The sequence below is a fragment of the Pristiophorus japonicus genome, chromosome 12, assembly GCF_044704955.1.
Source record: "Pristiophorus japonicus isolate sPriJap1 chromosome 12, sPriJap1.hap1, whole genome shotgun sequence".
Classification (NCBI taxonomy): Eukaryota; Metazoa; Chordata; class Chondrichthyes; family Pristiophoridae; genus Pristiophorus; species Pristiophorus japonicus.
In genome coordinates this window covers 174616866-174905223 of record NC_091988.1, presented here as the reverse complement: position 1 = coordinate 174905223, position 288358 = coordinate 174616866, and the positions used below count along the sequence as shown (strand labels likewise).

The following is a 288358-nucleotide window of genomic DNA, read 5'->3' as shown; positions in this document are numbered from 1 at the left end:
CAGGAATTTGAATCCCTCCCTTTTGCACCATTCCTCAAACCATGTATTCATCTGAACTATCCTGCTACTCCTACTCTGACTAGCATGTGGCACTGGTAGCAATCCTGAGATTACTACCTTTGCGGTCTTACTTTTTAATTTAACTCCTAGCTCGTTAAATTCAGCTTGTAGGACCTCATCCCATTTTTTTTACCTATATCGTTGGTACCTATATGCACCACAACAGCTGGCTGTTCACCCTGCCCCTCCAGAATGCCCTGCAGCCACTCCGAGACATCCTTGACCCTTGTACCAGGGAGGCAACATACCATCCTTGAGTCTTCTTTATGGCCACAGAAATGCCTATCTATTCCCCTTAAAATAGAATCCCCTATCACTATAGCTCTCCCACTTTTTTTCTGCCCTCCTGTGCAGCAGAGTCACCCCTAGAGCCATGAACTTGGCTGCTGCTGCCTTCCCCTGATTAGCCACCTCCCTCAACAGTATCCAAAACGTTATATTTGTTTTGGAGGGAGGTGACCGCAGAGGACCCCTGCACTACCTTCCTTCTCCTGTTCTTCCTGATGGTCACCTATTCCCTATCTGCCTGTGTAACCTTTACCTGTGGTGTGACCAGCTCACTAAACATGCTATCCACGATGTCCTCAGCATTGCGGATGCTCCAAAGTGAATCTATGTACAGCTCCAGTGCCGCAATGCGGTCTGACAAGAGCTGCAGATGGACACACTTCCCGCACACATAGTAGCAATGATATGGTATTGGCAAGTTTTTAGGCAAACTTCTATAGGTCAAAAGGTCTTGTCAATATTCCAGTTCAAGCCCACCCCTAAAAGTAGGATAAAAATGACTTCCCAAAGCTTGTACTCACAGACGGCAGAGAGAGGAGCTCACAGACACAAGAGAAAGAGAGATAGAGAGAGAAAAAGAGCTTACAGATGGAAGAGAGAGAGAAAGTAGGAAGCTCACAGATGGAAGAGGGGAAGGAGAGAAAGGAGAAGTTCTAGACGAAAGGAAGAGAATTGCTCACGTGTGTCAACAGTCTGTCTGATCAGGATCAGAGTCAACTACTTGTCATTGTCGTATGTTTTGCTGTATAACTAATTAAACACAATATACCCAACCATATTGGTTTGCACTCGAACCTGAGTATTTAAATTGATCAGAGATAGCCGGAAAGAGGTTATTTCTAACAGCTGGCGAGCCAGGTATGAGTGCAAAATGTTTATTGTGGTCAAAAAGAGTTGAGGACGGTTTTGGTTCATAAAGATACTAGGCATTGTTATTGGGATGGTAGCTACGTCTTTTAGAGACAAAGTTGCGAACAATCTCTCGGTTAAGTTAGGGGCCGCAGGAGCCCAAATGGTAATCGAGATTTGAGGCGAGATAGCATCCCAGGTAGATGCAAATAAATGTAAAGTTAAGGAAGCCAGAAATAGGCTGGCTTACTCAGCCCACTTATGTGCCATTCGCTTAGGAGGCAAATTTGTACTCCTGAAAGAGAGCAATGCACAACTTGAAAGCTAGTTACAGAACTGGCAGCACAGGCACTTCACAACCTGTGCCCTTCTGTCAAGAGCAAGCCTTGGCAGATGAAGCATGACTTGCTTCAAGATGCCACCATCAGGTCTCTGAGGATAACAAAACTTTAGAGATTAAAATTGAATCTCTGATCTCCCAACTTGAGGACACCAGGGAGGCCGTAAGATAATTACTCGAGAAACCCCCTCTGGCGAGCGCCGACCATATTTAATGTGAATTATAAATCATGGAATTGAAGGGAAACCTGGGAGACAAACGACGGCTCTTGCAGCCGTCAGTCGCCTTAAACCTGGGAATCCCATTATTAATTTGGATGGTGCAATAGGAAAAGCCCAGTGCAACAATAATCCTATCTGCCAAAATGGTCCCTCACTCTCTGTGCATCCCCCTCTCTATCCAGGACAAACTGCCCCGGCAGAAACCAAGTAGGATGTAGTCACTACACCCACTGCCCCGGTAGAAACAAAGCAGGTTAATATAGTCACTACTACCATTCAATTTGGTGACCCTACACCCTCGGACGATGTATTCGATAATGATACCTCCTCTGTAGCCTGCAACCTACCTCCAAATAAGGAAATATCTACTACCATTAGAAGCCCCAAGGCCTTTGCAAATCGACTGTATGATTTGTACGACCAGTCCCAAGAAATCCGTGACGGTCAAGGGTTTTTGGGAAACTGAGGGATTTAAACTGACATTCATCAATGCTCTCTTACCCCCTCCTCCCCCCTTCAGGGACATTCTTGGTATTACCGTCCATCAGGGAACCCCTTGGGCTGACTGTTGACTGTTGCACTTGACCTTGGGACTGAGTCCAAAGTTTTAGCGGTGGAGGGTCCTCTGAAGCCACAGACCCCTCCCCAGCTGGGAGACAGACGCAACTTAATTTGTTATAACTGTTATAAACCTGGACATTATGCTCGCGAATGCTGCTATAGTCATGTCCGAATAATGGCCCACGTTACCAAGCCCCAATCTGTGAAGGTAACGGGCCTCATTTGAACTCTGTGCAGCAGCAGCTAGAAAGCCTTTTGGTAGCAGTTGTGACCATGAAATGCAATCAGACAAGGGGGAAAAACGTTTCGTCTGTTACTCATAGCGGAGATGCGCTCCCAGACTCACAGCCCCAATAACGGTCACAGGCCTCCGCGATGACCAAGTCTTCTCCTGTCTGGTATGTGGAGGACAGGCGGCCCTTTGCCTGGGCCACTGATCATGGACGCCGCCGCTACCATGTTTTGCTTGTGGAATCCGGTTCCACCGTGGCTATTTTTCAAGACCCCAATCCCTTTTCCCGTTCTGGCATCGCCCTATACCTTTCCAGCTTTATTGCTTCTATTCAGTTAGCTATTCAGGGATTGAGCTCCATAGTCTTGTCTGTCGATGGGGGTTCCATTGAATTCCTCAGAAGTGACACACTGTATAAACACTGTGCTGTCCTTGACTGCGATAATAATTCTTTCTTGGCACTTTTATGAGGGACCACGTATTTCGGATGCCCATTCGGTATACGTGATTAGAAAACACGAGGGCTTCGCCCTTCCCGGGATTGAAAATCCCGTGGTCAATAAACAAATTCATAAATTTTCAGAAGTTTTTGCTAAGTCCACACATGATTGTGATAGAATGTCAGCATTAATGGACTCTCCTGCTCTCCTGTTAAGTAGTATTCCATTCCGGCTGAGAGTAAACCTTTTGTTCTGTTTACTATTGATTCGTTGTTAAAGCAGGGTGTTATCCGCACTGACACTTTTACCACAAATTTTCCAACCTGGCCAGTTAAGAACCAGACGATAGTTTGTGTCTAACAATTGATTATCGCAAGCTTAATTCGGTAAGCGCAGTTTGCGCCCTGTTGTTGGGAGCCGCCCACTCTCCTGTCTCAGATTGCACCATGTAGCTGCTATACTTTTCCACCGTTGACATTTCAAATGGATTCTGGAGTATTCCTGTTTGGGCAGAGGATCAGTATAAGTTTGCCTTCACCTTTGAAGATCAAAGTTATACATGGACATGTTTACCTCAAGGTTTTCACAACGCCCCAACTATATTCCACAAACGGATGGCTCAAGCACTTAAACCTTTCTCAAGATCTGATTGTCTGCTGCAGTATGCCGACAACCTTTTGCTTGCAACACCTGAGAAACAAACTCGTATTGTCATGTATTCAACTATCATTGTAACCCACGTATAAACTGACCTAAGTTGTACACCTGAGAACATTGACCACTAGTGGTGAACTTGTGGGAGACACTCCTAACCTGGACTTTCAGGTATAAAAGGGGAAGCTCCACCCACCTTCATCACTTGAGTGCTGGCTAATAAAGGTTACTGGTCACAGAGTGACCTTCTCTCTAGTATGGGCCTCATGTGCATTTATACGGTATAGTAAGGATATATCATTGGCGACGAGAAACTGGGATTTAAACCACGCGAGCATGGCCACTAGCAGCACAGACAAGAGATACTGTGTTGGTGATGATTGGGACGATTTTATTGAGAGACTACAGCAAAGTTTTGTCACCAAGGAATGGCTGGGACAGGATTCGGCTGACAAACGCAGGGCTCAGCTCCTGACGGTTTGTGGATCCTGGACGTACTCCCTGATGAAGGACCTTCTAGCGCCAGAGAAGCCGGCGGCAAGACTTTTGAAGAGGTCAGTAAGTTGATCGGGGAACACTTTAAACCAGCAAGCAGCATGCACATGGCGAGACACCGGTTTTACACGCACCGGCGGCGAGAAGGGCAAAGCGTTCCAGACTTCGTGGCAGACCTCCGGCGACTACCGAGCCCATGTAAATTCCCAGATGCATGCAGAACAGAGGTGCTGTGAGACTTTTTTATTGAGGGCATCGGGCACGCTGGGGTTTTCAGGAAACTGATTGAGACCAAAGACATGACCCTGGAAAAGGCGGCTTTGATGGCCCAGATGTTTATCTCAGGAGAGGAAGAGACCAGAATGATGCTTGACAAAAGTCTTGGCTTAAGTGCAGCAAATGGACAGGGAGTCAACATCGTTAACGTGGCACACAGTTCTCCAGGCAGACAGGGGCAATCGGACATGCCCAAGCATATAGTCGAACCCAAAAGGGGAATTCAACAGAGACAATGGCTAGCTGAACGGCGATTCATGCCATCGCAAGGAACAATGCGGCCAGTAATGGGGCCATCAACACCTGTCAATGGTGTGCTTAAGAGCAGTTACAGAGACAGTCAGACACGATCGACTGGTAATGGACCTTTTGTTTCCAACAACGGCTCATGTTGGAGATGTGGAGGCAAACACCCAGCCAGAGCTTGCAGGTATCAGCAATATACCTGCAGAAATTGTAACGTCAGTGGTCACTTGGCGCGTATGTGCAGGAGGCCTGCAGCCAGGTTGATGTACGAGGAGGACGGGCCCGATGTAAGCCCTACGAGGCCAAATGAACACTGGGGAAAATCGCTGGAAGCTGAAGTTCAGCGAGTTCATGTGGAGCAAATATACAGTTCATACACCAGGACGCCACCGATAATGATGAAAGTGCTCCTCAATGGCATCCCAGTATCAATGGAGCTAGGCACGGGGGCCAGCCAGTCCCTGATGAGTAGCAAACAGTTCGACAAGTTGTGGGTGTCCAAGACCAGGAGGTCAAAATTATTACCGATTGACGCACAGCTATGAACATATACAAAGGAGATTATTCCGGTGCTAGGCAGCGCCATGGTAGTCGTGACCCACAAAGATTTGGAGAACAGATTGCCACTCTGGATTGTCCCGGGGGACGGTCCCACACTACTGGGGAGGAGTTGGCTTGCTGTCATGAACTGGAAATGGGGCGATGTCAATGCAATCTCTTCTGTGGAGCGAGTATCATGCTCACAGGTCCTGGACAAATTTGACTCATTATTTCAACCCGGCATTGGCACTTTCATGGGGGCCAAGGTAGTGTTCAGGCCAGTACACCACAAGGCCAGAGCGGTGCCGTACGTGATGCGGGAAAAGATAGAAGGCGAATTGGACCGCCTGCTGAGGGAAGACATCATCTCGCCAGTCGAATTCAGTGACCGGCCGAGCCCGATTGTGCCGGTGCTCAAGGCGGATGGGTCGGTCAGGATATGTGGTGATTACAAGGCCACCATTAATTGGGTGTCACTCCAAGACCAGTACCCGCTACCGAGAGCAGAGGATTTCTTTGCCATGTTATCAGGTGGCAAACCTTTTTCAAAATTGGACCTGACCTCAGCTTACATGACCCAGGAGCTGGCGAGTGAGTCGAAAAAGCTGACCACCATCACGACACACAAGGGATTGTCTGAGTACAACAGATGTCCGTTCAGGATTCACTCGGCCGCCGCAATCTTTCAACGAAATATGGAAAGCCTCCTCAAGTCGATTCCAAGGACGGTGGTTTTTCAAGACGACATCCTCATCACGGGTTGCGATACTGAAGAACACCTCCACAACCTGGAGGAGGTGCTACGCAGACTGGACCGGTTAGGGCTGTAACTGAAAAAGGCGAAGTGCATCTTCCTAGCTCCAGAGGTAGAATTCCTGGGGATGAGGGTAGCAGCAGACAGGATCAGACCTACTGCGTCCAAAACGGAAGCGATCTAGAGAGCACCCAGACCCCGCAACACGACGGAGCTGCGTTCGTTCCTGGAGCTCCTGAACTATTTTGGTAACTTCCTTCCCAAATTGAGCACGCTGTTAGAGCCGCTACACATGCTCCTATGCAAAGGTCGTGAATGGGTCTGGAGGGACAGCCAGGAAAGGGCTTTTGATAGAGCACGAAATGTGTTATGCTCCAACAAACTGTTAACGCTATATGACCCATGTAAGAAACTTGTTTTAACGTGAAATGCGTCATCCTATGGGGTTGGGTGTGTGTTGCAACATGTTAATGCCAAGGGTCAGTTATAGCCGGTAGCTTATGCCTCTAGAAGTCTGTCCCAGGCAGAACGGGGCTAAAGGATGGTAGAAAAGGAAGTGATTGCATGTGTATATGTAGTAAAAAAAAATGCCTACCAGTACCTGTTTGGCAGGAAATTTGAGCTGGAGACAGATCACAAACCCCCAACGTCCCTTTTGGCCGACAACAAGGCCATAAATGCAAATGCATCGGCCCTCATACAGAGGCGGGCACTCACGTTAGCCGCCTATGACTATACAATTCGGCACAGACCGGGCACCGAAAACTGCGCCGATGCACTCAGCAGGCTCCCACTAGCCACCACCGAGGGGGCAACTGAGCATGCTGCTGAGATGGTCATGGTTGTTGAAGCTTTCGAAAGTGAAGGCTCGCCCTTCAGATCAAAGTCTGGACAAATAGAGACCCGCTACTGTCTTTAGTCAAGAAATGTGTCCTGAATGGGGACTGGGCAGCCATGTACGGGGCATGCCCTGAGGAATTCAAACCATTTCACAGGCGCAAGGATGAACTGTCGATTCAGGCCGATTGCCTACTATGGGGAAACCGAGTAGTCATGCCCCAGATAGGCAGAGAGATGTTCATCAGAGAATTTCACAATGAGCACCCGGGCATTGTCATGATGAAGGCAATTGCCAGGTCACATGCCAGGGATAGATACAAACCTGGAATTTTGTGTTCGCAGGTGCAACATGTGTGCCCAGCTGGGCAATGCATCCAGGGAAGCCCCCCTTAGCCCCTGGTCCTAGCCCGCCAAGCCATGGTCACGCATCCATGTGGACTACACAGGTCCTTTCATGGGAAAAATGTTTTTGGTTGTAGTAGACGCCTACTCCAAATGGATCGAGTGTGACATTCTCAATTCAAGCACATCCTCTGCCACGGTAGAAAGTCTACGGGCAATGTTCACCGCCCATGGACAACCGGATGTCTTGGTCAGCGACAATGGCCCGTGCTTCACAAGCACTGAATTCCAGGACTTCATGGCAGGCAATGGAATCAACCATGTCAGAACGGCACCGTTTAAGCTGGCTTCAAACGGCCAGGTGGAACGAGCAGTGCAGATAATCAAACAGGGGATGCTCAGAATCCAAGGGGGTTCACTACAAAGCCGCTTATCACGCCTCCTGTTGGCCAATAGATCCCGACCACACTCGCTCACAGGGGTCCCACCCGCAGAGCTACTAATGAAAAGGACGCACAAAACCAGGATATCCCTTATACGCCCCACCATGAAAGAAATTGTCGAGAGCAGGCGCCAGTCACAATGTGATACCATGACGGGAATGCGAGGGCGTCATTGTCATTGTAACCCATGTGTAAACTGACCTAAGTTGTACACCGTGAGAACACTGACCACAGGGGACGAACTTGTGGGAGACACTCCTAACCTGGACTTTCAGGTATAAAAGGGGAAGCTCCACCCACATTCATCACTTGAATTATTGGTCACAGAGTGACCTTCTCTCAAGTATGGGCCTTGTGTGCATTTATACGGTATAGTAAGGATATATCACATATTGAACGAATGGAAGAGTTATTGGACCTTCTTCTAAAGGCTGGACTAATAATTAATCCAAAGAAGGCACAACTGACAACCAGAAGTGATATTTTTAGGGGTTACTGTGGGACCGAAGGGGCTTAGTCCAGACCAGCATAAGATTGATGTGATTCAGCATTTACCATTGCCTGAATCCAAAACTGCACTTTGTTCCTTCTCGGGCCTGGTGGTATACCAGTACTCATTTATTCACAGGTTTGCAGAGCTGGCCAAACCCCTATCTGAACTATCAAAGGGCAAAGAGGATTATGTGGCGTGTGATTGGACAGCCGAACATACCATGGCTGTATCCCTCCTTAAAACTGCTGTTATGCAAGCCACATGCCTGACAAGTCCTGACCGAGACAAGCCTTTCCACCTGGAGGTGAGATCCACAGATCAGTGTCTTGCTACCATTCTGTGCCAAGAGGTACAAGATAAATTTATGCCAGTTGTGTATGCCTCTCGCATTTTGACTGGGGTGGAGATGAATTACAGTGTGTGTGAGCGACATCTGCTGGCCACTTTTTGGGTGGTTAAACATTTCATTCATTACCGAATTGAACAAAATAATTATTTACAGCCCCTACACTCCTCTGAATCTTCTACTTAAACCAGGGGGACACATCATTGAACTCTTCTGTTAACTCAGAGGGATTTGGAAATAACGCCAAAGCAGACAACTCTACTACCTCAGCTCCTACTGTACGGGGGGGGGGGGGGCGGGGTAAGAGTCATGAATGCCCACTTCCATCACTGAATTTCGACCATCACCCCGTCTCTCCTGCTCTATTAAACGACACCCAGGACGTTTACGTTGATGGTTCATCCTATCACAGGGATGAAAAGTCCCTTACTGGATTTGCAATATATGCCTGACTGAGAATTTAACTATAAATGCATTCATCACTCCGCTCAATATGATGAAGTTGCAGCCCTGGTGACAGTGATCCAAATTACCCACAACATGCCTGTTAATGTTTGGTCAGATAATGCCGATGCAAGTAACAGTCTGTTATCTTTACCGCTGTATGCTCGGAATAATTTTTGTACTGTTGATGGTAAGACCCTGCTCCATGCAGACCTCTTTGCTTCCCTTTGGGAGTTTTTTAATTCACATTAAGCGCCTGTTTATGTTGTTAAGGTGAAGTCCCACTCACATTCTTCTAACGTATACACCCAGAGTAACTCACATGCAGATCGTGCTGCTAAGGAGGTCGCTGTTAATGGAGACCTCTGACAAGTTCCTACCCCTTCCTTAAGGTCAGTCTCGAGTATCCCAGGTGGGGTCATCGACCTCCTTTTTGGGGAGCAGGCTGGGAAGTGGAGCTGAGTACATGATCAGATCAGCCACAAACTTATTAAATGGCGGAGCAGGCTCGAGGGGTCAAATGGCCTATTCCTGCTCCTATTTCTTATGTTCTTATGTTTTCCCTTCCGTCTAGTTATTCCCCCTATGCAGTTGTTATTGCATGGCATAAAAATGGACGTCAGTTACCTCAGCCCACTCCATGGGCTGCAGACACACAATTGGCTCCGGATCAGTCTGGGAAAGCTGCTCCCTGTTAATGTACAACCCCTGCTTACTGTGGCTATTGTCCGATCTCCCAATTGTCTGTGTTCCCCCATCCATGGCACCCAAAATTTTGGATCTCCTTCACTCACACCCAGTAGGAGGACACTATTCAGCTGATGTAACCGTTCAGAAGCTATGGAAATTAGCATGGTATCCCGATTGTGTGACGGATGTTACTCGTAGGGTGAATTGTTGCCTGCCCTGTTTGCAGCACAATCCAAATGCCCACACTAATTGGGCACTGTTGCGTAGTTCCCCTTCTCCCGAAGGGCCATGGACTCACCTTCAAATTGATTTTATAGGGCCCTTGCCTACAGGACCTCTGGTTGGCGGTATTACAGTTGATAAATTTACTAAATGGATGGAAGCTTTTCAATGTAAAACAAACACCGTATTGAAAGCGGCTCGACTTTTATTAGGTGAGGTGATCTGCAGGTGGGGAGTGCCAATCCAAGTTGATGATGATCAATGATCACACTTTACCGGCCAAGTTATTACTGAACTACAACGGATAATGGGTCTCTCGCATAAACATAGCATCTCCCATCACCCACAATCATCTGGAGTGGTGGAAAGAGGAAATCAAACTCTGAAAACTATGTTAAACAAATTTTCTGCAGATCACCTCACCAAATGGTCCAGTATGTTGCCAATGTGTCTAATGGCTATTAGATCCACCCTGCATAACACAACGGGTATCTCGCCCTACCAGGCTATGATTGGGCAATTAATGCGAATGCCAGCCCATGTTAATCCCTTCAGCCACACCCATAGTACAGGGAATTGCCAACCAAAAATGGCTTGAAACGGTGGTAGAGAACATAGAACAAACAGGCAAATCAAATAGCAAGGCAAAGAAATACTTCGACAAGAAAGTTTGACCATTTGAGTATCCAAGTGGGAGATGTTGTAATGGTACTAAACTGGGAAAAGGCAACATTGCTTTGAACCAAAGTGGAATGGTCCCATTCCGATTATTGACAGGTTTATCTGGTGTAAATCCCTGGTAAAAAGGGGAGGACCAAGGTGGCTAAATGGTACCATATCAATCAGTTGAAAGCTGTGAAAGAATAAATATTGCCATATTTTACCTTACAGAACCAGTTAGGAATAATAATAAAACATGTAACACGCTGTATCAGTTATCGAACCCTCCTACATAAAACACTTGAACGCCTCGCCAATCTCTACAATTGAATTGGGTGGAATACTACGATCAAACCAGCGGCGAGGGTATATCATTATATCATGTTGAGTTTTGAAGGAAATATGCAAAGTAAAATTTATGTGTGGTACGTCCACCAATTGTTACTACTTGGAAGCATCACCTTTTGGTTCCTGAAGGAAATGGAGTTCGGGTACAACTACACGACAGCACAGAGGGATAAAACCCAGAGGCCCCAGAAGGTAAAGCCCCTGGGTGGTACCGGAAGGTATCCACAGCATTGGTTAAAACCTTTGGAAGTAAAAAGCGAAAAATTTGACATTAAGACATATCATTTGAATTGGCTGTCTTTTTGGCTGAGACATGAGGGTGAATACTGGTGGAAAGCCAAGTGGCAAGAAAATAATACGAGAAATAACACACAATGCTGTGCGGGATGGTGTGTTAGTACTGGAGGTATAGTTCTAATAACACAAAAAATAGAGATCATGGTAAATAAAAGGTTCCGATAATGGTTTAGTAGTAACTCACACTGAGAGCCTGTATAATGATGTTAGATATGAGATTGTCCCAGTGATATTTAATCTTTCAACAGTCCAAATGCCAAAGAGCCTGTGCAACCACACATATAAGCTATATTACAGTTATCTGGTGAGGCAAATAGTTAAGGATTTTGTTGAAAGGAATGCAGGAAAAGACAGTGACAAACCTTGGCCCCTGATTGATGGACAATGGTACGAACCAGTGGTAGGGGGAGGAAATGGTATGAGTAAGTTGAGAAATAGGCGAGGTTAGGAGAATGAATAGGAATAGGAGCCATAGCAGAAATTGCAGCATGGAATAGGATAGACATAGAATCTAAGTGGGAACATGATGAGGCTATGAGGGGACAATTGAAGGGAATTTTACAAGTAAATATTACTATGGAGCTAGAGGCAGTAAAATTCGGACATCCGATTCCATCACCATCTCTCAGTTTAAAGTCTATTAATGAAAGAAGGTAGTACCTCCCAGAAACACTTGGTTAAAATGCAGCAAGATAATACACAAATTGAGAAAGCAATGAGCAAGTTAGGGGACCACAAGTGGTGGGAAGTAGCTAGTCAGCATCCTTGGGCACGAATGATATCAGCAGCTCTAGTAACTGCTTAATGCTTGGTCTTAAAAGTTCTAATTATGTCATGTTATTTGAGATGCTTGACACGCCAATTAAACCGTTGAACCAATAATCTAGAGTTGGCATGGTTGGTCGAGATTCATAAATGAGAGGTCGAAATAGAGTTTTCTCCCTGTCAAGGTGGGGACAGTTAGAAACTAAAGATGCCTAAAAATGTATATGGTTATGCAATTAAAACTGTGACGCGATGAATGCTGTGTTTAAATTGTTGTTTGAACTGGAGACAAAATATCTCCTCAGATTGGTATTAGATGCTTAGAAATGCTAATAGCTTGGTTTCCTGTGGATATTATGGCTTCTTTGTACTATATATAATCTCCCTGTTGCTAAGCGATTATGTTATTTTTAAGTTAAGACTTGAACCTTGTTTATGTATTTTATATATAATGCTAAGGTTGGATTTGATGTTAGCTTAACAGAACTGCTTGCGAAGATGATGGAAGGATGTTGGTAGGATTTAACGTAAACACACGGCAGTTTGCTACGTTGTAAAGAAGTTAACGACTGGTTAGAGTGAGAAAGCGCTGCTTTGGGCCTCATAGTTCAAAGGGTAGAGGACTAGGCATTGTATTGATTGTACCCAAGAGAATAGGGACAGAGAGAGAGGAAAGGAATTCCACAGGAAAGCATCTTCGGGAAAGTATAAACAAAAAGATATGTGGCCAAAAGCATAAGACAGCTTCAGGGCGGGTCCTTGATGCAGAATCGAAACAAAGAACTTGATATAGTATTGGATGGCAAGTTTTTAGAGAAACCTCAATAGGTCAAAAGGTTTTGTCAATAACCTGGTCCAGGCCCACCTCTAAAAGTAGGATAAAAGTGACCTCCCGAAAGCTTGTACCCAGCCAGGAGAGAGGAGTTCACAGATGGGAGAGAGAGAAAAAAGAAACTTATAGACGGAAGAGAGAGAAGGAAGCTCACAGATCGAAGACAGAAAGAGAGAGAGAGAAGTTCTAGACGAAAGGAAGAGAATTGCTCACTTGTGTCAACCGTCTGTCCAATCGGGATCGGTATCAACTACTTGTCACGGTCAAATGTTTTGCTGTATAATTAATGTGTTATATTTTGTCTTAAACTCTGATTGATCACAATATACCCACCATATTGGTTTGCACTCGAACCTGATTATTTAAAGTGACCCGAGATCGCAGTAAAGAGGTTATTTCTAACAACCACCCATTTCGCCAGTGCCCTCGTCAGTGCCACACAGTCAGCTGGGGCAGGTTGCTCCAGCCCATGGCGAGATGTTGTAGTCTGATCTGGTCCCCCCAAGGTCCAGAGCTTCAAATCGAATAACTAGGGTAGTAGATAGGGCTGTAAACTAATGAAGGAGGGGGATGGTGGGAGGATTCAGGAAAGGGTCAATTCAAAAGCAGTAAGAGAAATGTCAAGGCTGTAGAACGGAGTAGCGATTTGGATTAAAAACAAGCAGAGTGGGTCAGGAAGGGACAGAGAGCTTAACAAAGGTAATAGGGCATCAGTGACAAAGGTGATATCAGAGAAAAATAGAAAAAAAGTTAAAGCTAAAGCCACTATATCTGAATCCGTGAAGCATTCATCACAAAATAGATGAATTAATAGCAGTTAGAAATTCCAGAGGTGAGGTTACAGTGACTGCCCTTGACATTAAGGCAGCATTTCACCAAGTGTGGCATCAAGAAGCCCTAGTAAAACTGAAGTCAATGGGAATAACGGGGGAAAGCTCACCAGTGGCTGGAGTCATAACTAGCACAAAGGAAGATGGTTTTGATTATTGGAGGTCAATCATCTCAGCCCCTGGATATCACTGCAGGGATTCCTCAGGGCAGTGTTCTAGGCTCAACCATATTCGGCTGCTTCATCAATGTCTTTCCCTTCATCATATGGTTAGACGTGGGGAGGTTCTCTGCTGACTGCACAATGTTCAGTTCCATTCAGATAATGAAGCGGTCCACGCCAGCATGCAACAAGACCTGGACGACATTCAGGCTTGGGCTCATAGGTGGCATGTAACATTCGTGCCATTTAAGTGCCAGGCATTGACTATCTCCAACAAGCAAGAGTCTAACCAATGCCCTTTAACATTCAACGGCACTACCATCACTGAACTCCCACCATCAACATCCTGGTGGTCAACATTGACCATAAACTTAACTGGACCAGCCACGTAAATACTGTGGCAATAACAGTGGGTCAGAGGCTGGGTCTGCTGCGGCAAGTGTCTCACTTCCTGACTCCTCAAAGCCTTTCAACAAGGCACGAATCAGGAGTGTGATTGAATACTCTCCACTTGCCTGGATGAGCGCAGCTCCAACAATGCTGAAAAAGCTCAACACCATCCAGGACAAAGCAGCTCGCTTGATTAGCTCCCCATCCACCATCTTCAACATGCACTCCTTCCACCACCGGCACACCGTGGCTGCAGTGTGTACCATCTACAAGATGCACTGCAGCAACTGGCCAAGGCTTCTTCGGCAGCACCCCCCAAACCCATCACCTCTACCACCTAGAAGGACAAGGGCAGCAGGTGCATGGGAACACCATCACCTCCAAGTTCCGCTCCAGGTTCCTGACTTGGAAATATTCGCCGTTCCTTCATCATCACTGAGTAAAATTTCTGGAACTCCCTCCCTAACAGCACTGTGGGAGTACCTTCACAACCAGGACTGCAGCAGTTCAAGAAGGTGGCTCACCATCACCTTCTCAAGAGCAATTAGGGATTGACAATAAATGCTGGCCTGACTAGCAATTCCCACAGCCCAAGAACGACTAACAAAAACATTGGTTTGATCCAATAGCATTACGGAGCCGAGGTTACAGAGTGACCAAGGGTTGGGAACTAAATACTCCAGGATACTTGACTTGTAGAAGTGATAGGCAAAATGGAAAAGACTGGGGGGGGGGGGGGAGAGCGTAGCTAGCCCTGATAAAGAATGGGATAAAGACAGCAGAGAGAAAGGGTCTGAGTTTGGAAAATCAATGTAGAATCAGTTTGGGTAGAGCTAAGAAACAAGGGGCGGAAAACACTAGTGGGAGTAGTTTATAGGCCCCTAACCTTAGTTGTATTGTTGGGCATAGTATTAATCAGGAAACTGAGGTGCATGTTACAGGGGTAATACAGTAATCATGGGGGACCTTAATCTTCATGTAGACTGGGAAAAACAAATTTGCAGTAATAGTGTGGAGGATGAGTTCATGGGGAATGCATTCAAGATAGTTTTCTGGATCAGTATGTTGAGGAACCAATTAGGAGACAGGATTAGTTAGATTATAGTATTGTGCAATGAGAAAAGGTGAATTAATAACAAGTTGGCTAAGGTAGATTGGAAAACTAGATTAAAAGATATGACCGTAGATAAGCAATCGCAAACATTCAAAGAATTAATTCATAATTTGCAACGGATATGTATTTCCTTAAGGAATAAAAACCCCATCTGAAAAATGGTCCAACTGAAGTTAAAGATAGTATTGGATTGAAGGAAGAGGCTTATATTACCAAAAACAGTAGTAAGCCTGAGGACTGGGGAGGATTTTAGAATTCAGCAAAGAATGACGAAGAAATTGATTAAAAAAGAGAGTAAACTAGCAAATACTTTGTATCTGACTTCACAGAAGACACAAAAACATTCTGGAAATTAGTAGAGAACCAACAACTTGTATTTATATAGCACCTTTAACATAGTGACATGTCCCAAGGTGCTTCACAGGAGTATTATGAGATAAAAAATTTGACACCGAGCCGCATAAGTAGAAATTAGCACAGGTGACCAAAAGCTTGGTTAAAGAGGTATGTTTTAAGCAACGTCTTGAATGAGGAAAGAGAGGTAGAGGCGGAGAGGATTAGGCAGCGAGTTCCAGAGCTTGGAGCCTAGGCAACAGAAGGCACAGCCACCAATGGTTGAGCGATTATAATCAGGGATGCTCAAGAGGGCAGAATTAGAGGAGCACAGACATCTCGGGGGTTGTGAGGCTGGAGGACGTTAAATATAGGGAGGGGCAAGGCCATGGAGGGATTTTAAAATAAGGATGAGAATTTTTTTAAATCGAAGGTCTTGTGAGAATGAGGATCTTAAAGAAATTATTAGTAAAGAAATAGTACTGGGGAAATTGACAGAACTAAAAGTCAACAAATCTCCTGGACCTGATGACTTCATCCTGGGGTTTTAAAAGAGGGGGCTTCAGAAATAGTTGATGCATTGGTTTTGATCTTCCAGAATTCCCTAGATTTTAAAATGGTCCCTGTGGATTGGAAGGTAGCAAACATTAGGTTACTTAGGAAATCGTTATGTGATTATGCAGAGTCAACACAGATTTATGTTTAAATTGTGTTTGACAAATCTAAGAGTTTTTTGAGGTTGTAACTAACAGGGTAGATAAGGGGGAACCAGTGAATGTAGTGTATTTGGATCTTCAGAAAGCATTCAATAAGGTACTACTCGAGAGGTAATTACACAATGTTAAGACTCGTGGGATTGGGGGTAATATATTAGCATGGATTGAGGTTTGGATAACGAACAGTAAACAGAGAATAGGAATAAATGGATCATATTTAGGCTGGCAGGTTGTAACTAGTGGGGTACCGCAAGGATCAGTGCTTGCACCTCAGTTATTTATATTCTATATCAATGACTTAGATGAGACCGGGTGTAATGTATCCAAGTTTGCTGACAATACAAAGTTAGGTGTTAAAATAAGCTGTGAGGAGGATGCAAAGGGATATAGACAGGTTAAGTGAATATGCAAGGTGGCAGGGAATATAATGTGGAGAAGTATGAAGTTATCTTCTTTGTTAGGAAAAATAGAAAAGCAGACTATTTTTTTTTAAATGATGAGAAATTGGAAAATGTTGGTGTTCAGCGGGACCTGGGTGTCCTTGTGCATGAATCACTGAAAGTTAACATGTAGGTACAGCAAGTAATTAAGAACACAAATGGTATGTTCGCCTTTATTACAAAGGGATTGGAGTGTAAGAGTAAAGAAGTCTTACTAAAATTATGTAGGACCTTGATGAGACCACACCTGGAGTATTGTGTAGTTTTGGTCTCCTTACCTAAGGAAGGATATACTTGATTTAGCGGGAGTGCACCAAATGTTCACTAGACTGAATCCTGGGATGAGGGGATTGTCCTATGATGAGAGATTGAGTAGATGAGGCCTGTATTCCCTAGAGTTTAGAAGAATGAGAGGTGGTCTCATTGAAACATATAAAATTATTCAGGGACTTGACAGGGTAGATGCTGTGAGGATTAGTCCCCGAGCTGGGAAGTCTAAAATTATTGATCAGTCTCAGAATAAGGGGTCAATCGTTTAGGACTGAAATGAGGAGAAATTTCTCCAGTCAAAGGGTTGAAAATCTTTGGAATTCTCTACCTTAGAGAGCGGTGGATGCTCAGTCGTTTGAGTATATTCAAGACAGAGATTGATAGATTTTTGGATACTAAGGGAATCAAGGGATATGGGGATAGTGCGGGAAGGTGGAGTTGAGGTAGAAGATCAGCCATGATCTTATAGAATGGTGAAGCAGGCTTGAGGGGCGAAATGGCCTACTCCTGCTGCTATTTCTTATGTCCTTGAGGTCACCCACCACAGCCATCTGAGGTGTCCTCAAAAAGTCAGCAGTAAACACTGTGTATTCACTTCGTAGGGGCACTATGATAAATAAACAAGCACACAAGGCAAGCACTAAGGGTTTGCACAAAAGTGATTCTTAACTCAGTAAGTTTACTGTTATTTAAATATGAATTGAGTTGTAATAGTAAATATTTTTATCTAGCTATGGTAATATTTGCAGACAAGAGCAAGACCCACAAGGCTGGACTGCAGGAAGGCAGTAAGATTGTGGATGCGCGGATGGTGGGACAGTTGGCGTATTGGGGATGGGAGGGATGGAACAGGTGAAGCATTCATATTAGCTGTTCTCCAAGAGCTCTGGCAGCAGGGGGACTGGTGGTCGATGTTGCTTCTGCTCTTCTTATTGCTTCCCCTCCTCCTCCAGCATGAAAGATAGACCTGCCTGACCATCCATGAGCAGAATAAAATATTTCCAAGGCAGACAAGCAGTCCAACACCAGTACAAAATTTGTCACAGAACTCTAAAAGTCAGTATGAAATGGTGAAAATAGCCAAAAAAGAAACCAGACATTGACTAGCAGCCTAAAATAATAAATCAGCATCTTATCTGTAAAGAGATCAGTCTGGGATAGTAGACCCTTGGGTGCCTGTTTCCCTCCTCAAAAATGGGCACAGTACAATCCAATTTATACGCCATGGTCACTTGAAGTGTGGCACTTATTTAATGCCTTTGCAAGGCATAGCAGAACAGATGCATATTAGATGCAAGATTTTAAGATCTCCCATAGCAGTGCTAGGGACAAAAAAACCCTCACTCTCTCTGCCTTGAGCAGCTGCAGACAAAGATAGAGGGGTGCGAAATCGAGAGGTGACATCACAGCCAAGCTGGTAAGTAGTTGGCTGTTCGACTGGTAAGTATAACTCTCTTTTAGACTGACTTTTAGATTGGTTTAATTAGCAGCGAACTACTAAGTAGCTGTTTGGTATTTAAGTAAATTTTAGTAAGTAAATTAATTTAAGGGTTAAGTCATGGCAGGAGAGCTCGGACCCGTGTCATGCTCCTCCTGTGTTATGTGGGAAGTCAGGGACATCCAGTGTCCCTGACTACTATGTGTGCGGGAAGTGTGTCCAGCTGCAGCTCCTGACAGATCGCATGACGGCACTGGAGCTGCGGATAGACTCACTCCGGAGCATGCGCGATGCTGAGAATGTTGTGGATAGCACATTTAGTGAGTTGGTCACACCGCAGGTAAGGGTTAGGACAGATAGTGAATGGGTGACCAAGAGACAAGGCAAGAGCAGGAAGGTAGTGCAGGAGTCCCCTGCGGTCATCTCCCTCCAAAACAGATATACCGTTTTGGATACTGTTGGGGGAGATGACTTACCAGTGGAAGGCACCAGCAGCCAGGTTCATGGCACCATGGGTGGCTCTGCTGCACAAAAGGGCGGGAAAAAGAGTGGGAGAGCTATAGTGATAGGGGACTCTATTGTAAGGGGAGTAGACAGGAGTTTCTGCGGCTGCAACCGAGACTCCAGGATGGTATGTTGCCTCCCTGGTGCAATAGTCAAGGATGTCTCGGAGCGGCTGCAGAGCATTCTGGAGGAGGGTGAACAGCCAGTTGTCGTGGTATATGTAGGTACCAACGATATAAGTAAGAAGCAGGAAGAGGTCCTACAAGCTGAATTTAGGGAGCTAGGAGTTAAATTAAAAAGTAGGACCTCAAAGATAGTAATCTCTGGATTGCTACCAGTTCCACGTGCTAATCAGAATAGAGGGAGCAGGATAGTTAGAATAAATACGTGGCTTGAGCAGTGGTGCAAGAGGGAGGGATTCAAATTCCTGGGACATTGGAACCAGTTCTGGGGGAAATGGGACCTGTACAAAAGGGACGGTCTGCACTTGGGCAGGACTGGAACTGATGTCCTGGGGGTAACATTTGCTAATGCAGTTCGGGAGTGTTTAAACTAATATGGCAGGGGGATGGGAACCTATGCAGAGAGACAGGGCGAAGTAATATGGAGTCAGAAAAAGATGGTAGAAAGGGAAAAAGCAATAGTGGAAGGCCGAGTAAACAAAGGCAAGAAACAAAAAGAGCCACACTACATCATAATTCTAAGAGGACAAAAGGTGTTAAAAAAACAAGCCTGAAGGCTTTGTGTCTGAATGCAAGGAGTATCCGTAATAAAGTGGATGAATTAACTGTGCAAATAGACGTTAACAGATAAGATATGATTGGGATTACAGAGACGTGGCTCCAGGATGGTCAGGGCTGGGAACTCAACATCCAAGGGTATTCAACATTCAGGAAGGATAAAATAAAAGGAAAAGGAGGTGGGGTAGCATTGCTGGTTAAAGAGGAGATTAATGCAATAGTTAGGAAGGACATTAGCTTGGACGATGTGGAATCTATATGGGTAGAGCTGCAGAACACCAAAGGGCAAAAAACGTTAGTGGGAGTTGTGTACAGTCCTCCAAACAGTAGTGGTGATGTTGGGGGGGGGGGGGGGGATCAAACAGGAAGTTAGGGGTGCATGCAATAAAGGTGCAGCAGTTATCATGGGTGACTTTAATATGCATATAGATTGGGCTAACCAAACTGGAAGCAATACAGTGGAGGATTTCTTGGAGTGCATAAGGGATGGTTTTCTAGACCAATATGTTGAGGAATCAATTAGGGGGGAGGCCATCTTAGACTGGGTGTTATGTAATGAGAGAGGATTAATTAGCAATCTCGTTGTGCGAGGCTCCTTGGGGAAGAGTGACCATAATATGGTGGAATTCTACATTTAGGATGGAGAATGAAACAGTTAATTCAGAGACCATGGTCCAGAACTTAAAGAAGGGTAACTTTGAAGGTATGAGGCGTGAACTGGCTAGTATAGATTGGCGAATGATACTTAAGGGGTTGACAGTGGATGGGCAATGGCAGACATTTAGAAACCGCATGGATGAACTACAACAATTGTACATCCCTGTCTGGCGTAAAAATAAAAAAGGGAAGGTGGCTCAACCGTGGCTATCAAGGGAAATCAGGGATAGTATTAAAGCCAAGGAAGTGGCATACAAATTGGCCAGAAATAGCAGCGAACCCGGGGACTGGGAGAAATTTAGAACTCAGCAGAGGAGGACAAAGTGTTTGATTAGGGCTGGAAAGTAGAGTACGAGAGGAAGCTTGCAGGGAACATTAAGGATATGTAAAGAGAAAAAGGTTGGTAAAGACAAACGTAGGTCCCCTGCAGTCAGAATCAGCAAAAGTCATAACGGGGAACAAAGAAATAGCAGACCAATTGAACAAGTACTTGGTTCGGTATTCACTAAGGAGGACACAAACAACCTTCCGGATATAAAAGGGATCAGAGGGTCTAGTAAGGAGGAGGAACTGAGGGAAATCCTTATTAGTCAGGAAATTGTGTTGGGGAAATTGATGGGATTGAAGGCCGATAAATCCCCAGGGCCTGATGGTCTGCATCCCAGAGTACTTAAGGTGGCGGCCTTGGAAATAGCGGATGCATTGACAGTCATTTTCCAACATTCCATAGACTCTGGATCAGTTCCTATGGAGTGGAGGGTAGCCAATGTAACCCCACTTTTTAAAAAAAGGAGGGAGAGAAAACAGGGAATTATAGACCGGTCAGTCTGACATCGGTAATGGGTAAAATGATGGAATCAATTATTAAGGATGTCATAGCAGCGCATTTAGAAAGAGGTGACATGATAGGTCCAAGTCAGCATGGATTTGTGAAAGGGAAATCATGCTTGACAAATCTTATGGAATTTTTTGAGGATGTTTCCAGTAGAGTGGACAAGGGGGAACCAGTTGATGTGGTGTATTTGGACTTTCAGAAGGCTTTCGACAAGGTCCCACACAAGAGATTAATGTATAAAGTTAAAACACATGGGATTGGGGGTAGTGTGCTGACGTGGATTGAAAACTGGTTGGCAGACAGGAAGCAAAGAATAGGAGTAAATGGGTACTTTTCAGAATGGCAGGCAGTGACTAGTGGGGTACCGCAAGGTTCTGTGCTGGGGCCCCAGTTGTTTACATTGTACATTAATGATTTAGACGAGGGGATTAATTGTAGTATCTCCAAATTTGCAGATGACACTAAGTTGGGTGGCAGTGTGAGCTGCGAGGAGGATGCTATGAGGCTGCAGAGTGACTTGGATAGGTTAGGTGAGTGGGCAAATGCATGGCAGATGAAGTATAATGTGGATAAATGTGAGGTTATCCACTTTGGTGGTAAAAACAGAGAGACAGACTATTATCTGAATGGTGACAGATTAGGAAAAGGGGAGGGGCAATGAGACCTGGGTGTCATGGTACATCAGTCATTGAAGGTTGGCATGCAGGTACAGCAGGCTGTTAAGAAAGCAAATGGCATGTTGGCCTTCATAGCGAGGGGATTTGAGTACAGGGGCAGGGAGGTGTTACTACAGTTGTACAGGGCTTTGGTGAGGCCACACCTGGAATATTGTGTACAGTTTTAGTCTCCTAACATGAGGAAGGACTTTCTTGCTATTGAGGGAGTGCAGCGAAGGTTCAACTGACTGATTCCCGGGATGGCGGGACTGACCTATCAAGAAAGACTGGATCAACTGGGCTTGTATTCACTGGAGTTCAGAAGAATGAGAGGGGATCTCATAGAAACGTTTAAAATTCTGACGGGTTTAGACAGGTTAGATACAGGAAGAATGTTCCCAATGTTGGGGAAGTCCAGAACCAGGGGTCACAGTCTAAGGATAAGGGGTAAGCCATTTAGGATCGAGATGAGGAGAAACTTCTTCACCCAGAGAGTGGTTAACCTGTGGAATTCTCTACTACAGAAAGTTGTTGAGGCCAATTTACTCAATATATTCAAAAAGGATTTAGATATAGTCCTTACTACTAGGGGGATCAAGGGGTATGGCGAGAAAGCAGGAATGGGGTACTGAAGTTTCATGTTCAGCCATGAACTCATTGAATGGCGGTGCAGGCTCGAAGGGCCAAATGGCCTACTCCTGCACCTATTTTCTATGTCTCTATAATCTGGGCTAATGCACCAGTACTGTTGGGAGGTGTTTTGTGTAGATGGTATGTTGAATTAAGGTCTTTTCTGCCAGAAGCATATTAAAGATCCCATTGCATCACTGGAAGTATCCTTATCAACATTGCTGTCTTAGCCAACACCACCAAAACCAGATGAATTGATCACTGCTGCTGGATGTTGCTGGTGGAACATGGCAGTCATGTTTGCTCATCTAACAAAAGTTACTATTGTGTCAGCTGTGGTTCAGTCAGAAGGCTGTGGGTTTAGGTGACGCTCCAGAGACTTGAGCACATAAATCTAGGCTGACACTCCAGTGCAGTGCTGAAGGAGTGCCACACTGTCGGAGGTGCCGTCTTTCGGATGAGACGTTAAACCGAGGCCCCATCTGCTCTCTCAGGTGGATGTAAAAGATCCCACGGCACTATTTCGAAGGAGAGTTATTGCCGGTGTCCTGGCCAATATTTATCCCTCAATCAACATCACTAAAACGGATTATCTAGCCATTATCACATTGCTGATTGTGAGAGCTTGCTGTGCGCAAATTGGCTGCCGCGTTTCCCACATTACAACAGTGACTACACTCCAAAAGTATTTAATTGGCTGTGAAGTGCATTGAGACATCCGGTGGTCATGAAAAGCACTGTATAAATGCGAAGCTTCTTTACAATGTTTAGTCAGAAAATTTAATTATTTCACCAGTTTGCTGTACAATGTTCTTTCTACGACTGCATCCATCATAGAACAATGTAAAAGTAATCATATAATACATCTGTTTGGCAATCCCAAGGTTTCCCATGTGCGATTCAACTAACATTGGGGCATAATTTTCTATAGCAGGGCATCTAACAATGTGTGCCATTAGTTAAACTTGCATTTGCATGTTTAGGCTTGTAAATGTTTTGCATGGCAAGTTGCTGGAAGTGCGAGCTGATAATGTCGCAGAGAGAAAAACTGGGCATCTGAGACCCGAGTGAACCGGTCAAGCCACTGTGTATCTCCTTTACCAATCAGATTGAAGGATTGTGAAATTAACAGCACAAGGACTGAGAAGGAAGTGTAAAGTGGGTGAATTCAATGTCAAATTAGGTACAGAAAGATTGGATTGAGGGGGGAGGGGAAAGACAAAGGAATAGTACAAAACATTTTAATTTTACTTTTTAAAAATCCCAAACAATTAAAACCTGAAGCAATGCATCTCCACACTTGTCATCATTCATTTTCAGTGCCAAATAGGTTGATTGGCAGTAATTAACACTTATCGTAAAGGGTACTTGGAATTGAAATTACTTGACTTTTTGGGGCGATGGGGAGTTTAGTTCATCTGTTGGGGGCAGCAAGATTGTTCCTGAATTAAACCTATTGTACTGACCCCATAGGTTTCTTTTTTCTTATCCCTTCCAACTTAAAAATTGTTTTTTTTTCCAAAAAAACTTTCCTTTTATTTTAGTATCGGATTCAGTTTTATCTTTAACATGAACGGGTACATTTTTAGAAAAGCAGAGGCCAATTAATGCAAATCTTAACTATCTAAATTAAAATGGACAGGCGTAGCCGTAAAGATAGATTTCAATCACCTTCATCGCCAAGTAGCCATTTATCTCTCAATCTGTTTTTCTTTGAGTGGACTGTTTCAGATAAATCAAAAAAGTGTAAACCAGTCACAAAACGTTATTCAAAACTGAAGTCAATCATTCCTATTTCTGTTAAAGTTTTAAGATTTTCAATGAAACTTACATCAGCAAAGAAAACCTAAAAACTCAAGTTATGATCAAACTCTTCCACACCCACTCTCCACTTGGCAAATAACGCTAGTAGTCCTTTGTGACACAGCAGCTTGGCCCTATCCCACCAGCGAGAAGAAGCCCGCCCGGTTGCATGTTTCCAGCCCCAAACCTCAAAGCACTGAAGACATTTCAGGTCTGCCTTCGGCAGGAACCATCACAAAATCTTTCAAGCCACTGATGGAATACAACCTAAGCTCTCTTTCTTTCCATTAACACACCCCCAAAAAAAAATCAGTTTCCGGGAGAGGAATGGAAGACAGACCGAATAAAATGATTCTGAGGCTGGGCGCCACGAAAACGCGCTCGGATAAAACACCGACAACCTTCTCGCCCAGAACCTTCTTCAGGGAGCCGAGGTGTGGCGCTGCATGCCGGGAGTTGTAGTTGGCGGGTGACGGGCGTGGCGGTGGGAACCGGCATCCGGCTGGGCGCCGGACTCCAAGTCCCAGCACCGCCTGCGGCGGGGTACCGCGGTCTGTGAATGGCCGGTCTGAGCGCCATATACAAGAGGCGAAGCTGAGCAAAGGGGGCGGGCGGGAGCTTGGCTCCTCGGTACTGATGATAGCGGCCATTGTTTCTATTCCCTTTTAACTTCGCAAGGCACGAAAAAAAAACAAAATAATGGGAAAGTTGGAGGAAATCGTGCGAATCGCGAAGAAGATGGATAAGATGGTGTCGAAGAAAAACACGGTGGGTGAGGCTGGGCCGACGATGGAGGTGCTGCTTGCCCACCCGGGCTTGTTGTGGTTGCTGATGGTTCCTCGCCGCTTGGTTGCGGGGTTACTGGCTCAGGAGCCGCGGGGACGCAGCAAGCCCAGAGCAGGGAATGATCAGGCTGCTCAAAAGCGGGAAGGAGCCGTAGGTTACTTGCGAGGCACTAACGTTAACTCTATGAGGGGGGAGAATGGTGAGGTTTCTGGCGCCATACTCGCGGTGTTTATAATGTAAATAAACGCTGAACCCGAGTGCTTCCTTACGACCAAGCATCTGCGTTAAGTTTGTTATTGTTCAAAGTGCTTAAAGCTGTTGAAAACAAATCTTTCGCTTTATTACCCGCCCCCGCCCCCCCCCAATTCTTCAATGCCATTGGGGTCAGACTTGTTCAGTGGAACTCCATTCTGAAGGCGAAGACTGCATGGAAAATGCTGCACACAATTCCTACCTCGCAGGGCATGTTTATCGAGGAAAAGCCCCAGGGCGATTTATCTTGGTTTTCATTTTAACCCCCAAAATGTATTTGGTTGATACCTGGCTAATTAAGTTTTTTCTTGGAGAGAATCAGGTTATTTTAAGGAGCTACATATTTTGCTAGTGAGGGATAAATGGTCCCAGTAATTTACATGAATATTAGTTTATTGAAAGTTTGTTCCCCCTTTATGGATGCTGATTGATCTGCTGTGTATTTCCATGCGTTTTGTTTTTTTAGTTCAGATTTCCAGTATTTGTAACGCTTTTAATTTAAAAGGTTTACTATAGTTGATAAAGGGGGTGCAGTCATTGGGATTACATTTTGTTTCAATTTTAGTTCCTTTTTTTTAAAAAAAAGCAGCTTTCTAATTGGAAGAACAATAAACTGTTAGTGTACTCTGAATTAAAAGAGAACGAGTAAAATGTTTCTGTAAAGTGTCCATAGGAGATGAGGGTCACCGGCCTTTCACTGAAACAATGTTGGCTTTATACTACATCCTTGGCTCAAGAGTTAATGCTGTGGACCGGTAATAATACAAAGAAGATCACCTAGAGCGGGTGGGTGAGAGACACCTGCAGTAAGTAATGTGTGCACTGCAACTTGGGTAATTTACTTTTTTCACACGTATCTTTTAAGTGGTCATTACTAGTCACAGTGTTGTGATTTTTAATTTCCTTCAGATCTGTTCCTTATCGCTTGGCTGCTTGGTACTGGCTCAGGGGGTCATTATTTTGAGTTTCCATTATTATATGACCTTTGTGTCATTCAATTTTGAAATAAACAGGGTATAATATATTTCCCAATATCCTTCTGAGAATCCTTCGACAACTTTACTGTATTACCTGCAAATGGCAGCTGTTGCTGGTTAAATTAGAACAGATGCTGCCAAGGAGATGTTGGAAACAGTATGGAAGTGTAGTTGCAGCGGAACCCGCACTGAACTGGGTATGAATACAACTCATCAGTCCCTTAAAGGACTTGCCTTTCCCACAAGTAAACACTGCAAAGTCCCCCCATTCTTTCATTAATGATTTGGTTTTGAAACCCACTGCAAGATTCACCTTTCCATTATCGGCATCACCGAGCCCAGGTCAGCCGCATCCCTGGGATGCAGGCAGCCAGGTGCAGGGAATGATCAGGCTGCTCAAAAGTGGGGAGGACCTGTAGGTTCTCTCCCTACAGGTGCAGACTGACTGTCATGTATTTTCAGCATTTTTACTTGCCAGTATTTTTACTATTTCTTTTTTCTTATGATGTTTCTGGTACCTGTCTGATTATAACAAATCAGTCTTTAAGGTACAGTTGATGGAAATGGTGATGTAAATTCCCAAAGAGAGTGTGGCTCCTCAAAACCTTCTGGCTTATACCGCGATAACTTATTGCTCTGCTTTTCTGTTAAATCTGCAGAATGGTGCTATTGATTTATTGAAGGAACTTAAAAGCATACCCATGACGTTGGATCTGTTGCAGGTAAATCGAGATTATACCAGCATAATCTGGAATACTTTTATCTCTTTGCCCTCATTTTCTAGATTTACCTTGCTGGATATGATTCCATGACTGGCTGCTCTCTAGTATCTTGTCCAGGTAGCCTTTTGAGTGCAGGTAGTGAGTGTTAGCTGTAACAGGAATCACAGCCAAGCTCAATCTTTGCCTCCTTGCACCCTTTCAAATAGGTGTCACTTGAATAGCAATAATTAACTACGGACTAGATATCGATCCTGAGACTTTTTGGTCTCTGGCTTAATGCTTTCCACACAGGGCTATTGGATGAACTAGTAAGTTTAAACAAAATTTAGATTTACCACATCGTTAAAACATCTCAAAATACTCCACTCTGTGAATACATTTGCATTAAGACTAAATCAGAAATTCTTCTAAAAAGATAGGTAATTAAACTTGTATTCTACCGGAAGAAATTAATTTACAGTTCTATTGTTTTCAAAATGTAAATACAGTATTAAAGTTTCATGTATTTGCCAGAAATTAATAGAACCAATTTTCCTGGAGCCCATGGAAATAAGTATAATCAGTAGGGAATACATTGTGCATTTGCTGCATTCTGATGTCTTCCTGGGCTAATTTGAATGTGGTTGGTATTAAGGCCACTTATTGGACACAGTCATTGGGGCCTCTGGTTACTTAAAGGGGCTGAAGCATCTTTTGGCCCTGGGAGAGCATGTGGAGAGAACAATGACACCTAAGTCTGGAGGAGGTGATATATATGCCAGTAAAGAAGATTTGGTCACATACGAGCATCCTGTTTTATGACTAGGTCATTGAATAGCTGTTGCAAGAAATAGAGCAGAGGAGGATACCTGATTTATCTGCCATGGAACGAAAGTTGTGAAGGCAGGTTTATCTCTGCATTAATTGAGTAGTACATCCTATGATTCATGGAAGGGGGAATTATATCTGTTGGATATTGCAAACTCGCATGGTTACAGTCAAATGCACCCTACGTACCAGGCAAATCTGAGATGGAAAAACCAGGGGCATGGACTTGTTGGTGCACAGCATCCATTGAAAAACAATGTAATTGTTCCTGGCAAACAGGGCATCATTAACCTGGTGGATGCACTTGTGTACTGCCAACAGGTTGATGCAGGCAATGTCACCTGTGGCCTTCTAAAACCTTTCAGTGCCAAAATAATCTTTTTCCTGGCATTTAAAGAGCTGTGGAGGCCTGTGAGCATGGCTACATACTCTCTTTCAGGAGGTACTAATTTCCTACTAAATTGGAGGCTCCACAAACCTTACTTCTCCTGAGGTGTCCAAGAATGCCTAATTTGGTGTCTCTATTCACTCAACTGGGTACTTCTGGATCAGCACCTTCCTCCATTGGTGTGGTCTCACCAGCTCCACACATTCAGCTGTGCTTCCTGCCCTTCCTCCTCTTCCATATAACACATGTAAAGATGGATTGCAAAGGAGAACCCCATCCTGAACCTTGTCCCCCTTAAAGGCCGGAAAGCAGAGAAAATAATCAAAACAAAATGTCCTTTTTAACAACAAGCAAAGCTCCTTAATCAGGCAAGTTACTGCACCTTATTCAATCTGTGGACATGAGCCTCACCACACCCTAACAACACTTTTTAAAGTTTTGTTCATGACTGTTGACATGTGTTGGATCTGGAAATCTGTTCGCAGTTCTTCATGAAGTCATACATGTGAAAAAATAAGAAATTTACATGGGAACACTTTCCTGAGGTGCAGTATTAAGGGGGCCTTCACGTTTCATGTTAGGAAGTTTGTGGGCAATTCACTGCAGGTGCTCCTTGGGTGCCAGGACCAGGATCATTTGCCCTTGTACATCTTAATTAACTATGTAAGAATACGGATATTTTGGTATTATATACAGATATTATGTGTTGGGAAATGTTTAATTCAAATTATTGATACAATAGATAAATAATAGAGCATGATAAATCAAACATTTTTAACTGTTATGGCTTTTTTTGCAGACCAGATTAATTTTCTTATTAATTAAATATATAGGCCTGGATTTTGCAGTAGTAATGATGGTGAACTGTTAGCATTCACTATCATTACCACTCTGAAACTGACCATAACTTCGGGATTTAGCGCATACATAGATAAACGTGGAAATCCTGAAGTTGTGATCGATCATTCTTTGCTCCACCACAGGCTGCACTGTGGAACTCCCCATAGTCTTCAGTCAGTGAAAAACTTAAGCTTTTCCAATCTAATTATGCTGTTAAACACCCTATTAAAAGCTAAGCCTTGTTGAAACAGATGTAACTGGGGTTTAAATGGCATACTGAAAGCTGTATAGCCATTCTGGCCCCGAAAAACAAATGTTATATTTTGACACTGTCAAATTTCTCTATTGTGATAGAAAATTACTCGATATTTATAATAAAAAATATATTTTTTAAAGTTTTTGATTTTCATCTTCCACCTTAACTCCATGTTTATGTCCCAATCTTTATTACGCGTTCTGTAAATTTCTTTAAAAACAATTGAATCAGGGCTTTTTATTTCCTGGTTTGCTTTCTGAGAACTCTTCAATGTGATTGGCTGCTTAGACAGCTTAATGATATCACTGCTCTGCGCTGGGGATAACCTATTGACAACGCTACAATTAATTTAACGTTGCGAAACCTAAAGTTTTCAAAAGCCACAGGGATTGCTTCGCCACTGATCGCAAATTCCAGGCCATAGTGTTTAAATTACCATGTAATTTGTATTCATGAAGAATGGAGCTTTTCCTAATATCAAGTAGCTTCAAGATTGTTGACCTATCTGACTAAAAGGGGAGTTTACTGCTAATGTGGTTTGAAAAATGCTAGTTTAAATAATCAAGTTGTTTCTGTAATTTGAAGGATTGCTATTGATTGATATCTGCTCATTATTGTAGTCCACACGGGTTGGGATGTCTGTGAACGCTGTTAGAAAACAAAGCACAGATGAAGAAGTCACAACACTTGCCAAGTCACTCATCAAATCATGGAAAAAACTGCTAGGTAAAGTTGAGTTAAATTTTCTAGAAAATTGAGAACCATTTTTTCCGTGTGCTTTAATCATTGTAGGGTAGATTGACACAAGCAGAATCCAGTTTACTTGTAGCCTGTAATAGCTAAACACTGAGATGACTGCTTAATTATCTTTGATGATTTGAGTGCAGATTGTAAAAGATAGTATATTTTAGCCAGTTAGAAAATATAATCCTGATAATGCAAATTTAGGTAAATTTCTATCTAAGTTGGTACCTTCATCAGTGAATGACAGTGGAGGTCAGAGCAATTTCAGATCATTGCAAAATCAGCATTATGGCAAAATGGAATCGAAAGTAGGATTGAACAAAAAAATCCCAAAATAATAGTTTATTAAAAAACATAAAATTTCTAGTGTGGTAACCTTCATAAATAAATAACAATTGGGTAAAAACTAACTTCTTTTAAAGCTTATTTTGGCACTTCCATCTGTGGTCTGTTCCAGTTAAGACTGTTGTCTTTTTGTCCTGTCCTAGCAGCAGTGTGTACATTTGCACTGTCGTCTTAATCTGGAACTTGTCTATTTTATAGTTTTAAAATATAGACTCTACATTCATTGTATTTGATGTTAATTCTGTATGTTTATAAACTGGTGAGACGCTTAAAATAGTAACCAGCTCATGATTTCCGAAGATAGTATTCCAGAACTACAAAAGGAGCCCCACATCTTTCATGTCATCAATTCCTTTCAAAATTTGAATCATATCTCACCATTTTTTTCTAACTTGGGCAGATAGTTCTCTGAGCTTGTTGTCTGAGCCCAATAATCTAAGTCCAAGAGCCATCCATTGTACCTCTTTCAGTGTTCTTGTGTCCTTGATGAGCACAACTTGTTCCATTACTCCAAATGTCAGATTACATATGTTGCGTATCTTATGATGCATCCTAATATTTGGTCCTGCAATATAAAGATGTTTTCAATAGTTGTTCATCTATTGTACCCAAATCTTTTTGCAGCATCTCCATTGTACCTTTTTAAGCATGGGTACATTTATTAACCATTGCATTTCAATGAGTTCTTGGCTGTACTTCCTGGTAGATTGCATATTTTATCTATGATACTTTGGTAAGAGAGTTTATTAACTGAACATTGAACTAAGGGCTGCAATATCTCTGAAATTAGTTATTTAGGATATGTAGCTTTAAAAAATAAACTGTAACATGCACTGCATATTGTGCTACTGATCTAATTTCAATCTCTGGTTTCTGAGTTTGCTGATTTCAGTGGGGGTGTACAATTAATCTCAGTATTTCCAGGTTAAGGAGGCCAAAATTCACCCAGGGTTCCCTCTCCTGATTGCTAACTGTTAACTTCCTTCTGGAAAAATGTGGATGTCTGGCATGGACAGGATCAGTGTGGCTGTGATGATCTCTATGGGTTAACAGCCTTCAGAACCTGCCTAGTGCATTCATCTGACATGAAGAATAACCACATGGGTGAAGGATTGGAAAACTGCTGCTGCTTGTACCTCAGCCTTCAGGAGAGGATGAGTGATGGGAGAAAATCAGAAGGGGATGAGAAGAAAAGATTGTTAGAGATTGCACTGCATGCTGCTTAAAAGTTGGATCCATTTTTTTTGTTTTTTGTTTTCATTTTGTGGGAAGGCATGGAATTTCCTTGGGCTGATTTCTGACATTGTCGAACTACAGCAGCTGTGTGGTGCTTGTCATGGATAGAGAGCGGGTGAAGCAAACCTTGCTTCCAAAAATGGCGTCTTGAAAATCTCCAGACCATTCCCAGTGGCAATCATCAGCAAACTCAGGTGAAAAGCTAAAATATAGTGCTCGCATCATTTATAACTACCACTGAATTGGTAGGTCCACAAGAGGTGGTCAAATCTGCTAGAAAATATGGAGCTGAAAATAAGTTTTATGTAAATATAATTTAAGGTTTTGTAACGTGCAGTTGATTTTAAAATTTACAGTTAGGGAGGAATTTTAACCTTTTTTTAAAAAAAGGGTGGGTTGTTGGCATGGGAATAGTTAAAGTGTTAAAAATCGGAACCCGACCTGAACCCGGCACCAACCTGCCCACATCCTCTTTTAATGATGGTGGGGTGGAACGGGGTGGGCAGCCAACCTGCTGCCAGGCAGTGAGCTGTCTATTTAAATATTATAATGAGGCTGGAGGTCTCTCCTTTCACCTTAATTTGGTGTTTAAATGTAGCTAGTCAAGTTTTGCACACCTCTTAAAACTCACCAGCTGCAGCAAGGCGAGGACTGCTACATCCAGGAGGTAAGTGCCATTACACCTACCTCCTGGATCCAGCGCCTCAATCTGGCTGTCTGCGGGTGGAAAACAGGTTTCATTCAGATCAGGCCTAGCCGTCAAAGTGTGTTTTTTTTTTTGGTTGTTCGCTTCGTGACTCAGGCTCTGGGAAGAAATGCCAGGAAGAGAGTGGGCTCCTTGAAAAAATGCCAGGGCGGGAGCGGCCTCTTTGGACAAAGTTCCGGGGAGGGAGTGGGTTTTTTGGAAGAAATGCTGGGGAGGGTGCGAGCTCGTGTTTATAAAAAAAAAACATTATGCTTCCGGTTGCAGATTAATGCGCAGTACATTTCTGCGCAACTTCTGGTTGCTGTCAGCAGTCACTCCCATTTAAAATCCTTTAACTATAGCATTTAAATTTAAAGTCTGATCATTCCTGTTTCCTCAACATGGAGGGTTGAAATTCACCTCTGCCAGAAACAGGTTGCATCTACCGTTTTTCTTGTGTTTTCACTGCTGCAGTGGATGAGGTAGCGCGAAATTCAGCTCATTGGGCCCAAGTTTCCGCAGGATAAAAAACGGGCGCCCCTCCGAGCTGGGCGCCCGTTTTTCGCGCCTAAAACGGCGCCAGAAAAAAAACGCGCTATTCTCGAGCGCTTTGCAGCTCCTTGTCTGTTTGGCGCGGCGCCCAGGGGGGCGGAGCCTACACTCACGCCGACTTTGTAAGTGGGAGGGGGCGGCTACTATTTAAATTAGTTTTTTTCCTGCCGGCAACGCTGCGTGTTGGAGCGTTCGCGCATGCTCAGTGTGAAAAAAAACATTGGAACTCGGCCATTTTTGTAGTTCTTTGTAGCTGTTTAATTTTTGAACATTTTTTAATAAAATCACATTGCCATCAGCACATCAGCACTGAGGCTACCCTTCTCACTGTCTCCTTCCCCTCCCTCCCCTCCGCGGCAACAAACGGCTCTCTCCTTCCCTCCCTCTCCTCCCCTGCGCGGCAACAAGCCGCTGTCTCCTTCCCCTCCCCTCCACGGCAACAAGCCGCTGTCTCCTTCCCCTCCCTCCCCTCTCTCCACGGCAACAAGCCGCTGTCTCCTTCCCCTCCCTCCCCTCTCTCCACGGCAACAAGGCGCTGTCTCCTTCCCCTCCCTCCCCTCTCTCCACGGCAACAAGTTGCTGTCTCCTTCCCCTCCCTCCCCTCTCTCCACGGCAACAAGCCGCTGTCTCCTTCTCCTCCCTCACCTCCACAACAACAAACCGCTTTCTCCTCCCCCTCCCGCTCAGCGGCACGAACGGCTTTCTCCCCCCCCCCCCCCCCCTCCCGCTCAGCGGCACGAACGGCTGCAGAATTCTCCCTGGCTGAAGCACTTTCACACAGGTAGGAAGATGGTTTATTTAATCTTTTCTTTGCTTATAAATGTTTATTCAGGTTGGATTTATTTGTATAATATTTGTATAAGTATAAATAAGGATTTATTATAGAATTTAATGACTTCCCTTCCCCCCCACCTCATTCTGGACACCTAATTTGTAACCTGTGCCTGATTTTTTAATGTGTAGAACAGGTTTTTTCAGTTCTACAAAAATCTTCACTTGCTCCATTCTACTTTAGTTTGGAGTACGTTTTCACTGTGGAAACTTTCAAATCAGGCTTCAGTGGCCGGACACGCCCCCTTTTGAAGAAAAAATTCTGTTCCAAAGTAGAACTGTTCTACCTGACTAGAACTGCAGAAAAGAAAATGTGGAGAATTGCGATTTCTAAGATAGTCCGTTCTCCACCAGTTGCTCCTAAAAATCAGGCGCAAATCATGTGGAAACTTGGGCCCTTTGTCTTTTTTTTTTCGAACGGAGCGGAAGTCTGTCATAATGGAGGTGGAAATGGGGCGGCGAGCAGATCGGTCATAAAAGTGGCTGAGGTGGAGTCTGGACGGAGTCTCCGCCGCTGTCAGTCATCAGCGTAGTGCTGATGATCATCATGCTGGCACGTCACCACGTCTCTCCTTCACTTAAAAGGGAGAGCCGCTGCGAGCTCTGCGATTATTTTAGTTAGATACACTGGGCCACCAGGGAGGGCTGAACCTAGGGGCATAATTGTTGGGCCGACCTGGCAGTCGGCCGGCAAAAAAAAAATACCAGCCACGACGGTGCGCCCTCCCCTTTAATGATGGACGCATCGCCATTTTGCACACACTGCAAACACAGTGCACCAACAGAAAAATCTGGCGGCCGCAAGATTTTATTACGTGAATTTTGCTTGCGGGCGGGGCATCAGTGCACTTAAGAGGGTTCGGCAGCAGTGGGACGGAAGTGGGGACCGCCAGAAAAACCACCGAGGACAATTTCGCGAGCGGCGACCATTCAACAGAAAATCAATGACCATTCAACACTGCCGCATGGCTGCCGCTTTGCGGCGGTAACAGGCCTCTTGGACTTGCAAGCTTTTCATCTAAATCCCCCCCCCCGCCCCCCCCCCCCCCCCCCCCCAAAAGCTGCAACACGTCTGGTGATGGGTGCTTTTGGGACAGTGATGAGTATTTTTCCTGTGTCAGTTGTCTCAGGAAGCCACTGTAGTCAAAGGGTGGCTTCAGCACCTAACAGGAACATAGCATGCATTTAAGGTCCAATCAGCTGCAAAATGGAATGTCGGTCTCAAGTCGTTATCCGTTAACCTCCTTTAGAATCAATAACTTACTAATTTCCTTCAAAAGGTTTATGGATTTACTGGACTTGATGGGATCAACATTAATTCTGTTAATTTCTAAATCAATTTGATTTGAGTGGAGACTAATATGATCTGCTAAATAATAACAGATTTATGGTTATTTGGAGAGATAACTTAGCAAAATCTGGCCCAATTTTAAAAAATCTAAATAATGATGAGTTTAATGGCATTGCCGTTATTTATGTGTAAATGGTAGAGCAATTTCAGGCAAGGAGCTGATGCACGGTTAAATGTTAATATCTGCTCAATTCTGCCATTAGCTTTGCAAAAACACCATCACGACACGTCAAATGGTGTTAAGTATGTGCACAATATATACAAACTAAACCTGCCACAGAAGGTTAAGTCTTGTCATTTAAAGCATAAATACCCTTTTAATGGCGTGATAATTGTTAATTGCTACCACTCAACCTCTAGCACTAAAAATTAATTATTACAAGTGTAGAGTCTCATTCCTTCAGGTATTGTTGGAGATTAAAAACGTTTTTTAATTTTTAATTTTGTTCACTTTTCTTTTCTGTCTTTTTCTCTCAATCCAATCTATTTAAACAAATTACCAAGTTAACTTTGAAAGTAACTAATTTGGATACTTTCAGTTTATAGAAAAAATGTAAATAGACAATAGTTTTAGCTTTACAGTAGATTTTAATGTATCTTAATGAATTCAGTAGCATTCCAGGACTGCACCTTATGATTTCTATTTCTGAAAAGTATTTCGGACAGAAAGGAAGAAACGGTTACTAACACAAAAAAAAATCCTAATCTCATGCCCCTTTTATATTACAGAACTACCAAGTAGAAGCCGTCTGTACCCAGGGTTTGCAGTGTTGTGGAATTTGCCCTATTTATATTGATTGGTAAATAGATTCCACAGCATTAATGGTAGCAGACCATTCCAGTGTACAACTTTCATTTCTGGCAGCCATATTGTCCCACTGGGGAAGATCTGTGGTTGGCAATACCAATTGCAGTATTTATATTTACTAACCATGTCAATGGCGTTCTTGGAGAATAGCATCTTTCAGTAGTTCTTGGCAACTTTGGAGGCAGTATGGCAAACTTCATCAGAAATCTTGTGCCTCTTTTTACTTTCTTTAACTATAATCACTTTTGTCGAGCTCCCTGGTGGCACACTGTATGCACCCATTTTGATGGACTGGATGTGTTGGACTGGAAAGTGGCAAGATGATCCTTTGTAGCATCTCCACTCTATGGGCTCAAGTTTCGGACCCCCGCTAGAACGGCGCACATCAGAGAGGCCCGCCTAATTTGTAGAATTGAAAAAGCACCAAATACTTACCTCGCGATTCTCCGATATCTGTAGGGCCGTTTCCAGCTTGGCGTGGCGCTGCTGGGGGTGGAGCTATATAGCCCTGCGCCAAAAACAGTGTCGGCAGCTGCGCGCATGCGCAGTGGCTCCTGGCCCTCCCAGCGCGTCGTATCTCCGGGCGACGACCTATCCCTGGCCGAAAGGACGTCGCCCCTATCCCGGGCCGAGTGGCCTGACGGTACTTGCCTCTTACGCGGCGGCCCGCCCAGCATCTCCTGGGGGCAGACCCCGCCTGAACTCTGCGGCGGGACCTGCCCGAAGTCCTGGGTGGTGGTCCGTCGTCTGCTGGGGGCGGGCCCCGCCCGAAATGCTTGGCATGGGCGGAGGGGCCCACCCGAAGTGCTGGTCGGCGGCGGGGCCCGCCCGACCGGCATCTCCTGGGGGGCCCCGTCCCAGCACGCTGTTGGAGGGCTCCCGGTGCTACAGTAGATGAGTAGAAATGTAATTTTTTATTTATTGATTGATTTAAAAAAAAATTTTTGTATTTTTTTTTTGGTTGATTTATTGAGTGATTTATCATTTTATAATTGATGATGGCTCTTTATTTGTAAAAGTCAAGTGTTTAATGCTTGTAAACTTCCCTCCCCCCCACCCCCCCCCCCCATCTCTCGTTTCCCACGCCTAATTTATAAAGTGTAGGCAAGGTTTTTCTGAGCGTACAAAAATCTACACTTACTCCATTCTAAGTTAGTTTGGAGTAAGTTTTCGCTACCTAAACTTGCAAAACAGGTGTAAGTGGCTGGACACGCCCCCTTTTGGAAAAAAACTCTTAGAAACAGAATACTGGTAACACTCAGCAGGACAGTCAGAATCTGTGGCGTGAACAGAAAAAGTGTGGACCCTTCATCAGGACAAGAAGAAATTACAGATGAACAACATTTAATTAAAACGGCAGAAGAGGAAGGGGGAGGAAAAACATGCACAAGAGAGTGCATTTCCTATTCTTTTGTTCTATTCCTTTTCAATGTTCATTTGTAATTTATTCCCATTCTGAAGAAGAGTACACCTGCTCACTGCACTGATGCTGACCAACCTGACTGTTTCCAGCCTTTTGTGTTTTTGTTCCAGATTTACAGCATCTGCAGTTTTTTTGCTCTCTGTTTGAGAATAAAGGGATTGTTTTGCTGACTGACTGTTTATATACTGAAGTTATTCTTTTTTTTAATCCTCTGTAATTGCCGAATTAATGGGCACTGAAGTAATGTTCACTATTGCCTGCTTTGGGATTACTAAAATTGAGCCAGCAGATGAGACAAAAGTCCTTCACACATTTGAGCTGGAATGAAGACTAGGTCCTTGTGCTAAAGAATAATATATTAACCTAGTTTTGTTCTCTTCTACCTGATGTGTATTACCATTATCACCATGTTTTCAACCATCCCTAGGACCAAGCTTGTATCATTCCACCCTCTCGTGGATATTGCTGAATTGAAACAGAAAATGCTGGAAATACACGGCAGGTCAGACAGCATCAGGGCCTTTTGGCAGAACCGTCATCGACCTGAAACGTTAACTCTGTTTCTCGCTCCACAGATGCTGCCTAACCTGCTGAGTATCTCCAGCATTTTCTGTTTTTATTTCAGATCTCCAGCATCTGCAGTATTTTGCTTTCGTATCTCTGAATTGAACTTAGTTTATGTGCAGGGACGACTATTCTCTCTCTAGAGATTACGAACCGATCACATTTAACTGTAAATGTAAATTAAGCCATAAAAGCAACATTTTTGTGAACTTAGTGGTCTAAATTTTCCTGCAATAGCAAGATGGGCAACGTGGATCATAAATTTCCTCATCTAGTGTGCCAATCTCAATGTTGATAACCGTACTCCATATTTTCCTGCCTTTCTCATTGGAATACTCTGCCATTGTACTTTGTCACACCATAAATGAATTATATTTTTGAATTTCGATCGACCAACTGAAACATTTTGAGAATAATTGTATCGGAGCTATTTTTAGTTTTTTTAGCACTAAAACGTCAAAAGAAACATGGATTAGATAACCATGGCTATGAGTAAATGTTTGCTTTTTCTGCTGACTTTGTATAGTAGTAAGGAGACGTTGATAGTACAGCACTACAGAACACTTAAATAATAACTTTGATTTTCGTTAAATATTTCGGGCTTTCCACAAGTGTGTTTTTGAACCTTTGCAGGAACGATTGGGCGAGAATCAAGAGTTAAGGGAGTCGAGGGTTATGGGGAGCGGGCAGGGAAGTGGAGTTGAGGCCAAGATCAGATCAGCCATGGTCTTATTGAATGGCGGGGCAGGCTCGAGGGACAAATTGGCTTACTCCTGCTCCTATTTCTTATGTTCTTATGAATACTTGGCCCTTTCCAGTTGTGGAAGGCTCTTGTGGACTAATCAGTTAATTTTATTTATTCAGTTTCTGTGACGCACAACTCTGATGCATTAATGCACGTGGCTATTTTGTAAAAATTAATCTCATTAGTTGCTGAATATTGTTGCTAACAGAAATAGTGATTTAGAGATGCTTTTAGACTGGTCCCCTGGTGTCTTTCCATGCTCTCATTGCTTCCCCAGGGCTGCTTACACAGTCAGAGCTTTAAGTTCCCTACACTTTGTTTTTCTTGGGTTGCACACAGTTCAAGTTGGTCAAATCTTGCTCATTTTTTTAGAAAAAACAGATGGCAATAGATTTAATATAACATTTTCTTTTACTTTATACATTTCAGTATTCATTATCTGCATCAGTATCTCTGAGCAGAATCTTTATTTTGGAATTTGTCAATTGGAAATGTTTTCAATTGCTTTATTGTGTTGTTTGAATGTTGAAATGTTACACGTATCTTAATAAGTAAGTTTCCATCATATTGCCTCTCCTTCCTGGCTTCTTGACCTTCGCATTCAATTTAAGGTCTGTTTATAAATGCAGTTGACGGCAGTGAAAATCAAACTGCAGTTTAATCTTAAAATTAAATGATAATTGAATGCATTCGGATTTAATCAAACACTCATCAATTTGAATAAACCCATCCAAAGACATATAGTGTTGATGAAATAATTACAGGAGTTTAAACAAATGACTGATTAGTGACATATTTACAGTGCCACCTACAAGAATCCCAGGAATGAGATCAATTGCTTTCAAAAAATGAAATAAGGTTAGGTTTCTCTTGTTAGATTTCCCCAAACATATTGCCCCAATCAATATCCCGATCAGCAAAAACATTTCAGCACATCATTTAAACGCAATCCGAAAATCCACCCTTTAATCATGCCGCTGTCAAGCCATTTAAAGCATTATTTTTCAGTTTAAATGACAGCAACGTGAAAACAGGTTAAAATGCAGGAAAATGGCGATCACCATTGATTTTAACAGGGGTGAGGTGGAATGGGACGATTGTGAAATTCTCACTGTTTCAGTGAGCGTAATAGTGGAATGGCATAGATGGTCCCAGGAAATGTTGACGTGGTGAAGATCTGGCATGTCATGTAGACCATAATTTCCTGGAAAATCTGTGCCATAGTAATGACGTATACCGTAGATGCGTGACTACTACAGCGCAAGTTACCAAGAAATTGTGGGCTGATCTGTTCAAACAGTGTATAATTATGCTACTATTGTAGAGTGTAATACAAGAGCATTCATTAACAAAGTTTCTCCTGGCATATGGACAGTTTCAGTATAATTTAGGTATCCATTTTCAATGGGATTAAATAAAAGAGCAATTATTTTTAATATTTTATACTGATCGCTGCAAGGGTTATAATTTTAATTGTAAATGCTTAACATCAGGTTATTTTCACATTTTGATATTTGATCATCCTAGGGAGGTCTAAAATAAAATGATATGAATTATTGTGTCCGTGTCATCATAAGGTCATGTTGAATGGGAAAAGTAAAGGAAAACATTGTATTAAACAACTACAAATAAAAAAAAAGCAAGTATGAGACAACTGGTCAAAAGTGAAAATGAATGAGACACACTGGTGAAAGCTAATTAAGAAAAATAACACAAATTATGTTTATTGCAAGTTGAAGAGTACGAAAGATGTGCAAGAAAAGCTTTCCATACATGGGAACAGCATTCAGGTCTTAGATGGACTTGAGCTTTATGGAGTCAGGGTCAATGGGCTCAAATTTGGCCCACCCCTTTTTTCGGCGCACTTACTGGAGATGCGTCGAAAAAATCGCTTCCCACTTTGGCCGCTGTCCGGTCTCTCCTCGGTCTTCGCGTAGCGTGGCCAGTCGGGTCGGGGGAGGAGCCAGCGCCCTGCGCTGAAAACAGTGCTGGGACGTCTGCACATGCGCAGTGGAGTGTCCGCGCATGCGTAGTAGCTCCTTGCCCCCAACTTCTGTGTGCGTGCAGCAGCCGCTGTGTGTGTGGAACCCGATGCCTGTCCCTGGCCAAGTGGCCTCCCGGTGCGATCGACCTCAGGTTTGAAATTTTAAGTACTGTAGCTATTTTTGAACTTTCTTAATGGCTTGTCATTTTCCTGGACTTGTGGATACTTGGAAAACATTTTGTAAATAGGTTTTGTCTCTTGTGAATAGTGGTGACCATTTATTAAGCCTATTCACCTGGTGCTATTGTGAAAGAAGAACATAAGTGACAGAGGAACACTGAGAGAATATCTTATTTATTGAAGTAGACTTTATTTAGATAATATGGGCACAATTTTGGCCCAGTATAATCATTGCAAACAAATAGTTTTTAAATTAGTTGTGAGATTAGGCAATTTAATTCAACTATCTTTTCCTTTTTATTTTTGTAGTTTAAGCTTCCATGAATACTTCTGTTGTATAGTAAATTAACTTTGCGATGTTTGTCATATGATGTTCTGTATAGCTGTTTGATCCTATTCACATTCTTTAATCAAGTCATTAAGTTCTGCTGGCTTCCGATGTACCTACCTGCGCTGATTTCTTAACTCTCTGCAAAGGTTTTCTGAAGTGGCCACATATGCTGGCTGGCCTAAGTAGAGCTGGCCAAAGTGGCCTAAATGGCCAAAACTGGCGTAGGTGGCTGGTAACGCCCCTTTTTGAGAAAAAAAACACTAAACTAAAAAAATGCTAACAAACTCACTTACACTGACGCAAATTGAATGTGCAAAATGGGGATTTTTAAGATACTCCAGAAAAATCAAGTTGCTCCGTAAACAGGTTTGGGGAAGGTGACTTGGAGGGCCCAACAGAATACTTGCATAAATACTTGGGTTTTATTATAGCTAAAATGATTATAAAAATAAGTTCTAACTGGATGCTCAAAATGTAAGCATAAGACTTTTAGATGAACTCCTCTGACTATATTTAAGTGGCTGATTTCCAGCAGCTAAAATGGTTACTGCTGTGAAGTGAATAATTTGATTCACTTGCAATCTATCAATTAAGAATTCTCAGTTGGATAGTGTATTACATATTACATTTTGCAAATTGTGAACTGTTTCACAGTTACTGTACTTTTAGCATGCTGTGTGTTAGTTAATAGTTGAAATATTCTGTAGCAGGTTATAAGGTGAGTAATTTGTGCTATAAATTACTTGATTTAAAGGGTGCATTGTAGTAAAGTATGTATTTGGAAGATAAAGAAAAGCCTAGATGAAGTGCTTCCAGTATTAAATATTCCTTTTATTTTTAAAAACAATTTTGATAATAGCTTCAATTTAATCAGTCATTTTTGCTCTCAAAGGCCTGTCATTTTGCATGCTCTTACACTCAAACCTGTTTGTTTTTACAAAGATTATGGGTCTAGTTTGAGTGCAGTTTCATTGATTTTGGAAATCAATACTTTGTATTGGCCTGTTTGCTGATCTGAAGATACTTGAGATAGGAATAATTATATATTTGGCTGGTGATATGTCTGAGTTTTTAATTACACATGGGGGAATTGCTGCATGTTTGAAATTTACAACTAAAATTATTTCCAGATATTAATAGGTAGCAAATGTCTTTGAATTTTTGGTTTAATAGTCTGCTTTGTTGATTTACATATGATCAGGGCACATGTAGTGGAAGAAGCATTTAACCTTTTGACGCTTTGACTATATGGTTGTGATCATTTCAAGCTCCGTGATTGTAGGTATATTAAATGGATGGTTTGGTAATTTCAAAGTACTGTAGTTAATGTTTGTCTAAATTAATGCTTTGCAGATGGCCCGGCAGGAGACAAAGATGCTGAAGACAAGAAAAAGGACTGTTCAACTTCCTCAAACAGTTCAGACTCAACAGAGCAAAGGTCATTTTGGAGCATTTTTTAACATTCAGTTAAATACCCATAATATATACATTTCATTAAACTGAACAGTTCCTTGTGTATATCCCTTCAGACACGCTCCAGGTAATTTCTCTGACTTAGAGCATGACCAAGTGACCAGGTCCCTGCCAATGTTGCACCATACTCGACTATTAGAGGTTCAAGGGCAATGATTCACATTATTAAAGCAGAATTGACACAATCTTTTCCTGTATGTTGTCAGTTTGTTTCCTTGGAGTGATCTCCAAGAATCCGGTGTCCCAACAATTCACAGAAGTAAATGTGGTATTAACTCAATTGTATTAATAAGAACATAATAGCAGCAATAAGCCATACGGCTCCTCGAACCTGCACCGTCATTTAGTAAGATCATGGCTGATCTTCGACCGCAACCCCATTTTCCCACCCGATCCCCCATATCCCTTGATTTCTCTAAATTCCAAAAATCTATCTATTTCAGCCTTGAATATAATCAACGACTGAGCATCCACAGCTCTTTTGGACAATAGCATGCAGGTACAGCAGGTGGTGAAGAAGGCAAATGGCATGTTGGCCTTCATAGCTAGGGGATTTGAGTATAAGAGCAGATGGTCTTACTGCAGTTGTACAGGGCCTTGGTGAGGCCTCACCTGGAATATTGTGTTCCGTTTTGGTCTCCTAATCTGAGTAAGGACGTTCTTGCTATTGAGGGAGTGCAGCGAAGGTTCACCAGACTGATTCCCGGGATGGCAGGACTGACATATGAGGAGACTAGATCGACTGGGCCTGTATTCACTGGAGTTTAGAAGAATAGAGGGGGATCTCATAGAAACATATAAAATACTGATGGGATTGGACAGGTTAGATGCAGGAAGGATGTTCCCAATGTTGGGGAAGTCCAGAACCAGGGGACACAGTCTAAGGATAAGAGGGTAAGCCATTTAGGACAGAGATGAGGAGAAACTTCTTCTTCACTCAGAGTTGTTAACCTGTGGAATTCTCTGCCGCAGAGAGTTGTTGATGGCAGTTCGTTGGATATATTCAAGAGGGAGTTAGATATGGCCCTTACGGCTAAAGGGATCAAGGGGTATGGAGAGAAAGCAGGGAAGGGGTACTGAGGTGATGATCAGCCATGATCTTATTGAATGGTGGTGCAGGCTCGAATGGCCTACTCCTGCATCCATTTTCTATGTTTCTATGATTCACAACCCTCTGAAGATATTTCTTCTCATCTCAGTCTTAAAGGTTGACCCCTTACCCTGAGACTATGGCCTCGAGTTCTAGACTCTCCAGCCAGGGGAAACAACCTCTCGGCATCTATCCTCTCAATCCCCCTCAGAATCGTGTATGTTTAAAATGAGATCACCTCTCATTCTTCTAAACTCCAGAGAGCATAGGTCCAATCTGCTCAATTTCTCCTCATAGGACAACCCTCTCATCCCAGGAATCAATCTAGTGAACCTTTGTTGCACCGTCTCTAAGGCAAGTATATCCTTCCTTCGATAAGGGTACTAGAACTGTGGACAGTAGTCCAGGTGTGATCTCTCCAAATCCCTGTACAATTGTAACAAGATTACTGTGCTTTTTTACTCCAACCCCCTTGCATTGCTCTGGACAGCCTTCATTTGACTGACAAAGAAGTGGTCAGGTGTCTGGTTGAGTGCCTTCAACTCTGAACAAAGAAAATATTGATTCTAGGGTTGATGGATCTACTATTGATGAAGCCAAATTGGCTATTTTCTCTTTGTTCCTCAGCACACTAAAAGTTTCATTTAGGGACTATACCTCTTATTTGCACATTGGGTCCACATATTCAAATACTAAATTTTCTTCTTTTAAGCCAATTAATTGTCGAGCATGTTGCGTTTGAAAGATGCAAAGAACGTTCAAACATAACGACTTTATTACGTTGAGGAATGGGACTAATTACAAATTTGATGTGTAACTACTAACTAGTATGAAAAAGAAGCAGATAATTGAAATTTTAAATTACCTTGAGCTGAAATCATGGTTAATAAGCAGATCTAAATGCTTCTCTGTTACTACAGTTGATCTTGTATATTTGGTATAACATGCCGGAATGAAATTATTTTCTACATGGAAGTTGACAAATCAGCAAATCTTTTCTAGGTTAGAACAACAACAAAAAAATGGTAATTACTGGAAACTAATCGTGCCTACACCACTTAATTTCCTGTGTATCCCAGTTTCACAAAGACTAATGGAAGAGGTTAATGAAATTTGTACCTGCAATAATATGAATAAATGCTTATGTAACTAAATGTGAAATTTAATATTTTTGATGTTTTAGATATTTGCTGATTAGCACAGAAAGAGGATGGTATCCTATAAATCAGATTATTATTGGCTGCACATCCTTTGAAGATGGATGTTTTTAACTGAATAAACAACCCAATTAACAAAACCTCCATCTCTTATAGCTCCAGTAAGAGACAAGAACCAAGGACACCCACTACTCCAAAGGTTACCACATTCCCACCAATTCCTATTACAAGTGATACTGTCCGCAACAAGTGTAGAGAATTGATGTCGGCTGCTCTCCAAACAGACAGTGAGTATAATATACAGTAAACTCCTCTTCTGTGACATCAAGTGAAGCTGCCAAATCTCCTTCATTGCTAAAGCTGCCTCTAAGAAGTCTTCTTTTTTGTTCCAACAATTCATTTGCCCTTAAATGCGCCTGTATCTGAGGAGACTTTTCAAGATCCCGGAAAAAAATTATCATAAAAACGACAATCCCTCCCAACTCCAGCTTCCAATCTCTCTTTTCTATCAAGCTTTTCTTGCCTTTCTCTATTATCAGTATTACTAAGAGCAATCCTCCTTTGAACTTTACTGTCTCAACTCTGAATGTAGCTTCTATGTTTCTCAGGTGTGTTGAAATTGAGACTTACTACACAGTCTTCTAATCTAACACGCATTCCCTGAACATCAAAACCGTAAAACCCTTTCTACAGTCTTCAGGCTAAATGTCAGTTTGGCTTGGTAGTAGCACCCTCTCTGAGTAAGAAGTCCCACTCCAGAGATTTGAGCACATAATCAATGCAGGAGGGAGTGCTGCACTGTCGGAGGTGCCGTCTTTGAACGAGACTTTAAACCAAGGACCCTCTGCTCCCTCTGGTGGATATAAAAGATCCCATGTCACCATTCAAAGAAGAGCAGGGGAATTCTGTATCCTGACTAACCCTCAACCAACTCCATTAAAATAAAAACAGATTATCTGGTCATTTAACTCTGCTGTTTGTGAGACCTTGTGTGCAAATTGGCTGCTGTGTTTCCTTGCATTACAACAATGTTTGCATTTCAAAGGTACTTCATTTGCTGTGAAGCTCTTTGGGACATCCTGAGGATACGGAAGGTGCTATCTAAATGCAGGTTCTTTCTAAAAAGTGATACTCTTTGGTGTCCTGTCCAACATTCCTTCCTGAACAAACTACCCAAAACACAAGAACTGGGCATTCAACTCATTCCCTGGGGGGTGGCGGAGAGAGCGGATTGAAGCCATGGCAGAGCGCTCATTGTATATGGAACAGAGGATGAGTGGTGGGCTCACTGGCAGTCCCTACTCGGGTGAAATAGCAAGAAGGAGGCGAAAAATGCACACAATGTATATGTTTAAATATATGCTCAATAAATGAGTATTAAAAAAATAAGTTTAAAAAGCACTTGAGGGGACAATTCATGTTTTTGACAATAGATATTGGCAGAACTCTGAGCATGCAATCAAAGTGACCAATTTACACAGGTGTAGAAATTAAGGACCCAAGTTTCCACACGATAAAAAACGGGCGCCCCTCTGAGCTGGGCGCCCGTTTTTCGCGCCTAAAACGGCGCCCGAAAAAAAATTCGCAATTCTGGAGCGTTCTGCAGCTCCTTGTCTGCCTGGCGTGGTGCCCAGGGGGGCGGAGCCTACACTTGCGCCGATTTTGTGAGTGAGAGGGGGCGGGTACTATTTAAATTAGTTTTTTTCCTGCTGGCAATGCTGCGCGTGCACGTTGGAGCGTTCGCGCACGCGCAGTGTGAAGGAAACATTGGCACTCGGCCGTTTTTGTAGTTCTTTGCAGCTGTTTAATTTTTGAACATTTTTTAAAAATAAAAGCACATTTCCATCAGCACTTGCAGCCTTCTCACTGTCTCCTTCCCCCCTCCCCTGCGGGAAGAACGGGCGCCTCCCCCCCCCCCCCCCCCGCGGGAAAGAACGGGCACCTCCCCCTCCCCCCCCCCCCCCCCCGCGCAGGAAGAACGGGTGCCTCCTCTCTTTCCCCCCCCCACCCAGGCGGGAAGAACGGGCGCCTCAGGCTGACTGCAGCATTCTCCGTGCCTGAAGCACTTTCACACAGATAGGAAGGTGGTTTATTTAATCTTTTCTTTGCTTATAAATGTTTATTCAGGTTGGATTTATTTGTAGAAGTATAAATAATGATTTATTGTAGAATTTAATGACTTCCCTTCCCCCCACCTCGTTCTGGACGCCTAATTTGTAACCTGCGCCTGATTTTTTAATGTGTAGAACAGGTTTTTTCAGTTCTACAAAAATCTTCACTCGCTCCATTCTAAGTTAGTTTGGAGTACGTTTGCACTGTGGAAACTTTCAAATCAGGTGTCGGTGGCCGGACACGCCCCCTTTTGAAGAAAGCATTCTGTTCCAAAGTAGAACTGTTCTACCTGACTAGAACTGCAGAAAAATAAATGTGGAGAATTGCGATTTCTAAGATAGTCCGTTCTCCACCAGTTGCTCCTAAAAAATCAGGCGCAAATCATGTGGAAACTTGGACCCTAAATGTGGGCATAGGAAAGTATAATGGGAGAAAGGTAACAAAAAACATATTCAAGTGGTGCAGACAGGAAGTGTATGCAGACGTAAATTTAAAAAAAATATATATGTATCTAAAGATTGTCTAATACAAGCTGAATAAAATAACCCTTCTGAAGCGGGTGTCACACATTCAGTGCTTTCTTGTAAGTTGTAAGACTTTTAAAGTAATAAGCCAAGTATATCACAAACTTCCACCTCCCCCGTAGTGGTCTCCTCTCCAAATATTAAATCCTAATCAAAAGCCATCAATTTGCTCTGGTCCTACAGGTACTTTGCTTCTCTTATTTTCTGGGCTCTTACCCTTAAACCTTGTGGATTATGATAACAATTAGGCTACAAGGATTAGTAGCCTGGACTGTATTAGATGCTGTACTACCTCATAATGTATATAGAAAATTATAGATCCTTGAAGTGCTGCAGTGTGTACAATGCTTGGTTTCTCCACAGGATGGTGCTGTTTTCTCTAAAATATTACAAATTTCTGTTCTTAAAAACAAACACTCAGCAGATCAGTCGGGCAGCATTTGGGGAGAGAACAGGCTAGTTAATGTTTCAGGTATGTTCTCTCCACAGATGCTGCCTGAACAGCTGAGTGTTTCCACCATTTCCTGTTTTTATTTGAGATTTCCAGCATTTAAAGTTTCTTGCTTTTTGTTAATTTCTCTTCTTCCTTGTGCCAGAGAGGGCACTGTAATACATCTCAGCCAGTACAAAAACACAACTAAAAGACACACAATTTCCTGCAAACAACTGTGAGCAATAGTGATAGGAGCCTTTGACACGGTTGACCACAACAATCCTCCTCCAACGCCTCTCCCAGCTTGTCCAGCTGAACGGAACTGCCCTTACTTGATTCCAGTCTTACCTATCCAGTTGTAGCAGAGAATCCCCTGCAATTACTTCTCTCTCCGCCCCTGCACCATGTCTCTGAAGTCCCCCAAGGTTCTATTCTTGGCTTCCTCCTATTTCTCATCTACATGCTGCTCCTTGGAGACTACATCCGCAGATATGACATCAGGTTCCACATGTATGGTGATGACAGCCAACTCTACCTTGCCACACCTCCCCTGGACCCCTCTACTGCCTCTGTTGTCAGACTGCTTGACCGGTATCCAGTCTTGGATGAGTCACAATTTTCTCCAGTTAAGCATTGGGAAGATTAAAGCTCCAGCCCTAGCCACCGATTGCCATCCAATCTACCTGGTCACAGTCTCAGGCTGGACCTGACTGTTCACCACCTCGGCATCCTATTTGATCCTGAGCTGAGCTTCCAACCATATATCCTCTCCATCACAAAGACCGCCAACTTCCACCACCACAATATCGTCTGCCTCCGCCCTGCCTCCACTTATCTGTTGTTGAAACCCTCATCCATGCTCTAGACTTGACCACTCCAATACTTTCCTAGCTGGCCTCCTATTTTCCACCCTGCATAAACTTGAGCTCATCCAAAACTCTGCTTCCCATATTCCGATCCACACCAGGCTCACTGACCTACATTGGCTCCCAGCACCAATGCCTCAATTATAAAATTCTCATCCTTGTGTTCAAATCCCTCCATCGCCTTGCCTCTCCCTCCTCCAGTCCTACAACCCTCCAAAACCGTTTCTCCAACACCACTCTTGTGCATCCCCCACTCCCACTCCCTTTGCCCCACGATTGGTGGCCGTACCTTCACTCACCTAAGCCCTAAGCTCTGGAATTTTCTCCCTAAACCTCTCCGTCTCCCCAATCTCTCTCCTCCTTTAAAACTCACCTTAAAAACTAACCTATTTGTTCTAGCATTTAGGCACTTGCCCAAGTATGTCCTTCCTTGGCTTCGAGCTGACTTTTGTCTTATTACGCTCCTGTGAAGCGCCTTGGGTCTTTTCCCAATGTTAAAGACGCTATATAAATGCAAGTCGTTTATAACATTCCTTTATCTTTCGAAGCATGTACTAGAGGCTAAGTTTTCCCATCTTTTCTTAATTATGGAGAAAATGTAAAACAAGTGACAAAAATGATTAGCATATGGATCCATTTTACTTACTAAATAACCAACTGATCATTCTAATATTTTTGACTGCTGAAAATTACTGTTGCCAAAGTGTACAATTATTTATATAGACTGCTAAGAAGTTCTTTAGAAATCCAGACAGTGGCATTACTGAATGAATCTAGGTACAATATATGTTTTGAGTTGTGAGGATACCTTTTTGTATTCGAGGAATGTGAAGACGCTCTTGCGCTTTATTTTAGTAACAATTAGCTGAAAGCAGTTTTGTTTTTTCCACGTTCCCAATATTGTTGCTAAATCCTGTAATCTAACATTTTGAATGTTGTCCTTAATTTGAAAGTTTTGCATAATGTAGAGGAAAAGATTCTGGTTCTGAACAAAACATTATAATTGTTTTACTTTGGTACAAAAGTCCCATTAACAGATTAGAACCACAAAGTAGCAATTATATAATTTGAATTTGGAAAAGAACAAAATGTATTGTCCTTAGTAATTCAGTAATCTACTAGCAAATTGATTTGCCTACAAAAATCCAGAAAGTTAACAGCATTTCAGATGGAAACCAGTGTTACAATATTTATTTTGGAGTTATTTTTTTGGACTGAAAATGTGATTGAATGTTAAAATGTTCCACTAATCAACTTCCTTGCGAAGCAAAATACTTTGGATGTTGGAAATCTGAAATAATGGGATTTATATAATAATTTATATAATGTGTTAATGGGACTTTGAGAAGCATATTTGCAAGTTGTTGTTGTGTTGGCTGTTGAAATTTTTGACTAGTTCCCACTGCTTCCTTGTCTATTTGGCTACACAGCGGCTGGAATCTGGATTGATGTGCGAACAGGTATTCTAAATGAATCTTCCTAATAGCCAACACAATTTGCAATAACAATACAAATAGCTATAATTCAGAGACACAAGTAATCTTAGTGAAGTATTCAAGTATTAAGAAGCAGTAATTAATATATCATCATATTTAAATTAAAGGTTGACTGGATTGCTAAGTGTGAAGCAAGACATCTTTTCTCAATATCTCAGCACTTAAAAATTGTATCAATGACCTAGATGCAAGATCATTTGGCACTTACCAACTTCTTTTGCTTTTGTTGTTTGATTCTATGTACTTAATGCTGAATTGGATAGGTTCAGAACATCCCGCTTCTGACATTAATTGTATCTTGATTGCAGATGATTATGTTGCAATAGGGACTGACTGTGACCATATGGCAGCACAAATTGAAGAAAATATCCTTTTTTAAATGAATATCTTTTGTACAGATGATGTCTAAGCTGCCCTCTAGAAACCACATCTATTTGCTAGGTGTTCAAGTGGCATATTGCAACATTCTGTCCTTTCATTTCTGTAGTGGCCGTGGAGCCACAGTTCAGAACAGTCCATAATTCACAAACTAGATTGGCAATCTCGCTTAACAAGGCAGTAAGGTTATTTGGTGCAGGAGGTGGATAGATGAAGTGAATTTGCCTTTTTGAAATGAAGATTAAGGCACATTGTTGAAGTACAGCAGCGAGGGCTTTGCTATGTATTGTCATTCTGTACGTAACCTGGGAATGCTGGATGCTAACATTGGGTGTTCAAAGTGGAATATTTCTCCATTCCCCAGTACAAACATTGCTCACCTTTTATGAGCATAACAATCTAACATTTAAATACTTAACAGAAGTGTGCATAGAAATTAATAATGAGAAGTTTTGGTTTCTTTTGCAGCAACAAATTTATAATGGATGTGTTCATCCAATAAAGATGCAGGCTCTTTGGAGTCCCTGTAGTATATGTTGATTGCAGTCTCTCTACATGTTAGCATTAAAGATCAGATCCTTTATGTTGATTGCTATGCAAAGTGAAAGAACAATAATATCCAATTACTGGTTTACGTAAAACTAGCTTTTTATGTCGGCCACTGCAAAGTTGGGGGGTGGGGGGACGGAATGGGGTGGAGGTAGTGATATAATACTCGAGGGATTTAATTTTGAGAAAAGCTGTTGGATGCAGAGCTACAGCCAACATACATTGTAAAGCTTTTTTTGTGGGTGTAATGATTTCCAGCTTTTACTCCACTCCTCTGGAGACATTTATTGGCTTTAGCTGCAAGAGTCAGAGCAGAAAGGATAGTTATAGATGCTTTATCTTCTAAGCCAAAAAATTAGAATAAACTGAGATTTAATGGTTTCTGTGACTGATTCTCGGATAGGCCAATATTCTTTGAAATTTGCCACCATTGCAGTATAGTCAAAATAAAATGAAAGTTCCGGTTCACTGATTAATTGTTATATCTGGACTTTGGCTATGGCTCCTTAATTGAATTGATACTTGTATTCCAAGATATGGGCAATACAGATATGAAATACAAAAACCGAGTGCGAAGCAGGATAGCTAACTTAAAAGACACAAAGAACCCCAACTTAAGGAAGAATGTTCTCTGTGGAAATATTACAGCAGAACAGATTGCAAGAATGACTGCTGAGGTAAGGCTATATTATTACTATGATTGTTCAGCATTATGTTTTATTTCCCAAGTAGACAAAATCAAGGTCCATCTTCTAATGATGCAAAGTTGTCTATCAAAGTCAAAGTACCAAACATAAGCTTTGCTGAAAGTACTCAACACAGTTTTTCTTACCACAGAGGATGCGAAAATTGTAGAAAGTGTCTAATGCACCAGCTTTAACTTCATGAGCTGTAGTATAATCAACAAAACAACAACTTGTATTTATATAGTGCCTTTAACGTAGTAAACGTGCCAAGGCACATCACAGAAATGTTATAAAGCAAGATTTGACACTGAGCCACATAAGGAGAAATTAGAGCAGACAAAGAGGTAGGTTTTAAGGAGCTTCTTAAAGGAGGAAAGAGAGGTAGGGACGCGGAGAGGTTTCGGGAGGAAATTCCAGAGCTTGGGGCCTAGGCAGCTGAAGGCATGGCCACCAATGGTTATAGGGCTGGAGGAGATTACAGAGGTATGGAGGGATTTAAAAACGAGGATGAGAATTTTAAAATTCTCCGGGAGCCATTGTAGATCAGTGAGCCCAGGGGTGATGGGTAAACTGGGCTTGGTTTGAGTTAGGACACGGGCTGCAGAGTTTTTGATGACCTCAAGTTTACATATTGTAGAATATGGGGGGTCAGCCAGGAGTGTGTTGGACTAGTCAAGTCTAGAGGTAACAAACGTATGGACACAGGTGTCAGCAGCAGATGAACTAAGGCAGGGGTGAAGTCGGGCGATGCTACAAAGGTGGCAATCGGCAATCTTTTTGTTTTGATGTGGGTATGTGGTCAGTTCATTTCAGGGTCAACTATGACACCAGAAATCAAGAATATTTTTCAGTGGATTTTGCTTGCCTTTCTAATCTAATATCACAAAGATAATTACAGACAAGCGATGCCATTCTATTAATCTAGCTCATCTTTCTATAGAAACAAGATGCATTATGATTAAATATTGTATTAATTATCTGCTACTAGATGTTGCTGTCACACTATAAATAGTATGTTAAAAGTAGTTTCCTAATGGTTACATGGCCCGGAATTTGAGATATCCTGATGTGAAAGACAGTTTATAAATGCAAGTCATTTCCTTATACTTTACAGATTTATTTGAAAATTATACAGTAATGGTCTCAGCTTGCAAAAAAAGGAAAAATTAATACACTCTTGAAGGCAGTTTTTTCTCGTCCATTCATACTTCATGCTCTCATTCTGAATATCTCCCATGTCTTGCAGTCCACTCTACTTTGTAATGTATATCTTTAGTTCCTACTAATCACAGTTTCCCTACTGGTTGCCCTTTTGTGCTATTTCTTCACTTTTATCCTATACCTTTGTTCCTGGTACACCATGCTGTTTGATTGCCCTCTAGATAGGATTTGATGTGTTGAATATGCCCGTACTCAGGCTATGAAGGCTGTTCACTCTATACAATTGCAGATTAATCCATTGCCGGATACTTGAATAAAACTTGCTTTTTCATTGTTTTAATATTTGGGGCAAAATTTGACCCTGTTGCACCCATTTTTCAGGTGCTGGATGGAGGTTCTGCACCCGAACGACGTCAGATGTATGTCTGATGCCATCTTAAATTAGGCAATATATGGGAATAGGCCATTTAACCCCTCGAGCCTGTTCTGCCATTTAATGAGATCATGGTTGATCTGTGACTTAACTCCATATACCCGCTTTTGCCCTATATCTCTTAATACCTTTGGTTAACAAAAATCTATCGATCTCAGATTTAAAATTAACAATTGACCTAGCATCGATTGCTGTTTGCAGAAGAGCTTCTACCACTTTTTACATGCAGAAGTATTTCTTAACTTCACTCCTGAAGGATCTTCCTCTAACTTTTAGAATATTCCCTCTAGTCCTAGACTCCCCAACCAGTAGAAATAGTTTCTCCCCCATCTATCCTATTGGTTCCCCTTAAGATCTTGAAAACTTCAATTAAATTACTCCTTAACCGTCTAAATTCCAGGGAATACAAACCCTAGTTTGTGTAATCTCTCTTTGTAATTTAACTCTTGGGAGTCCAGCTTTTAATTCAGGTAAATCTAGCTGCACTCTCTCAAAGGCCAATAAATCTTTCTGAAGGTGTGGTGTCCAGAACTGCTTGAGGTATTCCAGATGTGATCTAACCAAGGCTTTGTATAGCTATAGCATAACTTCTACCCCCTTGTATTCTAGTCCTCTAGGTATAGGGGCCAGCATTCCATTAGCCTTTTGATTATTTTCTGTACCTGTCCGTGACATTTTAACCATCTATGTACATGGATCCCCAAGTCTCTTGGACCTCCACTGTTTCTAGCTTTTCACCATTTAGAAAGTACTCTGTTCTATCCTTTTTAAGTCCAAAGTGGATGACCTCACATTTGCTTGCATTGAAATCCATTTGCGACAGTTTTGCCCATTTGCTTAATCTATTAATATCTGTGTTTTTATGCTTCCATCTACACTGCTTACAATGCCGCCTATCTTTGTGTCATCGGCAAACTTCGATATGTGGCTTTCTATTCTATTCTATTCTATCATCGAAGTCATTAATAAATACGGTGAATAGCTGAGGCCACAACACAGATCCTTACGGGGCACCATTAGTCATATTCTGCCAATTAGAGTACCTGTCCATTATCCTTACTCTCTGTTTCCTGTTGATCGGTCAACAATTTGCCTTTTAATTTCATGAGCTTCAACTTTAACTAACAGTCTCTTAGGAGGAACTTTATCAAATGCCTTCTGGAAGTCCATGTAAATAACATTCATAGACATTCCCCTGCTGCTACTTTAGTCACCTCTTCAAAAAAATCAATTGAGTTCGTCAGGCATGACCTACCCTTTATAAATCCCTGTTGGCGCTCTCTGATCAGCTGAAAATTTTCAAAGTGTTTAGTCACTCTATTGCTAATTATAGACTCCAGTAATTCTGACAATAGATGTTAGGCTAACTGGTCTATAATTCCCTTGATTCCCCCTCTCGCCTTTCTTAAATAGCAGAGTGACATGTGCAATTTTCCAATCTAAAGGAACCTTTCCCAAATTAAAAGGAGTTTGGAAGATTCTAGTTAGGGCATCTGCAATGTTCTCACCTACTTTTTAAACCCTGGGATGGAAACCATGTAGTTCTGGGGATTGTTCACTCTTTAGTGCTATTAATTTCTGAATTGGGAATTAGGCCCTTTATTAGCCTATACAAACGGCTCTAACACCTGTTTCATGACCTTGATGCACCATTTCTCTCTCCCTCAAAACTGGTGAACTGCATCGGAACGACTGATTGGTGTCAGCAGCTCGCCAGAATTATTTGATAAAGCCCGAGGCCCAATTTCAGATGGGCCTTCAGCTTCTGGTGCACGCTCAGAGCGTGGCAACCATTCGTGCGAAAACGATACGAAAGCAATTTATCCCTCATTGTATTTTATTTCTTTATAAGCAGCAAAGCGAACAGACAGATACTTTGGAATTGCCAACTAGGGTGATTTTTTTTTTTTTTAGTGCCCTAACCATTATGCTTTAAATTATGGGGCTAGATTACTACTACATCTAAACCAGAAATGAAATACATAAAGGGTGACTTACTGCAAGGAAATTGCAAATACACTAAATACTTATCAATATCTCAATTCTTCTGTGTGTTTTTCCTTTGAAAATCGTCTGTGACAATCAAAAGATGTAGTGATCCCACTACGCATGTTGGAGGTGACACCATTTTGAATTTTGCAACCCTGACCTCATTGATTTAAAAGGTGGCTGCCGTGTGATTTAAGGTGAAGTAGAATCATAATTAAAATTTAATTTATTTTGAATAGGTATAGAAAGGTTAAATTATACCCCTGCTATTCCCAAGCAATGGAGTTCTTTACAGGAATTTGCTTTCACTTTGGTGGTTAATTTCATGTGGAAACTGGAATAGAATGGGGGAATAATGGTTTGAAAAACAGGGTTCTCATTCTGGATTGAGATATGTTGTTTAATTACAATGGAGGTCACATATTGAAAGAAAGTATTGAAACCTATAAGCAGTTTGGATCCTGCTGGTGTCTGATGATGCCACCACATTTGTATACTGATGTTCACATTACCTGTCTATACTTATGTGGACGTCTGACCAGAAACATTGATTTTCTTCCCCCTCTTCCAAACCTCAAAAATTCTCCAAGCTGAATCTTCTGCATCTATTCAGCCAGTTGTACTTGCAGCATATCTCATACCTCAGAATCTGTTGCCTCTGATCATCACTCTGGCCTTTACACTCTTATCAAAATGGATAAATTGCACTAGTCATCTTGCATCTGAAATACAATGGGCCTGAAAACCTGCTATTTTGGAATTGTGTAACTTCGCAGCCATTTTAAAGTGGCCAGTGGACAGAGTCTCGTATTAAAGTCCAGTTATCAAGCAGTAGTGAAGGGAGAGCATTTCTTGGGCAGTAGCAGGAAACAGACTACTGTTACAATTCCTGGGTCGGCTGGATGCTCAACCACATGGAATTGCTCCTTGATGTGCTTTTAACTGATAGCAGCTGAGTGGCTTCTTGGTATGAGGAGAGACCTGAATTGATAGGTCTCGACAGGGCTCAGAATCGACAGTGAAATTAGACACGTTTTCTACCAGGTAGGGATTTTTAGAAAAGCACATTTGGTAACCTGTAGTTTGGAGGGATAAAAATATTTCATAGAGATATTTGAAATCCATGTAACCTGGGCTCAAATTTTTATGTAACATATAACCTTATGACATTTTTTCAACAAAAATAAAGGAAATGGCAAGTGACGAACTGAGAGAGATTCGGAAGGCCTTAACAAATGAAGCTATCAGAGAACACCAGATGGCCAAGACTAGTGGTACCGAAACTGATCTGTTCACTTGTGGAAAGTGCAAGAAGAACAACTGTACTTATACACAGGTAAGAAGAGTTTTGTCGACATATGAGAGCCGATTAAACGGTCTTGTGCATTGGTGCGCAAGTTGCGCAGAGGAACTATTAAATTGGGAGAACCGGTATGGAATCAATTTCTTTCAGACTACAACTCAGTGCCCTTCTGTTTTTAGTAAGCTGAAATATTTGCACCCATTTTGTGCACTAGCCTAATTCAGGCCTTTGATTAGGTGATTTATATGAATACAAAGGCCAATTTTTATGGTATTTTTGCCAAATTTGCTTTTTTTTTCCCTTTCGATGCCCATTTAGATTGAAAGTAAAGAAAACCCCATGGATGAAGAGGCTCTTAAATTGCCGTTGTAGATTTTTACATTTACTGTTTTATAAAGTAAATATTTTAAACAATTTCTCCATATTTGTTACATTTTTATTATTCCTCCCTTCTCCAATAATTTGGGGACCTTTTTTTTTTCTCGAGCTTGTTTTTTTTCTCGAGCTTGTTTTTAAGACTTCTCCAATGCAGTATTTCACATGTGAGGTAGTGCAAGATGAAAGAAGGCAAACCAGGACGATAAGCAGCTTCCAGACCTTGGCACACCTACTGACTAATTACCATGGACAACTGCCTCCGGGCAGAGTTTACCATCTGCTTCAAGAACATCTTCAGTCAACTTGCAGCATCAGAATAACACTATTAAAGGTCAGCAAGGACCTCAACTGTCACTCCCGGTTAGCACTGCAATATTAGATAATGTGCTGCCCACAAAAGGATCGGATAGATGACAGATGTGTTACTCATCTTAGCCAACACTTTCATCTCCTTTCCCTGATTAGCAGTACACAACTACCCAATGATACTGCACTGGTGCATTTTCTAAGTACAATGGGTTATTTAAATCGGTCATATGCCCAATTTGAGTGCCAGAAATGACCATGTTTGTATTATAATCCATGAAGCAGTTGGATGATTTGAATGTGACGAGGCTATCAATTGTATGTTTCCTCTTGTGCTCTGCTGAGGTACTGGAAGAACTGTAGGGCTCTGCAAAGACTTTGCATGGATGAACTACAAACTGAAAAGGCTGACCCTTTGTGGCATGAAAGCTCGGACCATTTGCTTGTTATACAGTAGTGTTGGTTAGTCCTACTTTGCCAAGTTTCTTAGAGTGCCCTCTTCTCCTGCATCTGTTCCCAGGTATTGTAGCCAGCATTAAGCTGGGATGCGGCCTCCTACCAGGCATGATGCTCTGGTGTCCTGGGGTGTACCAAACAAGCCAGACTTTCTCGCAGCCACCTCATGTCATAGCACGTTCATTTTGCCTGTCATTAAATGGATTCATGGACACGCTGTGCTCTGACATCTGTGCTTTCATGTTGACCATTCTTTTGGCCTCCCCCATCATTTCTTGCACCTTGCATACAGCCTTTGCAAAGGCTGGACATTTCTGTAACCCCGTCAACTTTTTAATCCCCAAGTATGTAGTTATATGTTTTAAGTAACTGCTTGCTTTTAATTTTGAGCAGCAATGCTTCCAACATTCTTTGCGGCCACCTTCATTCCATTTCCTGTCCAGGAAGTATGATCAAATGAGATTCTCGAGCTGGCTTCATATCATCACTGTCCATGTGGGATTTACACCATTGTAGTGGTTCCATTGATTTTTAACTGAGATTTGATTTAGCCAAGGTTAAGCTGAGATGTGATTCAGCCAAAGTGGACTGGAAAAAGCTACTTGAAGGTAGTGTACCAGAGCAGTGGAAGGCATTCAAGGAGGAGATAGTGAGGGTTCAGAGCAAGTATGTTCCCTTTTTAAAAAAAAAAAGGGGTGGGACTAACAAATCTAGAGCCCCCTGGATGTCTTGGGACATACAGGGTAGATAAAGAAAAGAGGGAAGCTTATGACCGATACCAAGGGCTCAATACTGCAGAAACCCTAGAGGAGTATCAAAAGTGCAGGGGTGAAATTAGGAAAGCAAAGAGAGGGCATGAAAAAATATTGGCAAGTAAAATCAAGGCAAGCCCAAAGATGTTTTATAAATACATTAAGAGCAGGAGGATCACGAAAGAAAGAGAAGGGCCTGCTAGAGACCATAACGGTAACCTGTGTGTGGAGGTGGAAGATGTGGGTATAGTATGTGTCTGTGTTCACAATAGAAAGGTACAATGGAATCAGGGAGGAGGAGTGTGAAATATTAGATGAAATAAACATAGTGAGAGAGGAAGTATTAAGGGGTTTAGCATCTTTGAAAGTGGATAAATTCCTAGGCCCGGATGAAATGTATCCCAGGCTGTTCAGAGAAGCAAGAGAGGAAATAGCAGAGGCTCTGACCGTAATTTTCCAATCCTCTCTGGCTACAGGTGTGGTGCCGTAGAACTTGAGGACTGCTATCGTTGGACTGTTGTTTAAAAAAGGAGAAAGGGATAGACCGAGTAATTATAGGCCAGTCAGCCTAACATCGGCAGTGGGAAAATTATTGGAAAAAATTCTGAGACAGGATAAATCATCATTTAGAAAGACACTGATTAATCCAGGACAGTAAGCATGGATTTATAATGAGAACTTGATTGAATTTTTTGAGGAGGTAACAAGGAGGGTCGATGAGGGTAGTGCATTTGATGTTGTCTATATGGATTTTAGCAAGGCTTTTGATAAGGTCCCACATGACAGACTGGTCACGAAGGTAAAAGCCCATGGGATCCATGGCAAAAAGCAAGAAATCTAGTACTGAGCCCTGCGGAACCCCGCTGGAAACAGCAAGTTGGATCCAAAACTGGCTCAGAGGCAGAAAGCAAAGGGTGTTTTTGTGACTGGAAGGTTGTTTCCAGTGGGGTTCCGCAGGGCTCAGTACTAGATTTCTTGCTTTTTGAAGTGTATATCAATGATTTGGACTTGAATGTAGAGGGTACGATTAAGAAATTTGCAGATGATACAAAAATTGGTCATGTTGATAATGAAGAAGAAAGCTGTAGACTGCAGGAAGATATCATTAGACTGGTCAGGTGGGCAGAACAGTGGCAAATGGAATTCAATCCAGAGAAGTGTGAGGTAATGCATTTGGGGACGTCTAACAAGTCAAAGGAATACATAATAAATGGTAGGACACTGAGAAGTGTAGCGGAACAGAGGTACCTTGGAGTGCATGTCCAAGATCCCTGAAGGTAGCAGGACAGGTAGATAAGGTCGTTAAGAAGGCATACGGGATAGTTGCCTTTATTAGCTAAGGCATAGAATACAAGAGCAGGGAGGTTATGCTCGATTCTGAGAAACTGCCTTTGATGATATGCTGATGATAAAACACTAGTTAGGTCTCGGCTAGAGTACTGCGTGCAGTTGTGGTCACCACATTCCAGGAAAGATGTGATTGCACTAGAGAAGGGTACAGAGGAGATTTATGAGGATGTTGCCCGGACTGAAGAATTTTATCTATGAGGGAAGATTGGATAGGCTAGGGTTTTCTTTGGAACACAGGAAGCTGAGGGGAGACCTAATTGAGGTGTATAAAATTATGAGGGGCCTAGATAGAGTGGATTGGAAGGACCTATTTCCCTTCGCAGAGGGGTCAATAACCAGGGTGCATAGATTTAAAGTAATTGTTAGGAGGTTTAGAGGGGATTTGAGGAGAATTTCTTTCACCCAGAGGGTGGTGGGGGTCTGGAACTCGCTGCCTAAAAGGGTGGTAGAGGCAGAAACCTTCATAGCATTTTAAAAGTACTTGGATGTACACTTGAATTGCCGTAACCTACAAGGCTACAGACCAAGAGCTCGAAACTAGGATTAGGCTGGATAGCTCTTTGCATGCCGGCATGGACACACTGGGCCGAAAAAGCCTCCTTCTGTGCTGTAAATATCTATGATTGATTAACTGGGATCACTGAGTTGATCCTTTAAAGACTTCCAGTAAAAAGTAAATCAAGAAAGCACATAACTAATCACAAGTGGTAGTATTGATGCCCAATTTTTAGAACAATATATTTTTAAAGTTTTGCTATAAAAAATAAAATGCTATACAAGTAAAACTTATTGATCCAATACTGTAGATATCAAAGATAATTGCAGTGTAATATTGTTTGGTTATTAACCAGAATTTCAGTTTGTTACTCAAACATGAAAGAAAGGGAGTTGAAAACAGTGTGGGTAAATGTGGTTAGGACTATTTGCTCATGTGGAGAGTAAACTCGTTGGGCCTGTTTCTGTGTTGTAATTTCTGTGCAAATCTTTGACTAAACACATGAGCCATGTCCTATTTTTAGTTTGTAATTTATTTACAGGTCTGCTTTCAAACTGTTTTAATTTTCATTTTTTTTAAAAACAAGATCAGCATTAGACTATTACTAAAATATTTAAAGAAAAATATTTGAATTGAACTGCACACTTTTTCTGGAGAAGCAGTGGTAGATTTGCTAAAACAAGAGAACGTTTAACCACCACCCCATGACATTCAACGGCATTGCCATCGCCACATCCCCCAACATCATCATTCTGGTGGGTCATCATTGACCAGAAACTTAAGTGGACCGGCCATATAAATACTGTGGCTACAAGAACAGGTCAGAGGCTGGGTATTCTGCGGGGAGTGACTCACCACCTGACTCCCCAAAGCATTTCCACCATTTACAAGGCACAAGTCAGGAGTGTGATGGAATTCTCTCCATTTGCCTGGATGAATGGAGCTCCAACAACACTTAAGAAGCTCGACATTATCCAGGACAAAGCTTGATTGGCACCCTATCCACCACCTTAAACGTTCACTCCCTCCATCACCGGCACATCGTGGCAGCAGTATGTATCATCTATAAGATGCACTGCAGCAACTTGCCACGGCTTCTTTGACATCATCTCCCAAACCCACGACCTCTACCACCTAGAAGGACAAGGGCAGAAGGTGCAAGTGCTGGATGCAAGTTCCCCTCCAAGTCACATACCACCCTGACTTGGAAATATATCGCTGTTCCTTCATAGTCACTGGACCAAAATCCTGGAAGTCCTCAACAGCACTTTGGAGTACCTTCACCACACGGACTGCAGCGGTTCAAGAAGACGGCTCACCGACATCTTCTCGAGGGCAATTAGTGATGGGCAATAAATGCTGGCCTTGCCACCGATGCCACCCTTGCACATCCCAGGAACGAATTAAAAAAAAATATTCTGTTAGTATTTGTAAATAAAAGTCCACTTAAAGTTGAATAAAATTCTGGTACATATTTTGCAAATGTAAATATTTTTTCTTTCAATTCATTCTTGTCTATGTAGGCCTTAGAGTAATCCATTTGCTGTTAAGGCGGCAAGATCCCCGCAGAGCAGTGTGATTTCTGTTTTTGATAAGTTCTGCTTCCAGTGACCCAGGATTAAAATGGAATCCTTCAAAATGAGTTAATAAAGTAGACTTGCTGTGGGGATTGCAATTCACATCTTTGACAAGTAGAAACTGATTTGATCTCATCAATTTTACCACTTGTATTGCCCTTTTATGAAAAAGGCCATTTTTGATGTATCTTTTCTCATCTTTCTCCAGGTTCAAACACGGAGTGCTGATGAACCCATGACTACATTTGTTTTTTGCAATGAATGTGGCAACAGATGGAAGGTACATTTTCATATTGTCGTTAAGTAATTTTGTGAAATGCATGGAACGGCACTTATAATGTTTCATTAGAGCTCTCCCAGTGGGTCACTCGCTGCCATAGTATTGTGCTATACTAGAAGGGAGCCAGGTACCATCTGTACTGAGGTAGCTGATCTCAGCTGGGTGGGCACTAAAATCGACCTTGGAACCCTGCTTAAAATGTCAGTCAAGGTTCCTGCTATCCAAGAACCCCTAGTAGAAAGTGCATACCTATTGTGATGTCTCATGGTGGAGTGGCCTGCTGGCATTCTATCTAATCTGAAACATGAAGAATAACCACAGGTGGGTAATAGAGGGCTGCTGGTGCCCATGGTTCAGTACCTTAAACTAATGTTGCCGCTGTCAAGAGGGGCAGGGGGGGGGGGAAGAGGAGGAGAAACCAATGTTTTTTTAAATTGGAGAATAAGGTTTGACAGGTTTTACAAATTTAAAGCTATTTATGCTACTCGACAGCCTTCGGTTTAGGTCAAGGGTCTTGTGACCCTTGTTAAAGAGAAATACTCTTAGTATTTAGAAAATATTTCAGATATGAAAAGTTTAAAACATTATGAAAATCAAATCTCCCATGGTGTTGCACACGTAGTGTGGAATGTAGCAGTTAAAGTGGATGACCTGGTCTGTCCCTTTAAGGCTACTGCTTGAGTACTTCCTGTGGAGAAATGGTCAAAATGGGCATCCAGGTAATTGTAGCAGCATATAAACTCCTGAAGCCAATTAGAGGGCAATTCTAGCTCCTTCCAAATTTCTGGCACCCACTCTGCAGAATCCAGATTCTTTGTTTTTTTTTAAAAGTGTACCGGATACATGCTACACCAAGACAGTTTTATTAGAAACTAGCGAATCTCCCAAAACGCTTTGTACGATAAACTGGAGGATTGTAGATTATACCATGTCGCCTGCTAAAGAGTCCGTGTTTGTCCCTTTCAAGGTTACAAAGTTCGGTTGATAAGTTAACATTGGGAGGCTTCATACAAGGGTCAGTTAAGATGCTGCTGAAATTCTGGCTCCACTACTTTGTGTTCCTGGAGAATTTCTGGGGGACGCTTTAGGGTTGTGTGTGATATCAGCTCAGTGCTGCAGTCGTGAGACCTGAACCACTTTCTAGTTCAGACTTGTAATATTTGGTCATCGAGCTGTTGGCACAAAGCAGGTATCCATCTGCAGCTCGTGCTGCTTTGGAAAATCAGCCAGTCAGCCGACTGGTAAGGCCTGATGGTGGGAAAGTGAATAGGTCAAAATAATTTTGTAGGGCCCAGAGGAGCACTCATGCACTTCATAGCCCCACCCCAAAATAGTATCTTTTGGGAGCGAACTCACAACCGCCCTTTTAAGGTTCACCAGTTAGGCCTTGAAGAATGTGGAACTGGCATGTACCACTTCTCATTGAAAGAATCCCTTGCCCATTTCTCATTGAAAGTTGCGATTGGGCTCTGACAGCAGGTGTAGAACCCCGATTTACAAATCTATTTGGACGGGAGTGCAAGGCGCCCATTTAAAGACCTGCCTGAAAGTTGATTCAAGTGGGTAAATCGGTGCACAAGGTCCCCAGCATACTGTTAACTGCTGCTCACCCGCTTTGCAGGCAAGGAACGGGTGGCCAGCAGTTGAGAAGTCTTACCCCTCTGTTTCTTTATACTTTAACCTGTGGCACAGTGTTTGAATGTAGCACTTGTAGTGCACTAGGCATATCGTTTTTATAATACTACTTGACATCCTGTTGAGTTGCTTTGGAAAAAAAGTGAGCGATTTGATTGTAATTAGCCAGGAAGTTAATTGATTTGATTTATATAGTACATTGATGCATGAATTTTTTAAAGTTGTAAATATATGGATTGAGAAGCAACTTAATTATAAATGTAGGTAGTGAATGAATTATGTGAGTTTATGCAGCCTGTCATGTGGTGGTGGTGGTGGGGGGGAGGAGAGATGTTTGACAGTTAGAAATTGGATGGCGCTGCACAAGCTTATTACAAGCCAGAAGTGTGCTGCTCGCCATATTGGTATGGGCAAATAATAGGCATCTCGGCCCCACGCCTCTCCGCTCCCCAATCACTGTCAAGCACTACCCACCCTTCCCGTTCACTGTTATCCACCCTTCCTGGTCGCCCCTCTTCCCAGTCTCCTTTAAGGACTGCCCTGAGGGCTGCTGCTGGCGGCCCGATCTTCTTCACTGGCTCAATGATGATGAGACCCGAGACTCAATAGTACACATCCTGGGCCTATCCAGAGGCAAGGATTGATTCCTGTGTCCCATGCGTGCCCGTTTTTGAACGGCTCGGATTCTTGGCCGTGATATCTTATAAGCAGGATGAATGATGAGAGTACATTCTTGGGAGGATTCAGATTGGGTTATACCATTCTTACACATACAAGCCTCGATATTAATACCCCCATGATGGTCGGGAGAGTGTCAGGGGTTGCGGGAGATGTGAAAAATGTATCCCCAATCCACTGCATAGCACCCATAGATGTTTTTAGGGAGGCAGGTTTTGTGTTGTACAAGTGTCCCACTCTCAAGAAGCGGGACACTTCATTAACGTATTTAAATCCGGCTCCCACAGTGCAATTAGGAGCCTAATTTAACCAGTTGCTGCACGGGTTTCCCAGGGTTTGGGAAACCTGGTAGTGAAAGGGAGGCAGGGACTTCTGGCTCAAGAAGGTAAGTGCCTTTTACAGCACTCCTTGTGGACCAAGAGGAGCAGGAGTACTCCCCCTGGGTCCTCGAGGAATCCTCCGCCCTCTCCTCTGCCTATTGCGACCTCCCCGTCCCTAAAGCCCAGATTTCTAATTCCTTCGCCATCTCTCATTCCCTCCCCCTCCTATCCCCAAGGATCCTCAGCTGCGACCACCTGCCGCTGGTTTTGCCATTTGGCCAGCCTGTCAATTTGGCCGGCTGCCAGACGGGAAACAGAAGAAAAAATTATAATGCTCCTCCCATTAAATATGGCAGGGCCTCTGCATTCTCAGCCTTGCCAGGTTTTCTCCGCACACTCCACGCTTCGCCATAAATATCGGGGCCATGGAGTTTGTTAAATGTGGGTTTGGCGGAGAAAAGCTGTGATTTGAAACCTTGTTTTAAATTAAAAGAAAATTATTTAGAATTTCTTTACAAAAATGATAGATTTAGTTAAGGACGGAAATGATTTCGGGGTGGGGTAAGCAGGTGAATTTGTGGTCCAGTAGTGTGGGTAGAGTGCAAGATGAGCAGCTGTTGGGGTGTGTTGGAATTGAATGTTTTTGTGTGTAGCTGTGGGTTGGTGATGGCGGATGCAGTGGCTCCATGGTGCAGGACGTCTTTCCCTTCTCGGCTGGATTTATTTTTAATTGTAAGGTTAGCTTCAGTTTCATGTGTGGTTATGATTCTTGGGAAAGCTGTTGATCATCAGACTACGAGAGGAAAAGGTTGTAAGGCGTAGTGGGAGAGAAAGGCATTAGGATGTGGGTGAGCTAGAGGTTGGGAAAGGTGCAAGAGGCCAGAACTGGTAGAAGAGGAGCAGAGAAAACGTGAATGTGGTGAGAACTGGCTTTAAGTTCTTTTAAAATGCTCAGTGCTCTCAATGTCAGGAATGATTGTAAAAAGCATTTGAGAGAACTTTTAAGATGGTTGTCGGGTCATAGATGGGTGCTTGACATCTGTGCTATTTCTCATGCTGTGCTTGAGTCAGATAATTTCTCTGCTCATTTTCCATCTGAACCAGAGCTGCTCTCTGATGTCCTGCACCACCTCACCAACTCTGACTTTGCTACACCAGGATACCTGCTCCTCTGGTGCTAGCTGGATTTGATTCAACAAATAAAGTAAAGTTGAAGTAAGCATATAAAGAACTTGAAGCTCGTTTGCTGCATAAGGCTTGTTTAAATAAGCAGGCAAATACCAGGAATAGAGATGTGAGCAATTGGTGTTCAAGCCCTGTAGCAGATTGCGAGCTGGAAATTTACTCATTTATTTAAGTACTATATTTCATTATTCTGGGCTAAGCCCATGAAAGTGATAAGAACAGCAAAGGAGGTGGTATTTATTGATCAAAACATGAGATTGCTTCCTTCTGATGGGATGAGTTGGGGCTAGAGGTTTGATTGGTCGATCTTAACAATCAGGGAAACAAAACAAAAATTATATATTGGAATAAATTTAAGTGCAATGAAGCATGATGGTGAAGAGTTAAACAGACGTCTTGCAGGAGGTCTGCACTGTACACTAGACTTTTACTAAGATACATATTTTACTTTTTTAATGATGCTATCTTAATCTGGTATTGTATATAATGAGTTTATTAATGACCTTACAGCAAAGCAGTATCTAACAATGATCTTTTTTTTCCAGTTCTGTTAATAAATATTCAGAAGACCACTGTTGGAGACCCACTTGGACCAGTAAATGAAATTTCTAAATTATAAAGGATCATCATGTATATTAAATCTCACATTTTGTTACATATATTGTTGTAAAGTAAATAATCTTTGATGCAAGTATACTCCTTTGAAACTAAGTATTCTAAAATTATACAGGTACTCTAATTAAGAGTCTTTGTTAATTAATGCATTGTATGGTACGGCAAGTTACATTTCACTTCAATGTGTTTTAAGACTTCTTTATATAATTTAGGTTTCGATAATAAAATGCCATTACTAGTATGAGATGGATCTGTCAAGAGATCATTTTTTAATTAAAATGTGATTGTTCACAGCAACCTGTTGGTTCCATATTTGTAAATTTTTCTATTTCTTTTTACATTTTCTCATTTTTGTACTGAAGTTGTAAAAACTTCTCAATAGAAAATGATTTAGTTACATAAATAGTTGCCACAATTTCCACAACTGTGTTTAGTGTAGTTGATGTTACCAGTAAGAAACTTTATATCAATTGTGAAATGTACTTTAGAAATATTCACTAAATATTTTTGGGGATGCTGGATGTAATTGTTACTTATTGTAAAAGAAAATGCCATAACTCATGTTGAAGCAGATTAACTTTCTTCAGTAGTTCTCCTCACACCCTAACTATTAAAACTAGCCTACAACAAGAACATTTGATGTATGATGGGATGATTCACTGTATCCCAATGACTCCTATGACTCCTCTGACTTCAAGTACTATTCCTTCAAGCTCTGTTCTATTCATTTTAGCAACTGATTCTTATTCAAGAGCAGTTGCTTTCAGAATTGTACTTTCGGCTTTAGGTTTTGAGTTCACATGTCCAATTCTCTTGAAGTTCTTTTTTATTAAGACTTTTCCTTTGGTGATTGCAATTTTTTTTCATTCACGGGATATGGGCGTCGCTGGGAAAGCCAGCTTTTATTGCCCATCCCTAATTGCCCTTGAGAAGGTGGTGGTTATCTGCCTTCAGTGGCTTGCTAGGCCTATTCAGAGGGCGGTTAAGAATCAACAACATTAATGTGGGTCTGTAGTTGCATGTAGGCTAGACTGGGGAAGGATGGCAGATTTCCTTCCCTAAAGGACATTAGTAAACCAGATGGACAATCCGGTAGTTGCATGATCCCCATTAATGATGCGAGTTTTTATATTCTGTTTTTATTTTAAAATTGATTTTAAATTACCCAATTGCTGTGGTGGGATTTGAACTCGTGTCCCTGGATCGTGTCCATGTCCAGGCCTCTGGATTACTAGTCCAGTAACATAACCACTATGCTACAGTTCCCTAAATTGTTGCTTCTAGAACCTTTGCCTAGATTATTTTGTTGCAGTTTATACAGTTTGGAAAGATCGAATGGAAGGGTAAACAAAGTGCAATGAAGTTATAGAAATTAGCAGTTTATACCAGAAATTCAGGTCAGCAGATGCACTGGGATTTTTTTATATATCTGAACAACCTAAGTTCTCTCATTCCTGAGTACCAACATTCTCTAAGAAACATAGAAAATAGGTGCAGGAGTAGGCCATTCGGCCCTTCGAGCCTGCACCACCATTCAATATGATCATGGCTGATCATGCATCTTCAGTACCCCATTCCTGCTTTCTCTCCATATCCTTTGCTGTAAGGGCCACATCTAACTTCCTTTTGAATATATCTAACAAACTGGCCTCAACAACTCTCTTCGGTAGGGAATTCCACAGGTTAACAACTCTGAGTGAAGAAGTTTCTCCTCATCTTGGTCCTAAATGGCTTCCCCCTTATCGTTAGACTGTGACCCCTGGTTCTGGATTTCCCCAACACCGGGAACATTCTTCCTGTATCTAACCAGTCCAATCCTGTCAGAATTTTATGTTTCTATGAGATCCCCTCTCATTCTTCTAAATTCCAGTGAATATAAGTCTAGTCGATCCAGTCTTCATATCAGTCCTGCCATCCCGGGAATCAGTCTGGTGAACCTTTGCTGCACTGCCTCAATAGCAAGAATGTCCTCTCTCCGATTAGGAGACCAAAACTGTACACAATATTTAAGGTGTGGCCTCACCAAGGCCTTGTACAACTGCAGTAAGACCTCCCTGTTCCTATACTCAAATCCTCTCGCTATGAAGGCCAACAATGCCATTTGCCTTCGTCACCGCCTGCTGTACTGGCATGCCAACTTTCAATGACTGATGTACCATGACACCCAGGTCTCTTTGCACCTCCCCTTTTCCTAATCTGTCACCATTCAGATAATCTGCCTTCCTGTTTTGCCACCAGAGTGGATAACCTCACGATTATCTACATTATACTGCATCTGCCATGTATTTGCCAACTCACCTAATCTGTCCAAGTCACCCTGCAGCCTCTTAGCATCCTCCACACAGCTCTCACTGCCACCCAGCTTAGTGTCATCTGCAAAGTTGGAGATACTGCATTCAATTCCTTTGTCTAAATCATTAATGTATATTGTAAATAGCTGGGGTCCCAGCACTGAACCTTGTGGTACCCCACTAGTCACTGCCTGCCATTCTGAAAAGGACCCGTTTATTCCTACTCTTGGCTTCCTGTCTGCCAACCAGTTCTCTATCCCCATCAATACATTACCCCCAATACCATGTGCTTCAATTTTGCACCCTAATCTCTTGGTGGGACCTTGTCAAAGACCTTTTGGAAGTCCAAATACACCACATCCACTGGTTTTCCCCTGTCCACTCTACTAGTTACATCCTCAAACAATTCTAGAAGATTTGTCAAGCATGATTTCCCTTTCATAAATCCATGCTGACTTCGACCGATCCTGTCACTGCTTTCCAAATGTGCTGCTATTACATCTTTAATAATTGATTCCAACATTTTCCCCACCAGTCTGTTGGAAAATGACCACCAATGCATCCACTATTTCTCAGGCCACTCCCTTAAGTACTCTGGGATGCAGACTATCAGGCTCTGGGGATTTATCGGCCTTCAATCCCATCAATTTCCCAAACACAATTTCCTGATTAATAAGAATTTCCTTCAGTTCCTCCTTCTCGCTAGACCCTCAGTCCCCTAGTATTTACAGAAGGTTATTTCTGTCTTCCTTAGTGAAGACAGAACCAAAGTATTTGTTCAATTGGTCTGCCATTTCTTTATTCCCCATTATAAATTCACCTGATTCTAACTGCAAGGGACCTCCATTTGTCTTCACTAATCTTTTTCTCTTCACATATCTATAGAAGCTTTTGCAGTCAGTTTTTATGTTCCCTGCAAGCTTACTCTCATGCTCTATTTCCCCCTTCTAATTAAACCCTTTGTCCTCTGCTGAATTCTAAATTTCTCCCAGTTCTCAGGTTTGCTACTTTTTCTTGCTGATTTTATATGCCTCTTCCTTGGATTTAACACTATCCCTAATTTCCCTTGTTAGCCACGGTTGAGCAACCTTAACCGTTTTATTTTTACGCCAGATACGGATGTACAATTGTTGAAGTTCATCCATGTGATCTTTAAATGTTTGCCATTGCCTATCCACCGTTAACCCTTTAAGTATCATTCGCCATTCTATCCTAGCCAATTCACGTCTCATACCATCGAAGTTACCTTTCTTTAAGTTCAGGACCCTAGTCTCTGAATTAACTGTCACTCTCCATCTTAATGAAGAATTCTACCATATTATGGTCACTCTTTCCCAAGGGGCCCCGCACAACAAGATTGCTAATTTATCCTCTCATTACACAAGACTCAGTCTAGGATGGCCAGCTTTCTAGTTGGTTCCTCGATATATTGGTCTAGAGAACCATCTCTTATATAATCCAGGAAATCCTCCTCCACCATATTGCTACCAGTTTGGTTAGCCCAATCTATATGTAGATTAAAGTCACCCATGATAACTGCTGTACCTTTATTACACGCATCCCTAATTTCCTGTTTGATGCCATCCCCAACCTCACTACTACTGTTTGGTGGCCTGTACACAACTCCCACTAGTGTTTTCTGCCCTTTGATGTTCTGCAGCTCTACCCATACAGATTCCACATCATCCAAGCTAATGACCTTCCTTACTATTGCGTTAATCTCCTCTTTAACCAGCAACGCTACCCCACCTTCTTTTCATTTCTGTCTATCCTTCCTGAATATTGAATACCCCCGGATGTTAAGTTCCCAGCCTTGATCACCCTGGAGCTATGTCTCCGTAATCCCAATTACATCATATCAGTTAACAGCTATCTGCGCAGTCAATTGATCCACCTTACGAATGCTCCTCGCATTGAGAGACAGAGCGTCAGGCTTGTTTTTTTTAACACTCTTTGCCCTTTTAGAATTATGTTGTAATGTGGCCCTTTTTGATTTTTGACTTTGATTTCTCTGCCCTCCACTTTTCCTCATCTCCTTTCTACCTTTTGCTTCTGCCCCCATTGTACTTCCCTCTGTCTCCCTGCATAGATTCCCATCCCCCTGCCATATTAGTTTAAACCCTCCCCAACAGCACTAACAAACACTTCCCCAGGACATCGGATCCGGTCCTGCCCAGGTGCAGACCATCTGGTTTGTACTGGTCCCACCTCCTCCAGAACCGGTTCCAATGTCCCAGGAATTTGAATCCCTCTTGCACCATTCCTCAAGCCACATATTCATCTTGCCTATCCTATTTTTACTCTGACTAGCATGTGGCACTGGTACCAATCCTGAGATTACTACCTTTGAGGTCCTACTTTTTAATTTAACTCCTAGCTCCTTAAATTCAGCTTGTCGGCCCTCATCCCGTTTTTTACCTATAATCATTGGTACCTATATGTACCACGGCAACTGGCTGTTCACCCTCTCCCTCCAGAATGCCGTGCAGTCACTCCGAGCCATCCTTGACCCTTACACCAGGGAGGCAACATACCATCCTGGAGTCTCGATTGTGGTCATAGAAACGCCTATCTATTCCCCTTATGATAGGGGATTCAATCACTATAGCTCTCCCACTCTTTTTCCTGTCCTCCTGTGCAGCAGAGCCTTGAACTTGGATGCTGCTGCCTTCCCCTGATGAGCCATCTCCTCCATCAGTATCCTAAGTGGTATATCTGTTTTCGAGGGAGATGACCGTAGGGGACCCCTGCACTAGCTTCCTACTCCTGCTCTGCCTGATGGTCATCTATTCCCTATCTGCCTTGGTCACACCGCAGGTAAAGATTACAAACTCACTAAGTGTGCTATTCACGACATCCTCAGCATCGTGGATGCTCCAGAATGAATCCATGCACAGCTCCAGTGCCGCAATGCGGTCTGACAGAAGCTGCAACTGGATACACTTCCGGTACACATATTTCCCACATAGCACAGGAGGAGCATGACATGGGTCTGGGCTTTTCTGCCATGACTTAACCCTTAAATTAACTTAATAGGAAACTTTTGGCATTATTGCCAAATTAAGAAAAAGAAAAAGATAAAATACCAATCCACCAGCCAGTCACTTACCCGCTTGGCTGTGACATCACAGTTCGATTTCTTTTTACTTCTTTGTTTTACTTTCGGCCTCTATCTCCCGCTCCCGCTGTTGTTGCTCCTGCCAAATTCCGCGTCCTTTTTATGGGCCACTCGATCTCCCGCTCCCGCCTCTGTGTCCCCTCCCGAACTCTGCTTCCTTTTTATGGGCCTCTCGATCTGCCGCTCTTGCATGGACATGATGCATTCAATGATGCAGACTATGCTGGGGAATGCGAAGTTCCCACCTCAAATGTCCCAGATGTCTTGCAATGAGGAAGCCAAGCTTGCAGAGCTTTTTTCTGTGTGAAACTGCCTTTTGGCAATTCGATTAAGAGCTAATTATGAAAGGAATCCAAGGATTAACTCCATGTGGGTCATTCATGTGGGTACACCACACGCAGCAGGGATGGTGGCTTGAATTTTTAGTGAGATTTGACAGGATCACAGAAATAACAGCGCTGAGGTTTGGCCAATTGTGCCAGTGCTAGCTTGTCAACTGGAGGTACCTACTTTCCTTTCTTGATATCTTTTCATATTTTCAAATACTTACTCAGTAGTAACATCTCTAAAGACTCATCCAAAGATCCCTCAGATAACGAAGACAGCCTACTAGTAAGAAGCTGAAACTTTATTATGCACCTAACCTGTTGCAAGGCCAAACCTTTAGTGTAGTTGGTGATTGCTGTGCCATTCTAGACCAATTATGGACCTAAAATTTGAGCAATTCCTTGGAAAGGAAAAACTCAATGTAGAAATGCAAGCAGACGATCATTCAGGAGGAATTGCACAGCAAGCTCCAAAGGTACCAACTTTCGCAAACACCCAAGAAAGTTACTAAGTCTCTTGGCAAATGTGCTGCGAAATAGAAGATGCTATGCTCCAGACTGAAATCAATGCCCATGGTTTTCATATGTCAGTTGGTCTATACATTTACATGGGCCCAGAAATTCCGCTTTCTTCTTCCCGCGGGCGTTCGACTAGATTTTAGAGAAAAAATACGCACCTACCTGAAGCTGCTGCCCCCACTTGACTTTCCGAGGCACAGATCTCCTCTTGCTGCGCATCGCAGCGTGTGCACGTCGGGACTGGAGCTGGAGTCGCATGGCTCTGGGCAGCCAATCAAGTATAGCATATTCTCATCCATAGTAATAGGAGTTTCGTAAGTCCAACACTCCTTATTATGAATGAGAACCCCCCCCTCCCCCCCAAAACACTAATAAAAAATAGAAAAATACACTACATATTTAAGATTCATTTAAATTAAAGTTATTAATGCCTTTTTAAAAAATCTGGAAAATATTTTTTTTAATAAGTTTTTAAAATTATGCCTTAAAATAAACTTACCGTTGTGGGGAGAGTTTTTAACAATAAAATATGTTTTCATAACTATTTTTATATGTTTGTGTGTTTTAAAAAACTTGCACCTGTAAAAGTAGGCTATGCGCCTGCTTTTTCGGGCGCAAGAGTTTTGAGGACATTTGTATGCGTAAATATTGCAAATTTGCATGTACAAATGTCCTCGCTCCCGATATGCGCGAGATCTGTCAAGCCAGAAACTTGACAGATTGGAAAAGCCGGTTTTCAGCGAATGCGCGCTTTTCCGATGCCTTCCCGGGTCCGTAGAAACTTCATATGGGCCCGGGAACGTCGGAATTTCAGGCTCATGGATTTCATATCTTCTATTTGGTTGGAATATGTAAGCAACAACTTGCATTTATATAGCACTGTTCACGTGCAGGACCCCTCCAGACGCAAATCAGATCAAAAGACAAATTTAAAAGGCTATCTGAGCAAAGGGGCTTGGAACATGCAAGTATATAAAAATTTGTCCCATTATTGAATTGATGAAGACAAACAAAGTGATCCTTGCCCATTCTGGACAATAATGTGCATCCAAGTTGAGAACAGCTTACCATCCTGCATTGTCCAGTTTGGCTGTTGAACAGCAAATGCTGACTCCTGAGTCAGCTTCAGGTAATAATAGACAATGTTAATGGTGTTCAGAGAATCCGCTACATATATTACTAAAGGTAAAGGTTTTCTGTCTGGCCAAGGAGAGACAGCAGGATCATACTAGTGATTCAGTTGCAATTACGATGTGTGGTTTGAAAGTAGTTTTCATTGGCCTTAAAGCTTTTGTGGCTTCACAAAAATGGGGTGCAGCTAGATGAAAATACCTATCTGGATTTATAAATAGTTTGAAGATGAAATACTCAAAATGGGATATAAATGCAGTTATAGTTGGCCTTTTATTGCCAGCCTCATATTGCCATCTCAATGTAGTGATTCATGAAAATGCTATGCTTGTGGACTTCGACTCTAATATAAGAGGAACATGATGCAATATTATAGCAGATTTTAGCTGGGTTCCAAGTTAGTATCAGTGCCAATCAGCACAATTAATAATGACTCCAGGATAAATTTGAAATAGAATTTCAAAAAACCTGGGAAACTCTTTTGCTGCATAAGACTCAGGCCAACCTGTTGTAAAACAAACCGTAGAATGAATTCATTACTGCTACCAGATAAAAGAGGGAGCTTCCTTCTAAATTAAAGACAAGTATAATAGTTATATCATGTAATTTTAAAAACTATTTGTAAAAGCAGCCAGATCAGCAAAAATTTTTTTAGAGGTAGCTGCGAATAATGGCAGAGTTTCAGACTGTTTTGGCCTCCGCTCTAGTTGTGAAGATGCGTACTACTGAAGTGCATTCCTTTGGGATAGTGAAACTTTGTATGGGAAGGCAAATACGAACAAATTGCTCTGTAGATGCATTCTTTTTTGAATTAAGTTCTACAAGTTCTGACTAGCCCACTATCTTCTATGTTAGATTTTAGTATAGAATCAAAAATCTTAGAGGATGTGTGTGACGAGATAAGGTGAGACTGGCATGTTTTACTGTGGAAGGAACAATAGAGGATATATATGGGCAACAAAAGAGTTTCTTTCTAATCTCGGGTAGCTAACAAAAAGCTAACAAAACCTGAGATAGTATTGAAATGCTACAAAGCACATGGAAAGGAAATCTGGTAAAGGGTAAATGGTACCTTCTAAAAAGAGCAGGAAACAAGATAAAAACATACCTTTCTTTCTCATCCTCAAGTGACTACTGTCTGCTAAATTATTGTGAATGAAGATTGCTGTGGCTGTAGTATATGATTCAATGCATCAAAGATTGCCACAAATTTGATAAAAATGTAGTGTTTTGGAAAACTACATGTAACAAATTGCATGAGCCTCCATATTCCTCTGAAAATTACAGTTTAACCTTAATTAGTCCTATAACGAATTTCCCACATTTTCTTGGCTCGTTCTTTGAGAACTTCTTGCACATTTAAAATGGAAGCTTCTTGGGTTTTGTGGTGTTCGCTATTGAACTGTTATTAAAGTGGGACTGAATATTTTGCAAGTTGGAATTTGCTGCATTGTTTTACTGGTTATATTTATTACAGATTTTAATATTTATTCTAATTTTATTCAAAATAGAACTGTATAAAATTGCTAATGTTTGCTAATAATTTTTGTTAGGGTGAGCATTTTGTTTTAACTTTTATTTTTTTTAAAACACAAATACAAGTGGCAGAAAAGGGTTCAAGTCCATGTGATCTCTAACAACAATGTAGGATTCAATTTAGCCATTTTTACAGGTTGTTTGGCTACAACTGTAAGTAAAATGCAGCGAGGTTCAGACAAGAAGGGAATAGAGGGAGTAGGAAAAAAATGGAGAGAGACTGTTATAAAATTCCTCGGACCCCCGTAACACAACACAAGTATTTATTTTGTATAAAAATTAGTTTTTGGTTATTAATGGCTCTATTACACCCTTGGGTAAATAAGAATTTATTAAGTCCTAAATTTACATAAGCAAAATATTGCAGATGCTGGAAATCTGAAATTAAAAACAGAAAATGTTGTAGTTAGCAGGTCAGGCAACATCTGTGGAGAGAAACCAAATTAACATTTCAGATATGCTGGTGTCCATTGGGAATATTATGTAGTTATTGGCTTTGGCAAAGAGAACATTGATGACATGCTTGATGCATCTCAGTCTGCAGTTCATAAATGTAAGAAAAGTCCTAATACCCTGGGAAGATCCTGAGGCAAAGAAGTTAAGGCTGTGGTGACTTTCACTGCCACAGGCAAAGCATAACCACCTGGCTCAGCAGGCAGTACATCTTTTTGCAGGAGGCTACAGAGGTCTGCGATAACCTGTCTGGTGAAGCTCAGCCTCCTCGTGCGCTGCTCCTCGGACAAGTGAAAGAAACACTCTCGGGCTGTGCACCCTAGGGGCTGGGCATGGCCTTTTCCAAGCAGGCCCCATCACGTGTTATTTCCCAACAGGTGAAACTGCTGCTTGTGTTTGGACAGCCTACTGCAATTGTTGCTCTTCATACAACCAGATTACAGTTTCCAAGAATGACACCTATCATTAGTTGCAGAATAAATGTAGAAAAAAAGCAATCTCCAAGACAAACTCCTGTGGGAATCCAAAAAGACACAATAGCAAATAGATATGTATGACTTGATTACTTGCAGGTGAGTACCCATTTAAAAGCAGCTTCCAACATCTGTTATGAAACCAATCTTGCTAGATTTTACTCAGCGTTTTCATGATCGGCTTATGTTTTCGCACATTTAAATTGTATCATGGTCCTAATGACACACAAGGCCACCAGTTTTCATGTATTCATGAGGCTCCCAAGCACCTCCTACGCATAAAAGAACTGTGGTTAAAATGGCAGGCAGGAATCAAGTGGGAAAGGAACAGTAATTCTCCCAATACAATTTTAACTCTGTTGCCACCTCAATTCCACCAGGTGGGGTGAGCTTAAAACACCCCTAATGTTTTAAACTTTTTTTTACTTGACAGTAGCATGTGAGTTGGAGCATTGGGCTGAGTACTGTTTTGAGAGTGATTTATAGACAGAAACTAGGTAATTTTTTTAAAAACACGTTCCCCATTAAGATATTTGCAAATTTAAGGAAAAGACGAGAAGATTCATCAGAGTAACAATATTATTTATTTAAATCTTAACAAATTCTGTTAACTGTGCTTGTAAAACATTTTCAGTAAAATCAAAAATTAAAATGAGGACATATTCTTTAATTTCCATATATTTGTTGAATTATTTTTCATCTTGTAGGTAAGCCTTGGTATATTTAAAGCCCTTTATTTATTGGTTACCTGTGCTCAAGAAGAAAATTTTGCAAATGTAAACCACCATTAGATGTAACAGACAGCTGACATATTTGTATCAGTAGTTTCCTTATACAAGTTATAATCCAGTTTAATTAGGATGTGCAGTGCATTAAACTGTCAATCATTCAGAAAAATGAAGGGGTGGAATTTAACTTGTCTTACACATTTGCTCTAGAGTCAGATTGGCAATGTAACCCACAAGGACATCTTAGTTTCCTGTCAACAAGAACTTGCACTTACCTGGCTGTCATCTCATGAAAGCATTTTATACAACATTCAGATAATATATTATATTGGCTTAGAAATATTGGAGGTTCATTGTTTTGTCACCACCATTTAATTCAGAATTCACATTTGTAAGTTTATAGACACAAAATGAGATGTAAAATAATGTAAAATATCATTTACACTGCTCTTGTCTAAGATTTTGGGACAAAATGATTTTTGACAACTAGAACTGTAATCATAGCAGCAACATTGGTGTTTTTAAAAGGCAGGACTGCACTCTTTACGTTTTTAAACATTCTCTTTTGTGCCTTCTTTGAAGTAATATGAATGGTTGGTTATGTTCTAATATAAAGATAAAATAATATCCCTTTCACCAGAAACAGTTGCTTTTTCATGTAAATGAGCTCAAACAAATCTGTTCTGAAATTATTGTTATGGTGCAATGTACTTGTGCAGTTGGTACCTGACTCACTTAAGGTTTATGCACTGTCCCTTTGGGTTTATTTACTAATGCTTGCAAATAATGCTTGCAGAAACACAGACTAAAATCAGTATTATTTAAGCCATCACTAGAGTCTTGCACAGGTTAATCTGAAGCTGTTAATATCCAGTCCTTTAGTGCTTCTTTCATTTTATTAGGCAACAGGAAATCAGTTGTAAAATAAACCTGAGTTTAATTTTTTCTCTTGGTGATGACCCTGTACCTTCAGTAGACAATTTGATGCCTGTGTACAAAAATGTAACTTTTTTCTGTAATGTATAGTTAAATATCTAGGATTCTGGAGATGTGCTGGATGACCTCTGAAGCAATGACTTGTATATAGAAGAGTTCAGGAACCTTGGATAGGAGTCTCTGTGCATTAAGGTATAAATCTGAAGCTGTGCATCCTCAAATGTCTGAGTTGATGGTTCAGCCATCTTTTTGTTGATGACTTCACGAACCCGTGAATCAAGGCTAACCTGGATGTAAAATAAAAGAATTTATGTATATATTAACATGATATACACAATGTCTATTTAATTTCATATTTACAGTAAGTTTTTTTCAATACAGTATTTTCATTACCTACATTAACTGCAATGATTTAAATACATTTTCACCTCCCCTCCCAAACTCATCTTCTGTGAATCACTTTCATTTTTATCTTCTGTTAGTCTGATGAAAGAGATTGATTTATAAATAAGATCAGTCTTCAGTGCAGCTTCTTTCACAACTTGCCACAATGGGTTACTAGTCTAGTACCATAGCCACTATACGATGATGCCATCAACTGCAAAGGGCCTACACTCTGGGAGTAGATAGCTCTATTATAAATTCTGCAATGTTTTATAATGCTTTATTCACCTCAGTTACCTGTATTCCAGAATATATCTACTCATGAGAACATAAGAAATAGGAGCAGGAGTAGGCCATTTGGCCCGTCGAACCAGCTCCGTCATTCAATAAGATCATGGCTGATCTTCTACCTCAACTCCACTTTCCCACCCTATCCCCATATCCCTTGATTCCTAGTATCCAAAATACTACTGATCTCTGTTTTGAATATACTCAATTACTGAGTCTCCACAGTCTTCTGGGGTAGAGAATTCCAAAGATTCACAACTCTTTTGAGTGAAGAAATTTCTCCTCATTTCTGTCCTAAATGGCCGACCCCTTATTCTGAAGCTGATACCTGGTTCTAAACTCTCCAGCCAGGAGAAACATCCTCCCAGCACCTACCTTGTCAAGCCCACAAATATGGAAATATAGAACATTGTAATAAAACAAACAAAACAAAATGATATGCTTTGATGTTATGTGAAAGGTTTATTTTTGAGTTAATGTTCAACACAAGCAAACTTCCCAATGTGCTAATTTTGTAAAGGTATGCATCATTTTTGTTTGGCCTCTTGTTTTCTTCTGTAGACGCACAGGCTAGAATTTTCTGGGGTGTCAGCAGGCAGGATCGGTGGGTGGCGGGTTGGGTGGGAAAGTGTTTTTTTTAAACAGTGGGTCGGGAACCCGCCCAACGTGCCTTTCCCAATGTCGGGTCTGTCAGTGCTGAGCAGACTAGACAGGCAGCGGCGGGCGACCCAATTAAACCCATTATAATGTCCTTAACAAACCTTCAACAGGCTTTTTTTAAAAACTTATTTTTTAACTTTAACTTCATGGCCATGGAAACCATGCTGTTCGGGGACCATGTCCGTCAACCTGAGGTGGGAGTTCAGTGGCCATTGCTCCAGCTGATTACTTGACAGCTTCAAATGTACAGTAAAAGCTCCCACCCGACATCATCATTTTCCTCAGCCACAAGTTCCTCAGTCCATTTCCAATACAGATTCTGCAGGCTTTCTACTTTCCACTCTCCTCTCATTGGAAGAAGTCTATCCCCATTCACAGAATGCTTCTGTCATCGCTACTTCACCTGCCATCTAGTCCATCAACATGGGTGCCCTTTATACTGTCTCACTTTGGTCCTCAGAATCTGACCACAATCAGCCTCAGTATCAGCAGCACCAGGAACACCAGCAGCACCAACAACAACCTCTCCGCAATCACCTGATGCTCCACCATACTGCTTCCGCTAATTGGGCCGAGCAATGCACTAGGCGTACTTAGCAAGCCCTATCAATGGAAATTCATTTTAGACAGCGGTATGGAGCCAGCAGTGGATCCGCGGCCTGCCACTGATCTCACCCGCATCAGACTCGCTGATGTGAGCAAAATCCCAGTCCAAATTACTAGTGACGACCTTAACCATCTTTCACAGCTGGTGGTAGTTCTTTTTTGTAATACACTGTAAATTGCTAGTTAACAATGGAATAAAACTATTTTATCATGTAAATGATTGAATTAGATCAGTTAACTGCAGTAATGATTTTCTGCCACTAGAGAACAATGGTGCACTTCTAAAACTTTATGCAAAGTAAGCCTGCACTGTTTCCTGCTTGAAAATCAATACTGCATTGCAAGAGCTTTGTTACTATGAACCTAGATTTTCCAATTGACATTATTTTAACACCAGCATTACTACTGAAATAAAACAGCACAGTGTGTGCACCACTGACTTTGTGCCCCCTTTGTATCTATATGATTCTCCTTGTATTTGTAGGTTTAAATGATAAACGTATAAAAGGCCTACTGAAAGAATTGGAAAATGCTTTGGTTTAAGGAGCTTCTCGCAGATGTATTTAACATTTTATTGACTTGCATGATCCCTTCCCTAACCTTCTTGTCCCACTACTTGTATAGATACCTTTTTACCTGCTTGAAAGCTTCAGAATTCACATGTTTTCTCCAGCTCTAGGATAGCTACTATGATGGTGTCAAAGGAACTCCAAAGAGTGCATCTATATTATAACTGATTTATACTTGATTTAGAGTGTACCATTTCCTTAATTCTAATTGCCATTACGCTATCAGAAATGGAGGTTGCTATAATTTCATATTATGTATTTAATCCTGAGGTCGATAAATCATTGGTGTCGTATTTGACCTAGAGATGAGCTTTTGACCACATATACGAGCCATCACTAAGCCTGCCTACTTCCACCTCCAGAACATTGCTTGACCGACCCTGCCTCAGCTCATTTGCTAAAACCCTCATCCATTCTTTTACCTCTAGACTTGACTATTCCAATGTACTACTGGCCAGCCTCTCATCTTCCACCATTTTGAACTCATCCAAAACTCTGCTGACTATATCCGAATTCACACCAAGTCCTGTTCACTTATCACCCCTGTAACTGCTTCCCAGTTGAGCAACGCCTACATTTTAAAATTCTCATCCATGTTTTCAAATCCCTCTATGTCCTCACCCATCCCTTTCTCGAACATTCTTCAGCCCTACAACCAACCCGAGATCTCTGCGCTCCTCCATTCTGGTCGCATGCACATCCCTGATTTTAATTGCTCCACCATTGATGGCCGTGCCTAAAGCTGCATAGGCCCTAAGCTCTGGAATTCTATCCCTAAACCTCTCCGCCTCTCTTTCCTTCTTTAAGATTCTCCTTAAAACCTACCTCTCCGATCAAGCTTTTGGTCATACGCCTTAATATCATTTTATGTGGCTCAGAGCTTAATTTTGTTTGATAACGCTCCTGTGATGTACCTTGGGGTGTTTTATTACGTTAAATGCACTGTAGAAAAGCAAGTTTTTGTTCTTGTTGAAAGTAATGTGAGATTTCAATAATACTGGCACTACACCCTTAATGTGAATCACCGGTAGTATCACCTCTATGCATTTGGAGCATGAAATCAAGCATTATGGGAACACGTGCATGCATAGTGCTGGATAAGAGATTTAGAGAAAGGAAATATAGCGTCTGGATAGTCAAACAATGTGCATCTAACACAAATTATGGCCACAAATTCTAAGCGTGAAATTGATACCGCCCAAGTTAGGGATGGTAACAGCTGCGAGGCTGGACTTCCAGCACCAGGTGCAGAAGTCCTGCCCCGCCGGCTAAATTGGGCTTACTGACCCGAGAGGATTTGTAGCACAAAATCTCACACTCCATTTCCTCTTGGGGACGGGACTGAGGCGCTAAGCAATGCAAATTTTCCAGTGCAATGTGGAGGGGCGCGTAGTGCTGGCGTAAACACAGGGCCCTCCTTTTGTTAAAGGGGAGGGCTCGTTGCGGATTCTGCATTGGGGAGAAGGGGCCACAGCTAGACTACCAGGGAGTGGCGTGCCTGGCAGCAGCCCGGCACAGAAGCAGAGTGCTGGACTGCAACATCGCGTAACGTGTAGTGTCCCTGCACCTTGCTGCTGAATCACACGAGGCATGTATTGCAGACACGGTCACTGCGTGACTTTCCTTTAGTCCCAGGACCAAGAAGTGATGACTCTGCGTGGGACCTCCCTTTAAATACCCTGAGTGCCCAGGTGAGGAGTGTCTCCCACAAGTTCACCCCCTGTGGTCAAGGTGTGCATTTCCAGGACATATATACAGTGTGGTTACATGAAGGTTACAGTTACATGAAGGTTACAGTTACATGAAGGTTACAGTTGTATGAAGGTTGCATACATGACATCACCTCCGCCCTCACGTCTTTTTGTGTCAAAGGTTAAGTCTTTCAGGTGGTCGACGCTCTCTCGTGGAACGCCGCAGTTGGGGCTCCGGTGGCTGAGCCTTGGCATGCATCTCTGTCACCTGAGGTGATTCCGGCCTGTCCGGGCTGGCCGCAGGGACTGTGCATGTTGGTGAATGTCCTTGTTGCTCGTCCACTGGCAGTGGTGTAGGTAACATGTCATGCTCTTCCTCAGGTTCCGCAGTGTCTATGCTGAACCTTTTCTTTAATTGGTCCAAGTGTTTTCGGCATATCTGCCCATTGTTGAGTCTGACCACTATGACCCTATTCCCCTCTTTGCCAATTATGGTGCCCTCAAGCCATTTGGGTCCCAAAGCATGGATAAGAACAAATACTGGGTCATCAATTTCTATACACCTCCCCCTTGCGTTTCGATCATGGCACTCGGCTTAGGACTGGCACTTGCCCTCAACAATGTCTGCCAGGGCTGGATGAATGAGGGACAGCCGCGTTTTAAGCGTGCGTTTCATGAGTAGTTCCACTGGTGGGATTCCCGTAACGAATGCGGACGGGACCTGTAGGCCAGCAGGAGACGCGATAGGCGGTGCTGAAGGGAGGGTCCTTGGATACGGAGCATGCCCTGTTTTATGACGTGGACCACACGCTCCTTCTGGCCATTGGAAGCCGGCTTGAATGGCACTGTCCGGATGTGTTTGATGCCATTACCCGACATAAACTCCTGGAATTCATGGCTGGTGAAGCACGGGCCATTGTCACTGACCAGAATGTCCAGCAAGCCATGGGTCGCGAAAACCGTGCGCAGACTTTCCACTGTGATGGATGTCGTGCTTGAGTTTAATATGATGCACTCGATCCATTTCGAGTATGCATCGACAACGATTAGGAACATTTTTCTCAGGAATGGGCCCGCGTAATTTACGTGAACGCGTGATCATGGCCTGGTGGGCCAGGGCCATGGACTGAGGGGGGCCTCCCTGGGGGCATTGCCCAGCTGGGCACACGTCGTGCACCTGCGAACCCAGTGTTCCAGGTCTGAGTCAATTCCCGGTCACTATACATGTGACCGGGCAATGGCCTTCATTAGCATGATGCCAGGGTGCTCGCTGTGGAGTTCCCTGATGAATGCTTCCCTTCCTTTCTGGGGCATGACTACCCGGCTGCCCCATAGCAGGCAGTCGGCTTGGATAGAGAGCTCATCCATCCGTCTGTGAAACGGTCTGACCTCCCCGGGGCATGCCCCGTGTGCGGGCGCCCAATCCCCAGTCAGAACACATTTCTTTATCATGGACAGGAGGGGGTCTCTGTTGGTCAAGATTTTGATCTGGCGGGCTGTGATGCGGGAGCCTGTGGTGTCAAAAGCCTCAACGGCCATGACCATCTCAACGATTTGCTCCAACGCCCCCTCAGTGGTGGCCAGTGGGAGCCTGCTGAGCGCATCAGCGCAATTCTTGGTGCCTGGCCGGTGCCGTATGGTGTAGTCATACGCAGCCAGCGTGAGAGCCCATCGCATTGGCATTGACAGCCTTGCTGTCGGACAACAGGGATGTTAACGGCTTGTTGTCTGTTACTAGCTCGAACCGCCTACCGAAAAGGTACTGGTGCATCTTTTTCACACCGTAAACACAAGCGAGTGCTTCCTTTTTGACCATACCGTATCCACGCTCTGCCTGGGAGAGCGACCTGGAGGCATAAGCCACCGGTTGGAGTCGGCCATCATCATTACTCTGCTGCAACACGCACCCAACCCCCATAGGATGATGCATCACATGTTAAAACCAGTTTTTTTACAGGGGTCGTACAAGGTCAATAGCTTGTTAGAACAAAGGAGGTTCCGCGCTCTATTGAAAGCCCGTTCTTGACCGTCCCCCCAAAACCATTCACAACCTTTACGCAAGAGCACGTGTAACGGCTCCAACAATGTGCTTAAGTTCGACAGAAAGTTCCCAAAATAGTTCAAAAGTCCCAGGAATGATCGCAACTCCGATGTGTTGCTGGGCCTGGGCGCCCGGCAGATCGCCTCCGTTTTAGCTTCTGTGGGCCGAATCCCGTCTGCGGCAACTCTCCTGCTCAAAAACTCAACCTCTGGGGCCAAAAACACACACTCGGGCTATTTCAACTGCAAGCCTATCCGGTCCAGTCGGCGTAGCACCTCCCCCAGGTTTTGGAGGTGTTCCTCGGTGTCTCGACCCGTTATTAGGATGTCATCTTGGAATACGATCATCCCAGGAATGGATTTAAGCAATCTTTCCATGTTCGTCTGAAAGATAGCGGCTGCCGAACGAATGCCAAATGGACACCTGTTGTAGATAAATGTGCGTCGTGATGGTGGTCAGAAGCTTGGATTCTTCAGCCAGTTCCTGAGTCATGTAGGCCGAAGTGAGGTCCAACGTGGTGAACAGTTTGCCACCTGCCAGCGGCAAAGAGGTCCTCCGCTCTCGGAAGTGGGTATTAGTCCTGCAGTGTCACTTGGTTGATGGTGGCCTTGTAGTCGCCACAAATCCTGACCGAGCCATCCATTTTGAGAACAGGAACGATGGGGTTTGCCCAGTCACTGAATTGAACTGCCGAGATTATGCCCTCTCTGAGCAGCCTGTCCAATTCACTTTCAATTTTCTCACGCATCACATACGGCACCGCTCTGGCTTTGTGGTGCACTGGTCTGGCATCCGGGATGATGCGTATTACTACTTTGGTGCCCTTGAAAGTCCCGACACCTAGTTGAAACAGTGCCCCAAATTTCGGTAGGACCTGTGAGCATGAGCTCCACAGATGAAATGGCGTGCACATCCCCCCATTTCCAGTTCATCTCGGCTAGCCAGCATCCTCCCCAAAAGTGCAGGGCCGTTTCCCGGGACAATCCAGAGTGGCAGCTGGTTCTCTGACCCATTATGTGTTACCACCAAGTTTGTCCTGCCTAGCACTGGGATGATCTCTTTGGTGTACGTCCGTAGCTACGTGCCAATGTGTTCAGTTTTGGCCTGCTAGCTCTGTGTGGCCATAGTCTCTCAAATTGTTGGGCGCTCATAAGGGACTGGCTGGCTCCTGTGTCCAACTCCATGCGCACCAGGATGCCATTCAATAAAACTTTCATCATCATGGGTGGCGTTTTGGTATATGAGCTGTGAACGTCAGCCACATGAACCCGCTGAACTTCAGCATCCATGGCTTTGCCCCAAGCATCATCCTGCATTGCAGACCCCTCACCTGGTTCCTCTATCTCGTAGATTAGCCTTGCTACAGTCTTCCTGCACATTCTGGCCAAGTGTCCACTGATGTTGCAATTCCTACAGATAAATTGCTGGAACCTGCAGCTTTTCGCAGTATGTCTACCCCCACACCTCCAGCATGAGTTGAGGTTGTTGTTAACAAAAGGACTGTTACCAGGCATTCCTCTCTGATTGTCCCTTTGGTTGTTTCTAAGCGCTCTGATGGTGGGTGTCAATGGTCCCATCACGGGACGCATTGTTCCTCGAGATGGCGTGAATTGCCGATCTCCTTTCCATTGTCCCTGTTGCGGGCCCACCCTACCGTCTGTTGCTGCCTGGCCGGTTTCAAAATGCCCTTGCCTGCCTGCAGGGCCCTGAGCCGCGTTCACAATGTTAACTCCTTGGTCCATCGCCACGTTGGAACCAGAGCTGTGCGCGTAAATTTGCTTGGTCTCCTCTTCCCCTGCCATGAAGGTCTGAGCTATCAACGCCGCCCCTTCTAAAGTCAAGTCCTTGGTCTCTATGAGTTTCCTGAAAATCCCGGCATGTCTAATGCCCTCAATGAAGAAGTCCCTTAACCTCTCCCCCTTGCAGGCGTCTGTGAACTTAGAGGCTGGCCAAGCGCTGCAGGTCTGCAACGAAGTCCGAGATGTATTGTCCCTCCCGACGCCGGTGTGTGGAACCGATACCGGGCCATGTGTATGCTACTCACCAGTTTGAGATGCTCACTGATCAGCTGGCTGAGCTCTTCGAAGGACTTGTCCGCCGGCTTCTCGGGTGCGAGCAGGTCATTCATCAGCGCATACGTCATAGGTCCGCAGCTGGTCAGTAGATGCGCCCTCCGCTTGTCAGCCGCTGCTGCTCCCAGCCAGTCCTTCGTGACGAAACTCTGCTGGAGTCTCTCAACGAAGTCGTCCCAGTCCTCACCTACACAGTAACATTCCTCTGTGCTACTGGTGGCCATCCTCGTGGTTCGGTGATTCCCGTTTCTCGTCGCCAAATGTGGTGTCCCTGCACCTTGCTACTGAATCACACGAGGCATGTATTGCAGACACGGTCACTGCGTGACCTTCCTTTAGTCCCAGGACCAAGAAGTGATGACTCTGCGTGGGACCTCCCTTTAAATACCTGAGTGCCCAGGTGAGGAGTGTCTCCCACAAGTTCACCCCTTGTGGTCAAGGTGTGCATTTCCAGGATATATATAGTGTACAGTGTGGTTGCATGAAGGTTACAGTTACATGAAGGTTACAGTTGTATGAAGGTTGCATACATGACAGAACGGACCCCACAATATGAAGCTGAGAAGGCCGTGACTAGTAAGTTGGCCATTTAAAAATATGTCAGCGCGCATCACCCTTTTAATTTTCGGCCCGCAAGTGGCCTAAAGCTTGCTATGCACCCGTGAAGCTTGGCAGCCTCATGGGCTCTACCGATATTTCGTTCTGGGGTGAAAACGGGTCGCTGGCCACGGTGATGATGGTGGTGAAGCCCAGGGCTCTTCCGGTTAGCGCCTCTGCAAAACTCCCGTAGAATTTCGCGTGAGTCGGTGGCGATGCCATGCCTGGGCGCAAAATCATTTGTGCCCCGTTAGCCCCCCACCCCGGAGACACGAACGATCCAAATTTTTCCCCTTATGACTCCACAAATTATAACCGCAAAATTCAGCTCTGTAGTGTCCATTGTTTGGGTGCTACGAGTGCTGTTTAGGTTCTATAATGGCATCCACGGCGCAAGCCAACACTTCTGGTGCGAGCCACACTGGACACCATCTTGGTGAGGGTATTAGCACCCGCGGGGGGGGGTGCATCCCCCAGAAGTATGCCGAGTAGGCTAGTTCCTGGTTGATTTCCACTGGCTGTTGCTGCAATTATAGAAATGTTTGGTGGTTTCTAGAGTTCTTTAAAGTTGCTAAAGTCTATAGGGAGTGGTGTGGCATGTGCTGACGGACTTTGTCCTGACATCAATTATTCTGCACAAACGACTTGCTCCCAGACATGGGTACAGTATTAGGCATTCCCCTTGGACTACAGCAAGGCAAGGAGAATGAGCAGAGGCGACACAAAGCAGGACAAGCTGTTGGCAGAAGGAGGAAGAGGAGGAGCCTGCATTGCCATTCAATAAGATTATGGCTGATCTTCGACCTCAATTCCACTTTCCCGCCCGATCTCCATAACCCTTGATTCCCCCAGAATCCAAAAATCTATCTCAGCCTTGAGTATACTCAACAACTCGACTTCCACAGTCCTTTGGAGTAGAGAATTTTAGGATAAAGATTCACAACCCTCTTGAGTGAAGAAATTCCTCCTCATCTTAGTCTTAAATGGCCGACCCATTATCCTGAGACTATGCGCCCTAAGTTCTCCACTCTCCAGCCAGGAGAAACAACCTCACACCATCTACCCTGTCAATCTCCCCCCAGAATATTGTATGTTTCAATGAGATACCTCTCATTCTTCTAAACTCCAGAGTATAGGTCCGACCTACTCAATCTCTCCTCATAGGATAACCCTCGCATCCCAGGGATCAATCTAGTGAATCTTTGTTGCACCGCCTCTAAGGCATGTATGTCCTATCTCAGATAAGGAGACCAAAACTGCACAGTACTCCAGGTGTGGTCTCACCAAAGCCCTGTACAATGTAATAAGACTTCCTTACTCTTATACTCCAACCCCCTTCCTAATTGCTTACTGTACCTGCATGCTAACTTTGTGTTTCCTGTACTAGGACACCTAACTCTGAACACCAACCTTTAATAGTTTCTCACTATTTAAAAAATATTCTGTTTTCCTGTTCTTCCAACCAAAATGAATAACCTCACATTTCCTCACATTCTACTCCATCTGCCATCTTGTAGCCCACTCACTTAACATGTCTTTATCCCTTTGCAGGCTCTTTATGTCCTCCTCACAGCTTGCTTTCTGACCTAGCCTTGGTATCGTCAGAAAACTTGGATACATTGTACTCGGTCCCTCATCTAAGTCATTAATATAGAATGTAAATAGCTGAGGCCGAAACACTAATCCTTGCGGCACCCGACTAGTTACAGCCTGTCAACCTGAAAATGACCCGTTTATCCCTACTCTGTTTTCTGTCCATTAACCATTCCTCTATCCAAAAATACCCCCAACCCCATGAGCACTTGTCTTGTGTAGCAACCTTTTATGCCTTTTGGAAATCCCACTATACTACATCCACTGGTTCCCCTTTATCTACCCTGCTAATTAAAACCTCAAAAAACTGTAATATTTGTTAAACACGATTTCCCTTTTATAAAACCATGCTGATCCTGCTTAATCGTATTATGATTTTCTAAGTGCCCCGTTACCAATTCCTTAAGACTGTATTTTAGCATTTTCCAGATGACTGATGTCAGGCTAACTGACCGTGGCCATGAACTTTTATGTGTTGGTCTCCTCCCAGTTTGCCATCCACTGGTGCAGAAGGGAGGTAACTGAGGCTCTCTATTCCGAAACAGCTGAATACATTTCATTCTGTTCCATCAACGTCCAGCTGGCGTGCGACCATATGCAGGTCAATGCTCGGTATCCTGCAATAGTCATGATGCCTTCATTCTGTGGCAATCCGCTGTGCCATCAGCATTTGAGCCACCACAACGAATCAGAGAGTGGCTAATGGGTGACGAAGACCATTCTTTAATGACATGGCTCATGGCTCCGGTGCGCAACCACACCCACGTGGCCAGCATGCATACAACAATAGCCATGCCTCCACACGAAATGTGATAGAGAGATCTCTGGCATGCTGAAACAACGCTTCCACTGCCTGGACCACTCTGGAGGAGCCCTATAATACATGGCAGAGCATGTGTCATGACTCGTGATGAATCTGCTGCATGCTGCACAACCTCGCCATCATGAGGGCACAGCCCCTGCCACCAACTTTACAACGAGTTGAGGAGGAAGAGAAAGGGAGCAGGCAACCAAGACAGCACCTTTCTGGTCGGGCTGTCCGTGAGCGACTCATCTGACTGGGATACCAGTAAATAAAACCACAATTCCTCATTTACCAGGTGTAACAGTCCCACACCTTACCTTCCCTCTGTTACTGACCATCACAGTATACGCTTGGTCACAATGCAAAAGTAAAAGCCAACACAAAATAAACATTCCAAACCAAATTTATAAACCAAACCAGGCCATATTGCATACACATGTCAACTATTAACAGTTATACATTCCCTTAGTGTCTTTCTTCCATGTACCTTTGCCTGTCCTAGTGCTCTTATGCAGTGCTACCCCAGTGGCTGGTGGAATGCTGCCGACTTGGGAAGACTGCAGATGGTGTGGGAGGTCACCTTGAGCAGTTCTGGGCCTAGACGGCCTGGCTTCAGACTGCACCATCTCGGCGTGGACAGCTACAGGCTGGCTGACAGGCAACAGCAAGGGCACTGGTGGAGTGGCAGGGGTGGGAGGATGAATGCTATCTTGAGAGAGGACAGCAGGTTTGTGCTCCAGAGCCACTGCCACTCCCCCGGTGCGACGGATCAGCAACCCTAGTAATCTGCTGGAGGACAGATTGCTGTGACATTTTGCAAGCCCCTTTGAATACTGGTATCCTCAGCCATGATGGCAGCCATCTGAGTTTGCATGTCAGCAAGCTGAGTCTCCATGAGAGCAGTCTGATCTTGTATGTCAAAAGTCTGAATTTCCGTGCAGCACCCACACATTGCGTGGCTTCTGCTTATGCTGCAATGGAAGCTGAGACATCGGCCATCAGACACTGCATCATGATTGGGTGTGTTAATGGAGTTGGCCATCACACTGGAAAGGTTGGGCTTTAAGCTCTGCGCAAAGCACAGTGCCAAGTTGGTGCTGTACTCCTCCATGCTCCTTAACATTGCATGCAAGAATTCTGGCAGGGCTGCCAATGCACCAAGCATTTCACTGTGCATACCTACCAGCCTTCTTCTGTAGTCCATCCCATCAAAGTGTTCATAAGTCCTCTGGAGCAGAACACGTGTGTGAGCTCACTCTCTGGGGAGCTGGCACCTGCGCTACCCTTTCCCCCTGCCCTGGATAAAGGCCCCTGTTGTCCGGTGTCTCACCACGAGCAGATCCCGCCTCTCAGCAATCCACTAAATTATGCACAGTATCAGTATCTGCTAGTGGCTGTGAGTGTGAAATTGAGTGACGATGTTTCTTCTTCATCATTGTCTTCCTGCTCTTCCACCTGTTGTTCATTCACCACTGCCCAGGCAGGTTGCCATTTTTGGGTATCTGAAAGGATAAAGGCACAAGGGTAGGGTTGTGCTGAGGGGAGGGGGGAAAGTAAGAGGTGCATGCTTACACCATCTGCAGCTTGTAAATCAGAAGAGATTGTGGGATGAGGGATAAGTGGGATGTGAGAAGGAGAATTAGGTATGAGGTTACCATCATCTTCGATGATTTCAGCCTCACTGTTGGCCATGGCCACAGTGATGGCCATTCCAATGATGATGACCACCAGCTCCTCCATCAGGATAAGGACATGCAGCTGTGCCTGTTAGCTCCTGCTGCCTCCGGTTATGCGCCAACCTGTCCTGCAAGAGAGTGTCAGTGAGTGTGGTGCAATCTGTTTGGGTGATGTGCCTGTCATGGTTAAATAGCTGGCAGTGTGTGCCAGCTGTGAGTTGTGGGTATGAGGCTTGCAGTAGTGGTAAGTGAGGGTGAGGTGAAGCTATGAATAAGAGATATGAGTCGAGACTGACAGATATTGTTGGCAGGTGAATGATGGGGGTATGGTGCATTGAGCAGTGTGTGAGACTAGTGGTGCAGTTGGTAGGATGTGGTATTTGAAGATGAATTCATTGACCTTGACCACTTTTGTAAGCGCATTTAACTTCTTCCTGCACTGCATCCAGGTCCTCGAGCACTCCTCGCATTGACTGCCATGGCTGTCTTCGCAGAGTTTGTCTGGCGGGCCTCCTGGGGATAAGAAAACCTCTCTCCTCCAAAACTTCCAGTGCAGCATGAGAGTACCTTGGGGCATGCTCTCTCCCCTCTGTTGTGCCATAATTCACTCTTCTTCATGCTCAGACTCTTCCACAAACAAATCCAGCACCTCCTGCAGTCATAATGTGCCTCCCCTTTAAGAGATGTAGGCTGGCTTTAAGTGGTGCTAGGTTTGCACAATCTTGGACCCCCTGCTGAGGCATGCAGCACCTCAACAGTGCAGTTAGTGCTGGCTGCATGCAGCAATCATTCAATTAGCAGGCAGCACAAAAGGTTAGTATGCAGGTTCAGCAAGTGATCAGGAAGGCCAATGCTATCTTGGCCTTTATTGCAAGGGGATGGAGTATAAAAGCAGGGAAGTCTTGCTACAGCTATATAAGGTATTGGTGAGGCCACACCTGGAGTCCTGCGTGCAATTTTGGTTTCCACATTTACGAAAGGATATACTTGCTTTGGAGGCAGTTCAGAGATGGTTCACTAGGTTGATTCCGGGGATGAGGGAGTTGATTTAATGAGGAAAGGTTGAGTAGGTTAGGCCTCTACTCATTGGAATTCAGAAGAATGAGTGGTGATCTTATCAAAACGTATAAGATTATGAGGGGGCTTGACAAGGTGGATGCAGAGAGGATGTTTCCACTGATAGGGGAGACTAGAACTAGAGGGCATAATCTTAGAATAAGGGGCCACCCATTTAAAACTGAGATGAGGAGAAATTTCTTCTCTCAGAGGGTTGTGGATCTGTGGAATTCGCTGCCTCAGAGAGCTGTGGAAGTTGGGACATTGAATAAATTTAAGACAGAAATAGACAGTTTCTTAAACGATAAGGGAATAAGGGGTTATGGAGAGCGGGCAGGGAAGTGGACCTGAGTCCATGATCGGATCAACCATGATCGTATTAAATGGTGGAGCAGGTGGGAGAGGCCGTATGGCCTACTCCTGCTCTTATTTCTTATGTTCTTAAAGTTGGCGTGCTGCCTGTATTGGAAGCAACGGGTGCAGTTTAATCATGCATCGCGACCCCATGCCTATTTTTGGGGATAATTAATTTTGCTCCTTATAACTCGCAACAGCTGACTTAGTTGAAATGTTGTAGGCAAACTGGCAACCCAGATTCCCTGGGGGTTTATTGACCACCACATCCTGAAGGGTGGAAGATGCCCGTGCATGAATTTTTTTTAACGTGTGGTGGCTGTTGCACACCAGCCACCACACGGGCTTGACAGAGCTAGGTCTTGGTCCAGTGGCAAGGAATAATCAAGACAACTGGAGACCAGCTCTGCTGCGCGGACCGAGTGTGCATACATATCACAGTATGGGCTGGCCCGTGCTGTCCCTCGCCTCCTCTGGGCCCCGATTACATCCTTCTACGAACTCTTGCCGCTCCTTCGCCTTGACCTCGCCGCTCCTGCTGTACCTACCCGTACTGCAATCAGCCGTCGTCCTCCTGCAGCAGCACGCGCTGCTCTCTGAAGTGGCATGCCGCCGCACATTGCTCCCTCTAATGGCCCCGGCCTGCTTTCCTATTCAGTTTCTTTTTACCATTGCCGGTTACTGTGTGTTGTTTGGGAGGTGCCAGAGAAAGGGAAGACTTCCGACTAACTGAATCCAGACATCAATGCCTTTCAGCTTTCAATGGTTCTAAAAATAGGGATGGGAGGAGGGGAGGGGGGGAACACTGACGTTAGGAGGATGCATATTGGAGCAGTGAGCTGGGTGCACTGTGATGACTGGTTAAGGAAACACGCCGAATCGACTAGATCTGCTGGTTTTGAGTGTTTCATCTTTAAGTAGCTTAATATTGAATGTTGTTTGGCACGCTGGCTTTGTTTGATTCATTTGGTTTCGGTAGCCTTGTGTTATCCACTTTAATCTAGAGGATTACAGATTCGAGCATTAGATTGAACAGTCAGGGACGAAAAACACTTCCCAATGTTACTCACTAATGGTAAGTTGCCCATTCCATCAAGTTTCCCCATAAGGTTGCTGTTACGCCGCGAACACGACTCTGTTGATAAAATAGTTGTTTGGCATCCCACGTACATCAGCTCAAGAAAAATACATAGGCCACAAACATCCGGAGAATAAGTAGGCATTTTTGCTCCAGAGTCTGTTGCGAGGGGGGGCAGATTATAGGTTGGAACCCGGATCTGGCAGAGTTCCGCCTCTTTCCGACCCCTTTGGAATTCCAGTACTTCTGGCGCAGGGCTTATAGGCCTACTCAGTTGTGGGTGGGCATATTATAATGCAATGGAAGGGGCGGGGGATATCATACAATGTATTTACCTCATTTATGACCTAAACAAGGCTGGATGACTGGGGAATGGATACATTCCAAAACTCTAATGTTCTTGGTGACTCTGAGTGTATTTAGGGTGATAATTATGTAATTGTTAAGCTATGATTCACTAGTCAATGTCTATTGTAATGTCTATTGATTCACTATTCAATTTCCAAATGCATTTGTACATGGGAATTCAAGACCAAGTGCGGTGCTCAGCTCAAGTAGGGTTAGTGACCAGGATGATAATTGGACCAAGGCATGGAGAGGGAAGTGGGAGTGGGAAAAGGAAGAGGGGGAGGGGAAATAAGGTAGTGAGATCAGAAAGAGAAAATAGGAGCAGGAAGAGTGGGGGGGTGGCCGTGGGGGAAGGGACTCATGGTCTCCTGGAATGGTTTTGATCACCTGAGGAGGTCGAATAAGAATTTCCCCCCCAAATTTCCCCCTTATTGGCCCTGGGTTTTTTAGAGGGGGGTTTTGTCTCTCCCAGGAGATTACATACATATGGGGGGTTATGAAGGGACTTCATGGGTGTAGGGCAGGCTTTTTTGGAGCAGCCAGTCTTTCTGCCCCTCATTTCCTTGTGTTCATATGTAATTCCCAGTGTAGGGATCCCTACCCCTGGCTCCACTCCTGGTAACATTTGCCATGTAATGGGACAGGAGGGGGTTACGCCCCTTACAAGGGAAGTGGTAAATTCTGAAAACAGCAAGAGACCTGACCCAACTGGGTCTAATTTTTGTGGGGCTTCTGCCAGTCTCCTGCCAAAGTAAAGGTAGGAGGCAGGCAGACCACCTAGAATTTTGGCCCTAAGTACATTTTATACAACACGAGTGTTTGCACCCACCTCTCGTACTGAAAACCATAAGTTAATTACATCTTGTCTTCACATTTTACCAAAACAATCACAAGGAAAGTAGAGATACAATATGCCCAAAGGGGCTGAATGATAACATTGTCAACTATCCTGCCATAACCACCGACTAATTATATCAAACAACAGGTAAGAAGGAGGCGTGAGTTGCTCCTGTTTTTTTGGAGCAACTGGTTTAGAATGGAGTATCTTAGAAATTTTAATTCTCGGCATTTAGTTTGCTCCAGTTCTAGTCAGTTAGAACAGTTTCACTTTGGAACAAAATTTTTTTTTCCAAAAGGGGGCGTGTCCGGCCACTTACGCCTGTTTTCAAAGTTTAGGCAGTAAAAACTTACTCCAAACTAACTTAGAATGGAGTAAGTGAAGATTTTTGTACGCTCGAAAAAACCTTGTCTACACTTTAGAAAATCAGGCGTAGTTTACAAATTAGGCGTAGGGAATGGGGGGGGGGTTTAAAGGGAAGTCTACAAACATTAAACACTTCAGTTTTACAAATAAAGAGCCATCATCAATAATAAATGATAAATACATCAATAAATCAACCAATAAATCAATCAAAAAAAATTAATAAAAAATAATTTTTTAAAAAATCAATAAATAAAACATCTGCTACTTACCGACTGCAGCACCAGGAGTCCTCCAACAGCGTGCTGGGACAGCCTCCCCAGTGTGTCTCTGTCAGTGTCTCTATCTCTCTGTCTGTCTGTGTGTGTGTGTCTCTCACTCTCTGTCTGTCAGTGTCTGTGTTTCTGACAGCGAGAGGATGGGGAGAAGGGGAGTGGGAGGGGGGGGGGGATAAGGGGGTGGGAGGAGGAGAGGAGGGGCGAGGAGAGAGGGGGGAGAGGGGGAGGAGAGGGGGAGGAGAGGGGGAGGAGAGGGGGGAGGAGAGAGGGGGAGAAGGGAGGTGAGAGGGGGAGAAGGGAGGGAGGGTAGGAGTGAGGAGGGCGGGAGAAAGGGGAGGAGGGAGCGACGGTAGGAGTGAGGAGGGAGGGAGTGAGGAGGGAGGGAGGGAAGGAGAGAGGCGGAAGGGAGGGAAGGAGAGAGGGGGAGAAGGGAGAGAGGAGGGAGGGAGGGAGAGAGAGAGGAGGGAGGGAAGGGAGCGAAGGAGGCTGAACGGCCGGGCCCAAGACTTCGGGCTGGATTTACAGGTAGGTGGCGTCGGGTCTCGGGGGGGGTCCGGGGGGTGGGGGAAGAGTCGCGGAGGTCCGTGGGGGAGAGAGAGTCGCGGAGGTCCATGGGGGAAAAAGTCGCGGAGGTCCGGGGGGGGGGGGGGGGGGGGGGGGGGGGGGCGTGCGGTGGTTGGGTCGGGTCGGGGGTGGGAGCGGAGGTCGGGTCGTGTTGGGGGGGGGGGGGTGGCAGGGGGAAGCAGAGGTCGAGTCGTGGGGGGGAGAGTGGGGGGTCGGGTCGGGTGGGAGGAGCCTTAAGCACGCAGCCCCAGTGAGGCCATTCAGCCAGGGCTAGGGGCTGCGTGCTTCGGGCCCCTCCCACAGTTTTGGGCGCCTGGAGCTACTGCACATGCGCGCCCTCTGTAGCGCGCATGTGCAGAGGTCCCGGCACTGTTTTCGGCGCAGGGACCTGGCTCCGCCCCCAACAGCTCGTGCTGCGCCGCGCCCAGCTCCAGAGGGCCTGCAGGGAGCCAGAGAATAGGTAAGTTTTTTTTAGGCGCACTTTGTGGCGCGAAAAATGGGCGTCCAGGTCCGGGCTGCGCCGTTTTAGGCGCGGCCCGAAACTTGGGCCCTATGTGCTGAATCAAAATTTAAGCTTTATTATCAAAAAGTCCATTAGAATAAATACCTGTCCTACTACTGCAGTTTTTCCAATTAAAAAAAACTGAAACTCAAAAAAAATGTCCATTACCCTTGCTGGGTTTACAATAGTAATCTAACCAAGAGCAATTGTCAAACCAGCAGTGCAAACCCATTATTGTCGAGTTGGAATACCCAGCACCCATTGTGAAAATAGCCATACAGACAGAAACAGAAGCATTAGCATCGAACATTGTTATGCATTTGCCACCTGCAGCCATCTTGAGGTAAAATTAAGACCCAAGTCTGCTAGGATTAGGAGTGGAAGAAGCCCAAAAATAGAAAAGTAAACTGGAAAGAAAAGTTCGCAAAAAAAGGCAAAGAAGAGGAAAGAAAATAAAAATGAGAGCGTGAGAAAGATAAGGCTAGAAATGATCTTTGCTGTATCACCATTTGTGCATTCATGTGACATTCCTTTGTCTGTTATTTTAGCACAGGCAATTATTTATTAATTTTAAATGGTTTCATGTCTTTCCTAAAATAGCATATGAATGTACTAACCACTCACCTACTAATAACAGCAACAGTAATTTCTAGGTTAATTTGACTAAAAACAATTAGCAGCACTCATAATTTATTGTTCGTCCTCAGTCAGTCCACTGTTATTAATTTAGTGTTCCAGTGCCCTGGAGAGTTTCGATTCATGATACAGCACTGGTTCATTTGACACCACTATACTAATAACGTATCAAAAGAGAACTTAAAGATATATAACATTTACCTCTTTAGGAGAAAGTATTGAAATAAAGTCTTCATATATCATCTGTGCTTTGTCCTCAATAATGCTTTTGCTTGCTTCATTTTTGAGATCCTCACATGCTAGCCAAAAGAGCATATTTTCTTCACTGTATTCAGTTCGTAAGAATTCTCTGAAGATATTTCTGCCTGCAGGAGTTTTCATTAGCTTGTCAAAGGATTGAGCCCATGAGTGCACTTCTTCTGCTGTTGGCTTTTCACTGTGTATAGCATAATTAGTGAAAACAATGTGAGTGCTAACATGACAAATTAAAAATCTGTCTTATTGGACTAGTGTCAGATTTCATTAACATCATGATCTAATTAACCCACAACAGCAGAGATCCACATCTTTGATTTCAATAAGAACTAGTATATTTTTGCCATTTATGACAATGCATTATGCTATCATATAAAATACATATTGGCCTGGAATTTCCTGGAAAGATTTAGCATAAGTATGGCATTGTACTGTTTTTTTCCCTCCAAGGATATTTATTTGCAACTAATCTTTGCTGGTTGTACACCATAATATTGCTATGCATGAATTTCCTTGATTGTTTGCACCATTCTCTAGATCCATCCATCAAAATGCTCCACAGACTACTTAAATAGCTCCACCCAGTGCAAACAACCAGTAAGTTTCCTGGATTTAAGTGATTAATGCGCTGCTGTAAACTTACGTCCAAAAATCTAGGCGTAGCATTGCCCCAAATCACCTGATATTGGTGTAACTGAGATTTCTGGAGTTTGATGGTGAATTTCTTAGCATCTTTTTAGTGTTTCTTACTGTGGCCTGCACTATAGCTAACCCAAATGCTATCAGTCCCGGCTTTTACATTCTGGCGTAGGCTTCTGTTGACATTATCGGTGCAGAAACTGGTATAAATTTCAGCACAATTTTTGCATAAGTGTGATCCAGGAATTTTCACTCCATTACATAAGAATTATGCTCTTTAGAATAAGAATTCACCTGGTTGCTATGTGTAACAACATCATAATAGTATTTATGAACTGTCCATTGCTAATACGTTCTAAGAGAACATGCTTACAATTTTTCTTGCACTCCTGGAGGGGAATCTTCAGAAATGTACTTATGATGTCACTACACATGGTTACCAGAGAAATGCTTACCTCCATATTTTTCATTGTGCTTTTGTGCTTTCCAAAAAATGAGGCAAGAATTATATTTTAGAAATAAAAAAATGATTATTTCTTGACTGTTTCAAGTAGTTTGTTATTTCCATAGAATTATGTTAGGGCAGTTCTAACGCAAACCAATTAGTCACAATGACTCATCGGCAAAGAATGTAAAGGTCAGTTAACAATGTTTCAGTGATTATATAGTTATATATCTGTGGAGAACAACAAAGGGAAATAACCTAAGAATATATCAATCGTAATATGATTTGTGCATTTATGCAATGTGTGATAATCAAAGGGATGACTGTTAAATTGATGTTTGGCTATATCACTTTTTTATATGGAATAATGAATGGCCAGGGATGTATTATTAATGAGCTGATGGTCACCAGTTGTTTGGGAGCTGGTAAATACAATGCAAAGCTGATTGCATGTTAGTGTAAATTGGGTGTTAAAACGGTACCGAAGGTAAGCAGAACGTGACAACCTCCTCCAAGGAGTTTCATTTTCTTTTGTTCTAGTGTCAAATCGAGCTCTGATTCAGGTTGGCATTTACACAATTTATTAACTGAAGAGTGGTGCAATGTGAAACCACTTTAATTGTAGTATGAAAGCACTCAGAGCTCAATTTGTGCCCTTCTGCTATTTTATACAATGCACAGAACATCCTTGTTTTAGGCAAATTCATTTTACTTGAGAGTTGAGTCTGGAATTTGTTCTTGCTGGCAGTAACTTGTTTTGTCACACTTTGGATATTTTCCAGCATTCTGTAATACCAATCTTCAAATGTTTTGTTGTCACAAGGTACAGCAGAACTTCAGTCATGTGCACCCCCATTATATGAATTCCTGCTTATAGCAAAGGATTTTCACAACTAATGAAAGACTAGTAGAAATTGGGATTGCATACATTTTCTGTCACTCATTATTCAGTTCCTGACAGAAAAATCAGACGATGCCGAACTGATCTGAGACTTGCAGCTCCTACAAACATTAAGCTCATGACTCCAGCCATTGGACCTGCTGCGGTTCCAATATAGCTGCTTAACAGTCTTTCTTTTATGCTAACCGCCGCCTCCCAGCTAAAGAAGTGAGCTCAAAAGATCGTATGCACTCTTCTCCAGCAATCCTCTCAGCAGCCTCTGCAGTGCTGATCTCAATGGAGCTGCTGACATTAAAATCGATATGGAGCTTGTTTGTTGGGCTCTTGTGCTGATGAGGAGTTACCACTAATTCAACATGTATTCTACACATCAGCATGACAGCATGTTCTTGATTTTAAAACTGGCAGCTCTGTCGCACTGATCTCACCAACTTTGGAGGGGAGTACATGCTGCCTTCCATGCTCACTTTTAGTGGGCTGTGGTTACTGTTAGTATTTTGGTCAGCTCTCTTGCATTTGTGGTCTAGCACCTTGAGTTCTGAATGGGTGCATAGGGGTGTTCTGAATTGACAGATCAGCTGGTAAGATGGGGGGGGGGTGCAATTAAGTTGATTACGGCAATAAAATTAATAATTCATTGAATAAACAAATATAATTTGTGGCACAGGTTAAACTGCACAGAAGTCCAGTACACGAGAGGTTCACATAAGATGAGCACGCTTTTGGAAGGGCGTGGAAGTGGGGTGGATGGAACCAATTTGATTTTCTTTTTAAATTAAACCAACTTAACCAAAATAGGAGAGAAGAGGACATTAATCGCCAAGGACTAAATAGAGTTATAAAACAGGAGTGTAAAAATATGGTTAAAATAAAAGTGAAAGGAACTGCTATTAAAAATTAGTACATTGTCTCTACAGTGATGCACACAGTGTCTGTAATAAAACAGGAGAGCTGGAGGCAATCCTGCAATGGGAGGAACCAGACCGAGGGATTATTGAGGCATGGCTACAGAAAAATTAGGACTGGAAATTAAACATTGCAGGGTATAACATATTTAGAAAAGATAGAGAGGGAAAAAGGGGAGGTGGAGTAGCTGTGCTTCTCAGGGATAACATAATGGCAGTAGAAAAAAGTGACGCAACTATCAGCAAGACAAAAATAGAATCCATGTGGATAAAGATAAAAGATAATAAAGGATCAATCAATAGAGTAGTCTACAGACCACTTAATAGTGGAAGGGAGGTGGAGGAAAATATATGCCAACAAATTCAGGAACTGTCAAAAAATATAGGATAATAATCATTGGGCATTTCAACTACCCCGATATTAATTGAACAGAAGAGGTAGGTAAAGGGGATAAGGGAGTTCCTACAATGTGTATAGGACTCCTTTCTAACCCAATATGTAAACACCCAACAAGGGAGGATTCTCTATTGGATCTACTAATGGGGAATGAACCAGAGCAGATAAGAGAAGAAAAGATAGGGGAACATCTAGGCAATAGTGACTATAATATAATACGCTTTAAGATAATAATTGAGAAGAACGTAAATATGATGAAGACCAGGGTAACAGATTGTAGAAAAACTGATTTTGAGGGGCTGAGAACAGAACTTGGGAAAATAAAATGGACAAAAATATTGGCAAAAAATGATGTAGAACAGCAATCGGAAACATTTAAAATGGTGTTCAACAGAGTCCATGAAAAATATATTCAGCAAAAAAAAACTAAACACTAATGAGAAACCATAGATGAATAAAGCCATAAGGAGGGTAAAGAAAGAAGCTTACATTAAGTACTTGGACAGCAGGGAAAAGCATGATCAGGGAAAATACCAAGAGATTAGGGCTTAGAAATTGACCTCCTTAGCGCCTCCCATTATCGCCTCTGGGGAGGTTTGCGGCGGTGGTGTGGAGTTGTGCCCCGATCTGCTTCGCCCAGAGATTGTGACGTCATTGAACATAAGTACATAAGAAATAAGATCATGTCTAATCTGATCATGGACTCAGCTCCACTTCCCCACCCGCTCCCCATAACCCGTTTATTCCCTTTTTGTTTAGGAAACTGTCTATTTCTGTCAAATTTATTCAATGTCCCAGCATCCACAGCTCTCTGAGGCAGTGAATTCCACAGATTTACAACCCTCTGGGAGAAGACATTTCTCCTCATCTCTGTTTTAAATGGGCGGCCCCTTATTCTAAGATCGTGCCCTTTAGTCTCCCCTATCAGTGGAAACATCCTCTCTGCATCCACCTTGTCAAGCCCCCTCATAATCTTATACGTTTCGATAAGATCCCTCTCATTCTTCTGAATTCCAATGAGTAGAGGCCGAATCCAAGTCAACCCCCTCATTCTCGGAATCAACCTAGTGAACCTTCTCTGAACTGCCTCCAAACCAAGTATATCCTTTTGTAAATATGGAGACCAAAATTGCATGCAGGACTCCAGGTGTGGCCTCACCAATACCTTATATAGCTGTAGCAGGACTTCCCTGCTTTTATACTCCATCCCCTTGCAATAAAGGCCAAGATAGCATTGGCCTTCCTGATCACTTGCTGTACCTGCATACTATCCTTTTGTGCTTCATGCACAAGTATAGTCAGGTCCCGCTGTACTGCGGCACTTTGCAATCTTTCTCCATTTAAATAATAACTTGCTCTTTGATTTTTTTCTGCCAAAGTGCACGACCTCACACTTTCCAAATTTTTGCCCACTCACTTAGCCTGTCTATGTCCTTTTGCAGACTTTTTGTGTCCTCCTCACACATTGCTTTTCCTCCCATCTTTGTATCAGCAGCAAACTTGGCTACTTTACACTCAATCCCTTCTTCCAAGTCGTTAATATAGATTGTAAATAGTTGAGGTCCCAGCACTGATCCCTGCGGCACCCCACTAGTTACTGATTGCCAACCAGAGAATGAACCATTTATTCCCGACTCTCTGTTTTCTGTTAGTTAGCCAATCCTGTATCCATGCTAATATATTACCCTCAACCCTGTGAACTTTTATCTTCTGCAGTAACCTTTTATGTGGCACCTTGTCAAATGCCTTCTGCAAGTCCAAATACACCACATCCACTGGTTCCCCTTTATCCACACTGTTCATTACATCCTCAAAGAATTCCAGCAAATTTGTTAAACATGACTTCCCCTTCATAAATCCATGCTGACTCTGCCTGACCGAATTTTGCTTTTCCAAATGTCCTGTTACTGTTTCTTTAATAATGGACTCCAACATTTTCCCAACCACAGATGTTAGGCTAACTGGTTTATAGTTTCCTGCTTTTTGTCTGCCTCCTTTTTTAAATAGGGGCGTTACATTTTCTGTTTTCCAATCTGCTGGGACCTCCCCAGAATCCAGGGAATTTTGGTAAATTACAACCAATGCATCCACAATCCCTGCTACTACTTCTCTTAAGACCCTAGGATGCAAGCCATCAGGTCCAGGGGATTTATCTGCCTTTAGTCCCATTATCTTACTGAGTACCAGCTCCTTAGTGATTGTGATTGTGTTAAGTCCCTCCTCCCCTACAGCCCCTAGACTATCCATTATCGGAATATTGCTGTGTGCATTGCCCCGGTAGCACCCCGAACTTCGGTTCCATCTCTTGCAACTGTTGGAGGCGTTCAGCGGGAGGACGGGCGCTTCAGGGGCGATGCTTAAAGGTGAGGTGCTCTCTCTCAATGTTATTCGATGCTTTTTGCCTGCGATCGATCAGCCCAGCACTCTGCTGCAGTATATCGGGCTGATCAGGCCAGATCTCAGCTACTGCCGGGGAGCAAGTCAGTTTTTCCCTTAGAGCCTGCAGTAATGGCCCTTCCCTTTAAGGGAGGGAAAGAGCCTTCCAACGCGGTAGTGCTGCACACCTACCACCCCGCCTGCTGTCTGTTGCGCTCTAGGAAGGAAGTGGAGTAATTGACTTAGCATTCCACTTCGTTCCTGGAGTGCAAATGGCAAATTTTTTTAAATAAAAAAAATTAACACCTGGTGCTAATTTTTTCAACTTTTAAAAGTTAGCGGCCCAATAAGGGGCGCTGTCGAATTTCTCCCCCGAAGAGAGAAGTCAAAAATCCAATTAGGAAGGCAAAGTGGAACTATGCAATTAAATTATCAAGGAACATAAAGCAAAATAGTAAAATATTTTACAGACACATAAATTAAAAAAAGTAGTCAGGATGGAAATAGGGCCACTAATGGATAAGCAGGATAATACCACTAACAGCAATTGAGAGATGGCAGAAATATTAAATAATTACTTTGCTTCAGTATTTACCAGGGAGATAGAACAGTAGACATGACATTGGATGATGAGATTAGTAATGAAATAACTGTATTTAAAATAAAAAGATATTAAATATAAAAATATATTAAATAAACAAATCAAACTCAAAGAGAGAACAAACACCTGGTCTGGACTGATTATATCCACGCATGTTAAAAGAATCTAGGGCAGAGGCAACTACACATATTTAGTAATTTGTTAGAAACGGGTGTGGTGCTAGAGGACTGGTGGATAGCTAACATAATACCTATATTTAAGAAGGAAGGCAGAACACGTCCAGGGAACTATAGACCAGTCGGCTTAACATTGGTAGTAGGAAACATATTGGAATCACTACTAAAGGATAAAATAGAAGAACATCTAGAAAGAAGAAATATAATAATGAATAGTCAGCATGGATTTCGAAGGGGACGGTCTAAATTGACCAAACTCAATTAATTTTTTGAAGAGGTAAGAGAGAGAGTCGACAAGGGTAATGTAGTAGAAGTAATTTACCTAGATTTTCAAAAGGCCTTTGATAAGGTATCCCATAATAGACTAGTGAGTAAGGTCATAGAATGTGGAGTCAAGGGACAAGTAGCAGAATGGATAGCTAGCTGGCTTCAAGACAGAAAGCAGAGAGTAGGGGTAAAGGGTAGCTATTCACAGTAGCAGAAAGTGGGTACTGGTGTTCCACAAGGATCAGTGCTGGAACCACTTTGTTCACAATTTATAATAATGATTTGGACTTCGGAATCAAAAACACAATTCCTAAATTTGCGGATGACACCAAATTGGGGGGATAGTCAATACTGAGGAGGACTGCAACAAATTACAAGAAGACATTAATAAACATGCAGAATGGGTATACAAATGGCAAATTAATTTCAAAATAGATAAATGTGAGGTATTACATTTTAGTTAGAAGAATAATGAGGTCACTTATTATTTGGGGAGTGAGAGTCTTGGTGGGATAGAGGAGTATATTTTGTAGTCTCTTGAACACTCTCAGTTCAACTTAACTATATTTACTTGGGAGATCTCAGACAGCAATGTAGAGGTTAAAATGGTATTCCTTCACAGACGCTCTCTCTCAATACAACCCCCTATACCTCCTAGCTAGAGGGCTCTATACATTATCTTGTTATATCTTTCACCTAAAAAACAAAAATGAATTAAAATTAGCTTCACTATAAACTGGTAATTAACCTCAAGATTATATGTAGTAAACAACTACAAGTTTAACAAACAACAACAAAACTTTGTCTTATTGATTCTTTAGCCAAGTGTTGCATGTTTCACACTTTGAAACATAGTCCTTTATATCCTTGTTCAGTTCTGACCAGTAAACGGATTCTCTGGCACGTCAAAGAGTGCTTTCAACGCCACTGTGAGCAGCATGAAGTCGCTGATGAATGTCGGATCTCAGGGATTTTGGTATGACACAGCGATAGCCTTTGAAAACTATGCCATTCTGTGCTGTGAGTTCATCACGAACTTTGAAGTATGCATGCTTCAGGCGGGCATTCATGTGTCATTTCTGGCCATCCCGTTGTGATTTGTTGTATGACCAGTTGTAGTGTGGAGTCGCTTGCAATTGCGCGTTGTATGGTAGTCAGTCCTTGTTTGGAGAGTGGAAGAATGTCCACCATGTGGATGCATTTCACTGCAATTTCTGTCGGTGATCTCTCCATGTTTTCGAGGTACACGCAAGAGGGCGTCTGTTAGGTACATTTCTTTTCCTGGTTGGTACTTTATTTCAACGTTATATTGGTTGAGCCGAATGAGCAGACATTTTAATCGATTGGGTGCTGCAGATAACAGCTTGTGTCATATAGCAACCAAAGGCTTATGGTCTGTCCATAGCGTGATCTTGTGATCATATACATACTGATGGTTTCGTTCCATTCAAAGACTTGAGCAAGCAGCTCCTTTTTGATTTGAGAGTATCGCGTTTCTGCTGGAGTGAGCGCTCGGCTCACGGATGCAATTGGTTGTCCTTGTTGCAGAAGGATGAACCCAAGACCCTTGCTCAAAGCATCTCCTTGACCTTTGGTTGCAAGTTGGTGGTTAAAGTACCCGAGCACCGGAGAATCTGTCACGCGTTGTTTGATAGCTTCAAACGCTTTGTCTTGTTCTTCAGTCCATTTCCAGACCATGTCTTTATGAGTAAGCGTCGCAGAGGCTCACTGAGTTCCAAGATCTGGCAAGAATTTTGCAAGGTACTTTGTCATGCCGACAAATCATTGTACACCTGAGACATCCTGCGGTTTTTGCATTTTGTTGATTGCGACCACTTTGCTTGGGTCAGTTTTGAGTCCATCACTAGACAGTATGTATCCCATGTATTTCACTTGGGAGCTCTTGTATTCGAACTTATCAAAGTTAAGTTTGATTTTTCGCTCTCTGCATCTCTGCATGAATTTGCGTAAGTTTGCGTCATGATCGTGATTGGCCTCTTTAAATGTCTCACCGTGTCGAGTGGTCAAAATATCATCTGCAATCTTGTAGACTCCATCTAGACCCTCGAGGTTCTGGTCTAGCTTCTGTTGGAAGATTTCCGGGGCAGGACTGATGCTGAATGGCATTCTATTATATCGATATTGTCCCCATGGAGTCTGGTAGGTCATGAGGTAGGAGGACTGTGTGTCTAGTTCACATTGCAAGAAACCCTCCTTACAATTTGCTTTTATGAAGACCTTTACATTTGACATCTGTGGCAAGATGTCATCGATCACAGGAATTGAATAGTAGCCACGTTTCAGGGCATTGTTCAGATGTTGAAGGTCGACACATACTCGTAACTTTCCATTTGTTTTTTGTACAGTCATTGGACTGGATACCCAGTCCGTCGGTTCATCAACTTTCGTGATGATTTGTCAATTTTCCAAATGATCGAGTTCCTCTTTTAGTGTTTGTTTGATCGCTATTGGCACTCATCTGGATGGCATTACAGCTGGTGTCGCTGATTCATTAAGTTCAAGATGAACTGTCCCTGGCCTCTGTTCAAGCCCCTTACGCATCCCAATACGCATTGTTGACATCAGTTTTTGTTGCTAGCGAGATGTTTGCCTTGTTTGTAGTTTGCGATCCATGTGGTTCGTTTACCACCACGATATTCTGATGCTGCACTTTTATCAGTTGTAGCTGTTGAGCAGTGCGTGAGCCAATCAGTGGTGCACTTTGGCCCTCAATGATCACAAAGAGCACAATGTACTTTTGCTTGTTCTTTGTATTTTCCAGTGGCACATTACAAGTCCCTATCACTGGAATGGTTGAATGGTTGTCATATAGTGACAGTATTGTCTTAAGATTCTTTTATCTTTAAGCCTTTTGGTAAGTATCAAGAAATAGCACATTGCATGTGGCCCCACAATCTATGTGCATTTTTACCATTTAACCTTTAATGGAGAAGGTAGCCATAATCTTGTTAGGATATTTTCAAGCTTTGTCTTTGATTAAGCAATCAACTTTACCAAGCATCTTTACAGTCATGACTTCAAAATCAGAATCAGAACTCTCTTCATATAGTGCATGAACTTATGGCTTGCCCTTATATTTAGGGTTCTGTGTAAACTTCTACTTCGATCCATTCTGCCTACACTTTTGGGAAAAGTGATTTAGTTTGCCGCAACTTGAGCAGGTCTTCCCATATGCTAGGCATTTAGTTCTTGACAGCAGATGTATTTTGCCACAATATCTGCAATGAACTCTTTGTCTGTGAATTCTTTCTTGGTGGATCGGGGTTCCTGACTGACAGCTTTGACATCTTCAGAGTCTGTTTTAGTGAGCTTCATGGATTTCATTTGCGCAACTGTGGCTTCTATAGCTTTGCAGAGCATCACACATTTATCGAGTGTTAGGCTTGATTCTTGCAACAGCCTCTTACGTAGAGTGTTATCCAATATTCCGCAGACTATGTGGTCTCTGATGAAATCATCCCTCAAATTGCCGAAATCACATGATGATGCTAGCTCTCACTTTCACGAGATATCTGTCAAACCGCTCGTCTCCTTGTACAAGGTTGTTAAACTTGTACCGTTCATAGATAATATTGGTTTTACTTTCACAGTGCTTTTCCCAGAGCTTCAAAATAATCTCAATTTCCTGCTTGTCTTCCTCTGATTTGTAGGGAAGATTATTGTGGATATCTAGGGTATTGCTGCCAATGGCAGTGATATACATTGCAACCCTAACTCTCTCTGGTTTTTCCACAATATTCGTGATAATTTCATAGCTGTTTGAATTTTTTCCAGTTGGCTTTCAAATCACCAGTCACCTGCAAGGAGGTGGGAGAGGAATGTACATGGGAGTTGGCAGCGTGGTGGTCATGATAGCTCGCTACAGTTTAGGACTTTTGAGTTTGTCACATACATGTATACAGTTCAAATACCCAGAGGACTAGAGCAAGTCTAATAGTAAAATATCATGGCCATGTAATTGTAGAAATACTTTTTCAATTGAAGCTCTACAATAATTTATGCCACTTTACTTTACTAATGCCTCTAGATTATTTTACAAGCTTATGACTTATCACACTTCAGGGATCCACGCGTGATGTGTAGGAAGCACGCTCTGCACTGCACTGCTTAATGTCGATTTCAATCAGCTCGAAAAAGTCTTACAGTTCCAATATTTCAGTTTGACGAAAGAGCGGAAGTCTCCGCTTCTGACACCATGTATTTTATAGTCTCTTGAATATTCTTAGTTCAACTTAACTCTATTTATTTGGGAGATCTGAGACAGCTATGTGGCACTTTAAAATGGCATTCCTTTACAGTCCCTCTCTCTCAATACAGCCCCCTATACCTCCTAGCTAGAAGGCACTATACATTATATTGATACCTCCTAGCTAGAAGGCACTTTATGTTATCTCTTTACAAGGCGCAAAGGGGTCTCTAAATACAAATACACATCACAAAGTAATGACACAGGTTAACAAGGCTATTAAAAATGCAAACAAAGCACTAGGATTTGTTTCTGGAGGGACCGAATTGAAAAGTAGTGTGAAGTTATGCAAAATTTGTATCAAATCTTGGTTAGACCACACTTGGAATACAGCGTACAATTCTGGTCACCATATTATAAAAAGGATATAGAGGCACTGGAGAGAGTGCAGATAAGATTTACAAGGATGATACCAGAAATGCAAGCGTATACCTATCAGGGAAGGATGAATAAGCTGGGTCTCTTTTCTCTTGAAAAAAGATTGATGGGTGACCTAATAGATGTCTTTAAGATTGTAAAAGTTTTTTTTTTATTCTTCATGAGATGTGGGCATGCCTTTGAGAAGATGATGGTGAGCCGCTGCCTTGAACTGCTGCAGTCCCTGTGGTAAAGGTACGCCCACAGTGCTGTAAGGGAGGGAGTTCCAGAATTTTGACCCAGCGACAATGAAGGAATGGCGATATACTTCCAAGTCAGGATGGTGTGTGACTTGAAGGGGAACGTGGAGGTGGTGGTGTTCCCATGCGCCTGCTGCCTTTGTCCTTCTAGGTGGCAGAGGTCGAAGGGTTTAGGAGGTGCTGTCGAAGAAGCCTTGATGAGTTACTGCAGTGCATCTTGTAGAAGGTACACACTGCAGCCATGATACGTCGGTCATTGGAGGGAATGAATGTTTAAGGTGGTGGTTAGGGTGTCAATTAAGCAGATTGCTTTGTACTGGATGGTGTTGAGCTTCTTGTGTTGTTGGAGCTGCACAGGCAAGTGGAGAATATTCCATCACACTCCTGACTTGTGCCTTGTAGATGGCGGAAAGACTTTGGGGAGTCAGGAGGTGAGACACTCACTGCAGAATACCCAAACTCTGACCTGCTCTTGTTGCCATAGTATTTATGTGGCTAGACCAGTTAAGGTTCTGGTCAATGGTGACCCCCAGGATGTTGATGGTGGGGGATTTGGCGATGGTAATGCCGTTAAATATCAAGGAGTGGTGCTTAGACTCTCGTTTGTTGGAGATAGTCATTGCCTGGCCCTTGTGTGGCGCGAATGTTACTTGCCACTTATCAGCGCAAGCCTGAATGCGGACATGGACTGCTCCATTATCTGAGGAGTTATGAATGGCACTGTGCAATCTTCAGCGAACATCCCCACTTCTGACCTTATGATGGCGGGAAGATCATTGATGAAGCAGCTGAAGATGGTTGGGCCTAGGACACTGCCCTAAGGAACTCCTGTAGCAATGTCCAGGGACTGTGATGATTGACCTCCAATGACTATAATCATTTTCCTTTGTGTTAGGTATGACTCCAACCAGCGGAGAGTTTTCCCCCCCGATTCCCATTGAATTCAATTTTACTAGGGCTCATTGATGCCACACTCAGTCAAATACTGCCTTGATGTCAAGGGCAGTCACTCTCACCTCACCTCTGGAATTTAGCTTTTTTGTCCATGTTTGGACCAAGGCTGTAATGAGGTCTAGAGCCGAGTGGTCCTGGCAGAATCCAAACTGGGCATTGGAGCAGATTATTGGTGAGTAAGTGCCGCTTGATAGCACTGTTGACAACATGTTCCATCACTTTGCTGGATTGAGAGTGGACTGACGGGGCAGTAATTGGCTGGATTGGATTTGTCCTACTTTTTGTGGACAGGACATACCTGGGCTGCTTTCCACATTGTCGGAGAGATGCCAGTATTGTAGCTGTACTGGAACAAGTTGATTAGAGGCTACCTCGATAGAGTAGATAGAGAGAGAGTGTTTCCTCTTGTGGGGAAGAGCATAACTAGAGGCCAACAATATAAGATAGTCACCAAGAAATCAAAAGAAACTTCTTTACCCAACGAGTGGTGAGAATGTGGAACTCGCTACCTCAAGGTGTAGTTGAGGCAAATCGTATAGATGCATTTAAGAGGAGGCTAAATAAGCATATGAGGGAGAAGGGAATAGAGGGTTATGTTGATAGAATTAGATGAGTAAAAATGGGAGGAGGCTCAAGTGGAGCATAAATGCCTGCATGGAATGGTTGAGCCAAATGGCCTGTTTCTGTGCCGTATATCCTATGTAATCCTGATAGATCAACTGTTCCAATGCCAGCTGATCCTGTCAATGAGTAGAAACAGTGCTGAAGAGGACATGGTGGGTCAGTGGTGAGAAGCAGCATTGACTCTTGATTATCCATAAATTTCCACTAGCTCACCAACACTATGGTTGCAAGATCTGCTGTACGGTCATCGGTGATAGCAGGCACAGTTGTCAATAAGTCATTCGCAGTTGCCACAGGACTGGATGCTTCAAGAGATATGTTTTACTTTGTTATTGTTCAGTGGTTTGGGATTTATCATGTGCATTAAAATATACTACAGTTTCTCACTAAATGCATTACTGATGTCTGATTCAAGCTTCAAAGATGGTGGATTTATCTAATCATCAGACTGAACAGATGAGATGAACTTAACTGATGTGACAATATGTGTGCTTATAACTATGAGCAATTAATGAATTACATTGTCAAATTAAGACTAAAGCCTAGAAATTATGACACTCAAGTGTGCTTGAATGATATTCTGTTATCCATTACTTTCATAGAGGCATTAACTCATTTAAAAAAAAACTAATGCCTAGGTTGAAATAGAAAACTAAAGGAATGTCACATGATTGCATTGGGGTCATCTGTTCATATTATGAACAGTCATTTATAGGTTTCAAAGTTCTTTCTAATGCACATCCTGATATCAAAATATGTTATTTTAAAATATATGTAGGTACATTTACTTAAAGTATGCATTATATGGAGCATACTTAGTGGGAACTGCGGATTACAGAATCTATTCCATGGTGATATGGACTGGGTGTTTGTCATGATAAAGCTGATGGTACATGGTCTCTGGAAGGAGTGGGATTGATGCTGAATAGCTCTTTCTTGTTCCATTCCATGTTGTCTTCTATGATGAATTTGCAAGTACGTTATCAAGACCTTCCTTATGATTGGAATAACTTCTGTATATTAATTCAGCATTGACTTTCCTCCTTATACTACAAATAGATCTATTTTTTTTAGATTTTGTAAAAAAAATTTAGGGTATTTCCTTCCCTCTTGTCAGGTTCCTATGTACTGTGCACCATTTCCCACTCAGGAGTGGGTGGAAGTAACCTGTTCTAATGCATTTTCTAGTATTGCTCTGGAACTAGTAATCTGAGACGTACAACAGGAATCTGCTGTCAATGTACATTCTCCTAAAGAGCAAGAGTTTTAGGTAATTAAACAGCATGGGCCAACAAGGGAAGAGAGAGATAGTATAAAACTAAAATAAAGTCCTATGTAGTGAGGCTATAAATATCAATAAATTTATTAATCCTTTTTGGAAATAGTTACAATCATCAGCATGGAATATTCTTCAAAACTTGAAGGATATAAAACATTAAACTCTCAAAATATATTGTACACTTTCATGCTTCTAGCACAGAGCTTTGTGCGATGGTAATGTATGTCAAGAGTTATGATGCTAAGTTCAGTGCACCGGAAATGCATCATATGTGAATCATGTGTAAAATCAGAGCTCAGACAGCACCTAGAATTAAAACTTTCTGCTATGACTTCAGATATATGCAGCAAAAAATATCTTATGTTATTCTGTCTTACACTGACTTCTAGATCTTATACTCCATCATAGATCTGTATCTAAAAAGAAAAGAAAGACTTGCATTTATATAGCGCCTTTCAAAACCACCAGGAGGTCTCAAAGTGCTTGACAGCCAATGAAGTACTTTTAGAGTGTAGTAGTCACTGTTGTAATGTGGGAAACATTTGTTTGATTATCTATGGCAACATTTGTTGTATTTTGGGCTGAGTTTCTTATGAATTTCTTTTTCGTCCCTACTAAACATGCAGCAAAAAATTGGTAAAAAAACAACATCCAACTGGCAGGAGGTGGTCTATATTTTATGTATACTGGTGGATCTGGTCACCAAGATGCAAGGAAGACATTCAAGCAATGGAGGCAGAGAAACAACACCAGTGTCAAAGGTCTCAGTTACAAAAAAAGACTAGAGAAACGTATTTTCTTTCTAAAATGAAAACCCCATATGAGAGCTGAACTTATAGATGTTTATTAGCGAATTGTGGGGATATTACTTTAAATTAAAACAGAGAGTAGGAAAGAGAACATAGATTCAAAGTAAAAGCTAAATTTAGGACTAGTGTCAGGAAATTCTTCTTTGGACTACATGTGATCAATGTAAGGAATAGAATTCTAGAAACATAAATAGAGGCGAACACCCTGGAACCTTTATATAAAAAAAACAATGGATGCTGAAATGGAGGATATTAGGATGATTCTGCATGGATGGACTAAGATGGGATGAATGGTCTTGCTCATCCATAACTATCTTGCCATCTTTCATAGCATTGCTCATAAGTCTAAGGATGTGTTGTTTTATAAGGTCGGGGCATTAGATAAAGTACAATGTATTTAGACCACAAGGTATTCATGCAATGGAGGCAGAGAAGTGACACCAGTGTCAAAATGTCTACCTTTTAGACCACAAGATATAATTCCTGTAAATGGGGAAAAACTTGGGGTGAATTGGAGGGTTATTGCTCTTGGAAGCATCCTGAGGTCAATTATAGGGCGATTGTTTCTCTGTAGATTGACAACTAGTTCCACCTGGAGGTCAGGACAGCAGGAAATAACTGACTTTTTAAAAAATTGCTTTTTATGTGTAACAAAGTATGATAATCACAAAATGTGATGCATTCCAAACTTTCTGTTAGCAAACATACTTATGTTATAAATGTGAGTAGATTAAAGAGATTAAACATAACTTTTGTTTCATTTGTCAGCAGAAATTAATATTAAATGATATCATAACAGTAGGGTGTATCTAATAATGTATTGTAGGCCTGAACTTGCTGGAACGGTGTGTTTTGTGGCAAATGCCGCTAACTGGACAGTTTAGCTCCCCATTCATCTTATGCTATATTTATGCCGCAAATTGCTGGAACATCGATCTATTAATGGTCTAGCGAGGTTAATGACATATCAGGGACCTCGTGGACAATGCAGCCAATGGTTTACCTCACAGACCAGCCACATGGCATTATAAAAAGCTGAGGACGGGCACCATAACTCAGACTGAGGCTTGGTACGGGGAGATAAGTGAGCTGCAACTTCTGAAATCACCTTAAGTCAATTTTAAAAAGTTAATTTCAGTTTTTAAATTTTGTTTGTAAAAGTTAATTTCTTGTGTCTGTGTTTCTCCTTTTCCACCAAAATGTCACAGGGAGAACGGGAAAAAAATAATCAATTTGGGGATTGAGGACCTACATACCCTCTTGATAAGGTGAGACCGACTGCTGGGGATTGCAAGGGTGAAGGCTCTGCGCAAGGTCAGCCAGATAGCAAGGATTGAGGTGGCCGAAGTGCTGAGTGCCACTTCGGTCATCCCATGATTGGGAGACCAGTGCAAGAAAAAGTACAACTATCTAACCGGGAAAGGCAAGGTAAGAATTCTCAGGGAACCAATTCAGAACTTACAATTCTATTCTAAGTATTAGAAAACAAATGTTATCTGTCTCTGGAATTGTTAGGAATGGCTTAAGATGCAAAAGAGTTGTCCTTCCGTGGGAGACAGTTAGATGCTTTCAAGATGTGATCTGTTTGTTTTCTCAAGGCAGAACTCAAAGTCAAGTGAGTCATAAATGTTCATTATCTTATAACCCTAACTCTAACCCTAAATGCACTTTCAGAGTGGCCAGTTGATGAACTTGACAGCTTCAATCTCTGCTGAAGAAAATATTCCAATGGCTAAAAAGAAGTCTGTCAGACTTCTGACACCTCTAACTCACACAAAGCAACCCATCTAATCTTTTCCCTGTTTTCCCCTCACAGGGCAAGTTTATACATTATACATGTAAGCAAGAGAGTGCACAATGTGGAGGAGGTGACTGAGGAAGCTGAGCCTTCTCAGAGGAAGGCGGGAGAAGTGGCGTGAGCACTTCTATTCCCACACTGCATCGTGAGAGTGCTGATGGAGGGGACGCTTGACCATGACCACTTTCCTCGCTCAGCCTGCTCCTGGCCCCTCCCACTCTGTTCGAGACGCACCCGCCTCCCCACTCACAGGCAGGTGCAAAGCTGCAACCAAAATAACAAGGCCTGTGAGACTGGAGAGACACAAACTGCAGTCGGAGGCTGACCTGTCAGGCGATTGTGGATCATTGATGGGGGGAGGAAGATGTGCCCTGGTCCCCTCTGATCCAGGTTTGGTGGCGGGCCCTGCGTAAGAACGACTACGAACAGGGCTATAGTGGTCCACAACTGTGAAGGAGAATTATTCAGGAGCATCGCAGGTATCTGCGACATCTCGGATTCATCGACTGCCAGATGACACCCCTTTGTGGCAGGCTGGATATGATTACACAGAAGCTGGACAACTTTTTCCAGGAGGTTGCATGGTCAGCTCTACTGCTTCCTGAGAGCGATGTGCAGGTGCATAAAGGACGAGGGGCCTCTCTAACGCAGAGTCCACTTCCTCCTGCTCAGTCTTGCCCTCAGCTGTCCCTCAGGCATGCTTCAGACTGCACAATCAATTTTCTGTGAATAGTTTGAAATGTTTTCATATTGTTCTTGTTATTGTTGTTTACTGTTATAACATGTTATTTGGAAATTCTTGCTGTTTAAATATTTGAACAAATTTTCATTTGGAGTGTTACAGGAAATGTTTTGTACTATTTATAAAACTAACCTCTACTTTTCAATTGGCCACATCAATACAGTGTGAACACTGCTGCTTAGTTCACAGGCTGTAATGCAGACACATTCATTGTAGAATAGTTATTACTACTGTTATTTAAAGTCCTGTTACAGAAAATATTTTGCACTATTTATTAAATATACACTGCTTTTTGCTTTTTCCTGATGAGAGCTCACAGTTTTTTGTTCTCACCTGCTTTTACACTGATGTTGTTTATTGACTTGGTTATTGCACTGTTGCAGTGAATAAAAGTTCAATTGTTTCAATCTTGCCTATCCGTGTTCATACCACCTCATTCCAAGGGGAAATTGTTCAGGACTTCCTGATCCACCTCCATTCTACTGGTAGAACTTTGGGGTGGGGGTTGGGCAGAGGGCTAGGGGAGTTTGTATCATTGTCCAAATACGTGAGCCACCAGCTGTTCTCTGGCTGCTGCCACAGTGCCTTCCTCCTGAAAGCCTTCTTCTTAGTGATCATCACATTGTTGGTGATGTGGAATGTTCTCATCAGCCATACCTTGTTCCCCAGGATCCATTCACCTCCTTGTCCCTTCCTGCTGAATAAATCCAGTTGGAGTGACAAATGGCAAAGGACAAAGGCACTGTGAATGCTTCCCCAATGCCCTGCATTAACATGTAGGATCCTCAGTCGGGCATCGCAGATAATTAGTATAAGAATAGACTGCCAAAAGTGAGATTTTTTTTAAAACTGAGAACAATTTCCAGACCATAGGGGTGAGGCTCTACAGCTTTACTGGCCCCTTTGTTGACTTCCAAGGCTGAGCGTAAGGTGAAGGCCATAAATCACGTAAGTACCAAGTCATTCATGCCATTTCCAGTCTTAAATGACTGCGGCATGATTAATGGCGAATAATGGTATAAATCAAGAAAATTGGCAATCGCCATTGACTTCAATGGTAGGTTCAGCAACAAGAACAAACTTTTATCAGCTTCCAGCTGATCAGTGGAGCGGCGCAAATGTCCCGGTAAATAATGGTACAACACAACTCATGGCGTATCTCACTTACTCCATTATTTGCTGGAATTTTTACGTGTTATTAATGGCGCACGCTGTTAATGACAAAAATAACTTGTATTTATATAAATATATCATTAATATTGCACGAGTTTCCAGCAAATTCAGGTCTGGCATTTAAAACAGGATTCAAATACAAAAGTACATATTTATATTTATATTTCAGGTATATATAGTCCCTCCCTCCTCCAGAGTGTGATAATCTAAGCTCACCTTGCTTCACAGTTTTGTATGGTTTCCAATTTGATATCATAAGATGTTCTTCGGTTTCGATCATCATCTTCTCTCCTAATAAGAATACTGGAAGTTAGTATATCAAATTTAAAAAAACAAAAACGATATGTTCACTAACACTCTGGTAGGACCTTACCAAGCTGACTCATTTATATATATGCTTATTTATTGCAGATTTGGATTTGATGCAGTTTTTTTGTCCTCACCAAAAAGAGAATCTGAAGTTCCATCTCTGGTTCAAAATGTAAATATAGCTAAGGGAGGTTATTTGGCCTACTTTCCATCAGAGTATCTAATTGTTGCTTCGATGATTCCAGAGTTCATGCCTCCAATAAAATAGTTACAAAATCATTCGGGCATTACTCAATCTTTGTGAAGAAGTGCTTCCTAATATTAGCTCCAAACTTGCCTTTATGCACCTACGTAGGATTGTCGTGGTTTCCGGTTGGTCTCTCATTAGTATGATGAAGGTGAACTGCTAAGACATTGAAAAAACTTTCAATTGGCAGCTCGCCAATTAGGAAGCAGGAAATTGGGTGCTGCTGCAAGTTCTCAAGGAACTGCAGCAGCTTAAAGGAGAGAAGACTTTTGTTGGCAAGAGACAAGCAACAGCATAGATCTACAGGCAGGTGTCTGTGGGCAGCATAAATTCCAGCAGTGTATCTAGGTAGCCATGAAGCTGGTAGAGCAAGTGAACAACAGAAAGGAAGTTCTCTTCCTCAACGATGGTAGATAGATAGTGCGGCAAATTGGTAAAAGAGCATAGAGAGAGGTGTCACAATACTTTAATACCATCAGCATTTTTACCAGAACCTAGCTCCAGTGAACATAAGAACATAAGAATTAGGAACAGGAGTAGGCCATCTAGCCGCTCGAGCCTGCTCCGCCATTCAATAAGATCATGGCTGATCTGGTCGTGGACTCAGCTCCATTTACCCGCCCTCTCCCCGTAACCCTTAATTCCCTTATTGGTTAAAAATCTATCTATCTTTGACTTGAAAACATTCAATGAGCTAGTCTCAACTGCTTCCTTGGGCAGAGAATTCCACAGATTCACAACCCTCTGGGAGAAGAAATTCTTTCTCAACTCGGTTTTAAATTGGCTCCTCCGTATTTTGAGGCTGTGCCCCCTAGTTCTAGACTCCCCGACCAGTGGAAACAACCTCTCTGCCTCTATCTTGTCTATCCCTTTCATGATTTTAAATGTTTCTATAAGATCACCCCTCATCCTTCTGAACTCCAACGAGTAAAGACCCAGTCTACTCAATCTATCATCATAAGGTAACCCCCTCATTTCTGGAATCAGCCTAGTGAATCGTCTCTGTACCCCTTCCAAAGCTAGTGTATCCTTCCCTAAGTCAGGTGACCAAAACTGCACGCAGTACTCCAGGTGCGGCCTTACCAATACCTTATACAGTTGCAGCAAGACCTCCCTGCTTTTGTACTCCATCCCTCTCGCAATGAAGGCCAACATTCCATTCGCCTTCCTGATTACCTGCTGCACCTGCAAACTAACCTTTTGGGATTCATGCACAAGGACCCCCAGGTCCCTCTGCACCACAGCATGTTGTAATTTCTCCCCATTCAAATAATATTCCCTTTCACTGTTTTTTTTCCCAAGGTGGATGACCTCACACTTTCCGATATTGTATTCCATCTGCCAAACCTTAGCCCATTCGCTTAACCTATCCAAATCTCCTTGCAGCCTCTCTGAGTCCTCCACACAACCCACTTTCCCACTAATCTTAGTGTCATCTGCAAATTTTGTTGCACTACACTCTGTCCCCTCTTCTAGGTCATCTATGTATATTGTAAACAGTTGTGGTCCCAGCACTGATCCCTGTGGCACACCACTAACCACTGATTTCTCAGTGCCATGAGAAATGTAATAATTTCACCAGGAGAGCCAAGATAAGACTTCCCTTCATTTCTCTCACGTTCTCTGCATAGTCCACCATGTACTCTACATTAGCCTCAGCCCTATCAACTCATCCTTTCCTCGCTTGCTGTGGCTCTCCTCAAGTCACAGGCAAGACTTCACTGTATTTCCTTTCTGCTTGCACTCATACCCTGAAAAATTGCTACAGATGTCCCAGCTACTTCTTCATGTTGACCTCACTGGCTGCTTGATCCAGTCATTATGCAGACTATTGTAAACTGACTTGCACATTTTAAACTCTTGCCCAGAGCACATATTAACCTATTTCCATTTTTCTTGAAGCTGCTATTCAACAGGAGGGAGACAACCACTGACACCTATGGTAGAGACCACCATTGGCATTGCTGGAAGACAGAAAGCAGTCAGCATCAAAGATGGAGAGGCTGAACGCGTGACACAGCAGGTGTTTTGGCATCTTCCCTTTCTTTTTTCTTTCTACTTAGCTCTTTCAGTCATACACTGAACATGACAACTTGATGGTATATTGCCACTGAACTACGAGTACTTGCCCTTGCACCAACAGTCTAATCCTTATCCCTCTTGCACGAGGGAAAAAGAAATAGAATGGTATGCTGATGGGGTTAGATGAAGAAGGGTGGGAGGAGTCTCGTGTGAACCATAAGTGCCGGCAGAGACTAGTTGGGCCGAATGGCCTGTTTCTGTGCTGTAGAGTTAATGTAACTCTTCCCTTTTTAATAGGTCAATCAGATGATTTGGTTGTGATAGTAAGGCAGATTGATGAGGATAACACACCACCACTTGCTCTTCCTTTACCAAGCATCAGCATAGAAATTGACATCTTTCTTGATTGAGATAGTGATTTCCAGGGAACTGCACAGGGGGATTCACCAAGCACAAATGTGATAGAGCTTGTAAGCCTAAGAAACAGCTAACCAGAGGGCCAGCTCACAATCTAGCTCTGCTGAAAATGATAAGAGACGCAGACTTCAGGGGCATAGGCTTTAAAAGAAAGATGATTTCTGTGCACCAGCATTTCCCAAATGCATTGGAGCTTCCAGAACATGTAGGAAAGTATGGTGGAGTCCATTACCAACTTGGGGCAGCGGGGAGGCGTGGTTTGCTTCTTATGCATGGCATCAACACTCTCTACTCAACCATGGAGCATGTTGTTACCTCAATGGCCCTTGCAGGAGTCTGACACCAGTAATAGCATCTTTTAGGAATGCTCATGCTAGGGCCATTCAGGCTCTGGACTCGAGCATCACTTTCACCTTGGAAAGGCTGGGAGAGTACATGGATAGTAGCTTCAATCGGATCATGAATCTCCTAGAGTTTGCGCCCCCATCAATCAATAGATGTGCTGAGGTGCAGCTCAGTAGCAAGGGCAGTTGTACAATGAGTAAATGAACATGATGCCATCTCCTCTGATGACAACACTTCTGGACCCTCATGACCCTCTGAACCAACTTCTGATCTGATGCCAGATTGCTCTCACTGATGCTGATTTGATGCAATCTCAAGCCGGACCTTCACAGGCCTGAACGCCAGATAAGCATCTCGTCAGCCTCAAATGACCCACAACAGCCTCCCATCTCCTATACTGCAACTACTGGGGTAGCACCTCATAGAAGCACTATGTAACAGATCATTACTAGTGTGGAAGCTCTTGTGATTCATGAAAGCACTTGCATTTTGTGACGTGGGTACAATCAATGACTCCCTGGACTCTGCAAACCCCAGAGCACTGTACTGCAGCTTCTGCATGTCAATGAGGAAAGTAATGAATCTGTTTACTGTAGCAAATAAGGTACATCATATTTTTTAATGCAATTATGGAATGGAGAATGGCTGATGTTGCTGATATCACCTATGGTAGCCTGGAAGAGGTTGAGGGCAAAGAAGTTCAGGGCTGCAGTGACCTTGAATGCACCAGGCAATGCTGTTCTAATTCAAACAATTAGCTGCAGGTCTTCTGTCACTGTCTCCCTAGAGAATCAAAGCCTTCTTTTACACTGCTCCTCAGAGAACTGCACTTTTGTTGTTCTGGGCCAATAAACTCTGTTGGGAGGTTAAGGATTCCTGCGAGTATGCCTCCTTCTATTTGCTCTTCCTCCATCTGCTGCTCTGTGTGCTCTTTCCTCCTCCTCTTCCTTTTCCTCCTCCTCCAAGAGTGGGATTCCTATAAGGACCCTTAGGGAACACATGCAATGCCAGAATCCCCTTAGCAGTTCAGCACCTACAGTAGCAACTACGAGCGGTTTCATATCCTTTAAGGTCAAAAAACTCACAAGGTACTGCAGGGAAAGTGCCTCCAAAAGTGCTATACAGCTTTAGCTGAGAGCAGCTGAAAGTTATTTAAATAGCATATGAAATGACTGCCTCAGGACTTGTTCCACCCATGGTTGAACATAAGAAAATAAGAATTAAGAACAGGAGTAGGCTAAACAGCCCCGAGCCTGCTCGCCATTCAATAAGATCATGACTGATCTTCAACCTCAACTCCACATTCCCGCCCGATCTCCATAACTCTCGATTCCCCTAGAGTCCAAATATCTGTCTATTTCAGCCTTGAATATACTCAACGATTCAGCATTCACAGCCCTTTCAGGTAGAGAATTCCAAAGTTTCACAACTCTCTGATTGAAGAAATTCCTCCTCCTCTGTCTTAAATGGCCAGACTATGGTCAGTAGACAGGGGAGCAGGATATGGTATTCAAGTGACAAGGTTGGAAAATGGCTTTGGTGTCACCATGGCATTACTTGACCCTGATTTGAATTTATTCATGTGATTCTCACCTGTTTAAGACAGGAGCTCTGGCCCCCAGTGCAAATGTCCCCAGATTTTCTTACCCTTTCCTGATAACTCAGTTTAAATTGAATTTTGTGAAACCTGTTTATTCTGTTCATGTTTATAAAAATATTGTAACAATATATACAGTAGACTATGTAACCAACTGAAATGACATTAAAGCACAGATTACAGTAACTAGAAAACTCTTGAAAGTATTCCATTACCACTTACTTTAATGATAAAAAGTTTATATTTCTACATCAAAGAGAAGTTTATTAAATGAACAATAATAACTATGAGAATTGGCTGCATGATCCGCATGGTTCACTCGCATGATATTTGTAGTATAACTCCAGTTAACTTCCAATAGATTGACAGAAGTGGCATGACACCATCTTGTGGAGGTTGTTTTACAATGCTTCCTCTTCATTTTACAGTATATATTATAATTTCTAACCAGTGTGAAGAGGACTTTTTAAACAAGATTAGGCAATTACTACTGGTGACTTTTAATAAGAACATATATTTATATAGTCTCTTTAAGAAGCAAGGTGTTTCACAAAATGGGGAGGGGGGAATTTTTAATGCTACAACTACAGGACAGGAGTTTGGAAGATGACAGAAGGTAAGGTAAGAATGGCAGATTTTTGAAGGTGACGAGAGATGAAACCAGGCAAGCGGATTTGGGGAGAAAATTTCCAGGTGCAATTACAAATTTAATATTCATACAAAGCAATAAGGGAAGAATATTGCTGAAAATATATCCCACATTAATATGGACATGAATAGCTTAAATGGATATTAACTTAGAAATCTTATAACTTATAGACAGATAAAAAATAGTGTGCTCACACAGACCAATGTTAATAAGATTGAACCAAAGAAGGTAGAACTAATCGATATATCAAGCTATTGAAAACTACATTACACATGCCATAATGGCTAAGACAAAACAGTGTAGAAGAAATTTAAATCACTGAAATCACCCTGTTTTAATGTTATGCTATATGCCAAACTAGTGCACAACTGGAGTATAAGGAGTAATACAAGTCGTTGGCCTCTTATGACAAAATCTTTAACTGATTTTGAACAATATTTATTAGACTTAATAGAGAAGGGAATTTTGGAAAGTACAGGACCCATGGAAGTTAAATTGAGACAGAGACTAACTAGTACATAGCATAGTAACCAGAAATCATGGTGGGGGGGTGGGGGGGTGGGGGGGGGATGCGATTTTCAACTGCTGGCCGCCTGATTGTTACCTGAGAAACGATCAGGCAGCAATTAAAAATTGGGGGTGGAGAATTGCTCCATTGATGCCCAAGACCCCCGGCACAATTTTCAGATAAGCCTGCCTGCAAGAAAGAGATGGGAGATGGCTTAAAATATGGTGTAGGTCCCTAAAAGCAATCTTGTGGAGTGTGCATACATATGCTCTGTCCATTTGTATGAGGCATTGACCACTGGAGGCTGCTCAAAAAATGTCTGAAGAAGTTTTCAATTAATTTTTTTGCTGTAGTCACCAGGAGCTGGACTGCTCCGCCTGATCACCCCAGCCAGACCGGTCAACGGCTCAGCATGGGAGCCGAATGATTTCCCAGCCTCACAGAACCAGAGAGCTGCATAGTGATGGCACCAAGAATCTGCTGCCACAGCTACCTTTCAAAATTAGAGCCTCCACCAGCATGGTGTCTGCTGACGTTAAGATATATTACACCTCTCTGTCACTGCGGGTGCTGGCGGCAGGGCATAGAACATATCTCAGACATCCTGACTCACCTGGTATCTCCCTGCAGGTCTTCTTTTTCCTCTGAACACATGAGCTCAGAGGATCCCTATTTCTCAACCCTCGTTTGCCAATTAAGGGAGCAATTAATGGGGGATAAAAGTAAATAAATAATAACTGACACAAAGGCTTTTGAAAGCAAAAGTGTCAGAAGTTCAAAAGAAAAGAAAATACGAAATACAAAATTTGTTGGCTTTTAAAGCCTTCCTTCTGGCGTGTCTGCTGGAGGCCTCCTTTACATCAGGATTTTATGGGTGTGCTATGGGTGCTGGGGATAGGAAAATGGCATTACATCCTTGCCTCCGCCTTTTACACAGGTTATTGAGGCTCGCATCTGTTTCAGAAGCTTGCTGAGTGAATCTTTCCACTGCAGTGGGGGCACAGAATAGGGAGTAATGGATCAGCCGTCCAGTATACATCCCGGCAAATTTCCTTTCCATTGATTTCAGTCGAAAATCAGGGGCCTGTGACTAACAGGTGACTAATCCACTACTACCCATTTTACACCCACCAACAAAGCTGAAAGTTTCATCCTCCATGTTAGTAAAATTCCTCCACCCTCACCCCAGAAATTTGGACAGCCCCAGAAACAGGCATTAAGTGGGCAAGACTAAATCTCCCTGTATTTTTCATCTATTCTTGTCCCATTTTCAGACACAAACAGGGTGGTGAAGAAATCAGTTTATCATCGGACTTACTATGAGCAATACCACAGGAAATTACCACAGGTAATTTAAGATTAATGTATGAGAGTTAAAAGTCAGTATTAATTATTGGGAGTTACTTCATATGCACAAAATATCCTTGACTTAGGATATTACAGCAGTGACTACACTTCAAAAGTATTTAATTGGCTGTAAAGCACTTTGAGATGTCCTGTGTTATAAAAGGCACTATATAAATGCAAGTTTGTTCTTTCTTTTACTTAAAACTTTGGTTTGCATTGGGTAATTCCCTCCTTCCTATATAATCCATCCTGCTCAGAAATCATACCATACTTTTTCGCAGTAACTATTTTCCTAACTGTTCAATGATATGATAAAAGTTTATCATTGAATTGAATACTCGTCATAAAACGTATTTCAAATGCATTTTCAATCAAAATAGTTCAGTTTGTGCTCGAGATTGAAATGTTTTCAGCCAATTTGTTTGCAAATTGGGCAGTATTGGTACTGATCATAGTGACACTAGTCTTGTGACACCAGTTCCCTAATTATGAGTCATACAGCCAGGAATGAGTGTTGCAAGATGATGTCGCCATGCTGATATCGCTTAAGAAAGCTCACTGCAAATGTGATTTTTGGTAAATGGAATACTTCTATGCCTGAATCTGTGCTAGATGAATGTTCAATTACATCATAGTTTACAGTGGAGTAAATAACAATACAACTTCAATGGTCTATGAAATAAGCAATACTGGGCACTGCTTCAAAATACTTTGACTTCTGCCCTACGTCTGACATAGAATCCAGTACCCAACAAGTCTATTAGATGACTAATATGTGTTCTATATTGACAGTATTTGAGAGGATAAACAGTGAAATATTATTTCCGTTGGCTGATGAATCAGTAATAAAGTGGCATAATTTTGCGTACAATACTAGAAGATTAAAGGGGGAGGTTAGAAGAATTTTATTTCATATAGAGATATTAAAATATGGAATACACTATCACAAGTGGTTACTGAAGTTGAATCAAACACTACATTTAAGAGGGAATTATATAAATAGTTTATGCAAAATATTAAAGTGTATGTGAAAAGCAGTGAAATGGGATTAGAATTGATCTAATGTGAAGTGAATGTTGGCACAGGAATGAGAGATCAAATGGCTTCCTTCGGAGATAACATTTTTATAATTCTAAATCCAACAGTCAGGAATAAACAATCTTTGAAGAAAGATTCAGTCAACCAATGAAGAATGGTTTTCCTCACCTGAGAACTGTATAATTGGTCTGGCCTTAGCCAGATCACTATAGGCATCTAAGTAGAAAATTTCAGAAGCAAATGATTCATCCCTCTCACCTCATTTAATGAGAATAATGAATATTTTTTGCAGCAGCTTTGCTTAGCCATTTCGCATAGTTGAAACTGATGTTGAAAACTAGTAGATTTAGTCCATGTCAGAAATCTGATTTGAGGTATTTAGTATTGCTGTTTTTGTATAGTGTTGGACATTAGAAATGCTGCGAACTTGAGGGGCATTTTTAACCCATCAGCTTGGTGGGAGCAGGGCAGGTAGAGGCTTTGTTCTCCCCAGCCACTATTTTAACTGCAGTGTTTTTAGTCGACTGTGGCACCAGCCAGAGGCAGGCTGTGGCCTCATGAATACCTGCAAATCAAAGTCCGGTTACGCAATTATATCGTGTGGAGGCGGTGGGGGCAGTTTCCATACATATGACTGAGATGCTGGAAGGAGTCCACTACCAGCATCTGCGGCACATTGTAGAACACCCTCGGAGCTTTCTGTAGTATCAATACGTCAGGAACAACTTCTTAGGACTTTAGTGGTTTCTGGTGGCAACTAACTGTACTGCTATAGATGCTTTAAACAGAATTCCAATACCTGGTTGGGACTATTCAGTCTGAAATGACACTGACCAGAAGCTTCTCTGAACCTGTGCCCAGCAGCAGTGGTCTGCAAGGTGGTCTGGAAAGAGACATTGAGCCCGTTTCCTTAAGGCCTCTTCCAATGCCTACATATGAAGGAGCTTCAGCTGTGGGCTTGCAACAGAAAGGCTGCCAGAATCTGGTCATCCAAGGACAACTGTTTCCTTGAGACAATAATCACTTCGACCTCTAAAGCTCCAGGGGGACCATTGCAGCCAACCACCTCTGAACCTCATCTCATTCAGGGAGCATCTTGTACGAGGATTGTTTAGAAGTACAAGCAAGTAAGCTAGCTGGAATTGCCTCATTATATCTGTTGTCCCCCTCTATCTGCCGAAGCCTTACTGGAATCACCAGCCATGACTACAGGAGATAATCCTGATCACCAATCAACCATCCTGAAAAATGGCTCCAAATCATGAGGACTGGCGTGGTGGATTGTTGCATGATGAAAGCGGCATGGCAGCTTCCTGGATATCGGGGATTCAAGTGCAGGAAAAGGTGATTGTCATCACACACTGGCTGGACATTAATAGAATAAAAGCCATTCCTATTTGTAAAATTGAGGGGTTGCCCGATTGGATTTTGAATGGCACATGTGCTCTGTCAATTGCTCCTTGTACCTTTTCATACCCTGACAGTCGATTGAACTGAATCTTGTTTGTCTGCTTCTATTGGGGAGGATATGAATTGTGCAGGCCTCCCGAATAGAGCATCAGTAACATTGGTGGTGAGCAGCTGCCTGACCAATGTGATAAAGGTCATCAAATGCTGCTTGGAAGGATCCAGAGACAAATAAATTCAAAGCAGAGATGACCTTTACTAGGACAAATAATGCTGCTGTCCTGTCCAAAGTAACACCAACTTTTATTCAGTAGCAGAACACAAAAATTGTCTCCTCAATGTGGTATTCACCTCAGGAATACTTTACTGACGTTCCTATCACTACTTATATGTTGGCAGTAATTATTTGGGGCAAGTTTGGGGCGAAAGGTGGGCAAAGTGGGTCAGAAAGTTTAGAAATGGCTACTCAACTTTACTATTGGGAAGATCAGGCCTTAAACTGGGCTTTAAAGGACTGGTGATTTCTTTTTTGGGGAGGGTAATTCTGGTTCAGTTGTTTAGCAGTGATTTGAGGCAGTAGCCCCATATTTCACTTTATTAAATGATACAAATCTACTCCAAAACATGTGGTAATTCAGAGAAGAAGCCAGCTCTATATATATATATATATATATATATATATACACACATGCACCTTTATTTGTGTGCTAAGGAATATCAAACATCATTACATATTCACAGAGGAAAACAAAGTCTAATACGGTAGTGTCATTTGAATAGCAAATTCATGTTTTTGGATCTGTACTGTAGGTTGAGAATAGCACATTTGCTCATTTTGGATCAGTGGTATTGGGAAGTGCATTGTTTTCTTTCTTGGTTGTTTAAGAGAACCATGTTGAAATGTGGAAGCAAAACTACATTGTTCTTTTTGAATTTGTCTGGATAAATTTCTCTTCAAATTATTACATTGGAATTTATAGCCTATCTTTTACTATATATCAGGAGGCCTATATGTTGAAAAGGCATTGAAAATCTCTAGCCCTTTAATTTTTGTTACATAATTCGAATCCTTAATGAATTGGCAGATAAAGGGAAAACGAAAAAATACATGGAAATATAAATATTTGATAACTGTAGATATGAATAATTAAGGAATATTAAAGATAATATAACCTGGAGTACTGCGTATAGTTTTGGTCTACTTATCTTGCCTTAGATGGGGTACAACAAAGGTTCACTACATTGCTTCTTGGGGTGAGAGAACTGTCCTATGAGGAGAGATTGAGTAGAATGGGCCTATATTTTCTGGAGTTTAGAAGAATGGGGTGATCTCATTGAAATGTATAAAATTCTTCATGGGCTTGACAGGGTAGATGCTGAGAGGCTGTTTCCCCTGGCTGGAGAGTCTAAAACTAGGGGTCATCGTCTCAGGATAAGGGGTTGGCCAGTTAAGACTGAAATGAGGAGTTTTTTCACTCAGAGGGTTGTGAATTTTTGGAATTCTCTATCCTAGAGGGTTGAGGGTGTTCAGTCGATGAGTATATTCAAGAATCAATAAATTTTTGGGCACTATGGGAATCGAGGGATATGGGGGTAGGGCGGGAAAGTGAAGTTGATGGAGAAGTTCAGCTATAATTTTATTAAACGGTAGTGCAGATTCGAGAGGCCATATGCCTAATCCTGCTCCTAGTTCTTATGTTCTTACGTAATATACCTGCATGGATAGAGGGATGGCTGCGGGCCAGAAAGAAGAGATTTTTTATTTTGCGTTAGCATGATGTGGGTACTGGTGTGCTAGAGCTCTGTGCTTGGGACAACTTCTGCTGTCCATTTATATAAATGACTTGGGCATAAGCACGAGATGATTAATACTGTGGTTTGCTGATGGTATCTGTCATGTATTCAACTGTCATTGTAATCCATGTATAAACTGACCTATGTTGTACACCGTGAGAACACTGACCACTAGGTGGTGAACTTGTGGGAGACACTCCTAACCAAGACTTTCAGGTATAAAAGGGGAGGCTCCACCCACCTTCATCACTCCAATGCTGGCTAATAAAGGTTACTGGTCACAGAGTGACCTTCTCTCTAGTATGGGCCTCGTGTGCATTTGTACTGTATAGTAAGGACATATTATTGGCGACGAGAAACTGGGATTTAAACCACGCAAGCAAAGCAGCACAGACGAGAGGTACTGTATTGGTGATGATTGGGATGATTTTATTGAGAGACTACAGCAAAGTTTCGTCATTAAGGAATGGCTGGGACAGGATTCGGCTGATAAACGCAGGGCTCATCTCCTGACGGTTTGTGGATCCAGGACGTACTCCCTGATGAAGCACCTTCTAGTGCCAGAGAAGCCGGCGGAGAAGACTTTTGAAGAGCTCAGTAAGTTGATCGGGGAACACTTTAAACCGGCGAGCAGCATGCACATGGCGAGACACCGGTTTTACATGCACTGGCGGCGAGAAGGGCAAAGCGTTCCAGACTTCGTGGCAGATCTCCGGCGACTGGCGAGCTTATGTAACTTCCCAGATGCATGCAGAGTGGAGATGCTGTGAGACATTTTTTATTAAGGGCATCAGGCACGCTGGGGTTTTCAGGAAACTGATTGAGACCAAAGACTTGACCCTGGAAATGGCGGCTTTGATGGCCCAGACATTTATCTCAGGGGAGGAGCAGAATGATGTTTGACAAAAATCTTGGTTTAAATGCAGCAAATAGACAGGGAGTCAACATTGTTAACGCAGCACACAGTTCTCCAGGCAGACAGGGGAAATAGGACATGCCTAAGCATGTAGTCGAACCCAAAGGGGGAATTCAACAGAGACAAATGGCCAGCTGAACGGCGATTCATGCCATCGCAAGGGACAATGCGGCCAGTAATGGGGCCATCAAAACCTGTCAATGGTGCGTTTAAGGACATCTACAGAGACAGTCAGAGATGATCGACTGGTAATGGACCTTTTGTTTCCAACAACGACTCATGTTGGTGGTGTGGAGGCAAACACACAGCCAGAGCTTGCAGGTATCAGCAATATACCTGCAGAAATTGCAACATCAGCGGTCACTTGGCGCATATGTGCAGGAAGCCTGCAGCCAGGTTGATGTACGAGGAGGCGGGTCCAATGTAAGCCCTACGAGGCCAAATGGACACTGGGGGAAATCGCTGGAAGCTGAAGTTCAGCGAGTTCATGTGGCGTACATATACAGTTCATACACCAGAACGCCACTGATAATGATGAAAGTGCTCCTCAATGGCATCCCAGTATCAATGGAGCTAGACACGGGGGCCAGCCAGTCCCTGATGAGTATCAAACAGTTCGACAAGTTGTGGGCGTCCAAGGCCAGGAGGCCAAAATTATTGCCGATTGACACACAGCTACGGACATATACAAAGGAGATCATTCCGGTGCTAGGCAGAACCACGGTAGTCGTGACCCACAAAGATTCGGAGAACAGGTTGCCACTCCGGATTGTCCTGGGGGACGGTCCCGCACTGCTGGGGAGGAGTTGGCTTGCTGTCATGAACTGGAAATGGGTCGATGTCAATGCAATTTCTTCTGCGGAGCGAATATCATGCTCACAGGTCCTGGACAAATTTGACTCACTATTTCAACCTGGCATTGGCACTTTCATGGGGACCAAGGTAGTGATTCACATACGGACGCCAGGCCAGTACACCACAAGGCCAGAGCGGTGCCATACGTGATGCAGGAAAAAATAGAAGGCGAATTGGACCGCCTGCTGAGGGAAGGTATCATCTCGCCAGTCGAATTCAGTGACTGGGCGAGCCCGATTGTGCCGGTGCTCAAGGTGGATGGGTCGGTCAGGATATGTGGTGATTACAAGGCCATCAATCGGGTGTCACTCCAAGACCAATACCTGCTACGGAGAGCAGAGGACCTCTTTGCGACGCTATCCGGTGACAAACCTTTTTCAAAATTGGACCTGACTCAGCTTACATGACCCAGGAGCTGGCGAGTGAGTCGAAGAAGCTGACCACCATCACGACACACAAGTGGTTGTTTGAGTACAACAGATGTCCATTTGTGATTCGCTCGGCCGCCGCGATCTTTCAACGAAACATGGAAAGTCTGCTCAAGTCAATTCCAAGGACGGTGGTTTTTCAAGACGACATCCTCATCACGGGTTGCGATACTGAAGAACACCTCCACAATCTGGAGGAGGTGCTACGCAGACTCGACCGGGTAGGTCTGCGACTGAAAAAGGCGAAGTGCGTCTTCCTAGCTCCAGAGGGTAGCAGCAGACGGGATCAGACCTACTACGTCCAAAACGGAAGCGATCCAGAGAGCACCCAGACCCCGTAACACGATGGAGCTGCGTTCGTTCCTGGAGCTCCTGAACTATTTTGGTAACTTTCTTCCCAAATTGAGCATGCTGTTAGAGTCGCTACACCTGCTCCTATGCAAAGGTCGCGAATGGGTCTGGGGGGACAGCCAGGATAGGGCTTTTGATCGAGCACGCAATTTGTTATGCTCCAACAATCTGTTAACGCTATATGACCCATGTAAGAAACTTGTTTTAACGTGCGATGCGTCGTCCTATGGGGTTGGGTGTGTGTTGCGCATGTTAATGCCAAGGGTCAGTTACAACCGGTAGCTTATGCCTCCAGAGGTCTGTTCCAGGCAGAAAGAGGCTACGGGATGGTAGAAAAAGAAGCGCTTGCATGTGTATATGCAGTAAAAAAAAAATGCACCAGTACCTGTTTGGCAGGAAATTTGAGCTGGAGACAGATCACAAACACCTAACGTCCCTTTCGGCTGACAACAAGGCCATAAATGCAAATGCGTCGGCCCGCATACAGAGGTGGGCACTCACGTTAGCCGCCTATGACTATACAATTCGGCATAGACCGGGCACTGAATGCTGCACCGATGCACTCAGCAGGCTCCCACTAGCCACCACCGAGGGGGCAACCGAGCATGCTGCTGAGATGATCATGGCTGTTGATGCTTTTGAAAGTGAAGGCTCACCCGTGACAGCCCGTCAGATTAAAGTCTGGACAAATAGAGACCCGCTACTGTCTTTAGTCAAGAAATGTGTCCTGAATGGGGACTGGGCAGCCACGTATGGGGCATGCCCTGAGGAATTTAAACCATTTCACAGTCACAAGGATGAACTCACGATTCAGGCCGATTGCCTACTATGGGGAAACCGAGTAGTCATGCCCCAGATGGGCAGGAAGGCGTTCATCTGAGAACTCCACAATGAGCACCCGGGCATTGTCATGAAGAAGGCAATTGTCAGGTCACACGTTTGGTGGCCAGGGATAGATGCAGACCTGGAACTTTGTGTTCGCAGGTGCAACACGTGTGCCCAGCTGGGCAATGCGCCCAGGGAAGCACACCTTAGCCCCTGGTCCTGGCCCGCCAAGCCATGGTCGCGCATCCATGTGAACTACGCAGGTCCTTTCATTGGAAAAATGTTTTTGGTGGTAGTAGATGCCTACTCCAAATGGATAGAGTGTGACATTCTCAATTCAAGCACATCCTCTGCCACGGTAGAAAGTCTATGGGTAATGTTCACCGCCCATGGTCTACCGGACGTCTTGGTCAGCGACAATGGCCTGTGCTTTACAAGCATTGAGTTCCAGGACTTCATGGCAGGAAATGGTATCAACCATGTCAGAACGGCACTGTTCAAGCTGGCCTCAAACGGCCAGGCAGAACGAGCAGTGCAGATAATCAAACAGGGGTTGCTCAGAGTCCAAGAGGGTTCCCTACAAAGCCGCTTATCACGCCTCCTGTTGGTCAACAGATCCCGACCACACTCGCTCACAGGGGTCCCACCCACAGAGCTGCTAATGAAAAGGACGCTCAAAACCAGGTTATCCCTCATACACCCCACCATGAAAGAAATTGTTGAGAGCAGGCGCTGGTCACAATGTGACTACCATGACGGGAATGCGAGGGCATGATGTATTGATGTCAATGACCCCGTCTTTGTCCTCAACTAGGCTGCAGGGCCCAAATGGCTCGCAGGCACCGTGATTGCCAAAGAGGGGAATAGGATTCTGGTAATTAAACTTACCAATGGACAAATCTGCCGCAAGCACATCCTCTGCCACGGTAGAAAAGGATCAAACAAAAAGGAGGTTCAGCAACCCCATAGAAGAAGCAGAAGAAGAACACAATGTAGATTTCACTCCACCACAGGTGACCGAACACCGGAACCAAACGGAGGAGAGCCCAGTCACTGTGGGAAGTCCGGACCGGCTTGAGGCATCGCAACAGCAGACACTCAGGCCAGCGCCCAACAACCGGAGCCCCAACTCAGGCGCTCTACAAGGGAGCGTAAGCCACCAGAGAGACTTAACCTGTGATCCCAATAAGACTTTGGGGGGGTGTGGGGGAAGGTGATGTCATGTATTCAACTGTCATTGTAATCCATTTATAAACTGACCTAAGTTGTACACCATGAGAATACTGATCACTAGGTGATGAACTTGTGGGAGACACTCCTAACCTGGACTTTCAGGTATAAAAGGGGAGGCTCCACCCACCTTCATCACTTCAGTGCTGGCTAATAAAGGTTACTGGTCACAGAGTGACCTTCTCTCTAGTATGGGTCTCGTATGCATTTGTACTGTATAGTAAGGACATATTAGTATCAAGTGGGGGGTCATGCAAAACGGAGGAAGAGTGCAGAAGGTTACAAGAATTCATAAACAGATTAATGGCATGAGGAGATGCAAAACAGAGTTGTATTAAATTATCATCATCATAGGCAATCCCTTGGGATCGAGGAAGACTTGCTTTCACTCTTAGCATGAGTTCTTAGGTGGCTGAACAGTCCAACACAAGAAGCACAGTTTCTGTCACAGGTGGGACAGATAGTCGTTGAGGGAAAGGGTGGGCAGGGAGCCTAGTTTGCCGCATGCTCTTTCCACTGCCTGCGCTTGATTTCTGCATGCTCCCGGCGACGATACTCGAGGAGCTCAACGCCCTCCCAAATGCACTTCCTCCACTTAGGGCGGTCTATGGCCAAAGACTCCCAGGTGTCAGTGGGGATGTCGCACTTTATCAGGGAGGTTTTGAGGGTGTCCTTGTAACGTTTCCTCCATGGTGGTGGTGTGGCTCTCATCACCAAATCACACCTTTGTCTGTCCCCCTAGTCCTCTGGGACATTCTCCTCCTTTGAGATTCTCACCTTATTCCACCCCGCTCACCTCTCATTTAAAATTCTCATTCTCCACCGCCCACCCTAAGTACAATAAAAATTTTATCACCGAGATATCTTCACTGCTTTCCTCCCTCAGCCTCTGCACTGAGCAACGTCTCATCCTTGGTGATTTCAACCTTCATCTCAATTCATCATGCTTTCTCTCCTCTTGAGTTCACTACCCTCCTGTCCTCCCTCAATCTCTCCCTCCATGTAAACTCCGCAATTCATATTCACGGCCACCCCCTTAATCTTGCCATCTCTCGCGGCCTCGCTACTCTCATCATGTCAATCACAGATAAGACTATCTTTGATCACTTCCTTGTATTGCTCTGCATGCATATCCCCCTTCTCCCTGCCCCAACCCTACTTCCTTCTGTGTCCATCCTTTGAAAAAACTCTCTTAAAACTGCACTTATGAAATCTCAGCTGTCCAGCCTTTGGCTATTCATTCACAACATTTCTGGAGCTACCCATCTGCTCAAGCACAACCTCACCACCGCGTTTGATGCCCTGGTCAGTATTAAAACCATTACTTTCTCTCACCCTGGTACAGCCTCATCTTCACTCCCTTAAGTCCAAGGGACACAGACTTGAATGGATATGGCAGACAACTGGTTTAGCCATTCACCGCCAGATCTCGTTGGACCATTATCTGGTTCTGCTCATCTGTCAAAACTGCTCACTATTCCAGGATCATTATGAATGCAAAGATAACCCCCAGCTTCTTTCCTCTACTGCTAACCGTCTTCTTAAACCCCTCTCCCCTATCTCCTCCACCTTCACCTCCAACAACGTGCGAGGAGCTCATGGACCTCTTTGTCTCGAAGACTGAGACCATCCGATCAGCTGCCTCTGCCATTTCCACTCCTTCCCCTCGTGCACCGGATCAATTTTCCTCCAAGGTTCCTCCATGTCCTAGCCCTGAACTCCAGTTTCTCTCCGATCTTGACAATGAGACCCAATTCCTGCTCCCTTGACCCTATTCCCACCAAACTGTTGACCATACAACTTCCTTTTCTGGCTATCATTTTAACTGATATTGTTAACGGTTCGCTCTCCTCAAGTATTGTCCCCCTCTTCTTCAAATCTGACGTCATCACCCCTCTCCTCAAAAAGCAATCCTTGACCGTTCCATCCTTACGAAATATTGCCCATTCCAACTTCCCTTTCCTCGCCAAAGTCCTTGATAGTCCATGACTATCTTTCCCGGAACTCCATGTTTGAATCCCTCCAATCAGGTTTTCGCCCCTGCCACAGTACCAAACCAGCTCCCATCAAAGTCACACATGACATCCTTTATGACTGTGACAAAGGTAAACTATCCCTCCTCATCCTTCTCAACTTGTCTGCAGCCTTTGACATGGTTAACCACTCTATTCTTTTCCAACGCCTCTCACTGTCATCCAGTTGGGTGGGACTGCACTCACCTGGTTCCATTCTTATCTATCTAATCATAGCCAGAGAATCATCTGCTTCTCTTCTCGCTCCCTCATTGTTACCTCTGGTATCCCTCAAGGATCTATCCTTGGCCCCCTCCTATTTCTTATCTACATACTGCACCTCGCAACATCATCCGAAAACACACCGTCAGTTTCCATATGTATGCTGACGACACCCAGCTCTCTCACCCCCACTTCTCTCATCCTCTCCATTGTCTCTAAATTGTAGGAATACTTGTCCGGCATCCAGTACTGGATGAGCAGAAATGTTCTCCAATTAAATATTGGGAAGACCGAAGCTATTGTCTTCAGTTCCCGCCACAAACTCTAGCCACCGACTCCATCACTTCTCCCTTGCATTTTTCTGAGACTGAACCAGACTTTTCACAATCTTAGTTTTATATTCGACCTTGGAATGAGTTTCTGACCACATATCTGTGCCATAACTAAAATCGCTTATTTCCACCTCCATAACATTGTCAATCTCCGCCCCTGCCTCAGCTCATCTGCTGCTGAAACCCTCATCCATGCCTTTGTTACCTCTAGACTTGACTATTCCAATGCACTCCTGGCTACCCTCCCACATTCTACCCTATGTAAACTTGAGGTCATCCAAAACTCAGCAGCCCATGTCCTAACTCGCACCAAGTCCCGTTCACCCATCACCCCTCTCCTTGCTGATCTACATTGTCTTGGTTAAGCAACATCTCTATTTTAAAATCCCTCCATGATTTTCCTCTCACTATCTCTGTAATCTCCTCCAACCTCAAAAACCACCACTGCCCCCAGAGATGTCTATGCTCCTCTAATTCTGGCTTCTTGAGCATCCCTGATTTTAGTCGCTCAACCACTGGTGGCCATGTTTTCAGCTGCCCAGGCCCCAAGTTTTGGAATTTCCTCCCTAAACCTTTCTGCTTCTCTTTCCTCCTTTAAGATGCTCCTTAAAACCTACCTTCATCTGCTTTAATTTCTCCTTGTGTGGCTTGGTGTCAAATTTTGTTTTATAACACACCTGTGAAGCACTTTGGGACATTTTACTACGTTAAAGGCGCTATCTAAATACAACTTATTGTTGTTGTCATGGAGTAGTGAATATAAAAGAAAGTAATGTTGATTTTGTATAAAACTTAGCTTATACTTACACTTCAATGTATTGATGTGCAATTCTGGGTACCCATTATAGGAAGGATATTATAGCCATGAAAAAGGTACAGTAAAGATTAACTGCAATGATAGGAATGAGAGACTAAGGTTTATAAAGAAAGGTTTAAAAAATTGGGACTTTTTCACTGGAAATAGTAAAATATTGTGTCCAATTGGTAAATTCGTAAATAGACTCAAGATCATCATTAGATGAATGAAGGGGGATGTTAGAAGATATTTTTTCACTAAGTGGGTTATTGGAACATGGAATTATTTTTCACAAGTGGGTATGAGGCAGAGACTGTAACATTGTTTAAAAGTGAGTTGAATAAATATTTGAAAACAACGTAAAAGGATATGGGAAAAGGGCAGGGGATGAAATTAGAGTAGTATACTCCAGTTGAAGAGCTAGCACCAGAAGTTACATTGGACGTGTGACAACCCCCATAGAAATTCATCCCCCTATGGAGTTTTACAAATTGAATAAACCATGACTTAAATGCCTCTCATACATTACAGGAGGGGAAAACTGGAACTACTTTATCACATAACATTAAAGCGGTGCTTCTAGTGGAGAGCTGAGCTGTCATGAATCTTGTCATGGAAAATCGCAGTCACGTAGTCTGTGATTTTCAGTGCATTCATTATAAAGGATGAAAAAATAATGGGCTGTGTGCCCGCTACATGCTTCCTGTGAAGTTTGAGAGCCTCAGAATAAAAGTATCAGGTGTACCTCTCAGGAATTGTGTTGAAATGCACCACTTTTTGGCAGTTGTCGCATGTTGATGGAATAAAGGCTTATACTTTTTGGTATGCCATGGGGGTATAGTACAAAAATAGTTTTGTGTGTATAGTCAATTATACCTACACCTATACAGCCAACAATTTGGAAAAAATGCTGCTTTTGCAATGTACAGTGAAGGGTGCACATGGCTTCAGTTGCCTCTTTAATGGAGTAGTACATGGCAAAACAGCTAACTACTAAAATGTCCAGTGAATACTTAGGGCGGTCTCTGTGACATAAAACTTTGTGGCATAAAACTTTGAGGGCAATGGTGTCTTTCAATACAGTAATGCATTGGTAGTGTAATGTGGAAGTTTTGAAACACTGTCTGAAAATTAACATTTACCTAGTCCATTTTACTGTTTATAATTGTTCAGGAGTGTCATTTAATTTTCATGAAAGGAGTCATAAATTACATCTTTCTTGGGAAATTCCAATTATAGAATCATAGAAAAGTACAGCACAGAAGGTGGCTATTCGGCCCATTGAGTCTGTACCGGCTGTTTCGAAGAGCAATCCAACTAGTCCTACTCCCCCGTTCTTTCCCCATATCCCTGCAATTTTTTCTCCTTCAAGAATTTATCTAATTCCCTTTTTAAAGCTACTATTGAATCCGTTTCCACCACCTTATCAAGCAGTGCATTGCAAACCTGAACCATTCGTTCCGTAAATTTTTTTTAAAAATCATGTCACCTTTGGTTCTTCTGCCTATCACCTTAAACCTGTGCCCTCCGGTTATCGACTCTTCAGTTATTGGAAGCAGTTTCTCTTTATTTACTCTATCTAAATTCTTCATGATTTTAAAAACCTATATTGTTATATATGCAGGCTATAGATATACTCTCTGTGCAGACACTGTATAGTTGCATAAGATGGAGACTTGTTTACCTGATGTACTATCAATAAGGTTTACACTGTGTATATACAAACTGGCACCACTAGAGGGCACAATTGGAGACTGGGGTTTCCTGCCCTAGTGGCAGGGGCTGTATAAAAAGGGAGCCACCATGCGGCTGACTCACTCTGGAGTTACAAATAAAGGACCAAGGTCACTACAGTTTGAGTACAACACATTGCCTTGTGGAGTCATTCATAAGTACATTACAGACAATATATATCAAATCTCCTGTTAGTCTCTGATCTAAGGAGAACAACCCCAGCTTCTCCAGTCTATCCACATAACTGTAATCCCTCATCCTTGGAACCATTCCAGTAAATCTCTTCTGTACCCTCTAAAAAGCCTTCACATCCTTCCCAAACTGTTCCCAGAATTGGAAACAATACTCCACTTGTGGCCGAAATAGTGTTTAATATCGGTTTAGCATAACTCCTGGCTTTTGTACTCTATGCCTCTATTCATAAAGCCCAGGATCCCATATGATTTATCAATTGCTTTGTTAACCTGTCCTGCACCATCAAACATTTGTAAGCAAACACCCCCAGGGACTCTATGTTCTTATACCCACTTTAAAATTGACCATTTAGCTTGTATTGTCTTGCCTCATTCTTCCTACCAAAATGTATCACCTCACACTTTTTTGCATTGAATTTCATCTGCTACATGCCTGCCCATTCCACCAGCCTGTCTATGTCCTCTTGAAGTCTCTTGCTACCTTCCTCAATGTTTACTATATTTCCAAGTTTTGTGTCACCTGCAAATTTCAAAATTGTGCCCTTGTAGCCCCAAGTCCAAGTAAATAATGTACATCAAAAACAGCAGTGGTCCTAGTACTGAACCCTGGAGAACAAAGCTGTATACCTCCCTCCAGTCAGAAAAACACCCATTGACCACAACTCTGTTTTCTATCCCTTAACAAATTTTGTATCCATGCTGCTACTCCCCTTCTTATCCCATGAGCTTCAATTTTGCTAACAAGCATATTATGTGGTACTTTATCAAATGTCTTTTGAAAGTACATATCCTCATCCACCTTCTCTGTTACCTCATCAAAAAATTCAATGAAACACAATTTGCCCTTAACAAATCTGTGCTGGCTCTCCATTATTAATCCCTGTTTGTCCAAGTGGCTGTTAACTTTCTCACGGATTATTGTTTCTAAGCTTCCCCACCACCAACGTTAAACTGACTGGCCTGTAATTGCCAGGTTTATACTTCTCCCCTTTTTTGAACAGGGTGTAACATTTGCAATCCTCCAGTCCTCTGGTACCACCCCTGTATCTAAGGAGGATTGGAAGATTTTGTCCAGCACTTCTGCAATTTCTATCCTTTTTTCCCTCAGCAACCACTTTAAGTACGGGTAGCCTTTCTAGAGCCTGCTCTTTACTATTTTTATCTCATTCAGTATCCTGACAACGTCTCCATTTACCATAGATTTAGCAAAGTCCTCTTTTTTGGTAAACACCGATGCAAAACACATTACCTCAGCCATGCGTTCTGCCACCACCAATAGATCTCCATTTTGATTTCTAATAAAGTTACTTAACTTTTAGTCCTTTGTTTATTCTTATTTACCCTATAATCTTACACAATGGTTTGTACCACAATATACTGAACAGATTATTATATTTGTGTTTTTTCTAAATATATTTTGTAGTTTGCCCACTAGGAGCTATGGAACGCACATACAAAACCTAATTGCACCAGGAAAATCGGTATGTAGGGGAAGGTGGTTGGCATCCCACTACAAGCAGAGAAAGTTGGTAGCTAAGTATCATGGGACATGTACCTTTTAGCTTATACTGCAATTGACTGAGATAATACAGCTGCACATCATGACGCCAGATTTCTAAACGGTGAGTTGCATCACTGGTACACCAATTAAAAAATATTTGCACCTGCTTATGGACCGGATATATAGTTACAAAAGGATTTACTGAGGCTGTGCATTTCATACCCATTGGAAAAGTCCTTTGTGTAAAACCTGTGTAAATTGCATGCAATTGGCTGGACTGCAGCCTTCAAAAAGACAGTCAGCCTGCTCACTTCAGCAGCAGATTGGGGGACAAAAAAAATAAGGAAGGAACAGTGCTTAGTTCACTCATTTGACTCTTAAATAACTACACTGCATGTCCTGTCAATCTTTTCATCATAATTTTCAAGAACTATATCTACAGCAAGACCATCTCCACTACGCATCCAGACAAAACAGCAGGGCACAGTTCCAAATAAGACAAAAGAACACAAAACTTTAGAGGAAGAAATTTGGGGAGTTTAAACCTCCATTTAGCACCCCCAATCGGGTGCAAGCGACTTTTTGTCCGAGCTCAGCGCCACTACCGATTCCCGTGGGAGTTTAGCAGCAGCGGTAACCGGAAGCGCTCCTCTCCAACCGGTAGCGTGCCACTCTGCTGGTGGTGACAACATCATCACCGAGTGCAGTGACCCGTTTTTGCCCTAGAGCGAAAATTCGGTAGTGCCCCCTATTGGCTGCTCGCAGGACGATAATTATAGCGGGGAGTGCGAAAGAAAAAAAATGGCCCACTTACAGGTTGCAGCCTTCTTGTTGGTTGATCGCAGGGTTCGTGCTGCGATCTTGCAGCCCGGCATTCTGCTCCCGGCTGATCCAGAGATGGCCCCATTTCCCGACTGCAGAGTCGGCATCTTAGCCCTCCCCTTAAATGAAGGGAAGGGCCCTGTCTACGTACCAGCGCAATGGGTCCCACCGCGTAGCGCTCTGAACTTGGCGGATACTTTGCGTCCTGCTCCCGCCCCACTGAGGAAATGGAGCGCGATATTTTGGGCTCCACTTCCTCTCGGGGGCGGTAATTCGAATATAGGTCATGGGGCAGGACTTCTGCACCTGACACAGGAACTCCCCGTTACTGTCCCACACGAATTTCGCGGCTTTAGACCTCCAAGAGTAAACTGAAGTTAGGTAGCACTGAATCCTGGAGGAAAGTGGAAACTCACTCCCAGGGCTGCAAAGAAGTTCAACAACCTCACTAGGTCAGGCAAGGTAACATACTGGATACCCTTCCTTTTCCATCCTAAGCAGCAGTACAATATTCCTCTTGAAGCAATACTACACAACTAATCCTTCACAATGCACTCTGGCCAACTCAGAATCTTGCACTATGGCCTGCCAGCTTCCCGAACAGCAATTAATTACATGCAGAACCCTCAACAACTCTTCAATGCTACTTAGTAGGCACTCAACTGCTAGCCTTATTAAATATTTTGTTTTGCAGGAAAAATTGGCATACAATGCCCACTAAAGTTCAGGACACTGGAGGGGACATCAGCACCTTTGAATTCCTCATGCCTGAGGAGGAAGACAATACAGCTTTTGGGGAGGGACTCGGTTCTCACTGTAGGAGCCAGTGAGTACAAGTCATCATGATGGTGTCCACCATATAGATCTCGCTCCATTTGAGCCAGGACTTCCTCACTAATAATCTCAATGTCCAGTCCTTAAATGGCAAAATTGTAAGGGTCTGTGGCTGCAGAGACCCTCCAGACCTGTCCAAGCAGTGAAACTGTGCCTTTGAGACCTCGATGGGCCTTTTACAGTCTTGTAGAAGTATGCACCCTAATGTAGCACTCCTCTGCTGCTAGTTAGGCCATTCTTACTGGAACCATTATCCATAGGAGCTGGGGTAGATTTTGTCACCCCAAATCCATCCGCTGATGTGATTTTCTTCCCTGAAGAGATCAGAGGGCACAATTTTGAAGAATGAGAATTTCCAGCATATTGGGCGTTGACATGTAGGATCCTCTGCATGTTGTCACACACAATCCATACATGAAGGGAATCAAAGCCCTCGGGGGATCAAGGGTTATGGCGAGAAAGCAGGAAGGGGGTACTGAAGTTTCATGTTCAGCCATGAACTCATTGAATGGCGGTGCAGGCTAGAAGGGCTGAATGGCCTGCTCCTGCACCTATTTTCTATCTATTTCTATGTTTCCTGTTGAAGTAGTTGAGTGGGTGCCATCACTTGCAACCTAGACCTCGAGGAAGACATATAATCACCAGCCCTGGCTTGTAGCTCTTCTTCTGCCCATTCTCTGCAGTGCCTATTCCTTTTGTGACCTTCTGTCTCTTCCTCCTGCTTCTGTGTTTCTTCTGCTCTTCCTCCTGCATCTGTTTATCTCTGTTCTCTCCTGCTCGTCCCCACTTTTTGTTTGCCTGTGTCCATATATTTATAACCAGGTTTTGAATAAGTTTCCCACTGTGACAAGATTCGATTTAACAATCCATTTAACTGTTTTGAATTGCTCCTGATTTGTACGCAAAATATATTTCCATATGCTGAAATGCTGTTAGCCCAAAAATTTGCACCTTGGGGGGTGCCCTTTGTTGTTATAGACTAGACGTCTCCAAAGGCTCCTTCCCCAACCTGGTTAATCGAGTTCGGGGCTTCAAGTAAAATTCCATTGTTGTTATGCATGAAGTTATTCATGAAGTCATTTTTTTTTTCAGTTCACAGGGTGTTCTTAATTGTCCAGTTTCATTCCACAGCTTGCATCAGTTTTATTAGTTCATGGTCTGTTTTTTTCTGAAGATTAGTAACCTTAGAGGGCACCAGTAAATGGGGGCATAGGGAAGGGCACCAGTAAATGGTGGAGGATAGGGGAGGGCTCCAGTAAATGGGGGGATAGGGGAGGGCTCTAGTACCCACCCCAAAATTAAAACAATGGTCAGTTTAGACAGCAATCTTAATTAAAAGACATTCCCGTGCTTTAATTCATTGATAAGTTCTGCAGAAGGAAACATCTGAGACTACAAAATCACTGCTATATATGTAAACTTGTATTTAATCTGTACAGCCACCAGAGGGATCATCCCCTGGAGTCGCAAGGGATCCCATAATCCCTTGGGAGCACAGGTATTTAAGGAGGCCTCACAGGTTGGAGAGGCACTCTGGAGACCTGCAATAAAAGACTAAGGTCACACTTTACTTTGAGCTCACAGTGTTCAGTCTGACTCTTTCTCCATACATAACAACTGGCGACGAGATACAGATAGCAAACCCGAAGATGCAGAGAACAGTGGGCACCCTGGAGAAATTCTCAGAGGGAGAGGATTGGGAAACTTTTGTGGAGCAACTCGACCAATACTTCGTGGCCAATGAGCTAGATGGGTAAGAGAATGCTGCCAAACAAAGGGCAATCCTCCTCGCCGTCTGTGGGGCACCAACGTATGGCCTCATGAAGAATCTGCTCACTCCAGTGAAACCCATGGAGAAATCATACGACAATTTGTGCACACTGGTCTGAGAGCATTTGAACCCGAAGGAATGCGTTCTGATGGCGAGGTACCGGTTCTACACCTGCAAAAGGTCTGAAGGCCAGGAAGTGCCGAGTTATGTCGCCAAGCTAAGATGCCTTACAGGACATTGCGAATTTGAAGGACATTTGAAGCATGTGCTCAAAGACTTTTTCGTACTTAGCATTGGCCACGAAACCATACTTTGCAAACTTGTGACTGTGGAGAACCTAACCTTGAGTAAGGCCATAGTGATAGCCCAGGCATTCATTGTCACCAGTGACAATACTAAGCAAATCTCTCAGCACACGAGTGCTGCTACAAGTACTGTGAACAAAGTGATGTTTTCAAATCGCAACGTACAGGGCAAGTCACATATGCCTGCAGCTGCACATCCACAGATGTCTCAGAGTCCACCATCAAGGGTGATGAATGCAAGGCCATTAACACCTTGTTGGCGCTGCGGGGGTGATTATCGTTTCCATTCATGCCGATTCAAAGGATATGCTGTGGAACAATGGGACACCTCCAACGTCTTTGCAGGTGAGCTGCTAATCCTGTTAAACCTGCAAACCACTATGTTGCAGAGGAGGACAGATCCACGTAGGATCACGACGAACCAGAGTCTCAGACCGAGGAGTCAGAGGTACATGGGGTGCACATATTCACCACGAATTATCCCCCGATAATGCTGAATATTGAACTAAATGGACTCCCGGTGTCAATGGAACTGGACACGGGCACAAGCCAGTCCATCATGGGCAAAGTGACTTTCGAAAGGCTGTGGTGCAACAAGGCCTCAAGGCCAGTCTTAACTCCAATTTGTATTAAACTAAGAACTTACACGAAAGAACTGATTCCCGTAATTGACAGTGCTACCGTAAAGATCTCCTACAATGGAGCGGGTGCACAAGCGACCACTCTGGGTGGTATCGGGCGATGGACCTACGCTGCTCGGCAGGAGCTGGCTGGGAAAGATACGCTGGAACTGGGACGACGTCAGAGTGCTATCGCCCGCTGACGACACTTTGTGTGCCCAGGTCTTAAACAAGTTCCCTTCGCTGTTCGAACCAGGCATTGGGAAATTCCAAGGAGCAAAAGTGAAGATCCACCTAATTCCGGGGGTGCGACCCATCCATCACAAGGCGAGAGCAATACCGTACATGATGAGAGAAAGGTAGAGATCGAGCTAGACTGGCTGCAACGAGAGGGCATCATTTCACAGATCGAGTTCAACGAGTGGGACAGCCCGATCGTTCCTGTCCTCCAGGGAGATGGTACCGTCAGAGTCTGTGGCGATTACAAAGTAACTATCAATCATTTCTCCCTGCAGGACCAATACCCACTACCAAAGGCCGACGACTCTTTGCAATGCTGGCGGGAGGAAAGACGTTCATGAAGCTGGATCTGACTTCGGCCTATATGATGCAGGAACTGGAGGAATCATCGAAGGGCCTCACCTGCATCAACACGCACAAAGGTCTTTTTATTTATAACAGATGCCCATTTGGAATTCGGTCAGCGGCGGCAATATTCCAGAGAAATATGGAAAGCTTACTGAAGTCGGTCCCGCACACCGTGGTCTTCCAGAACGACATCTTGGTCGCAGGTCGGAACACAGCTGAGCATCTGCAGAACCTGGAGGAGGTTCTTAGTCGACTCAACCGCGTGGGGCTCAGGTTAATACCCTCGAAGTGCGTTTTCCTAGCGCCTGAAGTGGAGTTCTTGGGCAGGAGGATTGCGGCGGATGGCCCACCAATGTGAAGACGGAGGCAATCGAGAACGCACTGAGGCCATTGAACATGACGGAGCTGCGGTTGTTTCTGGGACTCTTGACCTACTTTGGTAACTTCTTACCAGGTCTCAGCACACTGTTAGAACCACTGCATGTCTTACTAAGAAAAGGGGACGAATGGGTTTGGGGCAAATGCCAAGAAAATGCCTTTGTAAAAGCAAGAAAATTGTTATGCTCAAACAAGTTGCTTGTGCTGTATGATCCATGTAAGCGTTTGGTACTAGCATGTGATGCGTCGTCATATGGCATCGGGTGTACATTGCAACAAGCTAATGATTTCGGGAAACTGCAACAGGTTGCTTATGCATCCAGGAGTCTGTCTAAGGCTGAGGGAGCCTACAGCATGATTGAGAAAGAAGCATTAGCGTGTGTGTATGGGGTAAAGAAAATGCATCAATACCTGTTTGGGCTAAAATTCGAATTGGAAACTGACCATAAGCCACTCATATCCCTGTTTTCCGAGAGTAAAGGGATAAATACCAATGCATCAGCCCGCATCCAGAGATGGGTGCTCACGTTGTCCGCATACAACTATGCCATCCACCATAGGCCTGGCTCAGAAAACTGCGCCAATGCTCTCAGTAGGCTGCCATTGCCCACCACGGGGGTGGAAATGGTGCAGCCCTTAGATTTAGCCATGGTTATGGAAGCATTTGAGAGTGAGCAATTACCCGTCACTGCCCGGCAGATCAAAACCTGGACAAGCCAGGACTCCTTATTGTCTCGAGTCAAAAACTGTGCTCTTCACGGGAGCTGGTCCAGTGGAAATGCAGGAAGAGATAAAGCCGTTCCAGCGGCGCAAAGATGAAATGTCTATACAGGCAGACTGCCTTCTGTGGTGCAATGGTGTAGTGATTCGCAAGAAGGGCAGAGACACCTTCATCAATGACCTCCACAGTACCCACCCAGGCATCGTAATGATGAAAGCGATAGCCAGATCCCACGTGTGGTGACCCGGTATCGATGCGGACTTAAGAGTCCTGCGTTCACAGATGTAATACATGCTCGCAGTTAAGCAATGCACCCAGGGAGGCGCCACTAAGTTTATTGTCTTGGCTCTCCAGACCATGGTCTAGGGTACACGTTGACTATGCAGGTCCGTTCTTGGGTAAAATGTCCCTTGTGGTTGTAGATGCCTACTCCAAGTGGATTGAATGTGAGATAATGTCGGCTAGCATGTCCGCTGCCGCTACAGAAAGCCTGCGGGCCATGTTTGCCACACACGGCCTACCCGATGTCCTGGTGAATGACAATGGGCCATGTTTTACCAGTGCTGAGTTCAAAGAATTCATGACCCGTAACGGGATCACACATGTCACATCTGCCCCGTTTAAACCAGCGTCCAATGGTCAGGCAGAGAGAGCAGTGCAAACCATCAAGCAAGGCTTGAAGAGTGTAACTGAAGGCTCACTGCAGACTCGTCTATCTCGAGTCTTGCTTAGCTACCGCACGAAACCCCACTCGCTCACTGGGATTCCACCTGCTGAACTGCTCATGAAAAGAGCACTTAAGACAAAGCTCTCGTTAGTTTACCCTGATCTACATGAACAGGTAGAGAGCAGGCGGCTTCAACAAAGTACATACCATGATAGCGCAAATGTGTCATGCGAGATTGAAATCAATTATCCTGTATTTGTATTGAATTATGGACAAGGTCCCAAGTGGCTTCCCGGCACTGACGTGGCCAAAGAGGGGAGCAGGGTGTTTCGGGTTAAACTTTCAAATGGACTCTTTCACCGGAAACACTTGGACCAAATCAAACTCAGATTCACGGAATATCCTGAGCAGCCCACCTTGGACCCTACCTTTTTTGATCCCCCAACATACACACCAGTGGCAACCGGCACCACAGTTAACCACGAAGCAGAACTCATCATCCACAGCAGCCCAGCAGGATCCAACACACCAGGCAGCCCAGCAAGGCCAGCTGCAAAGCAGACCAAGAGGGCCCAACAAATGATTCAACAATACCAGCTTTCACACCGAGATGACAACCAGGGCAAGAAGGGCCCCAGATCGACTCACATTTTAAATAGTTACACTATTGACTTTGGCGGAGGGATTGTTGGTATATATGTAAACTTGTATTTACTCTGTACAGCCACCAGAGGGCTCATCTCCTGGAGTCTTTTGGTGGGGCAGTGTGGAGGGAGCTTTGCTCTGTATCTTGCCCTGTGCTGTGCCTGCCCTGGGAGTGTTTGGTGGGACAGGGTAGAGGCATCTTTCAGGGTAGAGGGACGGTTTGCACTTGGCAGGACTGGAACTGATGTCCTGGGGGTAACATTTGCTAATGCAGTCCGGGAGTATTTAAACTAATATGGCAGGGGGATGGGAACCGATGCAGCGAGACAGGGCAAACTAATATGGAGTCAGAAACAGATGGTAGAAAGGTAAAAAGCAATAGTGGAAGGCCGAGTAAACAAAGGCAAGAAACAAAAAGGGCCACACTACATCATAATTCTAAAAGGACAAAGGTTGTTAAAAAAAGAAGCCTGAAGACTTTGTGTCTTAATGCAAGGAGTATCCGTAATAAGGTGGATGAATTAACTGTGCAAATAGATGTTAACAGATATGATGTAATTGGGATTACAGAGATGTGGCTCAAGGATGATCAGGGCTGGGAACTCAACATCCAAGGGTATTCAACATTCAGGAAGGATAGAATAAAAGGAAAAGGAGGTGGGGTAGCATTGCTGGTTAAAGAGGAGATTAATGCAGTAGTTAGGAAGGACATTAGCTTGGATGATGTGGAATCTATATGGGTAGAGCTGCAGAACACTAAAGGGCAAAAAACGTTAGTGGGAGTTGTGTACAGATCTCCAAACAGTAGTAGTGATGTTGAAGAGGGCATCAAACAGGAAATTAGGGGTGCATGCAATAAAGGTGCAGCAGTTATCATGGGTGACTTTAATATGCATATAGATTGGGCGAACCAAACTGGAAGCAATACGGTGGAGGAGGATTTCCTGGAATGCATAAGGGATGGTTTTCTAGACCAATATGTCGAGGAACCAACTAGGGGGAAGGCCATCTTAGACTGGGTGTTGTGTAATGAGAGAGGATTAAATAGCAATCTCGTTGTGCGAGGCCCCTTGGGGAAGAGTGACCATAATATGGTGGAATTCTACATTAGGATGGAGAATGAAACAGTTAATTCAGAGACCATGGTCCAGAACTTAAAGAAGGGTAACTTTGAAGGTATGAGGCATGAATTGGCTAGGATAGATTGGCGAATGATACTTGAGGGGTTGACAGTGGATGGGCAATGGTAGACATTTGGAGACCGCATGGATGAACTACAACGGTTGTACATCCCTGTCTGGTGTAAAGGTGGAAGGGGGGCGGGGGGTGGCTCAGCCGTGGCTATCAAGGGATAGTATTAAAGCCAAGGAGTGGCATACAAATTGGCCAGAAATGGCAGCGAACCCGGGGACTGGGAGAAATTTGGGGCTCGGCGGAGGAGGACAGAGAGTTTGATTAGGGCAGGGAAAATAGATTGCGAGAGGAAGCTTGCAGGGAGCATTAAGACGGACTGCAAAGGCTTCTATGGATATGTAAGCAGAAGAAGGTTAATAAAGACAAACATAGGTCCCCTGCAGTCAGAATCAGGGGAAGTCATGACGGGGAACAAAGAAATGGCAGACCAACTGAACAAGTACTTTGGTTCGGTATTCACTGAGGAAGACACAAACAACCTTCTGGGTATAAAAGGGGTCAGAGGGTCTATTAAGAAGGAGGAACTGAGGAAAATCCTTATTAGTCGGGAAATTGTGCTGGGGAAATTGATGGGATTGAAGGCCGATAAATCCCCAGGGCCTGATGGACTGCATCCCAGAGTGCTTGAGGAGGTGGCCTTGGAAATAGCGGATGCATTGGCAGTCATTTTCCAACATTCCATAGACTCTAGATCAGTTCCTATGGAGTGGAGGGTAGCCAATGTAACCCCACTTTTTAAAAAGGGAGGGAGAGAGAAAACAGGGAATTATAGACCGGTCAGCCTGACATTGGTAATAGGTAAAATGATGGAATCAATTATTAAGGATGTCATGACAGTGCATTTGGAAAGAGGTGGCATGATAGGTCCAAGTCAGCATGGATTTGTGAAAGGGAGATCATGCTTGACAAATCTTCTGGAATTTTTTGAGGATGTTTCCAGTAGAGTGGACAAGGGAGGACCAGTTGATGTGGTGTATTTGGACTTTCAGAGGGCTTTCGACAGGGTCCCACACAAGAGATTAATGTGCAAAGTTAAAGCACATGGGATTGGGGGTAGTGTGCTGACGTGGATTGAGAACTGGTTGACAGACAGGAAGCAGGGAGTCGGAGTGAATGGGTGCTTTTCAGAGTGGCGGGCAGTGACTGCTGTGGCCCCAGCTGTTTACATTGTACATTAATAATTTAGACGAGGGGATTAAATGTAGTATCTCCAAATTTGCAGATGACACTAAGTTGGGTGGCAGTGTGAGCTGCGAGGAGGATGCTATGAGGCTGCAGAGTGACTTGGATAGGTTAGGTGAGTGGGCAAATGCATGGCAGATGAAGTATAATGTGGATAAATGTGAGGTCATCCACTTTGGTGGTAAAAAGAGAGAGACAGACTATTATCTGAATGGTGACAGATTAGGAAAAGGGGAGGTGCAACGAAACCTGGGTGTCATGGTACATCAGTCATTGAAGGTTGGCATGCAGGTACAGCAGGCGGTTAAGAAAGCAAATGGCATGTTGCCTTCATAGCGAGGGGATTGGAGTATAGGGGCAGGGAGGTGTTACTACAGTTGTACAGGGTCTTGGTGAGACCACACCTTGAGTATTGTGTACAGTTTTGGTCTCCTAACTTGAGGAAGGACATTCTTGCTATTGGGAGAGTGCAGCGAAGGTTCACCAGACTGATTCCAGGGATGATGGGACTGACATATCAAGAAAGACTGGATCAACTGGGCTTGTATTCACTGGAGTTCAGAAGAATGAGAGGGGATCTCATAGAAACGTTTAAAATTCTGATGAGTTTCGGCAGGTTAGATGCAGGAAGAATGTTCCCAATGTTGGGGAAGTCCAGAACCAGTGGTCACAGTCTAAGGATAAGGGGTAAGCCATTTAGGACCGAGATGAGGAGAAACTTCTTCACCCAGAGAGTGGTGAATCTGTGGAATTCTATACCACAGAAAGTTGTTGAGTCCAATTCACTAAATATATTCAAAAAGGAGTTAGATGTAGTCCTTACTACTAGGGGATCAAGGGGTATGGCGAGAAAGCAGGAATGGGGTACTGAAGTTGCATGTTCAGCCATGAACTCATTGAATGGCAGTGCAGGCCCGAAGGGCCGAATGGCCTACTCCTGCACCTATTTTCTGAGTCCCAAGAGATCCCATAATCCCTTGGGAGCACAGGTATTTAAGGCCTCACAGGTTGGAGAGGCATTCTGGAGACCTGCAATAAAAGATTGAGGTCACACTTTACTTTGAGCTCACAGTGTTCAGTCTGACTCTTCCTCTATACATAACAATCACCACTTCCACAATCAGCAGCTCGTTGGAAGGACTAAGATATTGGCCCGGAATTTGCAGTCAGCAGCGAAGCGAAGGCATTCGCCACTGGCTCCGAAGTAAGCTTCACACAAAGATCTTTGGGTTTCAAAAAATAGTGGGGATCCCCAAGTGCGAGCTGCTTTGATATCAACAAGCTGTCTTGGCAGCCAATCAAAATGCAGAATTTTCACAAAACAGTGAACAAGGAAGTGAATAAGCTATTAAAATTCAAATTTTGTAAAAATGTTAGAGTGAGCAAAACAAAGATTGGGGCTCTCACATGGGGAAACGGCAAGCCTGAAATAAAGAAGAAACAACTTGTTTCTTCAAAATTTTAATTCTTTTTTAAATGAAAAAATTTGACACTGCACAAAATTGAAGTTTGTTTTTCAGGCCCATAATCTTTTTTTAGCAGTCAATATGCTGTTAAAACTCCAGTTACACCTTATTCCTTTTGATCTAACTTTTCGTGGGGAATTTAACAGGGTAATCACTGCAGAAAAGATGAAGTTTGAGTCAGTTTCCCTGATTTGAGAGATTCCTGGCTCTGTGGTGGGACGGGGGGGGGGGTGGGCGCAGGGGGGGAGGGGAGGTGGTGGAGCGACACAGCACAACCTGTGGAGAAGCAGTGAATGACTGACCGCAATTTTAGGATTTCCGCACTCGGCTCCACACGCGTTAAATCCTGAAGTTGCGATCGGATTTAAAGGTGGAATGACGGCAAATGCTGCCAGTTCGCCATCATCATGACCGCAAATTCTGGCCTATCATGAGCAATGTACAGTCCTCACTTGGCCCGGGTCCCAGAATTGTCAAGATCATGAAACAGCATGAAATTCATTTGAACAAACAAGAACATAAGAAATAGGAGCAGGAGTAGGCCATTTGGCCCCTCGAGCCTTCTCCGCCATTCAATAAGATCATGGCTGATCTTCTACCTCAACTACACTTTTTTGCACTATCCCTATATCCCTTGATGCCCTTAATATCCAAAATTCTATCGATCTCTGTCTTGAATATACTCAATGACTGAGCCTCCACAGCCCTCTGGGGTAGAGAATTCCAAAGATTCACCACCCTCGGAGTGAAGAAGTTTCTCCTCATCTCAGTCCTAAATGGCCGACCCCTTATCCTGAGACTGTGACCCCCTGGTTCTAGACTCCCCAGCCAGGGGAAACATCTATCCTGTCAAGCCATGTAAGAATTTTATATGTTTCAATGAGAGCACCTCATTCTTCGAAACTCGAGAGAATTTAGGCCTAGTCTACTCAATCTCACCTCATTGAACAATCACCCCAACCCAGGAATCAGTCTTTATTGCACTCCGTCTGTGGCAAGTATATCCTTCTTTAAAACTACACACTACCCAGGTGCAGTCTCACCAGGGCCCTATATAATTGCAGTAAGACATCTTTACTCTTAAACTCAAATCCTCTTATAATAAAGGCCAACATACCATTTGCTTTCTTAATGGCTTGCTGTATCGGCATGTTAACTTTCAGTGATACATGCACAAGGACATCCAGGTCCCTCTGAATGCCAACATTTTCCAATCTCTCACCATTTAAAAAATACTCTGCTACCTGGTGGACTGGCATGCTCCTTCAATGATGCCCGATTCTCTTTTGCTCTAACCTGTTCTACCCCTCCTCCTCCATGATAATATTATACAATGCTATGCCCAGAGGAAATACCATACCTGCTCTTAGAAGCTCTCACTGCAGGTAGGGGTGGCAGGGGCTGAAAATGTGCTGGCGGCCTGACCCTTAGATATACAGTCAAAAGCAAATTCGGGCTGCCTGTAGGCAGAATGGCAAAAAATGCTTAAAACAGCATTTCGCAGCTGCACAAATCTATATTCAAAATCTTCTACTTATCTGTGTCACTTCCGCCTTGGTCTACTGATCTTGGTAGTAACTGCACCTTATAAATCCCAATCTAAGTTCGACCAGAGTGCATTAGGAGTGTAAAACCAGGAAACTGGGAGTCGTAGCACTACTGCTCCTCACTTTGACACATGCAAATAAGATGGGCAGGCTATTCTAGTCAAAGATGGCAAGATTTGAAAAAAGGGATCCAGTACATTGCATTTTGCATCTTGGAGGTGTAACTTGTGTTTGGAGCAAATGAGGCAAATTGGCAGGATTTCCGACATCAGCATTGAGATATTGGAGAATAGAAGGAAAAGGCAACTGTTCCGCTTCTTGTCGGAATTTTCCACAGAACTGTATCCCACCCAAAATACCCCAAGTCCCAACTGCTCAATGTATATCCATGTACTGCCCTCCCAAGTGTAGGAATTTTGGGCCCGGTATTTCCATATTTAAATATACTGAGAATATTTTTTACCCTTTATTCATAGGTCAAATATCCAGTGTATACAGTGAATCAGCTATCTGCTTTGCCACAGAGAATTCCCTTTATTAAGCCTATGTCTTGGTGATTAGCAGTGCCTTGATGTGTGGTTGCCCTATAATGTAGTATACTAATGTGGTAAGCTTTGTGGCTAAATACCTACATGAAGAAGTTTGATGTCAGCTGGGCCCTGGATGGTTTCTCTTTTCATGGTGATAACATTGCAAAATATTGTGGCAAACTTATACACTGGCCCTGGAATTCCACAGGGTTTGTCTTGGTCTTCCATCACTACTACAGCAGGAGAGTGGTAGAACCCCTGGAGAAATGCCATAACTTGGCGGGAGACTGGGAGAACCTCCATGGAATTTCCAGGCCTCAATTTCTAAGTGGCCAGAGAAATTTTGAAAGTAGCAACAACAACTGGGGAGGTAAACAGTGGTAAGTGCACTGTTATTGCCTTCTTGCAAACTCTCTTGCACCAGTGGCAGCTTTTTCCTGCTGGTATTTGAAACAAGTACAATGAGCAAATCAGCTGGCAGACTGTTGTTGTTGGTAATGCTTGTACTCAGATGCAAATATACAACTTGCTCATATTAAAGGCTATTTTAAATCTGCCCGCCCAGAGAAAACAAGGCAGTTAAAATGGCCAGTGCGACGCATCTGCACCGAATATTCTGACTTTCTGTGGATTCTGATATTAAACTGCTCATCTGAGCAGGCGAGAAAGACACCTGCTGGAAGGGGTCCTTCTTTAAATATGCAGATCGGGCTCTGATGATGTCATCAGGGCTCGACCTGCAATTTTAACTTGAGGCCTGAACGGTGAAGCGGTTGGAGCTCCTCCACTAGGCCAACCTGGGGGCAAGAGGAGCCTGCGTGACTCCAGGCCGGGAGTTAAAATTGTGACTCAATTTTCTCTGTGAATTACCTTATTTCAAATGCCATTTATACCTGCCTAAAAATAGTGCACAGAAGAATGTAATATGAACACGTCAGGTATTCATTTCTGAACCAAATAGGATAAAAAATCCAATTCAGTACAAATCTGATTTGAAACAAGATACTATAGTAATCATATTAAAATAAAGAGAAACAGACCTAAACAACTAATCAAAAGCAAAATACTACGGGTGCTGGAATCTGGAATAAAAACAGAAAATGAGCCGCTTCCTGCTCTCGCCCTGAACTTGAAAATTTCATTCACTTTGCATCCAATTTCCACCCTTCCCTCACCTTCACATGGTCCATCTCCAACTCTTCCCTTCCCTTCCTCGACTTCTCCGTCTCCATCTCTGGGGATAGGCTTTCGACCAGTATCCACTGTGAGCCCACTAACTCCCACAGCTACCTGGACTACACTTCCTCCCACCCCGCATTATGTCAGGACTCCATTCCATTCTTCCAGTTTCTCCATCTCCGTCGCATCTGCTCTGACAATGCCACCTTTCACACAAGTGCCTCTGACATGTCTTCCTTTTTCCTCAACAGAGGATTCCCCTACGCTGTAGTTAACATGGCCCACAACCATATCCGTTCTATTTCTCACACCTCTGCTCTCGCCCCTTCTCCTCCTTCTCAGAAACATGACAGGGTTCCCCTTCTCCTCACCTTTCACCCCACCAGCCTCCACATTCAACGGATCATCCTCCACCATTTCTGCCACCTCCAGCATGATCCCATCACCAATAACATCTTCCCCTCTCCTCCCCTCCCAGCATTCCGAAGGGACAGCTCCCTCCGCGACACCCTGGTCCATTCCGCAGTTACCCAGAGAACCCCCTCCCCATCCCACAGCACCTTTCTTTGCAAGCGCAGGAGATGGACTACCTGCCCTTTTACCTCCTACAGAATACCAAGGGGCAGAAAACGCTAGTGGGAGTTGTGTACAGACCACCAAACAGTAGTAGTAAGGTTGGGGACAGCATCAAACAAGAAATTAGGGATGCATGCAATAAAGGTACAGCAGTTATCATGGGTGACTTTAATCTATACAATGATTGGGCTAACCAAACTGGTAGCAATGCGGTGGAGGAGGATTTCCTGGAGTGTATTAGGGATGGTTTTCCAGACCAATATGTTGAGGAACCAACTAGAGAGCTGGCCATCCTAGACTGGGTGATGTGTAATGAGAAAGGACTAATTAGCAATCATGTTGTGCGAGGCCCCTTGAGGGAAGAGTGACCATAACATGGTAGAATTCTTTATTAAGATGGAGTGACACAGTTAATTCAGAAACTAGGGTCCTGAACTTAAGGAAAAGTAACTTCGATGGTTTGAGGTGTGAATTGGCTAGAATAGAGTGGCAAATGATACTTAAAGGGTTGACGGTGGATCGGCAATGGCAAACATTTAAGGATCACATGGATGAACTTCAGCAATTGTACATCTCTATCTGGAGTAAAAATAAAACGGGGAAGGTGGCTCAACCGTGGCTAACAAGGGAAAGTGAGGATAGTGTTAAATCCAAGGAAGAGGCACATAAATTGGCCAGAAAAAGCAACAAACCTGAGGACTGGGAGAAATTTAGAATTCAGCAGAGGAGGACAAAGGGTTTAATTAAGAGGGGGAAAATAGAGTACAAGAAGAAGCTTGCCGGGAACATAAAAAGTGATTGCAAAAGCTTCTATAGATATGTGAAGAGAAAAAGGATTAGTGAAGACAAACGTAGGTACCTTGCAGTCGGATTCAGGTGAATTTATAATGGGGAATGAAGAAATGGCAGACCAATTGAACCAATACTTTGGTTCTGTCTTCACGAAGGAAGACACAAATAACCTTCCGGAAGTACTAGGGGACCGAGGGTCTAGTGAGAAGGAGGAACTGAAGGATTTCCTTATGAGGCGGGAAATTGTGTTAGGGAAATTGATGGGACTGTAGGCCGATAAATCCCCGGGGCCTGATAGTCTGCATCCCAGAGTACTTAAGGAAGTGGCCCTAGAAATAATGGATGCATTGGTGATCATTTTCCAACAGTCTATTGATCAGTTCCTATCGATCAGTAACACCACTTTTTAAAAAGGGAGGGAGAGAGAAAGCAGGTAATTATAGACTGGTTTGCCTGACAAAGTAGTGGGAAAATGTTGGAATCAGTTATTATGGATGAAATAGCAGCACATTTGAAAAGCAGTGACAGGATCAGTCCAAGTCAGCATGGCTTTATGAAGGGGAAATCATGCTTGACAAATCTTCTGGAATTTTTTTGAGGATGTAACTAGTAGAGTGGACAAGGGAGAACCAGTGGATGTGGTGTATTTGGACTTTCAAAAGGCTTTTGACAAGGTACCACACAAGAGATTGGTGTGCAAAATCAAAAAACATGGTATTGGGGGTAATGTACTGACGTGGATAGAGAACTGGTTGGCAGACAGGAAGCAGAGAGTCGGGCTAAACGGGTCCTTTTCAGAATGGCAGGCAGTGACTAGTGGAGTGCCGCAGGGCTCAGTGCTGGGACCACAGCTCTTTACAATATACATCAATGATTTGGATGAAGAAATTGAGTGTAATATCTCCAAGTTTGCAGATGACACTAAACTGAGTGGTGGTGTGAGCTGTGAGGGGGATGCTAGGAGGCTGCAGGGTGACTTGGATAGGTTAGGTGTGTGGGCAAATGCATGGCAGATGCAGTATACTGTGGATAAATGTGAGGTTATCAACTTTGGGGGCAAAAACACGAAGACAGAATATTATCTGTGTTGTGTATCTGTAAAGCATGCACTCCCATTTTCTGCCACCAAGGAGCTCATCCCCTGAAGTCCTAAGGGATCCCAGCATCCCTTGGGAGCACTGTATATAAGCCGGCCGCTAAGGCCTGTTCCTCACTCTGTAGTGTCTTATTAAAGACTGAGGCCACTGTTGCTTTAACCTCCCTGTGTGCAACCTCATCTGTGTTAGGAACACAATAACTGGCTACAAAAATACGAATCCAACGCAAAGATGCAGCAAACTATGGGCATCCTGGAGAAGTCCTCGGAGGGTGAGGACTGGGAAGCCTATGTTGAACGGCTAGACCAGTACTTTGTAGCCAACGAGCTGGACGGAGAAGGAAGCGCTGCAAAAAGGAGAGCAGTCCTCCTCACAGTCTGCGGGGCACCGACCTACAGCCTCATGAAGAATCTTCTGTCTCCGGTGAAACCCATAGATAAGTCGTATGAGGAGCTGTGTACACTGGTTCGGGAGCATCTTAACCTGAGGAGAGCGTGCTGATGGCGAGGTATCGGTTCTACACGTGCCAGTGATCTGAGGGTCAGGAAGTGTACGTCGCCGAGCTAAGGTGACTTGCAGGACAATGTGAGTTTGATGGCTACTTGGAGCAAATGCTCAGAGACTTTTTTGTACTGGACATTGGCCAGGAGACCATCCGACAAAAACTTTTCACTGTAGAGACACCGACCCTCAGTAAGGCCATTGCGACAGCACAGGCGTTTATGTCCACCAGTGATAACACCAAACAAATCTCTCAGCACACAAGTGCTAGCAATGTTCATAAATTAACTGGAACTGTGTGTGCGAGCAGAAATGTACAAGGCAGAACCCACGAGTCTGCAACTGCCAGCAGGCCCCAGGTGACCCAGATGACTCAGAGTTCCCAACAAAGAATGAATGCAAGGCAATTCACACCTTTTTGGCGTTGTGGAGGCTTCCATTCAGCCTATTCATGCCACTTCAAAGGGTGTGTTTGCAAGAGTTGTGGAACAATGGGGCACCTCCAACGAGCTTGCAAATGAGCTGCAAGCTTTGCAAAACCTGCTAACCACCACGTTGCAGAGGAAGATCGGTCCATGGTGGATCAATGCAATTTCGAGCCTCAGAGAAAGGAGGCAGATGCTGAAGTACACAGGGTGCACACATTTTCAACAAAATACCCACCTATAATGCTAAACGTAACATTGAATGACTTACCCGTAGCCATGGAACTGGACACTGGTGCTAGCCAATCCATCATGAGTAAAAAGATGTGAGAGAGACTGTGGTGCAACAAGGCATTCAGACCAGCCCTGAGCCCCATCCAGAAGAAACTGAGAACGTACACCAAAGAACTTATCACTGTCCTGGGCAGCGCCATGGTCAAGGTCACCTACGAGGGCACGGTGCACGAACTGCCACTCTGGATTGTCCCGGGCGATGGCCCCACACTGCTTGGAAGGAGCTGGCTGGGCAAAATACGCTGGAACTGGGATGACATCCGGGTGCTATCACATGTCGATGAGGCCTCATGTACCCAGGTTCTTAACAAATTTCCTTCCCTTTTTGAGCCAGGCATTGGAAACTTTTCCGGGGCGAAGGTGCGGATCCACTTGGTCCCAGAGGCACAACCCATTCACCACAAGGCGCGAGCGATACCTCACATGATGAGGGAGAGAGTGGAAATTGAGCTGGACAGGCTGCAACGCAAGGGCATCATCTCCCCATTGGAATTCAGCGAGTGGGCCAGCCCGATTGCTCCAGTACTCAAAAGTGATGGCACAGTCAGGATTTGCGGCGATTATAAATTAACTATTAATCATTTCTTGCTGCAGGACCGAAGGCAGACGACCTATTTGCGACGCTGGCAGGAGGCAAGACGTTCACCAAGCTCGATCTGACTTCAGCCTACATGACGCAGAAGCTGGAGGAGTTTTCGAAGGGCCTCACCTGCATCAACACGCACAAGGGACTGTTCATCTACAACAGATGCCCGTTTGGAATTCGTTCGGCTGCAGGGATCTTCCAGAGAAACATGGAGAGCCTACTCAAGTCGGTACCATGCACGGTGGTTTTTCAGGACGACATATTGGTCACGGGTCGGGACACCGCCGAGCACCTACAAAACCTGGAGGAGGTCCTCCAGTGACTGGATCGCATAGGGCTTTGGCTGAAGAAGTCGAAATGCGTCTTCATGGCAACAGAAGTGGGGTTTTTGGGGAGAAAGATCGCGGCGGACGGCATTCAGCCCACATACGCCAATACAGAGGCTATCAGGAACGCGCCCAGGCCACAGAACGTCATGAAGCTGCGGTCATTCCTGGGACTACTCAACTATTTTGGTCACTTCCTCCCGGGGTTAAGCACCATTTTCCAGCCCCTACATGTGTTATTGTGCAAAGGTGAGAACTGGGTATGGGAAAAAAACAAGTAATTGCTTTTGAGAAAGCCAGAAATATTTTATGCTCCAACAAGCTGCTTGTATTGTATAATCCGTGTAAAAGACTTGTGCTAGCATGTGATGCATCGTCGTACGGAGTCGGGTGTGTATTACAACAAGCTAATGTTGCGGGGAAGTTGCAACCTGTCGCCTATGCTTCCAGGAGCTTGTCTAAGGCCGAGACGGCCTACAGCATGATTGAGAAAGAGGCATTAGCGTGTGTGTTCGGGGTAAAGAAAATGCATCAGTACCTGTATGGCCTCATATTTGAGCTGGAAACCGATTACAAGCCCCTCGCATCCCTGTTCGCTGAAAACAAGGGGATAAATACTAATGCCTCAGCCCACATACAAAGGTGGGCACTCGCGCTATCAGCGTATAACTATACCATCCGCCACAGGCCAGGCACTGAGAACTGTGCGGATGCTCTCAGTCGGCTACCATTGCCCACCACGGGGGTGGAAATGGCGCAGCCTGCAAACTTGTTGATGGTGGCACAGCCCGCAGACTTGTTGATGGTCATGGAAGCGTTTGAAAATGATAAATCACCTGTCACGGCCCGCCAGATTAGGACTTGGACCAGCCAAGATCCTCTGCTGTCCCTAGTAAAAAACTGTGTACTGCATGGGAGCTGGGCCACCATCCCTGTTGAAATGCAAGAGCCAATCAAGCCGTTCCAGTGGCAAAAGGATGAGCTGTCCATTCAGGCAGACTGCCTGTTGTGGGATAACTGCGTAGTGCTACCAAAAAAGGGCAGGGAGACGTTCATTTCGGATCTCCACAGCACACACCCGGGTATAGTAATGATGAAAGCGATAGCCAGATCCCACGTGTGGTGGCCCAGTATCGACTCTGACTTAGAGTCCTGTGTACGGCAATGCAGCATATGTGCTCAGTTGAGCAACGCGCCCAGAGAGGCACCACTAAGTTTGTGGTCCTGGCCCTCCAGACCATGGTCGAGTATCCATGTGGACTATGCGGGCCCGTTTCTCGGTAAAATGTTCCTAGTGGTGGTGGATGTTTTTTCAAAATGGATTGAATGTGAAATAATGTCGGGAAGCACCGCCACCGCCACCATTGAAAGCCTGAGGACCATGTTTGCCACCCACGGCCTGCCTGACATACTGGTCAGTGACAACGGGCCATGTTTCACCAGTGCCGAATTTAAAGAATTCATGACCCGCAATAGGATCAAACATGTCACCTCAGCCCCGTTTAAACCAGCCTCCAATGGGCAGGCAGAGCGGGCAGTACAAACCATCAAACAGAGCCTTAAACGAGTCACAGAAGACTCACTCCAAACCCGCCTGTCCCGAGTACTGCTCAGCTACCGCACGAGACCCCACTCGCTCACAGGGGTGCCCCCGACTGAGCTACTCATGAAAAGGACATTTAAAACCAGACTCTCGCTAGTTCACCCCAACCTGCATGATCAGGTAGAGAGCAGGCGGCAGCAACAAAATGTAAACGATGGTCGCGCCACTGTCATGGGAAATTAATCTGAATGACCCTGTGTGTGTGCTAAACTATGGACATGGTTCCCAAGAGGATCGCGGGCACGGTGATAGCTAAAGAAGGGAATAGGGTGTTTGCAGTCAAACTAGACAATGGACAAATTTGCAGAAAGCACCTGGACCAAACGAGGTTGCGGTTCACAGACTGCCCTGAACAACTAACAGCAGACACCACCTTTATCGAGCCGACAACACACACCCAAAGGATCAACGACACCACGTCGGACCAGGAAATCGAACCCATCACGCCCAACAGCCCAGCAAGGCCAGGCTCACCTAGCAGCCCTGCAGGGCCAAGAACACGCCAGCCCAGCGAGGGCACAGCAACACACCAGAACAGACATTTGTACCGAGGCGGTCTACCAGGGAAAGAAAGGCTTCCAACTGCCTCACCTTGTAAATAGTTTTCACTATGACTTTGGGTGGGGGGGGGGGGGGGGAGGAGTGATGTTGTGTATCTGTAAAGCATGCACTCCCATGTTCTGCCACCAGGGAGCTAATCCCCTGAAGTCCCAAAGGATCCCAGCATCTCTTGGGAGCACTGTATATAAGCCGTCCCCTAAGGCCTGTTCCTCACTCTGGAGTGTCTTATTAAAGACTGAGGTCACTGTTACTTTAACCTCCCCATGTGCAGCCTCATCTGTGTTAGGAACACAATAATCTGAATGGTGGCAGATTAGGAAAAGGGGAGCTGCAACGAGACCTGGGTGGCATGGTTCATCAGTCATTGAAAGTTGGCATACAGGTACAGCAGGAGGTGAAGAAGGTAAATGGTATGTTGGCCTTCACAGCTAGAGGATTTGAGTATAGGAGCAGGGAGGTCTTACTGCAGTTGTTCAGGGCCTTGGTGAGGCCTCACTTGGAATATTGTGTTCAGTTTTGGTCTCTTAATCTGAGGAAGGACGTTCTTGCTATTGAGGGAGTGCAGCGAAGGTTCACCAGACTGATTCCCGGGATGGCAGGACTGACATATGAGGAGAGATTGGATCAACTGGACCTTTATACATTGGAGTTTAGAAGGATGAGAGGGGATCTCATAGAAACATATAAGATTCTGACGGGACGGGACAGGTTAGATGTGGGTAGAATGTTCCCCATGTTGGGGAAGTCCAAAACCAGGGGACACAGTCTTAGGATAAGAGGTAGGCCATTTAGGACTGAAATGAAGAGAAACTTCTTCACTCAGAGAGTTGTTAACCTGTGGAATTCCCTGCCGCAGAGAGTTGTTGATGCCAGTTCATTGGATATATTCAAGAGGGAGTTAGATATGGCTCTTACGGCTAAGGGGATCAAGGGGTATGGAGAGAAAGCAGGAAAGGGGTACTGAGGAAATGATCAGCCATGATCTTATTGAATGGTGGTGCAGGCTTGAAGGGCCGGAATGGCCTACTCCTGCACCTATTTTCTATGTTTCCCTTCCTACTATCCAGGGCCCCAATTACTCCTTCCAGGTGAAACTGTGATTTATTTGTACTGCTTTCAATTTAGTATACTGCATTCGCTGCTCAAGATGTGGTGTCCTCTACATTGGGAAGTCCGCAAGTGTGACTCTGAGCTTCTGTTTGTCTGTCACTTTAATTCTCCACTCTACTCCCACTCTATCCTCTCTGTCCTCAGTCACCTCCACTGTTCCAACAAAGCTCAACGCGAGCTCGAGGAACAGCACCTCATTTTTCGTTAAGGCACTTTAGAGCCTTCTGGACTCAACATCGAGTTCAACAATTTCAGAGCATAACTGCTGTCAATCTTTGGCTCCCTTCCCCTCCAAGCCTGTTTCTTTTTTTCTCCTTGAATCTAATGGCAGCTGATCATTATTCCGCCATTCACACCCTACCTTGACTCATGTTTTTCTAACTCCTGGCATTACCATTTCAATTCGGCCCATGATCCCTTTTTATCTCTCTAATCTCTCCTGCCTTCCACCCTATTACAGACCTTCCCTTTTTTCTTTCTTCCCCTCCCCCTTTCAGTGCTTGTTAAGATTGTGTTCTTTCCAAACACTCTCCAGTTCTGATGAAGGGTCGTCAACCCGAAATGTTAACTCTGCTTTCTCTCCACAGATGCTGCCTGACCCGCTGAGATTTCTGATTTTAGCTAACTATTCAACTTGATAACATAATAAAATTGATCATTACAAGAAAATGTCAAGCCTATTTGCACTAATAACTTAGTAAATTTCAGGAAGTGGACTGTGGAAATTCTTATGGAATGGTGTACAGGTTGAACCTCTGTGAACCGGGACACTCTGGTCCGGAAATATCCGTGGTTCAGCATTAGTTTGCAGGAAAAACCCACAATTTTAAGACGTATGATTTTTCTCCCAAATTGCTCGGAGCAGTGTTCTGGCTAAAATCTATCTGCTAACCGGGAGTTTATGATATTTCACAGAATAAATTAAAGGTGCATTCGGCCACTTTTGGTCGTAACTCTAGATGGCAAATCGGTTGGACAGGTAGGTGATTCTGGAGGAATTCTGCCAGTTGTACTGCAACTATTCGGCCAGCAGGCCACTGCGCCCATATATACAGCGGAATCTGGCAAGAGAAGAGAGTGGAGGATGGAGTGCTTGAGCCGGGGGATCTGCGCTCCGCGACCACCGTCTCTCCCTTCTCAGCCAACGAGGACCTGGGGTCGGCGGCAGCTGCCGCCGTCATTGTGCAGATGGTTGGGAGGGAGGAAAACAGGTCTGGGCTGCAGCCGCCAGTTTTTTCAGCTTGATCCCACGTTGTATTTTTCCTTTAAAAAAATCCTGGTGGTTATTTAGGGCGAACCCCGAGGTGGTTGTGGCCCCGAGCCAGATAATGGGTACTAGGAGTTGGCATAGTGAACTCTACAAACTCACCAGAGAGTGCTTTGCCGCCGCCTTCCTGGTTCGGAAAATTCTCTGGTTCGGCACCGGTCAAGTCCAGATGGTGTGGATCCCAAGGTAGTTTCATGGTCACCATTACTGATACTTGCTTTTTATTCCAGATTTATTTATTGAATTTAAATTCCCCAGCTGCTGTGGTGGGATTTGAGCTCATGTCACATTAGTCTAGGCTTCTAGATTACTAGTCCAGTGATACAGCCACTATGCTACCATACCCGCTAGTAAAAGAAATAAGCTTAAAGAAAGAAAACTTTGTGTGTGTCGGAAGGAGGAGGGGTGGGAAAATTAGTATTGCGAGGAGTATTGAGTGGAATGCCCCAGGGATTGGAAATGAGTGCTCCAGGAATTGTACTGGGACCACTATTGTTTCTTCTAATGGACATGAATGACTTGAATTTATAAACTCAAGGGCCTGCAATGGAATTAGAAAAATCTTTAAATAATTGAAATAGTGGGCAATAAGATTCAGTGAGGTCAAATGTAATATACACATCAGGAAAAAGAATGTATAACATTTGTACTGTATGAATGGTGTCAAATTTGAAAGAGAGCTAGGGGTGTCCAGAAACTGTCTGGCAGCAATCAATAAGACAAGCAGAATGTTGCATTATATTGCTAAATTGGGAGACAAGTTGTTGATGCTATATTGAAACTATTCAGTTTTATGGTCAGGAAGCACCATGAGTACATGAGTACATTGTCATGTTTTAGCAACCCACACACAAAGGTGATCTTATCGAAACTTATAAGATTATGAGGGGGCTTGACAAGGTGGAAGCAGAGAGGATGTTTCCACTGATAGGGGAGACTAGAACTAGAGGGAGTAATCTTAGAATAAGAGGTCGCCCATTTAAAACTGAGATGAGGAGGAATTTCTTCTCTTAGAAGGTGGTGAATCTGTGGAATTCGCTGCCTTAGAGAGCTGTGCAAGCTGGGTCATTGAGTAGGTTTAAGACAGAGATAGACAGTTTCTTAACCAATAAGGGAATAAGGGGTTATGGGGAGCGGGCAGGGAAATGGACCCGAGTCCAAGATCAGATCAGCCACGATCGTATTAAATGGCGGAACAGGCTCGAGGGGCTGTATGGCCTACTCCTGCTTCTATTTCTTATGGTCTTATGAAACCTTCAAGCACTAAAATTGTGCAGAGAAGAGCCACAAAACTTATCCTTAGTATCAGATTACATTACGAGGAAAGACTGGAGAAACTTTTGGCTCTTCAGCACTGATTAATGTTTTCCACATTACAACAGTGACTACACTTCAAAAGTACTTCATTGGCTGTAAAACGCTTTAGGGCGTCCTGAAGTTGTGAAAGGCGCTGTATAAATGGAAGTCTTTCTTTCTTCTTTCTGACAGGAGATCCTCAGAGATTAGATATTCAACAGCATAGGAAAAATGGGCCATGAAAGTAAGGCAAGAGGATAAGTTCAAACCAGTAAAAGGGAAGTTTGAAATTAAGTTTTCCTTCATGCAAAGAATGGTTAACAGTTGGAATTGACTTCCTGGTAATGTTGGCAAAAGCATTGAGAGATATTTAAGGTGTTTTTGGAAGGATGAGTTCATAAGAGCCAAATGGCCTTCTTTATCAATATTTATCTTGTGATTTTGTGAATATATTTTATGGTGAACATTAGTGCTATAGATTGGTCTAAGTTATATAATGATTTAGTATTGACTTAAAAAAATGTAGATATTCATTGGATTAAATAAAGGCAAAAAGACAAAGAACATTTAAAAAATAATCTACTTGGTTTCATTTCTCTTTAAATCATTATAAATGTAATTTGCAATGAAAACCACAGTAGGAACTAAATTTCCTGTTTCATGGGTGTTTCAAAAACTTTCTTCCTTTGCAAGCAGGCATCAACTGAAACTGAGCCTAAACTCACTTCCCTAAAATGCTCCTCAAGAAGCATGCATTTTCTCCCCTTCAGTGACTTCTGCCAAGCCACTTCTGCTTCAGTGTACAGGGATTGTGCAAAAACGTCTCCACTAACCCTTACTGAAAGAATAATAACCACCCAATCACTGTTTATATTTTATTCTCAAATTATTAGAAATCTAGGGCTAGAAATGTTGTTGTTTAACGCCACCATTAGCACCAGAGAGGGGCGTAAGAGGCCGCTAAACACCTACCGCCCGAACAGTGTGCTGTCAGCTCCTGCCGTGAACTTCAGTGAAGGTTTAGCGGCAGCGCTGATAGTTAGCGTTGCGCTCGCTAGCGCCACCCACTTGGTGATGTCATCGTCCATAGTCGCGCATTTGCAAACTTTACTCTTTCGCCTGTGGTAGCGCCTGTCGCTGACACCGTCAGGGGAAAGCAGTCGGTGCAGCGTCAATCCCGGAGTGCAAGGTAGTGGGGAAGTGTGGTTGAAGTTTATTGAAATTTTCACAAACATTCTTTTCAGCCGGCATCCTAGCGACAAAAGATTGAGTAGGCCTCCTGCGCTATTGCTCCATTAGTGCCCTAAGAGGAGTGTAGAACGCTTCTCTGAGTGCTCCACTCTCCTCTTGGGGACGATACAACTGAATATCACACTTTAAGGCGGTAGACGTCACCTGGCGCAAAAGATAGCGCCCATGCGCCATCACTGCCTCAAAACGGGCAATACCGAATTTCCAGCCCTTTAGAATGTAACTGTATAACAGCACTAATACAATATACTGCATGCTTTAAATGCAATCTGGAATAGATAGTGGGCCGTAATTTAAGGGACCTACAAGTGCGTACGCGCCTGTAAGGGCCGTGCAACTTTTGAGTTTTCACACGCGAAGAGCATGCACGTAAACCTGGAACAGATCCAAAGCATCTCTGGAAAAAAGCCATCTGCAGCTGAAGAGTGAAGTCTGTGAAATTCTTATGCCTGGTAAAAGCAGGCGCAGGGCCAGCTTGTACCAGCGCAAGAGTTCAAAAAACCTAAAAATAAAATTTTATCAATCATTTACACATTAAAAACCCTGTGCAATACTGTAAGTTTATTTACAGCCCCTATAAAGCATGTAAATTTATTTTCAAAAGTTACATTTTTGCTATAAATACTTAATTAAATGTCATTTTAGGCCCAGGACTGCCAGATACGTGAGCATTTTATTTGCGGAGGCATTTTCCCGCGGGAAGCCGACTGCAAATTCAGGGCTGGTATAAGAGAATTTATCAGGGCCTAGGCTAACAATAAGCATTTTTTCACTTCTATCACAAAATCTCACAAATAGATTAGTAATTTACATAGAACAGTGCGATATATAGAATATGTTGCCAAATGTTTTCAGTAAGACATGACATCAGTATGAGCCCACAGGGTAACTAGATTACTTTAGGTGTCAGCTGTGGCTTAGTGGTAGCATTCTTGTCTCTGAGTCAGTAGATCATGGATTTAGTCCCACTCAATTGACGAGCACATAATCTAGGTTGGCACTTTAGTGCAGCACTGAGGGAAAGCTGCAATGTCGGACGCGCCTCATGCACTGTTTTCCCTCTAGGCCGAGATAGCTGACTCTATTGCAGTACTCCTGCTGCCTGGAGACATACTTACTGTGAGTTGTACACCTTCAATGCTCTCTGTGCTCCAGGCCACCCTCTCTTCATCCTGCTCCACAGAGATGTACCTGCTAATGACCACTAAACCCATGATCTCGAGCAGAAAACTTATTTTTACTATTCAGTTCTTTTACTGAATTGGTGATACTTTGAAATCCTTCCCTTCCTTAAAGTAACTAATTCCAGATCTTGAAATGGGATAAAATAGTTATTTTTTGATTTGACTGTGCAGTTGCAGAAGGTTGCATAAGATCCTCCTTAATTACCTTAATAAGCAACGGTTGATTTTTGTCTCACTCCTTGGTAATATTATTTAATACATTCTTGGAGAGGTAGGAGTATATAAAGCACCACTAAATTCAGAAGAACTTCACATAAGCAAGTTCTGCCAACATTACAGCACTTTTAATTCCTCTACTTTTCCACTTAAATTATTGGAGGAAAATACAGCCGAATGTAACAAGTTGTTTTCTACCTAATAATGTGAACATTTTCACTTAAGACTTTTCACTTAGAATTTATTTATTATTTGTGAGATAACCTTATGACTTACATCTGTGGCACATCTTATATTTAAAGCAACAGTATAGTTGTCTTTTGTAACTAATACAAAAGCAAAATACTGCAGATGCTGAAATCTGGAATAAAAACAGAAAATGCTGGAAATCTCAGCAGGTCAGGCAGCATCTGTGGAGAGGAAGCAGAGTTAACATTTCGGGTCGATGGCCCTTCGTCAGTACTGGAGAGTGTTCGATTACTTATACAGCGATTCTTTCAATCTAGTATACTGTATTCGCTGCTCACTATGTGGTCTCCTCTACATTGGGGAGACCAAGCGTATGGAAATCGAACACCCTCCAGTTCTGACGAAGGGTCATCGACCCGAAATGTTAACTCTGCTCCCTCTCCACAGATGCTGCCTGACCTACTGAGATTTCCAGCATTTTCTGTTTTTATTCCAAATTCTAGCATCTGCAGTATTTTGCTTTTGTATTAGCGTTTAATTCACTGCCACTTCTCTTCCGTTGGAATGCAAACTTTGAAGAAGTTCTGCTCTTCCCTCTTCCATTTGTCTCTTTTACCTTCTTCGTCTTCTTTGCTTTCTGTTTCCCTTCTCGTGTTTGATCAAGTATCTGCCAAGACTTGCTTTCATAGCCACATCTCTTTCCTCAGTAACTGTCTCTGCCTCAGACTTAATCCGCTTGGATTCCAACTGAAATTCCACCCTTCATATTTTGGATCCACCCACTATTACAGATATCGCCGAGATATTCGACGTTTCTCGAACCACTGCTCTCGCCGCATCCTGGGATCTACACTCAACGCTATGTGGCGCCACATGCACACTCTCGACCTCTCTCTTCAGCAGCACTGACTCACACTATCTCTAAGCTATCCTGGTCTGCAGTTCCACTTCATCCTTCGCCTCATCCGGCGCTTGAACCAAAAACGTTTTTCCTTCCTTTCAGGTGTCAAGGATCGTAAACTTTAACAACTCTTGGACACCAACGCCCCTCCGGAACCTTCTTCCCCCACACTTCCCTCTGATTCCATCTCTTCTTCTAATCTCACCCCCTGCCGTGTTTTCACTTTCCCCTCTGACCTTCCCCTCTCTGACCCTGAATGATCAGTCCTCAGCAAAGGCCTGAGCTTCATCCCCTTACGCCCCCACCTCAATGAATTTCGCGCTCGGCAAGATGCTGAGCTCTTTTTCGGTCGCCTTTGCCTCCGTGCCCATTTCTTCGGCCAGGAGTCTTCCCCCTGCACAGCTGACCCTTTCTCCCGTTTTCAGAATTCTCACTCTACCTGGACCCCTCCCTCTGGCCTCTTACCCTCTTTAGATCTCTTCATTGCAAACTGCCGATGGGACATCAGCTGTTTAAATTTCTCTACTCCCCTCACTCACTCCAACCTACCTCCCTCTGAACTTGCAGCACTCCGCTCACTCAGATCCAACCCAACCTTGTCAATAAACCTGCTGACAAGCGTGGCACTGTTGTTTGGCGAACCAACCTCTACCTTGCAGAGGCTGATCGGCAACTCTCTGACACCTCCTCCTACTTCCCCCTGGGCCATGACCCCACACTACTGATCATCAAGCCATAAATTCCCAGACCGTCACTGACCTCATCTCCTCTGGGGATCTTCCCTCCACAGCCACCAACCTCATAGTTCCTCAACCCCACATAGCCTGCTTCTACCTCCTTCCCAAGATCCACAAACAGGACTACCCAGGTAGGCCCATCGTTTCAGCCTGTTCTTGCCTCACTGAACTTATTTCTTCTATCTCGACTATTTTCTCTCCTCTTGTCCACTCTCTTCCCACCTACATCCGTAACTACTCCGATGCCCTCCGTCACTTTAACAGTTTCCAGTTTCTCGGCCCCAACCATCTCCTTTTCACCATGGACGTCCAATCCCTCTACACTTCCATCCCCCACCAAGATGGCCTGAGGGTGCTCCGTTTCTTCCTCGAGCAGAAGCCCAACCAGTCCCCATCCACTACCACCCTCTGAACTTGTTCTCACATTTAACAACTTCTCCTTCAACTCCACTCACTTCCTCCAAATTAAAAGGTGTTACTATGGGACCGAGCTATGCCTGCCTTTTTGTGGGATATGTGGAACATTCTTTGTTCCAGTCCTACTCGGGTCTCCTACTTCAGCTCTTTTTCCGGGACATTGATGACTATATTGGTGCAGTTTCCTGCTCTCGCCCTGAACTTGAAAATTTAATTTACTTTGCATCCAATTTCCATCCTTCCCTCACCTTCACATGGTTCATCTCCGACTCTTCCTTTCCTCGATTTCTCCATCTCCATCTCCATCTCCATCTCTGGGGTACGCTTTCGACCAATATTCACTATAAGCCCACTGGCTACCACCGCGCATCCTGTAAGGACTCCATTCCATTCTTCCAGTTTCTCCGTCTCCGTCGCATCTGCTCTGACGACGCCACCTTTCACACTAGTGCCTCTGACATGCTTTCCTTTTTCTTCAACAGAGGATTCCCCTCCGCCGTGTTTAACATGGCCCTCAACCGTGTCTGTTCTATTTCCCACATCTCTGCTCTCACCCCTTCCCTCTTAGAATCATGACAGGGTTCCCCTTGTCCTCATTTTCACCCCACCAGCCTCCATGTTCAACGGATCATCCTCCACCATTTCCTCCACCTCCAGCGTGATCCCACCACCAATCACATCTTCCCCTCCCCTCCCCTCTTAGCATTCCGAAGGGACCGCTCCCTCCGCGCCATCCTGGTCCATTCTGCAGTCGCCCCCAGCACCCCCTCCCCTTTCCACGGCACCTTTCCGTGCAAGCACAGGAGATGCAATACTTCCCCTTTTAACTCCTCCCTTCCAACTATCCAGGGCCCCAAATATTCCTTCCAGGTAAAACAGTGATTTACTTGAACTTCTTTCAATTTAGTATACTGTATTCGCTGCTCACGATGTGGTGTCCTGTACATTGGAGAGACCAAGCGTTGATTGGGTGACCAGTTTGCAGAGCACCTCCATTCAGTACGCAAGTGTGACCCTGAGCTTATAGTCGCCTGTCACTTTAATTCTCCACTCCATTCGCACTCTGACCTCTCCGTCCTTGGTTTCCTACACTGTTCCAACGAAGCTCAAGGAACAACACCTCGTCTTTTGTTTAGGCACTTTACAGTCTTCGGGACTCAACATCGAGTTCAAAAATTTCAGACCGTAACCGCTGCCAATCTTTGGGCTCCTTTCTCCTTCCCCCCTCCCCCCCCCTCAGAACCTGTTTTTTTTCCCTCCTTGTCTCTAATGGCAGTTGGTCATAATCCCACCATTCACACTCTATCTCAACTAATGTTTTTCTAACTTCTGCAGTTACCATTTGAATTTGGGCCATCATCCCTTTTGTCTCTCTAATCTGTCCTGTCTTCCACCCTATCACAGACCTTCCCTTTTGTTCCTTCTTCCCCTGCCCCTTTTAGTGCTTGTTAAGAATCTGTTGATAGATCCAAGTCAGCATGGATTTGTGAAAGGGAAATCATGCTTGACAAATCTTCTGGAATTTTTTGAGGATGTTTCCAGTAGAGTGGACAAGGGAGAACCAGTTGATGTGGTATATTTGGACTTTCAGAAGGCGTTCGACAAGGTCCCACACAAGAGATTGATGTGCAAAGTTAGAGCACATGGAATTGGGGGTAGTGTACTGACATGGATTGAGAACTGGTTGTCAGACAGGAAGCAAAGAGTAGGAGTAAATGGGTACTTTTCAGAATGGCAGGCAGTGACTAGTGGGGTACCGCAAGGTTCTGTGCTGGGGCCCCAGCTGTTTAACTGTACATTAATGATTTAGATGAGGGGATTAAATGTAGTATCTCCAAATTTGCGGATGACACTAAGTTGGGTGGCAGTGTGAGCTGCGAGGAGGATGCTGTGAGGCTGCAGAGCGACTTGGATAGGTTAGGTGAGTGGGCAAATGTATGGCAGATGAAGTATAATGTGGATAAATGTGACTATTATCTGAATGGTGACAGATTAGGAAAAGGGGAGGTGCAAAGAGACCTGGGTGTCATGGTACATCAGTCATTGAAGGTTGGCATGCAGTTGCAGCAGGCGGTTAAGAAAGCAAATGGCATGTTGGCCTTCATAGCGAGGGGATTTGAGTACAGGGGCAGGGAGGCGTTGCTACAGTTGTACTGGGCATTGATGAGGCCACACCTGGAGTATTGTGTACAGTTTTGGTCTCCTAACTTGAGGAAGGACATTCTTGCTATTGAGGGAGTGCAGCGAAGGTTCACCAGACTGATTCCCGGGATGGCGGGACTGACCTATCAAGAAAGACTGGATCAACTGGGCTTGTATTCACTGGAGTTCAGAAGAATGAGAGGGGACCTCATAGAAACATTTAAAATTCTGACGGGGTTAGACAGGTTAGATGCAGGAAGAATGTTCCCAATGTTGGGGAAGTCCAGAACCAGAGGTCACAGTCTAAGGATAAGGGGTAAGCCATTTAGGACCGAGATGCGGAGGAACTTCTTCACCCAGAGAGTGGTGAACCTGTGGAATTCTCTACCACAGAAAGTTGTTGAGGCCAATTCACTAAATATATTCCAAAAGGAGTTAGATGAGGTCCTTACTACTAGGGGGATCAAGGGGTATGGCGAGAAAGCAGGAATGGGGTACTGAAGTTGAATGTTCAGCCATGAACTCATTGAATGGCGGTGCAGGCTAGAAGGGCCGAATGGCCTACTCCTGCACGTATTTTCTATGTTTCTATGTTCTTTTCGAATACTCTCCAGTTCTGACGAAGGGTCGTTGACCCGAAAAGTTAAATCTGCTTCCTCTCCACAGGTGCTGCCTGACCTGCTGAGATTTCCAGCATTTTTGCAATTAACCTTTTTGAAACAAATATGACTCAGTAACAACATTTTACTCGGACAAGATCCTATCTGTTTTCCTCAATTGCGAACATTTGCTTTCTGACCTGCATTGGCTTCCGGTTAAACAATGCTCGATTTCAAATTCTCATTCTTGTTTACAAATCATTCCATGGCCTTGCCCTTCCCTATCTCTGTAATCTTCCCCCCCCCTCCCCTCCCCCTCCCCCCGAGATGTCTAAGCTCCTCGAATTCTGGCCTCTTGAACATCGCTCATTATAACTGCTCAACCATCGGCTGTTTGGGCCCTAAGCTCGGGAACTCCCTCCCTAAACCTCTCCGCCTCTCTATCCTCCTTGAAGATGTTTCTTAATACCTACCTCTTTAAACAAGCTTTTGGTCACCTGTCTTAATTTCTTCTTTTGTGGCTCGGTATCAAATTTATCTGTTTTGTCTTGTAACACTGTTGTGAAGCGCCTTGGGACGTTTTACTACTTTAAAGGCGCTATATGAATAAAAGTTATTATTATTACTTGTTTGGGAATCGGACATCGTCTTGAACATCAGAAATAGCAGCTTATCTCAGTTGGTTATACTTATCTCAGAAGGTTGTGCATTCAAATCCGAACAGGGTGGATAAAGGGGAATCAGTGGATGTGGTGTATTTGGACTTCCAGAAGGCATTTGACAAGGTGCCACATAAAAGGTTACTACACAAGATAAAAGTTCACGGGGTTGGGGGTAATATATTATCATGGATAGAGGATTGACTAACTAACAGAAAACAGAGAGTCGGGATAAATGGTTCATTCTCTGGTTGGCAACCAGTAACTAATGGGGTGCCGCAGGGATCAGTGCGGGGACCCCAACTATTTACAACCTATATTAACGACTTGGAAGAAGGGACTGAATGTAACGTAGCCAAGTTTGCTGACGATACAAAGATGGGAAGAAAAGCAATGTGTGAGGAGGACACAAATAATCTGCAAAAGGACATAGACAGGCTAAGTGAGTGGGCAAAAATTTGGCAGATGGAGTATAATGTTGGAAAGTGTGAGGTCATGCACTTTGGCAGAAAAAAAATCTAAAAGCAAGTTATTGTTTAAATGGAGAAAGATTGCAAAGTGCCGCAGTACAGCGAGATCTGGGAGTATTTGTGCATGAAACACAAAAGGATAGTATGTAGGTACAGCAGGTGATCAGGAAGGCCAATGAGATCTTGGAATTTATTGCAAAGGGGATGGAGTATAAAAGCAGGGAAGTCCTGCTACAGCTATATAAGGTATTGGTGAGGCCACACCTGGAATACTGTGTGCAGTTTTGATTTCCATATTTACGAAAGGATATACTTGCTTTAGAGGCAGCTCAGAGAAGGTTCACTAGGTTAATTCCAGGGATGAGGGGGTTGACTTATGAGGAAAGGTTGAGTAGGTTGGGCCTCTACTCATTGGAATTCAGAAGAATTAGTGGTGATCTTATCGAAACGTATAAGATTATGAGGGCTTGACAAGGTGGATGCAGAGAGGATGCTTCCACTGATGGGGAGACTAGAACTCGAGGGCATAATCTTAGAATAAGTGGCCATCCATTTAAAACAGAGATGAGGAGAAATTTCTTCTCTCAGAGGGTTGTAAATCTGTGGAATTCACTGCCTCAGAGAACTGTGGAAGCTGAGACATTGAATAAATTTAAGATAGAAATAGACAGTTTCTTAAACAATAAGGGGATAAAGGGTTATAGGGAGCAGGTGGGGAAGTGGAGCTGAGTCCATGATCAGATCAGCCATGATCTTATTGAATGGCGGAGCAAGCTCGAGGGTACGTATGGCCTACTCCTGTTCCTATTTCTTATATTCTTATATTCTTATGTCTCCAGGACAAAATATAGGCTGACAGCATTGATACACTGCTAATTTTTTTTTTAAATATAAAAGGTGCTGTCTTTTGGATCTGAAGTTAATAAACCAATAACCCAGCCACCTGTTTTGGTGGATTCAAAGGATCCCATGTCACTTTTTGGAAGAAAAGCAAGGAATTATCCTGGTGTAATGGCCAATATTAATCTCTCAACTAATACCACCTAAATAAATTAAATGACCATTCTTCCCATTGCTGTGCACAAACTAACTTTGGTGTTTGCCTAAAAAAATAAAAGTGACTACTTCAAAACTAATTCATTGGCTGTGAAGTATTTTGAGCATCCTGAGGGCATGAAAGGTGCTATATGCAGCTTCAGTGCAAAAAGTTCTCCCAATGTCCTGGTCAATATTTTCCCCTCAGCCAACACCATCTAAAAAACAATTAACTGGTCTCTTAGCTCATTTGCTTTGTGTGGGGCCATTTGTGTGCAATTTGGCTGCCATGTTTGTCTACATACTGACTAAACTTCAAAAGTAATTCCTTGGATGTGCAGAACTTTGGGACATCTTCAAGATATGAAAGGCAGAATGTAAAGGCACGTTCTTTCTTACCTTTTCTACTCAAGGGTATAGATATACCCATAGATTTTCTATCTGTAGGTGGTAGATTTATAGCATCTGTACTTGTGTTAAATTTTATTTTCCACTCAAGATGGTGAGATTGTTTCCCCCCCCCATGTCTGTCTAATTTAACATTATTACATTTCAATTCTCATTTAAGAAAGCACTAATTTCTCACAGAACTAAAGTTATTTAATATAACCAGCTTTCTGATAAGATCACACAACTAACTAAAAACTTAGAAAAAACATTTGCACAGAACATTTTAGGTCGCAAAATACCAAAATCTAATTATTACCAGAAAGGTTAGGGAAATAGAATGAGAGGAAGCAGGTGGAGCTGAAGAGGTAATACTGGCACAAGCAAAATGGGTTGAATGGCCTCCTTCTGTTCAGTGTTTTTATAATTCTACTTGTCTGGGTAAATTTATATTATATTCCCTGTAGATAAGGAGGTTATGGGATGATCTGACTGAAGTGTATAAAATAATAAGTGGAATACACGGCCACAATTTTACGAACCTTGGCGGGTCTGTGGCGGACAAAGGCAATGGCAGGTCCCGACTCTGCTTCCGGCTCCATTCCGGCCTCTAAAATGAATTTCCCCTGATTGGGCTTGTTAAGCCCGCACAGTGCATTTCCCGGCCAATTGGAGGAAGTGGGTCTGGTGATGTCAATTGATGATGCAACATCAGCCGGTTTCCTTAAAGGGACCATGTCCAACTTTCTTTTGACATTTGTGCTGTCAGTGTTCTACAGCAATGAGGTGCTGCAAACACGGACGATGATGGCACAGAGGTGCAGGGCTGCACCCAGGGTCTCCCTTGACTTACTCCATATGCTATGGAGAGAGTCATAGCACACAGAAGTTCTCTTCCCTTCCCATGGGCGGAAGAGACCTCCCTGGGAGATCAACAGAGCCTGATTGCATATTACAGAGGGCACATGCAGGGATATGGTCAGGAGGACCTGGGTGCAGTGCTGCAAATGTTTCAATCGTCTCAGTCGTCTCAGTAGATCACAAAATGTTAGTACAAAACCACACTCAACCTCATCCTGCTGTGCCTGTCATCCCATCCCCATCACACTGCCTTCCCTATCCTGCTCCTGCACATCCTTACTCACACCAACTTAACTTGCACCTCCACCCATAATCTCTATCTACATTTTCACATCCCCATCTCACTAGCCACTCCTCACACTTACCCTCATCCTCGTGCGATCATAACTAACAACATACAAGGGTAGGCACTTGGGTGTTTTATGCAATGATCGTGTAAAGTTTCTGTTAATGTGGTGTCAGACATTGAAACCTTTATTTTCAGCACTTTGCATTCTTGGACAGATTTGTGTGCACCTTTGAAAATGGCTTAGTGAGTTGCAATGACTGGTGAGACATTATAGTACCCCCGCAATGGTGAGAAGTGTGAAAGGAATGGTTTGGACATTGTAGGGATGCTTTATGGTGTTGGTGTGGGGTGGTGCCAACCTGGTGCCAGGATGTACAGCATCAAGTGAAATAAATCTGGCCATGGTGGGGCCATCCCTGGCATCCCAGGCAGCAATGTGGTTGGGTGTTGATGCCCTGTGTAGCATCAGCTGATTGCGGAGAAGTTTGTTGTTGTTGTTGGTGCTGCTGGTGTTGAGTCTGATTGTGGTAGGATTCTGAGGACCAAGGTGAGAGAGTTTCACGGGCATGCATGCTGATGAAATAGATGGCAGGTGAAATAGGGATGACAGAAGCTATCTATCTGTCAATGGTGGGAGAAGTAATCAGGTCAGATTGGATAGAGACTTGTGTAAAGACTTGCGCATTCTGAATCTGTAGTGGAAATGCAGTTTAGAGAAGCTAGTGGTTAAGGGGTCATTTTAATCAGCTGGGAGCTTTGACATTTGAAGCTATCAACTCATCAGCTGATTCAATGGTTACTGACCTCCTGCCTCAGCTTCACAGATGAGGTCTAGGCACAGCGGGAAACTGGTGAGCGATCTGTCAAATCCAAAAAGCTGGGGAAAAAAGCATTGATAAGTGGCTGTAAATAAGCCACTAGTGATTTTAATTGTCTCCCCCACCGCTGCATGTCGGGTCTACTCAGCGCTGCCAGACCTTACATTTGGTAAATGCATAGTACGGCAGGTTCACAGCAGGGTCCCAACCCGCTGGGGGGAAAAAAAATTCCCACCCAACCCGCCAACGATTGCGCCCGCTGGCCCCCTGCAAAATCCAGCCTAACGTCACCGAAGGTTATTTGTGCAAAATTAATTGTGGTGCTTAATACTGGAGATTGAATCTTATTTGAGAATTAAGGATATTAAAAGACATAAAAAGGCTGGAAACTGCACTAACAAGGCTAACGATAGTTTTGATTTGCTAGGTTGCATGGCCTACTCTTGTATTTGATTTCTCAGAAATGTTTCTCATGTAATGCCTGTATCATGTACATTGAGAAACAAATTATAAAGTCCTTACTCTACAGTATGAAACCACACGAGGCACATTCCAGGGACAAGGTCACTCTGTGACCTTAACTCTTTATTACAGGACTCCAGAAGTGATGACCCTGCGTGGAACCTCCCTTTATATACCTGTGTGATCAGGTAAGGAGTGTCTCCCAAAAGTTCACCCCCTGTGGTCAAGGTGTGCATCTAAGTTGAGTGTATACAGTAATACAGTGGTGATACATTGTAGTTACAAACATGACATCACCTTTCCCCCCCCCCCCCCAAAGACTTACTGGGATCATAGGTTTAGTCTTTCAGGTGGTCTACACTCACTCGTGGAGCGCCACAGTTGGGGCTCTGGTTGTTGGACACTGACATGAGTGTCTGTCACCTGTGGTGATTCCGGCCTGTCCGGACTGACCTCAGGGACTGTGCATTCTTCTGATTGCTCTTGTTGCACGTTCGCTGGCGGTAGTGTGAGCTCCATCTCATGGTCTTCTTCAGGTTCCTCCGTGTCCATGCTGAACCTTTTTTAAACTTGGTCCAGATGCTTACGCCATATCTGGCCATTGTTGAGTTTTACCACGATGACCCTATTCCCCTCTTTGTCAATTACAGTACCCTCAAGCCATTTGGACCCCATGGCGTGATTGAGGATGAATACAGGATCATTTATTTCTATACATCTCCCCCTTGAATTACAGTCATGGTACTCGTTTTGTGACTTGCGCTTGCCCTCAACTATGTCGGTCAGGACTGGGTGGCTGAGGGACAACCGAGTTTTGAGTGTCCGTTTCATGAGTAGCTCTGCGGGCGGGACCCCCGTGAGTGAGTGCGGGCGGGATCTGTAGGCCAGCAGGAGGCGCGATAGGCGGCATTGTAGGGAAGGTCCTTGAATCCTGAGCATACCTTGCTTAATGATTTGGACTGCCCGTTCCGCCTGGCCATTGGAGGCCGGCCTGACATGGTTGATGCCATTGCTTGACATAAACTCCCGGAATTCATAGCTCGTGAAACACGGGCCATTATCACTAACCAGGATGTCCGGCAAGCCATGAGTTGCAAAGATCGCACGTAGGCTTTCCACGGTGGTGGATGACGTGCATGAATTCAGAATGATGCACTCAATCCATTTTGAGTACGCATCTACTACAATGAGGAACATCTTCACCATGAACGGGCCCACGTAGTCAACGTGAATGCGTGACCATGGCTTGGTGGGCCAGGGCCATGGGCTGAGCGGGGCCTCCCTGGGGGCATTACCCAGCTGGGCACAGGTCGTGCACCTGTGAACACAGTGTTCCAGGTCTGAATCAATTCCAGGCCACCAAACGTGAGACCGGGCAATGGCCTTCATCATCACAATGCCTGGGTGCTCGCTGTGGAATTCCCTGATGAATGCCTCCCTGCCCTTCTGCAGCATGACTACCCGGCTGCCCTATAGTAGGCAGTTAGCTTGGATGAAGAGCTCATCCATCCGCTTGTGGAACGGTCTGACTTCCTCAGGGCATGCTCCGTGTGCGGGCGCCCAATCCCCAGTCAGGACACATTTCTTAATCAAGGATAGGAGGGGATCTCTGTTTGTCCAGATTTTGATCTGGCATGCTGTGATGGGGGAGCTTGCACTGTCAAAGGCATCAACAGCCATGACCATCTCAGCACTTTGCTCAGCCACCCCCTCGGTGGTGGCCAGTGGGAGCTTGCTGAGCGCGTCAGCGCAGTTTTCAGTGCCGGGCTGATGCCAGATGGAGTAGTCATAAGCAGCTAGCGTGAGAGTCCACCGCTGTATGCGAGCTGATGCATTGGCATTCACAGCCTTGCTGTCTGACAACAGGGATGTGAGTGGCTTGTGGTCTGTCTCTAATTCGAACTTCCTACCAAAGAGGTACTGATGCATTTTTTTTACACCACAGACACATGCAAGCGCTTCCTTCTTGACCATCCCATAGCCCCGTTCTGCTTGAGCGCGCGACCTGGAGACATAAGCCACAGGTTGTAGCTGACCCTCAGCATTACCCTACTGCAACACGCACCCAACCCCATAGGACGTTGCATCACATGTCAGAACTGAACGTTTACCAGGGTCGTACAGGGTCAACAACTTGTTTGAACAAAGTAGGTGTTGCGCCCGATCAAAAGCCCGTTCCTGACAGTCCCCCCAAAACCAATCGCAATCCTTACGCAGGAGCACGTGTAGCAGCTCCAACAACGTGCTCAAGTTCAGCAGAAAGTTCCCGAAATAGTTCAACAGTCCCAGGAATGAACGCAGCTCCAATGTGTTGCAGGGCCTGGGTGCTCGTCGAATCGCCTCTGTTTTGGATTCGGTGGGCTGAATCCCATCTGCAGAAAACCTCCTGCCCAGAAACTCAACCTCAAGAGCTAAGAACATACATTTAGATTTCTTGAGTGGCAGGCCTACCCGGTCCAGTCGGCGTAGCACCTCCTCCAGGTTGTGGAGGTGTTCCTCGATGTCTCGACCCGTGATGAGGATGTCGTCCTGGAATATGATCGTTCCCGGAATGAATTTAAGCAGGTTTTCCATGTTACGTTGAAAAATCGCGGCCGCTGATCGAATGCCAAACGGGTACCTGTTATACGCAAACAGTCCCTTGTGCGTGGTGATGGTGGTCAGTAGTTTGGATTCGGCGGCCAGTTCCTGGGTCATATAGGCTGAAGTGGGGTCCAACTTGGTGAACAGCTTGCCGCCTGCCAGCGTGGTGAAGAGGTCCTCCGCTCTTGGGAGCAGGTATTGGTCTTGTAGGGACACCCGATTGATGGTGGCCTTGTAGTCGCCGCAGATCCCGACAGAGCCATCCGCTTTTAGAATGAGAACGATGGGGCTCGCCCAGTCGCTGAATTCAACAGGCGAGATGATGCCCTCTCGCAACAGCCGGTCCAATTCTTTCTCGATTTTTTCCCGCATCACATATGGCACCGCTCTGGTTTAGTGGTGCACTGGCCTGGCATCTGGGGTGATGTGTATCACTACTTTAGTGCCTTTGAAAGTCCCGACGCCCGGTTGGAATAGTGACTCGAAATGTTGTAGGACTTGTGAGCACGAACTTCGCTCCACCGAGGACATTGCGTGAACATCCCATTTCCAGTTCATCTCGGCTAACCAGCTTCTCCCCAACAGTGCGGGGCCATTGCCCGGGACAGTCCAGTGTGGCAGCCGGTTCACTAACCCATTGTGTGTGACAGCCATCATTGCACTGCCTAGCACCGGAATGATTTCTTTGGTGTAACTCCGTAATTGTGTCTCAATACGTTCTAATTTGGGTCTACTGACCTTGAGTGGTCATAGCTTTTCAAATTGCTGAACGCTCATGAGTGACTGGCTGGCTCCAGTGTCCAGCTCCATGCGTACTGGGATACCGTTCAACAAAACCCTCATCATCATTGGTGGCGTTTTAGTGTATGAACTGTGAATATTCGCCGCATGGACCTGCTGAACCTCGGCGTCCATCGATTTGCCCCAAAAGTCATCCTGCCTCACAGAACCTTCTTCTGGTCCATTTGCCTCATATTAGTCTGGTTGCAGGTTTTCTGCACATTCGAGCTAAATGGCCACTGAGATTGCAGTTTCTGCAGACAAACTGTTGGAATCTGCAAGATCTTGCTGAGTGTTTTCCCCCACACCTCCAGCATGAGTTAAAGTTTCCATTGTTGGGGACAAAGAGACTATGGCCAGGAATTCCGCGCTGACTGTCCCTTTGACTGCTTTTACATACCCTATTAGTGGGTGTCAATGGCCCCACTCTTTATTGCAGGACTCCAGAAGTGATGACCCTGCATGGGACCTCCCTTTATATACCTGTATGATCAGGTAAGGAGTGTCTCCCACAAGTTCACCCCGTGGTCAAGGTGTGCATCTAAGTTGAATGGATACAGTAATACAGTGGTGTTACATTGTAGTTACAAACATGACACAAATAGTTTTCAAATAAATCAAAGCCATGATCATATTCTAATTAGGAATAAAATCCTTGCGCACAATCCGTATGGACATACATCCTGAATATGTTTGCAGGAATGCAGAGTACCCCTCATGTAAAAGTGGAAGGGTATAAAAAAAAGTTTGTTAAAATGTAATTATTCATTTTAATCATTTCGTTCACTGCACTATCAGGGGTGCCAACTTTAGGATGGAATGTTAAACTAAGGCCCCATCTACCTATTCAAATGTAAATGATCCCATGGCACTATTTGAAAAGAGCAGGGAGCTCTTCCAATGTTCTGGCCAACATTCCTCCCTCAAGTATCATCAAAAGTAGATTATTTTGTCATTCATCTCATTTGATTTTTGTGGGGCCTTGCTGTGAGCAAATTATCTGTCCTGTTTGTCTACTTCATTGATTGTGAACCGTTTTGGGATATTATGAGGATTCAAAAGATGCTATTTACATACAAGTTTGTTGTTTCTTTCTAACGGTAAAAGTGGACTGAGTAATTCAAACTGAAGTTTATTATTCTTTAGAATCTTTATATATTTTCTTAGATGCTGGAATCTGGTTCACAAATATTTACTTACAATATACAGGCCAAATAGAATGAAGGACATACCATGAGTAGCTGCAGCAACAGCACCAACAGAAATAGCATGCATTTGATCTATGGTTGCCTGCAGATTGCGTTGTGGTGGAGTTCTCATTCTGCGACATCTGCTGTTTCTTCTCGCTCTGTTCAGATCTTGCGCACTAAAATAAGAAATATACAATTTGGAAACACTGTAATGTTTGTATGTATGCTATAAATTCCCTATTTAACACACCTGATGCAGAGGAAAGCAAAGGTTCTGGTATTATATATTAAAATTAATTTCCAATCATTGCACATTTTTCTAGCCTTTTTTTTTGTAGCAATAAGCTCCACAAAGAACATGAGATAACTTCCTACTTCCTGTGGTGTAGTAAGTGCATTTTCCTGTGGTATCATGACATTTTCTTCTTCAATGCAATACAATTACAGAGCACATTCTAATGTGTTGTGTCTGCAGCAATTGAACTTAATAAAGTATTTTGATTATATAAAGAAAACTGGTACAAAAATATACTCTTTGTTAAAGCATATGGTTCTCTCAAACCCTACCGTAACTGACAGAAACCCTGAAGAAATTGTGCATATATACTTTACTGTAGTAAACATTTGGGACCTTCAGAAGGCCTTAAAGAGATTTGGGCTGCCATGATTTGAGGCCCTTCAAGAGCATAAAGGATGGGATTTCCTGGGGAATCCCAGGAACTCCCGGACATACCTTTCATTTGCGAGCTAAAGGAGGGTAGTGGCAGATCTGCCCATGGCCCCCATGACCGGAAGGATATAGTCTAACCATGAATGAGCACTGGCTGTCCCAGGATCCAGCTCATATTCTTGTCCGCCAGGCTTAAATGAGATTTAAGCCCTCTCCATCCCTAGGAATGACCTAATAAGTCAGTCTAGCGAATGTTAACTCAAAGAAAGACAGACTTGCATTTATATAGCTCCTTTCACAACCTCAGGACGTCCCGAAGTGCTTTAGAGCCAATGAAGTACTTGTTAAGCGTAGTCACTGTTGTAATGTAGGGAATGTGCCGACCCAGGGAAGATACAGCACAGACCAGCAGCGAGGTCGGGAGGCCGAGGCCAACAACGAGGTTGGGAGGTTGAGGCCAGCAGCGAGGCCGGATCCCAGGGAAGGCTCAGCATGGGCCATCTTCAAGGTAGGGACCCAGGGAAGATTCAGCAGGGACCAGCAGCCAGGTTTGGATACGAGGCCAGAATACGCGCAGTAAAGAACTAACGACCAAAGCGTGAGAGAGCGTGGAAAAGCACAGGAGAGCAGCGCACTGGAGCTGGAGGGCCCAGGGCACAATGCCCCAACCCTAGAATCTATGGACGAGGCCAAAGAGGAATTCTATTCCAGCCTTGAACAATCCCTGTTCCGAGTCCCAACGGGCGACAAGCTGATTCTCCTTGGCAACTTTAATGCTAGAGTTGGAAAGGACACAGACCTATGGAGAGAGGTAATTGGCAGGGAAAAACAACTCCAATGGTCTCCTCCTGACAAAATGCTCAAAACATGGTCTTGTCATAACCAACACCTTGTTTCATCAGAAAGACAAGGACAAGGCCCTTGGCAACACGCTCGCTCCAAGCACTGGCATCTGCTAGACGACGTCATCGTCCGAGCGAGGGACCGCAAGGCCGTCCGCATCATTTGCACCATGACAGGAGCTGATGACTGCTGGAATGACCGCTCTGATATCTCCAGCAATGTAGCCTCAAAACGGCGGGGCCACAGAAATGCTGCCGCAAAAAGATCAACGCTGAAGCACTCAAAGACCCTGCAAAGAAAGCCCTACTCAGTCAATGCCTCACAGACAACCTGACGACCTCCAATGAACCGGAGCCGCAGAGTGTCTATAATGCCTGGTCCACCCTCGTCCACCATAATTAGCATGTGCAAAGAGACTCTTGGTTACTCTACCAGAAAACATGAAGACTGGTTCGATGAGAATGATCAGGAGATCCAGGAGTTAATAAACCACAAATGCAAGGCATTACTGAATTGGAAACAACTCCACAACTCGAGTGAAAGAGTGAAAGAAAGCAGACCTATAGACAACTGAAGGCCGAGGTCCAATGAAAAACTCGTGACCTAAAGAACAAATGGTGAGTCGTAAAAGCGCAGGAGATCCAGCATCTAGCCGACAATCACAACGTGTGTGGATCTTTTAGCGCAGTCAAGTCCACCGACGGCCAAAGCACTCAAGGTCCTATTCCACTGAGAGCCAAGAACGGAGAGGTGCTTAACAACGACAGAGAGGCAGTCAGTATCCGCTGGAAGGAGCACTTCGAGGATCTTCTCAACCAAGACTCTGTCTTTGACGTGTGTCCTTGATTCTATCCCACAATATGCTACCCGTCACCACCTCGGCACAATCCCAGCCCAGCATGAGGTTGAAAAGGCCATCCGACAACTGAAAAACGAGGCCTCAAGAGCAGATGGAATCCCTGATGAAGCAATGAAGCATGGCAGAGAAATACTCTTGACTCGAATCCATTACCCCATCTTTCTGATCTGGAAGGAGGAGAGCATGCCAGGGGATCTCAGAGACTTCATAATCACGACCATTTTCAAGAAAGGGGACAAGTCCGACTGTGATAATTATATGGGAGTTTCTCTGCAGTCTGCTGCAAGGAAAACTTCGGAAGAATCTTCCTCAATCGGCTCCTCCCAGTGGCTGAAGAGCTCCTCCCAGAGTCGCAATGCGGATTCCGCCCACTAAGGGGCACAACGGACAAGATCTTAACTGCGCGACAAATCCAAGAAATGTAAGGAGCAGCATTAACCTCTGTACATGGCTTTATTTGACCTCACAAAGGCCTTTGAGTCTATCAACCACATGGGATTATGTTGTGTCCTTCTCAAATTCAGCTGTCCTCAAAAATTTGTCACCACCCTCCGCCTGCTTCACGGTGACATGCAAGCCGTGATTCTTACCAATGGATCCACTACAGACCCAATACAAGTGCAGACATTGGTCAAGCAAGGCTGTGTCATTGCACCATCGCTCTTCTCAATCTTCCTCGCTGCAATGTTTCATCTCACCCTTAACAAGCTTCCCGCTGGAGTGGAGTTAATCTACAGGACAAGTGGGAAATTGTTCAACTTCCGACGCCTCCAGTCCAGATCCAAGGTTGCTCCAACCTCTGTCATTGAATTACAGTATGCAGATGACGCTTGCGTTTGTGCACACTCGGAATCTGAACTCCAATTCATCGTTGACACCTTCACTGAAGTGTACGAGATTCTGGAACTCACATTAAACATCAGTAAGACAAAGGTCCTCTGCCAACCTGCCTACGCCACACAGTACTGCTCCCCAGTTATTAAGCTCCATGATGAGACCTTTGACATTGTGGATCACTTCCCATACCTTGGGAGCCTACTATCAGCAAGGGCAGACATCGATAACAAAGTCCAACATCGCCTTCAGTGTGGCAGTGCAGCCTTCGGCCGCCTGAGGAAAAAAGTGTTCGAAGACCAGGATCTCAAACCCGGCACCAAGCTCATGGTCTACAGAGCAGCAGTGATACCCGCCCTCCTATATGCTTCAGAGACACAGACTATGTACAATAGGTACCTCAAAGCACTAGAGAAGTGCTGACTCCGCAAAATCCTGCAAATTCATTGGCAGGATAAGTGCACCAACGTCAGTGTTCTCTCTCAGGCCAACATCCTCAGCATCGAAGCATTGACCACGCTCGACCAGTTGCACATTGGGCAGGCCACATTGTCCACATGCCTGATGCTAGATACCTGAAACAAGCACTCTACCCCAAGGAGGGCAGAGAAAACGCTTCAAGGTCACCCTCAAAGCCTTCTTGAAAAATGCAACATCCCCACCGACTCTTGGAAATCCTTGGCCCAAGACCGTTCAAAGTGGAAGAGGAATATCCAAGAAGGTACCAAACACTTTGAGTCTCTTTGCCAGGAGCATGCAGAAGCCAAGCACAAAAAGCGGAAGGAACATACGACAAATCAAACACCCCATCCACCCATCCCTCCAACTACTGTCCACATCGGTCTAATCAGGCACCTTAGAACATATTTTAGTGTGGAAGCAAGTCATCCTCGACTGCCTAAAAAGTAGAATAGGAAATGTGGCAGCCAATTTGCGCACAGCAAGCTCCCACAAACAGCAACGGCAATGAGGTAATGACCGGGTGATCTGTTTTAATTATGTTGATTGAGGAATAATTATTGGTCAGGACACCAGGGAGAACTCCCCTGCTCTTCTTCGAATAGTACCACAGGATCTTTTACATCCACCTGAGAAGGTTTAATGTCTTATCTGAAAGACAGCACCTCCCACAGTGCAGCACTCCCTCAGTACTGTACTGAAGTGTCAGTTGATTTTCAACTTTAACATTCAAAAAATGTATCAAATAACCTTAATATGGACACTGTAGTAATAACAATTGAATTACTTTCATTCAAAGTTGATTGCATTCTTACCTTTAAAGCCCCACCACAGGACATGAACACATAAATTAAGCTGCCACTTCAGTGCAATAATGAGTACACGATGACATAGAATTACATTACATAGAAATTATAACACACAATCAGGCTATTCGGCCTAACCAATAAATGTTCGTGTTTATCCGCCACTGAGCAGTACTCTTATGTGTCTACCCAGTAACCATATCACTTTAGCACCCTTTCCTTCAACCACTGATCTAACCCATTTTTAAATGTTGATATGATTTCTGCTTCAAACACTAACTCCAGTAGTGAATTCCACAGCCATATAACCCACTGTGTAAAAAGGCTTCTCTATCTTAAATCTCTTACGTTTAATCTTATATCCATTTCCCCTTGTTCTAGACCCCTCAACCCTTCATAATTTTAAGCACTTCTAAAAATCAACCTTAATCTCCTGTTTTCAACTTTTATATTTTATACTTCTTGCCATAAAACCCTGCAGAAGCCATTTTAATGCCTTTATTCACTTGAGGTGCTTCTTGTGAATCTGAATCCCCAAATGCCACTGCCCTTCCACATCAGCCAGCCTTTCCCCATTCAATGAATAATTATTTTATTTTTTATAACCAACATATACCATATCACATTTAGTTACATTGAATTCCATCTGCCACCTTTTTGCCTATTCCACCATCATATCAATATTCCCTCAAAGCTTCTTTTGATCTTCAGAATTATTTATATGTCTTCAGTTTTAATATTTTCTGCAAATTTGGACATCATTCATTCTAGCCCTATATCCAAATCATTGATGTACACGCTAAAGACACGTGGTTCCAAAACAGAACACTGTAGGATGCCGTTACCCACTTCCAACCATTCAGAGAAACTGCCCTTAACTCCGTGGTGAGTGTCATTTATATCATGATAATATGACATAAAAAGGAAATAAATGATGCATTTCAGCAGTTTTTGTCAGTGTATAGTAAGCTTGTGAAAAAAAAGTCCTCCAAACAATTTCATGAAAATGGTATCCTTTTAAAACTATTTTGGCCGTGGAGAGATTCTTGATAGATAAAACAGTGCAGGATTAGAAAGGCTACCCAAACAAGTTGTCGAGCACATGATATTGCAGGATTTTCTTGGTCAAACAAATATGTAAGGCCCGGATTTGATGAAGGCCTCCGCCCGCCCAAGTGCCGCCCAAAGAACCGCTGATGGCCGCCGAGGTACCTGACGATACTTTGGGCGGGGTTTTCATCAACAAGGTCCCTCGAAGGTTGGCGGGTGGCAAATAAAAAGGACTTACGCCGCCAATCTGGGCGGCAGCTGGTGGGAGCTCCCAATCTCGGTGGCAAAGGCGCCTGCCGCCCAAGTGCCGCCGAGGATGGAGTCGGGCCCACGGAGGGTCGAAGACCTGCAAAGAAAAAGCATCAAAAAAAAATCATCGTAACACCTTCAGGGGACCCCATACAGGTAAGTCCCAGTAAAGAAAAAAAGAAAAAAATGTTTTACTCACCTTTTTTTTCAGCTCTTTATACCTACCGTTAGGGACAGACCAGCCTCCTCGCAGCAGTCCACCCCCGTTCTGGCACCGACTCCTGCCCGCACAAATCTTATATCTTGGCGGACGGGAGTCCACTTACGCCACTTGGCCGTCCGCTGACATCAGCGGGCGGTTCCCAACGGTTCTTCCCTCCCGCCCGCTCCAGACCAGATTAAAACTGGCACTGGGAACCCGAGGAGGAATGTCGACGGCAGTGGGTGGTGAGTGCATCAATTTCGGGCCCGTAATGTTGCTCAATTACATGTATAAAATCAGGTGCCAATATTAACTTTATTGTGTAATAGTACAGAAGTGGACAAACCAACAACTCACTGGCTCTCTTTGTGACCACTGTACTACACGTCAAGAGTCCCTGAAAAATATCACACCATTAACCTTTGAGGGAGGTTTCCACGCACTCTCAATTTGTTTTCTCATTCATATGTAGCTTTTTGTATTTATTGTGTGCTTTTTAGATTTCAATTTCATCTTTATATGTGGTTTGAATGATCAAATCAAAAGTCCTTGATTTTCACAATCTGAATTTAAAAGTTCGGTGTGTAAATTGATTGAATAATTTTATTGAATATATTTAAACTGGAATTTATTTTCCGAACAGCCAAAATGTAGTTGATGGAGGATATTTCAGATTTTTATCTCCAGTATTTAACTTAGTTATATAAATTTGCATCATTACATCATGGTTTCCCTGACGCATAAGCATGCAAAAGTATGAAAATCAAATTCATAATCAGCATAGATGTCGTGTGGCTGAAAGGAAAGGGGTCAAAACAAGTATTTGCTTATTCCTTCCTGCAGTATGACTTTTCTTTGTAAAACTGGTCTTAATGCCCTCTTTCTACAAAGGACTCAATGAGACATTTCTTACATGAATTCATAGGAGAAGATCCTTGTTTCTATCAGGATTTGACTGATGGAGTTAGGTTGCAGATCAGCCATGATCTCATTGAATGGCAGAGCAGGCTCGAGGGGCTGAATGGCCTACTCCTGTTCCTACGTTCCTAAGCCACAATGGTTTATTTTCTTGCAAGGCAATCAGAATATATGTTTCACTACAGCATTTCATTATGTATGATCAAGTATCTAATACTTGCCTCAATTGGTTACACTTGCCACTGAGGCAGAAGTTATGAGTTCAAGTACTACTGCAGACATGAACTTATTATTCAGTGCAGTATTGAGGGAGCGCTGCGTTGTTGAAAGTGCCGTCTTTCAGGTCTGACGTTAAACCAAGGCCTTGTCTTTTTCTTCAGGTAGATGTAAAGAAAGTCCCATGACACTATATGCAAAAGAGCAGCGGATTCTCCTGCAACATTCTTCCATCAACAAAAATTAATTATCTAATCATTCATTGATTTGCTGTGTGTGGAACTTTGTTGTGTTCAATTTGGCTGCCACATTTATCCACGCAACAGAGACTGCACTTCAAATTTCAAACGAGGTGTGCTGAGGATATGATAGGGCACTACATAAATACATAGGGGGAAAATTTGGGTCGTTTGTGCCCCCATGGGGGCGCTAAAGGGGCGCAAACAACATTTTGCCTGGGCGCGATGCCGCTAACGAAATTCTGTGGGAGTTTAGCGGTGGCACTAACCGGTAGCTCCCCGGGCCGCTGGGTCGAAGATGATGACGTAATCACTGTGCGCAGCAACCCGTTTTCATCCCAGAGCGAAAATTCAGTAGCGCCACGTGAAGCTGCCACGGGCTGTAGGCCACTCGCGGGGGGAAAATTAAAGGGGAGGTGTTGCAGTGAAAAATGTTTTAAATGGTCAGCTTACCAGTCGTGGCCTTCTTGATTGCAGATTGCGGGGTCCGTGCTGCAATTTTGCAGCCTGGCACTCCGCTTGTGTGCCGGGCTGCTGCCATGGTATCCCGCTCTCTGGTGGTCTAGCAATGGCTCTGTCTCCCTCCCACAAAGTTGGCAGCTTGGCCCTCCCCTTTAAATGATGGGTAGGATCCTGTCTTCCCACCAGCACTATGGGGCCCAGCGCATAGCGCTGGAAAATTCGCATCCCTTTGCACCCGGTCCCACCCCCGGGAGGAAATGGAGCAGAGATTTTGCGCTCCACTTCCTCAGGGGCAGTAGCTCACGGGGTGGGACATCTGCGCCTGGCACAAGAACTCCCGCTTCGCGGCTCTTACTTTTCGGCTGATACTATTTTAACCAGTTCTAACTTGGGTTCCAAATGCAACCTAAATACAAGATGATACTGATCACGCACAGGCTGATGGAGGTGAAGTCTACCATAAATTAGATATCTGAACTATTTTAAAACAATGTAAAGAAAGTATACAAATGGTTTTAAGATGCTCAGTATGAACATGCATTTCCTATACAAAAGCAAGATACTGCTGATGCTGGAAATCTGAAATAAAAACAGAAAATGCTGGAAATACTCAGCAGGTTAGGCACCATTTGTGGAGGGAGAAACAAGAGTTAACATTTCAAGTCGATGACCTTTCATCAGAACATCAACCTGAAATGTTAACTCTGTTTCTCTCTTCACAGATGTTGCCTGACCTGTTCAGTGTTACCAGCATTTTCTGTTTTTATGATGTATTTCCTGTACACCAGCTGTGGAATATATGCAAATTGCTTGAAAGACCAATGGTTTTTGTGTCACCTGCTTAATAACCACTTTATTGTACTCTTAGACTGAAGCTGTTGGTCATTTTCATATGATTTTCTGCATCTCAACAATCACATTGAGATGTAAATTTAGCAGCTGACTTATTCTTGTCCAAAGACCATGCTGAATTAAAATAGTGGGGAAGGGCAGTCGGGAGAGGGTCACTTTATCTTTTGGCAGGGGTGGAAAATGGGTAGTTGCACATTGCACACCCTGCCCAATTTTATTTTTCTGGAAAGGAAAACCTGGTGTGATACATAATGGGCTGCTGATCAACAACTGCCTATTTAATGCCCCTTACTAAAGTTAAAATTAACCCCAAGGTGTTGCACTTTGATCCAACTCAACTCTAACAAATATTTAAACCTAGAAATGACTGAGGATGACATTAGCAAGCAAAAGCTTAACGCGTTGGTATGTCATTCCTTAGTTCCCTATTTCTGCCTTCAGTGTGCTAGTACAGCCTTCAGTCACCTGAGGAAAAGATTTTTCAAAGACCAGGATCTTAAACCCGGCACCAAGCTCATGGTCTACAGAATAGTAGTGATACCCGCCCTCCTATATGTTTCAGAGATGGACTGTGTACAGTAGGTACTTCAAAGCACTGGAGAAGTACCGCTAACGCTGCCTCCGTAAAATCCTGCAAATCCATTGGCAGGATAAGCGCACCAACGTCAGTATTCTCTCTCAAGCCAACATCCTCAGCATCGAAGCATTGACCATGCTCGATCAGCTCCGCTGGATGGACCATATTGTTCGCATGCCCGACTCTAGACACCAGAAACAAGCACTCTACTCTGAGCTTAGTCACGGCAAGCGAGTCCCAGGAGTGCAGAGAAAATGCTTCAAGGACACCCTCAAAGTCTCTCTGAAAAAATGTAACATCCCCACCGACTCTTAGGAATTCCTGACCCAAGACCGCTCAAAGTGGAGGCGAATCATCCGAGACTGCGCCGAACACTCTCGAGTTTCTTTGTCGGCAGCAAGCGGAAGCCAAGCACAAACAGCGGAAGGAGCGTACGGCAAACCAAGCACCCCACCCAACCGTCCCTTCAACCACCAGCTGCCCCACCTGACAGAGACTGTAGATTCTGCATTGGTCTCATCAGTTACCTTAGAACTCATATTAATGTGGAAACAAGTCATCCTTGACTCTAGGGGACTGCCGAAGAAGAAGAGGATTTTAACAGAGGGGTTGATCTGTTTTAAATGTACAGGGTAATACTGTGTTAAAATAGCAGACAGCGGAATGTCATTTAATGGTTTTTTTAAAATTTGACCCGCTTACTAAGGGGGCAAGAATAACTTCTTTGTGGAGAAGTTTGCCCACCCTCATCCCGAACCAACACATATATGCCAGAATTATCAGGTTCCTTCGGTGGACAGGCACCCAAGATGGCATTTAAATGAGGTAACTTCCCCCTGATCCCAAAAACAATATTAGAGTCAGCGCAAGAGGGCACCAGTGGGGGCATCCTAAGATTTACTCTGGGATGTGCTTCCCTTGTGGATTTTTGGCCCGAGTGTTGCAAACAGTGATTTATTGCCAACTTATTTCATACAGCAACTTGCCCTGATGTTTTTGTTTTCTCATAGTAATTTCCTACAATATACTCATTTGTGGCAAGGATTCTGATTTCTCTTACAAGACCTTTAATTTCCATTATTAAATAATCCCGTTGTACCAATATTCTAAAGGATTCACTGCCATATTATTGCATTTTCATAAGGATGTGGCACCTTCTCATTTATTGAAGCCTTTTTCAACAATGTTTGCATTTTGTACATACAGGTATATCATCACCATGATAGGCAGTCCCTTGGAATCGAGGAAGTCTTGCTTCCACTCTTAGCAGGAGTTCTTAGGTGGCTGTACAGTCCAATACAAGAATCACAGTCTCTGTCACAGGTGGGACAAACAGTCATCGAGGGAAGGGGTGGGTGGGACTGGTTTGCCGCACGCTCCTTCCGCAGCCTGTGCTTGATTTCTACATGCTCTCGACAACGAGACTCGAGGTGCTTAGTGCCCTCTCAGATGCACTTCCTCCACTTAGGGCGGTCTTTGGCCAGGGACTCCCAGGTGTCAGTGGGGATGTTGCACTTTATCAGGGTGTCCTTGTAACATTTCCGCTGCCCACCTTTGGCTCGTTTGCCGTGAAGGAGTTCTGAGTAGAGTGCTTGCTTTGGGAGTCTCGTGTCTGGCATGCGAACTTATGTGGCCTGCCCAGCGGAGCTGATCAAGTGTGGTCAGTGCTTCAATGCTGGGGATGTTGGCCTGGTCGAGGACGCTAACACTGGTGCATCGTCCTCTCAGGGGATTTGTAGGATCTTGTGGATCTGGTGGTATTTCTCCAGCGTCTTGAGGTGTCTACTGTACATGGTCCATGTTTCTGAGCCATACAGGAGGGCAGGTATTACTACAGCCCTGTAGACCATGAACTTGGTGGCAGTTTTGAGGCCTGGTCTTCACTCTTTTCCTCAGGTGACCGAAGGCTGCACTGGAGGCGGTGTTGGATCTCATCGTTGATGCCTGCTCTTGTTGATAGGAGGCTCCCGAGGTAAGGGAAGTGGTCCACGTTGTCCAGGGCTTGGATCTTGATGACTGGGGGGGGGGGGAAGTGCTGTGCTGGTGGAGGACCTTTGTCTTACTGATGTTTAGCGTAAGGCCCATGCTTTCGTACGCCTCAGTAAATATGTCGGCTATGTCCTAGAGTTCAGCCTCAGTATGTGCAAAGATGCAGGCGTCGTCCGCACACTGTAGCTTGATGACAGAGGTGGGGTGGTCTTGGACCTGGCCTGGAGACGGCGAAGGTTGAACAGGTTCCCACTGGTTCTGTAGTTTAGTTGCACTCCAGCGGGGAGCTTGTGGACTGTGAGGTGGAGCAAGGCAGCGAGGAAGATTGAGAAGAGGGTTGGGGCGATGACGCAGCCCTGCTTGACCCCGGTCCAGACGTGGTCAAAATACAGGTATATGAGATGTAATCATCTTACTTTTTTGGTTCAGTAGCACTCACAGCCAGAACCTTGTGGGTTGAAACCCCAGTTAAAGACTTTAGCATATAATCTAGATTGAAATTCCAGTGCAGTATTGAGAGAACACTCAAGGTGCTGTTTCTCGTGAGATTTTAACCCCTTCTGTCTGTTTGGATGAACATATAATCTCCCACTGTACTATTCAAAGAAGAACAGAGTTTGCTTGGTAACCTGGCCAATATTCCTTCCTAAACAATGCTCCAACAAAAAAATAGCTAGTTATTCATATGTTTATGGGACCTTACTGTGCAAAAATTGGGTGCTGCATTTATATGCATAACAACAGTGTTTACAGTCAAGAATTAATTTATTTGCTGTGAAGTTCCTGGGACATCCTGTGGACATGAAACACACTATATAACCGCTATTTTTGTTTTAATTTAGTTTGATTTGTAGCATTGCTCTTCATTCCATTGTAATTTGCCAGTGTCTCAGATTTGTTAAGGGATTTGTCACAACTCCTATTGTTTCTCAAAGCAATGTACTGCAATTTTATTTCTCACCAATTTCCATCGTACTTTCTGTTACCAAAGCAATTCACCACTATATGTTTTACTTGACACCAAGGAAGAAGATTTCCTGAGGTTATTACATATTAGTATCATCACAAACATGAAGGAACAATTTCACAGATTATTTTCATGGCATCATAAATGCTAGATTGTGATATCTTCACAGAGCACAAGCACACACAGCTTCCTACATGGCAGGCAGCTCTCTCTCGGAAGCCTCCGGAATCTGCCTGGTTCTGTTTATTATTAATTCTGCAGTTGCAGTACATAATTCGTCCACATCCACTGTGTGGAGCTACAAACATTACAAGCTTACAGACATTCCACTTCTCCCTTCTTAATGAAGAAGTTATTACAACAAACATCATACATAACTTTCATGTTTATACATAACACAGGATATAAACTTTTTTTTTCCATATTTACAAATTTAACTTTATTACTTGTTTTCTGTTTCGAAGAGGATACCTTCACTCTCGAACAGAACCTTCCAAACATGGTGTCGAATCTAAACTCATTCGAGGCTCATCTTGAGGAACGTTTTCCTCCACGGAATTTCCTTGATTTTCATTTGAACTCACTCTAACTTCAGGCTCTTTGTTTTCCTGACTCGGACTCAGACTTTCATTCTGATTCTCTCCTGGATTTGTTTCCAGTACATTGGATTTAGGATTTGCTACTGGTGTATCAAAAATATCTGATGAGTCAGAAATAATTGGATCATTCCCACCTTCAACTCCTTCCATGTCTGTAGCTAATATATGATCAAATATGAACAAACCTAACCTGTCCATTATCAAACATCTTTACCAAATATGTGCGAGGACCACATATCTTCACCACTCTTCCTGGTAACCACTTTAAACATTTATGGTGATGGTTCTTCACTCTCACCTTCTGGTTTAATTTCACATTTCTCTCTTTTACTCTACTTCGATCATGATTCTCTTTCTGTCTTAATTGTGTCTCTTCTACGGATTATGCCAAATTTGGTTTTAACAACGAGAATCTGGTTCGTGGCTGTCGTTTAAGAATCAACTCTGCTGGTGTTCTACCAGTAGTTGTATGAGGAGTATTTCGATATGTAATCAAAAAATTAGCCAATTTGTGATCCAATGACAACTGTCGTTTCCTTGGATTTGGATCTAACATTTGTTTTATGAGGGCACGTTTTACAATTTGTACAGTGCGCTCTGCTGCACCATTCGAAGCAGGATGGTATGGTGGAACCTTGGTATGTTTCACACATTTTTGCTCGTGAATTGTGCAAATTCTTCTGAACGAAACTGTGGTCCATTATCCAAAACAATTTCTTCAGGGAGGCCAAATGAAGAAAATATTTTTCATAAAATGTCCACAATGTTTTACTTGTTATTATTTTCCACATTGGAAACACCTCAACCCACTTCAAATGGCTATCAATCACAATGAACAATTGTTGTCCTGCTAACTCAACAAAATCAATATGTAGCCTTTGCCACACCTTCGGAGGCCATTTCCATGGCTGTAATGGTAATGGTGGTGGTTGCTTGCTTACCGATTGACATGTCATACACTGACTCACGATGTACTCGATATCTTGATAAAGACCTGGCCACCATAAATAACTGCATGCAAAACTCTTGGTCAAACACATTCCCAGGTGCTGGTTATGGAGGTCTTCTAATAATTTGGACCTGAATTTATTTGGTATAACCACTCTTGCACCCTACATGATAAAATCTTTATCTACTGATAATTCATTCCTACGAATGAAGAATGAATGTGTATCTTTGTCTGTTACCTGGTTTGGCCATCCATTTGCAATATACTCATACACCTTTGACATCACTGGGTCACGTTTGGTTGCTCTACCAATCTCTTCAGCTGTGACTGGCAATTCATCAATGTATGAAAAATAAAACACTTCTTCCCTATCGGGTGTAACTTGTGATGGGGAAGGCAATCTAGACATTGCATCAGCATTACTGTGATCAGCTGATCGTCTGTATTCAATATCATATGTATATGCTGACAAAATCAAAGCCCATCTCTGCATTTGGGCTGCAGCTAATGTTGGAACTGGAGACTTTGGATGGAGGATTGCTGTTAGGGGCTTATGGTCCATAATAATGGTAAACTTACGACCATACAAGTATTTGTGAAACTTCTTGACCCCAAAAATTAATGCCAAAGCTTCCCTTTCAATTTGTGCATAATTAATCTCACTGGCACGGAGAGTGCGTGAAGCAAAAGCAATTGGTCTCTCCTCCCCACGACTCAATACATGAGAGATCACTGCCCCAACTCCATACGGAGAGGCATCACATACTGGCTTAATAACCTTAGACATGTCATAGTGAACTAACATGGTGCTCTCTACCAATTTGCTTTTACACTCCTTGAATGCTGAATCGCATTATTTTAACCACTTCCAATGGACCTGTTTTTTCAAAAGTTCATTCAGTGGAAGTAATACTGTTGCCAAATTTGGTAGGAACTTCCCATAATAGTTCAAAAGACCCAAGAAGTTCAGTGACATTCCTGGGAGTGGGTGCATTTCTAATTGCGTCCAATTTTTCCATGGTTGGATGTAAACCATCTTTGTCTACTCTGTACCTTAAGTACTCCACTGAGTTTTTAAATAACTCTCACTTACGAACAGACACTCGTACTCTGTGCTTCTCTAGCCGTTTGAGGACTTCATTCAATATGTTATTATGAATTTGCCTATTTGGTGCTGAAATTAATATGTCACCCAAATAACATACTACCCCTTCAATACCTTGAAAAATCTGGTTCATCACCCCTTGGAATATGGCAGGGGTGGAAGACACTCCAAACAGTAGCCTATTAAATTAATATAGGCCTAGATGAGTATTTATAGTCAAACATGACTTGGACTCCTCATCTAGTTCAAGCTGCAAGTAGGCATTCGTAAGATCCAGTTTTGAGAAGATCTGACCACCTGTCAGTGTTGTGAACAAATCTTCTATATTTGGCAATGTATTGGGGACATTACCCTCTAGAACCTGGTTTACGGTTACTTTATAATCACCACACAATCTTACCATCGGACTTAGGTACAACAACAATGGGTGCAGCCCAATTACATCGATCTATCTTACAAATAATGTTCTCAGTCTCTAGTCTTTTGAGTTCTTGCTCAACTTTCTCCTTGAGTGCATATGGTACGGAACATGGCTTATAATAAAGCGATCTAGCGTCCTTCTGTACCCTGACACTTGCCTTGATGCCTTGGATCGGACTGCCTGTTTCGCAGAACACCTTCGGATACTTCTTGATGACCTCATCCATTGATGAAAATCTCGCTTCCACACAGAAAATCTTACTCCAATCCAGCTTCAGTGAGCTCAACCAATTTCTTCTGAGTAAGGCAGACTTGTCTCCCTTCACTACTATTAGAGACAAGTTCTGAAATTGATCTTTATATTTCACCGGTACGGTGATACGACCTACCACAGGAATTTTCTCTCCCAAGTAGCCTCGCAGCTCTATCTTGGATTTCTCCAATTGGAAATCACGCAATTTGTCAAGGTACAGCGACTCCGGTACTACACTCACGGATGCACTCATGTCAATTTCCATTGGTATCTTGAATCCCGCAACATCTATGTGGATTTTGCTGCTTTCCGAATCGCTGTCCGTTAATCTCGTGCTCCTGATGACATGTAACTCTAAAATCTCCTTGTCCTGTTGTTGTTCGTCCATGCTATGTAGTCTCTTGGGATTTCTACTCATAGCTTTGAACGCTGGACTCATAGCTTTGGAAGCTGGTTTATCCTTCAGTCGGCATGCCTTCGCAAGATGCCCAGTCTTCCTGCAGAAGAAACACTCTGCCTTCACGTATGGACAACTTTGAGCAATGTGTTGACCCAGGCATCTATAGCACGACTTCGACGCTCTGTTAGAATTTCCAGATTCTGAGACTTTGGGCCCCCACTGTCTTTTACTTTGAACCTGCAGGTGCTTTACCTTGGTTGACTGACGACTGTAATTATTATTTAATTCTCGGGAATATTGTTCGGCCATGCCCATCGACCTCGCTGTCTGACAAGCAATCTCAAAAGTCAAGTCATCCGTTGTCAATAACTTCCTTCTGATCGCATCATTTTTCACCCCACAAACAAAATGATCCCGTAATGCTCGGTTTTGAAAGTTTCCAAAATTACTGTGCATCGATAGCTTTTTTAATGCTACGATGTAATCACTGATAATTTCATCAGCCTTTTGATTCCGAATCCCAAAACGATAGCTTTCAGAAATTTCTAATGGTTTGGGGTTATAGTGCTGCTCCAGCTTCGTTAAAATCTCTTTAAGCATTGTGTCCTTTGGCTTGTCAGGCGCAAGCAGATTTACAAGGGTTTCGTACAATGCCGGACCCGCCTCCGATAAGAAGATTGCTTTATATAACATAAGAACATAAGAATTAGGAACAGGAGTAGGCCATCTAGCCCCTCGAGCCTGCTCCGCCATTCAATAAGATCATGGCTGATCTGGCCGTGGACTCAGCTCCACTTACCCGCCCGCTCCCCGTAACCCTTAATTCCCTTATTGGTTAAAAATCTATCTATCTGTGACTTGAATACATTGAATGAGCTAGCCTCAACTGCTTCCTTGGGCAGAGAATTCCACAGATTCACAACCCTCTGGGAGAAGAAATTCCTTCTCAACTCGGTTTTAAATTGGCTCCCCCAAATTTTGAGGCTGTGCCCCCTAGTTCTAATCTCCCCGACCAGTGGAAACAACCTCTTTGCCTCTATCTTGTCTATCCCTTTCATTATTTTAAATGTTTCTAGAAGATCACCCCTCATCCTTCTGAACTCCAACGAGTAAAGACCCAGTCTACTCAATCTATCATCATAAGGTAACCCCCTCATCTCCGGAATCAGCCTAGTGAATCATCTCTGTACCCCCTCCAAAGCTAGTATATCCTTCCTTAAGAAAGGTGACCAAAACTGCACGCAGTACTCCAGGTGCGGCCTTACCAATACCGTATACAGTTGCAGCAGGACCTCCCTGCTTTTGTACTCCATGTTCTTATGTTCCAACACAGCCCAGTTCTGGACTGCATTGTCTGGAACTTCGATTATGTTATTTGCAGTGAAATACATTTCTAGCCGATCCACATACGCTTTAAAACGTTCCCGGTCGTGTCTATATTCCTCCAAATGTCCGATTACACCTGCCATTTTAATCTCTAGCTGTTCACACTGTGTGCTGTATTTTACCTCGGATTTTGTAGCTTTTTTCCAAAGACAGAAACTTCCAAAGTCTCTCTTGTTGGCTGGCTGAATCCTTCCCCAACAAAATTTCAGCGTTAAATCATCCGAAAAATTCCTTCTCATCGACAGATGTGATATCTTCACAGAGCACAAGCACACACAGCTTCCTACATGGCAGGCAGCTCTCTCGGAAGCCTCCGGAATCTGCCTGGTTCTGTTTATTATTAACTCTGCAGTTGCAGTACACAATACGTCCACATCCACAGTGTGGAGCTATAAACATTACAAGCTTACAGACATTACATAGATAATAAATCTGCTAAAAAAAATAATAAACCTAAGTGTAAAGTCACCAATCCTGCACTCCCAGTATGGAGCCATGGGTTACTGAGAGGGCGACAAGGTTGCACCAATTCTCTAGGCCGTGCTTCCTTTGAGTGCATCATCCCACTGGGCACAGGGGATTGGTGAACTTACCCTGAAAGAAAACTTTGCGCTATGTTTATGATGCCTCTTAACACATAGCAATGGAATGAAATATTTCCCAATGTTTTCACTTATTACAACTCATTCATCTTTTTGTGACAGACCAACACACACTTGTTCTCCTTTGACTCTCACATTTCTAGCAATATTTTCCACAAAGCTTGGGTTTTTCACAACTTCTATCACATTCATAATATCCCCAGTAATTGCAATTTTCAACAATTCTGGTGGATTTGACAATTCTCTAAAATATCACTTTGTTGATTTGGTACCCACTGGCCCGAAATTCAACAGCACAATAAAGCTGGCACACCTATGATTTTTTTCTTTGTAGTTACCGCACCGATCCTTGAAGCAGTCGGATGAGCCACTTTCAGGACTTTGAAATGTTTTCAAAGTCCCAGAGGAAATGTGTCATAATGGGGGCGGGCCATAGACTCAAAGCCAGGCTGAATGGCTGACTATGGTTCAGACCGGAACTCCGCTGCTGTCAATCAGTAGTGGAGTAGTGGTGACGTCACAGCATGTGTGCGTCACCACTCTCTCCCCCTTCCGTTAAAAAGGAGAGATTGTCATTTTTTATCTTTAGCCATTTGCCACCAGGGAGGGTTCGGCCGGGCCAGCGGCCTGGCACCCAAGAGGAGGTGCCAGACTGCCCATCCGAACCCAAGAGCACTATCGTGCCGGCCGATCGGGAAGTCGGCTGGCAAAAATTAATAGATGGCAGCCACGGCAGTAAGCCCTCCCCTTTAAGAGCCGAAGCGCTGCCGGGCCACACTTAGTGCGGAGAAGGTGCACTGACAGAAAAAACTGTCAGGGGCACCGTGCAGCGGGGGATCAATGGATCGAGCTGAATTTAGGTTGGTAAGTTTTTATTTTAATTAAAAGCAGCGGTGCACTAACTGATGACTCGCTTGCGGTGGTCATCAGCATCGGACATTATGGGGTCCAGGCTGAAAAACACCTGACCTGAATTTGGGTCAGGTTGGCCAGTTGACCCCAAAGCAGTGCCATTCGATTTTGATGAATGGCCGCTGCAAACGAGCATTAACGGGTCTCTCTGAGACCCTGAATTTCAGCCCCACTGACTACTGCTGGGATTCACCACATTAACTAGTTTTTCAATGAATTTCCATAATACTGTAATCTCTCATAGCAATTTACCTTCACACTTTCATTATATGCAGGATTTTCCACCATAATTTTCCCGCTTCTTTCACCATATGCTCTTATTCAAAAGCCCTTGTTGCTTGAAGTCATCTTCTGACTGTGCTACCATGTGCTTTTTCCTCACAATAATGCCTTGCTTTGTTCACATTTCTTACAACTGTGTGTTACAATGCCACTAGATTCCCCTAATAATTTACTATCATCTACTAATTTTTCTTTCCAATTTTTCATGCAAGTCACAAAACTCTAGTTTCTCACAGTAATTTCTTGCAAGGCTCTTGTGCTGAATATTGCTTTTGTGTAACTGAAGCTCTTGTTTTCAATATTTACTGCTTTGTTTTAGTTTCTTATTGAGATACATTGAGATCCTTTAGTTTCTCACAAGAATTTTATTTGACGCTTTCATTCTCCAAATTAAATCACTGAAACATACAATTTTTATTGTATTGATTTAAACTAAAACAGGAATGATAAAAATGATTTTGAGTCAGCTAACACAGATAAAATAACATGAAAAATAAACAAAAGACATATATTACAAAATCACTATAGAATTAAAAGCAACCTGGAAAGTCAAAGTTAATGTTAAAAGTGGGGCATTAGGACAGAATTTTCAATGTGCTAGTGATAATAATGTGTTGCTGTATAGTATTTTAGGGCTAAGAGCACATGACTCGAACAGATATAACTGATTGCCCAAGGTCATAAAACTGTACACTGTAGTAGTATTTTTCTAACAGAGTTGGTTTATTTTCAAATGCACTATTATGTCTTTTGTGTGAAAATAACGTACAGTATGCAAAAAAATTAAACTAATATGAAATTCAGAAAATGGACATGTAAGTATACTATTGGGAGGGGGGTATGCTGATTGTGGGAGGGGCAGGCAGAAGCAGCCCTGCTCCTCATGGCCCACAAGCAGTGTTCTCCCCGAAGTTGTCCTCTCCTTCCTTCTGCTGCTGGGTTTCCCGAAGCCTGGGAGCAGATTGGCTGTCTGCCCCGTGTCTCGTCTCCGTTAAAACCAGAGGTGAGCGGGTTAGTGTCAGGTTTCAGATTTTTCAAATTTTTAACATCTGACCTGACCCCAACCCACCCACCATAAACTCCGTTCCCTAGCCACTGACTCTATCTCTCTCCCCAACTTCTGTTTGAGGCTGAACCAGATTGTTTGCAACCTTGGTGTCATATTTGACCCTGAAATGAGCTTTCGACCACATATCCGCAACATAACTAAGACTGTCTATTTCCACCTCTGTAACATCGTCCGTCTCCGCCCTGGCCTCAGTTCATCCGCTTCTGAAGCTCTCATCCGTGCCTTTGTTACCTCCTAAACTTGACTATTCCAAAGCACTCTTGGCTGGCTTCCCACATTCTACCCTAGGTAAACTAGAAGTGATCCAAAACTCGGTTGCCCATGTCCTAACTCACACCAAGTCCCGCTCACCCATCACCCCTGTGCTCGCTGACCTACATTGGCGTCCGGTTAAGCAACGCCTCGATTTCAAAATTCTCATTCTTATTTTCAAATTCCCATGGCCTCCCCCCCCTCCCTAGCTCTGTAATCTTCTCCAGCCTCACAACCCCCCAGAATGTCTGCGCTCCTCTTATTCTGCCCTCTTGACCATTCCTGATTATAATCGCTCAACCATTCTGTTGCCTAAGCCCCAAGCTCTGGAACTCCCTGCCTAAACCTCTCCACCTTTCTTTCCTCCTTCAAGATGCTCCTTAAAACCTACCTCTTTGACTAAGTTTTTGGTCACCTGTGCTAATTTCTACTTATGCGGCTCAGTGTCAAATTTTTTATCTCATAATACTCTTGAAGCGTTTTGGGATGTTTCACTACATTAAAGGCGCTATAGACATACAAGTTGTTGTTGTTGTTAAAATTCAGCCCGCAGGATGGGTAAGAAATTCAACTCACAGCCACACAAATTTTACCCCAAGTCTCTGAATTTCATGTCATGATCTCTCGTCCCCGAGGTGCTCCGGAGGTGTGCCCGAGACCATATTGAATCAAGTGAATTTTGGTCATTCAGGGTGCCCATGTGAAACCGGCGGGAGCCTAATAAATGTATGTAAATGAGGGTCTTGCACTTGTTTAAGGATCCTTCTGCTAAATTCAATTTTATGCGGCAGATTCGCCCATTCTAAAACTCACCTTGGGTGGGAGGGATGCTGTACCAACATTATTTAAAGGGATCCTCAGCTGCAATTACGTAATTAGCTGGATGTTTGTTTCAAAGAGCTAGTGAGCTTTTATGACTATTTCGGTCTATGTTGCCTGCTGTGATTGATTTAAAAATGTGCAAGTTATTTTTTGGGGGGAGCTGAAGGAGAAGCTCTGTCCAGGGGCTTCTGCATACACTTCCTCTGGCAACATGGGCATGCTGCTTGGTCTGCTATTGCGGCTAGAGGACGAGGAAGAGAAAGAGCAGCAAGTCAGAGACCTGCAGCTGCTGGATGACGAGGGTGAAGGATGGAGGGTGCAGGAGGTCTTGTATCACGCGGATTTACAGGACTAGAATTTCTTACCTCCAGTTAAGTAAGGAGCAGTGTCAACGGCAGCTCTGCTTCACAATAAGCTGTGACAGAGCTATGTCACGAGTTACAGCACCAACTACAGCCCAGTACCAAGTAACAAATTTCAATGCCTGTGGCTCTAAATTTCTACATCTCGGGGTCCTTCCAAGCTACAAAACAGGTAACTGAAACAATATTCGTCAATTTGTAATGCATTGCTGCATGAAGGTGGTCATGGATGCAATCTTTGCTAAGGCAAACAAATTCATCTCTTTCTCTATGGAGGGAGCAAGGCACGTAGACAGTGCTGTGAGGTTCATCAGGATCCCAGCCTTTCCCCAGGTGTAGGGCGTAATTGACTGCACCCACATAGCCTTGTGTTCTCCACATCAAAGCCCAGTACTATACGTGAAAAGGAAGGGCTTCCACTCACTGAACATGCAACTGGTGTGTGATGACATCATGCAGGTCTCCGCCTGGTTTTCTAGCAGTTGTCATGATGCCTTTATCCTGAACCTCATTTCTCACCTTCCCTTCCACACAGATTATTGGATGTCAGATTGGGTGCTTGGGAACAAGATGAATCCCATAAGCACGTGGCTCATGACACCTGTCAGAAACCGGAACAAAGATACAGAGAAGCGCTACAATCAGAGCCATGCCTATAACAGAGCTGTAATTGAGCAAATCATCAGCATCTTGAAAGAGTTCTCCTGCTTGGATAGGTTTGGAGGCATCCTGCAATATAGCCTTGAGAGAGTCTGCAGATTTGCTGTAGTTTGCTACATGCTCTATAACTTTGCCCTGCAAAAGAGGCAACTCTTAAGAGCCACCCGAGAGGAACATGTAGGGGTGCAGCAGCAGAATGCCAAGGATACTGAACAAGTTGCTAGCTCATGTGGAGAGTGCTGATTTTTTTCCCCCCCATAATTAGCCTTGGGTTTTTAATCTGTTTTTTACATCTCTCAGAAAATTACATGACTGCTGCTGGGTAAAGGGTATCTAATTAGGCATTGCAACTGTGTGGGGCAGGGTTTTCATATGTTCATAAGAACAAGGGCCACCAGTTGTCAAACATGGTGTGCAGACTCCATGCAGGTAGTCGAATGCATCTGGCATTTGGTGGTGCAAAGCCATCGTCTAAATCTGTGCACTTTTCAGCAGAGCTAAGGCACAAGCTCACACTCGGCATGCTGGTTCCTGTCTTTTCCTATCCCCATCCCTTGCTAAATGACCCTCTTAAAGAATGCAGTATACCAATATCTGAGCTGGTGTTTGCAAGCATAAGCCCAAGTGACAATGGCCGGAAATTTTCTTCGGGGAGACGGGGCACAGGGCCGGGCGGGTGCGGTCCGAGGCAGGCGGGTTTCCAGCAGTCCCTGCCAACTTTACCGGCAGGGCCTAATGTGAATGTGAGCTTGAGGGGCGGGCTGGCTGGCTGCGGGTAGGTAGGTCTCTGGTGCGAGGGGTTGGTCAGGGAGAGGGATCGTGGGAAGGGGGGGGTCCACAATCGGCGGTATTGGGAATCAGCGGGAGGAGACGTTGCAATCGATGGGAGGGAAGTTGGAAATCGGGAGGGGGAAGAGAGGATCAACGTGGGGGGGGGGGGGGTGGGGTGCAATGAGATTGCAGGATCAACTGTATAAAACACTAGTTAGGCTACAGCTTGAGTACTGCTTGCAGTTCTGGTCACCACATTACAGGAAAGATGTGAGTGCACTCGAGAGGGTACGGAGGAGATTTACGAGGATGTTGCCGAGAATAGAGAATCTTAGCTATGAGGAAAGATTGGATAGGCTGGGTTTGTTTTCCTTGGAACAGAGGAGGCTGAGGGAAGACCTTATTGAGGTGTATAAAATTATGAGGGGCTTAGATAAAATGGATAGAAAGGACCTATTTTCCTTAGCAGAGGGGGCAAAAATTTAAAGTAATTGGTAGAATGTTGAGGGGATTTGAGGGGAAATTTCTTCACCCAGAGGGTTGCGGGGGTCTGGAACTCACTGAAAGGGTGGTAGAGGCAGAAACCCTCACCACATTTGAAAAGTACTTGGATGTGCACTTAAAGTGCCGTAACCTACAAGGCTACCAACCAAGACCTGGAACATAGGATTAGGTTGGATAGCTCTTTCTTGGCCATCATGGACACAATGGGCCGAAATGGCCTCCTTCCGTGCTGTCACCTTCTATGATTCTATGAAAAGCGGAAGTGGCTGGGTTGGAGATGGGTTTAGGTCGGGAATCCCATTTTTAACAATTTAACTGCCCTCACGCACCAAACCCACCCATTTTGGAGGGGAAAATTAAGGCCAATGTATCTTCAAAAGGACTGTCCTTCTCTTCCTCTACCCTGACTGAACCCATGATTTGCGATGGACCTGGGAAGAGAAGCAAGTGATAAGGGTTAGCAGTTATTGGCAAGGGTTAACAGAAGCAGATGAGTGGCAGCTTAAAGCATCACCAGGTTGCCATGCAGAGTGTGTGAGAAAAAGAGTTCTGCAAAAAGTAAAAAAGGAGGGTAAAATTACCAAACATTCTGTAGAGCCATTCAGCCTCAAACCTGTTCTACCATTCAGTTAGATCATGGCTGACCTGTATCTCAATTCCATTTACTCACCTTTAATCCATATTGCTTCATGACCTTAACTAATAAAAATCTGTCAATCTCAGTCTTGAAAATTTTAACTGATCCACAATCTTTCGGAGGAGAGAATTTCACATTTCCAATAAATTTGTGTGAAAATGTGCTTCTTGATTCCCATTAAATAGTGGGGGGAGGTTCAGGTGAGGGGACATTTAACAAGTCAAAGAGAAAGGGAAAGGGGAAGGCAATTGTGCAGGGTAGCGATAGGAGTAATGATAACCAGAGTGTGACAGGAAGGAACAGAAAGCACAAACAGAAGAATTCACCAGAAAATAGAGTCAGAGTAGGGAGATATGGTAAAAAGACAAATTTAAAAGCTCTTTATCTGAATGTACGCAGCATTCGTAACAAGATAGATGAGTTGACGGCACAAATAGAAATAAGTGGGTATGATCTGATAGTCATTACAGAAACGTGGTTGCAAGGTGACCAAGGCTGGGAACTGAATACTCAGGGGTATTTGAGATTTCAAAAGGATCGGCAGAAAGGAAAAGGAGCTCTGCTAATAAAGGATGAGATCAGTGCAGTAGTGAGAAATAATGTTGGCTCAGAAGATCAAGATGTAAAATCAGTTTGGGTGGAGATAACAAATAATAAGGGAAAGAAGTAACTAGTAGGAGTAGTCTACAGGCCCCCCAACAGTAGCTACACTGTAGGACAGAGTATAAATCAATAAATATTGAGAGGTTGTGAGAAAGGTACTACAATAATCATGGGTGATTTTAATCTTCATATGGATTGGACAAATCAAATTGGTAAAGGTAGCCTTGAGGACGAGTTCATAGAGTGATAGTTTCTGAGAACAACACGTTGTGGAACCAGCCAGGATGCAGGTTATTTTTAATCTGGTAATATGTAATGATATGGGATTAATTAATGATCTCATAGCAAAGAATCATAGCATGATAGAGTTTCAAATTCAGTTTGAGGGTGAGAAATATGGGTCTCAAAATAGTGTCCTGAATTTAAAAAAAGGCAATTACAAAGGTATAAAGAAAGATTTGGCTAAAGTGGACTGGGAAAATAGATTAAAGTGTAAGGCGGTAGATAAGCAGTGGCAGATATTTAAGGAGACATTTCATAACTCTCAGGTCAGCAAAGATATATTCCTGTGAGAAAGACTCTAAGAGAGAGATGAACCATCCGTGGCTAAGGAAGTTAAGGATGGTATCAAATTGAAAACAAAGGCACACAATGTTCAAAGATTAATAGCAGGCCAGAGGATTGGGAAATTTTTAGAAACCAGCAAAGGATGATAAGTAAAATAATAAAGAGAGAGAGGATAGATTATGAGAGTAAATTAGCAAGAAATATAAAAAAACAGATATAAGAGCTTCTACAGGTATATAAAAAGGAAGAGAGTAGTTAAAGTAAACATTGGTCCCTTAGAGGATGAGACTGGGGAATTAATAATGGGAAACAGGGAAATGGCAGAGACTTTGAACAAATATTTTGTATCGGTCTTCAAGGTAGAAGCCACTAAAAGCATCCCAATAATAATAGATAATCAAGGGGCTATAGGGAGGGAGAAATTTAAAACAATCACTATCACTAGAGAAAAAATACTAGACAAACTAATGGAACGAAAGGTGGACAAGTCCCCTGGACCTGATGTCCTGCATCGTAGGGTCTTAAAGGAGGTGGCTGCAAAGATAGTGGATGCATTGGTTGTAACCTACCAAAATTCCCTGGATTCTGGAGAGGTCCCAGCGGATTGGAAAACCGAAAATTTAACGCTCCTATTCAAGAAAGGAGGGAGACAAAAAACAGAAAACAGCACGAGACCTGACTCAAGCGGCATAATATAAAACAGGCAGCCCAAACAGCACCAATTGACCCAAGAAGATAAGTCAAAAGATTGAAAGTGTGATGCCACAGGGGAGCAGGAAAGTGATTAGTTCGTAAGTTTTTCTCTCTTTTTTTGGGCATTGGTTTAAATTAAGAATAGGGATTAAAAACTAAACATTGAAAACTTCAAAATGCAATTAATTAAATACATTAGAGAGGGCAAGGCAGGCGATGTATTGCTGCTACTGCATGTGGGAGCTGGGAGACCCCATTGAGGTCCACGGCGACGACATCTGCAGTATGTGTCTGCAGCTTGAGAAACTTTGGCTTCGTGTTGATGAGCTGGAGTCCGAGCTGCAGACACTGCGACACATCAGGGAGGGGGAGAGTTACCTGGACACTGTGTTCAAGGAGGCAGTCACTCCCCTTAGGTTAATTAATTCAAATTTGGTCCATCGTCAGGGACAGGAGGGTGTGACTTTGAGTGAGGCAGGTATGGGGATTCAGGAGGCAGCGATGGAGGAGTCTCAGCCCTTGCAATTGTCTAGCAGGTGTAAGATTCTTGCTGCTTGTGTGGACAAGAGCAGGGACTGCAGGGAGGATGAGTACTGTGGTGCAAGTGGGGGAAGAGTTCAGGTGAGCGGAAATTTAAAAAGTCAAAGAGCAAGGAGAAGGAAATAGAGCAGGCTTGCACTGGGGGAAATGATAACCAGAGTATGACAGGAAGGGACAGAGTGTATAAACATAAGAATGTATCAGAAAGTTGGGTCAAAGCAGGGAAACATGGTAATAAAACAAAATTAAAAGCTCTTTATCTGAATGCACGCAGCATTCGTAACAAAATAGATGAGTTGACAGCACAAATTGATATAAATGGGTACGATCTGATAGCCATTACAGAGACATGGTTGCAAGCTGACCAAGGTTGGGAACTGAATATTCAGAGTATTTGACAATTCGGAAAGATAGACAGAAAGGAGCTCTGCTAATAAAGGATTAGTTCGGTGCAGTAGTGAAAAATTATATTGGCTCAGAAGATCAAGATGTAAAATCAATTTGGGTGGAGATAAGAAATAATAAGGGGAATAAGTCATTGGTGAGCGTAGTTTATAGGCCCCCTAACAGTAGCTACTCTGTTGGGTGGAGTATAAATCAAGAAATAATGGAGGCTTGTAAAAAAGTAACGGCAATAATCATGGATGATTTTAATCTTCATATTGATTGGACAAATCAAATTAGCCAAAGTAGCCTTGAGGAAGAGTTCATAGAGTGTAGCCAGGATGGTTTCCTTGAACAGTGCATTGCAGAATCAACCAGGGAGCAGGCTAGCAAGAGTTTCTATAGGTATATAAAAACGAAGAGTGGCTAAAGTAAATGTTGGTCCCTTCGAGGACGAGACCGGGGAATTAGTAATGGGGAACATGGAGATGACAGAAATTCTGAACAAATATTTTGTATTCGTCTTTATGGTAGAGGACACAAACAATATTCCAACAGTGGATAGTCAAGCGGCTATAGGGGGGGGGGAGGAACTTAACACAATCATAATCACTAAGAAGGTGGTACTCAGTAAGATAATGGGACTAAAGGCAGATAAATCCCCTGGACCTGATGGCTTGCATCCTAGGGTCTTAAGAGAAGTAGCGGCAGGGATAGTGGATGCATTGGTTGAAATTTACCAAAATTCCCTGGATCCCAACAGATTGGAAAACTGCAAATGTAACACCCTTATTTAAAAAAGGAGGTAGACAAAAAGCAGGAAACTATAGACCAGTTAGCCTAATATCTGTGGTTGGAAAAATATTGCAGTCCATTATTAAAGAATCAGTAGCAGGACATTTGGAAAAGCATAATTCGGTCAGGCAGAGTCAGCATGGATTTATGAAGGGGAAGTCATGTTTGACAAATTTGCTGGAATTCTTTAAGGCTGTAACGAACAGGGTGGATAAAGGGGAACCAGTGGATGTGGTGTATTTGGGCTTCCATAAGGCATTTGACAAGGTGCCATATAAAAGGTTACTGCACAAGATAAAAGTTCACTGGGTTGGGAGTAATATATTAGTATGGATAGAGGATTGGCTAATTAACAGAAAACAGAGAATCAGGGTATATGGTTCCTTCTTGGGTTCGCGTTCAGTAACTAGTGGGGTGCCGCAGGGATCAGTGCTGGGACCCCAACTATTTACAATCTATATTAACGACTTGGAAGAAAGGACTGAGTATAATATAGCCAAGTTTGCTGATAGGAGGAAAAGCAATGTGTGACGAGGACACAAAAAATCTGCAAAAGGACATGGCCAGGCTAAGTGAGTGGGCAAAAATTTGGCAGATGGAGTATAATGTTGGAAAGTGTGAGGTCATGCACTTTGGCAGAAAAAAAATCAAAAAGCAAGTTATTATTTAAATGGAGAAAGATTGCAAAGTGCCGCAGTACACTTTGTGAATGAAACACAAAAGATTAGTATGCAGGTACAGCAAGTGATCAGGAAGGCCAATGGAATCTTGGCCTTTATTGCAAAGGGGATTGGGTATAAAAGCAGGGAAGTACAGTTCTACAGGGTATTGATGAGGCCACACTTGGAATACTGCGTGCAGTTTTGGTTTCCATATTTACAAAAGGATATACTTGCTTTGGAGGCAGTTCAGAGAAGGTTCACTAGGTTGATTCCGGAGATGAGGGGGTTGAATTATGAGGAAAGGTTGAGTAGGTTGGGCCGCTCCTCATTGGAATTCAGAAGAATGAGAGGTGATCTTATCGAAACGTATAAGGTTATGAGGGGATTTGACAAGTTGGATGCAGAGAGGATGTTTCCACTGATAGGGAAGACTAGAACTAGGGCGCATAATCTTAGAATAAGGGGCCACGCATTTAAAACTGAGATGAGGAGGATTTCTTCTCTCAGAGGGCTGTAAATCTGAGGAATTCGCTGCCTTAGAGAGCTGTGGAAGCCGGGACATTGAATAAATTTAAGACAGAGATAGACACTTAACCAGTAAGGGATTAAGGGGTTATGGGGAGCGGGCAGGGAAGTGGACCTGAGTCCATGATCGGATCAGCCATGCTCGCATTAAATGGCGGAGCAGGCTCCAGGGGCCGTATGGCCTATTCCTGCTCCTATTTCTTCTGTTCTCATATCTTAGATTGGGAACTGCGTAATGAGACAGGATTAATAAATGATCTCCTAGTAAAGAATCCTCTAGGAAAGTTTGATCATAGCATGGTTGAATTTCAAATTCAGTTGGACGGTGAGAAAGTTGGATCTCAAACTAGTGTCCTGAGCTTAAATAAAGGAGATCACAAAAGTATGAAGGCAGAATTGGCTAAAGGTGCATGGGGAAATAGAATAATGTATAAGACGGTTGATAAGCAGTGGTGGATATTTAAGCAGATATTTCATAACTCTCAACAAAAATATATCCCAATGAGAAGGAAAGACTTTAAGAGAATGGAGAACCATCGCTGGCTAACCAAGGATGTGAAGGATGGTATGAAATTGAAAACAATGACATACAAAGTGGCCAAGATTAGTGGAAGGCCAAAGGATTGGGAAACTTTTAAAAACCAACAAAGGATGACCAAAAAATCTAATATAAGAACATAAAAATTAGGAACAGGAGTAGGCCATCTAGCCCCTCGAGCCTGCTCTGCCATTCAAAAAGATCATGGCTGATCTGGCCGTGGACTCAGCTCCACTTACCATCCCACTCCCCATAACCCTTAATTCCCTTATTGGTTAAAAATCTATCTATCTGTGATTTGAATACATTCAATGAGCTAGCCTCAACTGCTTCCTTGGGCAGAGAATTCCACAGATTCACAACCCTCTGGGAAAATAAATTCCTTCTCAACTCGGTTTTAAATTGGCTCCCCCAAATTTTGAGGCTGTGCCCCCTAGTTCTAGTCTCCCCGACCAGTGGAAACAACCTCTCTGCCTCTATCTTGTCTATCCCTTTCATTATTTTAAATGTTTCTATAAGATCACCCCTCATCCTTCTGAACTCCAACGAGTAAAGACCCAGTCTACTCAATCTATCATCATAAAGTAACCCCCTCATCTCCGGAATCAGCCTAGTGAATCGTCTCTGTATCCCCTCCAAAGCTAGTATATCCTTCGTTAAGTAAGGTGACCAAAACTGCACGCAGTACTCCAGGTGCGGCCTCACCAATACCCTGTACAGTTGCAGCAGGACCTCCCTGCTTTTGTACTCCATCCCTCTCGCAATGAAGGCCAACATTCCATTTGCCTTCCTGATTACCTGCTGCACCTGCAAACTAACTTTTTGGGATAAAGAGAGGGAAGATAGCATATGAGAGTGAACTAGCAAAAAATGTAAAAACAGATAGTAAAAGTTTCTACAGGTATATAAAAGGGAAGAGAGTAGCTGAAGTAAACATTAGCCCCTTAGAGGATGAGACTGGGGAATTAATAATGGGGAATGGGGAAACAGCAGAGACTTTGAACAAATATTTTGTATCGGTCTTCACGGTAGAAGATACTAAAACATCCCAAACATGGATAATCAAGGGGCTATAGGGACGGAGGAACTTAAAGCAATCACTATCACTAAAGAAAAAGTAGTCGGTAAAATAATGGGACTAAAGGTGGTCAAGTCCTTTGAACCTGATGGCTTGCATCCCAAGGTCTTAAAAGTGTCTGCAGAGATAGTGGATGCATTGGTTGTAATCTACAAAAATTACTTGGATTCTGGAGAGGTCCCAGCGGATTGAAAAACCGCAAATGTAACGCCCCAATTAAAAAAGGAGGCCGACAGAAAGCAGGAAACTATAGACCAGTTGGCCAAACAACAGTCATTGGGAAAATGCTGGTGTCCATTATTAAGGAATAGTAGCAGGACATTTAGAAAATCATAATACAATCAAGCAGAGTCAGCATGGTTTTATGAAAGGGAAATCATATTTGACAAATTTGCTGGAGATCTTTGAGGATGTAATGAGCAGGATGGATAAAGGGGAACCAGTGGATGTGGTATATTTGGATTTCCAGAAGGCATTTGGTAAAGTGCCACATAAAATTACTGCACAAGATAAAAGTTCACGGGGTTGGGAGTAATATATTAGCATGGATAGCAGATTGGCTAACTAACAGAAAACAGAGAGTGGGAATAAATGGGTCATTTTCCGGTTGGCAAACAGTAACTAGTGGGGTGCCACAGGGATCAGTTCTGGGGCCTCAACTATTTACAATTTATATTAAATGACTTGGATGAAGGGACTGTGTATAATGTAATCAAGTTTGCTGATGATACAGAGATGGGTGGAAAAGCAAGTTGTGAGGAGGACACAAAAAAACTGCAAAGGGATGTAGACAGTCTAAGTGATTAGGCAAACATTTGGCAGATGGAGTAAGATGTGGGAAAATGTGAGGTCATCCACTTTTGCAGAAAAAATAGAAAAGCAAATTATAATTTAAATGGAGAGAAATTACAAAATGCTGCAGTATAGAGGGACCTGGGGGTCCTTGTGCATGAAACACAAAAAGTTAGTATAGAGGTACAGCAAGTAATCAGGATGTTGTAAATGGAATGTTGCCGTTTATTGCAAAGGGGATAGAGTATAAAAGTAGGGAAGTCTGACTACAACTTTATAGACATACCGCTCGGGGACCACCAACATACTACCGAAAATTGCGAAATTGATCGAAAAATACCAACATACCGCCCAGCGGGAAATTCACCAGCGACATACCGCCAGGCGGTATGCATACTTGTCTGCCCATGCACACCGCCGACATATCGCCCAAAATTGCCAAACTGCTGACTTACCACCGACATACCGCCAGTCCTGCAGACTGCTCTGGAAAAGGTGGTTTTAAGTCAGTCAATCAGTCGACGGTATGTATCTTCACCTTTGAAAATGTTTTTATCTGTCACTCCCCAAATCTCTCCCAGCCCCCACAACGATCTCCCCCCAAGAAGCGATCTCCCTCCCACAAAGCAATCTCGCCCCCTCCAAGAAGCGACCCCCCCCCCCCCAACTTACCTGCACATCGCTCTCAGGCCGGCAGTCTCTGTCGATTCTGGTTCGTGTCTCTCGGGGGGCAGAGCTTCGCAGCAGCATGCAGAACTCAGGACCCAAAGATTCGAGAATGAAAAAGGACTCACTGCTCGCATACCGCCGGCTGCACTCCGCTCGGCATACCGCCGATGAAAACGCGTGCACTCTGCTCCAGCGGTACCCGGCGGTATGAAACGACATACCAGCGACATACCGCCGAGAAATGGGTGGATGACCAATTTTGGCCCCCTGGAGTACTGCGTACAGCTTTCTCTCCTTATTTAAGGGATATACTTGAATTGGAGGCAGTTCAGAGAAGGTGCAGTAGGTTGATTCCTGAGATGAAGGGGTCGTCGTATGAAGAAAGGTTAAGCAGGTTGGGCCTAAACTAATTGGAGTTTAGAAGAATGAGAGGTGATCTTACTGAAATATAAGATTCTGAGCAGGCTTGACAAGGTAGATGCAGAAGATGTTTCTCCTCGTGGGGGAATCTGGAACTAGGGGGCATAGTTTCAGAATAAGGGATCGCCCATTTAAAACAGAGATGAAGAGGAATTTCTTCTCTCAAAGGGTTGTGAATCTTTGGAATTCTGTACCCAAGAGAGCTGTGGAGGTTGGGTCATTGAATATATTTAAGCTGGAGATAGACAGATTTTTGAGCTATTGGGGAAAATAAGGGTTATGGGGAGTGGGCAGGAAAGTGGAGTTGTGGCCAAGAACAAATCAGCCATGATCTTATTGAATAGCGGAGCAGGCTTGAGGGGCCAAATGGCCTACTCCTGCTCCTATTTCTTATGTTCTTATGTTCAACAGAAGAAATTGTTTCTCCGTGTCTACTCTATCAGCCTTTTATCATTTGAAACACTTCAATTATTTAACCACTCAACCTTCTAAACTCAAGGGAATAAAAGCCAAATTTATGCAACTAGTCCTCATTGTTTCACTGTTTAAGCCCAGATACCATTCTAGTGGATCTGCGCTGTACCCCCTCCAAGGCCAATTCTATTCTTTCTAAGGTCCCTAAACTGAACGCAGTACTGAAGATGGGGTCAGACCAAGGCCCTGTACAACTGATGCATAATGTCCTCCCTTTTAAATTCCTGCCCCTTGAGATAAAGGCCAACATTCCATTAGTGTGAAAGTAGCAGCAGTAACAGGTTTTGTAAGGTGTGCTGCTGTGATTGGTGATGCGTGATGGGAAGTAGGAGAGGAAAGGCTTGTGAGTGCCGAGGCTACAGGTGGTGCAGGGCTAAGCAGAGACTAAGAGAGATGTCAGTAGGAGTCTTAAGTTAGCAGCTCTGATCAGATAACTGATTACTTCTCCCCCGCTCCATGCCATTTCAGCCAGGTCCTGGGCGTTATGCTATGTGCATTCACTTTCACAGCCACCTCTATCCACTGTTGCCATGAGATTTTCCATGGCAGCTTTCGGCTGTGAGACAAAAACAGGACTTCCTTCCTCTTGATGTCCTCCTCTATAAGGACTGCCATGTGATGTCCAAGAATAAAGGATCCCTTGTGGAAATCATAGAGGATCTTTCCTATTCCAAGTTTCAAGTCTGAAGCATGCAGCACAGGTAAAGTACAGCTTCCCTTTAAGATGTACAGACTCCCTTTAAATTGTGTCTGCCACCAAAATTCCCACCTCACCAATATGCAAGCTGCTAAAAACGAGCGTGCGTAGCACTGTGTGTGTGTGTGTAATTCATTCTGCCCTAAGCAAGATACGTCTTATCTTCTGTTTTTTTGTCGTTATTACGTGTGCATGTGGTATAATCTGAATGAATGATCTTAACTGGTTATGAAAACATATAGTAAAGGCTCAAAAGCATTTTATTTCTCAACTTTCCGGTTTAAATTGACTAGAAAGGGTTGTCTAGAAGAGATATAAACTAATAATTGTTAATAAAAAAATTATGATTTAAAATGACCAAGTTACATAACATCTGAACAAAAAATTGTTTTTGCATTATGTGTTAAGTATATTATGCTATTATAAGTATGGATCTTGCAGCATTATTCAAATGAACATAATCATTATAGGTAACATTTTGATCTGATATTGATGATATGGCTGTTGTCCACTGCTGTCCACACTGCTGGACTGACAAAGCACTGAGTGTTCACTGTAGATTTGCATTAGAGGCATTTTGCTAACTCATTAACCAACCTCTACATAGGAAACCACAATGCTTGCACCTAGTTCCTCTTTCAGTGTTTCTCATAAAGTTCTGCTGTAGTGCACACATGCATATAAGTGCATCCGTTTTTCTGATAACTGTATCAGTTTTTATGAATGTCGTAAAATGTAGTAATATGTTATTGAAATAAGTTTAAAATGACCAGAATATTTATCATCTGCTATGCCTGATGCACAGTTTAAAGAAAATCAGAAATTAAGGCAACATTTGTCAGTAAGATGGTGACAGAATTGTAGAACAGATTACCAGGGGGGCTGGTGGACCAGAGAACCAAGGCAGGTTTTTAAAAAGGTCTGGATGAATTCCTAACATTAGGAAAGGGGATGCAGGGCTATTAGTTTTAGAATCATAGTAATGAAGCAGATGGTTGGTTTGGAAGGGTAGGCTAAATGGACCAATGGTCTTCTCCTGCCCAAAACATAACTATGAAACTATGTATATCTTATTATGTAAGAAATTAAACAATATTTTTAATTTTTAACATCACAGATAATTAAAATGGTGTTCATCATATTAAATTTCTTATTCTGAAGATTACATCTACTAATTATTTTTAATAGTATTAGGGGAAAAATAATACATAATTGCAACCAGCAGGGAAGATGCATAATATTAAAATCTTCAAAGTCTAAATGTAGGCAATCTTTGTGTCACTACCACTACATTTACACCTAGAAAAACAGTAGCGTGAAGAAAATTGTGTGGAGGATTGACCCGCCAACTAACTGCTGGAGGTCTGCAAATTCTGATTTTTGGATTTAGGTGGCCAGATTTCCCATCGGAAACAGGTGAAGGAATGAGGAACTCTTTACCCAGCATCCATAGCAACATAAAAACTGCTCTATCCCTGGAATAGAGTCATGCAAGCATTCAATCCCAAAGATAGAGCAGTTTCTCTTCCGCAAGAAATGCTGGGTAAATAGCTACCCATTCCACAAAAGCCATTTCTTTTATAAAACGTGCTGACCTGCATACTGACCTCAGGTCTGTCATGTATGTATGCTTGGGGTTACTGGCCACCAGGTGGCACCACTGTGGAAGGTCATTGGGCTGTACGCACATGTGCGCGGCCCAAGTATAAAAGGCAAGCCATCAGGGTCCTAATAAAGCAGAGCCAGGTTTGTACCTGTGTTAGTTTACAGTATTTAGTCTGTAACTTAAGAACCTTCGCATGCAAAAATGAGCACAATTGGAATTCTGGAGAGATTCGTGGAGGGAGAGGACTGGGCAGATTTTGTAGCTCGGCTGGACCAGTACGTCGTGGCCAACAAAATGGAGGAACCCACTGACGCAGTTAAGCGCAGGGCGGTCTTCCTCACGGTTTGCGGTCCAAAAATCTATGGACTCAAAGAATCTTCTCTCGCCTGCAAGTCCAACGGACAAGGACTATGAGGAATTGTGTGCTCTGGCATCATCATCTCATGATATCGATTCTACAAGCATGTTCGTTCTGAGGGCCAGGATGTGACGGAATTCGTTACCGACCTAAGACGTCTAGCTGGACCGTGTAAGTTCGAAAACGCGTTGGGAGACACGCTGCGGGATTTCTTTGTAATCGGCATCAACCACGAGGTGATCCTACGTAAGCTACTGGCGGCGGAGATGCTGGATTTGAGCAAGGCCATCACGACTGCCCAGGCCTGCTTGACGACGGACAAAAACTTAAAGCAGATATCATCTAAAAATCGGAACTCGGCAAGTACTGTAACAAGATTGTATCTTAATTTGGCAGAGTTGCATATGGCAGGGCCTACTTGAGTGCATATGCAAAACCTGTGGCTGCCCATAGTCCGCCAATGGGAATGAATTCGATTTTACCATGTTGGCGTTGTGGGGGCAATCATCGGCCTCATCAGTGTCCATTTAAACAGTACATTTGAAAAGGCTGTTCGAGACTGGGGCATCTCCAGTGCATGTGTCCGCAACTGAGCAAGCATCCTGCGACACATCACGTGGAGGATGATGACCAGTATAGCACAGATCTGGATATGCATTCCGAGATACCAGAGGAGGAAGTGTATGGACTGTATTCGTTCCTAACAAAGAGCCAACCGATAATGATTAATGTGAAACTTAACGGTGTGCCAGTACCGATGGAAATGGACACGGGTGCGAGTCAATCAATAATGAGCCAGAGGACATTTGACAAGCTGTGGGATACTAAGGCTGTGAGGCCTAAGCTGAGTCCAGTCAATGCCAAGTTGCGTACGTACACTAAAGAACTCAAACCGGTGATTGGCAGTGTAGTAGTCAAGGTGTAGTATGATGGTGCAGTTCATGATTTACCGTTATGGATTGTTCCAGGCAATGGTCCAACACTGTTATTGGCAGGAATTGGCTAGAAAAAAATCAAATGGAATTGGAATGATATCAAAGCGTTTGTCGTCGGAGGATGATACTTGAGCAAGTTCCCCTCGCTGTTTGAACCAGGCATCGGCAATTTCACGGGAGCCAAGGTGCAAATCCACTTGGACTCGGATGCAAGACCCGTCCATCATAAAGCTCGGGTGGTTCCGTACATGATGAGGGAGCAGTTCGAAATCGGACTGGACAGACTCCAGTGTAAAGGGGTCATATTACCGGTCGAATTTAACGAATGGGTCAGCCCCATTGTTCCTGTGTTGAAGAATAATGGCACTGTCAGGATTTGTGGAGATTACAAGGTTACGGTCAACTGAGTTTCGAAACAGGATCAATACCAGTTACTGAAAGCTGATGACCTGTTTGCAATGCTAGCCGGGGGGAAGTCGCTCACTAAACTGGATCTGATGTCGGCCTACATGACACAGGAGCTGGTCGAGACGTTGAAGAAACTTACGTGCATCAACACTCATAAAGGTCTGTTTATCTACAACAGGTGTCCTTTCGGATTTCGCTCAACTGCAGCCACATTTCAGAGGAAATGGAGAGTCTACTGAAGTCTAACCCGAGAAACATCTTGTTCCAAGATGACATCCTGGTCACAGGTCGTGACACTGCCGAATATCTGAACAACCTGGAAAAGGTTCTACATCGTCTGGACAAAGTGGGACTCAGACTGAAATGTTCAAAGTGCATTTTCATGGCACCGGAAGTCGAATTCCTGGGGAGGAAAATTGTTGCTGACTGCATCAGGCATACGGACTCGAAAAGCAAGGCCATCAAAAATGCACCAAGCCTCAGAATGTGACGGAGCTGCGTTCGTTCCTTGGTCTACTCAACTACTTCGGTAATTTCCTACCTAGATTGAGCACGTTATTAGAGCCACTGCACATGTTGCTAAGAAAAGGTGACAACTGGGTTTGGGGTGCGTCTCAAGATAGAGCTTTTTAGAAAGCTATTTATCTGCTTTGCTCTAACAAGCTGCTGGTACATTATGATCTGTGTAAGCGTCTAGTATTGGCCTGTAATGCTTTGTCATATGGAGTTGGTTGCGTAGTCCAACAAGCTAATGAGTCGAGTAAACTACAACCTGTTGCGTATGCTTCTAAAAGTTTGTCAAAGGCGGAAAGAGCCTACAGCATGGTAGAAAAAGAAGCATTAGCCTGTGTGTATGGGGTTAAAAAGATTCATCAGTACCTGTTTGGTCTTCGGTTTGAACTGGAAACAGATCACAAGCCACTCATTTCATGTTTTCGGAAAACAAAGGTATCAATACCAATGCATCGTCCCACATCCAGAGGTGAGCGCTGACATTATTTGCCTATGATTATGTCATTCGGCATGGACCTGGCACCGAGAATTGTGCCGATGCACTGAGCCATCTGCCGTTGCCCACATCGGAGGTGGAGACGCCCACAACTTGCAGACCTACTGTTAGTTATGGATGTTTTTGAAAGTGAAGGAACCACTGACACAGCTCAACAAGACCTGGACCAGCCAGGACCCGATATTATCGGTTGTGAAACGTTGTGTCCTTAGTGGTGATTGGTCTGCCATACCCAAGCAAATGGGTGATGAGGGACCAAACCTTACAACCGTCCATTCAGTCAGATTGTTTACTGTGGGGTAACGTGTTGTTACGCCTAAGAAAGGCAGAGCGAAATTTGTACATGATCTATATAGCACTCATCCTGGTATTGTCATGATGAAAGCCATTGCCAGGTCTCGTGTATGGTGGCCTGGAATTGACTCTGATCTGGAATTATGTATGCATCAGTGCAACACTTGCATGCAGCTTAGTAAAACAGCAATGGAATCGCCACTGAGGCTGTGGTCGTGGCCATCTAAACCATGGTCCAGGATCCACATCGACTTTGCAGGTCCCTTCCTAGGAAAGATGTTTTTAGTAGTGGTGGATGCATATTCCAAGTTGATAGAGTGTATAATCAAGTCATCCAGTACATCCACAGCTACCATTGAGAGCCTTCGTGTCATGTTTGCCACTCATGGTCTGACCGACATCGTTGTAAGCAACAACAGACCTTGCTTCACTAGTCTGGAGTTTCAAGAGTTCATGAAACTCACTGGTATCAAACATGTGAGGTCAGCACCATTCAAACCCACATCTAATGGTCAAGCAGAGCGTGCTGTCCAAACCATCAAGCAGAGTATGAAATGTGTAACTCAAGGTTCACTGCAGACTCGCTTGTCATGCCTATTACTTAGTCACAGGACAAGACCCCACACACTTACCGGGGTCTCCCCTGCTGAACTACTGATGAAGTGAGATCTCAAGACCAAGCTCTCTCTTGTCCACCCTGACTTGAACAATCATGTTGAATACAGATGTCAAAGTCAGCAATGGTATCATGATCGCGCTGCTGTGTCACATGACATTTCTGTTAACGATACTGTGTATGCACTAAATTATGGTCAAGGTCCCAAGTGGATCGCCGGTACTGTTATGGTCAAGGAGGGTAACAGAGTGTTTATCATCAAGCCCAAGAATGGGCAAACATGCAGGAAACATGTTGGTCAGATAAAGCTGTGGCACACGGATGAACCGGAACAGTCTGAGGAAGACACAATCAGTGACCAACCAACCTACCCTCAGTCAACAGAGGACTCCGATGTCATCAATGAATCTGGACTTTCAATCCCTCACAGGGTCATTGCCACTCCCATCAGATCGGCTACCCAGCCCCCAGTCATAACAGACTCAAAACGCTCATCCAAGGCTGGAGTTGAACTGAGATGATCAACTCGGGAGCGGAAAGCCCCGGACCATCTCAATTTGTAAAAAGACTGTTACTAATATCTTAAAGGGGGATATTGGCATGTATGTATGCTTGGGGTTACTAGCCACCAGGTGGCGCCACTGTCGGAGGTCATTGGGCTGTACGCACGTGTGCACGGCCCAGGTATAAAAGGCAAGCCATCATGTAATGTAACCACTTTGGGCCCTAATAAAGCATGTTTGTACCGGTGTTAGTTTACAGTATTCAGCTACTGAGTTATTACATACATAACAAGGTCCAAGAGAATTTGGGTGTAGAAAGGGAGCAATCTGGAAGGGGAAGTGCCCATAATCCTGACTCAGATACAGATTTTCAACAAGCTGTGTCCTGTGTTGTAAGTTGTAAAAGAGCTTGGTGCATTGAAGGCTGTCCGTAGTTTGTAATTTGCAAGTGTCCGTGATTTCAGATTGCCTATTTTACCATGTAAAGTTATTTGGGTCTCTCAATAAGTGTCACTTTTTTGCAGATGTCTATTTTGGGGAGTGTCCGCTTATACAGGTTTGACTGTATTTGCAAATTCTGTTCAAGTAACGCAGTTAAGAATGCAACCCCATTTTTGTTTCTACCCGTGTGGCTACCACCAGTTTCTGAACCTATCCACAAACCATGTTGGGAGGAGGCTACTTCCAGGGCTCCCAAATAAAATAGTGGGAAGTTTGGGAGATATTTTGCTTGTAACAGTTTGTGTTTTTTTTTTTGCCACTTGGACTATGTTAAAGTCCTTGTAGTAGCTGTGCAACACTCAAAACTCTTGAGGCATTTGGTAACAGACTTTTTTATAATGGGGGTCCTTCTGGTAATTCCAGTCTGGCCAGAGGATGAGGAATAGGAGCGGCAACAGGAGGAAAGAACAAGCAGAGCTGCAGGGAGGACAAATGGAAGGAGGCGCGTCAACAGGAATCCTCACTAAATCAACAGAGTGTATACGCTCAGGGCAACATACTAAAGCAATTTAATTGCACTTGCATTGTGGTTGACTGGCTTTGTGGAATTCCATGTTCATGTTTTACAAAACCAACAGAAGAAAATGTATGACTATATCTTCCAAAAGAAGAACATTTCCCAGAGCTCTAGTAATTTAATTTACCAGCTTGTTAACTGTTACTCTTGAGTTGTACTTGGTAAATGTGGAAACACCTCGCTGAATTTTCTGTCGTGGCAGTGGCTGCGATTGGTGGTGGGTCAAGTGGGAACGTTTTTTTTAAAAACAGCAGGCCAGAAGCCTGCTGTCAGCTCATTCCCACGCACCTTTCCCACAGGCGTGTCTGCCATCCCAGAGCCGACCCAATCTGTAGCGGCGAGGGACTCAATTGAAATCATTACGAGGTACTTTACAGGCACTTAAGAGCCTTTTCCCCACAACTTTTTACATTTCCCTGCATGGCCATGGGATTCATGCAGCTCGGAAACCATGTCAACCTGAGGCATGAGTTCCATGGCCATTGCTCCAGCTGATTACTTGACAGCATGGAAAACAAACCAAAATAAAAACATGTTGATTACATCAGTTAACAGATTGATGGAGATTCTGTTCTACTTAAAAAGCTACTGGTAAATGTTAATTTTTCACTGGCCATTCTCGGCTGTGGTCTTCCAATTGAACAGTAATTGCAATGAATTAAACTGCATGATAAAAAATTTCATAACACGCAACAAAAATATATCCCAATGAGAAGGAAAGACTATATTGAGAAGGCATAACCATCCGTGGTTAACTAAGAAAATAAGGGATGGTATCAAATTAAAAACAAGGGAATATAATGTGGCCAAGACTAGTGGGAGGCTAGAGGTTTGGGAAATTTTTAAAAGCCAGCAAAGAACGACTAAAAAAAAAGAAAGGGAAGATAGATTATGAAAGTAGGCTAGTATGAAATATAAAAACAAATAGTAAGAGTCTCTACATAAAAAGGAACAGTGGCTAATGTAAATGTTTGTCCCCTAGAGGATGAGACTGGGGACTTAATAATGGAGACAGGGAAATGGCAGAGATGTTGAACAAATATTTTGCATCGGTCTTCACGGTAGAAGACACTAAAAACATCCCAATAGTGGATAATCATGGGCCAAAGGGAGGGATGAACTTAATACAATCACTAAAAAAGTACTCGGTAAAATAATGGGACTAAAGGTGGACAAGTCCTCTGGACCTGACGGCTTACATCCTTGGATCTTAAAAGAAGTGGCTGCAGAGATAGTGGGTGCATTGGTTGTAATTTACCAAAATTCCGTGGATTCTGGGGAGGTCCCAGTGGATTGGAAAACGCCCCTATTTAAAAAAGGAGGCAGACAGAAAGCAGGAAACTATAGACCAGTTAGCCTAACATCTGTCGTCGGGAAAATGCTGGAGTCTATTATTAAGGAAGCAGTAGCAGGACATTTGGAAAAGCATAACTCAATCAAGCAGAGTCAACATGGTTTTATAAAAGGGATATCATATTTGACAAATTTGCTAGAGTTCTTTGGGATGTAACAAGCTGGGTGGATAAGGGGAAACCAGTGGATGTGATGTATTTGGATTTCCAGAAGGTATTTGATAAGGTGCCACATAAAAGGTTACTGCACAAGATAAAAGTATACAATATATTAGCATGGATAGAGGATTGGCTAACTAACAGAAAACAGAGAGTAGGGATAAATAGGTCATTTTCCGGTTGGCAAACAGTGATTAGTGGGGTGCCACAGGGATCGATGCTGGGACCTCAACTATTTACAATCTATATTAATGACTTGGATGAAGGGACCGAGTGTACTGTAGCCAAGTTTGCTGATGATACAAAGATGGGTGGGAAAGCAAATTGTGAGGAGGACACAAAAAATCTGCAAAGGGATATAGACACTCTAAGTGAGTGGGCAAAAATTTGGCAGATGGAGTATAATGTGGGAAAATGTGAGGTTATCCACTTTGGCAGAAAAAGTAGAAAAGCAAATTATAATTTAAATGGAGAAAAATTGCAAAGTGCTGCAGTACAGAGGGACCTGGGGTCCTTGTGCATGAAACACAAAAAGTTAGTATGCAGGTGCAGCAAGTAATCATGAAGGCAAGTGGAATATTGGCCTTTATTGGCAAAGGGGGAGAGAGTATAAAAGCAGAGAAGTCCTGCTACAACTGTACAAGGTATTGGTGAGGCCACACCTAGAGTACTGCGTACAGTTTTGATCTCCGTATTTAAGGAAGGATATACTTGCATTGGAGGCTGTTCAAAGAAGGTTCACTAGGTTGATTCCAGAGATGAGGAGGTTGACTTATGAAGATAGGTTGAGTAGGTTGGGCCGATACTCATTGGACTTCAGAAGAATGAAAGATGATCTTATCAAAACATATAAGTTAAAGAGGGGGCTAGACAAGGTGGATACAGAGAAGATATTTCCACTCATAAGGGAAACTATAACTAGGGGATATAATCTCAGAATAAGGGGCCACCCATTTAAAACTGAGATGAGAAGGAATTTTTCTCTCAGGATTGTAAGTCTGTGGAATTCTCTACCCCAGAGAACTGTGGAGGCTGGGTCACTGAATACATTTAAAGCGGAGATCGACAGATTGTTGAGCGATAAGGGAATATGGGGAGCGGGCAGGGACATGGAGCTGAGTACATGATCAGATCAGCCACGCTCTTATTAAATGGCGGAGCAGGCTTAAGGGGCCAAATGGCCTACTCCTGCTCCTCTTTCTCTTACGTTCTTATATACCATTTAAATAAATTTTTGTGTTGTTTCTGGTCAGGTTTTTCTCACAATATACTGCAATTGTCCAGTTACACATTAAATCAAGTCATCAACCGTACCTAGTTTATTCTCATCACTCATTCCACTGGTTCAATTTGCTTTCAGTCCCTTAATATGACTAATTTAATTTTCCAGTCAGAGACTTTAGGGTGAATTTCTGCAGAGGTTTCTCACTTGTCCATTGCTAACTTCAATGGAAGAACTGCAGAAATCCCAGAAATACATTGTAAGCGCCACTTACACTGTTTGTCAGGCATTCTGCAGTTGTTCCGCTGAACCTGCAGAGATTGTAAATCCACCCCTTTACAATTACATTTAAAATATGCTTAATTTTATGTATTACCTATACATACAAATCTTTTTTTTGTACCAGTTACTGATACAAAAGTCTTTGAGCTTGATTTTAAGCTTTTCTGCTTTTGGGGCGATAATGGTGGCGGGACAGGATAGTTGGCGGCCGGGAATAGTTTGCACTTCAGTATTTAAGTTTGGGCACCTATGCCCTGCATCAGGGGACGCAGCACTAAGGGAGGCGTTATGCCTCTCTCTTGGTGCAATGAAGCAAACTCCCGAGCGAAACAGCCAGCCAGAGAGTGCACCAAGAGAGGCTGGGGGGGAAATAGTAGAAACCTAAAAAAAACCACGAAAACATTCCTAAAACATTGCCCACGCCACCGCAATACGGCCCCAAGTTTCCACACGCGGCGAAAAAGGCGCACCTCAGAGCTGGGCACCTGTTTTTCACGCCGAAAACGGCGCCGGAAAAAAAACGCGGTATTCTCGAGCTCGATGTCTGCTTGGTGTGGCGCACAGGGGGCGGAGCCGACCACTCGCGCCGATTTTGTAAGTAGGAGGGGGCGGGTACAATTTAAATGAGGCTTTTGGTGCCGGCAACCCTGAGCGTGCGCGTTGGAGCATTCGCGCACGCGCAGTCTGAAGTAAACATTGGCACTCGGCCATTTTTAAAAAGTGCTGCAGAAAAAGTGAAGATTTGTTTCTTGGACCCCTGCAAAGGCTTGTATTTTAATTTTCTTGATATTTCTGTGTGTGAGGGAGTGCTTTTAGCAGCACTGCTGAATAAATCACCTGCTGAAATCAGTGATTCAGCTTTTCACTGCTAAACTTGCAGAACCAGTGCCTGCAAATTAAGGACTGTGTGTTTGGAGAAATAAAAGTGCCAATTCAACTTTGCAATGGATCAACTTCCACCAAGAACAAAGAATTTCCTGCATGAGGAAGTGGAGATATTAGTCAACATAATTGAGCAGAGATGGCAGGAGCTAGATACCAGCAACAGAGGTCGCATAAAAGTGCCACCTAAAGAAATGAAGAAACGCTGGAACCAAGTTGCAGAAGATTACTGCGCAGTGGTGCATACCAGGAGATCTGGAAGTCAGTGTAAAAAGAAATGACATGACCTTGGTCAAGTAGTTAGTGCAAGTAATATTTCCCATTTTTAATTTAATCGTAATTGTAACCTGGCTATCTGTATGTCCCACCTTGCAGACTGACACACTCTGTAAAAAGTTATATTTGACTCTTTGCAGAAGAAATTGGCCCACAGCAAAAGGGAGGCAACTCGGACAGGAGGAGGCGTGCCCAATCTGCATCCACTGACACCCTTGGAACAAAGGGTAGCTGCTATGATGAGTCGGACATAGAGTAAAGCAATCGGTACAGAACAAGCTGGGCCCGCACGCGAGGAAGAGGGTAAGTCCTGAAAATGCATCATGGCCCTTTAAATCAACCTGCTGCCTGGCCTGCTATGTGTGAGAGTACTCATGCCACCCACCCGGCCCCCTCCCTTGCTGTTAAGCATTTGACTGTTCTGATGTATTTTGCAGAACATGATGATGATGATGATGATGACGATGACGATGCTGCTGCTGCCAACCCTGAGGATCCTGAGGGTACAGAACAAGAACCAGTACAACCAGCTGCGGACGATCCAGACTGGATGATGGCAGCGATGACTGAAATATCTGCAGGGGAGAGCTTCCAATTTAATGTTTATGAGCCCCCATCAAGGGGCATCAGAGTTTCAACCCCTAGCATAGGTCTTGGTTCCACCTTCCATGGTTTCGCTTCCGATGTTGCGGGTCCCAGTGGTGCTGCTGATATAATGCAGCTTTCTACAGTCAGTGCACTACCGTCCCAGCCTGCGCCTCCCTCTCGCATAGGTTCTGGTTCCACCTACTATGGTTTTGATTCCGACGCTTCGGGTCCCAGTCTTGCTGCTGATATCATGGAGCAGTTTACACCCATTCGTCCAACATCCCAGCCCACGGCTCACACTCGAGTGCTGCCGTCTGCAACACAGAGCATCCCACCATTCCAGCCCGAGCCTCTCTCTCCAGTTCAGCCGTCTGGAACATAGAGCGTCCCACAGTCCCAGCCCGCGCCTCCCTGTGTAGTGGTGCCGCTTGCAACACCGAGCATCCCACCGTCCGTGCCCGCGCCTCCCAGTGTAGTGGTGCCACAAGGCAGACCCAGGCAGAGGAGAAGGAGATTGGAGACACGCTCTCCTGAGATGCAGCGTGCAACAGATGCGGCTCAGGTTGTGGCATTGGGTATGGAGACCAATGAGCTTACCCGATCACTCATCGGTGGCGTCAATGCAGTAGGTGAAGAGTTGACGGTCCTGACGGTAGAAATAGCAGTAATGACACGGAAACTTAGGGAGGGAATGTCCGAGGGAGTGCAATCAACGGCACAGGCTATCAGGGAGGGCATGCAAGTGTCGGCACAGACCGTCAGGGAGGGCCTGGTTGAGGTAGCTGCTGCAATAAGGGCACACAGCCCAGCCAATCAAATGACACCCCCATGAAGAAGTGAACATTCACTGAGATATGGATGAGACATGGTTGCAGCCTTTCTTTGCTGCTTTTGTTCTTATTCTTGATGTAGCTGTAGTAGCGTTTTTCAAATTGAAATTGTTTTGTAAGTTTTGTAACTTTACAACTTATAAGGGATCTTATGGTTTTTAAGTGATCTTATAGTGTAAATGCTCTCACATTTTTTTGTATCTTATTTAATTTTGCACCTAAAAAGTGATCCTGAAGTTTAAGTGTTCTTCAGAGTGTAAGATTTTTCACAATGAAACTGTTTTGTAAGTTTTGTAACTTTACAACATATAAGTGATCTCAGGGTTTTCAAGTGATCTTATAGTGTAAATGCTCGCACATTCTGTAAATTATTTAATTTTGCATCTAAAAAGTGATCTTGAAGTGTAAGTGATCTTAGAGTGTAACATTTTTCACATAGAAAGTGTTTTGTAACTTTTGTAACTTTACAAGTTTTTAAGTGATCTTCAAGAGTCATATTAAAAAGTATAGTTTGATACAACAAATATTTTATTAGTGTGACGTTAACTTTTCAATAAAATATTTTTTCATTAAAACTGTTTCATGTTCCATTAACACAACACAACGTAGGAACAACTGCAAAGAATAAACATGTCCATATGCAAAAGTGGTCGCAGAGCCCTCAGGCATCAGTAGTTGAAGCATTCACAGATGAGCTGCTGGCGCAAGTCTCGAGCAATCGTTAAAGGGGCACGATGGACGGCCCTCCTCCGACCTCGTGCTCCGGCATCAGGCACTTGCATGCTTTCCTGATTGTCGTTATCATCCACATCCTGGTCTTCCGTAATACTATCATCATGCACTGGACCCTCACGTCGGTCTTCGGGTTCCACTACCAGCTCCTGCTGCCTCATGATGGCTAAGTTATGAAGCATGCAGCACACAACAGTGAAGTGACCGACCATCTGAGGAGTATTGCAACTGTCCTCCGGAATGGTCCAGGCATCGGAATCGCTGTTTCCATATGCCAATGGTCCTCTCAATGATGCTGCGCGTCGCAATGTGCGCCATGTTGTATTGACGGTCAGCTTCTGTCCGTGTCACGCGTAGGGGCGTCATGAGCCAGGTGGTCAGGCCGCACCCTTTGTCTCCCAGTAGCCAGCTCTGCCCTTCTGGCTGCTGCTCAAACATGTCAGATAGAATGCTGTCGCATAGGATGAACGCATCGTGGGTGCTGCCAGGGTATCTCGCATCGACTGACATGATGCGCTGCTTGTCGTCACACACGAGCTGCACATTGATGGAGTGGAAACCTTTCCTATTCCAGTACTGCTCAGATTCCTCCACGGGTGCTCACAAGGCTATGTGGGTACAATCAATGCAGCCCTGTACCTTTGGGAAGCCGGCAATCCTGAAGAAGCCCACAGCCCTCTCATGGATCGCTTGTGCGGTCATTAGGAAATTGATTAAGTCATTCCTTCGCGCATAAAGTGCAGCCGTGACTTGGTAAACGCAGCATGTATTGCACGTTGAGAGATGGCACACACATCTCCAGTTGTAGCCTGAAACGATCCCAAGGCATAGAAAGAAAGTGCAGCTGTTACCTTCACTTCAACAGACAAGGCAGTTATCCTTCTGCTTCTGGGCTGCAAATCTGCTCTCACCATATCACAGATCTCAGTGACAACTTCTCTGCGAAAACGCAGCCTTTTCACACAATCAGCCTCGCTCATGTCCAGGTACGAGCGCCTGGTTCGATATTGTCGACGTGGGTAAGGTCTCCTGCCCATCAACCTACGGGCTACGACGTTCCTGGTGTGGTGAGCTCTAATCAATTCTCTCCTATGCAGTGAATTGATGGCAAACCATTGCATATTATGTGGTGTTGACAATGCAGCACCCATTCTGCAAATTTAAATATAAAACTGTCGATGTGGCTGCCTCTCCCTGTCCAAATGGTCTCAGTCCCCCTCACAGCTCGAAGGCTGCTGCTGTATCTTTGGCTGCCGGCCAGCCACTGACGCCGCTGCAATCCCATGGCCGAATGGCCTCACGTCCGCTCCTGATTCTTCGGCTCCCGGCCAGCCACTGACGTCGCTGCAATCCCATGGCCGAATGGCCTCAAGTCCGTCCGGGTGCTGCATCTTCGCGGGGAATGAAGGCCTGCCTCAAGCACCGCAGCTCAGCTCGAAGGCTGCTTGCTGCCTGCCCCTGCCGTCGAGACGAGACTCTGACGTCACACTCCTGCCTCAAGCACTGCAGCTCAGATTGAAGGCTGCTTGCTGCCTGCCCCTGCCGCCGAGACACTGACGCCACACCGCTGCCTGAAAGGCCTGCCTGAAGCACTTTCACACAGGTCGGAACATGGTTTATTTAATCTTTTCTTTGCTTATAAATTTTTATTCAGGTTGGATTTATTTGTATAATATTTGTATAAGTATAACTAAGGATTGATTGTAGAATTTAATGACTTCCCCCCCCCTCCCCCCCCGCCCCACCTCCCCACCTCCCCACCTCGTTCCCGACGCCTAATTTGTAACCTACGCCTGATTTTTTAAAGTGTAGACAAGGTTTTTTCAAGCGTACAAAAATTTTCACTTGCTCCATTCTAAGTTAGTTTGGAGTATGTTTTCACTGTGGAAACTTTCAAATCAAGTGTCAGTGGCCGGACACGCCCCCTTTTGAAAAAAAAAATTCAGTTCCAAAGTGAAACTGTTCTACCTGACTAGAACTGCAGAAAACTAAATGTGGTGAATTCCGATTTCTAAGATACTCCGTTCTACACCAGTTGCTCCTAAAAATCAGGAGCAAATCATGTGGAAACTTGGGGCCTACAAATCGCACAAAAATTAAAACAAAAAACACTCGCACTTATTTTTGGAGTCCATTACCTTCCACACCGCCGATGGAATCACTGGACCATTCCAATTTCCCAGGCAGTCATTGCGGGTGCACTTCCAGGCGGACGGGTCGGGCAAGACTCAAAACTCGCGCCAGTGTCACAACCAGGGGCGTTGCACACCCGGGCGCAGCTCTTCCGGCGATGCTGCCCAGCGCCACCGCATAACCCGACCAGAGGATCGCGGCGGGGCGCTGGAGACCTCACCGCCGCCTTTCACGCTCCTCCAGGGCAAAACCCGGAATGCAAAGGACCGGAAAATCCAGCTGAGATTCATGACTAAAGCACCAATAACGTGAAGTAGGAGTGCTCCCTCCAACTCTGCAGACTTGAAGATGCTCCTCCCCCCAACTCCAAGAACTTATCTAAGAGCTGTTGCTGGTGGCACAAAATTAATTTCTCTTCTGGGCTGAATTGTTGGTGGATGTGTGACGAGTGCTGGTAGCTTGCCACAAAGATATATATGAGGCCCAAGGCCCAATTTCAGGACAGCCTCGAGCCTCTCTCTCTTCAGGCATGTGGCAGTGCCGAGTCCGAGCTTGAATTTTTGCCCTAGTGTCTTGCCCACGTTACGATTACTTACACTAAAGAAAACACTCCAAATTGAGCCTAACAAGTACCTTACATATCAACAATGCCAGCTATTATTTATTTCACGCCATTTCTTTTACACTGCATCCCTGCACAACTTTGATAGTTTCACTAGGTAGGAAAGCATGAACTAGGTGGTCAGTTTCTCAAATAGAGACAAAATTGGTTAAATAACAGAAGGCAAAGAGTAGTTATGAATGGAGCAGTGTTGACACAGGTCACTAGCGAGTGACACAGGTCACTAGCAGAGTGACACAGAAATTAACACTAGGACCATTGTTGTTTGCACTGTATGGACTGGATTTTCGCCAGGTTTGCGACCGGGTTTTCGCCGCAATTTGACCCTCCACATCGAAAACCTGGTCGGCGGGATCCTCGGATATCTCTTTGCGGTGGCGTTTTCAAGTACCGCCTGGGAGAGGGGCACCAACATGAAATGACGTGCAACGTCGCGTATTGCATTACCGTCATACTTTCGGCACTCTCTGCCACACCCAGAATACCGACAGGGTCAAACCTGTCTGTGCAGCCCTGCCAGCAGCGGTAAGCATGAAGACCTGCAAAAAAGGTAAGTTAAAGTTTTTATTTTTTTAAAATTATTTTTCATCGATTTAGTAAGTAAGGGTTTTGTGAATGTTCTTTGCAATTTTTTTGTTTTGTTTTTCCTCCTTCCAAGGTCTCTCTCGCAGCGTTACTGGCCCCGGACTAGTGCTGCAGAATATCTCTTTTACTATGAGGCTTAAGGCCCAATTTCAGATGTGCCTCGAATGAACGTTTGAATTTCTATCCCACTATTTCTGCAGGTTTTAGCATGCATTTCTTCAATGGACAACCACATAGCACATTGTAACAGCACTATCACTTACATGATAAGCATTAGCAACAGGGCTGTTTGTGGGACTTTGCTGTGTGCAAACAGGCTGCCATGTTCCCTACATTACAACAGTGACTATACTTCAAAAGTACTTCATCGGTTGTAAAGCGCTTTGGGATATTCTGAGGTCGTGAAAGGGGCTTTTTTATTGATTGCTGCTATTAAATGACTGTGCTAATTCAGAAAATTTATCTGTATGTAACTTTCCTGTGCACCCATCATATTTCTCACCATGGCATGCTTCATATTATGGGCTAAACTTTCCTCTTCATTTTTGGCGATTTTCTCGGCGGTACAGCTATTTTTTGGCGGAAAAACACCCGGCGAAAGTTTCCACTTCATTTTTTTTAAAAAGAGTTCCGCCAACATTTTTTAAATACCGCTGGGGAGTAGACCGCCCGCGTGCATCGCTGAGAAAACTGCCACGGTCCAATTTTTGCCTCAGCGGCGACCCGTAGGTAAGATCGAAAAAAATGCCCACGAAAAGCTGCTAGAACAGGGCGGTAGGTAAGTACCCTGCAAAGAAAGGTAAGTTAAAGGTTTTTTTAATAATTATTTTAAAATTCTTTTATGACGATTAAGTTAAAAAAAGGTCTTGAGAATGTTTTATAAATTTTTATTTTTTGTTTCATTGAAATTTTTTTTTTGAATTTTACCCCCTCCGCCCAACCGCAGCCTCGGTTTAAATTTTGAGTACTTACCGCCCATTCTGGTTAAGAACTGTCTATTTTGCCAAGGATCGCGTTTAACCGCCGAGAATCTATGTGTAAGATCCATTTTCTCACTGGGTGGTATTTTTTCCCTTTCTTGAAGAATCTTAGCAGTCTTTTTGGGTGGCAATCCGGCAGGGGGGAGGGCGGCTTTAGGAAAAGTCTAGCCCATAGTGTTTTAAAATCATGCATTTCTCACCAGTCACCTCTTGCTTAAGAATCAAGCATGTGGGCTTTTCATTCACGTCCACAAAGAAGTACAGAATTAATTTTATAATTCACGTGAATGTTCTGGTAATTTACCTAACTGGTGCCGAATGTGTTCTGGGATACAAACTTCACAGCTTAACAGGGGGTGCGAGTTCATAAATTACAGCGAAGACTCTTAAAAGAACAATTATTTATCCTTTTCAAAAAAGATTGATTTTTCTTTTGTAGCAAAGGCACTGACGCTGGTAGTAATTGTTTTTCTAAAGTGAATTGGTAGTATGGGTTCGGCTGAGGCAAAATAACTATTTTCTTTTTAAATTAGATCATTGAATTGTTAGATTTATTATCACCACTGTCATGAAGCCATAATAATTGTGTAGTTATAACAAAATCATCGCCAAATCAACATCTTTAAAATTAGAGTGCAACCCCAGCAATCTGTATATTAATTATTTGTCGAAGTTTTTGCTTCCACCTCTGTCTTACTGGATGCTCTTTGAAAGAGTGGACTTACTGGGCCCAAGTTACTTTATCTGTCTGTTGTGGATGGTCTTACTTAACAAACTGACATTTTCCTTTTCTTACTCCTCCAAATCAAATAAAAAGGGGAAGTGCCCAGGAGTGTAGGCTGCTGCTATTCTGACGTACTGTATAGTCGAGGCTGACACTTCAGTACCTTGCTACTTTACTGTACTGTGGGATTCCGATTTTGATCACCTACTCTAAAAACAATTTACACCTGGTCCTAACAAGACAACAACCCAGAACCAAGAATAATTTGACTTTCTAAGTAGGCTATGCCGAATTGATTAGATTTTTAAGATATTCAATCCATCTCGCTATCGTTTCAAATATTTTAAAACAAAAGGATGTATGGAGGAGTGAAATGTGCTTCAAAAACAAATGTTTTATGCCAAGGTGTCAACCTTAGCTCAATAAGCACTCTTGTTTCGGAGTCAGAAGATCATGGGATCAAGTTCCACTCCAGAGACTTCAGCACATAATCCAGACTGGCATTTCTGTGCAGAACTGCAGAGGTGCAGCAGTGTCAGAGGTGCCATATTTCCGATGCGACCTTGAATTTTGCAATGCAAAATCAAGGCGAGAAACTTCTGGCACACAGTGAGAATCCTCAGTCCATCAGTAAAAACAATCTTTCACTATTTAATCACAATAAAGCAAAGTTTGGTCAGGCAGAATCAACATGGATTTATGATGGGGAAATTGACAAATTTGTTGGAATTCTTTGAGGATGTAACGAACAGGGTGGATAAAGGGGAACCAGTGGATGCAGTGTATTTAAGTCTTCCAGAAGGCATTTGACAAGGTGCCACATAAAATGTTACTGCGCAAGATAAAAGTTCACTGGGTTGGGGGTAATATATTAGCGTGGATAGAGGATTGGCTAACTAACAGAAAACAAAAAGTCAGGATAAATAGTTCATTCTCTGGTTAGCAACCAGTAACTAGTGGGGTGCCGCAGGAATCAGTGCTGGGACCCCAACTATTTACAATCTATATTAATGACTTGGAAGAAGGGACTGAGTGTAACGTAGCCAAGTTTGCTGATGATACAAAGATGGGAGGAAAAGCAATGTGTATGGAGGACACAAAAAATCTGCAAAAGGACAGGCTAAGTGAGTGGGCAAAAATTTGGCAGATGGAGTATAATGTTGGAAAGTGTGAGGTCATGCACTTTGGCAGGAAAAAAATCAAAGAGCAAGTTATTATTTAAATGGAGAAAGATTGCAAAGTGCTGCAGTACAGCACTTGGGAGTACTTGTGCATGAAACATAAAAGGATAGTATGCATGTACAGCAAGTGATCAGGTAGACCAATAGACTCTTGGCCTTTATTGCAAAGGGGATAGAGTATAAAAGCAGGGAAGTCTTGCTACAGCTATACAGCGTATTGGTGAGGCCACACCTGGAATACTGCGTGCAGGGTTGGTTTCCATATTTACGAAAGGATATACTTGCTTTGGAGGTAGTTCAGAGAAGGTTCACTAGGTTGATTCCGGAGATGAGGGGGTTGACTTATGAGGAAAGGTTGAGTAGGTTGGGCCGCTACTCATTGGAATTCAGAAGAATGAGAGGTGATCTTATCGAAACGTATCAGATTATGAGGGGGCTTAACAAGGTGGATGCAGAGAGAATCTTTTCACTGATGGTGGAGACTAGAGCTAGAGGGCATGATCTTAGAATAAGGGGCTGCCCATTTAAAACTGAGATGAGGAGAAATTTATTTTCTCAGAGGGTTGTAAATCTGTGGAATTCGCTGCCTCGGAGAACTGTGGAAGCTGGGACATTGAATAAATTTAGGACAGAAATAGAGAGTTTGTTAATGATAAGGGGTTATTGGGAGCGGGCAGGGTAAGTGGAGCTGATCCATGATCAGATCAGCCATGATCTTATTGAATGGCGGAGCAGGCTCGAGGGGCCGTATGGCCTACTCCTGTTCCTATTTCTTATGTTCTTATGTTCTTATAAAGTCCCCAGGTTTTGCTTACCCCTTTACTGACTGCTCATCTCTCTTCTGTTAGAAGCAGTGGCCTGAAGTCCCATGCCAGGAGACTTGGCACAGTACATCATCATAGGCAGTCCCTCAAAAGCGAGGAAGACTTGCTTCCACTCTAAAAGTGAGTTCTCAGGTGGTTGGACAGTCCGATGCGGGAATTACAGTCTCTAACAGGTGGGGCAGACAATGGTTGAAAGAAAGGGAGGGTGGGGAGGCTGGTTTGCCGCACTCTCCTTCTGCTGTCTGCGTTTGTTTTCTGCATGCATTCGGTGACGAGACTTGAGGTGCTCAGCACCCTCCCACATGCTCTTCCTCCACTTTGGGCAGTCTTGGGCCAGGGATTCCCAGGTGCTGGTGGGGATGTTACACTTTATCAAGGAGGCTTGGAGGGTGTCCTTGAAGTGTTTTTTCTGCCCATCTAGAGTCCGCTTGCCGTGCAGGAGTTCCGAGTAGCGCACTTGCTTAGGGTGTCTCGTGTCGGACATGTGGACGATGTGGCCCACTCAACGGAGCTGGTCGAGTGTGGTCAATGCTTCGATGCTGGGGATGTTGGCCTGAGCGAGAACACTGACGTTGGTGCATGTCCTCCCAGTGGATTTGCAGGATCTTGTGGAAGCAGCGTTGGTGGTACTTCTCCAGCACTTTGAGGTGTCTGCTGTATATAGTCCACATCTCTGAGCCATATAGGAGGGCAGGTACCACGATACTGCCTTGTAGACCATAAGCTTGGTGCCAGATTGGAGGCCGTGGTCTTCAAATACTCTCTTTCTGGCTGCCCTAAAAAGTTTGTCACCATCCTCCGCCTGCTCCACGACGACATGCAAGCCGTGATCCTGACAAATGGATCCACCACAGACCCATGTTCAGACCAGGGTCAAGCAGAGTTGCGTCATCGCACCAATGCTCTTCTCGATCTTCTTGATCTTCCTTGCTGCAATGTTCTATTTCACTATCAACAAGGTCCCCGCTGCAGTAGAACTAAAATATAGAACCAATGGGAACCTGTTCAACGTATATCGCCTCCAGGCTAGATCCAAGGTCGTCGCATCCCGACGCTTGCATCTGTGCACACTCAGAGGCCGAACTCCAAGCCATCGTCAACACCTTCACCGAGGCGTATGAAAGCATAGGCCTTACGCTAAACATTCGTAAGACACAGGTCCTCCACCAATCTGACCCTGCCACACAGCACTGTCCCCTGGTCATCAAAATACATGGCTCGGCCTTGGACAACATGGACCATTTTCCATACATCGGGAGTCTACTATCAGCAAGGGCAGACATTGATGACGAGGTCCAACACCGCCTCCAGTGTGCCACAGTACATCACAGACTGTTCCGCAGCCCTGCTCCGCCCACAGGCCTTAAAGTTGACATCCTTGTTAAGCATAAGACTGCATAGTCTAGGCTGACACTTCAGTGCAGTACGGAGAGAATGCTGCATTGTTCAAGGTTACCTCCTTTGCATGAGACATTGAACAGAGGCCCAATTGCCGCTCCAGTGGGTCAGTGAATGTTAAAGATCCTAGGTTGAAATTTCTGTAGGGGATCCCTGATCTCCCACCGTAATTTGAACAGAAGATAGTTGGAAACTCCAGAAAAGTTACATCAATGGCTGTTTGCATAGTTTTTCTGGGTTTTCTGCCGAAATTATACTGAGAAATCAGAAGATCCCTGTGGAAATTCCAGGCGAGTATGTCACTATTCAAAGAAGGTCAGCGAGTTCTCTTGATAACTGAACTAACATTTATCTCTCAACCAACACGACCAAAAAACAGATTAACTGGTTATTAATCTCATTCTTGTTTGTAGCACTTTACTCTGTGCAAATGGCATTTTGTGTTTGTTTACATAATAATGACTGCACCTTAAAGCAATTAATTATGTGTGAAGCACTTTAGGATGTTTCCAAGATGCGCCTAAGAGCACTATAAATGTAATGTTCTTTATTTTATTAGGCTTTTCTACAATGAGTGCAAACTATAGACTGTAACCATCCCATATTGTTATTGAAATCAGTGGTTATTAGAATGTTTCTGCACAGATCCACTCATCCATGGCGCGGTTCTGGACAACGTGGACCACTTCCCTTATCTCGGGAGCCTCCTATCAACAAGAGCAGGCATTGACGACGAGATCCAACACCACCTCCAGTGCGCCAGCGCAGCCTTCGGCCACCTGAGGAAAAGAGTGTTTGAAGACCAGGCCCCAAAACTGCCATCAAGCTCATGGTCTACAGGGCTGTAGTAATACTCGCCCCTCTGTATGCCTCAGAAACATGGACTATGTACAGTAGACACCTCAAGTCACTGGAGAAATACCACCAACGTTGTCTCTGCAAGATCCTACAAATCCCCTGGGAGGACAGACGCACCAACGTTAGCGTCCTCGTCCAGGCCAACATCCCCAGCATTGAAGCACTGACCACACTTGATTAGTTCCGCTGGGCAGGCCACATAGTTCACATGCCAGACACGAGACTCCCAAAGCCAGCTCTCTACTTGGAACTCCTTCACGGCAAACGAGCCCCAGGTGAGCAGCAGAAACATTACAAGGACACCCTCAAAGCCTCCCTGATAAAGTGCAACATTACCACTGACACCTGGGAGTCCCTGGCCAAAGACCGCCCTAAGTGGAGGAAGTGCATCTGGGAGGACGCTGAGCACTTAAGAGTTTTGTCGCTGAGAGCATGCAGAAATCAAGCGCAGGCAGCAGAAAGCAGAAAGAACGTGCGACAAACCTGTCCCACCCACCCTTTCCCTCAATGACTATCTGTCCCACCTGTGACAGAGACTGTGGTTCACGTATTGGACTGTACAGCCACCTAAGAACTCATGTTAAGAGTGGAAGCAAGTCTTCGATTCCGAGGGACTGCCTATGATGATGATGATAATGATGATGATGATGATGATGATGATGATCTGCACAGAATAGGCTTGAGCACAGAATTAGAAAAAAATCAATAAGCTGGTAGTCAATTAGAATTTTTAGTTGTCAGTTTTAGACAGAATATATATATTATATATAGACACGAGAGTTTTCTTTAATTACATGTTTCTGTCCTCAGAAATATATATATTTTATGCTTTATTCATTAACTTACTAGTTAATGTAGGTATTTCAATCAGTCATACTAGCAGCATGGATGTAAACTATCAATAGAGGAAAAATGTTGAATGAAGCATATTGGGTGAGATTAATAAGAAGCCAAATGAATGTGTAATTATAATGTGGAGGCTCAAGATGTCCATCAAGAGTCAAGTATGCAATCATAACTACAGTTGTAAATTTTAGTCTGATCTTCTATATTATACCTGCAAGAACTTTGTATTCTGCAGACTTCAAACAACAAGCATATATTTTGCTTAAGTGCAGTAGGGCAAAGTAAATCTTATTCACAACTGGTTTAGTATATTTATCAAATTAAAATTCATTTTGCCAGTTATGGGTTCAAATCCCATTCCAGGAACTTGAGTACATAAAAATAATCTAGGCTGACACTCCAGTGCAGTACTGAGGGAGTGCTGCATTGACAGATGAGATGTTAAACCGAGGCCCCGTCTGCCCTCTCAGGTGGATATAAAAGATCCTATGACACTATTTCGAAGAAGAGCAGGGGAGTTAACTCTGCTGTTCTGGCCAATACTTATCCCTCAATCAACATCACAAAAACAGATTATCTGGTCATTATCACATTGCTCTTTGTGAGAGCTTGCTTTGTACAAGTTGGCTGCCGCGTTTCCCACATTACAATAGTGACTACACTTCAAAAGTACTTCACTGGATGTAAAGCGCCTTGAGACATCCGGTGAAAGGCGCTATATAAATGCAAGTCTTTCTTTTATATTTTGCTACCTCTAGCTTCTGAATGTTCAGTGAAACAAATATTATAACAATTTATTTTCTGTGCCAGATTTTGTTTTACAAATTAAACAAGAAACCATGTTGCAACCTAAGTAACCTTTTGTAGGATCTACCTGTTTGAATGTCTCTTGGCTACCTTTCCCAAGTGCCCACTATTCACATGTTAACCTTGACTGTGAGTTTGGGAAAGCTGTTCAATTATAGATGGAGGGGCATCAAGCCAAGCTAATTCTGTCATCCTGAAACATACATACACACATCGCAGAAAGGGTTACAACACTGATCAGAAATTCGCACCCTTGGGACACTGTGGCCATTTGTCGTAATCTATTACTACTCTAGGGGTTACATTTGGGACCTACCTGGTATGGATGGCTCAGCAACTCACTGTACAGATTCACAGAGCCACCTGGGAGCTACATTCAAGGCTTGATCCTTGCAATCAACTAAATTTTCAATCTCAGTCATGTTGATCTGCGGAGGTGCTGAGATAATACCAGTTGTCTCTCCACAAAGGGAATAACGTCCGGGTCACTGTTGTGTACCTTCTAGCCATCAGCTCTGAGCTGCATTTTATGAGACTTGGGAACAGATCACTTCTCTACTTTATTTTTTAAATGTGCCTCAAAGGAAACTAGAAAGCAAATAGAGGGAATTCATGCACTCAGAAAATGCAACAAATGTAGACCTATATCTCAGATTTTACAGTGCATTCCATAATGTGGCATCTTTAAATATGGAAGTGAAACAAGACAAAATCCAAGTAAGATCTGCATCCTTTTTGTGCTGAGAAAATGAACATAAAGCAAGCCTTCCTGTCTGTACACTTCTCATTTTATTTTTGTCCCAGTATGGATAAGATCTACTTTCCCTGAATCCTAGTACCTTGTACAGAATTCCTCAACATTCTTTGGGTTAGTCCTTCACGTTTCACTGCAGATTAGCCAAATATTGTTTCAAAAGACCCTCAGAATTTTCTATATTTTTCAAGTCGCCACTAACGGTGCCCACAATAATCCAATAAATATAAGAAAGCATGAAAAGAGAGATCCAATTCAGTGCATCAAGCCCATTCCTCCCACAGACCGTGTACAATCTGTCATATCTTGGACTCCACCCAACCCATTTAATCCACTAGGAAATTCTCTGAAGGTTTCTCATAACTTCCAAAAGTGAATCAAAGAAACCTCTATCTAACCTTGCATTTTACATTATAGCTGGAAATTGCTGCTGGCAATATTAGTTGGTCCATGTGCAATGGGTAGAATAGCCTCCTTGTGTACAGTAAATTTCTATGGTTCTTTGAATGCATTACGTATTCATATAATAATATTGTACCACAGTATTTCCAGGTTAATATTCCAAAGATATATACAAAAGTTAAAATAACTTGTATCAAATCATCAAATTACTTGCAGTTACTGAGAGCTATCTTTTCCTCAAGTTCACTCATTTTAATAAAAAAGAGTAGATGTGATTAAAAAGCATGAACACCACTTTGTACTTGGTGTACTTTTTCCCTAAAATTAATGTCCAGAGGAAAACATACCCCCAGATTACTATTTTACATAACTTCACTGTTTCACTTTACAACTATCTCAGAAATTATAGCCTCAGCAGTTACCATGTTTAATAGTTCACACAACTTTGTTAGGGTAAAGATGTCAATATTAGATTTTCTTATATAAAGACAACTGCACTAGGAAAGATTTTATTTTCACCACTTCCTGATTACAAGAGGGAACACTTCCTGTTCTGAAATTAGAAAAACATTTGAAGATCTTAAAAATCCATAACTGCCACTTGCCAGCTTCGAAAATGATACCAGAATTTCTTGCCACAGTTGTGCTTCCATTATTTTTTACTTTGCACTTAAATTAAATATTTTACTGATCTAGGAAGATGTGCAGTGTCCTATCGATTGGATTGTGAAGACTGAGATCTAATCATTGCCTACTAATACAGTATCTACCATACTGCAGTACTTCTAGAGACATATAGAAACATAGAAACAAAGAAAATAGGTGCAGGCGTAGGCCATTCGGCCCTTCGAGCCAGCACCACCATTCAATAAGATCATGGCTGATCATTTACATAGGTACGCCTTTCCTGGTTTCTCTCCATACCCCTTGATCTCTTTAACCATAAGGGCCATATCTAACTTCCTCTTGAATATATCCAATGAACTGGCATCAACAACTCTCTACGGGAGGGAATTCCACGTTAATTACTCTTTGAGTGAAGAAGTTTCTCCTCATCTCACGGTCCTAAATGGCTTACCCCTTATCCTTAGACTATGTCCCCTGATTCTGGACTTCCCCAACATCGGGAACATTCTTCCTGCATCTAACCTGTCCAGTCCCGTCAGAATTTTATATGTTTCTATGAGATCCCCTCTCATCCTTCTAAACTCCAGTAAATACAGGCCCAGTCAATCCAGTCTCTCCTCATATGTCAGTCCTGCCATCCCGGGAATCAGTCTGGTGAACCTTCGCTGCACTCCCTCAATAACAAGAACATCCTTCCTCAGATTAGGAGACCAAAACTGAACACAATATTCCAGGTGAGGCCTCACCAAGGCCCTGTACAACTGCTGTAAGACCTCTCTGTTCCTATACTCGAATCCCCTCGCTATGAAGGCCAACATACCATTTGCCTTCTTCACCGCCTGCTGTACCTGCATGCCAACTTTCAATGACTGATGTACCATGACACCCAGGTCTCGTTGCACCTCCCCTTTTCCTAATCTGCCACCATTCAGATAATATTCTGCCTTTGTGTTTTTGCCACCAAAGTGGATAACTTCACAGTTATCCACATTATACTGCATCTGCCATGCATTTGCCCACTCACCTGTCCAAGTCCCCCTGCAGCCTTTTAGCGTCCTCCTTACAGCTCACACTGCCATCCAGCTTATTGTCATCTGCAAACTTGGAGATATTACACTCAATTCCCTCATCCAAATCATTAATGTATATTGTAAATAGCTGGGGTCCCAGCACTGAGCCCTGCAACACCCCACTAGTCACTGCCTGCCATTCTGAAAAGGACCCGTTTATCCCGACTCTCTGCTTCCTGTCTGCCAACCAGTTCTCTATCCACGTCAGTACAATACCATGCTCTTTGATTCTGCACACCAATCTCTTGTGTGGGACCTTGTCAAAAGCCTTTTGAAAGTCCAAATACACCACATCCACTGGTTCTCCCTTGTCCACTCTACCAGTTACATCCTCAAAAAATTCTAGAAGATTTGTCAAGCATGATTTCCCTTTCATAAATCCATACTGACTTGGACCGATCGTGTCACTGCTTTCCAAATGTGCTGCTATTTCATCTTTAATAAGTGATTCCAACATTTTCCCCACTACTGATGTCAGGCTAACCGGTCTATAATTATCCTTAAACTGTTTAATGCATCGTACAAGTAAATCGAACAAGGAAAATACAGAGGCTTTTATTCACTAATATTCATAAGGCAACAGAAAAATCACAAGACTTTCTACAATCACCATACAGGAGCTAGAGTGATTTTAGAAACATTATACAGGTACATAGTCTTCAACATGCAAATATTTAGGAATTCACCCTAATACCTGATTTTAAAAAAATAATTTGACTATAACATATCTAAAATATGTAATACTTTATATATCTCGATTAGATCTCTCCTTAAACTTAGGAATATAGGAATTGCTCGATGAAAAAAGACAAAAAGTCCATCTAGTTCATCTCTACCTTCCTGATTGTCGCATGATACAATGATAATACAGTTGTTGACTAATCATAGCAATCAATCTCTCATCATCATCATCATAGGCAATCCCTCAAAACGGGGATGACTTGCTTCCACACCGAAAATGGATGAGTTCACAGGTGTTTCAATGCAGGACCTAATATATTCTGGATCCCGAACTACATCTTGAAGGGTGGAAGATGCCTGTGGGTAGATTTTTTTTAAACGTGGGGTGGCCATTGCACACCAGCCACCATACGGGCTTGACAGAGATCAACTACTCGACATCAGACCTAGACGTGATAACAGGAAACCCCTAGTGGTGGAGCTTTGAGAACCATATGTCCAAAGTCACCTTTTTCTCCCAAACATGCTAGGGTGATTGACCTATGAGGAGAGATTGAGGAGACTAGACCTATAGTCTCTAGAATTAAAGAAGAATGAGAGATGATCTCATTGAAACATCCAAAATTCTTACAGGGCTAGACAGGGTAGATGTTGGGAGGATGTTTCCCCTGGCTGGTGAGTCTAGAAGTAGGGGTCACAGTCTCATAGTAAGAGGTCAGCCATTTAGGACTGTGACTAGGGGAAATTTCTTCACTCAAAGAATTGTAAATCTTTGGAATTCTCTACTTGTAGATGCTCAACACAGAGTATATTCAACACAGGGATTGATAAGATTTTTGGATCTTAAGGGAATCAAGGGATAAGGGGATAATGCAGGAAGGTGTTGAGATAAACGATCAGCCATGATCTTATTGAATTGTGGCGCAGGCTCGAAGGGCCGCAAGGCCTACTCCTGCTCCTATTTCTTATGTTCTTATGAATACTTACCACATATTGGGCCCAAGTTTCCACACGATAAAAAACGGGCGCCCCTCCGAGCTGGGCGTCCATTTTTCGCGCCTAAAACGGCGCCGGAAAAAAAACGCGCGATTCTGGAGTGCTTTGCAGCTCCTTGTCTGTTTGGCGCGGCGCCCAGGGGGGCGGAGCCTACACTCGCGCCGATTTTGTAAGTGGGAGGGGGCGGGTACCATTTAAATTAGTTTTTTTCTTGCCGGCAACGCTGCGCGTGCGCGTTGGAGCGTTCGCGCATGCACAGTGTGAAGGAAACATTGGCACTCGGCCATTTTTGTAGTTCTTTGTAGCTGTTTAATTTTTGAACATTTTTTAATAAAAGCACATTGTCATCAGCACATCAGCACTGAGGCTTCTTGCAGCCTTCTCACTGTCTCCTTCCCCCCCCCGCCGTAGGAACGAACGGGCGCCTGCTCCCCCCCCCCCGCGGGAACGAACGGGCGCCTCCTCCCCCCCCCCCCACGGGAACGAACGGGCGCCTGCTCCCCCCCCCCCCCCCACGGGAATGAACGGGCGCCTCCTCCCCCTCCCGCGGGAACGAACGGGCGCCTCCTCCCCCCCCCCTCGGGAACGAACGGGCGCCTCCTCCCCCCCCTCGGGAACGAACGGGCGCCTCCTCCCCCTCCCGCGGGAACGAACGGGTGCCTCCTCCCCCTCCCGCGGGAACGAACAGGCGCCTCCTCCCCCCCCCGCGGGAACGAACGGGCGCCTCCTCACCCCCCCCTCGGGAACGAACAGGCGCCTCCTCCCCCCCCGCGGGAACGAACGGGCGCCTCCTCCCCCCCCCTCGGGAACGAACGGGCGCCTCCTCCCCACCCCCCCCCCCACCCCCCCCCTCGGGAACGAACGGGCGCCTCCTCCCCCCCCCCCCCCACCCCCCCCCTCGGGAACGAACGGGCGCCTCCTCCCCCCCCCCCCCGCGGGAACGAACGGGCGCCTCCTCCCCCCCCCCCCCCTCGGGAACGAACGGGCGCCTCCTCCCCCCCCCACCGCGGGAACGAACGGGTGCCTCAACTTGTGAGGCTGACTGCAGCATTCACACAGGTAGGAAGATGCTTTATTTAATCTTTTCTTTGCTTATAAATGTTTATTCAGGTTGGATTTATTTGTATAATATTTGTAGAAGTATAAATAAGGATTTATTGTAGAATTTAATGACTTCCCTTCCCCCCACTCCCCCCCCACCTGTTCTGGACGCCTAATTTGTAACCTGCGCCTGATTTTTTAATGTGTAGAACAGGTTTTTTCAGTTCTACAAAAATCTTCACTTGCTCCATTCTAAGTTAGTTTGGAGTACGTTTTCACTGTGGAAACTCTGAAATCAGGCGTCAGTGGCCAGACACGCCTCCTTTTGAAGAAAAAATTCTGTTCCAAAGTAGAACTGTTCTACCTGACTAGAACTGCAGAAAAAAAAATGTGGAGAATTGCGATTTCTAAGATAGTCCGTTCTCCACCAGTTGCTCCTAAAAATCAGGTGCAAATCATGTGGAAACTTGGGCCCATTGTGTCTCAAATTACTCATATACTGTATCCCAAAATGTTAGTTTCTGAAAGACTTCGATCTAAATTTGCATTTCAATACTAACTGCTTGCATTGTCTTCCGAGGGAGTCTCTTCCATATTTCGATCACTCGCTCACTGAAACAATGGCCCCAAGTTTCGACATGATTTGCTCCCGATTTTTAGGAGCAACTGGTGTAGAACGGAGTATCTTAGAAATCGGAATTCTTGCCATTTAGTTTGCTCCAGTTCTAGTCAGTTAGAACAGTTTCACTTTGGAACAGATTTTTTTTTCAAAAGGGGGCGTGTCTGGCTACTTACGCCTGTTTTCAAAGTTTTGTCAGTGAAAACTTACTCCCAACTAACTTAGAATGGAGTAAGTGAAGATTTTTGTACGCTCGAAAAAACCTTGTCTACACTTTAGAAAATCAGGCGTAGGTTACAAATCAGGCGTAGGGAATGGTGGGGGTGGGGGGGAGTTTAAAGGGAAGTTTACAAACATTAAACACTTCAGTTTTACAAATAAAGAGCCATCATCAATAATAAATGATAAAAACATCAATAAATCAACCAATAAAATCAAAAAAAAATAATAAGAAATATATTTTTTTAAATCAATAAATAAAACATTTTTTACTTACCGACTGCAGCACCGGGAGCCCTCCAACAGCGTGCTGGGATCCCCCCCCCCCCCCCCAGTGTGTCTCTGTCAGTGTCTCTATCTCTCTGTCTGTCTGTGTGTGTCTCTCATTCTCTGTGTCAGTGTCTGTGTTTCTGACAGCGAGGGGAGGGGGTAGAGGGAGAGAGGGGGGGAGCAGAGGGAGGGAAAGGGGAGAAGGGGAGGAAAGGAGATGGGGGGGAAAGGAGATGGGGGGGAGGGGGGAAAGGAGATGGGGGGGAAAGGAGATGGGGGGGGAAGGAGATGGGGGGGGAAGGAGATGGGTGGGTGGGGGGGAAAGGAGATGGAGATGGAGGGGAAAGCAGATGGGGGAGGGAGGCTGAATGGGCCGGGCCCGGCCGGGACCGAGACTTCGGGCAGGGCCCAAGACTTCGGGCAGGGCCCGTCCCCAGCACCAGATTTACAGGTAGGTGGTGTTGGGTCGGGTCGGGGGGAGCGCGGGTCGGGGGGGTGGTGGGAGGGAAGTCGGTTCGGTTTGGTTGGGGGGGAGGAAGGGAGAGGGAGGTCAGGTCGGGGGGAGGGAGGTCAGGTCGGGTCCAGTCCGGGGGCGGGGGGGGAAGCGGGAGTCGGGTCGGTGTCAGGTCCGGTCCGGGGGCGGGGGGAAGCGGGAGTCGGGTCGGGGTCGGTCCAGGGGCGGGGGTAAGCGGCTGTCGGGTCGGTGTCGGGTCCGGTCCGGGGGCGGGGGGAAGCGGGAGTCGGGTCGGGGTCGGGTCCGGGGGGTGGGGGGGGGAAGCGAGTGTCGTGTCGGGTCGGGAGGAAGCAGGAGCTGGCCGTGGGAGGAGCCTTATTCACACAGCCCCAGTGAGGCCATTGGGCCAGGGCTAGGGGCTGCGTGCTTCGGCCCCTCCCACACAGTTTTGGGCGCCTGGAGCTACTGCACTTGCGCGCCCACTGTAGCGCGCATGTGCAGAGGTCCCGGCACTGTTTTCAGTGCAGGGAACTGGCTCCGCCCCCTACAGCTCCTGCTGCGCTGCGCCTGGCTGCAAATGACCTGTAGGGAGCTGGAGAATCTGGAAGTTTTTTTTAGGCGCACTTTGTGGCGTGAAAAACGGGCGTCCAGGTCGGGACTGCACCGTTCTAGGCGCGGCTCGAAACTTGGGCCCATTGTTTCAGCAGTTTCAATTTGAATTTGTTCCCCTTCAAGCAAAGGCAGTGTCCTCTGGTTCTACTGTTCTGGTTCTACTCTTCTGAACAAGGTGAAATAGCTTGACATTATCTAGTCCCTTTAGAATATCCTTGAGGATATAATGAGCATGGTGGATAGAGGTGTATTTAAAATAATGAAAGGGATAGACAAGATAGAGGCAGAGAGGTTGTTTCCACTGGTCGGGGAGCCAATTTAAAACCAAGTTGAGAAGGAATTTCTTCTCCCAGAGGGTTGTGAATCTGTGGAATTCTCTGCCCAAGGAAGCAGTTGAGGCTAGCTCATTGAATGTATTCAAATCACAGATAGATAGATTTTTAACCAATAAGGGAATTAAGGGTTATGGGGAGCGGGCGGGTAAGTGGAGCTGAGTCCACGGCCAGATCAGCCATGATCTTTTTGAATAGCGGAGCAGGCTCGAGGGGCTAGATGGCCTACTCCTGTTCCTAATTCTTATGTTCTTATGAATCTTAAAAACAGAAAACTTATCACCTCTCAACTTCTTATCCAGTGAGAATATTCACAATTGACATAATCATAACTGCCTCAACAGAATCAATTTTCTTTAATCTGTTCTCATAGTTCTAGTCCTTTATACGTGTTACTCTTCTCCAATGCATGTATATCTTTTGAGTGATCAAAACTGAACAGAGTATTCTAAGGCTGCCATTACACTACTACTTTTATGGTTTCTCCTTCACATTGACATTAAATCAGCAGTAAAGCGTAGATATTTTTCAGTTTTAGCCAATGGTGTGGCACCTGGAAAATTTCAAGTGCTTTGCTCACAATTTTGCATCTATTGAAATCCATAGATGCATGCCCATGCCAGACAAGATATCTCACCATGGACAAGAAATCAGAAAATGTGTCCTTAATAATGCAGGAGTCAGATGCTGATCTGACTCTCTAGTGCATTAGGTTCAAGAAATGAAACCACATCCTAGGATAAATATTGTAAGGCTCCACTCTCCGTCTATAGGAACATAAATCAAATTTGCAGTGCTTCTAATTTTGTAGTGATTAATTTTAATAACTGGAAGATCGAGAATGACACAATCGAGTGTGCTGACTTCCTTGTACGATTCTCTGGTCCGCATTTCCATCAAGCGAGGCTTTGCACTGTGAGTGGAGCCTCACAAAGCTTACTCTCCATTGTATTATAACTGAGGTCCAGTTCAAAGTAGGGGACAACTGGATAGACTGGACATTTTATAAACCTTTTCAGATTTGTTTTAATATTGTTAAGAGTGGAGACTGCCATCTCTTGAAACATACCAGTCAAAGAGTAAGCACATCTGTATGCATGCATTCACAGAGTTCTTTCCTGGCCAAGCTTAGTGTAATTCTGGTCTTCAGAATGTGCGTATCAAGCTACACCACCCAGTCCCACTGAGGTCTGTATTGGCTGCCTTAATGTAGTCTGAATGCATTGTAAAACCTTAACTTTGATCTTTGTGAAGTTATACTAACAAATATAAACACAGGTGATGGAAACCAGATGAGCTAAATGGCTTATCCATTGTCACATCTTGACTTCTCTTGCTTCCAAACTCCTCCAAATTCTATCTTTGGATTGGCCCTTTAAATACTGTAATTGAGATGGCATCATGGAGGTCCTCATCATGTCCACTGCCCCCATTCAATGCCAAACTCGAAATAAAATGATAATGAGATGGCTGCATTAAAATGCCACTGATAGACGCGTTGAACTTACTTCTGAATTTCCCACATGCCCCCGCCCCGCTCCCAACTCACCTCCGAATTAATATTGGGGCCTTGGAATCAGGCTCAATGCCCTTCGCTGCACCACTTCCAGGGCTTGGAGGTTTCTCTTGTGTTTCAGTTACCAGAACTGAACATAGTGTTCAAGGTGTGGCCTAAGCAGAACACTTTGTAGCTTCAGCATGATGACTCCACACTTTTACTAAAGTATACTGATTTTACAATACAGGTCAGCATTCTGGTTACTTTGTTGAATCTGCTCTTCAATAGCTGGGTATGGTTTTATCTACGTCTATTCCCAGATCTTTTTCAGCCTCTCTTCTAGCCAGTTCAACACCATTAATTAAGCTTGTTCCCCTTTTTTTATTCTAATTCCAATATTTCCAATTAATTCAGCTACTTTTGCTGCTTCACCCCTTCCCATTGTCCACCAAGCCAAAGTTCCTTCTGTTGTAGCCCTGATCCTCAGTCCTTCTCTCGTTTCTCGACCATTCTCCTGCCCCCATTTCCCCTCATGCCTTCTCCAAGCACATCTTGTCCACCCCATGCTCCCTTGATCCCATTTGCACTAAGCTGCTGACCAGCAAAGTTCCCTTCCATATGCCCATTATAGCTGACATTATAAATGGTTCCCTCTCCTCAGATAATGTCCCACACCATTTCAAAAAAGCCATTATCACACCTCTCCTCAAAAAAGCTCCTTCTCAAAGTCCTTGAACATCTTGTCATTTCCCAAATCAGTGCCAATCTTCCCCACATGTTTGAATCTCTCCATTTAGTTTCCCTATCCTGCCACACCACTGGAACAGCCCTAATCAAAATCACAAATAACATCCTCTGAGAGAGTGCAGCATTTTCCCTCCTCAACCTCTCTGCAGCTGTTGACATGGTAACCCTCCTCCAATGCCTCTCCTCTGTTATCCAGCTTGGTGGGACTATTCTCATATGGCTCCACTCTTGCCTATCCAATCATAGCATCTCCAGCAATGGCTTCTATTTCCACTCCCACACTGTAACCTCCAGAGTCCCATAAGATCTAACCTTGACTCCTTGTCTTCCTCAACTATATGTCACCCATCCCTACCTCTCCACCACTTGTGTGTGTCTCTCTCGATCCCTCCGTGCTGTTAGACTGCTTGTCCGACATCTAGTCTTGGATAAGCCACATATCACTCCAGTTAAACTTTAGATTGAAGCCATCATCTTTTGCCCCTGCCACAAACTCTATACTCTTACCACCAATTCCATTCCTCTTCCTGCAGTCCCCACTGCTTCTGGTTGAATCAGAGTGTTCACAACCTGAGCATCCAATTTAATCTGGAGTTGATCTACCAAACCCCTATCCTCTCCATCACTATCCACTTCTACCTCTTATTACATCACTCACCTTGTCACAGCCCATCTGCTGCAGAAAACCTCATCCTTACGTTTGTCACCTCCAGAGTCAACCATTCAAATGCTTTCCTGGATGACATCACATTCTCCACCCTCCATAAAACTCTGCTGCCACAATTTTGCATCAAGTCCTGCTCACACATCACTTTTATCCTTGCTGGTCTACATTGGCTCCTAATGCCGCTAATTTAAAATTTTTATCCTTCTGTTTTAAAATCTCTTCATGGCCTTATCCTTCCCTATCTCTGTAACCCCTTCTTGCTCTACAATACCCCATGACTCTCTGTTCCTCTGATTCTGGCCTCTTGTACACCGCCCTTCACTGGCCCTATTATCGGCAGTTGTGCCTTCGGCCACCTAGGCTCCACATTCAGGATTTCACTTGCTAAACCTGCCTCTCTTCAAGACTCTCTTTAACCAAGTGTTCGGTCACCTCTCTCTTACTATCTTCTTCTTTGGCGCAGTGTCCATTTTTTCTGATTACACTTCTGTGAAGCATCTTTCTACATTACATGTTTTCTACATTACATGTTTCCTACATTCCAACAGTGACTACACTTCTGTGAAGCACCTTTCTACATTACATGTTTCCTACATTCCAACAGTGATTACACTACAAAAAGTACTTTATTGGCTATAAAGCACTTTGAGACGTTCAGTGGTCATGAAAGGCGCTATATAAATGCAAGTCTTTCTTTTTTCTTTTCACCTTGGGATGTTTTTCTACATTAAAGGCACTATATAAATGTAAGTTGTTGCAGCTGTTGTTGTTCTTGTTGCTGTACACATTCACACTGAGTTTTAACTGTCATAATCTTGTCCACTTAAAAATGTACTGTAGGCTTGTCTTCTAGTATTCTGACTAAATATCCTAATATTGAATCAGCTTTTTAACTGCATCACCACTTTATCTGGACATTGATAATGAAATTGAAGTGTCTACCATTACTGCCAAGTCCCTTTCTAAATCTCCTTGTGCTAATTCAACTTTCTCAATTTCTATTTCAATGAGTTCTACCTTGTTTGTGTAAACAACAAAACCAATTCAGTAGAAAAAAATACAATGTTTCAAGCTCCTACTTTATTTCTGTTGACTTTGTATGGCTATCAAATAGTCAAAACAAGACCATTTTTAAATATATTTACATGATTAAACTGTATAGCATTTAGTAATAAATAAAGCATTTAATATTGAATTTTTGTTTAACTGGTTCAATGTTACAAAATGTTGGAGTAAACACCAGACAGCATTAAAATTACACAATAAACACTACATTACAAAAATGCCAGTATTCTGTGTTTCTAAAAGAAATAATCATAAATGTATACATCGGCATGTAAGTGGAATTATGAATTAGTACATGGTTTGTAGAATTTGACACAATTATATAAAATTCTCCACCCTCCGTAAACTTCAACTCATCCAAAACTGCTGCCAGTATCATGTCCTGCATCACGATCTGCTTATCCATCACTCTTGTCCTACACTGGCTCCTGGTTCCCCAAAGGCCTCCAATTTCAAATCCTCACCCTTGTGCTTAAAATCTCTTCACGGCATTGCCCTTCCCCCATCTCTGCAATCTCTTCCAACCCTACAAAACCCCTACAACTCTTCATTCCTCCCATTGAACTATTGTGCACACCTCTCCCTTTGTCCCACCATTGGCCGCTGTGCCTTTGGTCGCCTAAGCCTCACACTCTGAAATTCACCCCCTAAACCCCTCCACCTCCCGCTCCTCACCCCTCCTGAAACCCCACCTCTGAGTTCTGAAGTGATACTAAATACGTTCTTATATTAACCTATATCTTTAACTGATTTATTATAGTTTGATACGGAGATGTAAAATAAATGGCATTAGTGGGAAATGGTTTGGAGCGATTTTAGTGGATAATATGACTTGAAAAAATTCCCATTTTTTTCAAATAAGTATTATCCCAAAGATATAAATCAAAGAATGACTAGACCTCTATTGAACCTTATGTAATATAAAATCACATTAACCCTTCAATAATATTCCCAGCTCTCTTTTTGTGATCTTCAGCTCAGTAGTTTATCACTGTAACCCTCATTACACTCTATAACATACCATAATTTAAACTGATTGGAAAGTCAGTTAAAATGAAGAAAATATTAAATGCTAGACATGACTGTTGACAATATTAGTGGTCAAAAGGTTAATGTATTCATATGACATTCCTCTGTAATTAAATGTATTCACTGAGACATATGAAAGCATGGGCCTTACGCTTAATATTCGTAAGACAAAGGTCCTCCACCAGCCTGTCACCGCCGCACAGCACTGCCCTCCAATCATCAAGATTCACGGCGTGGCCCTCGACAACATGGACCATTTTCCATATCTCGAGAGCCTCTTATCAACAAAGGCAGACATTGATGTGGAGATTCAACATCGCCTCCAGTGTGCCAGTGCAGCCTTCGGCCGTCCGAGGAAGAGTATTTGAAGACCAGGCCCTCAAATCTACCACCAAGCTCATGATCTACAGGGCTGTAGTAATACCCGCCCTCCTGTATGGATCTGAGGCATGGACGATGTATAGAAGGACCTCAAGTCACTGGAGATATATCACCAACGATGTCTCCACAAGATCCTGAAAATCCCCTGGGAGGACAGGCGCACCAACATCAGTGTCCTCGTCCAGGCTAACATTCCCAGTATTGAAGCACTGACCACATTCGATCAGCTTCGCTGGGCAGGCCACATAGTTTGCATGCCAGATACAAGACTCCCTAAGCAAATGCTTTATCTGGAGCTCCTTCATGGTAAACGAGCCAAAGGTGGGCAGCGGAAACGTTATAAGGACACCATCAAAGCCTCCCTGGTAAAGTGTGACATCACCACTGACACCTGGGAGACCCTGGCCGAAGACCGCCCGAGGTGGAGAAAATGTATCCGGGAAGGCATTGAGCTCTTTGAGTCTCAACGCAAAGAGCGCGAAGAGGTCAAGCGCAGGCAGCGGAAAGAGCGCGCGGCAAATCAGCCCCATCCATCCCTTCCCTCGACGAATGTCTGTCCCACCTGTAACAGGGTCTGCAGCTCTCGTATTGGACTGTTCAGCCATCAAAGAACTCACTTTGGGAATGGAAGCAAGTCTTCCTCGATTCCGAGGGACTGCCTCTGATAATGATGATGATGGATTTTATCAATGATGTTAACTCATGTATTTTAAATGTTTAAGCCCCTGTTACGAAAGCAGAATGTTTTCAGAATGAATGTATAAAGTGCTCCTCTGCTAATGCTGCAAACAATAATTTCTAGCATTAAGTTGAATATCTGCGAGACTCTCCTTTAGAAAATAAATATCTTTAATTGCAAATAATATCTGCAAAGTATATTCCAGAAATTGAAGTTATAAATGTTGCTTTTCAGTTTATTTCAAATTGAAAATTACAACAAATTTTAAAAACCTGAAAGGGGGTGAGATATTGTTGTAGGAAAATAGCATGATGGAAATTCAATCAATAAAGTTGAAAGGAAAATACTGATCTAGTTGCAGAATGCAGACAGAATACTGATCTAATTAATAAACTGCCATTGCCGCTATTTCTGAGGTAACGGCTCAAGAATGTGGAGTCAAGTGGGCAAACAAGGTAAATAAGCTGGACATACTAAATGGATTAAAACCAAGCCAAGAACCTTCGACTATCGGTAGATATGCAATGATAATGTAATCAAAGAGAAAGAATGTGAGCCACGCTCTGGAGACCGCCCTCAGGAGCACGTGGACAGGGACCAAGAAAGGTATAAGAACGTAACCATTTCTGTATTTTGCAGAGTGCTCCAACTCAAGCGATCGAGAGAGGCTCTCCGTGTATATGCTCGAGAAATAAAGATGTAATGTTGAATTAAGACCTACCCGAATCAACTCATTAGAAGAACCAGGCGGTGGTCTCAGTTGAAAAGCAACTGAGACAGCTTGGGCGCATTTCACCCGGACGAAGTCTGGTCTCTGAAATGTTACCTCAACAGATGGTGTAGTCGGCAGGATTTCCAAGCTAATGACCTGAGTGGACAGGTAATTGTGAGTAAGTAGTCAATTTTGAATACTTACTAGAGCCTAAATGAGTGTTCGTTAGGTTCGGATGCACTATGGAAATATAGAAGAGCGGTCAGGGAAAGCAGTCACTCAGGCAGTAAGTGGACGCACTTACTTTGGTGCAAAAAGGCACCAGGCAAGGTAGCGTTAAACTGGCAGGGCAAAATGGCAGAAAAGGGTAAAGGTAAGGGGGACGAAAGTCTAATCAAGACCCCAAGAAAAGTGTATGAGAAGACCGAGACTAAAATGAAGAAGTTGGGCTGGGATCCAGACTGGACACCATCCCAAATAGAGCATGTTGGGATCAGCTAAAGAAAGGTAGCATCGCGGACGATGCCAGTTGTTATGTATGAATGAAGAGTCTGACTGGATACTGTGAGCTCAAAGTAAAGTGTGACCGTAGTCTTTTATTGCAGGTCTCCAGAGTGCATCTCCAGCCTGTGAGGCCTGCTTAAGTACCTGTGCTCCCAAGGGATTGTGGGATCCCTTGGGCTCCAGGGGATGAGCCCTCTGGTGGTTACACAAGTTATATACAGGTTTACATACATAACAACATTCCCCCCCTGCCAAAGTCAACAGTGTAACTATTTACAAGGCGAGTCGATCTGGGGCCTTTCTTTCCCTGGTTGATCGTCTCGGTACAAATGCTGGTTTTGGTGAATCGTTTGCTGGGCCCTCGCTGGGCTGCTGTGCAGCTGGCTTTGCTGGGCTGCCTGGTGTGGTGAGTCCTGTTGGGCTGCTGCGGGTGATGGGTTCTGCTTTGTGGCCAACCGCTGTGTCGGTTGCCACTGATGTGTATGTTGGGGGGGTCAAAGAAGGTAGTGTCCAAAGTGGGTTGCTTAGGATAGTCCGTGAATCTGAGTTTAATTTGGTCCAAGTGTTTCCGGTGAATGAAAGTTTGACCAGAAACACCCTGCTCCCCTCTTTGGCTACGATAGTACTGGGAAGCCACTTGGTACCTTGTCCATAGTTCAACACAAATACAGGATCATTGATTACAATTTTGCGTGACACATTTGCGCTATCATGATATTTACTTTGTTGAAGCCACCTGCTCGCTACTTGTTCATGTAGATCAGGGTGAATTAACGAGAGCCTTGTCTTAAGTGCCCTTTTCATGAGCAGTTCAGGTGGAATCGCAGTGAGCGAGTGGGGTCTCGTGCGGTAGCTAAGCAGGACTCAGGATAGGCGAGTCTGCAGTGAGCCTTCAGTTACCCTCTTCAAGCCCTGTTAATAGTTTGCACTGCTCTCTCTGCCTGACCATTGGATGCTGGTTTGAACGGGGCAGATGTAACATGTTTGATCCCATTACAGGTCATGAACTCTTTGAACTCTGCACTGGTGAAACATGGCCCATTGTCGCTCACAAGGACATCAATCAGTCCGTGCGTGAAATACATGGCCCGCAGGCTTTCAGTAGTGGCAGCGGATGTGCTTGCCGACATTATCTCATTCAATCCATTTGGAGCACGCATCTACAACCACAAGGAACATTTTACCCAAAAACGGGCCTGCATAGTCAACATGGACCCTGGACCACAGTTTGGAGGGCCAAGACCATAAACTTAGTGGCGCCTCCCTGGGTGCACTGCGTAACTGCGAGCATGTGTTACATTTGTGCATGCAGGACTCTTAAGTCCACATCGATACCGGGACACCACACGTGGGATCTAGCTATCGCTTTCATCATTACGATGCCTGGGTGAGTACTGTGGAGGTCACTGATGAAAGTGTCCCTGCCCTTCTTGGGGACCACTACCCGATTACCCCACAGAAGGCAGTCTGTCTGTATAGACATTTCTTCTTTGCGCCACTGATACGGCTTTATCTCTTCTTGCATTTCCACTGGGATACTGGACCAGCTACCGTGAAGCACACAATTTTTTACTAGGGACAGTAAGGGGTCCTGACTCATCCAGGTTCTAATCTGTCGGGCTGTGACGGGTGATTGCTTACTCTCGAATGCTTCCATAACCATGACTAAATCTGCGGGCTGTGCCATTTCCACCCCTGTGGTGGGCAATGACAGCCTACTGAGAGCATCGGCACAGTTTTCTGTGCCTGACCTGTGGCAGATGGCATAGTTGCATGCGGACAATGTGAGCGCCCATCTCTGGATGCAGGCCGATGCATTCATATTTGTCCCCTTACTTTCGGAAAATAGGGATATCAGTGGCTTATGGTCAGTTTCCAATTCAAATATGAGCCCAAACAGACATTGATGCATTTTCTTTACCCCATAAACACACGCTAACGCTTCTTTTTCCAGTAATGCTGTGGGCTCTCTCAGCCTTATACAGACTTCTGGATGCATAAGCAACCGGTTGCAATTTCCCAGATTCATTAGCTTGTTGCAATACACACCCGACGCCATACGACGACGCATCACATGCTAGTACCAAACCCTTACATGGATCGTACAACACAAGCAATTTGTTTGAGCATAACAATTTTCTTACTTTTATAAAGGCATTTTCTTGGCTTTTGTCCCATACCCATTCATCTCCTTTATGCAGGAAGCTCCGTCACGTTCTGTGGCCTCGGTGCATTCGCGATTGCCTCCGTCTTCGAATCGGTGGGCTTGATGCCGTCCGCCGCGATTCTTCTCCCCAGGAACTCCACTTCAGGTGCCAGGAAAACGCACTTCGAGCATTTTAACCCGAACTCAACGCGGTTGAGTCGACTAAGAACCTCCTCCAGGTTTTGCAGATGCTCGACTGTGTCCCGACCTGTAACCAAGATGTCGTCCTGGAAGACCACCGTGCACAGGACCAACTTCAGTAAGCTTTCCATGTTTCTCTGGAAAATCACCAAGGCTGATCGAATTCCAAACGGGCATCTGTTGTAGATGAAGAGACCTTTGTGCGTGTTGATGCAGGTGAGGCCCTTCGATGATTCCTCCAGCTCCTGCGTCATATAGGCCGAGGTCAAGTCCAGCTTCGTGAACGTCTTTCCTCCCACCAGCGTAGCAAAAAGATCATCAGCCTTTGGTAGTGGGTATTGATCCTGCAGGGAGAAACGATTGATAGTTACTTTGTAATCACCACAGATTCTGACGGTGCTGTCTCCCTTGAGGACTGGAACAATTGGACTGGCCCACTCATTGAATTCAATTGGCGAAATGATGCCCTCTTGTTGCAGCCAGTCTAGCTCGATCTCTACCATTTCTCTCATCAAGTATAGTACTGCTCTCACCTTGTGATGGATGGGTCGCGCCCCCGGAATTAGGTGGATCTGCACTTTTACTCCTTGGAACTTCCCGATGCCTGGTTTGAACAGCGAAGGGAACTTGTTTAAGACCTGGGCACACGAAGTGTCGTCAGCAGATGAGAGCGCGTGGACGTCGTGACAGTTCCAGCGTATCCTTCCCAGCCAGTTCCTGCCGAGCAGCGTGGGTCATCGCCCGGTACCACCCAGAGTGGTAGCTTGTGCACCGCTCCATCGTAGGAGACCTTTACAGTAGCACTGCCAATTACGGGAATCAGTTCCTTTGTGTAAGTTCTCAGTTTCGTGCGAATGGGAGTCAAGACTGGCCTTGAGGCCTTGCTGCACGAAAATTTATCTAAAGTCTTTTTGCTCATAATGGACTGGCTCGCGCCCGTGTCCAGCTCCATTGACACCGGGAGTCCATTTAATTCAACCTTCAGCATTATCGGGGACACTTTGTGGTAAATGTGTGCACCCCATATACCTCTGCCTCCTCGGTCTGCGACTCTGGTTCGTCGTGATCTGCCATGGATCTGTCCTCCTCTGCAACATGGTAGTTTGCAACATTAACAGGGTTTGCAGCTCGCCTGCACATACGTTGGAGGTGTCCCATTGTTCCACAGCCCTTGCAAACGTACCCTTTGAAGCGGCAGGAATGGAAATGATGATCACCCCCACAGTGCCAACAAGGTGTTAATGGCCTTGCATGTATCACCCTTGATGGTGGACTCTGAGACATCTGCGGACGTGCAGCTGCAGGCATGTGGGGCCTGCCCTGTACATTGCGATTTGAAAACAACATCACTTTGTTCATAGTACTTGTAGCGACACTCATGTGCTGAGAGATTTGCTTAGTATTGTCACTGGTGGCAATGAACACCTGAGCTATCGCTATGGCTTTACTCAAGGTTAGGGTCTCTACAGTCAAAAGTTTGCGAAGCATCACTTCATGGCCAATGCCAAGTATGAAAAAGTCTCTGAGCATGTGCTCCAAATGTCCTTCAAATTCGCAATGTCCTGCAAGGTGTCTTAGCTTGGCGACATAACTCGCCACTTCCTGGCCTTCAGACCTTTTGTAGGTGTAGAACCGGTACCTCGCCATCAGAATGTTTTCCTTCGGGTTCAGATGCTCCCGAACCAGTGTGCACAAATCATCGTACGATTTCTTTGCGGGTTTCGCTGGAGCAAGCAGATTTTTCATAAGACCATACGCTGGTGCCCCGCAGCAGTAAGGAGAATCGTCCTTTGTTTGGCAGCGTTCGCTTCTCCTTCCAGCTCGTTGGCCATGAAGTATTGGTTGAGTCGCTCCACGAAAGTTTCCCAATCATTTCCCTCTGAGAATTTCTCCAGGATTCCCAGTATTCTCTGCATTGTACATAACAACTGGCAACGGAATACATCATCGTTGTATCTCATCGCCAGTTGTTATGTATGAATAAAGAATCTGGCTGGATACTGTGAGCTCAAAGTAAAGTGTGACCTTAGTCTTTTATTGCAGGTCTCCAGAGTGCCTCTCCAGCCTGTGAGGCCTCCTTACGTACCTGTGCTCCCAAGGGATTGTGGGATCCCTTGGGACTCCAGAGGACGAGCCTTCTGGTGGCTACACAAGGTATATAGAGGTTTACATATATAACACCAGTTTTATGAATACACCGCCAAGTGTCTGGGAGAAGCCACTAAACAAACTACTGATGCCAGTAAGGCACGGACACTGTTAGAAACACAGATACAGGATTTAAAGATAGAATCAAAAGAAAAGGAGGCACAAATAAATCAATTAGAACAGGGAGTCCCAGGATGAGTGGAAAAATATTAAAATTTTGGGGGAATAATGAAATATCATGATGCCACATTAGAATGGATTAAAGCATTCATATCAGAACAAGTAAAATGAGACCGTATGAAATATGGGATATGTAGTGAAAGGATTATATGAAAGGTCAGAGTAAATTGAGTCATCTATGGACAATGACCCTGAAACAAGCTTGCGCCCTATCAGAAGTAAAACAGAAGTTTCACATCCCGTATCACCCACAGAGCTCTGGGATAGTGGAAAGAATGAACCGGATGCTTAATGCGGCAGTGGCTAAGGCAATAACAGAAACAGGGAAGGGCTGGGCTACAGAACTGTGTAAATAATTATAAAAACAGAAAATGTTTAAATCTCAGCGGGTCAGGCAGCATCTGTGGAGAGAAAGCAAAGTTAACGTTTCGGGTCGATAAACAATTACATGGGTTGCGAAAGGAATTAAGAGACCAGCAGATAATACGGGACCTAGAAAGCCAGAACACTGGGACAGACATCAAGGTACCAGAGGTAGGAAGTCAGGTACAGATGCAGCATCTAAAATCCGGAACTCTCAGGATCGAGGCTGTTCCGAACTTCATGTTTTTCCGGATTTTCGAACGTGTTTCTGATGTCCGAAGTCCAGAAACGCCCGAGCACAAGATTTTGGAATGTCAGAGGCACGTCCTGAGTTCAGAAATGCCTGGGCCCAGGTTTTTGGACGTCATTTCTGTTTTTTGGATGTCACTTTGTAGTTCTTCTCTTCGCATGCCTTGTAGTCCTCGCTTCTTCGCAACGCATCATGTCTCCTTCTCTTGTTTTTGTACCTGTGTGTTTTTATTTTGGAAGGTAGTCTGAAGCCCTGTACACCTATACCTGTACAAGCCGCAGAATTTGGTTGGTTATGGCCGGAGGGGACTTATGTGCGGAGCTTGGTTGGTTCTGGCCAAAGCGGCTTGTGTGCTGTGCAGAGTTGGTTATGGCCGGAGGGGACTTATGTGCGGAGCTTGGTTGATTCTGGCCGAAGGGGACTTGAGTGCGGACCCAGGAGCAGCGGTGCGGTGACTGTGAAGACCCGACCTGGAACAGACAGGATTGGAGTTTTTATTCTTGCAATTTTTGTTAGTTGGATTTCATTTTTTGACTTTTTCCTGGGCCCAGCTGCCGGTGGTAATGGTTTGGCAGGGTGTCCGGATTCAGAAACATCTTGCGGATTCTGGCCGACACTGTCATGGATTATGCCAGAGTCCGGAACATTCTGGATTCCAGAACTTCGACGCTGCATCTATAATGGTAAAAATCCTACCCACCCGTGCGGGGTTAGCACCTAGATGGCAGGGACCATATGAGGTAATAATGACTTGTGATACATGTGCATGCGTAGAAATGCAGGGGAAAGAACGATGAAAACATTGGTCTCAGGTTAAACCTTATGACTTATCTTCTGTTTCTACCAGCAGGAAGGCAAACAGTAGCTCGCTTAACTATTTTGTTTCAGAAAGATCGCAATGGCGGCCTGGTGAATGATGCGACGGTAACCCCAGCAATTAACTGTTGAATAATATCAACAGATTCGCGTGTGTTTTGATATCCACAGGATGATCACCTTAAAGGTATTAATACCGTAACCCACGGGATGCTCCACGGAGAGGCAGAAGTTAAACGTACCAATGCAGACACGGACAGTTGCACTTCAGTTACCCTGACTTTTACTGGGGCCATGGTGGAAATATGGGAAAACAACTGTATTCTAACGTACCATACCGAACAGTGCAGGTAGTAATAAAGCTGACCAAGCTAGAGTTACCCGGTTGGTGCCCAGACCACATATGAAATATGTATAAGACCATGAAGAATTGAGTTCTCTTAGGATCAAGGAAGAAACAAGGGGAGATCAAGGGTTAGGAGGGGGATTACAAATGATGCCCTAACAGGATACAACACTGGGGTCTCTACTGTCAATTCTTTTGATTTTGTCGTGGTCCAGTATAATCTAGATGACCTGAGGGCCAGGTTGTGAAGCTTATGGACACAGAGTAGTGAGATACAACAGAGTGCAGCTCAGATAGGAGAAGAATAGGGAGATTATTAGGAGACAAGGTGATAGTTTTAGAGGCACACACCTGGGCCATAAATCAAGTAACTGACCAATTACAAAATGCCTTAGTCTGACAAGGCTGCACTTCAACATGTAACATGTACGCAACATGGTTAGTAGAGGATATCAAGAATAACCTGAGGCAGATTAACCACGGGGAAATACAAAATTGAATATCAAATTGAAACCTCACAGACAGGGGCAATCAGGAAGACAGCAAGAACCAAATAGAAGCTTGCACATTGCGGGCCATGACCAAGGTACATAATATAAAAGAGGCATGCAATCACCTGCAAGCAGAGTACTTGGGATAGTACTAGCAGTACCCCAGTTAGACGGACAGAAGCCAGCTCCTCTGTGTGCCGTGGAAAATGTGGGAGTTGTACGGGACGAATTCCTGATACAACACTTCCAATCTTACCAGTGTGCTACAATCGTGAGCAACGAGATGGTGGGAGTGGATTAAGTTGTTGTCGCACTTGTGGTACCACGGTTGTCTGTCCACACCCAGTCGGTACGGGAAATAAGGATAAATACGGGTTCACTCACGTCAAGATCCGGGAATTGACATACCATGAAACTCTTGTTGCACCTCGCGACGAGGGAAAATATTTTGTGACCATGAGCGAAACCGCCTTCATGTACAGTACTGCGATATGTGTGATTGAAAACTCAAGCTTTTGCTATAAGCCACAGTTTCCCACAGTCATCATCATACATGCTGATGGTGGACTGGGCGATGTGAGCCAGTTCCTAGCCCCAACGATGGCGCCGATTCCACATCTGAAGGAGTACCTGAAGCTACTGAGGAATCGGGCTCAGACTATTGTTAACCACTACCGCATCATTAAAGAAGAAAGTAAGGAATTGAAGAAGATCTCCGAGACAGTATGTGGTAGGAAGATATTTGGAATTTTGTACTTGACATTAACATTCACCCATGGATTCAAATTGCCTCCCACATATTAGTGGTGGTACAATGTGTTCTGGTAATAACATTGCTAATTGATTGCCGTATGAGACGTGGAAAGCGGGAAGCACAGATTGGAAGTCAGATGAGTGAGGAGTATGAAATGTTGCTGGGGAAAATTGAAGAGAAGTATGCAGACTTAGAAAAAAATTAGGAAAAAAAAAAAAGAGATGGGAAAACCAGGAACAGATATAAGTAGCATGACCTTGATATTAACCTATGGACCGCATGTCTGGCCAGCATAACGGGTGCCCGGACGGGGAGAACAAAGCCATGTTGGGTGTAGATAGGTTGGCCATCTTGGATCGGGCTGACCAAAGGCAAAAAGGGGGAATTGTTGTAGGAAAATAGCATGATGGAAATTCAATCAAGAAAGTTGAAAGGGAAATACTGATCTAGTTGCAGAATGCAGACAGAATACTGATCTAATTAACAAATTGCCATTGTCACTATTTCTGAGGTAACGGCTCAAGAATGTGAAGTCAGGTGGACAAACAAGGTAAATAAGCCAGACGTACTAAATGGATTAAAAGCAAGCCAAGAACCTTCGACTATCGATAGATACACAACTATAATATAATCAAAGAGAAAGAATGTGAGCCACGCCCTGGGGACCGCCCTCAGGAGCATCATCATCATCATCCTAGGCAGTCCCTCGAAATCGAGGAAAACTTACTTCCACTCTAAAAGTGAGTTCTCAGGTGACTGTACAATCCAATACGGGTATTACAGTCTCTGTCACAGGTGGGACAGACAGTGGTTGAAAGAAAGGGTGGGTGGGGAGTCTGGTTTGCCGCACGCTCCTTCCACTGCCTGCGCTTGTTTTCTGCATGTTCTCGGCAACGAGACTCGAGGTGCTCAGCGCCCTCCCGTATGCTCTTCCTCCACTTTGGGCGGTCTTTGGCCAGGGACTCCCAGGTCGGTGGGGATGTTGCATTTTATAAAGGAGGCTTTGAGGGTGTCCTTGAAACATTTCCTCTGCCCACCTGGGGCTCGCTTGCCGTGTAGGAGTTCCGAGTAGAGCGCTTGCTTTGGGAGACTTGTGTCGATCATGCAGACAATGTGGCCCACCCAATGGAGCTGGTTGAATGTGGTCAGTGCTTCGATGCTGGGGATGTTGGCCTGATTGAGAACACTGATGTTGGTGTATCTGTCCTTCCAGGGGATTTGTAGGATCTTGTGAAGACATCGTTGGCGGCATTTCTCCAGGACCAGGAAAGGTATAAGAATGTAACCATTTCTGTATTCTGCAGAGTGCTCCACCTTGAGCGGTCGAGAGAGGCTCAAGAAGTAAGGACCTGATGTTGAATTAAGACCTACCCGATTCGACTCATTAGAAGAACCAGAGGTGGTCTCGGTTGAAAGGTCCCGTCTCTGAAGTGTTACCTCAACAGATATAATTAAGTTTGAAGCTATTAGTCAGATATTAACATTTCATTCGTAATGTTCTATGAATTCATTGCTACCACCCGAGCTACTGATTTCTTACAAAGTCAGGCGATATCAGGTATTTTTAACAATGCTGGAGTAATCTTGAATATATCATTTATTCTACAGATGAACAAGGCCTGAATAATCAAGAGTGAGCTATACAGACCTTCATCATTGGGGCCTCTGCGTTGCACAATTCGCCAGTGAGACTACTACTTGTGCAACAAATGTATTATGCAATAAAACATAAAAACTAACACATTGGATAAATTGCACAAATGATTTAGTGTGGGTTATACTTTTCATATTGCATACAGATACAAATTTGTCATCACTCTATCCATCTGCCCAGACCTCTTCAGTATTCAAACCATTTAGTGGAGTTGATACAAATGCAAGTAGCATAACTTTGGATTGTAGCATATATATTCTCCACTTTTAACTGCTCCAACCTAAGCTGATGCTTAGTTCTCTCCTTGCACAACTTTGTACACAAATAAGAAATGGTGCATTTTACTGAAATATTGATTATGTTTGATGGCAAAATAAAATTAGACTTACAAAGAATTGTTTAAAAAAAGTAATAATAGATGTTAATGCAAAAATAGAAAATACTGACAACACTTAGCAGATCAGGCAGCACCTTGGTTTTGAAGCAAATCTGGTCTGTTCCCTCAACAGATATTACTTGACCTTCTAATAAATGGTTATTAACTTTAAAATGTATTTCTTGCCATTTTCTGTCATTTTTTATTTAATGAACAGTATTGAAGAAACTGGCTTGACTGAGTTTCTGAGCCCAAATATATATATTATAAGTAGACAGTGTCAATAATTCAGGATGCTACAATGATAAAAGTCTTTTCAGCTCCATATTTTAATTCAATTCCCTTCCAGTGTCTGGCCCAGCAAATCGTTCATGACAGTTTCCTGAATGTGTTAAAACAGTAGCTGCTAATGACAAACATTAAACAGAAAGTAAAAAGACAGAAAAATGAGAAAAAAATCTTAAACAGTTCAAGATTATGTTCAACTTACAAAAATTTTTGAAAGCATAGTAGGAGTGAAATTCTATGTTTTGGGAAGGAGAGTGTACAAGAGCTCAGTTTCTCTTTCATCACAATGATGTTCCACCCAAGTGCTGCAATACTTTTTTTGAAAGTTGACCAATATAACCATGTGATATTGGTTTCCCCAACAGCTTTACTGAGACAATATGCATATTTAGTGCCAATACACTTTTGAGAGTATGTTTGCATCTTAGAAGCAAAGCAAGCAAATATGTTGGATTCATTGGAAATTGCAGGCTAAGTCATTGGTTTGTCATAGTGAATTAATTCAAAGCATACAATAGCACTCTTGATTACCCATCTTTGATTGTACTCGTACCCATGGCACTTTAATTGATACGTGATAAGAATCAAGTGTACCTGTGTTCTGCTAATCAGTTCTCTAGACCCAACACACAAGTGTGGTAAGCATTACCTGCAGTTTCCTATCTCTGCATCCTGTTATCACATTGTGTTAAATGGGTGCATGTACTATTATAATATTGTCCTTGTTCACCTAAGAAATAACTAGATCTATACTAGTCCCATATAGTGACACAACACATATGCCACATCAGTGACAACCTAAGGCGAGATGCTTGTATAACAGCCCAAAGAGTAATCTGCAAGATCTACTATTCATCAGCAAAATTGAATACAGTACATTAACAAGCTCTAGTTATTTGAATATCCTCAAATAAATGCTGAATAAGTTTGTACATTGAACAACATGGAATTTGTAGCATCATGAAAATGCCTTGCACTTTATAGAATCTAAGTGGTGAACTTCAATTTCCCCTCCCATTCGTGTCACTATAACTGCTACGATTTCCATACCTTCTGAGCACCTTCATTTTGACGATGTCCCATTCTTTTCCGAAAAGAAGAATCAACCAAATCCCAACGTCTTATCTCAAATACACCAAATCTCATGACTTCATTAAATGGTATATTTTGTATCAAACAAATGAAAGGGTGGAATCGCAAAACACCCCCCCCCCCACAAAAAAAAGGTTCCCCGAGCTACAACGAAGCATGAGACAATTTTGACTACAAATGGACACTTGTTGAGAAATGTTGCCATTGGCATTGTTGCAAGGTGTGTAGGGGATGGGGAGGCTGGCGCGTGGATGCACATCAAGGCACGGGGCGAGCCTGCTGCTGGAGCGTGGCGCCGGCACCAGCCCCGGGATCCGCCACAAGTGGGAGCGGCGCGCGCTCTCCTGTAGCTAGCAGCAACAGGGGAAAGGCCAGCTCCGTCCAGCAAAAGTGCGGCAACTTGCAATGCTGCGCGCTACCCTGTTTTAACTTCCCAATCCAGTCACTGGACACAACACACAACCGAGCCAACCTGTTTGACTCCCTCCCCTTCCAATTTAAGCTTTAAAAAACGGTGGCAATTGGGGGGGAAACACACACAGATATACACACACAAGAGACTGGCAAATGGTCGCGAATTTTAAAAATAAAATATCGGTGCTCTCGCTATTGGCGGGCATGCAGCAACAGCTAAGAGATAGTTCTGCATTTTACGATGCACAGGTTAACACGCAAGAAATGTTAATTGACATACGACATAATCAACAAAACGTTGGAAGATAATAAATGGTACACCCCACTCCGTGTTTCTATGGGAGCATTCTTATTAAAACAAAATAAAACCATGCAAACATCTAAAATGATGGGTTATTTGCCTGCAACGCTGTGTATATTGACCTGCACCACACAAAAGGAAGACTTATCAAAGACTAGGGGATCTGGAGCGAATACATCCTCTCAGGCTCAGCCTTAAAATTGACAGATCCAATCCCTGGCTACATATGATTGGAAAAAATGTCAGCAAGCAAAGATTAAGATAATACTCACAGTTTTTCATTAAAATTCGGTGTATGGCTGTTTCGTTTTCGAAAGCACATCCGTTTTTTTTAAGTCAGATCGACACCCAGGGCGGCTGGCATAGATCCGCTGCGCATGCGTTTCAAAGCGATTGACTTCCTCGCAGTTGTGCGGTTATACGTCAAAGAGTGTGAGTCGAGGAGCTCTGATCTTGAACAAGGTTTCTCCAGGTCTCAGAGTCTCACCGCCTTTCCTCGTACGTTCTGTTAACAACATGCAGCAAACCAAAGTTCCACTTTCAGTTTTGGCGCATTTTAAGAGAGGACCCCCCCCCCCCCCCAAATAAACAGTCGTGCATAAAAATTGGGCGCTATTTTATTTTGGGAAAAACAATGAATTCTTTAAGAAGTTTAAGGAAGGAAGATAACAGGGTGCCTTTCGATGTTCCGGCGCACTGATGTCAGAACACATCCGAGGGTGATGACCGATGCATACCTTTAATGTGAAGTGAAAGCAAAATAACTTAAAACTAGTAGATATGTTGAATAATTAAACGCCAGCAAACAGCTTCACCCCGCTTCTTTTGTATGGAAGTTTTGCGTTTCACAGTAAGACTCAAATCTAAAGGACAAAAACTCATCAGGAATAAAGGGAATGTTTTAAAATAGGTCTGTTATTGATACTATTTGAATATAGAGAGAAAACTAAAGAATATAGATTCCCTTCTTTACCACGTATCGATGTGTATATACCCAACGAACCCCTTTTCATTCGAGCAGAACTATTAACAATTCTAAAAAATTCCAAAGCTAATACTAACATAAAACAGAAGCGATAAAAGACTAAGCAGTGCATCCAATCATTTATAAATTAGCAGTTATCGGTATAATTAACGATGCACTTATACTGCACAAGTTTATCGTGGAAGGCTTCTCACCAACACTAAACGTGGTGTGAAATGAATGTTAATGCCCATACGGAGTCGATTGTAAAAGGGAGTAAGACTACCTCCTCCCGGGAGTGGCAAGTAGAGCCCTGACACCAGATTCAGACTGCAGTTAACTGCAGTGTCCTGCTGAGCCAACCCACCCGACAGTGACAGTATAAATTGGATTTGTATATGTATGTTGGTCAATTCACACTAATAATCCCTTACAAAAAACGGTTAACCTACATGTGTAATACCATTTAAATTTGTTTGCATTATATATACATATATGGTATAAACATTACATTCTTATTCACAATACTATGTTTTTTTAAGTTTATTGCGCTTCGGATTTTGTTTAAAATGGACTAAACAAGGACTAAACAGTATCTATGTTATCATATCGACACGAAAAGATTTCCAGGCTGGTTAAACAGTTCCTTCCATTATCACCAAATAAGCGCTGCGTGCCAACGACTTGAGCTCCAGGCATCAATTTTTGTCTTTCAGTAAACACACAATATTTTGCTTGTTTTCCGTCAAAATGCAATACATTTTTAGGTAGTACAAGTACAAAGAATAATGTGCAATCTCCAAATTAACACAGCACGTTTCAACTATTCGAGAAAGATGAGCCACTTCTATTATACCTGGTATTCTTAAGGTATATTTGAAGTCGCTATTTGCATATATCTGACTCCTTTAAATCACCTGCCGTTGAAAGCACTGGCAAAGCATTTGCACTATCAGAAACACAAGCCACGCTAATTCGACATGTTTCAATGAATTTGTATTTTGGTCGTCGAGAGTTTTAAATTTTAACTTACATAATAATTGTAACATTAAGGTGCATTTCTAGTAATCTGCCCTTTTTTCAAAACCTGTTCACTATTAATATTATTCTAACATTTCAGCAAAGCTTTTTATTTACAAAATAAATGTCCGTGTCAGCAATGCACGTTCAATATTTTACAATTTGTCGGCTTCGTTCCTTATTCCCTACCAACATTAAACACGTAATACCTGAATTAAATTCCAAATTCATTTAACAAATGCGCAAATTCTGTCACCACTTCAAGATCCAAGAACGTTTTTTTTACTTTCAGACTTTCAAATCAAATGCTTTGTGTCTTTAGTCTCAGAAGGTGGCGCCAGACACCGCAAATAAACCCTGCAATCAATTAACCAGCGACCAGTCGATAAATCCAAATACTTCAGAGCTAAATTACTGTATTGTTTTCCGATCTTCCTGATGGGTCTTATGATTCAAAAAGGGAACGTATGTTAGGTTGGAAAGCGATGAAAAGATAGGCAAACATATTTACGGTGGGAGAGTGGGGAGGGAGGAAGGAGGGGTGGGGGACTTGTGGGGAGGGAGGAAGGAGGGGTGGGGGACTTGTGGGGAGGGAGGTGTGGGGGTGTGTGGGGAGGGAGGGGGTTGGGGGTGTGTGGGGAGGGAGTGTGGGAGGTGGGTGGGGAGAGAGGGGGCGGGGGGTATGTGGGGAGGGAGGGAGGGAGGGAGAGTGGGGGATGGGGAGGGAGGAAGGGGGATGGAGGGTGTGTGGGGAGGGAGGGAGGGAGGGAGGGATGGGGGTATGTGGGGAGGGAGGGGGCGGGGGTTATGTGGGGAGGGAGGGGGGGGTGGGGGGTGGAGAGGGAGGGGTGTGGGAAGGGACGGAGGGTGTGTGGAAAGGGGGGGTTGGGGGTGTGTGGGGAGGGAGGAGTGGCGGGGTGTGGGGAGGGAGGAGTGGGGGTTGTGGGGAGGGAGGGGGTGTGAGGAGGGAGGGTGTGTGGGAAGGGAGGGGGGATGGAGGTGTGTGTGGGAAGGGAAGGGTGGGGGGGTGTGGGAAGGGAAGAGAGAGAGCGGTTGGGGGTGTGTGTGGGGAGGGAGGGGTGGGGGTGTATGGGGAGGAAGCGGTGGGGTGTGTGGAGAGGGAGGGACGGGGGGTGTGTGGGGAGGTAGGGAGTGAGGGGTGTGGGGAGGGTGTGTAAGGAGGGAGGGAGGGAGGGGGTATGTGGAGGAGTGTGGGGAGGGAGGGAGGTTGTGGGGAGTGGAGAGGAAGGGGTGGTAGGTGTGTGGGGTGGGAGGGTGTGGGGAGGGAGGGGTGGTGGGTATGTGGGGAGGGAGGGGTGGAGGGTATGGGGAGGGAGGGTGAGGGTATGTGGGGAGGGAAGGTGTGTGGGAAGGGAGGGGTGATGGGGGTGTGTGTGGGAAGGGAAGGGTCGGGGGGTGTGGGAAGGGAAGGGAGAGAGGGGTGGGGGGTGTATGTGGGGAGGGAGGGGTGGGGTGTATGTGGGGAGGGAGGGAGCGAGCGATGGGGTGGCGGGAGGGAGGGTGGGATGGGGGGGAGGGAGGGGTGTGGGGTGTGTGTGGGGAGGGAGGGGGGGTGTGGGTGGGGAGGGAGGGAGGGTGGGGTGGGGGGGAAGGGCTGTGGGGTGTGTGTGGGGAGGGAGGTGTGTGTGGGTGTGTGGGGGGGCGGGGTTTGGTGAGGGAGGGGTGTGGTGTGTGTGTGGGGAGGAAGCAGTGAGGGGTGTGTGGGGAGGGGGAGGTGAGTTGAGTGGGGAGGGAGCGTGGGGGATGTGTGGGGAGGGAGCGGAGTGGGGTATGGAGGGAGGGAGGGGGGTTTGGGAGGCAGGGGAGGGGGAGGGAGGGGAGGCAGTAGAGGGTGGGTGTGGGGTGTGCGGAGGGATGGGTGTGGGGAAGGAGAGGTGTGGGGAGAGAGGGGTGGTGGGTGTGGAGAGGGAGGGGTGGGAGGCAGGGGAGGGGCGGGTGTGGGGAGTGGGATGGGAAGGGGTGGGGTGTGGGGAGGGAGCGGTGGGGGTATGGAGGGGGGTGGGGAGGCAGGGGTTGGCGGGGACACAGGGGAGGGAGTTATGGGGAGGGAAGGGAGGGGAGGGGTGTGTGGGGAGGCAGGGGAGTGGAGTATGGGGAGGTAGGGGACGGGGGTGTGGGGAGTCAGGGGAAAGGGTTGTGGGATGGGAGGGGAGGCAGGGGAGGGATTTGTGGGGAGGGAAGCGAGGCAGGAGAGGGGAGGGTGTGGAGAGAGAGGGGAGGGGGTTGTGGGTGGAGGCAGGGGAGGGAGTGTGGGGAGGGCGGGGTAGGGAGGGGTGGGGGGTGTGGGTTGTGGGGAGCGAGGGAGCGGTGGTGGGTGGGGGGACTGGACTGGGGAGGGGAGGGGAGTGGGAAGGGGAGGGATGGGTGGGGGATGTGGGGAGGAGGCGTGTGGGGAGGGAGGGGAGGCAGGAGAGGGGGAGGGCGGGTGTGGGGTGTGGGGAGTGAGGGGTAGAGGGTGTGGCAAGCGATAGGTGGGGGTTGTGGGGAGGGAGGGGAGGGGGATGTGGGGAGGCAGGGGAAAGGGGTGTGGAGTGGCAGGGTGGGGAGGGAGGGAAGGCAGGGGAGGGGGGAGGGTGGGTGTGTGGAGGGAGGGGTGGGGGGGTGAGGAGAGGGAGGGGTGTGGGGTGTGGGGAGGGAGGGGTGTGTGCGAATGGGGATGGAGGGCGTGTGTGGGGATGGGGAGGGAGTGCTGTGGAGATGGGGAGGGAGGGTTGTGGGGATGGAGGGGGAGGGGAGGGAGAGGGCGAGGTGCACACGGGTGGAGGGGTTACGCGCGGGTGGGTGGGGAGGGAGCGGGGTGCTGGCGGGTGGGAAGGGAGGTGGGTGCGCGCGGGTGGGGAGGGGGGTTGCGTATGAGTGGGGGGCGCCTGGTTTGGGAGTGCATGGGGAGGGTGCGCGCTGGTCGGGTGGAATAGGTGCACTGGTGGGGTTGGCAGGGGCGCGGGTAGGGTAGGAGGAAGGGGGAGCGTGGGTGAGGAGGAGTGCATGCGGGTTGGGGGGAGAGCACGTCGATGAGGAAGAGTGTGCGAGGGAGCGCATGGGAGGAGTGGGGGAGGGAGCGCGCCGGTTGCGGGGGTGCGAGCGGATGGGGAGGAGTGCGTATGGGTGGAGGGGGAACGCAAGGTTGTGGGGGAGGAGTGCGGGTAGGGTTGGAGGGGTGCGCGCGGATGGGGAGGGAGCGCGCTGGTGGGGCATGGGGAGGGGATGGAGGGGGTGCACGGGTGGGGATGGGTGCATGTGAGCGGGGGGACGGGAGAGGTGAGGGGAGGGTGTTGTGCTGGTGAAATGAGTGTGTGGGGTGGGGAGGGAGTGGGGTGTGCAGGTGAGGAGGGAGGGGTTAGAATGGATTGGGGGGGAGGGGGAGTGAGTATGTGGAGGAATTATACTGTGTGAGTGTGGGAAGGTAGTGTGAGTGAACATGGAGAGGTACTGAGTGTGTGGAGGTGTGTGTGTGTGTGGGGAGGTATGTGTGTTTGTGGAGAGGTATTGTATGTGTGTGTGTGTGTATGTGTGGAGGTATTGTGTATGTGTGTGTGTGCGGGGATATTGTTTGTGTGTGTGTGTGTGGAGGTGTGTGCATGGGGTGGTTTTGTGTGTGTGTGTGTGTGGGGAGGTATTGTGTTTGTGTGTGTGTGTGTGTGGAGGTGTGTGCGAGTGTGCGTGTGGAGGTATTGTGTGTGTGTGTGGGGGCTAGTTTTGTGTGTGTGTGGGGGGTAGTTTTGTGTGTGTGTGGGGGGTAGTTTTGTGTGTGTGTGTGTGTGGAGGTGTGTGCGAGTGTGCGTGTGGAGGTATTGTGTGTGTGTGTGGGGGGTAGTTTTGTGTGTGTGTGTGTGTGTGGGGGGTAGTTTTGTGTGTGTGTGTGTGTGTAAGAGGAGGTATTGTGTGTATGTGTGTGTGTTGCTGTATTGTGTGTGTGAGTGAGTGAGGCGAGATATCATGTGTGTATTGTGCTAGAGTGTGGGGAGGTATTGTTTGTGTATGAGTGGGGGAAGGTATATTGTGTGTGTGTCTGAGGTATTGTGCTTGTGTGTGCATGGAAGGAGGTATATTTGTGTGCGTGAGTAAAGTATTGTGCATGTATGTGTGTGGGGGAAGGGTTGTGTGTGTTGGGTGGTGGGGGGTCGGCGGGGGGGCGGTGGCGGGGGCGGCGGTGAGGAGACAAGCAACCCAAATTGACAATGACTACAGAGAAGAAGTGACTTTGAAAAGAAGAAAGCAAAGAAAACATAATTGGTTATAGAATAAACTGGATGACTACAATCAGCATTGGGATAATGGTTACCTCTAATACTTACGCTTTCTGCAAAGGTTTACAAATGATGGGAGGATTTTGATCTGCAAATACAGTTAAATGACCTTGTGAGCTTACTAAATGTTTCTGTAACAAGACTCATTTCACCATGAAAAATCCAAGTTAAAAATAAATATTGACCTTAGGGCTGATGAAAAAGCTTTTTGTGCAAGTTCAAAGGGTATAGTCTCTATCACCTTGTAATATTAGTCTCGTGACTGCCTTCACATACCATTTTAATTTTCAGATTTACTTATGCTATGAATTTTTCAGCACTTTTGAGAGAAACCCAAGGCAGTTGATAACCAAGTATTGCCTCATCAACACCAATTGAACATAATGGGCTGAATTTTGCCGTGAGCAGCGAACAAATGGCATTGTGTAGTTCATGTGTAGTGTGTATGTGCGGAAATCGGTGCGGTCCCGGCCTGCAAGACCATCAGCAGGCCGGAGCCATCAGAGGGAGCAGCGTGCAGCGGCAGACCTCTGCAGGAGGGCGACGGCTGTGAAGTCAGGTCGCTAATTGCAGTGCGGGCAGGCACAGCAGGAGGGGCGAAGAAGCGGCAAGAGTTTGTAGAAGGAAGTGATCGGAGTCCAGGAGAGGTGTGAGTCTGGGGCCCAGAAGAAGCGAGGGCCCAGGGGCAGCACGAGCCAGCCCACACTGCGATATGTGTGCGCGCTAGGTCCGTGCAGCAGAGCAGGTCTCCAGTCGTCTTGGGTAATCCTTGCCACTGGACCAAGACCTAGCTCTGTCAAGCCCGTGTGGCGGCTGGTGTGCAATGACCACCACACGTTAAAAAAAATCCAAGCACAAACATCTTCCACCCTCCAAGATGTAGTTCAGGATCTGGAATATTAGGTCCTTTATTGAAACACTTGTGAACTCATTCCTTTTTGGCGTGGAAGCAAGTCATCCTTGTTTCGAGGGACTGCCTATAATGATGGTATGTGCGGAGGGAAGGGGTACCCGATGTTCATTAGACTTGCACTTTCCCATCGACTTTCTATGGGCTTTTGCATGGAAAATTGCTGCCAGCCACACAACTCAGCACCCTCTACAGGGAATCAGGTCAAGCAATTGTGTTTCTCTCGAACCAATCAGATTGAAGAATCGTTTATGAGCAGTGTAGAGTCTGAACCAGGAAGTGTAGGTTAGAATCTGAATTCAATGTCAAATCAGATACAGAAAGCAAAATAAAGAGAGGGAAAGAAAAATCGGCTTAAGAGAGAGAGATAAAAGAGATAAAGTTAAAAAAATGTTTATAATTAAAAAAAATCTTCAACAATAATTAAAAGCTGAAGGAATGAGACTTCACACTTTAAAAAAAAAAGTTAATTTTCAATGCCAGAGAGGTTGTTTGGCAGTAATGAAGACTTACTACGCTGTTAAAAGAGTACTTGCACTGCAATGGTCAAGCATAAACCTTTTGTGGTGAGTTTAGTCTGTATCTACAATGTCAGTGCAGGAACTTCATGGCGTTCAATACATTTGAACGAGAAGCCAGATGGCGAGATGCCATTTTTGTGCAGTGTACGGAGGGGCAGCGCATCTTGGACAGAAACTTCAGCATTTTCGTGTTCAACTGCGCATGTGCGGTCACGGGAAGTTGCTGGCCGACTTGCGCATAAATAACAGCAAATGCTATTAGCCTCACCATTATTTTTACAGCAAAGTACGGCCCATTGTAATTCAGTAACTAGCTGTATATTGTCATTGGTTAGATTAAACACCACCAGGGAGATTTCTTCTGGTTGCTGTGCGTTAGCAACATTGGAAACTGTTATGTATGCAATAAATGTTCAAACTGAGTACTGTTTAACTAAGCAAGGTACAACCTTGGCTCTGCTTTATTTAGGCCCAAAGTGCCTGACTCTCAAGATGGCTGGCCTTTTATACCTGAGCAGCACCATATGCGTTTTGCTCAGTGGCCTCCAACAATGACGCCATCTGGTGGCTACAAGCAGAATGTACATACATGACAGAAACAAAGTGAAGATTTCTTCTGGCATAGTTTTAGTGCAATTCTAAACACATAAACTTTCAACATTCAGCACATAAAATCTATATAGAATTGAAAGCATCTGCTATATACCTATATTTGAAATCATTGCCATAATTTAATTCTTTATGCAGCAATAGATTTGTTTATATTATCATGGCTTAGACTAACACCAGAATGTGTTGCGCACTAGTCATTGGTTCAAGTTTTTAATATTGGTACAGAATCATAGCTATTTGGAAAATAAAATATATATACAGTGACTACTGGTATTATGTAGTGAAAATATAGTGCATTTCACATATTCAGGATGTCCCAAACTGCTTTACAGCCAATTAATTATGAATATATTTAACATTGTATTGCTCATAACTGTGGAAGTCCCAAGTTTTGCTCAATACATTTATACCATTTTTAAAGATTTAATGTGGATACCTCCTAAGAGTGGTACTCAACATAGTCCAGGATTGCAGCTTAATATATATAATTTCTCCATATCTGGAGTGGTAAGGTTGCAATTCTTCTAAATATGACATCACATTTGTCCTTGATGCACTTTTGTTGCAAGATAAATATGGTAGATCAACAAAGGTCACGTATAGAAATAAATCACATCTTAGTTAAATGAATGCAATGCAGAAATAATGAACTGTGCTAAATCGGTATTGTATAAATATTGTTACTTTGTAGATTATACATCATGTAGTGAGTTTAATGGGATCAATTCATATTTGTAATACTGTGGATAATGAAAGCATCAGTGTAAGGAACAGCTAAATATTATGACTCCATGACTATTTTCAATTTCTCTTTTTATTCCAATAATGCTTTTTGTTCAATATCTGTATTTTTTTTTAAAAGCCTGTAACTTGTCAGCCTCGTTGGAATAAAAGCAGAACAGAGGACTGGCACAGTCATGACTTCTGTTAGGATAGTGGGCACAGCCTTGTATGATGCACTACCTATGGTCACAAACCAAACGTACATTGAGGGAATGTAATCCCTTATGATTGATAAAGATGCTAGGATGATGATGGGAGCATGCAAGGCAATGTGTGTGCAATCTATGGCATCTTACAGCCTGCCATGCGAGCGAAGCCTAGAATTCTGTCACCCTGCTTTGCCCGTCCATTGGGAAGCAGGTGTAAGTATTTCTCCTGGTGTAAAGAGCCTTGGTACATCGGTGCACTGTGAACTGTGAGATGATGCTGATATCACCTGTGGCAGCCTGAAGGAGCCCATGGCATAAAAGCTGAGGGTGACAGTGACCCTGATAGCCACAGGTAGTACTGTCCATGCCCTGGTTTAAGGCTGGAGTAGGTGAAATAGCTCGGTGTCAGCCTCTTTGATTAAGCAAAAGCATCTGAGACATTGCTGATGAATAAAGCTCCCTGAATACCCGCTGTTGATATGGCCTCCTGCGCAGTACATTCCTTCTCATCCCTGTTCTGTCAGCTCCTCCTGCTCTATGATGCCTTCCTTGCTGCTCTCCTCATTCTCCAGCCCCAAAGGCAGCCCTACTAGACCATCCATGTCTGCAGCCAAAATATTTCATCACCGTAGCCAACAACAGCACAACACCAGCAAAATTTAGACAATGTGTACTTTCCAGAGTGATAAAACACATCAAGAAACATCCAGAAGTTATCCAGCTGCTTAAAATAACAAACCAGCCACTAACCTTTAAGTTCTGCATGATCCCTTTAAATAGGGCTGTTGTGGGGTCCTTTCTGCCGGTTAGCGCCACGTGTCGTGCAAGTTCAGCACCTGGTTAGTAATGCACTGGGGCATACCAGTATCAAAAATGGGCCCTGCAAGAAATGCAGAACCCTAATTTAAATAAAATGTTCCTTGGTTTGCATAATCCAGACCAGCGCTTCTGACGCCAACGCATCTACCTACACTAATATGGCACACTTCCTGCTCATAATGTGCGTGCGCTTTTTGCCCACCGTACTGGAAGATTAGGAGGCCTTTAGCACTCAAAAAATGGGTGCTGTCTGGTTGTATTTCTAGGCCATATTGTTGAATTCAAAACAAAGCCTCAATTATGAGACAAAATCTAATTCAAAAATACAAGATACTGAATTATCAAGTTGCTCAGAAATTGCTATGGGTGGATTGAGAAGTAGTCGTAGTAGAGGTGAAATGGAAAATGTACTCAGACAACATAATCTGACAATGAATCAAGTTGTAAAATGGATGACACTTGTAACTTTTATAAATATATATAGCTTATAAATTAGGGGCTACTACGATTAAAGTTTTGTTACTGGCAAAGAGATTATGAGCTATAAAATCATGCATAAGATCTGTAAAATGTGTAGATGATATAGTGGATCCATGATGAGATTCAAAAAAAACATGTAAATTTAAGATCCTAAAAGGTGCAAGATTATCCTGGTTATAACAAAACTTGATCATAGTATTGAATATTTGCAAGTTTAATCATCCTTATGTGTGAGTTAATTATACAAAATTATTCTGGTGTTATATGAATAGCAATTGCAAAACCTCTTTATCTTGAACATTAAATCACAGGAAACATCTTGCAGTTAGGGACTGATGATCAGTAAGATCTGTATCTCTAACTGCATGCTGTATCATAAGGTTAAGGCTAAAGTGTTCAGAACACAGAGCTAAAGTAATTGTTGTCTCAGTAAAATTACTACAAATACATTGTAAAAAACAATTGTACAACTTCTTATTTTGCAAAGTGCAACCATTGGCAAGGTTATTTTAGAACTCTATTTACCAAGCAAAAGCAATACTTCCTGTTTTAAGGTACTCATATTAATTCAATGACTTCAGGACTTTTATTGCAAATATCACCACTTTTGTGTGTTAACTAAAACAGGAAATCCGTTTGCAGAAAGCCAGATTTTGCTAAAGCAGGATATCTAACGGCATCTGCTGTTAGTTAGACATGGCCCTGCACCCTTCAGCTCCAAAGAATTTTGCCAACAAAGTTGCTGAAAGTGCGAGATGGTAATGGTCCAGAGAGGGAAACAGGGCATCTTAGACTCAAGTGAACAGGGCAACCAACAGGGTATCCCCTTAAGCAATGAGATTTAAGGATTGGGAAATAAACACAGGAAGGACTGAGAAGGAATGTGAATTAAAGGGGGTGAATTCAATATCAAATCAGATACAGAAAGATAAAGAAAGGAAAAGAAGGATTAGATTAAGAGAGAGGAAAAGACAGAAAGAAAAAATTAACTTTAAAATATGACATTTTTAAAATACTCAAACAGTTCACAACCTAATTCTACACTTATAATAGTTAATTTTTGGTGCCAGAGAGGTTGATTAGCAGTCATTAACACTTATAACATCATTAAAAGGGTCTTTATGCTAGTAATTACTAGCTCATAATATCTGCAGTGGGTTTAATTCATATCTACTAGGCAAAAACAGCAACCATTCAGGACATGTCAATGGTGAGGCAACGAGTGAAATGCTGTTTTCACAAAACTAATGGCACAGCGCCCCAACTCAGACAGAAACTTTTTGATATTGGCATTTAACCGCGCAGCTGCCTCTCACTTGGTGTTTCTGTACCATTTAAGCATAAATACAGTGAGGACCATTAGCCTCACTGTTATTCTGACAGCACAATCTAGCCTATTTCATTCATGTATAGTGTTGTAGCATGTTTAGCTTGCATTGTTTGCAAGAGTAACTTTTACATGATTTAAAAATACAACTAGCAAATTATTTTTGTCAGATCAGACAGGATTTTGATGACAGACTAGATTCTATGATTAGATTCAGAGTTTGGTGGAACAATGTTTCTTTTGTTAGCAGAAACTCATCAACATGTTTAAGAGTCTCCAAACTAAGCTACTGAGAAATCTACACTCCTGAATTACTGTTTGCATGTTATAAAGTGTGCATTCTACTTCCATTGGGATACACCCAAGTTAACTAAATCCAGAGAATTTATGTGCAAATTTATAAGTGTACACAAACAAGTGTAACTAACTGAAACTATGCAGTTTATCAGTACAGGATACTCCACCCTTTTGTCCAGCTGCTTACCACCTTATCCATTTGGGATTTGTTTGCAAATTTATCTGGAGCTGAGTGGGAACAATCCCAGATGCAGTGATAGGCGTACTCTTCTAGCTTGCATTAATGAGTTAGACTGGCTCATTCATTATTAACAGTGCCCTGGAGTACAGGTATCAGATTAACAAGTTCAGATTTGGATTGGAACTTCCATATATCATCTTGGAGCTTAATTATCCCTCAGCCTCAAAGCGGATTGTCACTAGTTGGTCAATAAACTGTTGCTTCCTATTTGATAACCTCGAGTTGACTCCATGTGAAAATCTTTCATATATGTATAGTATATTTGGATATAAATAATGTGTTTAGACAATTTCTCTTGGGGTTCCACGGATCTTCCACTGAAGCTATAACAACAACTTATTATTAATATAGCACCTTTAATGTAGTAAAACGTCCCAAGGTGCTTCACATGAGTGTTATAAGACAAAAATTTGACACCGAGTCACATAACAAGAAATTACAGCAGTGGTCAAAGAAATAGGTTTTAAGGAGCATCTTAAAGGAGGAAAGAAAGGTTTAGGGAGAGAGTTCCAGAGCTTAGGGCCTAGGCATCTGAACACATGGCCACCAATGGTTGAGCGCTTATAATCAGGGATGCACAAGAGGGCAAAATTTGAGGAGCGTAGATCTCTCGGGGGGTTGTGAGGCTGAAGGAGATTACAGAGATAGGGAGGGGCAAGGCCATGGAGGGATTTGTAAACAAGGATGAGTATTTTGAAATCGAAGCATTGCTTAACTGACAGCCAATGGAGGTCAGCAAGCACAGGAGTGATGGGTGAACGGGACTTACGAACATACGAAAAATGATGGACAGGTAAAGACCATCTGATCCATCAAGCCTGTCCTATATAATTGCGATACCTTGTGTATCACAACATATACACTCCACCCCACCCCAAACCATGTGATCTCCAGGGAGAGGCAAAAAAAAGGATAAAAAATCCAGGCAAATTTGGGGAAAAAAATCTGGGAAATTCCTCTCCAACCCATCTACGCGATCAAAACTAGTTCAGAAGATCACTCTGGCCATTGAATTCCCTGCAGTACCTATCTACTGTAAGAGGTGATCTCTGCCGCAGTCAGAAACAAATCCAGTTTTTGCTTGAAGGAATTCAGTGATTCTGCATCCACCACATGAAAGGACAGCTTGTTCCAGAAGTCTATTATTCCCTGTGAAAACAACCACCTCCTGACATCTAAATTTAAATTTGTGCCCCCTGGTCCTGTCTAACCTATTTAATTGAAATAAACTGTCAGCTGGAACACGCTAGAATTTTCTCTCACATCTCCCAGTTACCACCCGTTTTGATGAAAAATGTAAAATACATCCCGGTACCGCCCATTTCACCTCCCGATTAGCGCCGGCGGTAATTTGGGCTTACTATTACCGCCGGCGTTGCTGCAAATCGCCCGCCTACTTTGGACATCCAGAAATCTCAGAAAATTCAATCCCAGCGATAAATTCCATTAAAACATTTTTTTAAAGCCCGTTACCGCTGCGATGGAAACTGCCCATTTCTGAAGTACTTACTTGACTTGGGCTCAGCGTTATGCCTCCCTCCATTTTGTTTGCAGCTTGACAATAGCTCAGAAGATCGTGGATAATGAAGAATTTAGATGAAGGAATTGAGTGTAATATCTCCAAGTTTGCAGACGACACTAAGCTGGGTGGCGGTGTGAGCTGTGAGGAGGATGCTAAAAGGCTGCAGGGTGACTTGGACAGGTTAGTTGAATGGGCAAATGCATGGCAGATGCAGTATAATGTGGATAAATGTGAGGTTATCCATTTTGGGGGCAAAAACACCAAGGCAGAATATTATCTGAATGGCGGCAGATTAGGAAAGGGGAGGTGCAACGAGATCTAGGTGTCATGGATCATCAGTCATTGAAAGTTGGCATGAAGGTACAGCAGGCGTTGAAGAAGGCAAATGGTATGTTGGCCTTCATAGCTAGGGGATTTGAGTATAGGAGCAGGAAGGTCTTACTGCAGTTGTACAGGGCCTTAGTGAGGCCTCACCTGGAATATTGTGTTCAGTTTTGCTCTCCTAATTTGAGGAAGGACGTTCTTGCTATTGAGGGAGTGCAGTGAAGATTCACCAGACTGATTCCCGGGATGGCAGGACTGACATATGAGGAGAGACTGGATCATGGGCCTTTATACACTGGAGTTTAGAAGGATGAGAGGGGATCTCATAGAAACTTATAAGATTATGACGGGACTGGACAGGTTAGATGCAGGAAGAATGTTCCCGATGTTGGGGAAGTCCAGAACCAGGGGACACTGTCTTAGGATAAGGGGTAGGCCATTTAGGACTGAGACGAGGAGAAACTTCTTCACTCAGAGTTGTTAACCTGTGGAATTCCCTACCACAGAGAGTTGTTGATGCCAGTTCATTGGATATATTCAAGAGGGAGTTAGATATGGCCCTTGTGGCTAAAGGGATCAAGGGGTATGGAGAGAAAGCAGGAAAGGGGTACAGAGGGAATGATCTTATTGAATGTTGGTGCAGGCTCGAAGGGCCGAATGGCCTACTCCTGTACCTATTTTCTATGTTTCTATGTTTCTATGTTTCTATGTTAAAACCAATTCTTGATGCAAATCTAATTATATATGCTGTATATATTAACAGATATATGACATTTCGACAAGATGACCACCACCGCTGTAGTTAAGTGATTCTATGCAGAATGTGTCTTTGAATGTGATTGGGAGAACCTTTTGTTCAGTAGGCTTTGGGCTGACATATATGCTGAGTTTCGGCAATAATTTGGTTCCGTGTTAGCTAATTGACACTTCGACTCTGTGGTGGACTGGAACATCACCTCACCAATGTGCAAACATTGTATCAGGAAGTCTATGAGGGATTGTGATCTCTAAAAGCCTTGCAAATTATTGGATTGTATAATTAAAAAGTTCTCATATTCAAAGGGGTATTCAAAAAGGCTCACTGTCTCACACACAGACCAAGCACTGAATTAACTCCCAATACAGGATTAGAGAGAGAGATGGGCTCACTGTCTCACATGGAAGGGGGAGGGGTTGTAGCCGCGCAATGGGGCCTCATCCAAGTCACTGTGTGTACATAACGACCGGGGGGGGGGGAAGGGAGAAGGGATTCAGTCACTGAGTGTACAAGACCTGGGGGTGGGGGAGAGAAGGGAGTTAGTCACTAGGTATACATCCAAGTAACCATTCTTCACATGGCGTGACAGTGTGGTCATTGGGGTATTCAACTGTAGCAGGCGTGATAGCTGTAATGTATGCACCTGTGAGAATGCTCACAGGTTGGTCGAGCTGTTGCATTGTGAGTGGCTTACCCAGTTATGTGATGTTCACAAGACTCAAGAAAACCCCAGTCAGTTGGGTCTAGGTCAGCCAAGATGAGGTATGAGTTTATAAGGGACACCGTCAATCATACATTTAAAGTGATCTTCCTAAAAGTTGCCAAATGGGATATATTTTCCCCTTCCCAGAAGTGAGTGACACACTGTAAAAGAATGGTTTAGTTGAATAAAATTTTATATAAAACTTGTAATTTGTATTAAACGTTAATAATGTAATAAAATAAAATTTTTTATGAATGCAAATTTTGACAACAACATAGGAACAACAAACAGCAACAGCAACAATAACATCAACAACAGTATAAACACCACTGAAAAGACCTTGCACCCTTCTACAATTCTACCTGCAGTCACCTTTCCCAATACCTTTCCTCCCCAATCCCCCCCCCCCTCCCCGACCCTTGGCCCTGACCCCTTTCCTCCTCCTTCCACTAACAATACCCCTGGTCCTGCTCACATCGGGACCAGTATGTTGTGCACTATCAGATCACCTCGAGCATGACTGCTGAGGCGGGGCGACAATGGCAGCGCTATGTTTGGAGGTTCTGGACAAGAGGGATGTGCTAAGGACCCACCTTCAAAGTCGGAAGAAACTGATTCCTCCCAACGATCAGGTGCTGTCACCATTGGTGATATCGCACCTTGGGGTGCAGTGCCATATCCCACGACCGTCAATTGCCACATAGCATTGGCGGTCCGGGTGTTCTCCCTCAGCTCCGTCATGTCCTCCGATTGACGGGCTGCTAAAGCTGCGATTTTTTTGGACAACCCAGCAATGGACTAGAGGAGCTCTCGAATCAAGTCGATGCTCATCCTGGACAACCCACCACGTCCAGGCTAGCATCTGCCTGTCGCGCAGCGTTCCCACTTTGGCGAATCAGCCGCCGTGGATTCACCACGAGGGTCGGTGTGCGCTGTTGCAGTCCGCTTGGTCCCGCTTCCTCGGGCCAGAATCCTGGATTCTGACGAGGAACTGGTGGCCGCAGGTAGAAATTACCCTTGAAGCCCCGCCACCCTTCCCTCTTCATGCAACACCACCGTTGCAACGCTTCGAGGAGTGTTCTCCTCCACCACCATCTCCTCCGTCTCCGCCACCATCATCTTCTCATTGGGTTTTCCCTGCAATGACTCCTCTCTGGGAGGGGCAGGCAGCTCCGCCTCTGCAACTGTAAAAACATAACATTAATGGTTAGTGACAGGGGAGGGGAGGGGCCAGAGGTAACAACAGAGCAATTCACTTTGTGCAGGCTTATGTGGGGAACAAACATTTTTTGCTGAGAATCATTACATGAAAGTATCATAAGGAAAGTATAGAGAAAGTACATGGCATAACAAAACTTCAGTCCCAAACAGTTTGGTTTCCAAGTGTGATCAACCAAAAAATCATGTTACAACTAACAACATTTCTTGCTCCCAGCATTACATTACATTCTACATTATATTGCCATAAGATTGAATTACATGACCGCAGTACAGTCCAAGGATTATGCAGACTTACCCTCCAGGACAATTGGTTTGGCACAAACACATGTGGCAGTGCGATCATACGCCCCTATCAGGGCTGCAGCACATTCCTCGAGGTCAGTCAGAGGAATAGTCTTGGGTCGACCACCGCCCATTTTGTGGAGCTCCACCCTATTGCCGGCTAGTTTTTTCTGAAAAGGTGACAAAAAATGTGAACTAATTTGACAGCGACTAATACCGAACACACACATACATACACACACAATATATTGGTACACATCCCCAATTAACCATTCCCCAGTCTTTTCATCAATGAGTGCACGATTTAAATTTTGTTAGCACGCAAATGTTGCATGATGAACATATGAAAATACAGAGGACTAACGCAATGGGATCGATGATGGGAAATAAAAATGACATCAAGCTGTACAGCATAATAAAATGTGTCACTACTTAAGAGTAAATCGGCAATGCATGATAAAAGTTAGTACTTACTCTCACAGACCCAACAATGTCATTCCACCGTTTGCGGCACTGGTTCGGCTCCCGCATCACAGTCACGACGGAGGACAATGCCTCAGTGATCCCTCACCATGAACGCTGATACACGAACGGTGACGGTTTCCCTCGCCCACCCCATGGTAACTGATTCCAAAGGGCCTCCACTTCGTCCACCAATGACTATTGGGCTTCCTCCGTGAAACAAATGGCCCTTTTCCTCCCACCTAGCTCCCTCCACTTCCATGGCTTGATTCTCCATTGTATTGATATTTATTTATATATAATAAATATCAATACATATATATTTCAATGTAATTATTTATTTATTATTATTTTTAAGATTTATTATTATAATTATTATTAGTTATATTAATTATATTATTTATAATATGATATAATTGTTAAGATACTAAATACTCCTCAAAAAAACAGAAAAATCCTCACAGCTCCTCTCTCACTGACATGAACTAACCTCTGCAGCTTGAAAATCTTCAGTTCTGACCTTCTCTTCTCTGCGCATGTGCGGGGTCACCCTTGACCCCGAAATCACGGGAGAATGGCTACACATGTGCAGAGAAGCTGTTCCAGCCATTTTGTACAGAGGTTCCCTTCCTTTCTAAAGGTAAGGTGATCGACGACTTTTCTCCTGGTTTGGCCGCCCGATCGACTCTGCTATCACTAGGCTTCGCTGCCGCCGACATCGAGGACTCGAAAACCTTGGGAGCGGCACCAGCGGTATTCCGGCAGTTAAAAAGATGCAACCACTGGAATACTGCTAAGATTCGGCGGGAGCGATCCGGATGCAAATTCTAGTCCACTGTCTAATCCCTTCATTATCATAAACCTCAATCATATCGACCCTAAGTCTATGCTGCTCTAAGATAAAGAGTCCCAACTCGTTTAACCTATCTTGATAACTAAGATGCTTTAGACTTGGAAGTAGTCTAGTGGACCTCGTTTGCACCCTTTCCAGAGCCTCAATATCACCTACCATGTGAGGAAACCAAAACTGGACATAGTATTCCAAGTGCGGCCTGAATAAGGTCTTGTAAAAGGATAAAACAGTACGCCTCGACTTGTCCGATGGATACACCCCAACGTCCTATTTGCTCTAGCTATTGCTGCATGGCACTCGTGCACTAAAATATCCAAATCTCTTTCTACCTCCACCATCTTTAATGCCTTTCCCTGGAGACTGTATGAATGTTGAGCATTTACCCTGTCCACATGCATAAGACTGCACTTATCTAAGTTATACATCATTTTTCAGTCTTGAGCCCAATCTCCCAACACATTAAGATCTGCCTGAAGCAGACGAGCCTCTTGTACAGTTCTAGCACTGTAGAGCTTGATATCATCTGCAAATTGTGCCATCAACCCCTGAATCCAGATCATTAATAAAAATAGTAACGGTCCCAACACTGATCCCTGTGGGACACCACTGGTGACTGGTCTCCAAATAGATCCAAATCCATCTATAACTACTTTTTGCCTGCGTCCTGCCAGCCAGTTCTGAATCCAGCTCAATATATTTCCACTAATACCAGAGGCTCCGGTCTTATAGAGAAGTCTCTTATGCGGTACCTTGTCAAAAGCTTTTTGGAAATCTCAGTAGACAATGTCTACTGGGCAATTTGTAACTTTTTCAAAAAATACAATTAGATTTGTGAGACATGACCTCTTTTTTATGAAGCCATGTTGAGTATCCCTAATATGTCCGTCCCTATCCCTTATGATTCTTTCAAGCATCTTACCGATTACGGATGTTAAACTGATGGGCCTATAGTTATCTAACTGCCCCTAAATGCATCCATACTATTCACTTCAACCGCTCCCTCTGGTAGCGGGTTCCACATTTCCACCACTCCCTAGGTAAAGAAGTTTCTTCTGAATTTCCTATTGGATTTCTTGGTGACGATCATATAATAATGTCCTCTAGTTATACTCTGCCCCACAAGTGGAAACATTCTCTCTGTATCCACTCTATCAAAACCTTTCAGAATTTTAAAGACCTCTATTAGGTCACCTCTCAGCCTTCTATTTTCAAGAAAAAAAGAGACCCAGCCTGTTCATCCTTTCCTGATATGTACAAGAACATTGGAAGTGCAGCTTTTCAGTTTGAAAAGCAATGACTGAGAGAGGATCATCTGGAAATATATAACATTTTAAATAGTATAGAAAAGAGAAATCTGGAATACTACTTCTTGGTAAACTTTGAAAGTGAAACGGGGTGGGCTTAAATTCAAAATGGTACAAAGCAAATTTAGAACTGATATCAGGAAGATCTTCTTCACAAAAAGACAGATCAACACATAGAATGAGCAAAGTAGAAGGCAAAATCTTAATTTCATACAGTTGGATGTGATAGGGAGGCTAGGTTTTTCCAGAAGAATGAGTTAAGATTGGCCATGTTGTCTTCCTTACCTATATTTAAAGACAGAAAACCAAGAGGAGAGTCATTACCATTCATTGCCATGCACCTTGTTGAAATGTATTCAGAGCATCATTGGGAGAGGCCAGAACTCACCCATTATCTCATCCGAAGATGTGAGGAAAAATAATGGGACTCTTGCACTTGAACATAAATTTTAAAAATGTATTAATGAGGAATGTAGTTTCTGCAGCTATTAAACCTCCAACAAGATGCCTGGGTGCAGGGATTGGTTGGTGTTTAATGTTTAAACTGCGACAGTGGTCTAATGGGAATCCCTGCTGTAGTTGTGTTTAATTATTATTTACCATTGACTAAAATGTTGAGAAGTAACTAAGATCTAATTAAGAGATTAACTAGGTTTATTTAAGTATTTGTTCTTCAAGTACTGACTTTATCTGTGCACTGAGAGATCATTTACTATTTAATACATGGTATGGGCCTTTTTAATCCTTTAAAATGCAACTGCTTGTCACAGCAAGGTTTCTTTCATGTCCCTATTATTCCATGCATGGAGAAAAAAAAATGTTTATTATATTAATGTTAGACTTCAAATTATTTTCTATCTTTTTATGGTAATGTGTTGGTTTGTGTTATCCTTCAGGGAGATAAGCACTTCTCTGGAGAGAGGGAGTTTGTGATGCACCATTTCTTTTAATTCTTACTTTTAATATCCTTATTAGGCAGGAAATTGTGTTAAGGGAAATTGATGGGATTGAAGGCCGATAAATCCCCAGGGCCTGATAGTCTGCATCCCAGAGTGCTTAAGGAAGTGGCCCTAGAAATAGTGGATGCATTGGTGATCATTTTCCAACAGTCTATCGACTCTGGGTCAGTTCCCATGGACTGGAGGGTAGCTAATGTAACACCACTTTTTAAAAAAGGAGGGAGAGAGAAAACGGTTAATTATAGACCGGTTAGCTTGACATCAGTAGTGGGGAAAATGTTGGAATCGATCATGAAGGACGAAATAGCAGCGCATTTGGAAAGCGGTGACAGGATCGGATCACGTCAGCATGGATTTATGAAAGGGAAATCATGCTTGACAAATCTTCTGGAATTTTTTGAGGATGTAACTCGCAGAGTGGACAAGGGAGAACCAGTGGATGTGGAGTATTTGGACTTTCAGAAGGCTTTTGACAAGGTACCGCAGAAGAGATTGTTGTGCAAAGTCAAAGTACATGGTATTGGGGGTAATATGCTGACGTGGATAGGGAACTGGTTGGCGCTCAGGAAGCAGAGAGTCGGGATAAACGGGTCTTTTTCAGAATGGCAGGCAGTGACTAGTGGAGTGCCGCAGGGCTCAGTGCTGGGACCCCAGCACTTTACAATATACATTAACGATTTGGATGAAGGAATAGAGTGTAATATCTCCAAGTTTGCAGATGACACTAAACTGGGTGGCGGTGTGAGCTGTGAGGAGGACGCAAAGAGGCTGCAGGGTGACTTGGACAAGTTGGGTGAGTGGGCAAATACATGGCAGATGCAGTATAATGTGGATAAATGTGAGGTTATCCATTTTGGGGACAAAAACACGAAGGCAGAATATTATCTGAATGGCGGCAGACTAGGAAAAGGGAAGGTGCAACGAGACCTGGGTGTCATGGTTCATCAGTCATTGAAAGTGGGCACGCAGGTACAGCAGGCGGTGAAGGCGGCAAATGGTATGTTAGCCTTCATAGCTAGGGGATTTGAATATAGAAGCAGGGAGGTCTTACTGCAGTTGTACAGGGTCTTAGTGAGGCCTCATCTGGAATATTGTGTTCAGTTTTGGTCTCCTAGTCTGAGAAAGGACGTTCTTGCTATTGAGGGAGTGCAGCGAAGGTTCACCAGACTGATTCCAGAGATGGCTGGGCTGTCATATGAGGAGAGACTGGATCAA

The 288358-nt window shown here is 43.9% G+C and overlaps 2 protein-coding genes across 3 annotated transcripts; one reads left to right on the top strand and one right to left on the bottom strand.

The window, feature by feature from the left end:
* The first annotated feature begins 24742 nt into the window (after positions 1 to 24742).
* Positions 24743 to 67313, top strand: LOC139277560 (transcription elongation factor A protein 1-like). 2 transcript variants are annotated; one of them, XM_070896181.1, is made up of 10 exons: positions 24743 to 24963; positions 26870 to 26932; positions 29844 to 29949; positions 42356 to 42440; positions 44879 to 45009; positions 50462 to 50518; positions 51603 to 51757; positions 56539 to 56685; positions 62176 to 62247; positions 66611 to 67313. In XM_070896181.1, exons 1-10 carry the CDS (start codon positions 24895 to 24897, stop codon positions 66617 to 66619), a joined length of 894 nt encoding a protein of 297 aa, XP_070752282.1. In that variant the 5' UTR covers positions 24743 to 24894; the 3' UTR covers positions 66620 to 67313. The 2 variants fall into 2 exon arrangements, with proteins under 2 accessions (XP_070752282.1, XP_070752284.1); XM_070896183.1 differs by lacking the exon at positions 24743 to 24963 and adding an exon at positions 25012 to 25135.
* Positions 67314 to 77147: 9834 nt separating this feature from the next.
* Positions 77148 to 266821, bottom strand: LOC139277062 (regulator of G-protein signaling 20-like). Its single transcript, XM_070895075.1, has 5 exons — positions 266638 to 266821; positions 181587 to 181720; positions 116632 to 116706; positions 97392 to 97626; positions 77148 to 78478 (listed from the first exon to the last, which is right to left on the bottom strand). The coding sequence occupies exons 2-5, from the start codon at positions 181682 to 181684 to the stop codon at positions 78290 to 78292; spliced, it is 597 nt and encodes a 198-aa protein (XP_070751176.1). The 5' UTR covers positions 181685 to 181720; positions 266638 to 266821; the 3' UTR covers positions 77148 to 78289.
* Positions 266822 to 288358: the final 21537 nt, after the last annotated feature.

Bases quoted from the DNA above. Each gene is read 5' to 3' on its own strand.
- LOC139277560 (XM_070896181.1), top strand. From the start codon at position 24,895: ATGGGAAAGTTGGAGGAAATCGTGCGAATCGCGAAGAAGATGGATAAG. The intron at 26,933-29,843 runs GTAAATCGAGAT...TCATTATTGTAG, and splicing joins TGACGTTGGATCTGTTGCAG to TCCACACGGGTTGGGATGTC. The intron at 50,519-51,602 runs ATATCCTTTTTT...TTGAATTGATAC, and splicing joins GGCAGCACAAATTGAAGAAA to TTGTATTCCAAGATATGGGC.
- LOC139277062 (XM_070895075.1), bottom strand. From the start codon at position 181,684: ATGTCGCAGAATGAGAACTCCACCACAACGCAATCTGCAGGCAACCAT. The intron at 116,707-181,586 runs GTATGTCCTTCA...TATTCTTATTAG, and splicing joins TGTTGCTGCAGCTACTCATG to GAGAGAAGATGATGATCGAA. The intron at 78,479-97,391 runs GTAAATGTTATA...TTTTACATCCAG, and splicing joins CAATACTTTCTCCTAAAGAG to GTTAGCCTTGATTCACGGGT.